A 288,358-nucleotide genomic window follows, 5' to 3' on the forward strand; every position below is an offset into this window, starting at 1 on the left:
ATGGGGTATACCTGGCACCGGGAACGGACTTGGAGTCAAGCCTACCTGGATCGCAGAGAGCCATTTGCCAGGTAAAGCCCCAGTGGAGGTCGACCGAAACTGAGTAAGCAGGAATGCTTCATAACCTGTAAATAGTTAACTGTTTGTTTCCCTGCTTGCTGCTAGTACCCGTCTAGGGTTAACTCTTAAAGGGATCCCTTTGTTTACCCGGGATCCCTTCTTCTGCTTTTTGTTTTTGGTTCCTGTTTTATCATTGTTGAAAGAACTGCTGGATCATGAACACTGCATGATTACAAACTCATTGTAAATAGTTTGCACCTTCTTAAAGGTGCTCTCTACTGGTTTTACAAAAGAAAGGACTCTTTGCGAAGAAACTGTTCCTGGAAGCAGTACCGGAGTCCTTGCTGCGTACGGACTTGCAGCTTGAGAAGTTGCACTACCTCATAGAGACTTGGTCCCCTCTTAAAGGGAACGTTCATCGATAGCACTTAGAGAATGATGATGCTTTAAAAGAAGAAGTAATAATGCTGATATGTAAAAGTTATATGTAGTAAGCTAGTTAATTGTAAGGAATGTTTAATAATGTGTTAGAAAATGAGGACAGGAAGTGAACCCAGACGGGGTTAGTCAGTGAGTCCTCCAGAGAACCATAAGAGATGGTTGATTGGTTTAGTAAGTGAGAGAAGAATTACGTTCGCATGAGAAGAAAGGCAGTAGGCCTGGGCAGATAGACAGGTGGTCCTGCATGAGATAATAGTCCTCTTAGGAGCCATACAGAGATGGCTCAGTGATCCTAAATTGTGAGATGGATGATAAGTTCTATACTGTGTATAGTAGCAGAAAGGCAGTAGGCCCGGGCAGAAAGGGGCGGTCCTGTAATAGAATGAGAGGCAGTAGGCCTGGGCGAGTAGACAGGCGGTCCTGCAGATGTAAAGATGGAAAATGAAGAAAAGTTGATTAGCCTTATAATGTTTTATAAGAAGGTCTTTAGTGGATTCAGTGTGTACGTCCTTAAAGGCAACGTTAAATTATTGTTCAAAAATTTGCACTTAGTAGAATACCCGGTTGGGTAAGAAAAGTTATTTATAGTACGTTATTTAAAAGTATTCAACCATGTTTGTAACGTTCAAGTGTCCTCACCTCCCATAAAGGGAAGCTCTGTTCAAATTTGCTTATTGTTACTGCATTTCTAAAATTGTATGTCTTTTTGCTGACATGTATTGTTGTTTTCTTCCCAGTCCAGGAGTACTGGATTTAACCGGGGGGGGGGGAGTGCAGCGCCCCAGAGTCCTGGTCGTTGCAGTACTGATGCTCCGCCGCTAAGGGGGGCTATGGTACGTCTGATGGCACTGAAAGAGTTCACCTGACCAGGTATCACAGACACCAATACACTTCACAGTCTGGCCTCCAGGGGGAGCTAAGGGTGCTATGTATTAGGCCACTCCTCACAATCTGGTAAAACTGGGGGTTGGATAGGAAGTTAGGGAGAAGCTGACTGGGAATCGAACAGGCAACATCCTGTGGCAGAGGGTGTTGCGGGGAGAGACTCAGGGGGGTCCTTGTCAGGGGTGGGATCCTGACAGAGGCCTAGCGAACTGAGAGAACGTTACGGGAACGCGCCTGCACCTGATTGCGGCGGTGCCCTAAGAAAGGACAAGAAGCGAGGTTTATTGTGCTGAGTGAGAAACGAGATCAACGCAACAAGGAGAATACCAGTAGGAGTCGTGCTGTAAGACGAGGCAACATCCTACTGAGGCGCGCAACCGGTGGCCGGAACGCCGAGGAAGTATAGAGCTCTGTTGTGATTTTGCTTTTTGCTCCCTCTAGTGGTCATTAGTGATTTGACTCTGGAGCTTCTGTCTTTTCCTATATCCTCACCTGGGCCGTTAGTTCAGGGGCGTTGCTATATAAGCTCCCTGGACCTTCAGTTCAATGCCTGGCATCGTTGAAATCAGAGCTAATCTGTTGTGCTCTTGTCCTATGATCCTGGTTCCTGTATTTCAAGCTAAGTCTGCTTCCTTGCTTTTTGCTTTTGTTTTGTTTGGTATTTTTGTCCAGCTTGTTCCAATCTGTATCCTGACCTTTGCTGGAAGCTCTAGGGGGCTGGTGTTCTCCCCCCGGACCGTTAGACGGTTCGGGGGTTCTTGAATCTCCAGCGTGGATTTTTATAGGGTTTTTGTTGACCAGATAAGTTATCTTGCTATATTCTGCTATTAGTAGCTGGCCTCTCTTTGCTGAACCTGGTTCATTTCTGTGTTTGTCATTTCCTCTTACCTCACCGTTATTATTTGTGGGGGGCTTGTATCTTGCTTTGGGGTCCCTTTCTCTGGAGGCAAGAGAGGTCTTTGTTTTCTTCTCCTAGGGGTAGTTAGATTCTCTGGCTGGCGCGAGTCATCTAGCGATCACCGTAGGCATGATCCCCGGCTACTTCTAGTGTTGGCGTTAGGAGTAGCTATTTGGTCAACCCAGTTACCACAGCCCTATGAGCTGGATTTTTGAATCTTGCAGACTTACACGTTCCTCTGAGACCCTGTCCACTGGGGTCATAACAGTATGCCAGGCCAGTATTAAATGTTTAATGCATTGCAGAAGTGGGATTATAAGAAAGAAAATTTTGAGGTTTTTTTTTCCCTCTCATTTTTTTTTTTTTTTTTCTTTTCCCCTTTACCTCAGAGTGGCTTAAGCTTGCTGCAGACATGAATGTCCAGACCTTGATTACAAGTGTGGACCAGCTTGCCGCTCGTGTGCAGGGTATACAAGATTATGTTACCAGAAATCCTAGGTCTGAACCCAAGATTCCGATTCCTGAACTGTTTTCAGGAGACCGATTTAAGTTTAGGAATTTCAGGAATAATTGTAAATTGTTTTTGTCCCTGAAACCTTGTTCGTCTGGAGACTCTGCTCAACAAGTAAAAATTGTTATTTCATTCTTACGGGGTGACCCTCAAGATTGGGCTTTTTCGTTGGCTCCAGGAGATCCGGCATTGGCTGATATTGATGCGTTTTTTCTGGCGCTCGGTTTACTTTATGAGGAACCCAATCTTGAGATTCAGGCAGAGAAAGCCTTGCTGGCTATGTCTCAGGGCCAGGACGAGGCTGAGGTGTATTGCCAAAAATTTCGGAAATGGTCCGTGCTGACACATTGGAACGAGTGTGCACTGGCCGCTCATTTTAGAAATGGCCTTTCTGAGGCCATTAAGAATGTTATGGTGGGTTTTCCCATTCCCACAGGTCTGAATGATACCATGTCCCTGGCTATTCAAATTGACCGGCGGTTGCGGGAGCGCAAAACCGCAAATTCCCTCATGTTGTTGTCTGAACAGACACCTGATGTGATGCAATGTGATAGAAAAACCGCAAATTCCCTCATGGTGTTGTCTGAACGGACACCTGATTTGATGCAATGTGATAGAATCCTGACTAGAAATGAGAGGAAAATTCATAGACGCCGGAATGGCTTGTGCTACTACTGTGGTGATTCTACACATGTTATCTCAGCATGCTCTAAACGTATATCTAAGGTTGTTAGTCCTGTCACCATTGGTAATTTGCATCCTAAGTTTATTCTGTCTGTAACTTTGATTTGCTCACTGTCATCTTATCCTGTCATGGCGTTTGTAGATTCAGGTGCTGCCCTGAGTCTTATGGATCTCTCATTTGCTAAGCGCTGTGGTTTTATTCTTGAACCATTAGAAAATCCTATCCCTCTTAGGGGTATTGATGCTACGCCATTGGCAGAAAATAAACCGCAGTATTGGACACAGGTTACCATGTGCATGACTCCTGAACACCGCGAGGTGATACGTTTTCTCGTTCTACATAAAATGCATGATTTGGTTGTTTTGGGGCTGCCATGGTTACAGACCCATAATCCAGTCCTTGACTGGAAGGCTATGTCAGTGTCTAGTTGGGGCTGTCGTGGTATTCATGAGGATTCCCTGCCTGTGTCTATTGCTTCTTCTACGCCTTCGGAAGTTCCGGAGTATTTGTCTGATTATCAGGATGTCTTTAGCGAGTCCAGGTCCAGTGCATTGCCTCCTCATAGGGAATGTGACTGTGCAATAGATTTGATTCCAGGCAGTAAATTTCCTAAGGGAAGACTGTTTAATCTGTCGATACCTGAACATACCGCTATGCGTTCATATATCAAGGAGTCTCTGGAGAAAGGACACATCCGTCCGTCTTCTTCCCCTCTTGGTGCGGGATTCTTTTTTGTGGCTAAAAAGGACGGATCTTTGAGGCCTTGTATTGACTATCGGCTTTTAAATAAGATCACTGTCAAATTTCAGTATCCTTTGCCGCTGTTGTCTGACTTGTTTGCCCGGATTAAAGGTGCCAAGTGGTTTACCAAGATAGACCTTCGTGGTGCGTACAACCTTGTGCGCATTAAGCAAGGGGATGAATGGAAAACCGCATTCAATACGCCCGAAGGTCATTTTGAGTACTTGGTGATGCCTTTTGGGCTCTCTAATGCCCCTTCAGTTTTTCAGTCCTTTATGCATGACATTTTCCGGAACTATCTGGATAAATTTTTGATCGTTTATCTGGATGATATTCTGTTTTTTTCTGATAATTGGGACTCGCATGTGGAGCAGGTCAGGATGGTCTTTAAAATTTTGCGTGAAAATTCTTTGTTTGTCAAGGGCTCAAAGTGTCTTTTTGGTGTACAGAAGGTTCCCTTTTTGGGGTTCATTTTTTCCCCTTCTGCTGTGGAGATGGACCCAGTCAAGGTCCGAGCTATTCTTGATTGGACTCAGCCCTCGTCAGTTAAGAGTCTTCAGAAGTTCTTGGGTTTCGCTAACTTCTACCGTCGTTTTATCGCTAACTTTTCTAGCATTGTGAAACCTTTGACGGATATGACCAAGAAGGGCTCCGATGTGGTTAATTGGGCTCCTGCTGCCGTGGAGGTTTTCCAGGAGTTGAAACGTCGGTTTACTTCGGCGCCTGTTTTGTGCCAGCCTGATGTCTCGCTTCCCTTTCAGGTTGAGGTGGATGCTTCAGAGATTGGAGCAGGGGCCGTTTTGTCGCAGAGAGGCCCTGGTTGCTCTGTTATGAGACCTTGCGCCTTTTTCTCTAGGAAGTTTTCGCCTGCGGAGCGAAATTATGATGTGGGCAATCGGGAGTTGTTGGCCATGAAATGGGCATTTGAGGAGTGGCGTCATTGGCTCGAGGGTGCTAAGCATCGTGTGGTGGTCTTGACTGATCACAAAAATCTGATGTATCTCGAGTCTGCTAAACGCCTGAATCCTAGACAGGCCCGCTGGTCATTGTTTTTCTCCCGTTTTGACTTTGTTGTCTCGTATTTACCAGGTTCAAAAAATGTGAAGGCCGATGCTCTTTCCAGGAGCTTTGTGCCTGATGCTCCTGGAGTCGCTGAACCTGTTGGTATTCTTAAGGATGGTATTATCTTGTCAGCTATTTCTCCAGATCTGCGACGTGTGTTGCAGAGATTTCAGGCTGATAGGCCTGATTCTTGTCCACCTGACAGACTGTTTGTGCCTGATAAGTGGACCAGCAGAGTCATTTCCGAGGTTCATTCCTCGGTGTTGGCAGGTCACCCAGGAATTTTTGGCACCAGAGATCTGGTGGCCAGATCCTTTTGGTGGCCTTCCTTGTCTAGGGATGTGCGGTCATTTGTACAGTCCTGTGGGACTTGTGCTCGAGCTAAGCCTTGCTGTTCTCGTGCCAGCGGGTTGCTCTTGCCCTTGCCTGTCCCTAAGAGACCTTGGACACATATCTCCATGGATTTCATTTCTGATCTTCCGGTGTCTCAAGGCATGTCTGTTATCTGGGTGATATGTGATCGCTTCTCCAAGATGGTCCATTTGGTTCCTTTGCCTAAGCTGCCTTCTTCTTCCGATCTGGTTCCTGTGTTTTTCCAGAACGTGGTTCGTTTGCACGGGATCCCTGAGAATATTGTGTCAGACAGAGGATCCCAGTTCGTTTCCAGATTCTGGCGATCCTTTTGTAGTAGGATGGGCATTGACTTGTCGTTTTCGTCTGCTTTCCATCCTCAGACTAATGGACAGACGGAGCGAACTAATCAGACTTTGGAGGCTTATTTGAGGTGTTTTGTCTCTGCTGATCAGGACGATTGGGTGACCTTCTTGCCGTTGGCTGAGTTTGCCCTTAATAATCGGGCTAGTTCCGCCACCTTGGTTTCGCTGTTTTTCTGCAACTCTGGTTTCCACCCTCGTTTTTCTTCGGGTCATGTGGAACCTTCTGACTGCCCTGGGGTGGATTCTGTGGTGGATAGGTTGCAGCGGATCTGGAATCTTGTGGTGGACAACTTGAAGTTGTCACAGGAGAGGGCTCAGCGCTTTGCCAACCGCCGCCGCGGTGTGGGTCCCCAACTACGTGTTGGGGATTTGGTGTGGCTTTCTTCCCGCTTTGTTCCTATGAAGGTTTCCTCTCCCAAATTTAAACCTCGTTTTATTGGTCCTTACAAGATATTGGAAATCCTTAATCCTGTATCCTTTCGCCTGGATCTTCCTGTGTCGTTTGCTATCCACAACGTGTTTCATAGGTCCTTGTTGCGGCGGTACGTTGTGCCTGTGGTTCCTTCTGCTGAGCCTCCTGCTCCGGTGTTGGTTGAGGGCGAGTTGGAGTACGTGGTGGAGAAGATCTTGGATTCTCGTCTCTCCAGGCGGAGGCTTCAGTACCTGGTCAAGTGGAAGGGCTATGGTCAGGAAGATAATTCCTGGGTGGTCGCCTCTGATGTTCATGCGGCCGATTTAGTTCGTGCCTTTCACGCCGCTCGTCCTGATCGCCCTGGTGGTCGTGGTGAGGGTTCGGTGACCCCTCACTAAGGGGGGGGGTACTGTTGTGATTTTGCTTTTTGCTCCCTCTAGTGGTCATTAGTGATTTGACTCTGGAGCTTCTGTCTTTTCCTATATCCTCACCTGGGCCGTTAGTTCAGGGGCGTTGCTATATAAGCTCCCTGGACCTTCAGTTCAATGCCTGGCATCGTTGAAATCAGAGCTAATCTGTTGTGCTCTTGTCCTATGATCCTGGTTCCTGTATTTCAAGCTAAGTCTGCTTCCTTGCTTTTTGCTTTTGTTTTGTTTGGTATTTTTGTCCAGCTTGTTCCAATCTGTATCCTGACCTTTGCTGGAAGCTCTAGGGGGCTGGTGTTCTCCCCCCGGACCGTTAGACGGTTCGGGGGTTCTTGAATCTCCAGCGTGGATTTTTATAGGGTTTTTGTTGACCAGATAAGTTATCTTGCTATATTCTGCTATTAGTAGCTGGCCTCTCTTTGCTGAACCTGGTTCATTTCTGTGTTTGTCATTTCCTCTTACCTCACCGTTATTATTTGTGGGGGGCTTGTATCTTGCTTTGGGGTCCCTTTCTCTGGAGGCAAGAGAGGTCTTTGTTTTCTTCTCCTAGGGGTAGTTAGATTCTCCGGCTGGCGCGAGTCATCTAGCGATCACCGTAGGCATGATCCCCGGCTACTTCTAGTGTTGGCGTTAGGAGTAGCTATTTGGTCAACCCAGTTACCACAGCCCTATGAGCTGGATTTTTGAATCTCGCAGACTTACACGTTCCTCTGAGACCCTGTCCACTGGGGTCATAACAGAGCTCCAGGCCTAACTTCAAACCTACGGCAGGACAGTCAGTTATAGGCGGGCTGTCTCACTCAAATCACCTAAGCAGACACAGGGGGCAACATTTGGAGAGGGGCGACTCTAGGGTCCCGGAAGACCTCCGAGCCTACCCGTCATACGGGTGCGTCCTAGCCATATCATCTGGGGGACGAAGAAGAACATCATAATCGAGTTGTGAGGGAACACGAGAAACAGACACAACAGTTGTGGGGACTATCCCGTAAGCACAGCAGGGGAGGACCACAACACACAAGCGCTAGAAGGTAGGCACAGATTTCCACCTGCAAAGGGAACTCTGGAGGTGCCATCGGACCGGCCGGACTTGCGCAGCCCGGTTAACCGTATTCTGGACTGAGGATCCAGAAGCCTTCAGTAAAGAGGTAAAGAGACTGCAACCTGGTGTCCTCGTTATTTAGTGCGACCTGCACCGCACCATAACATCGTCACCATACCTCCACCTTCATTGTACGCCCCTCAGCAGGGTCACGGACCGGGTCTAGCCACCGTGACAACCCCAGAGCAGAGACTCAGAGGCCCGGTACCGGGTACCCCTCGGCCCTGCGGCAGTGGGGGCGCTACATAAGTACATGTGGGGATTCCGTATCAACCAGGCAACCCCCACATGTACTCAGCCTGGTTAGTAGCTGTAAATCATTCAGCTGCGGTGATGAAAACTAAGGCCATGTGCACACGTTGTGGTTTTTGCTGCGGATCCGCAGCGTTTTTTACGCTGCGGATCCGCAGCAGTTTTCCATGCGGTGTACAGTACCATGTTAACCTATGGAAAACAAAAAGCGCTGTGCACATGCTGCGGAAAAAAACGCGAGGAAACGCTGTGGTTTATTTTCCGCAGCATGTCAATTCTTTGTGCGGAATCCGCAGCGGTTTGACACATGCTCCATATTAAAAAAACGCAGGTGTAAAGCCGCAGTAGAATCCGCACAAAAACCGTGATAAATCCGCAGGAAAAACGCAGTGTTTTTAAATCAGTGCGGAAAAATCCGCAGACCAGTCCGCAGCATGTGCACATAGCCTAAATCTCCGAGCACTAAAAAATACTCGGAGGACACCCGAGCGTGCTCGGGAAATCTCGAGTAACGAGTATATTCGCTCATCACTAATTATTATTATCAAATCTTATATAGTGGTATTATTGAAAATATAGGTCTTGTAGTAAATCTTGATTTCCTCCAGAGTAATACTAGTAATAGAGACCCCAATCTGAGGAAAGGAAGGGGACAGCAAGGACTTTTGTGCTTTGAAATGCCAGGGCTGAATTCTGAAATATTACAAATTGTCTCTTCTGAGAGAAAGAGGACTCAGAAGAGACAATTTGCAAATTTCCCAGAGGAGCATTGCGGCTTAAAAGTGTCCTAAGCTTGGCATGTCAGGCTTGGCATGTCACTCCCCACAAGGAGAAACGTTGCCCCTTGGATCCTCATGTGTAGTACAGTAATACTCACAATAGCAATGGCTTACTTGCATTTCAAAAGAAGGAAAAGCCATCAAGATTTTCCCCAATTGTCAGCTCGGACTGTATAGTACAGTAAATTACTCTTTGCCAATTACATCTGCCATATAATTTGATCTGTGTATTCATTTTCACACCTCTCTGTTAGATGACAGCATAAATTATACATGAAAACTAAACCTCAGAGTTTGCTAACGTGGGCAAAGGTAGCAGTTTATACAATAGAACAGTAGATGCAGCAATATTTTCAACAATTTGTACCATTCTTACATTGCCAATAAAAGGTTTATATTAAAAAAAATATTATTGGCACACTTTTATAAGGCTATGCAGACAGCTGTGAGCTGATATTAATAGCCTGGGAAGCTCCATGGGTATTACCCCCTTCCCAGGCTATAAACATCTGCCCCGAGTCGCTGGCTTTCCCTCTGTTGGTTGTGAAAATTGCACGGGAGCCCACGCCATTTTTTTCCGCAAAATAATATTTTATTAATTACATACATGTCCCCTAATTTGCACACACACTGCACTAATTGTGTTTGTCACTGACATCTATATATCTACCTATTCTATATGTATTTACTGTATGTAATCCATCTCTTCTATCCTGTCGGCTCCTGCAGTGATTTTACAGAAGCCGGCAGATGTTTTACCGGCTTTTCCTCTATCTATATTTCTATGTAATATAAATACATATATACTGTATATCCTCAAAAAGCCTTCTCTTGACCCATCCTCTGTATCTAGCTATCGCCCTATATCACTTCTCCCCTATGCCTCATAGCTACTGGAACAACACGTCCATCTTGAAGTGTCCTCCCATCTATCTTCCTGCTCCCTCTTCGACCGCTTACAATCAGGCTTCTGGTCACACCGCTCCACTGAAACTGCCCTAACTAAGGTCACCAATGACCTATTAACTGCCAAGAGCAAGCGACACTACTCTGTCCTCCTCCTCCTGGACCTGTCCTCTGCCTTTGACACAGTGGACCATTCCTTATTACTACAGACCCTCTCATCTCTTGGCATCACAGACTTGGCCCTATCCTGGATCTCGTCATACCTAACAGACCGGACATTCAGCGTCTCCCACTCACACACCACCTCCTCACCTCGCCCCTATCAGTCGGAGTCCCGCAAGGTTCAGTCCTAGGACCCCTGCTCTTCTCCATTTACACCTTTGGCCTGAGACAGATCTTAGAATCTCACGGTTTTCAGTATCATCTCTATGCTGATGACACACAGATCTACATCTCTGGACCAGATATCACCACCCTACTAACCAGAATCCCTCAATGTCTATCCGCTATTTCATCCTTCTTCTCCGCTAGATTTCTAAAACTTAACATGGACAAAATGGAATTCTTCGTCTTTCCCCCATCTCACGCCACCCCCCCAAAAAAATCTATCCATTACAGTAAACGGCTGCCCACTCTGCCCAGTCCCACAAGCTCGCTGCCTTGGGGTAATCCTTGACACTGATCTCGCCTTCAAACCGCATATCCAAGCCCTTTCCACTTCCTTCTGCCTTCAACTCAAAAATATTTCATGGATCCGTACATTCCTAAACCAAGAATCTGCAAAAACCCTAGTCCATGCCCTCGTCATCTCCTGCCTCGACTACTCCAACCTCCAACCTCCTGCTCTGTGGCCTCCCCTCTAACACTCCCACACCCCTCCAATCTATTCTAAACTGCTGCCCGACTAATCCACCTGTCCCTCCGCTATTCCCCGGCCTCTCCCCTCTGTCAATCCCTTCACTGGCTCCCCTTTACCCAGAGACTCCAGTACAAAACCCTATCCGTGACGTACAAAGCCATCCACAACCTGTCTCCTCCATACCTCTGTGACATGGTCTCCCGGTACTTTCCTGCACGCAACCTCCGATCCTCACAAGATCTCCTTCTCTACTCCCCTCTTGTCTCCTCTTCCCACAATCGCACCCAAGATTTCTCTTGCGTATCACCCCTACTCTGGAATTCTCTACCACAACACATCAGACTCTCGCCTACCATCGAAACCTTCAAAAAGAACCTGAAGATCTACCTCTTCCGACAAGCCTACAACCTGCAGTAACCACCGATCGACCAAACCGCTGTACGACCAGCTCTATCCTCACCTACTGTATCCTGACCCATCCCTTGTGGATTGTGAGCTCTCGCGGGCAGGGTCCTCTCTCCTCCTGTACCAGTTGTGACTTGTATTGTTCAAGATTATTGTACTTGTTTTTATTATGTATACCCCTCCTCACATGTAAAGCGCCATGGAATAAATGGCGCTCTAATAATAATAAATAATAATAATATATGTGTATGTTACTGCCATGTACAGTGGGGCAAAAAAGTATTTAGTCATTCAGCAATAGTGCAAGTTCCACCACTTAAAAAGATGAGAGGCGTCTGTAATTTACATCATAGGTAGACCTCAACTATGGGAGACAAACTGAGAAAAAAAAATCCAGAAAATCACATTGTCTGTTTTTTTATCATTTTATTTGCATATTATGGTGGAAAATAAGTATTTGGTCAGAAACAATCAATCAAGATTTCTGGCTCTAACAGACCTGTAACTTCTTCTTTAAGAGTCTCCTCTTTCCTCCACTCATTACCTGTAGTAATGGCACCTGTTTAAACTTGTTATCAGTATAAAAAGACACCTGTGCACACCCTCAAACAGTCTGACTCCAAACTCCACTATGGTGAAGACCAAAGAGCTGTCAAAGGACACCAGAAACAAAATTGTAGCCCTGCACCAGGCTGGGAAGACTGAATCTGCAATAGCCAACCAGCTTGGAGTGAAGAAATCAACAGTGGGAGCAATAATTAGAAAATGGAAGACATTCAAGACCACTGATAATCTCCCTCGATCTGGGGCTCCACGCAAAATCCCACCCCGTGGGGTCAGAATGATCACAAGAACTGTGAGAAAAAATCCCAGAACCACGCGGGGGGACCTAGTGAATGAACTGCAGAGAGCTGGGACCAATGTAACAAGGCCTACCATAAGTAACACACTACGCCACCATGGACTCAGATTCTGCAGTGCCAGACGTGTCCCACTGCTTAAGCCAGTACATGTCTGGGCCCGTCTGAAGTTTGCTAGAGAGCATTTGGATGATCCAGAGGAGTTTTGGGAGAATGTCCTATGGTCTGATGAAACCAAACTGGAACTATTTGGTAGAAACACAACTTGTTGTGTTTGGAGGAAAAAGAATACTGAGTTGCATCCATCAAACACCATACCTACTGTAAAGCATGGTGGTGGAAACATCATGCTTTGGGGCTGTTTCTCTGCAAAGGGGCCAGGACGACTGATCCGGGTACATGAAAGAATGAATAGGGCCATGTATCGTGAGATTTTGAGTGCAAACCTCCTTCCATCAGCAAGGGCATTGAAGATGAAACGTGGCTGGGTCTTTCAACATGACAATGATCCAAAGCACACCGCCAGCGCAACGAAGGAGTGGCTTCGTAAGAAGCATTTCAAGGTCCTGGAGTGGCCTAGCCAGTCTCCAGATCTCAACCCTATAGAAAACCTTTGGAGGGAGTTGAAAGTCCGTGTTGCCAAGCGAAAAGCCAAAAACATCACTGCTCTAGAGGAGATCTGCATGGAGGAATGGGCCAACATACCAACAACAGTGTGTGGCAACCTTGTGAAGACTTACAGAAAACGTTTGACCTCTGTCATTGCCAACAAAGGATATATTACAAAGTATTGAGATGAAATTTTGTTTCTGACCAAATACTTATTTTCCACCATAATATGCAAATAAAATGATAAAAAAACAGACAATGTGATTTTCTGGATTTTTTTTTCTCAGTTTGTCTCCCATAGTTGAGGTCTACCTATGATGTAAATTACAGACGCCTCTCATCTTTTTAAGTGGTGGAACATGCACTATTGCTGACTGACTAAATACTTTTTTGCCCCACTGTATATATATTTATATATATACAGTATATGTATTCTATGTGTGTATTTCTATTCTATCTATTCTATTCTAACCTGTCAGTGTGATTATACTGTATGCGGCAGATCATTTGCCAGCTTTTAATCTATCTATCTGTCTAGTGTGTGTGTGTGTGTGTGTGTGTTTTGAAGAATATTTCATGTTGAAACGATGTGTAAATGACAGAGAACTGCTGTATGTAAAATCTCATGTTAAAATCGAATTGCATACAGATTGCATACGGATACATAGATGCGAGGAAATAGCATCATCGCTTTGCAAACGGATTACACACGGATCACCATACGGAGAACACTCGTGCGACTCTCGGCTGAGAGAATCGGAGCGGTTTTTAATACGTTAAGTGTGACACGGGCCTTATTGTCAGACACATCCTAAACAAAAAAGTAACCTCATTTTTGTACCATATAGGCAGTAGGTTTCAGTTTGATATCATGCAGGGCTTTTCTGTATCTAAAAAGAACTTGGGTTTTAGTTGCTGAACTGAATAAATTCAAATTGTTAAATGGCGCCCCCTTGTGTTCACAAGGTATAAAAATTGTACCAGACCTACAGGTGCTTCTCACAAAATTAGAATATCATCAAAAAGTTAACAGAGTGATCTATTTCATGTGTTTATTTCTGTTAATGTTGATGATTATGGCTTGCAGCCAATGAAAACCCAAAAGTCATTATCTCAGTAAATTAGAATACTTTATAGCACCAGCTTGAAAAATTATTTTAAAATCCAAAATGTTGGCCTACTGAAATGTATGTTCAGTAAATGCACTCAATACTTTGCTCCTTTTGCATCAATTACTGCATTGATGCGGCGTGGCATAGAGGTGATCAGCCTGTGGCACTGCTGAGGGCTTATGGAAGCCCAGGTTGCTTTGATAGCAGCCTTCAGCTCGTCTGCATTGATGGGAGTGGTGTCTCTCATCTTCCTCTTGACAATACCACATAGATTCGCTATAGGGTTAGGGTCAGGTGAGTTTGCTGGCCAACCAAGCACAGTGATACTGTTGTTTGTATACCAGGAATTGGTTCTTTTGGCAGTGTGGACAGGTGCCAAGTCCTGCTGGAGAATGACATTTCCATCTCCAAAAAGCCTGTCGGCAGAGGGAAGCATGAAGTGCTCTAAACTTTCCTGGTAGATGGCTGTGCTGACTTTGGCCTTGATAAAACACAGTGGACCTACACCAGCAGATGACATTGCTCCTCAAACTATCACTGATTGTGGACACTTCACACTAGACCTCAAGCAGCTTGGATTGTGGCCTCTCCACTCTTCCTCCAGACTCTGGACCTTGATTTCCAAGGTCTAGTGTGAAGTTTCCACAATCAGTGATGGTTTGGGGAGCCATGTCATATGCTGGTGTAGGTCCACTGTGTTTTATCAAGGCCAAAGTCAGCACAGCCGTCTACCAGGACATTTTAGAGCACTTCATGCTTCCCTCTGCCGACAAGCTTTTTTGAGATGGAAATTTCATTCTCCAGCAGGACCTGGCACATGTCCACGCTGCCAAAAGTACAAATACCTGGTTTACCAACAACAGTATCACTGTGCTTGATTGGCAGCAAACTCTCCTGACATTAACCCCATAGAGAATCTATGGGATATTGTCAAGAGGAAGATGAGAGACACCAGACCCAACAATGCAGATGAGCTGAAGGCTGCTATCAAACTATTAAAGCAACCTGGGCTTCCATAACACCTCAGCAGTGCCACAGGCTGATCGCCTCCATGCCACGCCACAGTGATGCAGTAATTGATGCAAAAGTATTGAGTGCATTTACTGAACATACATTTCAGTAGGACAACATTTCAGATTTCATAATCATTTTTTCAAGCTGGTGTTATAAAATATTCTAATTTACTGAGATACTGACTTTTGAGCTTTCATTGGCTGTAATCCATAATCATCACATCAACATTAACAAAAAATAAACACTTGAAATAGATCACTCTGTTTGTAATGACTCTATATAATATAGGAGTTTCACTTTTTGTATTGAAGAACTAAAATAAATTAACTTTTTGATGATATTCTAGTTTTGTGAGATGCACCTTTATGTATGTGTGTGTATATATATATATATATATATATATATATATATATATATATATATATTTACTATTTAAATGCATTTTTTTCTTTTCATCTTCTTCAGCGAGAAATAAATAAAAAAGAATGTATAATTTGGACGTCAATAGTTATATATTATTAAGTCTATGCTAACAACCTGTAGATGGCTTTTTCTATATATTTTTCTTTCCTGATGAACTTTGACACATCAGGTGTACATCATATGTCCATTTGGCTTCAAAAATAGAACTTTTATAACTATAAATGTAACTGAATGGTGGTGTGAGAAAATGCTTTTCTTGTCCTGATTAAGAAGTCTGTAATAGTTTGAAACGCATTGACTAAATAAAGAGAAACTGCATGTATTTTTGGTGTGGATTTGGACTTATGACATGGGATACCAGCAAGGCAGATTATTCACAAATCCTCCTTGGATAAAACCATATTGTGCTGTCTTTGTTGGGAAGCACTGTGGTGACATCACACAGTGTTGTAGTCATCATACTGTGTTGGGGGCTATGTAGGGACATCATACTGTGTTGTGAGCACTATTGGGGCCTTATACTGTGTTGTGGGGCACTGTGGGGATATAAAATTGTGGAGGGCACTGTGGGTCTTCATACTGTGTTGGGAGACACCATACTGAGTTTGGAGAAAAGTTGTGGCATTATACTGTGTTGATGGGTCACCTTGTGGACATCATACTATGCTGAAGACACTGATTGGACATCATACTGTGTTTGGGGGCACTGATAAGAGCAATATACTTATACTGTGTTGAGAACACTAATGTAACATGTTAAGTTGTGGGGAACTGATGGGAAATCATACTGTGTTAAGGGTGCTGTGGAAACATCATACTGTTCTGGAGGTATAGTAAGGGCATCATGGTATGTTGGAGGAAAAATAGGGTCATTATACTGTGTTGGGGTATGATTGGGGGCATTATATATGTTGGAAACACTATTGGGGAATAATACTATGTTTGGGACACTGGGGGCAATATACTGTATAGGCAACATAGTGGGGGAATCGTACTGTGTTTTGGCGCTCTGTTGGGTTATATTGTGTTAATGGGCACTCTGAGATCATCATGAAATGTTGAGAGTACTCTGGGGTAATCACGCTTTGTTGAGGTGCACTGATGGGGCACCATATTGTAACACCCCAGGTAACCGGTTGTTACAGTGATGTTGCCTTCCTTTCGGGGAGGGCAATATCATGCTTGGAGGCAAGGAGGATTTACCTTTACCAGGTAAAACACCTACATGCAACACGTTCTGAATCCAGGTGAAAAGGGGGAGCTCTGAACCCGGATTCGGGTGAGCTTCCCCAGCTTTAAGTATTCTGGTCTGGAGGAGGAGTTAGGTGAGTCTGGAGAGACAGTGGAAGAGAGAGTAGTGAGAGCAGACATTGGAGCCGTGCAGCCACGTGTGAGCTGCAGCTCCAGGAAAGGAAGATAACCTGAAGGGTTGGAATGTAGTGAGCATCTGAGGAACGAATCACAGGAGAAGGAAAGGGCTTAGAAGGGAACTGTGACTAGGCACCCTCTGAGCCGAAGCGCAGGAACCGGGCACCGGGAGCCCGAGGTTGTGTTGAATTCTAGGTCGCACAGCAGAACCGGAGGGCAAAGGACTTTAAGAAATACATCCGCACCCACACCTGGAGGTGAAGCAGTACACTAGGAGCCCGGGTCGTGATAGAGATCTTATAAAAAGACTCACACTGCCCACCATAAGGGTAACTGTCCCAGGTCAGGAGAGAGAGGACTTTGTCAGAAAGCCACATTCAGCAAGGACCTCGCATACCAGCGCGAGTAGGAAGGCTTATGGACCTCACCTGGGAGATGGATCCACCATTGCCTCCAAGCCAGCCGGACCACATCACCACCTGTTGCTGGTACCCTGGACAGCAGCTGCTTACAACCAGTAAACCAGGTAAAGACATTACAACTCTGTGTCCTCCATTTATTTGCCGGCATACACCATCCCTGCCCAGCACACCAGGAACCCTGGGGACCCCGCTTCACCTGTGGGAAGTGTCACCATCTTTGCTGCAGTAACATCGCCCCAGAGGACCCCTTTAAGCAGCGTCTGTCCCCTCTGACCGAGAACCACAGATGGCATCACGAACTTTTACAACTTTATTACAACTCCCCTTAAAAAGACCTTCCCCTTTTACTTGGGCGCCCAGGGCCACGGACCAGGTCGCTGCCACCGTGACCACCCCTTTAATTGCAACCGGACCCGGTACCAAGTACCCCAGGCCCTGGCCGGCTAATCAATATTCTGTTAGGAGAATTGATGGGGCAACATATAGTGTTGGGAGACACTGTTCAGACATCATACAATGTTGGGAGCATGCTATAAGCATAGCTCCCAACCGTCCCTCATTGTGCGGGACTGTCCCAGATTTGATGCTTTGCCCCGCTGTCCAGCGCAGGACGCTCTGATCCCGGAGACAGCAGGAGAAACTGCAGTCACACCCCCTTTTGTTAGGCCACGCCCCTTCCCCTTCCGTATGTTCCTGAGTCTCCCAGTGTGCGTCACTGTTCAGAGAGGGGGAGAGAGAGGGGACACTTCTAGTTTGAGCATAGCTCCTTTGAGGTACGTAACAGCCGAACACAGCCTGGGTGCCGGCGGCAATGTAAGCAGCAGGACCAGTGGACTGGAGCTAATAATGCCTGGCTAGTAATCATGCGTGGAATGAGTGGGGCTGAGCAGGGAGGGATGGACACACTCACAGCCTCCCTCTGTTTGCCTCGGCTGCTCAGTGCTCACTGCTGTGTTATTGCAGAGCAACAGATGCAGCTCAGTGAGTGAGTAGTCAATGTCACAGAACGATGACTCACTGACACTCCAGTCAGTGCATTTCAGAGGAGGAGCAGCTGCAGCTCCCTGGGAGAGGGTGATGACGCTATTGTGGCTGCTTTTTTTCCCCACGCATAAAACGGCTAAGCCAAAGCCCCTGTGACAGTCTGACACTGTATCATCATGTGCTATAATGAGACAGCAAATCATGGCACAATTAAGGTGTGTGTATGAGGTGTATGGAGCGGAGCCGTGTGTGTGCGAGGTGTATGGAGAGGAGCCATGTGTGTGTGAGGTGTATGGAGAGGAGCCGTGTGTGTGAGGTGTATGGAGCGGAGCCATGTGTGTGCAAGGTGTGTGGAGCGGAGCCGTGTGTGTGCGAGGTGTATGGAGCGGAGCCGTGTGTGTATGAGGTGTATGGAGCAGAGCCGTGTGTGTATGAGGTGAATGGAGCGGAGCCGTGTGTGTATGAGGTGTATGGAGCGGAGCCATGTGTATATGAGGTGTATGGAGCGGAGCCGTGTGTGTATGAGGTGTATGGAGCGGAGCCGTGTGTGTACGAGGTGTACGGAGCGGAGCCGTGTGTGTACGAGGTGTATGGAGCGGAGCCGTGTGTGTACGATGTGTATGGAGCGGAGCCGTGTGTGTACGAGGTGTATGGAGCGGAGCCGTGTGTGTATGAGGTGTATGCAGCGGAGCTAAATGTGTATGAGGTGTATGGAGCAGAGCCGTGTGTGCAAAGTGTAAGGAGCGCAGCCGCGTGTGTAGGAGTAGCTATGTGTGGCCATTATATGGTACGAAGTATCATGTGCGGCCAATATACAGTATGGAGCATCATGTGCGGTCATTATACAGTATGGAGCATCATGTGCGGTCATTATACAGAATGGAGCATCATGTGGGGTCATTATACAGTATGGAGCATCATGTACAGCCAATATACAGTATGGAGCATCATGTGGGGTCATTATACAGTATGGAGCATCATGTGTGGTCATTATACAGTATGGAGCATCATGTGAAGTCATTATACAGTATGGAGCACTGTGTGGCCATTATACAGTATGGAGCATCATGTGTGGTCATTATACAGTATGGAGCATCATGTGTGGCCATTATACAGTATGGAGCATCATGTGCGGTCATTATACAGTATGGAGCATCATGTGTGGTCATTATACAGTATGGAGCATCATGTGTGGTCATTATACAGTATGGAGCATCATGTGTGGCCATTGTACAGTATGGAGCATCATGTGTGGTCATTATACAGTATGGAGCATCATGTGGAGCCATTATACAGTATGGAGCATCATGTGCGGTCATTATACAATATGGAGCATCATGTGTGGCCATATTTTTTTGTTTATAATTATTGTATATGAAACAGTGTGATCAGCAGTGCTAAATGGGTGTGGTTGGGACGTGGATATGGGTGTGACTAATTATGAATGGGTGTGGTCAGAGGCGTGGCCTAAAATTTGCCTCGGGGCGCGCGACCATCATATTGTGTATTGGGGGCTGTAGGAACATCATACAAACAAAAACAGCGCTGTGTGGGCACTCAGAAGACTTTATTTGTTATAAATGGGGACATTATTAGTTTTGATAGGGGCACTCAGGTTCTATTTTTGGGGGGACGCATTATGAACTTTTAGTGGACACTCAAGGGTATTTGTTGCTGGAAGGGGGCATTTGAGATATATCCTTCAAAGGAACATACAGGACTTTTGCACAGGAGGGGCATTAATACTTTCTAAGGGACACTATTTCATTTTTTGGGGGGGTAATCCTAGCAATGACACAATATTTTTATAAAATATTGGGGTCAGTGTTTGATTCGGAAGCTGAACTTTACTGTTTGGGTTCGCCCATCCCATATTGATAGTTCTGTTTCACGTCACTTGTCTTATCTATTACATTATTCCAGTGTCCTCTTGTGCATAAATATATGATTCTTCAGATTTTTTGCTATTCTGTGTCTAATGAAGAGACCTGAGTGGTCTTGAAATCTTGCAATTTGTTACCATCTTTTTAGTTAGTCATTAAAAGTTATCAACAACTGAGTACTCTCAATTCTAAATATTTTTCTATCTACTGGCTAACACGGTACAAAGATACTGTATATAGATTTCCTGCTACAACAGAGTCATCTAGTGAAAACATTTGATATTACAGTAATGATTCTGGTACAATGAATTTTTTTCGTTATTTATATAAATGTGCAATTATGCGAAAAAAACAACAGTGAGCCCTTTTAAATAGGAGTCTCTCTTTAGTAAGGGATGGCTTACTTTCCTTATAAGTATTCCCTGGAATGGTAGGATCTATAATAAATGATATGTAGTAGAGAAGCTTCTCCAGCCAGTATATCCACAGATATTAAGTGCTAATGAGAGCATGAATAGACTTAGCTCATGTGATAGGCCTGCTTAACGGGGTGTGCATTTAGGGCATGCTTAAATCTGTGGATGTATGGGATTTACTTGTCTGAGGTAGTGCATTCCAGAGAAGTGGTGCAGCATGAAAGAAACTCTTGGAGACAAGAGCGCAAGGTTTGGATAATAGAATATGTTAGTGGGGTTTTCAGATCACACAAACACTGTAATGTATTTTCCAAAATTAAGAAACTTTACAATTTACTGGCTGTTAATATTCAGCCCTGTTCCTGAGCTGTTGTAATAAGCAGGTACTGGGATGCAGTCAGGGGCTGGCTGGCACTTTTCAGCCTGGGGGGCAATCACAAGGTAGTGGCCCTCGAGTCGCGGTGTCCCTCCTTTTCCCTGCTTACATCTGGCCATTGCATTGAAGAAGTAGAGATAACAGGCTTTAAAAACAGGCTGGTATGTAGATACGGGAACAGAACAGAGTTTACTCTGGAGATATTGGAGCAGAACCGAGCTTCCTACAGAGATATGGGTGCAGAACCGAGCTTAAGGTACCTTCACACTAAACGATATCGCTAGCGATCCGTGACGTTGCAGCGTCCTCGCTAGCGATATCGTTGAGTGTGACAGGCAGCAGCGATCAGGATCCTGCTGTGATATCGCTGGTCATTGAAGAAAGTTCAGAACTTTATTTGGTCATCAGACCGGCGTGTATCGTCGTGTTTGACACCAAAAGCAACGATACCAGCGATGTTTTACACTGGTAACCAGGGTAAACATCAGGTTGCTAAGCGCAGGGCCGCGCTTAGTAACCCGATGTTTACCCTGGTTACCAGTGTAAAATGTAAAAAAAACAAACACTACATACTCACCTTCGCGTCCCCCGGCGTCCGCTTCCTGCACTGCCACTGACTGAGTGAGCGCCGGCCTGCACTGCCACTGACTGAGTGAGCGCCGGCCGTAAAGTGAAAGTACAGCACAGCGGTGACGTCACCGCTCTGCTGTTAGGGCCGGCACTCACACAGTGCAGGGAAGCAGACGCCGGGGGACGCTAAGGTATGTACTGTTTGTTTTTTTTACATTTTACACTGGTAACCAGGGTAAACATCGGGTTACTAAGCGCAGCCCTGCGCTTAGCAACCCGATGTTTACCCTGGTTACCCGGGGACCTCGGCATCGTTGGTCGCTGGAGAGCGGTCTGTGTGACAGCTCTCCAGCGACGCTGCAGCGATCGGCATCGTTGTCGCTATCGCTGCAGCGTTGCTTAATGTGAAGGCACCTTTACTACAGAGCAGTGGCATAACTACAAAGTTATGGGCCCCGATGCAAACTTCAAATGGGGTCCCCCCCATGCCAAAATATACAGTATAGGTGAATTAGAAATGGTGACACACGCAAACGACATCTGCGTTAGTAATACCTGCACCATTATGGAATTAGTTGTAGGCTGGATTCACAAGAGTGAAGTACACGGTCTATATACAGACCACAACCTCCAGCCTTGTGGAGGGTATCCCAATCCGAACTCACACCCTCATGTGTCTATGGTAATACGCTCCTGTAAACCCAGCCTAACAGGGATGACCCCTTATAAATGGAAGTGTGCCCCTCTAAACCCTGGTGGGGAAAGTCACATCCTGACAAGTAATATTGCCAATTCTCCAACCATAAATTGTGCATTTCCAGAGCTGGCAAATGGGAGTTCAATACTAGAACACGTCAACTATGATTCCCGTCCCGCCTCAAGGAAGTATGGCAGACAGGTGTGATAAGCCTATTAAAAGAACTACTGCCACACACATGGATGTGTAGTGCCTGTGTATGGACATGTCAGAGGTTAGAAAGAAGAAAGCTTGGTCCCTCTTAGCTTCTGGCAATGTTTTACCTCAGCTCACATTTGGGCCATAACATTGTAAAACAGGTAGACACATTTACCCACTGACCCTACTATTAATAAGGAACTGCTGTCTACTCCTTAGTTGCCCACTGTATATAGTCAGTGTGGGGATGTGGGCTACAGAACAACACAGGGCGATGACACTGCTACCTGAACCCTTCAGCTGCCCCACAATATGCAGGGAGTAAAACCAGTACAAAGTATGGCAGCCTCCCTGCAGAGCTGTCCAGGGCCGGACTGGGACTAAAAAGCACCTCTGAAACACAAACCCCACAAACTATAAAACTCCCCCCACACCCGATCAGTGGATTTTGCTTTATTGTGTTGTGCCCTTCAATAGTCCTCTTAAAGGCGTTAGTTGAAGAGCCACGTGTAAATGTCGCAGCAGTGCGCATGATCGACCACCTCTATAGAGCGCCTGTTCTCGAGATCATGGGGGTCCCAGCGGTCAGACTCCAGCGACTACAAAGCTCTCGGGAATGGGGATTACTTGGCATAATCCATTTAAATGGGTTTTCCAATATAAACCAATATTAACCCTCCCAAAGACCAATGTCGCCTCTCCAAGAACAGGACAGGAGCAGTGGTACTGTACAGTGTATATACACAGGACAGGAGAAGTGGTACTGTACAGTGTATATATACAGGACAGGAGGAGTGGTACTGTACAGTGTATATATACAGGACAGGAGAAGTGGTACTGTACAGTGTATATACACAGGACAGGAGAAGTGGTACTGTACAGTGTATATATACAGGACAGGAGAAGTGGTACTGTACAGTGTATATATACAGGACAGGAGAAGTGGTACTGTACAGTGTATATATACAGGACAGGAGGAGTGGTACTGTACAGTGTATATATACAGGACAGGAGAAGTGGTACTGTACAGTGTATATATACAGGACAGGAGGAGCGGTACTGTGCAGTGTATATATACAGGACAGGAGGAGCGGTACTGTACAGTGTATATATACAGGACAGGAGGAGTGGTACTGTACAGTGTATATACACAGGACAGGAGCAGTGGTACTGTACAGTGTATATATACAGGACAGGAGAAGTGGTACTGTACAGTGTATATATACAGGACAGGAGAAGTGGTACTGTACAGTGTATATATACAGGACAGGAGGAGTGGTACTGTACAGTGTATATATACAGGACAGGAGAAGTGGTACTGTACAGTGTATATATACAGGACAGGAGGAGTGGTACTGTACAGTGTATATATACAGGACAGGAGGAGTGGTACTGTACAGTGTATATATACAGGACAGGAGGAGCGGTACTGTGCAGTGTATATATACAGGACAGGAGGAGCGGTACTGTACAGTGTATATATACAGGACAGGAGCAGTGGTACTGTACAGTGTATATACACAGGACAGGAGCAGTGGTACTGTACAGTGTATATATACAGGACAGGAGAAGCGGTACTGTACAGTGTATATATACAGGACAGGAGAAGTGGTACTGTACAGTGTATATATACAGGACAGGAGAAGTGGTACTGTACAGTGTATATATACAGGACAGGAGGAGTGGTACTGTACAGTGTATATATACAGGACAGGAGAAGTGGTACTGTACAGTGTATATATACAGGACAGGAGGAGTGGTACTGTGCAGTGTATATATACAGGACAGGAGGAGTGGTACTGTGCAGTGTATATATACAGGACAGGAGGAGTGGTACTGTACAGTGTATATATACAGGACAGGAGAAGTGGTACTGTACAGTGTATATATACAGGACAGGAGAAGTGGTACTGTACAGTGTATATATACAGGACAGGAGAAGTGGTACTGTACAGTGTATATATACAGGACAGGAGAAGTGGTACTGTACAGTGTATATATACAGGACAGGAGGAGTGGTACTGTGCAGTGTATATATACAGGACAGGAGGAGTGGTACTGTGCAGTGTATATATACACAGGACAGGAGGAGTGGTACTGTGCAGTGTATATATACAGGACAGGAGGAGTGGTACTGTGCAGTGTATATATACAGGAGGAGTGGTACTGTGCAGTGTATATATACAGGACAGGAGGAGTGGTACTGTGCAGTGTATATATACACAGGACAGGAGGAGTGGTACTGTGCAGTGTATATATACAGGACAGGAGGAGTGGTACTGTGCAGTGTGTATATACAGGACAGGAGGAGTGGTACTGTGCAGTGTATATACACAGGACAGGAGAAGTGGTACTGTACAGTGTATATTTACAGGACAGGAGGAGTGGTACTGTGCAGTGTATATATACAGGACAGGAGGAGTGGTACTTTGCAGTGTATATATACAGGAGGAGTGGTACTGTGCAGTGTATATATACAGGACAGGAGGAGTGGTACTGTGCAGTGTATATATACACAGGACAGGAGGAGTGGTACTGTGCAGTGTATATATACACAGGACAGGAGTGTATATATACAGTGTATATATACAGATACTTAGATTTACAGATTTACACCACGCAGGCAATATATATATATCATAACTGAGCAGCACCAAATCTTTAAGGGGTTGTCCGCTACTAGGACAACCCCTAAATGTTTGGCCCTGATAAAATTATAAAGCCTACACTTGCCTCCCGTGCCAGCGTCCAGGATCAAGCAGCTCATCCTGGACTTCCTCTTCATGTTCAGTTTGTCTGAAGGCAGAGACAGTGACACCAGCGCTGATTGGCGCCGGGCATCACGTGTCACAACACATCACAGCCACTGTGGGAACGGCGCTGGCAAAGGAGGTGAGTATAGGCTTTAGTTTAAGAAGAGGTTGTCCTAGTGGGAGACAATCCCTTAAAGCAGTGTACGCTTTATTGGCCCATGTGGCAACATTTCAGTTCCATATCAGAGAAATGCTCTGTTATTGATCCAAAACATTGCCATATGGGCCAATAAAGAGTCCGCACTTTTTTCACGATTAATCAGAGTGGTGTGTGTCTGTGTATGTATGGGTATAATATACACACACACACACATTACATAGGTGAAACTGCGACTATGGTATGTACGTTATATAGGTTATACCACTAATATACTGCGTCCGCTGTGTATAGCCCATATAGGGCAGCTACAGAGAGTGTGTGTGTGTATATATATGCATACACACACACACACACACTGCGGCTGGCCTATATGGGCTATACACAGCGGTCGCAGTATATTACAGTGGTATAACCTATATAACGTACATACCGTAGTTGCAGTTTCACCTATGTAATGTATATAGACTGCTGTACATACATTATATAGGTGATACTGCTACTGCGGTATATAATGGCAGTATCACTTATATACTGTATATACAACAGTCAATATACATTAGACAGGTCAAACTGCAAATGCTGCATATACAATATATAGGTCATACTATGATTGCAGTGTATAGTTCCAGTATATATATACAGCAGTATCACTTATTTAACGTATATACACATCAGCTGCAGTATCACCTATATAATGGATCAGATGCCGGCCGGAGATTGGTGAGGAGAGCGCTGTTCTCTTACACTGGTCCTGGCTAGCATCAGACACAGTGAGGCTCGGGCGTCTGTGCACGCAGTGGCGGCCTTTTCAATCTTCTGCACAGGTCCAGGTGCGTGTGCTTTCCTGTTTTCCCTCACTGACAAAGGCCGCAGCTACATACGCAAGCACGAATGAGGGCTGCCATGGCCTTGGTCAGCGTGGGCACCGAGAGTGCGCACAAAGGCCTGTGCAGAGGATTTGAGGGGCGGGCGACCCATTTTGTAGCTCAGAGTGCTCCAGGCCCTTGATAGTTGTATACTATGGGCACAGATACACAACATTATATACACTGGATGGATCCATCCTGCACCTGGCCCTGGACATACATGCACTGTATATATACAGGGCCATGTATACAGCATGTGATGTCCAGTCACCAGGTTCAGGCGTGATCACTCCAGTGCTGGATTCTGCAGACAGTCTCTGCTCACTATCAGTATAGGGAGATTTATTGCAGGAGACTGAACTTTCCTGGAGCCGATGACCTGGCACTGACAGGGTGACCCTGAAAGTTCAGACTCCTGCAATAAATCTGTGAGCATCAGCAGAGCGCCCGCTAATACTATACTATACTATACTATAGAGGGACCGGCCCTGGACTTATCACCGGGAGGTGAGCAGCAGCGTCCATCTCCTCACCGCACACAGAGCTGAAGCTCCCCCTGATGTCAGTCTGAGTCATCCACCAGCTCCTCTCCTGCAGGTAGATGCAGCCATGTTCCCTCTTCAGGAGGCCGCACACAGGGAGCAGGAGGGGGCGTGTCAGCTCCACTGTGAGTGTGATGATGCAGCTGGCCGGACATAGAGAACAGCGCCGGCCACCAGCAGCCCGAATCGCTGCTAAGTGACCGGCCCGGGGGGCACACGCCCCTTTGCCACCCGGCCCAGCCCGCGCCTGGATGCAGTAACACAAATGCTGCGGAACAGAGTTTAACTATATTTCATCTCTTAACAGTAAGGATCTCCTCGCAGAGAGATAACAGGCAAAAAAAGGAAATGCAGCAGTTAAACATTGTAACAAGTGGTTAAGTAGACAGTCTTTTGTTAACAGTTTCACGTTATCATGCCTTTACAACTCGTCACTTGCTGGAGGTCCCCAGGATAGGGGAAAGCAGGCGACGGTTGACGCGGCATCTTCAACGTTTCCACCCTACACACGATCCTATTTCTAGCGGCAGCGGGCGGTCTAGGGTTTGCCTGCTGAGCCCCTAGTCCATATAACTGCAGGGCAAAAGGATGAAGGTCTCCGCAGAGTTCAACTCGGCACGTGTCTCTTGGAGCAGCCGTCGGCACCTGAATGGCTGCTCTACACAGCTCCTCTGTGTGCCAGTTGTCACCCGGTCGTCCACACTGCAATGCTCTGCCTAGCACACGTTACCCTGCGCACCCACCGATATCAGTAAGTCTCTCACACAGCGGTCCCGTCTCTGCATGCTGAGGCCTAACGTACCCCTCACTGTGGCTGCGATCTGCACCTTATCAGCATTCTGGTGAGAAGACCTTTCCTGTTCTAGCGCAGTGCCTTTTGCTTACTCTCCCTGGCCAGGCCCCCTTCACCTAATTTACCGCCTCACTCTGGCTGCAATTGCATTCCCTCCAGCAACAGGAGGTGCGGCCCCAGTGTGACGCCCCAGGGTCCTGGTCATCACAGTAGCATTGCTTTACCTACAGGGAGAGTGATGTCACGATTGGAAGCGATGAAATATCTCTTTTATCAGGTAATCACATACGCACAACACGTAGCTGCCATAACATCACCACAGCGGACCCCTTTAAGCAGCGTTGGTCCCCACTGACCGAATATCACAGGTGGCGTCACGAACACAAACTTTACTCAATTCCCTTTTACATAGGCGCCCAGGGACACGAACCGGGTCACCGCCGTGACCCATCCCCTTAAGTACCGGACAAGGTACCGTGTTCCTCACGGCCCTGGTGGGCAACTCATCTTGGCGTCAAGAACAGGATGGACTGACCCTGAGAATCAGGTCATGAGCACCTAAGAGACTATGTTTAACTGTGGGACTGTGAATTCTGAAATACCGCCCAAACCGCCGCCATTACAGCACCATGTGGCATGCAGGAGGGGTGAGGCGTGTTGTCGTGGGCAGAGCTTGGAAAAACGGCGTGAAAGTAATGGCCGCCCCTCATAGATACTATTATGTCCGAGAGATCTATCCATCCCCAAGAGAAGTCCGCCTCCTGATCTGGGATGGCGGGGATGAGGAGAGAAGGAACCGCCTATGGAAGGAGGCGGAGAAAGAACAGCAGGAAGATGCCGCCGAGAACCTGGTTGGCAAGATGGCGAGTGGAGGTCACCCAGAGGAGGGGGAAGAAGCAAGCAGCGGCCCCAGGAATGTGAGGAAGAAAAGGCCCCGCCGTCACCGATGAACCTGGAGGTTCTCAGCGCAGAAGTGGAGGAGCTGTGCTGTCAGCTCTGGCAGACCTGGTTCCGCGCAGCCACAAGAAGCATTGAAGCAGCAATGGAGGCAGCTTCCGGGATCCCAGCCTGCAGCGGAGGAGCCCGGCACCGGAGACGCCGCAACGGCAGGTAGGAACACCGACCCTGCCCCGGTAGCCAAGGACACCCTGATAGGGCCCGTAGACGCCCCGCCACCCCTACCACCCGGCCGGGTGTGCAGACTGATCGAGTGGGAGCGGCCCTGGGAGACAGTACATACCTCCGAAGCCCCGTTACAGCTGACGAAGGAGGCCAAGGAAGTGCACGGAGAAAGGGTGACCTTCCGGTGGGAGAACTCTGGCACCAACCTGATAGGGTTCCCAGGGGAGGCCCAGGCTGAGGGAGAGCATGTAGAAGTAATCAGCCAGAAGGAGTACTGTCAGCAGCAGGCGCTCAAGCAGGACCAGGAGGACAGGGAGCGGGACCTCCGACGCAGGGCTGCAAAGGAAAAAGTGACCCAGAGCCACAGCCAGTAACCACTCTTAAATCATCAGCACCATTACTTGGTAAGGTAAACCCTGCACCTGCCCCCAACAAAGTACAAGTCACCATGTGTACCAGAGGTACTCAAACTGAAATAGAACAAAATTCAAGGAGCACCCAAACTCCCATTGTGGGTACTGACGAACTCTATGTTGTACCTAGCATACGTTTGAACTCCCAGCTAGGAGACTGTCATGTGCACGTACTACCATGGAAAAAGAAGAATTGAATCTGCAAAAATTTGAATATGACTGCTGATGTACAATATGACTGCTGAGAGTTAAATTAACCCTGTTGGGTTATACGTTTGTTGTTTAAGTTGGAACTTTTCATTTAACCTGGCCAGGTTTCCTGTTATGATCCTTAGTGGTTGCGGATCACAAATTACTCCAGCTAAGTAACAAACGTAGGACAAGCTCTAGGGAGGTGGCAAACTGGACTGACCGCAAATCTGAACCTATCCAAACACACTAGAAGTAGCCGGTGAACGTGCCTAAAAATCCTAGACGTCTCGAGCCAGCCTGAGGAACTAACTACCCCTAGAGAGAAAGAAAGACCTCTCTTGCCTCCAGAGAAATAATCCCCAAAGATATAGAAGCCCCCAACAAATAATAACGGTGAGGTAAGAGGAAGGCACATACACAGGGGTGAAAGCAGATTCAGCAAATGAGGCCCACTAATACTAGATAGCAGAAAATAGAAAAGGGAATCTATGCGGTCAGTAAAAAACCCTTACAAAATATCCACTCTGAGATTTCAAGAACCCCCACACCAACTAACGGTGTGGGGGGAGAAACTCAGTCCCCTAGAGCAACCAGCAAGCGAGGAAATCACATTTTAGCGAGCTGGACTAAAAACATAATGAACGCTGATAATCAAAAAATGATCAAACAAAAACTTAGCTTGTCTTGGAGAGACTGGGAGCAAGGTAGACACAAGGAATCTGAAGAGCACTGAATACATTGATAGCAGGCAAGGAACTGAGTATCCAGGTGAGCTAAATAGGAAACCAACCAAGGATAACGAACCAGCTGATGCTGCCAACCTGCAGAAAGACAACACTACACAGTACCGCTTGTGACCACTAGAGGGAGCCCAAAAATAGAGTTCACAACAGTTTCCGTTAACAGTTAATTTGTTTAAAAGGACATCAGGATCATGGACAGTGAATGGTTCACAAACTTTATTGTACATAGTTGGCACCTCTTAAGGTGCTTCCTACGGGTTTTACAAGGAAAGTTTAAAGGGACTGTTTCAAATGATGCCTTAAAGATTATAGTTGTTTACAGAGACTTGAAGAAATACCTGTTTGGTGCAGCAGAACCTCGGGTCTGGATAAACGCCTTGTAGCCCGCCCAAGTCCACGTTGGGGGTTCATGACGGGTCCCTTGCATCGTTATTGTTGTTTAATTGATTGACTTGAATGATAAATTGCATAACTTAAAGCACTACCTCAGTTTATATAGCGGATAAGAAAAATATGCAGAAGAAAGCATAGTAAAATGTTAAATTGGTTACACTTTGTTTAATAAAGTGGTAGTCTTTAATATAGTCAGAATAGATAGGAAAAGTACTCAGAAAGTGTTGAATGACTTGAAAAATGTTTGCACCCTTAAAGGAAATGTTGACTTGTTGCACTTTATTAAAGTGATAATGTTTTATAGTATTAAAGATAGTTAATGTATGCATAAAAGGTAGTGAGTACTACAGAGGGAGTCTAGTAAAAACTAATGTTTGGATTTGCACTTTAAATAAAGAGAGCCTAAGTAGCATACCCGTAAGGGTAATAGCCATTTTATAGTAAAGTCCTCTATTATTGAACGCTATTTATACTTTTGTAAATATGTTTTGCAACATAAAATAATTAATTCCTCACATAAAGGGAAGCCATAGTCTAACTGTTTAACCTGTTTACAAGCATTTAAAAATTTGTACGTCTTGTAATAACCTGTATTGTTGTTTTCTTTTCCCAGTCTGGGAGTACTGGATTTAACGGGGGGGTGATGCCCCCCGTGATAGAGACCCTGTAAAAAGGCTCGAGTCACCTGTCATACGGGTTTGTGTTCTAACCTATATGGAGGACAGAGAGGAACTGTGAGGACCTTATCAGAAGCCATAGGCTGTAACACCACACTTTCATCTCCACCTCGTAAAGGGGACTCTGGATTCGCTTCCAAGCCGGCGGAACCCTGCCTGTACCTGTGATCTGGTGCCCTGGACTGCGGTTGCCCGAAGCTTCAGTAAACCAGGTAAAAAGACTGCAAACCTGTGTCCTCGTTCTTCACTGCACCTCTCACCATCTTCACCTATACACCGGGAGCCCTGGGGATATACTTCACCTGTGTGAAGTAAGACCATCTAGCAGCCATAACATCACCCCAGTTTACCCCTTTAAGCAGCATCGGTCCCCACTGACCGAATACCACAGGTGGCATCACGAACACAAACTTTACTCAATTCCCTTTTACATGGGCGCCTAGGGCCACGAATCGGGTCGCCACCGTGACATATCCCCTTAAGTACCGGACCCGGTACCGAGTTCCCCACGGCCCTGGCGGGTGACTCACCAGCAGTTCCGGACCCGATACTTCAGCAGCCCGATCCTCCCTTCTATACTGTCACATATGGTGATGTAGTCTAGACGCACATGGAGAGAGCTGGTAGAAGATCAAGATCAAAACAATAAGGTCACTTTCAAATGTTCAGTATTTGGTCAGTATTTTACCTCAGTATTTGTAAGTCAAAACCAGGATTGGAACAATCAGAGAAAAAGTATAATAATAATAATCTTTATTTTTATGTAGCGCTAACATATTCCACAGCGCTTTACAGACATTATCATCACTGTCCCCGATGAGGCTCACAATCTAAATTCCCTTTCAGTATGTCTTTGGATAGAAACACGTCACCACTTCTGTGGTTATCACCCACTCCTGGTTTTTTGGCTTACAAATACTTATGAGAAATATTGACCAAATACTGAATGTGGCCTATCAGACCACAAGAGTGGCTGCAGGGGGCTGGAAAAAAAAATTAATGACAGGTTGGGTGACTCATTACAAGGACAACCATTGTGTTTTCCTTTTCTTTGACTTGTCCTACTAGTTATTCTGTATTGCACACCGCAGGGGGGAAGTGAGTTTGGGGGATACGGTTGGTTGTTTGAGGGGAAGGGAAAAATTCTATTATCGGCATCTTAAAAAATGAATGGACATTTGTTTATAAGCTTGTTACTCCTGAATTTGTGTTTTATAAGCTTCTGTATAATGCCAATTATTCTGATGTAACTTCTGGACTTTGATCTCAATAAAATTTACTGATTAAAAAAATTATGTTTTCGAAAATGTGCAACATCAAAAACTCACTAAATACTCACCATGGGCCTGGGCCTTAGCCTATGTGCAAACAGTGTTTTTTATGCGTTTTCACAGCGTTTTTCCACGTGGAAATGGGCCAGAAACTCTATGGAATCCTTATGCAAGCTAAATTTCTGTGAGTATTTGCTCAGTAAATTTCTGTGAGTATTTGCAGTGGTTTTTTTTTCTGAAGGATGTCAATTCTTTGTGCGTTTCTGCAGCATTTTTCGCCCATTGACTTCAATTGAGTCAATCAAATGCGCAGCAAGAACACAGGTATAAAAATGTTTACGGATTTGCTGCCGATTTAATTTTGCTTGCGTTTTTACGGGCTTCCTATGGTGTTTCCCACCAACACCAACGCGGTGGTTCTTATTGGCGCTAACGCTACCGCCAGTAAGACCATCGGTCAGAGCACTGTTGACGATGTGTGTGCTTGTTTCTGTGTGTGATTATGCTTACTTACCAGCTTTGTAATGAGGGTGTCATGCAGACACTTTTTTTATTACTAAGCCTAGGGCTAGGTGTCAATGACAGCTGCTGACACCAGGCCCCAATCCCATTACCCTGATACTACTGCATCAGAATTAAAAAGGTGGTGTTGAACTACAGTGAATTACATCACTATACTTTTATATATTTGTATATATATATATATATATATATATATATATATATATATATATATATATACTGTATATATCTTAATTTAGCTCAAAAAAGCCTTTATTGCTGTACAAAACTGCTGTAAAAATACACCAAAAATCGGGGCAAAACGTGCGTTTTTGCCACATTGTTTTTGCTTCCAAGAAATGCAGAAATTTCTGCAAGCAAATACTCAGCATGCGCACATAGCCTTAGGCTATGTGCACACATCTTTTTGAGGTCTGCGGATTTTTCTGCAGCGGATTTGAGAAATCCGCAGGTAAAAGGCACTACTGCGGATTTACTGCGGATTTACCGCGGTTTTTGTGCGGATTCCACCTGCGGTTCTACACCTGCGGATTCCTATTATGGAGAAGGTATAAACCAGAGTGGAATCCACACAAAGAATTGACATGCTGCAGAATGTAAATCGCTGCGTTTCCGGGCGTTTTTTTCCACAGCATGGGCACAGCGGTTTCTGTTTTCCATAGGTTTACATTATACTGTAAACTCATGGAAAACAGCTGCAAAATCCGCAACGTGTGCACATAGCCTTAAGGCTGAGTCACACATAACGATATCGTTAACAATATCGTTGCAACGTCACGCTTTTGGTGATGTAGCAACGATCCCGCTAACGATCTCATTATGTGTGACAGCGATCAACGATCAGGCCCCTGCTGGGAGATCGTTGGTCGTTGGGGAATGATCAGGACCATTTTTTGGTCGCTGATCACCCGCTGTCATCGTTGGATCGGTGTGTGTGACGCCGATCCAGCGATGTGTTCACTTGTAACCAGGGTAAATATCGGGTTACTAAGCGCAGGGCCACGCTTAGTAACCCGATATTTACCCTGGTTACCATTGTAAAAGTTTAAAAAAAAAACACTACATACTCACATTCTGATGTCTGTCACGTCCCCTGCCGGCGTCCACAGGGTTAAAACTGCTTTCGGCAAGAGCGCTGCTAATGCACGCGCTGCTACCGAGAGCTTCCCTGCACTGACTGTGTCAGCGCCGGCCGTAAAGAAGAGCACAGCGGTGACGTCACCGCTGTTACTGCCAGCGCTGACACATTCAGTGCAGGGAAGCTCTCGGCAGCAGCGCATGCATTAGCAGCGCTCTTGCCAAAAGCAGTTTTAACCCTGTGGACGCCGGCGGGGGACGTGACAGACATCAGAATGTGAGTATGCAGTGTTTTTTTTTTTTTAACTTTTACAATGGTAACCAGGGTAAATATCGGGTTACTAAGCGTGGCCCTGTACTTAGTAACCCAATGTTTACCCTAGTTACCCGGGTGCTGCAGGGGGACTTCGGCATCGTTGAAGACAGTTTCAACGATGCCGAAGTCATTCCCCTGATCGTTGGTCGCTGGAGAGAGTTGTCTGTGTGACAGCTCCCCAGCGACCACACAACGACTTACCAACGATCACGGCCAGGTCGTATCACTGGTCGTGATCTTTGGTAAGTCGTTTAGTGTGACTCCAGCTTTAGAGTAGTGAGCTGGGAAAGTCTGCAGTGGAATTTTGCAACTTGCAAAACTCTGTACAGGTTGTCCCTGATGCAATTTGGTTGAGCACATTTGTCGGCCTGGAGAGGGATTAATTCTGGGAGAGTCAAATAGGACTGTGGAAGATGTCAAAGAATGTGTTGAGTACTGTTATGCTATGTTGTGCTATGTTATGTTGTGTTGTATTTAGGGATGAGCGGACCCATAGAAATTCAGGTTGTGGTACCTTACCCAAATTTTAGTCAGAACCTGAACCCCACTGAAAAGAATAAGGAGTGGACCTAAACTTTTCCATTGGAAACTATTCTTTCTCATTGGAGTGTTTCTGTGTGAAGTACTGGTGAGAGGGAGTTCCACAGACGAATGTGACATTAGCATAGTCGCTGTTTAGCTAAAAGGACCCTGAAGAAAGTGGAGCGCCCTCAAGGGCGGTGGGGTACTCGGTACCGGGTCCTTCGGTTCTCGGGGGGATGTCACGGTGGCTGACCCAGTACGTGGCCATGGGACGTCCGTATTAAAGGGAAAGGTCTTTAAAGGGATAATGTTCGTGACGTGACGCCACCTGTGGTGTTCGGTCAGGGTGACCGACGATGCTTTAAGGGGTTCACTAGGGTGATGTTATGGCAGCTAGATGGTATACCTTCCCACAGGTGAAGTATGTCCCCAGGGCTTCCCAGTGTGAAGATGGTGGATGGTGAGACGTGCAGCGAAGAACGAGGACACAAGGTTGCAGTCTCTTTACCTTTTACTGAAGGCTTCAGCATCCACAGTCCAGAGCACCAGATCACAGGGCAGGCAGAGTCCGGCCGGTTTGAAGGCAAATCCAGAGTTCCCTTATCCAGGTAGAAATCAGTAGCCTTCCTCTAGCGCCTGGGTGTTGTAGTACCTTATTGCTAAGCTTCTCATAAGGTCCTCACAACTGTTGAAGATGTTACAGATGTTATGTCTCTCACTCTGTCCCCCAGATGGATAGGACAAACCCGTATCACCGGTGGCTTGAGGCGTTTTACAGGGACTCTATCATGCCCCAGCCTCTAAGGGGTGCCACCGTGCCTCCTGGGTATAGGGGCGGACAGGTAACGTGAAATTAGCTGTCCTGCCGGTCTCTAGAGCAAAGCATAAAGGTTCGTTGCTCTCTCGGTGTTCCAGCTACCAGGATCTTGCGCCTCAGAAGGAGGCAGCCTGTGTAGGGCAGATTTTCTCTGATATCCACTCCTTTGCTACGACTTCTTCACCCTCTACAATACAGTTCTCCTTCAATGTCTCTTTCTAGAAACTGCTGCACTTAGGGCAGGCACAGCTCCGTGTCCTTCTGTCTCAGCCTGTGACAGGATCCCACCCCTGTCAGGGACCAACTAACTGAGCGAAGCTCAGCCAGCAACTGCCTAACTTCCTCCACAGGCAACCAGTTTTATGTAAATGTGAGGAATGCCCTAATAAATAGGAGCATAGCTCCCCCTGGTGGCCTGGAGTGCGAAATGTGTTGCATGTTTGTGATACCTGGATTCAGTTGTCCTTCTTTGCCTCCAAACGTAACATCACTCCCCCCTAGAGGAGAATGACATTACTGCAACGACCAGGACCCTGGGGCGCTGCAGATAGCACAGTCACAACCATTGTATCCAAAAAGCTATGACCCCAATTCATGATTGTTTTTTCTCCAGTTTTCTGGAGTAATTCGCTATTTTTAGTGGCTTCACTTTAGTATTTGCGCCTTATTCTGTTTAAGTTTTACCCCATTTTATAAGTTCTCTTTTTGTCCCAAGTCTTTTATTATTTGTCCTCAGCAATGTTATTCCTGATGTTTTTCGACAGAGTTATGAAATACGTCTTCTTTCAAAATGTTAAAATTTTTTTTTTTGCTTCTCACTCTAAGCCTCTGTCCGGAGTAAGATTTCTAGATGATTTTTTATTTTGGCACAGTTGAAAAAAAAAACGCACAACATTTTAAAGGCTTATGTGACTCTTCGTGCTAAAAAGTAACAAAAATGGCTAAAGACAAAATTAAAGAAAATTTTTGCATTTTCACCAAATTTATGAACCACGTTCATCATTTTGATGAATTTGGCTCAAAAAAAAAGTCAACGAATATTGCAAGGAAAAAAAAAAAGACCTAAATAAAATCAAATTTGGGCCCAAAGTGTTCTATAGGCTCACCTAGAGAGAATCTTGCCAGACAGGAGGTTCAGGGAATGGCTCTATCTTTGCCACCAAGAGAAATCAAGGTGCAGAAATTTCAGGTTTCTACGAATCTTCAAATTGTGTTTTTATAATAGCAAAGCACAATCTTTAGCAGCCTTGTGTTTATCCCCTTCATCCCCGAGCCTGTTTTCACCTTTCTGACCAGGCCAAATTTTACCAGTGCCACTTTATTAGGTAATTACTCTGGACCAGAAGAAAAGAAGAAATTGTAGCACTCACCCGATCCTCGAAGATAAGGTCCTTTCTTTCTTTAGAAAGATAACATCATAAAGTTCGGTTGCGCAGGTGAAAGGGGAGTTTTACAAGGAGAGACATAAGCCCTGACGGACTGCGGGCATTTTGCACCTAACTTGCGCTTCTACGGGTCAAGGTACTTCAACTTCTTCTTTTCTTCTGGTTACTACATGTATGCTAGAGCTTTGCACCACCCTGAAGAGATCCTCAAAGGAAGTGTATGAAGTAAATCGAGTTTTATTGACACGCATAAATAGCTTCTAATTGGTGCCCCTACTGCTTAACAGAATTGTATACCATTGTGCAGTGAAGAAAAATAATTACATTTTGTACCACAAAGATTTAGTTCTAGGTCCAGATTTTGCATTTTTCACATGGGGATATGGGTAAAAATGGCACCAATATTTGTAACACAATTTCTGTTGAATGTGGCAATACCCCATATGTGACTGTACAGTCCTGCTTAGCCACACAGCGAGACTCGGGAGGGACATAGCACTATTTGACTCCTGGAGATCAGATTTCCTAGAATAGTTTGCGGACTTCATATACAGTGCCCCCGAGTGCTAGAAGAGCAAAATCCCCCTTCAAGTGATCCCATTTTGAAAATTATCTACAGATGTAGTGATGATTTTGACTCCTTGGGTGTTTTCCAGAAACAAGCAGCAGTGGACGTTGCAGAGTGAAAATTGCAATTCTGCCATTGTAGTGACAAGTACATTGTAGTTCCCAGTACGTTGTAGTGACCAATACGTTGTTGTGCCCAGCTCATGCTTCTCGAGATTTGTACCTGTAAATTAGGTGGGCTCTCATCACTATAGAAATGCCAAACACATGGACGCTAAATGTGGTTTAGGCACCCTGGGGTTCAGAAGGAAGGGGGCATTTGGATGCGGAAGCTCAAAATTCACTCAATTTCTTTTGGGGGCGAAGTAGCCATTTAGCTTTCCCAGAGCTTTTGTACTACCAGTAACGTGGAAGCCCCCTATATTTATGTTACCAGATGCGGAAGAAAAGACTGGGAAACAGAAGAGTGCAATAGGGTCTTATCCAATGATAACAGAATAAAGGAATAATGAATCCACTCACCTGGTAAGGTTGCACTGAGGGAACATTTGGATAGGCATGTAATATCAGCTGCTGCAAAACACCGCTCGTGAAGATACCAAGAGCGATATGGAACAGGATGGAGGTGTTATTCAATGCGCTGCTGAGGAAGACTCAATGCTGATTAAAACTCGAGAAAAGTTCAATGCACAGGTTTACAATGTCAACGCATTTCGAGGCTAAACACAACCTCTTCATCAGGACAAAAACCTAACCAAACCTGTGCAAGTTTTAATCTACGTTACCAGATAACAGACCTGAGTGGGGACTTGCTTTTTTGTGGATTGAAGCTTTTTTTGGGAACATGTTACATAACATTTGGGATTTAACATTTTACACTGAGCACTTACGAGTACATAGGGGTGTCCAGCTAAATCTCCACATGATGTGATTCAGATGAAACCCCCGAGGGAACCATTCACTATAATATAGCAGCAGAGTTACTCTGGACTCTGTCTGGCCTCTGTTCAGCAGTGTTCTTCTATGCAGAAATGCACAAAACTGTGCTCGACCATGCATTTATGCACACCTAAATAGATGGACACCACTGGATCACAGACCAGACAGCGTCCAGTTTCTCCATCTGCCTCATTATAAGGAATCTCCGTCGGGGTTTCTGTCTGACTCACGCATTTTGGAGATTTACACGGAAACCCCAGTGTTAGTGCAAAGTGCAGGATAAATGTAAGACAAGCCTTACTGCGGTCTTTGAGAGGCAGAATGAACAAATCAACAACAGGTGAAGAATTTGTTTTATTTATTTTTTATACCGTTCCTTGTGTGGAATAAGTGATTAGATCACTTTATTCTTCAGGTCTTCAAGTTGGTGCGATTACTGAGATACCAGATATATATGGATTATGTATCTTTGGCTGCTATTACACACTAAAAGACGCTTTTTTTAAAAATAAAAAAAGGTTTTGCATCGCCCTATTTGAGAGCTATAATTTTTCCATATTTCTGCCGACAGTCATGTGAAGGCTTGTTTTTCGGGGAAGATCTGACATTTCTATTGGTACCATTTTGGATCATATAACATTTTTTGATCGCTTTCTATTCCAATTTATGGGAGTCAGAATGAACAAAAAACAGAATTTCAGGAACTTTTATTTGTTTGTTTTTTTATGCTAATCACCATTTAAGACAGCTTTATCCTTCAGGTCAGTACGATTACAGCGATACCACATTTATATAATTTTTTATATTTTGGCGCTTTTACACAATAAAAACTTTTATACAAAAAAAAAATTATTTTTGCATTGCTATATTCTGAGATCTATAACTTTTTCATTTATTCTCTGAGGGAGCATATACAGTTATATGAAAAAGTTTGGGCACCCCTATTAATCTTAAGCTTAATGTTTTTTAAAAATTGTTTTTTTTTGCAACAGCTATTTCAGTTTCATATATCTAATAACTGTTGGACACAGTAATGTTTCTGCCTTGAAATGAGGTTTATTGTACCAACAGAAAATGTGCAATCTGCATTCAAACAAAATTTGACAGGTGCATAAGTATGGGCACCCTTATCATTTTTTTGTTTTAAATACTCCTACCTACTTTTTACTGACTTACTAAAGCACTTTTTTTTGGTTTTGTAACCTCATTGAGCTTTGAACTTCATAGCCAGGTGTATGCAATCATGAGAAAAGCTACTTAACGTGGCCACTTGCAAGTTGTTCTCCTGTTTGAATCTCCTCTGAAGAGTGGCATCATGGGCTCCTCAAAACAACTGTCAAATGATCTGAAAACAAAGATTATTCAACATAGTTGTTCAGGGGAAGGATACAAAAAGCTGTCTAAGAAATTTAACCTGTCAATTTCTACTGTGAGGAACATAGTAAGGAAATGGAAGAACACAGGTACAGTTCTTGTTAAGGCCAGAAGTGGCAGGCCAAGAAAAACATCAGAAAGGCAGAGAAGAAGAATGGTGAGATCAGTCAAGGACAATCCTCAGACCACCTCCAGAGAGCTGCAGCATCAACTTGCTGCAGATGGTGTCACTGTGCATCGGTCAACTATACAACGCACTTTGCACAAGGAGAAGCTGTATGGGAGAGTGATGCGAAAGAAGCCATTTCTGCAAGCACGCCACAAACAGAGTCGGCTGAGGTATGCAAAAGCACATTTGGAGAAGCCAATTTCTTTTTGGAAGAAGGTCCTGTGGACTGATGAAACCAAGATTGAGTTGTTTGGTCATACAAAAAGGCGTTATGCATGGCGGCAAAAAAACACAGCATTCCAAGAAAAACACTTGCTACCCACAGTAAAATTTGATGGAGGTTCCATCATGCTTTGGGGCTGTGTGGCCAATGCCAGCACCGGGAATCTTGTTAAAGTTGAGGGATGCATGGATTCCTCTCAGTATCAGCAGATTCTTGACAATAATGTTCATGAATCAGTGACAAAGTTGAAGTTACGCAGGGGATGGATCTTTCAGCAAGACAATGATCCAAAACACCGCTCCAAATCTTCTCAGGCATTCATGCAGAGGAATAATTACACTGTTCTGGAATGGCCATCCCAGTCCCCAGACCTGAATATCATTGAACATCTGTGGGATCATTTGAAGAGGGCTGTCCATGCTCTGCGACCATCAAACTTAGCTGAACTGGAATTGTTTTGTAAAGAGGAATGGTCAAAAATACCTTCATCCAGGAACTCATTAAAAGCTACAGGAAGCGACTAGAGGCTGTTATTTTTGCAAAAGGAGTATCTACTAAATATTAATGTCACTTTTCTGTTGAGGTGCCCATACTTATGCACCTGTCAAATTTTGTTTGAATGCAGATTGCACATTTTCTGTTGGTACAATAAACCTCATTTTAAGGCAGAAACATTACTGTATCCAACAGTTATTAGATATATGAAACTGAAATAGCTGTTGCAAAGAAAACAATTTTTATAGAACATTAAGCTTAAGATTAATAGGGGTGCCCAAACTTTTTCATATAACTGTAGCAGTCTGTTTTTTGCGGGACAAGATGATGTTTTCGGCGACACCATATTTGTTTACATTCGTCTGTGTTTTTTATCGCATTTTATGCCACTTTCTTTTGTCAGTATGATGAAACAGCATATTTTTAGCAATTTTTGTTTATTTTTTCCGATGTTCACTTATGGAGTTAACTTGTGTGACAGTTTTATAGATCAGGTTGTTCTGGACGCGGAGATACTGAATATGTGAACTTTTTTTGGTTTAGTTTTGCTTTTACATAAAGATACATATATAGAGGTATACTGTATATATTTTTTTATTATAATTTTGTGATTTTTAAAAAATATATTTTTACTTTTTTTTTTTTTACTTTTTTTCAATTCTTTACGTAGCGCTTCTGTGGGATTTTAACTTTTATCACTCTGATGGCTGGTAAAATGCATTGGAATGAACCAGCATTGCAGTGTACTACTGTACAAAACTTTTGTACCAATCGTTTTTTCCTGTTTACCCTTGTGAAAATGAACAATTTGGGGCTAAAGCAACATTTTTGTGGGAAAAATGTAATTTTTTTATTTTCACAACAACATTATAAAATTCTGTGAAGCGTCTGCTGCTGGTTCAAAGTTCTCACCACTCCTCTAGATACATTTCTTGAAGCTTGTAGTGTCGAAAATAGGGTAATTTGCCAGGATTTTCCACTGTTAAGGCACATCAGTGGCTCTCCAAAAGCAACAAGGACAGACCATTCCATCAAAGTCTACTCTCAAAAACATCGCTCCTTCCTTTCGTAGCTAAACAGTAGAGTTCACTGAAGACACTGTATAAATGTACCAATAAAAATGCTCGCCACCCGGGCGTAGAACGGGTTCTATAGCTAATTTATTATATTGATGGCTGTACCATATAATTCAAGCACTTTTTACCTTTTACTTTTTGTGTCTCCGCTATTTCCTCATTGCTCTTCTTATCTGTTGAGTTATGTCTTATTCTGCAATGTCTTTTTTGTCTGTACAAGTCCCCTCTAAAATGTAAAGTGCTGCGGAATATGTTGGCACTATAGAAATAAAAATTATTATTATTATTATTATTATTATTATTATCAATTAAACATTTTGTATTTTCCTAATGCAATACTTATAACTTCCAGGAGATGGCGCTAGAAGACTATTTTATTTTCCTCCGATGTCAGGCATCACTGATGCATTTGCCTCTACTCCATGAATAGAAGCCTAAGACGCTGACGAGAAACTATATGATAGCAACACAATTCTCAAGTAACAAAACTTTATATATTCTGGACTATAGTCTTAACTCAGGCATTCCTCCGGATTGCAAAGCAGCGCATACATTTGAGCATTATGACAGAATACACTTCATTTTCAGTCGTCCCAATTATTTAAAGGGAACCTGTCAACTTGGAAAATGGAATTTACGTGTAGATAGGGGTTAATCTGCAGTAAGCACATCCTGGCACTTTGATTGACAGTTGGTTTTATGCGGCTCAACTGTGCAGAGCGAGCTGTCAATCAAAGTGCCGGGGCGTGGGAGAGTGGTGCTGGGAGTTATACACCAGTGATAAAACTAACACATTTTAATACCGTCCTATCTAAGATTACGCTGACTAAAAACTAGAAGGCATGGTTAAGTTCCTATAGGTCTCTCCTGCATTGGGTTCTTCTGGTGAACCTCTTTATAAGTTTTAAATACATTTTTCACAAAAGGATGTAAAAATTACACATAAATATATAATCTAATATACAATCTCCTGCCCGACATCAATGCGGTGGACATTATTGATATAAAGCTGAGACTATGAACACACCCTACTGACAAAAGGAAACACCCAAGTGTCAGTTTGACCAGTTCCAGGAGGAATAACAGAGCTATATTACAAAATAGTTATAGAAATTTAATTCCTGCTGCTCCTCTTTTTTTTAATCCATACAGTCTTAAAGATATGGGCCTGCTTATTTAGCACTGATTTTTAAGAACTACGGTGCTCACAGGATCCTCAGGGGCGTGTCTTTAAGCTGCTCTGCAATATTACCCTGTGAGACACAGCCCCTTGTAAAGACCATAAGATTATCACTAAATAAAAGGCCCCTATGTCTGAAATGAAACCGTATGGTGGAAATTAACAAAAAAAAGGGAGCAATGGAAATAAAATTCCTATAATTCTGTTGTATTATAGCTCTGTTGCTCATCTTGGAAATAGTTACCGTGACAAATGGGTTTCTACGTGTAATGCCTGCTGCAGCACAGTAGCACACAACCACCACGAGGGGGTGCGGGTGAAGGAAAACAGGGAAATCAGTGAAATCACCAAGCAGCAGGCAGGAGCCACTAGGTGGCGAAAGAGTAGTCAGACAAAACCGGGTCAGCAACAGAGAGGGAATGAAGTACCAGCGATCGCAGCAATACACGTAGTCAGAAACAAGCCAAAGAAGTCAGAGCCGAACAGGAGCAGGAAAGCCAGAAACACAAGACAGTCAAACAGGTCAGAAAAACAGGGATACTCTCAGTGAAATCACCAAGCAGCAGGCAGGAGCCACTAGGTGGCAAAAGAGTAGTCAGACAAAACCGGGTCAGCAACAGAGAGGGAATGAAGTACCAGCGATCGCAGCAATACACGTAGTCAGAAACAAGCCAAAGAAGTCAGAGCCGAACAGGAGCAAGAAAGCCAGAAACACAAGACAGTCAAACAGGTCAGAAAAACAGGGATACTCTCAGTGAAATCACCAAGCAGCAGGCAGGAGCCACTAGGTGGCAAAAGAGTAGTCAGACAAAACCGGGTCAGCAACAGAGAGGGAATGAAGTACCAGCGATCGCAGCAATACACGTAGTCAGAAACAAGCCAAAGAAGTCAGAGCCGAACAGGAGCAGGAAAGCCAGAAACACAAGACAGTCAAACAGGTCAGAGAACAAGCCGAGTCAAGTACCAATGGGAGAGCGAGTACAACAACGAGCGAAGTCACAGGGGAAAACAGGAACGGGACCTAGATAAAAAGGCAGAGGACAAATCAGGGTATAACATGGTCAGTTGCTCAAGCCAGAGACAGGAACTATAACTGACACTGCTTACAGGTAACAGTGGACTGAAATAGCCAGACAGATCCCAAAACGAGGCAAGGAAGATTAACCCCCGCATGACCATCCCGGGGAGAGAATAATCAGAAACAAACCCCGGACTGGATCATGACACTACTTTTGTCAAACAAATGCGTTCCCAGTCTATCTTCTAAACTGTCCAATCAGTGTTGCCCAGACTGATCTTAAACAAAATGATAGGAAAACAAAAGGAATAAAATAGGGTCAAACACTGTCCGCTTCTGACCTGGTGATAGGTCCTATTTAAAGTTAGAGTAAAATATATCATATCACTGTGCCTTTAAATAATTAATTACTGCCTACACTGATGCATCTTTGTATAAAACATGTCATGACCCTGTATTAGTCACACCAAAAAATCAAGGTTTGTCTTATCTTCTGTGCCGGACCTTCAGTACCATTGTTTTCTCCATGTCAAACAGCCCAGCATTGTAAAGCTTTGTCTCCACACAATGTGAACCTGCGGACAATTTACAATCATTGGTCATGGCAAATAAATATGAAGCTCTGAGGCCATGCTACACTTAGCTCCAAAGGTATCTGGAGGAGACACGCGGCCTCCGGAGTCACTTGGAAAATATTTCTCTCCCATAGAATGAAAGGGCGACAGGGATCATTTCTGAATTACAGCACACAGCTGCAAGGTTACATCCAAAGTATTCAGTCCGGTCTGAAGGATAATAAACTCACGCAGCAGCGGTGACCGTCACACAAAATACCTAAATGTACAAACTAGAGATGACAATGACATCGAGACTTGAATCAGCAATGATTTCCCCCTTTATTTAATTTGGGATTTTGTTATCACATCCTTCTTTCCAAATTTCATGAAAGTCATATCCTAATGATTTTTATATTACCCCATAGAACATAAAAGATGAAAAGCAACATGAGATACCGATAAAGGTATGTCCAGATCAGTGGTGGACTAGCTGTCACAATATGGGATACGGGATGTCGTCCTTTACTGCCGCTTGTTACATTCAGAATGTCATGTCCACCGCTTGCCAAGGACAAGTAGTTGAACGTGTCATCACTCCAAATAAACAAGCTAAACTAAGGTCTGCAGGCAAGGAAGCCTTGAAGGCATGCTGGCCAACTCTTCTGGAATGTCCTAAATAATGAAGAGGCCCCCGGGACTAACGAAAGAGTCAGAAAGTCTCCCAAGTCTTACCCAAAAACTCACGGAATCTAGCTATTCCGAGAGGTTTCTTCTTCCAGAGAAGGAGGCACTGCCGGACTGAGAGCTCCACAGTGTAAGGGCTCGTTCGCATGGTCAGATTTTCCATCTGACAAAACATTGGATCGCAGTCAGGCCAATGCTTTTTTATGGGGCTGTGTACATATCCGATTCTTTTTCTCGACCCGGCCGGACGTGTGCACAGCCTGATAGAAAAATATTGGTCCCAGTACGGATCGAAAATACGGTCATCAGCACAAACTTTCCCTGCATGCCCGATTTTGATCTGATATTTGGATCACACTCAGCCATGCAAATCAATTAGTGTGTGGAAAACATTGGGTACAGCAGTCGGATGGCATCTGAATGCAGTTTCATTTTCATGGATTGACCGAATGGAGAAGACGGGGAAAAAAAATGTTTTCCTTTTTTTCCTCATCCGAGAAAATCTGATCACACTCTCATCAAACTCTGATAGATCAAACTGGGCCCCATTCTCTCAGATAAGAGAAAATGATGTAAAATCAAAAGCCTGAGAGAAACAACAAAGTGTGCGCTCACTCCTTATGGTTGTGCAAATTGGCGCAACACAGAGGCTTGTATAAGAGGAAATCGCAATGGCCACCACTTCTCCCTGTAGAACCAGCTCAGGTTCCAATCATCAATGTGAAGGTATAAGGTAAAATTAAAACCCAGGGATACATAGAAGCGCTGACAGATAGGACAGAAGCCTTATTCCATAAAAATATTTTTTTAAAAAGCAAACGTTGGATAAACCAAAAAAAATTTCAAAAACCAATCTGGTATCTTCTTCACATATGATATACAATTGAAAAGACCTGGTTATTTAAAGGGCTAAGGCCGGGTGACCACGATCTGGAACTAGCAGCGCTGTGGACACAGCGCATGTTCACACAAGTGTTATACAGCGTATTCGATGCATTAAATAAGCAGCATTTACAGCATCACCATAATCAACGAGGTTTCTGAAATCTCATACACAGTGTGTGGATAGTTTTTTTTGCCGTATTTTGAGCCCTGCTGTGTTTTTGCCCAGACGCAGCATGTCGATTCTTTCAGCTTTTTTTGCAGCTCTATTCACACTTTAAAGGAATTGTCCACAACTCCAACAACGTAATTGATATCTGAAGGAAATGAGAGGGTAGCCTCAGCTCTTACAGACTCGCCAACAACAATGTCACGTGTTCCCCAGGAGAGCCAGCGCCGACACCATGGAACAGCACCAGACGTGAATATGTGTTGTTATTTTACAGTTGGGAAACATAAAGATTCGAAAGGCGTTCTCCGAGTAGTGGAAAAACCCTTTAAATTGAAAGGACGACAGACGAACCTAAAAAACACACATATGGTATGCAATGTTTCTCCTGCCACCACTATGGATTTTGATGGAGAAAATAATGCAACGTGTGAACATATCCTAAACGGGTATTCTCCACACATTCATTTAGACCCTCAGGTACCAGTGTACATGATTTAAAAATCTAAAAGAATTCCCTATTTATTAACCTTTGATAACGATTGGTAAAATCATCTGGAAGTTGTTCTAAAATGGTTCATTTCAAACGAGCCAGGTCCTAAATATGTGCTGAGCAAAAAATGTCTGGATACGCTATGGCACCGATTCATCAAGACCAGGGATTTTCTCGACGGTCTTTATAACGGGGTGTGATGAAGTCAGATGCTCCTGATTCATGGAGGGACACTCGTCTCTTCATGAATCAGGAGTGTCCGACAAGCAGCGTGCGCCTCTGTGCACCACATCAGACTGGTGTAAGATGTCTGGCGTAAGAAACGCCACAGCTCGTCCAGAATTACACAAATCATGACATCAGGCCCCCGCCAAGCCCCGTTACGCTCTAGCTCCACCAAGCTTTGCCCATTTTGCTGTAGTGGGGAGAAACTGGTGTAAAAATGCCAAAAGTCGTAACTCCGAGCTGACCGAAAGTTTCAAAGCAATTTTACACCCGAATCCTGGAGAAATTGTTTTTATGAATCAGGGCCTATGATTCCGAACACCGTTCCTAATATTAAATCTGTTATTACTCACATGTTTTCTAATAGTTTAGACTGACCTACATATTGAAAAAGGCAGCTACAAGTAAATAAATGACATACGAAGAAGCACAATTAAGAAATTGACGGGAAATAATTCCTTAGTGACCGACAAACAAATACTTTTTTTTTACCATGAAGAAACAAATCACAACACTGACACTTGGATTTATCACGCTTGAAAGATCATTTTAGTTGTGGAAACCAGGATAAGGGTGTAGTCCTCGTGACTGTAAACCAAAGATATACACAAATTACGAAAAGTCTCCTCAGAACTTTTATTGTTCTTTTTTTGGATTTCACTGTTGAGACAAGATGTATGCTTTAAGTGTCTACGCTGAGAAATATAAGGCACTCCTGGTATATGAAGAGGTCCCCAAGTAGGGTTCTAACCCATGAACAAAATAAAACTTGGCACTCAAATAGTTGCAGTGGATGAAAATTCCTTTACTAGGCAATCTTTATGTTTTATTTTGTTAACATTTTCGTCCTACAGTTGGACCTTCATCAGAACTGATTGCCACTAGGTGTCAGAGAAGAGTGGTTTATGGGAGCGCTTGGAGCTGTGATGCTCGTCGCTCTCTCATCAGTTCTGATAAAGGTCCAAATGTAGGACCGGAATGTTAGAAACATAAAGATTGCCTGTTATATGAATTTCCATCCTTCAACTATGTGAGTGTCAAGTTTTATCTATCATTGCGCTAAGTGTCTAGTCGTTTCAAATGCGAGGTCCAAGATAGAGTTCAGATATCCCTCTTCAATGAATTGTGTAAGAATCCCAATTTTCGCAATCATTTTGCCCCTGATCGGTTACAGTGTCTGAGCATGAGGACTACAAGCTTACCATGGTTTACGCAAGTAAAAGGATCTTTCAAGTGTGTCAAGTGTTTATGTCGTGCGTGATATCCTTCATGGTAAAAAATATTCGTTTCATCAGTCATTAAATAATAATTTACCATCAAATTTCTTAATTGTGCTTCTTAGTATGTCATTTATTTGCTTGAATGTGGCTGCCATGTACAATCTGTAGGCCAGACAGTCCAAGCAATTAGAAAACGTGAATAAGCACAAAAGTGATATTAGGAACAGTGTTCAGAATTAGAGATGAGTGAACCTGTGGATATTCGAGTAAAACATTTGGCTCAGGTCCGAACTTGACCTGGAACTAGACCCAGGACTCAAACTCAATAGAAGTCAATGAAACTTTGGTGCTTTAAAATTCCACAGAATAAAAAAAAATAAAATAATAATCTTGAACAAGGAGGAAGAGTTCCAAGTTGAGGAGGTGGACGTGGTAGTGTAGGTGGAAGAGGCAGGGGAGGAAGTATTCAACACTGTTTTTGAGTGTGGGGGGTGGTTTGTTAGGAAACTGATTTAAAAGAACATAACCAAATGTTAAAAAAGGTGTTTTGCAGAGTACCCCCACAGAGGCTTTTTTTTCAGAGTACATACACAGGTTTTTCTGGCACAGTATTCCCACAGACACGGTTGCAGAGGAGAAAAATGTGTTATTACGCACAGTATTCCAACAGACAAATAATTTTTAGGCACACAACTTGTACAGACACAGCAGCAGAGTATAATTATTTTTTAGGCACATTACTCGCACAGACATAGCTGCAGAGTACACAAAGAGGCTTTTTGACACAGTACACACATAGGCTTTTTGGCACAGTACTCCCAGATGCTTTTTGGCACAGTACTTCCAGAAGCAGGGTTGCAGAGGCTTAAAGGCAACATTATTTTTTTGGGCACAGATACAACTCATACAGTCACAGTGGTAGAATTATATAATTTTTCGGCCCACAATTGGGAAAGAGATGGCTGCAGAGTAAAACATTTTTTAGACACACTGCTCACAAAAAAACACTGCAGAGTACAATTGCTTTTTACACACACTACTCATATAGACACAGCAGTACATTAAAATGATTGGTTTGGCCAGGAAATGGCATCAAGATGGATGAAGGCAATTGTTTCTCTCCCAGACTACTAAAAGAACACACAGTTGTCCAGAAAAAAATATTGTTTTACCTACTAATGGCAATGAGAAGGCTGATGCCAATTATTTATTTCTCAGACTACTAGAAAACACACCATTCCTGAAAAATGTTTTATTTGGCCTACTAATGGCAATAAGACGGCTGATGCAAATTATTTATTTCTCTGACTACTAGAAAACACACAGCTGCTTAAAGTAACTGTACTCCCACAGGTGGGAGGTGCAGAATACACACAGTAGCTTAAAGGACAGTACTCCCACAGGCAGGGGGTGAATAGTACACACAGCGGCTTAAAGGACAGTACTCCCACAAGCTGGGGGTGCAGAGTACACACAGTGACTTAAAGGACAGTACTCCCACAGGTGTGGGGTGCAGAGTACACACAACTTCTTAAAGGACAGTACTCCCACAGGTGGGAGGTGCAGACTACACACAGTGGCTTAAAGGACAGTACTCCTGCAGGTGTGGGGTGCAAAGTATACACAGTGGCTTAAAGGACAGTACTCCCAAAGGCTGGGGGTGCAGAGTACACACAGCGGCTTAAAGAACAGTACTCCCTCAGGCAGGGAGGGGGTGCAGAGTATACACAGCGGCTTAAAGAACAGTACTCCCAGGGGCAGGGGGTGCATAGTACACACAACGACTTAGAGGACAGTACTCTTACAGGCAGGGGGTTGCAGGGTACACAAATTACATAGTTACATAGTTATTAAGGTTGAAGGAAGACTTTAAGTCCATCTAGTTCAACCCATAGCCTAGCATGCCCTAACATGTTGATCCAGGGGAAGGCAAAAAAACCCCATGTGGTAAGAGTAAGCTCCATCATGGGGAAAAAAATTCCTTCCCGACCCCACATACGGCAATCAGACTAGTTCCCTGGATCAACACCTTATCAAGGAATCTAATATATATACCCTGTAATATTATACTTTTCCAGAAAGGTATCCAGTCCCCTATTAAATTGAAGCAATGAGTCACTCATTACAACATCATACGGCAGAGAGTTCCATAGTCTCACTGCTCTTACAGTAAAGAATCCGCGTCTGTTATTATGCTTAAACCTTCTTTCCTCCAGACGTAGAGGATGCCCCCTTGTCCCTGTCTCAGGTCTATGATTAAAAAGATCAGCAGAAAGGTCTTTGTACTGTCCCCTCATATATTTATACATTAACATAAGATCACCCCTTAGTCTTCGTTTTTCCAAACTAAATAGCCCCAAGTGTAATAACCTATCTTGGTATTGCAGACCCCCCAGTCCTCTAATAACCTTGGTCGCTCTTCTCTGCACCCGCTCCAGTTCAGCTATGTCTTTCTTATACACCGGAGACCAGAACTGTGCACAGTATTCTAAGTGTGGTCGAACTAGTGACTTGTATAGAGGTAAAATTACGTTCTCCTCATGAGCATCTATGCCTCTTTTAATGCATCCCATTATTTTATTTGCCTTTGTAGCAGCTGCCTGACACTGGCCACTGAATATGAGTTTGTCATCCACCCATACACCCAGGTCTTTTTCATTGACGGTTTTGCCCAGAGTTTTAGAATTAAGCACATAGTTATACATCTTATTACTTCTACCCAAGTGCATGACCTTACATTTATCCAGATTAAAGCTCATCTGCCATTTATCAGCCCAAGCTTCTAGCTTACATAAATCAGCCTGTAATATAAAATTGTCCTCCCCTGTATTGATTACCCTGCAGAGTTTAGTGTCATCTGCAAATACTGAAATTCTACTCTGAATGCCCCCTACAAGGTCATTAATAAATATGTTAAAAAGAAGAGGGCCCAATACTGACCCCTGTGGTACCCCACTACTAACCATGACCCAGTCCGAGTGTGCTCCATTAATAACCACCTTTGTTTCCTATCCCTGAGCCAACTCTCAACCCACTTGCACATATTTTCCCCTATCCCCATTATTCTCATTTTATGTATCAACCTTTTGTGTGGCACCGTATCAAAAGCTTTTGAAAAGTCCATATACACTACATCTACTGGGTTCCCTTGGTCCAGACCGGAACTTACCTCTTCATAGAAGCTGATCAAATTAGTCTGACATGATCGGTCCCTAGTAAACCCGTTGCTGATACTGGGTCATGAGGTTATTCCTCTTCAGATACTCCAGTATAGCATCCCTTAGAATGCCCTCCAGGATTTTACCCACAGTAGAGGTTAAACTTACTGGCCTATGATTTCCGAGTTCAGTTTTTGTCCCCTTTTTGAATATTGGCACCACATTTGCTATACGCCAGTCCTGTGGTACAGACCCTGTTATTATGGACTCTTTAAAGATTAAAAATAATGGTCTATCAATGACTGTACTTAATTCCTGCAGTACTCGGGGATGTATCCCATCCGGGCCCGGAAATTAGCTGAAAGAACAGTATTCCCACAATTAGGCGGTGTAAAGTACACTCAGATGTTTAAAGAACCATACCCCCACAGGCGGGGGGCAGAGTACACACAGCGGCTTAATGGTCAGTACTCCCACAGATGGGGGGGCAGAGTACAAACAGCAGCTTAAAGGACAGTACCCCCACAGGCAGGGGAGGCAAAGTACATACAGCTGCTTAAAGGACAGTACTCCCAGAGAGGGGGCTGCAGAGTACATATAACATCTTAAAGGAGGTGTACTCTCACAGGCAGGAGGGTGCAGAGTACACACAGTGGCTTTTATCACAGTACTCCCATAGATTTGGGTTGCAGAGTAGACACCGCATTTTTTTTTGCACAGTGCACCGTCACTATCTGTCCCTCACTCCAGCTGCTTCCTATCCCTACACTTATGAGAGTAGAATGGTGGCGACCCTCATGATCCAGCCTTTATACAGGCCGGTATATGAAAATACATGGCACTCTGTCACGGGGAGACTAGGTGGGCAAGAGATAATAACCCGGGCCCCTGCAATTTCCCTCAGACTAGGGAAATCCTGACTGACCCTCTACCTAGAGTTTACACTGATGGTGTGCATGTCTAGGCCTCGACCCTCGCCCTGTCTCCTGTTTCAACCCTAGGCTGAAATCACCGCCCACCACCCAGTGAAAAGATCATACACCAATACCCACAGTTAGAACAGACAAGGATAACGGAAAATATACACCACGCCGCAGTCACTCAGGAATACACTATAAATGTGCAGGGCAAAATAAATACAAATATAGGAAGGAGTAAATAAGACAAAGGGAAATACACCACCAGCAACGATACTCCAACTTCTAGCTCACCACTCCAGACCAAGATAACAACGCACAAGACAGAAGCTATAATCGGCGACGCCCAATGTTCAGGAGAACTATTTAAAGGCAATGGGCATGGCCCAGCTTCCAATCCGAGCATCAGGTAAATTAACCCCGGACCAGCTAGATAAAATCTAGCCGACGCCAATGAGCACATAGTGGTCAAAAGCGGAATTACCGCTGTCTGTCGAACGACCTGGTCTGAACAGCGTCCGACATGACACATGCTGTGAGAATATGGGTATACAGTAGGTGCTCAAGTGGTGACGTAGCAACGATCCCGCTAACGATCTCGTTATGTGTGACAGCGACCAACGATCAGGTCCCTGCTGGGAGATCGTTGGTCGATGGGAATGATCAGGACCTTTTTTTGGTCGCTGATCACCCGCTGTCATCGCTGGATCGGCGTGTGTGACGCCGATCCAGCGATGTGTTCGCTTGTAACCAGGGTAAATATCGGGTTACTAAGTGCAGGGCCGCTCTTAGTAACCCGACATTTACCCTGGTTACCATTGTAAAAGTTAAAAAAAAACAGTACATACTCACATTCTGATGTCTGTCACGTCCCCCGGCGTCCACAGGGTTAAAACTGCTTTCGGCAGGAGCGCTGCTAATGCGCGCACTGCTGCCGAGAGCTTCCCTGCACTGACTGTAACACCGTTACAGCATTGTCTCTATAGGCACGTTATATTGTACTCCACGATACCACTTTTTGTCAAGGAGAAAACTTTCCACGTCACCGACTCAGATCCATAAGGAGCACGTATATCCTTTTCACCACAGAATATCCTTTTCCACGTCGGTTCCTTTCTGTTGTTTACAGGACCCGATATATTGTCTGTACATAAGGTTATGTCTGTTTTCCCTGGAGACGATGCGTGCAGCTGCAGCCACTGTCATGTGACAGTAAACTATGTGATTGTATATGTGATTAGATAATTTTGACGGAAATGAACCTCATCATACACAACATGCATAGTGTATATTGTTTCATACATCATCAGGCATAAATTCTGATTTCAATTTTTTCTTTTCTTCTCTTTGTTTTAAATAATTTTTGTTCTGTATTAGATAAGTTCATTTGCTCTGAGGAAGGTCCGTACAGGACCGAAAACGTTTAGCAACTGATCTGTTTGTCTGGATGTGAAATAAACAACCTTATCCTTCTTCAAGAAATTATTGAGTGCCAAGTTTTCCTATATATTTTATACCGGCCGGGTCACGTGCTGCGCCAGCCAACCACAACCCTTTCAATACTTGACATGGCTGTGATGACTCCGGAAGTGCCCATAGTCTAAAACCTTGTTGATTGGCAGCACTGCAGCCTTTTAACAAGCTTTATTACACTGGCGAACCCAAAAAGGATAGCTGGACATACAGTAAAAGTCCATGTTCAGGGTTCGGTACCGGACACTATATACAGTCATGGCCAAAAGTATTCACACCCCTGCAATTCTGTCAGATAATACTCAGTTTCTTCCTGAAAATGATTGCAGTCACAAATTCTTTGGTATTATTATTTTCATTTAATTTGTCTTAAATGAAAAAACACAAAAGAGAATGAAGCAAAAAGCAAAACATTGATCATTTCACACAAAACTCCAAAAATGGGCCAGACAAAAGTATTGGCACCCTCAGCCTAATACTTGGTTGCACAACCTTTAGCCAAAATAACTGCGACCAACCGCTTCCGGTAATCATCAATGAGTTTCTTACAATACTCTGCTGGAATTTTAGACCATTCTTCCTTGACAAACTGCTCCAGGTCCCTGATATTTGAAGGGTGCCGTCTCCAAACTGCCATTTTTAGATCTCTCCACAGGTGTTCTATGGGATTCAGGTCTGGACTCATTGCTGGCCACCTTAGAAGTCTCCAGTGCTTTCTCTCAAACCATTTTCTAGTGCTTTTTGAAGTGTGTTTTGGGTCATTCTCCAGCTGGAAGACCCATGACCTCTGAGAGAGACCCAGCTTTCTCATACTGGGCCCTACATTATGCTGCAAAATTTGTTGGTAGTCTTCAGACTTCATAATTCCATGCACACGGTCAAGCAGTCCAGTGCCAGAGGCAGCAAAGCAGCCCCAAAACATAAGGGAACCTCCGCCATGTTTGAATGTAGGGACCGTGTTCTTTTCTTTGAATGCCTCTTTTTTTCTCCTGTAAACTCTATGTTGATGCCTTTGCCCAAAAAGCTCTACTTTTGTGTTATCTGACCAGAGAACATTCTTCCAAAACATTTTAGGCTTTTTCAGGCAAGTTTTGGCAAACTCCAGCCTGGCTTTTTTATGTCTCGGGGTAAGAAGTGGGGTCTTCCTGGGTCTCCTACCATACAGTCCCTTTTCATTCAGACGCCGATGGATAGTACGGGTTGACACTGTTGTATCCTCGGACTGCAGGGCAGCTTGAACTTGTTTGGATGTTAGTCGAGGTTCTTTATCCAACATCCGCACAATCTTGCGTTGAAATCCCTTGTCAATTTTTCTTTTCCGTCCACATATAGGGAGGTTAGCCACAGTGCCATGGGCTTTAAACTTCTTGATGACACTGTGCACAGTAGACACAGGAACATTCAGGTCTTTGGAGATGGACTTGTAGCCTTGAGATTGCTCATGCTTCCTTGCAATTTGGTTTCTCAAGTCCTCAGACAGTTCTTTGGTCTTCTTTCTTTTCTCTATGCTCAATGTGGTACACACAAGGACACAGGACAGAGGTTGAGTCAACTTTAATCCATGTCAACTGGCTGAAAGTGTGATTTAGTTATTGCCAACACCTGTTTGGTGCCACAGGTAAGTTACAGGTGCTGTTAATTACACAAATTAGAGAAGCATCACATGATTTTTCGAACAGTGCCAATACTTTTGTCCACCCCCTTTTTATGTTTGGTGTGGAATTATATCTAAATTGGCTTTAGGACAAATTCTTTTTGTGTTTTTTCATTTAAGACAAATTAAATGAAGATAATAATAACAAAGAATTTGTGTTAGGGCCCCTTCACACTGTGCAATCAAAGTCTGAACGAGCGTTCGATTTGTGACGTTTATCCGTCCTCGTTCAGAGGTTGCAAAGTGTGACATGGCGTTACGATCTGCGACGCAGCCCAGCATCGTACGATGTGAAAGAAAGAGCAGAACTTTCTTTCGTCGTAAATGTCTCGCTGTGGCGGTCGAAATCGTAGTATGTGACGGCGGTCATACGAGCTCGTAATGCGACTACGTGGGTTGGGCTTCCGCATACCTGTCTCCTGATTGGGCGTGACGTTTTAGCACGCCCATGCTGGTAATACGTCACGCTCGGAGTCGTAGGACTATGGCGGTGTGAAGGGTAGCGTACGATTGCGACGCGTGACGTTCACATCGCAACTACGTCAGAAAAAGCGTTAACATCGTAGAGTGTGACCGCTGGCTACGAGCTCGTACTGCGATGTCGAATATGACGCAAATGCGTCGTAATCGTAGCAGAATCGACCAGTGTGAAGGGGCCCTAAGCCATCATTTTCAGGAAGAAACTGAGTATTATCTGACAGAATTGCAGGGGTGTCAATACTTTTGGCCACAACTGTATGTTGCTCCGTGCAGTATAATGAGTCTCATACAATGCTCCAGTGTATAATGGGCCCCATATATGATGCTCCAGAGTATAATGGGCCCCATATATGATGCTCCAGTGTATAATGGGCCCCATATATGATGCTCCAGTGTATAATGGGCCCCATATATGATGCTCCAGTGTATAATGGGCCCCATATATGATGCTCCATATATAATGGGCCCCATATATGATGCTCCAGAGTATAATGGGCGTAGCGGGGAGAGGTAAGTATCACAAGTGTTGGGACCCTGATCAAGCGGGGGGCCACTCGTGGGCACTGGCACAGGCACCCGACCCACATAGCACGCTGGTGTCCCCGATGTCGAGTGGGCCCCCCGCCTGCTCACTTGCCTGGGTGCGCCGGGTGCTGACACCGGCCCTGCTCATCCCTTTTCAGAATCAAAGTGTTTCCAGGCATTTTTCACATGTTTGAAATGAACCATTTTAGGACAAATTCCAGAAGATGTTCCAAATGGTTATCGTAGAGTGATAATTAGGGAATCATCATGTGGTTTGAGTTTGATGACATCATTCTGTTTGCCCATTAAAGGGAATTTGTCAGCAATGTGTCACTTATTAAGCTGTGTGCTGTAGTTTCAATACAATAAGTGTTTTATCAGCAGGAGATATTAGCACTAGAGGACTACAGCCCACCTGCATTGTGGTCCAGCTCTACCCCGATCTGTCACTAGACAATGCACTCAGAGAGCTGTGGTGTGGGTGGGGTTAGCTTTCTGAGCTCTGCTGTATGCTATATTCAAAAACTAAGTGACGAGGGTCTCTTTTCCTACCTAATGCTGCTCTCAGATGAGGTAGCAAAAAGCTGGTGAGAGATTCCCTTTAAATAGCCAGATCTTTACAGTTGTCTGTTAAATCTGAAGAAGAAACTGGATTGGTTTCAAAAGGCATTGTATGTTTTTTACCCATCATTAAAAAATGTTATGTTTTTATGGAATGCAATTTCCATCTCATCTGGCAGCGATTTGATATATCATTGGTTTTTATTGCACTTTATACCTTTACAGTGTTGCCTGTAATTCAGTCTTGACATTTGAAGCCACAAAAATCATCTTGCTGTGCAGTCAATGTGAAATATGTGGATTATGGCTGGTCAGGGGTTATAAATCACATTTACAGAATATAAACGGTCAGTCACCAACTAATCAAACAGTATTAAATAGAACCCCTATATGAGTAACAGGTGTAATCATCATGTTACTGAAAGTATAATAAGGCCAGCATTACTAATAATAACACTATACAAGGGACAAATAATACCACCACACCGTGACCACATATTACCACCACATAGTGACCAAATAATACCAACATACCATTAACAAAAACCACTGTACAAAGATCAGTATTATCATGCAATGTAAGCGACAAATAATACCGCCAGGTCATAGCCATGAAACAACCAATCCCATGCCAAATACTGTATAGGACAAAGAAGAGATCCCAACCATTATAATAAAAAAATCTAATTTAATTAATTACGCCAATAATAAAAAAGCAAAATGCCGTCTAGGGGACGCTAGAGCACATCATAATAGAAGTATCAAATTCCAAATAAAGGGGTCATGCAGGATACAACAAATCGCTATATATAATCACAACGGATTTAATGGCATAACGTAATAGTATCGCGCCGTAATGTGCGCATATTATTTATTAAACACGCAATGTAGACAAATGGCACATAGCCACACACACAAAAAAACGCAGCAAAACAAGTGGCAAAAAAAGGCTTTTTATAAGCATCTTCTTACTTTACTACCGAGAACAAGTTTTACCTGAAGAAAAAAAGCATAAACAGAAGAAAAAAAACTGCAACGTGTGAACAAAGCCTATTCTAGATTTTTTGCAATTGAAATGCTATTTTTTTTAAATGCTAAAAAAGAAAATACTGTAAAAAAAACAGTTTGCAGTTTGTGGGCAGAGATGACAGAGACAGAGGCTGTGTGCGGAGCAGAGACCACAGCGGCAACAAGAGAGGAGGCAGAGGCTGCTGCTTCACATGGCCGCCCGGTGACGTCACGGGGGCGGGGCCGAGCGCGGGGGGCGGGGCTAGAGCGGCGGCAGCAGCAGCTCTGGTACTGCAGTAAGCTGGAGACTGGTGTCAGCACTAGTGAGGGCTCTGCTCGGCTCTAACAAAAGAGGGGCACAGGCAGCTGCCCATGTGGGGCCGGTCCGGGGAGGGCTGCCCAAAGGATTGGAGCCGACACACGGTGCTAATAATGCAGAGATGTGACTGAGACCCGGAGCTGCCGCCTGCACACCGCACACATCTGACTGTAAGTACCTCTGCGCCCTCAGACACAGGCTGTGTGCTGCAACCGTGTACCCCACAATACACAGGCTGTGTGCTGCAACCGTGTACCCCACAATACACAGGCTGTGTGCTGCAACCGTGCACCCCACAAAGTCACTGCTCTGCGACCCAGAGATGAGCCCTGGGGGGCTGGTGTGTGTGCAGCTGGGGGGTAAGGAGATGTGTGCCCTGGACTATGTGTAAATCTGTATATGTGTGTATGCGTGTGTGTGTGCATACATATACACTATATAGTATATTGTTTCCTCTTTATATCAGATCACATATATAGCTGGACAGTGTGTGTATGTACGTGTGTGTGTGTATGTATATATATATATATATATATATATATATATATATATATATTTATAAATAATCCAGCTTTTACAACGCTAATGCACATATCTATCCAGCTATACATATGATCTGATGTAAAGAGGACACAATATAGCATGTATATGTGTGTGTGTATATATATATATATATATATATATATATATATATATATATATATATATATACGGACACACTCGCACTCTCTGCTCTCTATATACTCACCTCCAGCAGTGCTGACTGGCTCATGTGTTACTATAGTTATCTGCATTACCCTAAGTTATTGGCAAGCAATGGTTACATGTGAAGCACGGCTTGGCATTGAAGGGTTAATCCGTCCCCCTATGCTCAGACCATGGACGTAAGCCTCCGTACTTACAGCTAGCCTTGACGCTGTGGGTTGAATGTAAATGCTGTGGCTGGGCCGGATCTGTGTAAGGGGAGAGAGGGGTATAAATGCCCAATATGTGGCGAGGAGAAGGCTCTGGGGTGCCACCTTGTTCCCGGAGGATGTGAGGCTGCACATGAATGCTATCCTCTGCATAGTGCGCAGTGCCCAGCTCCTGCCCCAGAAAGGGCTGAGTGACGGCCATTCACATCCAGTTATCTCCCTACTGCTGACTAGCGGTCTATTATAATCACCGGAGATAATCGCGGCATTCGCCGTGTCACACATCAGCCAAGAGGCTTTGAATTGTTGGATTGATTTGACGCGTTTTCTATTGTGATTGATCATTAATCGTGACTGGTCCGCCGCTGCGAGCCCCTTTGGAGGGGGTTCTTGTAGATGCTCCAGTGGGGATCACTGGTACCACTACTATTACTGGTTGTTTATGAGACGTTTGCTTGGTTTTACAGTTTTGGGTCCTGATCGAACAGAAAATGAGTTGTCTTTACAGTATACTATTACATCTATGGACAATTTGTTTGTGGACCAACCTGAAAGCCCCCCAGCAGTGTTATGCCCTGCAGTGTATGGCGGTACTTAGAGTCCCTGCACAGCCCGGACCCTGTGCGCCGTCATATTGTGCCCCATAAACTCCATATTACAGGTTATTATGGAGAATATCTCCATTATTTGGAATCTGATGTTGATTCTTGGGGGCCCGTTCTTCAGCTACTTGCAAATATGACCTGAAATTTGTGCACAATTTTCCAGTTAGAGCATTCTCCATACATTAAATGGTAAGATGGCTGCTTTGTGCGTGCACAGTGCCGAACTGGCTTGGTAAAGGCCCACCGGTAACATTAATTCTTGGGGCGCACTGTTCAGCTACATGGAAAAATAACCCGACCCTAGTACACAAATGTACCTTTGCTTCTACATTATGTTAATTTATTTAGCTTGTTTAATGAATAATTATATGACGCATATTTCAGCAATTAATCAAGCACTCTTGTACAGGGGCCTACCGGAGGATTCTCCTGTTCCCCTGTGGGCCAGTCTGAGCCTGTGCATGTAGCCACATCTCCACTGAAGTATATGTACAATGCCATGGGGTCGAACTGGTGGACCACCATCCATGGGATACGTGAGGTGGCCAGCATTCATGGTTTGGATCATATACCGTCATACTATGGTAGTGCATAAAGTGAGCTGTGCCAAGGACAGGGGCCCACCCGGGCATTTGCCTTCTCCCCCGTGGGCCAGTCTGACCCTGTGCACGTAGCCACATCTCCACTGAAGTATATGTACAATGCCATGGGGTCGAACTGGTGGACCACCATCCATGGGATACGTGAGGTGGCCAGCATTCATGGTTTGGATCATATACCGTCATACTATGGTAGTGCATAAAGTGAGCTGTGCCAAGGACAGGGGCCCACCCGGGCATTTGCCTTCTCCCCCGTGGGCCAGTCTGACCCTGTGCACGTAGCCACATCTCCACTGAAGTATATGTACAATGCCATGGGGTCAACCTGGTGGACCACCATCCATGGGATACCTGAGGATACCAGCATTCATGGTTTGGATCATATACCGTCATACTATGGGAGTGCATAAAGTGAGCTGTGCCAAGGAAAGGGACCCACCCGGGGATTTCCTTCTCCCCCGTGGGCCAGTCTGAGCCTGAATACGTAAATGTAGATGGCCGTGTTGGTTGATGATGAGTTTCTACTGGAGTTCTCAATGCTATAATGTGCTATTATATGCCATCCTGATTAATAGTAGTAGTCACGACATGGTCCATCAGTATTGTGTTCCCCATAGGTTAACTCCGTGCTCCGCACTGAAAACAAGAAGCGGCCATTGACCCAACTGGTTCCTTCTGGCTAAAGTTTGGATTTCTGCAGGATATTGGATAGGAAGGCTACCATTTACATGTCAGATCACAATTCCAGGGAACTGATGTGTTCAAGACTAATACACTTACCCCTTGTGTGCCTTCCCCTGACATGTGGCAGAGGTTAAATGGTTCCAGAGCAGATCAGCAGAAGGGGTCAAGAGGAGATTAAGTTACCCCTGGCCTCCTAAAATGGTAAAACAAACTTAATGAGCTAATTATATAAGATGGCTCCTAGCGCCTTTGTCATAAATCTCCATGTCTTTAGCACAATCAGGATCCCTGACATCTGGCTAAAATCCATCCCAAGGAGATGAAGTTGCTTTGGTTAATGACAATTTGAAGATTGATCTGATATGGATTCTGTATGATGGGAAAGATCATATCGTAATACAGAATATTATGTTGTTTTTTACTCTCAATATTATTTTTTCTTTTATATTATTTGTGTATTTAATATTAATATTTGTAATGTTTTAGTTTGTCTGTGTCATGGTTATTCCACAAATATTGATTTCTGTACTCTTCCTGAGTTAAAACATTAGTATTGTTGTTTGTAAATGATTATGAACTTGATTCTTTGCATTATTTGAGATCTGAAAGCACTGTTTTTGTTTTTTTTTAATTTTGCCAATTTTTCTTTGTCAGAAAATAAATACAAAATATATTGCTTGGAAATTCGGAGACATGTTGTCAGAAGTTCATAGAATAAAAGAGCAATTTACATCTTACTCAAAAATATACCTATTTTTGCCAGAGCTGTGTGTCCGACCAACGTGACCCCGAATGCATACCATTTCTATGGATGGAGATAAGTGGCCGCCACTTCTGACACCGCTTATCTTCAAGTTCCGGAAGTGTGATATTGCCATTGACTATTTTTTGGGAAGACTTTTTTTTTTTTTAATGAATATTTTTTTTTATTAACATTCTGATCAGCATGCATATAATAATTAGTGATGGAGATATGTCACTGGCTTAAATTTATGTCACGGGAAATAAAGGGTTAGTTAGGGATTGCCGCTTTCAATTTCTGTAATATGTCTTTTTAGAAGTCTATGGAAATAAAGGGTTAAGCAGGTCCAATCTATGTTTACCCCAATTTCCTATGATGTGAGATTGCAGATCCCGTCGGAATAGTTGGATCCCCCAATCAGAACATTGTTTATTTTGACTATTTTTTGGATTTCATGTTTACTAGTAAATGGTGTACATACGGTAATCATACAAGTGTTTTCCTTTAGCTTGTAGTCCTGTATTTTATATATAGCCTTTGTGAAGCTCTCTGCTGTGGATATGGTGCATTTTGGGGTCCGTCCTGCAGGAATCTGCCATATTCCACTTGTTCCTGATCTTGTGTCTTGCAACATATCCGTAAATATTTAATAAAAGGACTTCCAGTGGAGAAGTGAGCTTGCAGGTATGTCCAGGACGTTTCAACCATTCATGAATTCCTTTGATGCTATCAATGAGGAGAAGAGGTCCTAGTTCTGCCGATCTTCACAGGATGGGTTTTTTTTTTGTTTTGTTTTTTTACAATATGGACAGGATACTATTAACCATGTTATTTATAAGAGATGCAGACCAGTATATTTAATAATGTTTCTGGGGATTAGTTATTAGATCATTGTTTCTGTCTACTTATGTTAAAGGGAATCTGTGATGTGATAAAATCCTTTTAACCTGCAGATATGGGGTTAATCTGCTGGTTAATAGCATTCTGAACCTTACTTAGAGCTCCGCTTCCAGGAAGAAATGAACTTTATTACCCCCGGCAGCGGTCAGCATTCAGTCATGGAGGTGGCGCTGGTTCAGTCACAACTCCGTGTATGGAGAGGACTGACATCCAGCCCTAATGATGATATTGCTGTCAGTCAGTGTCGGGGGTGCGGTTATAGCCGCCACTCTCTCTGCGCAGAGCGGTGACTGAACCCTACCAGCACCACCCCGTGACTGACACAAGAACACTACGGGGGCATGGTGATCATGAACAAGTGTTAAAAATACATATCTTACCATATAAACAGGCTGCCGATCACCTGATGAACGAGCCAAACGCTCATTCATCAGGTGAAATGATCATTTATGCATCAACAAAAAAAATCTATGTTCTCGGCAGCACATCACTGTAAGTAAACAGGACTCGTGCTGCCGAGAACAATGGCAGCCTATGTGGTATAGATGGTCCAGGGTACATTAATTACTGTGGTCTGCCTGTGTAAACAGGCTGTCAATTGACCGCCGATAGGTAAAAGTTTACCGATCGGCGGTTGTATCTTGCCACTGATCGGTTTGTGTATACGCACCATTATTGAAACAGTGGCTATAGGGAGAAAATGAATTTATATTCTCTCTGCAGCCGCTCCCTTCCAATTATCTGACCATACAGTCAGCAGAGGTGTAATCACTGCCCGGCACATTGACTGACAGCCTGCTCTGCACACGCACACTGCACATATACGCTGTCGATCAAGTTGCCAAGCCTTACTATTCCTCGCACTGCCCTGATGACTGGAAGTGAGCGGCTGCAGGGAGGATACTAGTTTCTTTTCTCCTTGTAGCCGCTGTTCCAGTAAAACGGCCATGCCGAATTTTGACACTATTTGCCTGCAGATTACCACTATATCTGTAGATAAATAATGTTTCTGGATATGATAGATTCCTTTAATGGGAATGTGTCATCAAAAAAATGTCCTACTGTTTAGAATAGGATTTCGTGTTTAATGTATTTTTTGTTTGTTTTATATCCCATATTACAATTTTTGTTTGAATAAAAATGAATAATCTTGCAATTTTCACACTGGCTGCTGCAGCATTTTTAGACTTTTAAGAAAACAATACATGTACATTAACCGCAATGAACAGACCATGGCCCTAGCTTTTGTATTAAAGCATCTAATGAGCGTGTGCAAAGATCATTGTGTATAGAGGGAGAGCACGGGGAGCTGTGCCAGCTCGCTTTGTGGATCCTTTGTTATCAGCTCGATTACTAATTTCGCTTTAAAAATATATATATATATTACCAAGAGTAAACTAAAAAAATCATGTAACACAATGGCAAGTTTCTGACTTTTCTTTTTCGCTTCTAAAAAAAACGCCATGATTTTGTTTATTTTTTTTATCCTATTTAAAAAATCCTATAGACAAACAATTTGGAAAATGCATGAAATGAACAAAAAAACATAAAACAAGGAGCAAGCTGTCTTTTTAAGAAAATACAACTGACCACAAAAACTTACCAAAATTGATGTAAACTGTCGCACAAAAATGCATTGTTCACGGAGCCTGTTATACTTTTCCATCAACTTACAGCTAAAATATGCCCGCAGCGTTTTTCCCACGGAGTTGTCTGAGAGTGGAGTATTCATTGTTCTTTGATTTGAAGGACTTTTTCTAGGCATGGATGTTTTTAAAGTAAGAAATGAATGTACGGTATCTTCGCCTTCCGTCACCCTCGAGGACAGACCTCTTTTGGAGGTCTGCGTTTGCTCTGGAAGCTGGCGCATTTTACAGCTCAACGAAGCCATGTCCTTTTTTTTTTTTTCTTCTACGAGCTCATGAAAAGTGTCCAAAATAGATGCTAGATTTGGCTTTCATAACAACTATTCCAAGAAAATCAAGAACGTTCATAATTTATAAAATTTAAGCCCTGCCCGCTGTCATTTTTGGATGTGGCACAGCAAAGCCTTACCCCTTTTTTATGGCTCGGTTCCCAAGACTGTCATGGTAAAATCAGTCCTGTTGGAGAGTATCCAGAAGACTTGGACGAAGGTGTCCAATGAAACTTTTCAGGAAAGTGTGCAGTCACAGTATTGGACTGGGGTGCCAAGGGCCCACCAGTAACCAACTCCAGGCCCCCACTTTTCAGCTACATATATAACAGTGAACGGGGTAGATTGGTAAATGAATAAGATGCCGCCATTGTCTGTACATAGTAATTCAAGTATATAGTGCCAAGTGCTGCTTATAAAAAGGTGGGATGCTCTTGCAGAGGGGCCCACCGGAGGATTCTCCTGTTGTCCTGTGGGCCAGTCCAAGCCTGGGCGCAGATCAGCAAAACTGACCATATTTTGAATCGGTGACCTGCAAATATTTGAAGGTAATCTCTGATGTATATGGTGTATTACGAGGTTGGTAAAATATTATTTCCCATGTGATTCATTAATGTAGGACTGATTTGAATATACTAAACAATATAAAGATTTTTCTCTTGTCTTGGAACGAGAATTATGAGCCCATTTCTCCAGAGTATTGTGAGTCCGTATGATAGGGCACTAATGGTTTGTGTGCTCGGATCATACCCCGCTGAGTACAGGGGTCACCCACCCTATACAATCCCACCTTCGGTGTCATTATGCAGGGATGAGGGGGTTCGGTTCTTATGGTGAATACTAAGCAGTCATTGTTATTCCTCACTTTGGGAGCAGATGTCTGCGACATGAAGCCGCGTCATTCACAGTTCGCACACCTCTCGGGGTGAAGAGTGCGGCAATGCTGCCGACGTGTTTGTCATCGGTCCTGATAATTTATTTCTTGCCGAAACACTGTAAATATCACCCACTGTGACACGGATTGCGTTTTGTGACACTTCGCCTCTTGTGACAGAAGGGGCACAGACCATTCCATCTTGGCTGTGGCGGTTATATTATGCAGTCCTTGATTTCTGTGTAATACAGATTCTCGTTGGCGCTGGATTTCTTACAAATTATTCAGATGTAACAGCTGAACTTGTACATGCGTGCAACTGAACCTATATAATGTATACTAGGCCCACAGGATACGGGATAAGTTGCCGATTGTTGTGGGCTTTTACCGACGAGACCCCCCAACGATGCCAAGATCGGGGCTCTTGAATCGTGGAAAACAAGGAGAGTAGAGGTGCACATATGCGGCTCCGCTCATTGTCTATTGGACAGTAAAGTACAGCATCAGCACCATAAATTATGGATTGGTGGAGGCCGCGCATGCGCAGTAAGTGGAGGCCGCGCATGCGCACCTCTACTCTGTTCAGTACGGAGTTGCAAAGTCTTGTTCTTCGGCAATCAATAGCCCTGATCTTGGGATCGTTGGAAGTCCCAGCAGTCGGACCAGCGATCATAATGTATAGAATAGGGGATAAGTTGATTTTTTGGGGAATAACAGAATCAGATTATGATCTAATGAGAATAACCCAGGCAGGTCTGTGTCATCCTGCCACTTATATCCTTGAATATGATGGTGGAATAACAATTATTGTTGTAGATATGGACCTTTTGTCCTAATAGGTCTCAGACACAGTCACACAGAATATTAAATGCACATTGCACTAATCTGACCTGTATATTATTTGGAACATTGTTTTTTTTCCCCGCAGGTTTGCACAATAATTACCTGCTACCGGCCATGGTTTTATGGTCGCATCCGCTCAGAAATAACACTTGTTTAGGGCTCGTGCAATCCGACAAAACGTTCGCTCATACTTGGATCAATTTCTATGTCCCAATTTTTTTAATTTTTTTACTCCTGCCTCTGCCAGGGTCAGTCCTAGGGAAAAAAATCAATGCTTGCTCAATTTGCATCCAATATTCGGATCACTCTCGGCCATGCAAGACAATGGGTTCGTAGAGGAAATCGGACCTCTTTAGGATGACATCTGAGTGCAGCTCGATTTTTTTTTTTATTTTTTTTTACGGACAGGCAGAATGGAGAAGATGGAGAATGTTTTTTTTTTTTTTCCCTTCTTATCCTTATCTGAAAAAATTGGATCACGCTATGATCAAAGTGTGATTAGTATAACCGTCCCGATTCTCTCGGATGAGTGAAAATACAGTCGTCTGCACCGAGCCTTGAGAAGTTTTGGAACCTACATCTGAAAAAAAATCAGGGCTGTATCAATGCGATGTGATTTTACCATTTAAACCATTGCATGCATTTAGTGCATACACGACAGATATTGGGATATTTATCAACAGGAAAAAAAACCTTTCGTAGTAGAAAAAAAAAAGGTATGGATCAGCCACACAATTCACCCTGCACGTTGCAAAGCGCTAATATCCGCAGCACTGATCAATAAAAGCGGTAGATTTTTTTTTTTTTTTGGCAGTAGATGGAAAAATTTTTGAGAAACCTCCATTTACATTGAGATTTTATACATTCAAATTTTCTGCATATTTCTCTATGGGAATGTAATAGAAATCATGGAACATAGAACATTTTCTCCATTCCGAAGGGTGAAATCGATGCACAAAGACTTAACGATCTGCGGAATTTGGATCAGATTTTCGGATCAGTCCCATGTGAGTGTAGTCCACTCGATTCCGGCCATTTCTAGATCTGCCACATACTGGATGAATGAGTATTTTTCATACATGAGCAAAGTTGATTGAATCCTTAAGTTCACAGGTCACACATGGTCTTCATTTCGGGGAGGAAACCGGAGTCACATTTTATAGCAATGCTAAGTTAAAAGGACAATTATCCATAGACACGAGAGCCCCACCGCCACCCACTCGACAAACCGCCATCATTACAAGCGCCCAGCACCGCCAGGCCTTAATGCGGGATTTTCAGCTTGTGACAATTTGTAATGAGAAATTTTATTTCTTCCCGAGAAGATGAAAGCGTCTTCCCTCCATCTCTCGGAGCTCGCTGCAGGGGGTGATGTAGTCAAACCTCCTGTCTGTTAAAGTCACAGGAAAACTTTTTTTTTTTTCACGCTCTTCGTTGTGCAGTGGAGTTTACCGAGACAATAAGCCATTGAAATACTGAGGGCGGAATAATGTGTCTGTTGTAGAGATGTGCCGAGCCACAATGGAGGAAAGGGGCCGAGACGGCCCAGGACACATGGTCATAGATCAAGCCGTGCAAAATAAATGGTTTTATCACTCGACTACAAGATCGGAGTTATCCATTGTTACTGGAAATGCGTCGGAGTGTGTAAACCATGTTCCTGCTGATGGTGGCACCACCTATAGCCTGACACCTGAATTGGAGACCACCAAAATTCCTATAGTATAGCAGTATTTTTCAATCATTGCGTGACACTTTTTAGATTAGCTTTATGTTTTGAGCTAATATAAGGTCACTGTATGATATTATTTCAGCACTGTACGGCGCTATTTATTTTTGCATTTTAGCGACCAAAGCTTTGCACTATTTAGGCGCTAGTGTGATGCTGATAATTTGGTATAGATATCCTTTTGGATTTTTCTTTAAGAGCCTGAGAACTGTGCTACAAAAAAGTGCACTAGGATACGGTTAGTCGTAGCCCTCTCCAACCGGAGAAAGGTCTCCAATAAACCTATCCTCGTCCCTCCGAGACAGAAGGCCACAGCGATGGTCCGGAGCTAGTGGCCTCCACAAGCCAAAGCTAAGACCATCCCAATCTCGCCCCCCAGCATCAGCCTGGGATTCCACCCAAGCAAAACTAGGAGCCATCTAGTTCGGCTCCCCTCCTGAGAGAGAAGAGCCAAGGGTCAGGGGCGAGCAGAACCTGATGGCCACACACTCCCACCCCTAGACCGACCAGCTTGGGAACCCATAAGATAACCCCATCCTGATAAGTTCTAGTGACAAGGACCCCTGCACAAAGAGACACACAAGTGGAAAACAAATATTTAGTGAAGGTTTTATCGTGTACTAACCGGACCTTCAACCGGGAATTTAAAAATTCCTCATCCTAGCCAAAAGGCTTGGAAAATGGTGTGCTCAAAAGGACTGAAAATGTGCAGTGCAAAAATGTCGTAAACTCAAGTGGGTTTCCATCGTCCAGTGAATTAAGGGACTGTGGACGCTTACCTGATCCCTCGAACTAGGGGGACACTCTTGTCTAACCTTGTCCTCCGGATTACCCTGGAAGGGGGAGACACTGGGGTCACATTCCATGCTATCCTCCTGTCTTTGCCCTTATCTGTTCACTCCCCCACCCAGGGAGGTGTGAGACTGATGTGTATAGAATTATACTAACCAGACTGACAAGGGAAGACACACTGGGATAAAAGAAAACTACAATTATACAAATACACTGACAAAACAGAGCGGAACACAGGGGAGGCATAGGTAGGGGAAATCAAATGGGTGAGGATAAGGATAAGCACTCAAACCAATTCCACGCAGCAACAACTCTCCAAACACCAATTACTCCTCCAGCACCAAACCAGGAAGAATGAACTATCACTGGCAAAGTCAGAAGGAGGAGGGTTCTTATACCTGCTGGGAATAATACACTGATATCACCAAAAACAGAACTCCAGGAGTCCAACTAAGCAGTTTAACCCTGGCAGCGCCAAAGAAAGCCAGAACTGTTACTAGGAAGGTGAAGCCGTTCTAACTACTGCATATGTATGTGTCACCAGACGCTGCGATCATCTGACCCCACTGTGTCGCGATATTCCAATGACACTCAGTCTGTCAAAACTACCCAATCTAATAACCTCTATCCTGAGGGCCAGGGTCTCCACCAGATGACTATATAGGCCACCTGGCATACTTCCCAGCGCACCGTACCCAGTGTGCATGATGTATCGATGTACTATGGCGGCCCAAGCCATTGAAGGCTACTACACTTGATCTTGGCCAAAAGGTCCAGAAGCGATTAGGGTTATACGTAGGCATGCACTACCAACATAAGGTGGCACAGAGGGCACAGTCTAAGGCCAGCCCTGACTATGGTTTAGTAGAGGTGTTCCATTTATAACCCCGCCTCCACGGTTGATTGGCAGCTTTCTGCTTATGCACAGTGTACACAGAAAGCAGCCAATCAGGGACGTGGGTGGGGTTATATAGAGCTCAGCATTCAGAGAACTGCTAGATCTGATACTTTATCAAAACTGCACCAAGCAGCTCTGTAATTGATACATAACTGGAATCAGGGTCTCTGTCTCTACATCATGCTGTTCTCAGGTGGAGTAGAAAAAAACCTGGTGACAGATTCCCTTTGTCAATGGAAAACATTTTAAAAGATGGTTGCAGTTTGAAAAAGCTAATGGCCTCTCTAGAAAGGGATCCCCTCCATTATGGTTCATCCGGCTATAATAGATGGAGAAGGGTTATGTGTAATTGGAGACTCACTGCCTTATACACACTGAACATTGATTCACGTAGGAGTAAATGTAATAAAAAATTCAGCATTAAGAGGATAATGAATAATCAATCCCCTGAGTATATAATGGCAGCAGTTATGAAAGAGATCGAAATAATGAAAAGTCACATTATATGGAGAGCGCTTAGTAATAATTAAGGCGCTGCTTATGTACAGTTTGTGTGTGTTTATATGGTGGGGGCAGTAATAAATAATAATGAAAAACAGGTTCAATAGCAAATCATATTGTGTGTTATGCCATATGGCCAGGGGTTATTTTACTGAGCTATGGTCATATAGGCCCTCTATAGCTTTGTATGTTGTAATACCACATCTTACCTGTAGTGGCCTCTGCAGGGCAAATGCGCTTTTGCCCATGATTATTCCCAGGAATACAAGTTAATTTCCAGCAAGTCCTTAAAGGGGTTGTCAACTACTAGGACAACCGGTTTCATTCCCTATGTTTCCTCATTGTAAAATAACACCACTTAAACTCACCTCTGGTGCCGTTCCCATGACGTAGTGGACCACCCCTTTAATTATTTAAAAGGCCAAGAAAGGACAGCCCATATTTATACATACAGCACATCCCTATCCCGAAAAGCTCATCTGACCCCTCTGGAAGGCTCCTACTATACAAAAAGATTGGGCATGTTGAAATTCAACATGCCTGATCCTTCTCTGCCTCTGGAACTCCGGTGAGGCATTTATACACGTCCAATTGTGGACCATGAGTCTAGAAAAGGCCCAGTGGTAAAATAGCGAGATTAATTTTTTTTTCTTTTTTTTTTTTTTTTTAAGTAATGAATTATGAAAATAAAATAGAAATGTTGCAAAAATGTTTTAAAAATACATGTAACACAAAAATCCGATTTAAACAATAGATCATATTCTGATGATATCTTCCCTTTAAATCCTGAACCCCCAGTGCCCTCAGTTGATCCCCAGCCAGAAATAGGACGGATAGCAAAAGGTTGACCCTCGTGTTCTCTTTAGGAATGTGCCAAGACCCTTTTGGCCCTGGTTCATCATTGTCTTCATACCTGTTTTTTTTTTTTTTTTTAAATATCAATTTTTTTTTTTGCACCCAATTCATTAATCTATTTGCACTTTTTTAAGTCTTTTTTTATATAAATTTATATATATATTTTTTTATTTTCAAAATTTTATGTTTCAATTTTTATTTTTTTTTACTTTTGCTGTCCAATGTAAAAGAAAAAAAAAACAGTTCATGGCAGGAAAAAAAAGCCAATTTTTTTTTCTTTCTTACTTTGCACCATATTCATGAATCTCGTGTTCCATTTTGATGAGATTGGTACCAAAAACAGCAACTAATGCCATAAGACAAAAAAGGATGAATCGGAGCCCAAATTCCTTCAAACTGACAAACATTGTGGATGGGATTGTCTCGTTTTACTTTATGATTCATTTCTAGGTGTACTGTCCCTTTAAGACTGTTATATTGATGAACAGCTGTTTTCACTGAGGCTTAAATACCATCTTTGATCCTTTTAAGACTTATTTCTATTTTTAAAGTTTTCACAGACGCCCCCCCGCTGTGTCCCGGACAGTAAGAGCAGTCATTTATTCCTACCATTCCTCATTAATACAGTCCGTACACTTCTGGCTGTTCACTGCACCCACAAACCACTATTTTTGTAAGATATCAAGGTTTTTTTTTGTTTTTTTTTTATCCTGTTATGGACATATTCACACGTTGCGTTTTTGCTGCATTTTTATTTATTCGTTTTTACTGAAAAAAAAAAAATTATAATTCATGCTGCAAATACTCAGCGTGTGCACATAGACTTGCACTTCACTTTTTTTTCAATGTTTATGCCCTGAACAATAGGAAAGTAAATGTAAACCACAAGAATATGTTTAAAGGGAATCTATCATCAGGTTATTGCCACCTAATCGTAGAGCAGCATGATGTAGGGACAGAGACCCTGATTCCAGTGATGTGTCACTTACCGGGCTGCTTGCTGTAGCTTTGATACAAAGCTCTGTAAGAAATTATCACTACAGGACTAGTAAACCTGCTGCCCTTTAGTCCAACCACATTCCCACTGCTGATTGGCAGCTTTCTGCCTATGCACAGTGTACACAATGAGTGGGGATTATACAGCGCTCAGCAGTCAGAGAACTGGTGGATCTACAAGTGCTTCTCACAAAATATCATCAAAAAGTTAATTTATTTCGTTCTTCAATACAAAAAATGAAACTCTTATATTATATAGAGTCATTACAGAGTGATCTATTCCAAGTGTTTATTTCTGTTAATGTTGATGATTATGGCTTACAGCCAATGAAAACACAAGAGTCATTATCTCAGTAAATTAGAATACTTTATAACAGCTTGAAAAAATGATTATGAAATCTGAAAAGTTGGCCTACTGACATGTATGTTCAGTAAATACACTCAATACTTGGTCAGTGCTCCTTTTGCATTAATTACTGCATCAATGTGGCATGGAGGTGATCAGTCTGTGGCGCTGCTGAGGGGTTATGGAAGCCCAGGTTGCTTTGATAGGAGCCTTCAGCTCGTCTGCATTGTTGGGTCTGGTGTCTCTCATCTTCCTCTTTACAATATCCTATAGATTCTCTATGGGGATAAGGTCAGGCGAGTTTGCTGCCAATCAAGCCCAGTGATACTGTTGTTTTTACACCCCGTATTGGTACTTTTGGCAGTGTGGACAGGTGCCAAGACTAAAACTAAGGGACCTTTCTAAATGCCTGGGAAGCTTTTGCAGGTGTTTTTTGATGATTATTCTAATTTACTGAGATAATGACTTTTGGGTTGTCATTTGCTGTAAGCCATAATCATCAACATTAACAGAAATAAACCCTTGAATTACACCACTCTGTTTGTAATGACTCTATACAATATATGAGTCTCACTTTTTGTATTGAAGAACTGAAATTAACTTTTTGATGATACTCTTTCTAATTTTGTGAGAAACATCTGAACAGGGATTTTATCAAAATGTCGGCAAACAGACTAGTAAGGGATACTAGAATCAGGGTCTCTGGCCCTACCTCAGATGGGGGAGCAAAAACCTGCTGACAGATTCCCTTTACTTAATCTCTTAGTAGGATCCCAAAACTGTCCTTTGTCATTTATAATAGACGCCTCACGTGGCCAGAAGGACCTTTTTCTGTTCTCCTCAAGGTTGTCCACCATTCCTAGAGCATGTATTGTATGGTATCGTGGCAATCTGCTATTTCTGTTTGTCCGAGAGAATGAGGCCTCATTCAGATGTCAATATCGGACATGTCTCCGCCATTTTTACTCGGTCCGAGGATAAAGTCTGACATGTGAACCGGCCCATAGACTGTCATGTACAGATGTCCCTCACTCCGTTTCATATATGTCTATGGGAAACACCGGGACTGATGATGACTTCATTCAGCTGAAATACAGCAATTCCCATTGATGCCAAGGAGATGCACTGTGCAACATTTATGGGAACTACTTAAAGGGGTTGTCCTGTACTTTAACATTGGCCTATCCTAATGTCTGGTAGGTCTGGATATGACACCCGGAATCCCGCCTTTAAGCTGGTCTCTGCCAGAACTGCTGATTTACGGAGCCGCACAGCACCGCTCCGTCTATTGTATAGTGGCCGCCACCGTTTCAGAAAGGTGATCTATTTACGGTACTTGTATGTTCTGCAGGGAGTAACAGAAAAAAATGCTACAATTTTACTTTCCATTTTATCATTTTCTTCCCTAGCTGGCTGCTTTTCAATTATGACACTAATCAAACAGAGCTCTGCTAGCTCTTTCTGCACACAGCAGATCAGAGTGTGGAGAGGTGGGAAAGCATCTATGTTCTCAGGAAGGGCAGAAAAAAACTTACACAACTCCATCAGGGCTCTTCTTCTGGCTCTGACAGCTCTTTCTGTTTTCCTTCCTTGCGCTTCTTAGGCCAGAATCACACCTGTGAGAAACTTGTACGCTTCTCGCATCTCAATACGCGGCACTCGGGACTGGAGCGTGCGGCTGCATGTATTTCTATGAAGCTGAGCGTTCTGGTCCTAAGTGCAGGCAGCAATGCCGCAAATTGAGATGCGAGACTCGTGTGAGTTTCTCACACGTGTAATCCGGCCTTAGTGATTGCGGGTAGAGTCATATACACAGCAGACCAGATTGTGGAGAGGTGGGAAAGCATCTAAGTTCTAAGGAAGGGCAGAAAAAAACTTGCACAAATCCATCAGAGCTCTGCTTCTGGTTCTGACAGCTCTTTCTGTTTTCCTCCCTCTTTCTTCTTCGTGTCAGTGATAGCGGGTAGGGCCATGTACACAGCAGATCACAGCGTGGAGAGGTTGGAAAGCATTCATTTTCTTGGGAACAGCAGGAAAAAACCCCACACCATTTGAATTATCTGGGTCACATCCAATTGTATGGTCTGGATCCCGCCATTACTCCTAGATTCCTTTTCATCACATACATTTGGTGGGCATCTTAGGCAAGGCAGAGAGAAACAATATCATCATGGTCAGAAATTATACAGAAGATGTACATTGTCACTGTTGTCTTTGGAATACTCACAGCAAGAAAGACAAGTATTAAGAGCCTGGAGGAAATGCTCAGAAAAAAAATACAAAATTGTAATATATATATTTTTTAACATTTAATTATTGAGCACTAAAACTGTGGCACTGCAGTTGTGTGGACATGTTTATTTTTGCACTATGTCTATGGATGTACTATGTGCTCTAAATTCACAACCTGCCACCTTTTCAAGATCTCTGCTTGCTGTCAATAAGTAATAACTTTTTTTAGATCTTCTGCAAAGCCATATGCCCTGTCTTAAATGGAATCTGTCAGCAGGGTTTTGCTATGTAATCCGAGATAAGCTGAGATACTGATCCCAGGGATGTGTCACTTATTAGGCTGTATGTTGTTGTTTCAATACAATGAGTGTTTTATCAGCAACAGATTATGATTACCAGGACTAATGCTCACATAAAACTTGGTCCAGCTTCAGCCTCGGCACAGATTACTTTCCAGCTTACTGTCGATATACAATGTACACAGAAAGCTGTGGTGTGGGCAGGGTTAGATTTCTGAGCTCTGTTACATCTAAAATCTGAATGTAAAACAACTGCAATACATAGTAAACTAAGTGATACATCGTTGGAATCAGGGTCTCTTTCCCTATATTATGCTGCTCTCATATGAGGTAGCAAAAACCTGCTGACAGATTCCCTCTAAATGTAATCGAAACCCATGCACAGGCCAAATACATTTTTTTTTAATTATTTATATACATTTTTTGTCTTATTTTTTTGGGGGGGTCCCATCTGACCACACGACCTTCTCCCATGCCCACTCTGGATCATCCAGATAGTTATTGGCAAACTTCAAACGGGCCTGGACATGTGCTGGTGTGAGCAGGGGAACCTTACGTGCCCTACAGGATTCTAATCCATGACGGCGCAGTGTGTTACTAATGATAATGGTTCCAGCTCTCTTCAGGTCATTGACCAGGTTCTCCCATGTAGTTCTGGGCCTATTCCTGACCTTCTCAGAATCATCCTTACTCCACGAGTTCAGATCTTGTGTTTCTTCCATCTATATATATATATATATATAAATTGTCTAAGGGGTACTTCCGTCTTTCTGTCCTCAACTTCCGTCACGGAAATCCCGCGTCACTGATTGGTCTCGCCAGCTGCCTGTCATGGCTGCCGCGACCAATCAGCGACGGGCACAGTCCGATTAGTCCCTCCCTACTCCCCTGCAGTCAGTGCCCGGCGTCCGCTCCATACTCCCCGCAGTCCGTGCCCGGTGCCCGCATACTCCCCTCCACTCACCGCTCACACAGGGTTAATGCCAGCGGTAACGTACCACGCTATGCCGCGGGTAATGTTACCGCTGCTATTAACCCTGTGTGTCCCCAACTTTTTACTATTGATGCTGCCTATGCAGCGTCAATAGTGAAAAGATCTAATGTTAAAAATAATAAAACAAAAAACCTGCTATACTCACCCTCCGTAGTCCGACGATGCACTCGCGGCTGCCGCCATCTTCCGTTCCCAGAGATGCTTTGCGAAATTACCCAGAAGACTTAGCGGTCTTGCGAGACCGCTAAGTCATCTGGGTAATTTCGCAATGCATCCTGGGAACGGAAGATGGCGGCAGCTGCGCGCATAGGGACAGCTTCGCTGGATCCCAGGGGGTGAGTATATAACTATTTTTTGTTTTAATTATCTTTTTTTAACACATATATGTGCCCACACTGCTATATACTACGTGGGCAGTGTTTTATAGCACATGGGCTGCGTTATATACAGCGTGGCTGCTATATACTACGTGGCCAGTGTTATATACCACGTGGGCTGCGTTATATACCGCGTGGCTGCTATATACTACATGGGCTGCGTTATATACCGCGTGGCTGCTATATACTACATGGGCTGCGTTATATACCGCGTGGCTGCTATATACTACGTGGCCAGTGTTATATACCACGTGGGCTGCGTTATATACCGCGTGGCTGCTATATACTACGTGGCCAGTGTTATATACCACGTGGGCTGCGTTATATACCGCGTGGCTGCTATATACTACGTGGCCAGTGTTATATACCACGTGGGCTGCGTTATATACCGCGTGGCTGCTATATACTACGTGGGCTGCGTTATATACCGCGTGGCTGCTATATACTACGTGGGCAGTGTTATATACCACGTGGGCTGCGTTATATACCGCGTGGCTGCTATATACTACGTGGGCTGCGTTATATACCGCGTGGCTGCTATATACTACGTGGGCAGTGTTATATACCGCGTGGGCTGCGTTATATACCGCGTGGCTGCTATATACTACGTGGGCAGTGTTATATACTACGTGGGCAGTGTTATATACCGCGTGGGCAGTGTTATATACCGCGTGGGATGCTATATACTATGTGGGCAGTGTTATATACCGCGTGGGCTGCGTTATATATCGCATGGGCTGCGTTATATACAGCGTGGCTGCTATATACTACGTGGCCAGTGTTAGATACTATGTGGGCTGTGTTATGTACTGCATGGCCTGTCCTATATATTACGTGGCCACTGTTATATACTGCCAGGCCTGTGTTATATACTACGTCGCCTGTGTTATATACTGCGTGGCTGCTATATACTGCGTGGGCTGTGTTATATACTATTTGGGCTGTGCTATATACTGCGTGGCCACTGTTATATATTGCGTGGCCTGTATTAACACATCGGGTATTCTACAATATGTATGTATGTATGTATATAGCAGCCACATAGTATATAGCACAGGCCACGTAGTATTTGTCTGCTATATACTACATGGCTCCTATATACTACGTGGCCTGTGCTATATACTATGTGGCTGCTATATACATACATACATACATACATACATACATACATACATACATACATACATACATACATGCATATTCTAGAATACCCGATGTGTTAGAATCGGGCCACCATCTAGTTTTCTAATAATTGTGCCAACAGTTGTTGCCTTCTCACCAAGCTGCTTGCCTATTGTCCTGTAGCCCATCCCAGCCTTGTGCAGGTCTACAATTTTGTCCCTGGTGTCCTTGGACAGCTCTTTGGTCTTGGCCATGGTGGAGAGGTTGGAGTGCGATTGATTGAGTGTGTGGACAGGTGTCTTTTATATAGGTAATGAGCTCAAACAGGTGCAATTAATACAGTTAATGAGTGCAGAGTCAATGGCAGCCTGTGGGACTGCGCACTGAACAATCTATTACACATGACCGCGGGCTGCCTGTGTAAACAGGCCATTATAAGACAACCGATGGGTAAACGGGCCATTAGCCAATCATTTATGCACTGCATACTGTTTAACACATTGTGTGCTGGGGACAGTCATTGAGTGCAGTATCGCCCTCTAGTTTATCCTTATTAAATCCTCCTCATAAGGCTGGGGTCACACGAGTATAGGAAAAATCAGTCCAATTTCCATCCAGGAGATTGGAACGATTTTTTTTCTCACTTGTCATCCGTGTGCAGTCTGTTCTTTTTTTTTTTTTTTTAACTTGGCAGCTATTAATCTTTTCCAGGACCATTTGTAGTTTATATCCGTAAAGATCGCATGCCATACTGACGGTCCACATAGTGATGGTCCGCATAGTGATGGTCCGCATAGTGATGGTCCGTATACTGATGGTCCGTATACTGATGGTCCACATAGTGATGGTCCGCATACAGATGGTCCGCATACTGATGGTCTGTATACTGATGGTCCGTATACTGATGGTCCGTATACAAATGGTCCGTATACAAATGGTCCACATAGTGATGGTCCGCATAGTGATGGTCCGCATAGTGATGGTCCGCATAGTGATGGTCCGCATAGTGATGGTCCGTATACAAATGGTCCGCATAGTGATGGTCCGTATACAAATGGTCCGCATAGTGATGGTCCACAGTGATGGTCCGCATACTGATGGTCCGTATACTGATGGTCCGTATACAAATGGTCCGCATACCGATGGTCCGCATACCGATGGTCCGCATACCGATGGTCCGCATACTGACTACTGACGGTCCGTATACTGACGGTCCATATACTGACTACTGACGGTCCGCATACTGACGGTCCGCATACTGACGGTCCGTATACTGATGGTCCGTATAGCATCTGTTTTTTTGTTTCTAATTTCGGAGTCAGATGGTAGCATGCTACAAATTTATATATTTTTTTTAACTTACACCGAATACAGGTGAGAAACAATCCGCAGATCTGCACTGCTCAGTGAATAACATTGGCCCGAGTACAATGCCATTTTTTTTATCGGATCGCACTCGTCCAATGAATACGGTCTTGTGAGTGAGCCCTTAAAGGGATGGAAACGCCCCTTTAAAATATAACCTGTTCTGCATTTTGGCTGACTGGCAAAAATCACTTATGTGAAAGTCTTTCAGTTAAACTAAGCGAGATCTTCCACTCCCGGATGATAAATAATTCAGGAATAAAGAGGGAGTCGATTTTGGGATCCGGATTGTCCCATTGTGGCGCGCTTCGTCTTCGCTGACGATCTCCATGGCAATGCTGAGCTAAGCTAGTTCAGCCCCGAGAAGATTTCGTGTCTAGAATAAGGAAATGTAGGAAACTTTCCCAACTAGTTCCGCCATTGAACAATAGTGCGGGGGTCGTTTTAGGGTCAGAGTTTTATCCGGTGCGCCCTCACCCTGGACATTGTACATTGCTGCTCCACTTTACCAATAATGGATGTTTTAAACTCTTACAATATATTTCATGATGGCGATTTATCGGGCACCTTCCCCCTTGTTAGCTCAGAGCTACTCAGCAGAACTTACGTTACTGTAGGGCGCTGTACTGATCCAAGTGCAGGTTTTGTGGACCTGACACAGACAATTAAGTTGATCTGTCACCAGTTTTCCCAATAAAAACTATGTACATTATTATATAGTCATTGGACCTGATGAAGCAGGTGTATTCACAGTGAAAATCCATACAAAGATGGCTTTATAATCCTGAATGAACAAGTGGACTCATAAAATGCATCTCTTAATATTGGCCAGAAAACTTTCAAATTGGATATTACTGCCATTCTGACAAAGACTTTCAGAGGAAGCACACCAGCCTCATCAGGTCTAAGAGATCTATTTAAGAATGCATACATTTTGTATTGTGACAGATCCCCTTTTAAAAAGTGAATGTACTGAGGGCATATTGTCATGTCACTCAGCTACATAGATACCCCAAATTATATATACCGTGTACCCACCTGGGGTACATGTTGAACACACGCTCTGCCTACCCTATTTAGCTAACTCTGCAAGGTGTGGGTGTTGCAATGCAAAAAAAAAAAAATATATATATATATATATAGCAGGTGGAGCGTGTGTTCCAAGTGTACCCCAGGTGGGTAAATGACAGGAGGGTCACCGGCAAGGTATTCTGCCCTAGCCAGGTCCTACCCTTGCGCTCGTGCTGACTCTGCTCCGGTTTCTTACAGCGCTGCCTGTGGAAGTGAAAAAGGCGGCATCAGATGGACAGCGCTATAGGAGTCGCACCTACCAAAGTGTAAATGAATAAAATAAAAATAAACTGTAATAAAATGTCTTTAACACGGGAACTTTTGGTAAAAAGGGTTATGACGTTTCTGCTTTCATTGTGATTGGTAATGATCAGTCTGGGAGCAGTTATTACTGACTGTCTGGGAAACGTATCAAGAAGCCGCAGTCTGCAAAATCATCATCACATTTTATATATTATTCATTAGAAAAGGGTCACGGCTGCAGCTCTTTTATTAAAGAGCTACATTAATCCTTACCTGTTACTGAAAACATCGCAACCACATCAGGCTATCGGTTCAGACCTAAAGGGGTTGTTCAGGAACAACGCCACTCTTGTCCACAGGCTGTGTCTGGTATTGCAGTTTGACCTCATCCACTTAAGGAGAACCTGTCGATGGGTTTTTGCTATGTAATTTGAGGGCATCATGAAGCAGGGGCGAAGACACTGATTCCAGTGATGTGTCACTTATTAGGCTGTGTGCTGTTGTTTCATCACAAACAGTGCTTTATCAGCAGGAGATTATCACTACCCGGACTGGTGCCCCCATGAGACCTGGTCCGACCACGCCCCCAGCACTGATTAGCAGCTTACTATCAATAGACGATGTACATAGAGAGCCTGGTGTGGGCAGGGGCAGCTTTCTGATCTATGCTACATCTAAAAACTCTGATTGTGTCACAACTGCTGCACCCAGTAAAGTAAGTGACCTATTGCTGGAATCAGGATCTCTGTGCCTACCTCTGTGCTCTGAGATGAGGTTGCCAAAACCTTGTGACTGATTCCCTTTAAATGAGGATGAGCAGCAATACCAGACACAACCCACAGTTAATGTAAAAAAAAAAGCCTTTTTTTTTCTTCTTTCGATATATCTAAAATAAACCTCTTTGGAACCTAAAGGCCGCGAGATCGACCTTCTGTGTATGGAAGCCAGAATTGCGAATATTGATAACAGAACAGAAGTCTGTCCAAATTCAACGTATTTAGTGATACAACAAGTCATTTTAAGGCCCTCTTACACCTGCTGTATGGGGACAAATGATCTCTAATGGAGTTGAGCAAATTTTTCAAAATTCGGTTCTTAATACGATGAGCGACGAATATTGTTTTTGCAATATTCGCCGAGAACAGACCAACGTCATAGGAGTCAGTGGGAGTAGAAATGACCGAATATGTTCGGAATCGATCATCAAACATAAATTCGGCACGAACAGGGTATCAATATGGCCCGAATATGGCAAATTCAGATTCCGAACAGATTCGCTCAACTCTTATCGCTAATACAAATGTCCGGTCCCCATACACTTCGCGTATAATTGGCAGCTGGTCTCCTAAACGATGCCCTCAGGTGACATACGAGCCTTCGGTGTAGTATAAAACCAGCCAGTGTAAGAATTCCACTTTTATAATTTGAAGGACTCTTCCAGAAGTTATTGTAAAAGTGAAGCCAGGTGTGTTGTACGTTCCAATAAATGGAAAAAGATTACTGTGTAGGAAAAGCCACTCGCAAGGAATGTCAGTTCTTTGGTCTTCAAGAGGAAGCCATAAGTGACCCACTTCATTGTAGAGAAGTATCTGATGATGGTGTCACGTAGTGTTCCGACAACATACAATAGCTTATTGGTAGTACAGAAGGGGAGAACAGGGTGTGTGAAGGCGAGGACGGGCCTAGTAGGCCTTATCGGTGTGACATTGGAAGGTCCTGCTATGTTTTTGTGAAATGATCTAAGAGAAGAAGCGAGGACACCGAACCCCTGAGCTCGTGTGATGCGGCAGTGATGGATTCTTGAGGAGACCTTGGATATCCTGTCTGAAAAGACCACCAATTTGTGTGCCACAACTCAATCCTTCCCCACCTGATCTTTGCCAAACCATACCTTTTCTAGACAATAAACAGTCGCCTGTTCACAGGATAGAATGAATGTTAGACCCCTGCCTCCACCATCACTAGGACCACTTGAGCGTTCCAAGCCAGGTCCTCCTAACCAGCAGCTCTGTGGTAATGTGTAGTGATCATGAGGGCCTCATGGACATCCTGGGAAGGTTGACAAATATGGTCCCATGTCTCTAAAGCTACACTGGCCTAGGAATGCTCATTCCCTGATTATTTGACCTGACCAAATCCAACAAATGAGCAAAATGCTTGTTCGTCGCATTAAATTATTTTTAAGCTTGCTTAAATATAATAATCGTTCTCTGCAGCACACCATCTTTTGTAAACAGAACGTGTGCTGCCGAGAACAATGATATTCTAAGAATGATGTCTAAACAGGCTATCAAAGGGAATCTTTCAGCATAATTTGCCATGCAATCTGAGAGCAGCATGATATAGGCACAGAGAGCCTGACTCCAGCAATGTATAACTTATTGAACTGCGTGCTGCAGGTTTGATAGAATCCCTGTTCTCTCTGCTGTAGATCTAGCAGTTCTCTGAATGCTGAGCCCTGGGTAATCAGTGGTGGGGCGCGGAGTTACACAGATTAGCCGGACTACTTTCCACGAGACACTTAGTGGACACTTGTGTTGCACATTCCATCAAATATACTGTAAATTATTAATAATATGTTTTTTTTTTTAGAAAAGGTATTAGGTTTGTATATTTTCATATTGGGTGTAATTATCCATTATAAAAAAAAGATAATCTTTCAGTGTTCTACCATGCACACATTATTTATACTTCTTGTTAGCGGCATTGTGTAACACATTTGCTTGGTTTTCAATATTGTGCTTCATAATCTATTTAGATTCCATGTAATTCAGGTCATCTCAGAGGCGGAGATAATATTTATTATTATTATTATTGCATTTCTGGACCTCCAGTTCCATTTTGAATAATACTGTCCATTCTAATTGTAAGATGACTGAGAACCTTAACCAATACCTCTTTATTTCTATTGTAGAAACATGAAAACCCACCCAACCGTTGTTCTGCTCCTCTTTTTCGTGATTGGCTATGGTTCCTCAGAAAATTCCACCACGTCGAGAGGCTGTGGACTGGACATTTTTCCACGCTATGTATACCTCTGCGATCTGGATGCCATTTGGGGGATAGTTGTGGAAGCCGTAGCTGGGGCAGGTGTCCTTACGACCTTGCTACTTATGTTAATCTTATTGGTAAGGCTTCCTTTCATCACGGAGAAAGAAAAGAAGAGCCCGCTAGGAATACATTTCCTTTTTTTGCTCGGAACTCTTGGATTATTCGGCTTAGCTTTCGCGTTTATCATACAAGAAGATGAAGCAATTTGCTCCACCAGAAGGTTCTTGTGGGGAGTCCTGTTTTCCCTCTGTTTCTCCTGTCTTCTTGCTCAAGCTTGGAGGATCCGTAAGCTCGTGCGCCATGGGAAGAGCCCGTCCGGCTGGCATCTTGTCGGAATGGTTCTATGTCTGATGTTGGTTCAAGTTATTATTGCTACTGAATGGATTATCTTAACGGTCGTTAGGGACAAGAAATTGGCCTGCAGTTACGAGCCAATGGATTTCGTCATGGTTTTAATTTACGTCATGGTTCTTATGGTGGTTACCTTGGGCCTCTCGCTTTTTACACTGTGTGGAAAATTTCAGAAATGGAAAAAAAATGGAATATGCCTTATTATTACAACTTTTTTTTCTGTCTTAATATGGGTAGCTTGGATGACTATGTATCTTTATGGTAATAATGAACTGAAGAAAAAGGACCAGTGGAATGATCCTACGTTGGCCATCGCCCTGATATCGAGTGGATGGGTGTTTCTTATCTTCCATGCCATCATAGAGGTCCATTGTACCATTCTACCAGCACCACAAGAAAACACAACTAATTATTTCGATACTTCTTCCCAGCCTCGCATGAGAGAAACACCTTTTGAGGAAGATATTCAGCTGCCCAGGAGCTACATGGAGAATAAAGCTTTTTCTATGGATGAGCATAATGCAGGTAAGAGGGACAATTTAATTCCTAGAGGGTATTTGATGACTATACGTTATGAATACATAGGTGTCACGAAAAGCATGATACATGTTCCAACTGCAAAGAGTTTTTTTTTATAGGTATGCTTGGAAGCTGTGTACAGAAAACACTAGATTTCCAATCAAAATTAATTGCAAAATACTGTAGTTTCTCTCATGTAGAGGCAACAAAGTGTCTGCAAAGGTGTACGCACCCTATAAACTGTGAAATATTGTGAATATGTTGTGCCAATTGCTTATTCATGAAAGTTTCATATAATTGGGTCTTAAAAGACCTGCAGAAACCCCTGCAGACTCTATTATGTAGTCTTCACCCACCAGCTCAGAGTCAATTGCTAACTGCTATTATCTCTCCCATACACAGCACGCACTGAGGGATTCATCCAATTAATTCTTTAATTAGCACTCAGACAGAAGCAGCAGCATGAAGGACATTATACAGCAGTAATGATCAGTGTAGATGTGAATCCAGCTCTGGGTTGAGGTAAAAGACTTGTTAGAAAGCTCAGCACTATTTTCTGTCTCTCTCTCTGCATGTTCTCTCACTCTGTTTCCTGTTTCATCACCTTCCTCTCCACAAAATATAATAGGTGTAACCTGACAACTCAGTGTGCTGACAGGCTGTCTTGTCTTGACCAATACAGAGTTGAGATTTTTTTTTAGGCTGAATGATCACCTCAGGGAGGAGGGCATAAAGTGGCTCATAAGTGGAGAAAGTAGCAGATTTTTTTTCGTTACAATATGTTCTAACATTTCTATTTATTTGTACTATTGTTTTACCAAAGTTTGTTAAAAGTACAGTTCCCATTTAAGTGACTGAAAATTTGATGAGCCCCAAATCAATTCTCTAATTGTCAGCTTTTTTTTTTTATCTGTCTCCTGGGGCTAAACCAGCCAGGACCTATTGACTTATTTACTTCACCGTTGGTTGATCTCTGTGCCAAAATTAAAAATGTTTGTCTCCTGAGCCTAGCATATTAAAGCGGTTGTCTGGTCTTCGGCTACGAGACTGCAGTCACTGTACGCTGTAGCTGGCTTGTGATCGCAAGTATGTGATTTGCATACATGTGGTCACGTGCTGATTACACAGACACGGCCTCGTTCAATGTCAGTGTATAGCTGGACATAGGTTAGTCGGAATGTGGCCGGAATTATGCAAATCGCAGCATGGTGGCTCAGTGGTTAGTACTGTTGCTTTGCAGCGCTGGGGTCCTGGATTCAAATCCCACCAAGGACAACATCTGCAAGGAGTTTGTATGTTCTCCCCGTGTTTGTGTGGGTTTCCTCCGGGTTTTCCGGTTTCCTCCCACGCTCCAAAGACATACTGGTACGGAAACTAGAATGTGAGCCCCAATTGAGACAGCGCCATTAATGTCTGTAAAGCTGTGGAATTAATGACGCTGTATAAGTGAGTAAAATAAATCTAAAAAATGGCATACTTGCGGTCACATTAACGCACACTCTCAGTGCCTGCACCGCAGAATCCTCACAGTGAGCAGTGCACGTGCTGTGAGGACTCACATATCTGCAGTCACATACAGCAACTGCAGATTTGTTGCCTAAGGCCACTCCAACCTAGGAATATGTCTGGCAATAGATGACTTCAAGGCAAGCCACTATATATATAAAGCTCATGGCATAGGATTTTTTTTTTTACTGCCTCTGTATGTAATAGTATAGTAGACTACATTAAACCATACGGCAGGAAAAAAGTAAACCAATGTCTACAAGCTCAACACGGGCCAAAAGCAACCAGTAAGGTAGCACGAATATACGATGGATTCTACCAGAATGGTAAACCAAAACAACTTATATTATACCGGCATACTAAGTGTTAATGGCCACTACGTGACTTTTCTCCTATGATTCTTTTATCTTGTCAACTTTAAAGACTTTTGCCTTTTGGATTTTCTGAACGGTCCGTTTAATTAATAGGTAGTAGAAATCACTAGATGTGCATTAAAGCTGACAGACAAAATCATTACTGCACTTCCCCCGGTACAACGAGTCTCCAGTATTCTGAACGGCATTTTCTAAAAGCACCGTCTCGGAAAGTGAACATCTCATATCACTGTTGTACCTTTTTTAGGGACACTAGATACCGCTATTTTATTTTAAGGCTGGTCTGAGCGCTAAGATTGCATTATAACCTGCCTTATAGGCACCGTTTGGAGGTATAGATAGAAAAAGAATGCCCATAGGGGCACTTATTCATCCTCGAGCCACCACACGTTCCATCCAAGGGCAGAAGGGTCGGTATCATAGGGACATTTTAGTCCTGCTCAATGTGCTGCCTAAAAAAAGTCCCATTTCATGCGAGACTTTTGGAAGGCGTTTGCATTACCTTTTGGTAATTCCCAAGATTTGCCAGGCTTGTATCACAAAATTGGGACAACCCTGACCATTTCTGGACTGGTGGCAGCTATGCTAGTGCTTTTTTTTCCCTGTCTAACCATCTATGGTGCAGTCAAGGATTGGTCTACTCTCAGTTCTGAGGCCAAATTTTCCATCCTTTTTTGCTTGGTTGAGCTGCTCAGATTTGCACATCTTCCGTACAGATGATCCGGGGATCATCATCATATCCATGATGGGTAGAGTTGTCAACTGGCCAGTTGCCTGGATTCCCATGGTTAGTAAAGCAGGAAAACTAGGAATAAATGAAAACCACTGAGCGGTGTATGGTTTTGTTTATTTTTTTGGGTTACGGTCAGTTATGAAGAAAAGTCCTACACCTTAGGGTGGCCCTGCAGGGAAGGACGTCTGATCATCAAGGTCATAGCGGATTCAGGCAGACGTCTTTGGTCCATTAAATTCTTGTAGATAAACTATAGCGTTGAGTGTCAAAGATCTAATGGTATATTACTCTTTTCCCATTAATGTTGTCCCTGTCTGTTACATTTAGACTCGTCGTTTTATGTGATGGTGTAATTTTACGTCAGTGGAGTGGTTGATTATTATATACAAATGACACATTAACTCCTATTTATCTCTGTCCTTAAAGGGCTTCTATACAGACTTAAGTTAGAAAAACATTCAGAGTGTTGATAAGTAAAGTAATTCTCCGTTTTCCATTCTGCCACTCCATTGCTTCTCGGGTCTTTCGCCAGTCTCTGCACTTCCTGCTCCATTTTTATAAACCGATGCAACTGTGAACAGCGGGAATCAGTGAGATGATAATTACTACTTTTATGCCTTTATACCATTCTGAGCAGATAAAAAAAAATATAAAGAGAATCTATCCTGTTCATTTTCCTCAATCTGAGAGCTTAATAATGTAGGGGCAGAGACTGCTGCCGTTTTCAACATATCACTGTTTTATCTGCTAGTCTTCTCATTTCTGTATAACTTCACCTACCCCATTGATTGACAGCTTTCTCTTCACACTGTATATAGGCAGATAGCTGCTAATCAATTGTGTATGTGTGTGTTGGGGGGAGATAGGCAGAGCTCATGATTATTGAAGACTACATAGAAGAAGCTCATCCTTGAGAAGACTAGCAGATCTGCAGTAGATAAAACAATGTTTTGTGAAAACTACAGAAAGAACCCGAGTAAGTGACCCACCATTAGAATCAAGGGTTATCCTCTTATTATATGCTGCCCACAGCAAAAAAAAAAACGGGTAACACCTTCTGGTTAAGTGTCTAGTAGAAAACACAATAAAGCTGGCCAAACTATAGAGTTTTCAGACTGAAAAATTTGCAATTTGACCACCAGTGTGATCTATGGCCTAGGCTTGGCTTACATTGATGAGATACAGATCTGTCATTTGGTATGAATAATGAACCAACTACGGTACCCGACAGCAGCCGAATAGATCCAACATGGTAGATGAACTTTTCGACAGATATCTGCCATTAGTTGACATCTGTGGTGGTGTTGTCGTGTCATGAAAGGCGCACATGAACATCAGTAAATGTTCTAAAAAGACCTTTGATGGGGGTTTCCACTACTTAGATCTTTGGATAGGTCATTAGTATCAGATCGATGGAACCAAGTACGCAGAACATTCACTGGTCAGCTGTTTTGAGAGGTAGCCGGAAGCGAGCAGTGTACAGAGCGGAACAGCACAGCTGAGCTCAGCCGCAGTACCTTAGAACAGCAACTACACAGAATACAGAGCCATGTTCCATAAATTGTTTACATCTGGGGCTCATCAGGAGGATGCCGAATATCATGAGCCCACCAATCTGATATTGATGATGTAATCTATGGAGACATTAGTTTGTATTTAGTGGACAGCCCCTTTAAGCACTGATATTTCGTACTTATCAGCTCTGTGATTTCTTCTTTCTCAGGATCAAAATATCCTCTCGATGTGCCATACTTGTCTATAATGAAAAAACCTTTAAAATGGACGGAATTACTGGAAACCGAGATAAAACCTCTTTTATAGCTCATGATGAGATCAGCTCAGTCTTGTGACACTGGGTTCACTTTAAGAATTTGTTTAAAGGAATTTGATCTGTGCTTGACTATGAGGAGAAACTTGTGGTTAGGCAATAAAGGCGAGGGGGTAATTGATTGAGCATGGAGTCACCGCCTACCATTCTGCTGCTAAGTAACTGTATACTTACATAAGACTAATCTAATAATGTTTGCTCTGTTTTATGAAGCCATGCGGTCTGGGGGATTTCGCAATGGCAGTTTGGGAAGCAGACCCAGCGCCCCCTTCAGAAGTAACGTGTATCAGCCTACTGAGATGGCGGTCGTCCTGAACGGTGGAACAGTAAGTATTGAGCCAGTACAATGAATGAACTTATAATAAACTGGATAATAGGAAATCTCCGACTTGGTACCTAGTCCTATCGGGTACACATCAATAGCTGCCCCGACCGATAGAGTAAATGACACATATGATCAGTACAGGTCATGTCCACAAGGAACCTACCTAAAAGTTGAGCAATTCTGTAAATACGTTGCATTACGTATCTTGTAGAAATCTTGAGTTACAGCCTTATTATAGTCCATGCAGAAGTGTAACTGCTCTTCAGTTCCAATGTAAAATGGTCCCAAACCCCTGCCCTGTGCGAGTAATAATAATGGCCCCGAAGACAGGCAGTTTTCTCACCAATCTTGATTAGGGAGCTTGTTGGAGAGCAGCCAAACCTGATTCATTAAGAGTCAGACGCCTCTTAATGAATCAGGCGATGCACATAGTGGCAAGAGCCTTAGTGTGCGCTACGCCACAAATCTTACTCCATTCATCTCGATTTGTGGCTATCAAACGCCGCTGCTAGTCATGAGTTTGAGAAGCTGGGGTTCCCATGCCCCATCCTATTCCCGTCCTACTCCATCTCTGCCCACTTTGTTGGAGCTGGGCAAAAAATATCATGAAAATGTTACGTTTTTTTGGCACAGATTTTCAAAGCTTTGGGCGTGTACTTTTCTTCTTGTATGAGTTGCCCAATCATAAGCAGGCAGCAACACAGAAGAAAAAGAACACGCCCCCACAATAGCTTAGTGTGTGATATGTAAGGATACATCTCTGATCTTTTGGTCTAACCTCCTGCATGATTAGATGGTGCTGGGAGATTACAGCACCGATGACTGAAACCTGTCATATTAGGTCCCTGTGGGGGAAGGAGTAGCACAGCTAAGTTTAGCTCTGTCATATTACAAACCCTTCAATCAGCTCTCCTCCTTTCATAGCAATCTTAGCTCTGCTGTACTTCCCTTTTCCCCACACTGTCTGTTCAGAGATGTGTCAGTAATCACACTTGTGTCTGTTGTGCTCAACAGTTGATTTTAGCACAACAGACATAAGTGGGACTCCTCCCCTGACAGGCAGTGTGGGGGAGCGTAGATAATGTCCACAATTTGGTGCTGATTTTCTGATTTCCCAGATATACTACCGTTGAAAAGTTTAGGGTCACCCAAAAAATTGTGTTTTCCATGAAAACTCATACATTTATTAATCAAATGAATTTAAAATCTAGCCCAGACATTGATAAGGTTCGAAAAAAAGATTTTTATTTGAAATAATTTTCTCTTTCAAACTTTGCTTTCGTCAAAGAATGCTCCCTTTGCAGCAATTCCAGCATTGCAGACCTTTGGCATTTTAGCAGTTAATTTGCTGAGGTAATCTGGAGAAATTTCCCCCCATGCTTCGAGAAGCCCCTCCCACATGTTGGTTTGGCTTGATGGGCACTTTTTGCACCATACGGTCAAGCTGCTCCCACAACAGCTCAGTGGGGCTGAGATCTGGTGACTGCGCTGGCCACTCCATTGCAGAGAGAATACCAGCTGCTGCTTCTTCCCTAAATACTTCTTGCATAATTTGGAGGTGTGCTTTGGGTCATTGTCCTGTTCAGGATGAAATTGGCTCCAATCAAGAGCTGTCCACAGGGTATGGCATGGTGTTGCAAAATGGAGTGATAGCCTTCCTTATTCAAAATCCCTTTTACCTTGTGCAAATCTCCCACTTTACCAGCACCAAAGCAACCCCAGACCATCACATTACCTCCACCATGCTTGACAGATGGCGTCAGGCACTCTTCCAGCATCTTTTCAGTTGTTCTGCATCTCACAAAGGTTCTTCTGTGTGATCCAAACACCTTAAACTTGGATTTGTCTGTCCATAACACTTTTTTCCAATCTTCCTCTGTCCAATTCCTGTGTTCTTTTGCCCATATTAATCTTTTCCTTTTATTAGCCAGTCTCAGATATGGCTTTTTCTTTGCCACTCCGCCCTGAAGGCCAGCATCCCGGAGTCGCCTCTTTACTGTAGACATTGACACTGGCGTTTTGCGTGTATTACTTAATGAAGCTGCCAGTTGAGGACCTGTGAGGCGTCGATTTTCAAGCTACAGACTCTAATATACTTGTCCTGTTGCTCAGTTGTGCAGCGGGGCCTCCCACTTCTCTTTCTACTCTGGTTAGAGCCTGTTTGTGCTCTCCTCTGAAGGGAGTAGAACACACCGTTGTAGGAAATCTTCAGTTTCTTGGCAATTTCTCGCGTGGAATAGCCTTCAATTCTAAGAACAAGAATAGACGGTCAAGTTTCACATGAAAGTTCATTTTTTCTGGCCATTTTGAGAGTTTAATGGAACAAACAAATGTAATGCTCCAGACTCTAAACTAGCTTTAAGGAAGGTCAGGTTTATAGGTTGTCTAATCAGCCAAACTGTTTTCAGCTGTGCAAACATACTTGCACAAGGGTTTTCAAGGGTATTCTAACCATCCATTAGCCTTCTTACGTAGTTAGCAAACACAAAGTACCATAAGAACACTGGATTGATGGTTGTTGGAAATGGGCCTCTATACACCTATGAAGATATTGCATTACAAACCAGACGTTTGCAGCTAGAATTGTCATTTACCACATTAAATGATTCAGAAATGCACTTTATACATTGTTAATGTTAGCTTCATTGGAAAAAACTGTTTTTCTTTAAAAAAAATAAGGACATTTCTAAGTGACCCTAAACTTTTGAACGGTAGTGTAATTCTGGGTGAAATTATCCCCAGCAAATCCAAGTCATGTAAACTAAGCCTAACACAGGACATATGCAAGATAAGTAATACAAAGTATTTGCAGTACCCTACCTATCTGTAAAATTGGGAATAAAAAGAATCAAAAATCGGACTTGACAGTGCAGAAGCCGCATTGTGTGCTGTATTGCGGTCAATTTGCAGAATTACTGTTCGATGTCAAAAAGTACCACTTTTCTTTGAGTTTCTGATGCTTTGTGTATATTAGGGAATTTCTGTGCAGTTCTCGCGGGTTACACGTAACGCTGCGTCTTGCTTAATAATGGGTCTACCAGTGACAATATTAGTACATTGTCGGTAAAAGGTGACCCATCTCCTTAATATTCTTTATAATTCTGAACACGTCACATTTTGAGCACTGATACCGTTGCTGATTTTACGCTTTTGCCTTTTACATGGTTTTTACTCATCACCGAAACAGGTCGATCATTTTTCACTTTGCCGTAGGGGTCCGATCCTCTGGGTGAAGATGCATTAGGTGGCTGGTTGTAGCAATGGTTTGTACTAGGCTTATTAGTCATTAGCCTCTCTCTAGAAACAATGGCTGGATATCCCGCTAAGATGTTAATGAGATATTCGCGTCTGTGGTCATCTCACTATATCACACACTGTCAATCATATATCATTCATTGCACATGACATTACTAACACACTGATCAGGTCTATCATTATTTCTAGCATCTGCCTATCACCCATGAACATGTAATCATCATCAAACTTACATTGTAGGAGCTCTTATTATTGGGTAAATGTAAAGTAATGCCACTAAAATTACTGAGCTTGTCGAGGATTATTAAAACAAAAAGGCTCCTCTCTTGTCTGTGGGTTGGGTCTGGTATTGCAGCTTTTCTTGACTTCTAATTATTGATTACCAATTTAAAAGGAATTCGTCAGCAGGTTTTGCCATGTAACCTGAGAGCAGGGGCAAAGGACCTTGATTTCCGCAATGTGTCACTTACTAGGCGTTTCAATAAAATCAGTGTTTTATCAGCAGGAGATTATCACTACAGGACTAGGTGTCTTGTGCCTCCTAGTCAACTGCTCTGTGTAACCCCGCCCCCAGCAGAGATTAGCAGCTCTGTGTTAATAGACAGTGTTAGAGATTTAGTTGGAGAACTAAAAAGAAAACTCCGTGTGAACACTCTCTAATATCAACTTGAAAGGATTTAAATTGTAAGTGTCCTGATTTGGTTCCCAACCTACAAATATTTTATAATAAAATCCTTATATTATATTAATAATGCACAATCTGTCAGGGAGAAAGACTGCCGCACAGAGCTCCAGTAGAAAGCTTCATTGCGGTGGATCCTACCAAGGAGGTGGCCATTTTGAATGATAGATGAGAGATAGTGGCATCACATACTAGGTCCTGTCACACCCCATACGGTCCATTGCTTTGATATGCATAGGATATCAATAGGCGAGCAGTCAGCCAATGGCTTACTATTCCAAAAGCCTAGGATATTACATCAGTTTTGTCTAGTGTTCCTCAGCTTGAGAAGAAATCATTCATTGGGTTAAGTGTTGTCTATGGCGGTCTTTTGAAGGCAAGAGTGAAACACTACAGTAAGAGCCAATTCAAGTACACAACATTGAAAATTTCAAACCCCCTTATAAGACAATGATACGTAGGGTTGATCTACCTCAGTTTGGTAGAGTCAATTTTCCAACCCTCTCCTACCCAGATGTTCTTTTCATGATCCACCAATTTACTACCGCTACTAGATCCTGCGCAGTAGATTATTCTATAGATGACCAACAGAACCTCATGGGCAGTATCATATGGAGGAAACCAACCTGGAGAACATGCAAGATCTCTGCTGTGGTACTGTGGAAGTGAGGTTTTGGTAGACATTGGGTGGACCATGAACAGGAACACTGCCTCACTACTGAGCATGTACATAAAGTGCAGCACAGATTCATCTCTACGACTCCCCAGCACTGGTCACTACTGGGCATGTACATAAAGTGCAGCACATATTCATCTCCGCAACTCCCCAGCACTGGTCACTACTGGGCATGTACATAAAGTGCAGCACATATTCATCTCCGCAACTCCCCAGCACTGGTCACTACTGAGCATGTACATAAAGTGCAGCACAGATTCATCTCTACGACTCCCCAGCACTGGTCACTACTGGGCATGTACATAAAGTGCAGCACAGATTCATCTCTACAACTCCCCAGCACTGGTCACTACTGAGCATGTACATAAAGTGCAGCACAGATTCATCTCTACAACTCCCCAGCACTGACTTACTACTGAGCATGTACATACAGTAAAGTGCAGCACAGATTCATCTCCACGACTCCCCAGCACTGGTCACTACTGAGCATGTACATACAGTAAAGTGCAGCACAGATTCATCTCTACAACTCCCCAGCACTGACTCACTACTGAGCATGTACATAAAGTGCAGCACACATTCATCTCCACGACTCCCCAGCACTGGTCACTACTGAGCATGTACATAAAGTGCAGCACAGATTCATCTCTACGACTCCCCAGCACTGGTCACTACTGGGCATGTACATAAAGTGCAGCACATATTCATCTCCGCAACTCCCCAGCACTGGTCACTACTGGGCATGTACATAAAGTGCAGCACATATTCATCTCCGCAACTCCCCAGCACTGGTCACTACTGAGCATGTACATAAAGTGCAGCACAGATTCATCTCTACAACTCCCCAGCACTGACTTACTACTGAGCATGTACATACAGTAAAGTGCAGCACAGATTCATCTCCACGACTCCCCAGCACTGGTCACTACTGAGCATGTACATACAGTAAAGTGCAGCACAGATTCATCTCTACAACTCCCCAGCACTGACTCACTACTGAGCATGTACATAAAGTGCAGCACACATTCATCTCCACGACTCCCCAGCACTGGTCACTACTGAGCATGTACATAAAGTGCAGCACAGATTCATCTCTACAACTCCCCAGCACTGACTTACTACTGAGCATGTACATACAGTAAAGTGCAGCACAGATTCATCTCAACTAAAAGCCGAGATCCTTAGATCAGGAACAGAACAGGCATTTATAGGACATTTCAAGTGCAGTATGGGGCTTGTTCTTGTTCTTCCTCCTCATTCTAAAGGCCTCCATAAATATAAGACTAAAAGATATGATTTTGTGAAACACAAGGGTTGGATAGTTTGACCTTAACCACCTGATCCTTTTGCTCTGCCTGATATAAGCCGTCACCAGAGATGTCCAGCAGCTGCTTACTCCACTATCCCCATTAGGGAGTCCAATAGACAGCTGTAAGCCTAACAGGTGTTCGGCCAACAGATATGCAAATTGAGTGTTGAAGGTCCAGGCGAGTGACCCAGCAAGTGATCGTCTACCCTAGTAATACTTATGTAGGAGCATTTATTATACCTTCTCGATGGATCCAGCTCAGAAGGGACCTGGCATTGTAATATCATAGTGTGTAATGACACATGCCTATATAACCTGTTACCGTGGAAGGACCAGTTGGCAACAAACTAGAGGAAAATGCTGTCCTGACTGCGACATTGTTCTACCACAACTAATCTACTTTAAAGGCCCCAAAATACAAAGATTACCCACACTCCTTTTTTTCTTAAAGGGATTGTTTGGGATCAATACAAAAAAATGGCACAAGGTGAGGGGGTTTCATAAAATTAGAAAAGATGCATCACTTATCTGTTAACTTCCCGGATCTGCAGCCCCGCCACTTTACTGCTCCACAACGGTCTATATTTACTTGGCTGCACATGACCGCTGCAGCCAATCACTGAGGCCAGTGTTTGGCTGCAGCTGAAAATGTGTCGAAATGACATCATTGCAGCAGAACAGTTAACGGTATTAGCTTGAAGCACCGGAGCGACAGATTGAATGGGTATGTAATGCTTCTTTTATTGATTTATGCCCCCCCCCCCACCAGTCTATATTTTTCCTGATACTGGACATCTCTTTTAACGTTATGAAGAAACAGAGCGGACATTGTGGATACAGAAGGGGTAACTCAACTGTACAAAAGACCCTCTAAATAAGGATTGTTTCCTAATGACTTATCAATACTATTATTACTTAACTGTTGATGTGAGGTCACCGCTGCAGCCGATCAACGGTGGTGGTGGTGGAGTGGGAGGAGGCTCCGAACATAACTGAACCTATGGGCAAAAGTGTTTTTGGAAGGGGAGGACAAACCTCTGTTAGCAGTATCTTTCTCAGTCTATAGTTTTTCGCACAGGCCTTTTATATAACACTTCTGATGGCTCTCCTTTAAAATAAGGCTATAAAGTTCTGTTTATTTAGCGTTTATTTTATTGACGTCCTTGTAACTAATGAATTCCCAACTGCATTACGTAGAAAGTTAATGTCAGCTCTGTGTGAGGCTCTATTCATTATGGATGGGATCGATTTATCTGCCGCACCAAGTCAAGGTCACATAAGAAACGGAGAACACGACCAAATGCAGAAATGATCGCACATATTTGAATGGAGGCAATGATGTACGGTGCTGGCATTAAAGCTGCAGGTCTGAACTGCACCATAAGCCCCATCCCGACTACAATAGGGTAGCAGTACACAAACATTTAGCTATGCTGAGATAAATGTTCTAATATTAGTGTAGACCGAAGGGAATCTACCACTAGATTTTTGCTATGTTATCTGAGAGTAGTATGATGTAGGGGCAGAGACCCTGATTCCAGTGATGTATCACTTACTGAGCTGCTTAATAAAAATCACTGTTTTCTCTGTTGCAGATCTAGCAGTGCTCTGAATGCTGAGCTCTGTATAACCCCGCCCACATCACTGATTGGCAGCTTTCTGTGTACACTGTGCATAGGTAGAAAGCTGCCAATCAGTGTCAGGGGCGGGGTTATACAGAGGGGGAGAACTACATCCCATAAGACAGCTAATACTTTAGTGATAATCTCCTGCTGATAAAACACTTATTTTATTAAAACAATAACAAGCAGGCCAGTAAGTGACACATCACTGGAATCAGGGTCTCTGCCCCTGCATTATGCTGCTCTCAGATTACATAGAAAAACTTGCTGATATATTCCCTATTGGCCAATTGCTGAAAATTGAGTTTACCTTACCTGGTCCCCACCAATGAAGAGAAGTCTAGCTACTAGACTGTGGTTCTCTTGACTGGCCTAGGAAGCAGTTTAGAAAGCTCCCATAAATCTCGATTGGTAAGGATTAGGTACGTTTATTTTTGGGTGTGGAAGGATATTTTTTGGACTTAGATGGCTTAACTCTATGTTCTCGGATTAGGGTTAGGGTGGCCATAGACATGAGATGTTTATCTGCAGATCATTGCGTTTTGTGAACGACTCGTTATTCATGATTGGTCAGATGTCACGCCTTTAGTCAGTGGTATTGATTTCCATCGATGGGATGTAGATTTGTCATTCTACAGGTTTGTGCTACTTTATGGTCAGCTGAAAATGTAGTGTGTGGCCACCATAGATATCAAATCGTCAGCAAATCTGTTAATGGTCTGTGTATATATATATATACACAGTATATATTTTCTGTATGGCCAGCTTTAGACACCATGGGGCAACTCATCATTGCGTTTGTGCCTTCTTTTGCCTAGTCTTGTGTGTTTTGCTCCTTCTTTTTGCGCCATATTCATATTTTCGTTTACTCCTTTTTTTAAAGTCCCTTTTTTTAATTTGTTTGCTTTTTTTTTTTAATAGTTTTCCATTGTTGGCGGAGTTCATGCTTTCCAGATGTTTTAAAGCAATTCATCACGTGACTTTTTAAAAAGGGTCACAATATTTTTATACAAATCTACTCCAGGATTTTTTGGGCAGTTTTCACCACATTATGCAAAACAAGCGACCTTTTTTGTGCTAAAAAGTTGCAAAAAAACGGTTAAGGACAAAAATGAAACCCCTTTTTTTTTTTTTTATTTGCACTAAAGTAATTAATCATGTACGCCATGTTGAAGAATTTGGCATTATAAAAAACAAACGGCAAATGTACCACAAAACAAAAAAAAGTTGACTTAAAAAGTCGGGGGCTTATAACGTGAAATGTAAAAGTTTGGGCACCCCTGGTCAAAATTACGGTTATTGTGAACATTTAAGCAAGTTAAAGATTAAATAATCTCTGAAAGTCCTAAAGTTAAAGATGACACATTTCTTCTGTATTTTAGGCACAAAAAAAAATTGTATCTAGTAGCACGCCCTTTTAAAAGTATCACAGCTTGTAAATGCTTTTTGTAGCCAGACAAGAGTCTTTCAGTTCTTATTAGTGGGATTTTTAGTCATTCTTCCTTGGAAAATTCTTCCAGTTCTCTAAGATTTCTTGGGTCGTCTTGCATTCTCTGCTATTTTGAGGTTTAGCCACAGATTTTCAATGATGTTCAGATCAGGGGACTGTGAGGGCCATTATAAAACCTTCAGCTTGTGCCTTTTGAGATAGTCTGTTATGGATTTTGACATGTGTTTAGGACCATGATTAGTAATGAGCGGGTGTGCTTGTTACTCGCATTTTCTGAGCATGCTCGGGTGTTCTCCGAGAATCTTGGGCGTGCTCGTAGATTATATTTGAGTCCCAGCAGCTGCATGATTTGCGACTGTTAGATAACCTGAATACAAGTGGGGATTCCTTATCAAACAGGCAATCCCTGCATGTGTTTGTTGTCTAATAGCGGCAAATTATGCAGCTGCTGGGACTCAAACATAATTAACGAGCACGGCCAAGATACTCGGAGAACACCCGAGCATGCTCGGAAAACTCAAGTAACGAGCACACTCGCTTATCACTAATCATTATCCATTTGTAGAAGCCATCCTCTTTTCAGCTTCAGCTTTTTTTTTTACAGGCGGAGTTGTTTTGTATCAGGAATTTGTTGAAATTTCATTCTTCCCTCTACTTGTGAAATGTTCCCCATGCCATTGGCTTCAACACAACCCCAAAGCATGATTGATCCACCCCCTGCTTAATGGTTGTCGAGTTCTTTTCCTTTTTTCTCCACACATACCTTTTGATCATTGTGGCCAAAAGAGTTCTATTTTAACCTCATCGGTCCACAGGACTTGTTTCTTAAATGCATCAGGCTTGTTTAGATGTTCTTTTGCATGCTTCTGACGCTGAATTTTATGGTGAGGATGCAGAAGAGGGTTTCTTCTGATGACTCTTCCATGAAGGCCATATTTGTGCAGGTATCTCTGAACAGCAGAACAATGTATCCCGACTCCAAAGTCTGCTAAATCTTTTTGAAGTATTAACAAGTTCACAGGAGGCTGATAGTTAAATAGATTGGAAGCATATTCATTATGGAAATAACATGGTACCCTATCGGTATTGCAGTTGTGGATATAGAAGAAACTCCTACTCAATTACATAAAAAACTAAGGAACTGGAGTGCGGACTTCAGATGTATGTAATTAATTAACAATGTTATTGATCATGAAATGAAGTTTATACAAAAATCACACATGATAAAAAAAAAAAAAAAAAAAAAGAGGTGAACATGGAGAGGATATAATAGCACCCTGGGAAAAGGAACCGATAGGCAAGAATTCAATTACTTTTTTGGCAAGCTCATTAATATATGGGACCTAAATGAGTGGTGACGTAGACCATTAGTCATATAGAATTAGTATATTGCATACCTTTTTTCCCCTCCCACAACTCTAATACCATTGAATTCTTGCCCATCTGTTCCTTTTCCAAGGTTGATATTATATCCTTTTCATGTTCACTTCTTTTTTTATGTTTGATTTTTTTTTGTATGAATTTAATTTTGTGATCAATAAAAATTGTTAATTACGTACATCTGAAGTCATCACTCCAATTCCATCGTTTTTTTTTAAATCTTTCTGAAGGTCTTTTGTAGTCAAGTCGAGGTTCTGATTTGCCTCCCTAGAAATCATACGACCAGCTCTCACTGAAATTTTGCTTGGTTTTCCAGACCTTATCTTGACCTCCACTGTTCCTGGTAACTGCCATTTCTTAATTACATTTCAAACTGCGTAAGGGGCAACTTGAAAACGCTTTGCTATCTTCTTATAGCCTTCTCCTGCTTAGAAGAACCCATGGCTGCTGTTAGAGGAGGCTTGGTTTTTATAAAGCTGGGAGATTTGCATCACCTGGCTTTTCATATCGATGATAGTGAACAAGCCATAACTTTAACAAGCTAATTAAGGTCTGAAACCTTGGTTAAAGTTTTCTGAACACACAAGTCTCCAAGGGTGACCAGACTGTGCATTGGCCCATTTTCCTTTTTGTAATTTTTAAAATGTCAAACACGACTTATATAGATATAGATATATATATATATATATCTATATATATATATATATATATATTTTTTACTTTTATTTTAGTTTTTTATTTTGTATTTTCTTGCCTAAAATACAAAGGAAATGTGTCATCTTTAACGTTAACCCTTTTAGGGATCATTTAATCTTCAACTTGCTTAACTGTTCACAATAACAGTAATTTTGACCAGCGGGTGCCCAAACTTTTACATGCCACTGTATCTGATAGTTGATAACGGTATAGCACGATACAAACAAAAAAAAAGATACCCGATGAGCTGGAGGCAGTGTTGGACTGGGTTGGCAAAGGCCCACCAGAAACATTGATTCTTGGGGCCCACTGCTCAGCTATATACAAAAATAATCTGACCCTAGTACACAAACTTACTTTTGCTTCTATGTAATATTAACTTGGCTAGCTTGTGTAATGAATGATTAGATTATACCTTTTTCTGCAAATTGTCAATGAAGTGTAATAGCACTGCTCATTAGTACACCTTCACAGGGGCGGCCTACCGGAGGATTCTCCTGTTCTCCCGTGGGCCAGTCCGAGCCTGGCTGGAGGTATCGTTCCAACATCTTTATAAGATTGGCCAGTCTCTAAATTCTAGAATTTAGATTCCGTAGTCACATATGCCTAAATTTATGATAATGTTGCCATAATGAGCAATGTCTATAATTATTCCGGATAATTTTTGGAACGACACTCCTCGTAAATGTATCCCGCAGGAATATCTCCTCTCTGTGGACACCATAAAATGTGTATGAAGGGTTTCTCGTCATCTCATTGCTAATTCTTGTATCTGCATAGCTTGACATAGAGGTCAGGATTCTCAGCTATCCATTTGTTGTCCTTATTTCTAGATCCCAACTGCTCCTCCAAGTTACACTGGAAGACATCTTTGGTGAAATGCCTATAGGTTCCAGAGTGACAGGTTTTCACCCTCTTGGCCCTGTCTTTGTGAGGGAGGAATCAGTAGCAGGACACAGCCACAACATACCCAAGAGCTCTGGTAATCCTATCTAATAGGGTTTATCTGTACGTGAACAGCTGTGAACTCTTGAAATAACCACTAAAGGAGGATATTATCACCGTTAACGTGAAGTTGCTCCACACACCCTACAAGATTCACTTTTACAGAACAACAACAACCGCTTTAAGATGGGCAATACCACTTATAAGTCAAGGAACTCTACTCACCCTGTAAATCTAAATTCTAAATCCCAGCCATCACCACGGCTCTTCGGTGATAACAATTGGATTTCCAACGCTTATAGGTTTAGGACGTTATTTTGAACCACAAGTGATGTATAAAGAAAGGCTTTATTTCTGTATAGAAGATATATGTGTACAGGACTGTCTTATAGGGTCTTGTCTTAAAATGATCACATTGCAGTGTCTGTTTACCACATACGAAGAATAGTTTTCATAATTAGATTTACGTGACTTACGGTACCTTCCATTCACTTGTATAGGAGGTAGCTTGCAGTACCACTTTAGACCACTAGGGAACGTACAGGCATCACAGGCCCTTCAATCAGCTGATCAGATGGACCACCACAAACTGGTCCCAGATAACCCCTTTACAACTATATTAACACATTTAGCATTTTAAAGTATATGTCCACTGCTGAACACTATTTTTTATTATACTCCAGAGCTCTATTCATAATTCTGCTAGCTCAATTCTCCCAGCATTCCTTGCTGGCTGAATGCCTGCTCAGACTTTGTTCTCTTAAGTTGCATTTTGGGAGCTGATGGTAAAAAAAAATGTATCTGTCCCCATGCATTATGGAAGCTCAGTATAGAGTATTGTGAGGGGGAGTTAAGAAATGTAATGCTTTTTATACCAACCAGCAGAATTTTGAATGCAGCTCTGGGCTTTAATACATAATTAGTATAAGAGAAGCAATGGTTGCGCATGTTAAACTGGCCACTTTATGGAATAGTGGCTGTAAAGCTGAAAAAAAACCTAATTTTGTACTCTCCTTTGCGGAGTTATTAGCATGTAAAGTTTAGAATATAATTTATAAGTACAAGCGGGTGTAACCAGAGATTCGTCTGGTATGTAATTTCTCTCCTACTTGATATTGACCAATAAGCAGTAAGTAAGCACCATGCAGGGTAAAAAAAAAAGAACGTGCCCACAGGAGGTCAGAAGAACATGCTTTCTTCTGTGAGATGTAATGATAGCCCTGCTCTCTGCAGTTACTGTGTATTGTACAGCATTGCTGAATGTGATTACAAACACCTATTGTAACTTTTATCACTACAGTCAGTGTGGAGGGGAAAGGGATACAGCAGAGCTCTTGTTGCTTTCACCTCAGGGCAGTCAGTGTGGGGGGACAGCTGATAGCACTGTGAGAGGAGAGCTGCAGCTGTAGAGGTGTTTGTAATCATACTCCGCTCAGTTCTATCCCACACTCACACTGACTGCTGTGAGATGTGTTTGTAATCATACTCAGCTCAGTTCTATCCCACACTCACACTGACTGCTGTAAGATGTGTTTGGAATCACACTCAGCTCAGTTCTATCCCACACTCACACTGACTGCTGTGAGATGTGTTTGGAATCACACTCAGCTCCGTTCTAGTCCCCCATCCCACACTCACACTGACTGCTGTGAGATGTGTTTGTAATCATACTCAGCTCAGTTCTATCCCACACTCACACTGACTGCTGTAAGATGTGTTTGGAATCACAATCAGCTCAGTTCTATCCCACACTCACACTGACTGCTGTGAGATGTGTTTGTAATCACACTCAGCTCAGTTCTATCCCACACTCACACTGATTGCTGTGAGATGTGTTTGGAATCACACTCAGCTCAGTTCTATCCCACACACTGACTGCTGTGAGATGTGTTTGTAATCACACTCAGCTCAGTTCTATCCCACACTCACACTGACTGCTGTGAGATGTGTTTGGAATCACACTCAGCTCAGTTCTATTCCCCCATCCCACCACAAACACTGACTGCTGTGAGATGTGTTTGGAATCACACTCAGCTCTGCTCTATTCCCCCCTCCCCCGACACACCCACACTGACTGCTGTGAGATGTGTTTGGAATCACACTCAGCTCAGTTCTATTCCCCCATCCCACCACACACACACTGACAGCTGTGAGATGTGTTTGGAATCACACTCAGCTCTGCTCTATACTACACAGCAGCTGTTTGTCATTACATCACACAACAGGAGAATGTTCTTCTACCCTTCTAGGGAGTATTACATTTTGCTCCTGCTTACGATTCTTGGGTTCAAATCCTACCAAGGACAACAACTGCAAGGATTTTGTATGTTCTTCCCGTGGGTTTCCTCCGGGTTCTCCGGTTTCCTCCCACACACCAAAAGCATACTGATAGGGAATTTTAGATTGTGAGCCCCAATGGGGACAGCGATGATGATGTCTGTAAAGCGCTGTGGAATATGATGGTGCTATATAAGAAATGTATAATAAATAAATGATTGGTCAATGTTATGTATGAGAAAAAAGTACATGCCCCCTAGAGAAGAGTCTCTGGTAACGCCCCTTTGGATATATCAGAAATTATAATCTAAACTCTACAAACTATTATCTCTGCAATGGAGATGAGAAATTAAAAAATACAAAAAATATTCAGCTCTACAGACCCTATTCCATAATTAAACAAATCACCAGTCAAAAGAGATTGTTGAGTAGCCATCTTCCATCAAGTAGCCGAAAATTCTCTTCAGCTGTTTCTCAGTTGTATCTGGGTTTTTTTTTTTTCTTAGGGGGGGATTGAATGACTGCCAGTATATGAGTCTGTGAAAAAAATCGGACTGCGCTAACATGACATCTTGAGTACAGACTGATTTTCATGGCCGGTCACTTAGATGAAGGTGGAGAAACTTTTTATTTTTCATCCACGTACAAGAAAAACTGATCAAAATGATGGATCTGTTTTTCGTGTATGTGACAAACTGATGTCTGAGTGAGGCTGTAGGCAGATTTTTCCGTCCAGAATTCTGGAGGAAATTGTGACAACCCCCGTAGGACTCGGAATGGCGCCTATACTGGTTGGATTATCACCCCGCTGTTCCAGATGCTGACATAACTAACGACTGAATAGAATTTTTAGGATTTTGATGGAACAATTAAAAATCTAATTTTATCATTTTAAGTGGAAACGCTCCTTAAGATTTTTGTAGTTGGAGAATAACACATTGATAAGAGTTTTAGAATGTTATAACCACTGTAAATAATATAATCCATTGTTACGAGCTGATCGGAGAAGTAGGAGCCTTGTCAATAAATTATTTTTAGTGGAAAATGTAAGAATGATATGGAAATTAAAGAAAAAAAAAACAACTAAAGATGTTTAGAGAGTGGGGAATGTATGCAAGAGATGGGGCAAAAACTCATAGCAAAAATAAAAATGAGACCAAGGAATTCCCTGGAGGAGCATATTGGGGGCCAAGGGGATATTTTTCTTATTTTACATCTCATCATCATTTACGCTTTCATAATCTTCCCGCAGCCCATTATTTTTAGTTTTTTTTGCCATGGTTTCATCACATTAAAGTCACTCATTACTTTGTGATCATTCGAGTCACACGTGGTCACTCATTTTGTCCACGTTCCTATGAAGAATATAGTAGTGGATTGTATGGCAGTTTTCTTATCTTACGTTGCGGAATATTTTGTTTATGGCAAGAAATTAGTTTGCCAAGGGGCACGGAAAAAAAAAAATTTGCGGTCGAGAGGCTGAAGTAAACCGTATCATGTGATAATGTGAAAAAAAATGTTGGAGGAAGGGAGGGTTAAATAGATCATTCTCTGCCTGGTACATTACGTGGAAAGAAAGCAATGGACGAGGATATGGTCCAAATATGGAGTCACTTTCGATTGATCCTATATTATTAAAATAGATTTGCAAAATTTAAAAAATTGGATCTTTCACTTTTTGATTGCAGGATCTGAATCTGTCCGAAATCAGACATTCCCTCTTCTTAAAGTTGTTGTCCACCCCTTTGACAAACCCGTTCTCAATCCTTATGTTTCCCACTTATAAAATAACAACCCTTATATTCACCTCCGGTGTCGGCACTGGCCTTCCCGGGGACTGTGTGACATATTTTAATGTCACGCTATCACAGAGGGCAATCAGCAGTGGGTTCACTCTCTCTTTTCATTAGACAAATTAAGATATTTAGAGGAAGATGGCACTGCATCTGTTCTCTCACCTACTCCGAATGTTAATTACATATGTAGGACAGTGAAGCCACCTTTTCCCACAGGGATAACGTGACATAAGTGTCACATGAGCCCTGGGAAAGCTAACCGCTGGAACAGCAGCGCTGGAACAGCACCGGCACCGGAGGCGAGTATAGGTGTAATTTATTTTACTGGGGGGAACATAGGAATTGAGAAGGGGTTGTCCAAGTGGTGGATGACACTTTAACTTCATTGACTATCAATTGTCCAGAGCCCCCATACCCATTATTAAAAAATTCACAGGACACATGTAGCGTAATCTGGCTGGAAGTATATTGTCATGATAACAGCATGATCCCCCAGACAGAAATAATTAAGGAACTAACAAGAAGTAACTCCCAATGAATGAATAACCTACATAAACCACAAAAGAATGGAGTACTAACTACAATGTATGCAAATAAGATATCAGTTTAATACACAAAACGTTAAAATTCCTCTAGTCAAAGCGGTATGTCAATACTGAAGTTGGCCATAAATATTAGAAATAAGTTTGCAGATCCATATTTGGAGAAATCTGGCACAAGTCCACTTTCTATAGTTGCACGTACATATATATATATTTTTTTTTATGATTTAACTGCTTGTATTTTTGTCTAAAAACTATTTTTGCTATAGGGACTCATTGCGAATTTGCGACTGTTTGCCTTCTATAGTGTATTTGTTGTACATTCTATTGTTGGCTGCAGAATGAGTTAATTGAGATTCCGTCAGTGAGGACCTTCTGGCAGGAGAGTTTCTAAGGGTTATCTTCCTTCTTCTCAGCTGATCTGTGATCACAAAAGGTCATCTTAATACTTAATTTGGTCATAAATCATCTGAAAGGAGTTAAAAATCAATGCAGATAAGTTCTAAATTCTCCTGTCATTGTGAAGCTCACTGATCGATTCTCAGTTAACTCATTTCTGTACCAAGGAGAAAAAAGTGTAACAAAGAGGCTATAGTGGGTTAACGTGCAAACAGATAAGGGAAGACGTTGTTTAGAACCTAACCCAATTTGAGACCCATAAGTGACTAGGACACACAGGCCACCGGTCACACAAGTAGCCATCCAGTTTTCCGTTACCCTTCTTTATATAGCAATCTGCATATCTGCTGTGCCCCCCAAAAATATTTCTTAGACCTAAGAACATAACTTGGCTATTATATAGCTGTACACATACTGACCGCACTGATGTGGCGCCTTAGAATGGATTGATAACACATAGAATAATGGCCAACTATTAAGTAGCACTGAAACCTATCCAAAGATGACGATATTGCTTGCACTATAAATTTCCCGCTACTTAGTGCCTGGTACCTATATTTCCATATTGCACGGTTACACTCTATAATTGTCAACAGGAACAACCCAGATTTGGAGGTCATCTAGCAATAATGTAGTTTGTGATGCCACCAAAACTCTGAGATTCCATTTTTTTCAAAGAATTTGAACTGGAGGGACCCTTATGTCACATCAAATAGTATTATTACAACAAATGGAACTGATGCAAATAAAGGCTGCAAACATTAGAAATAAGGTTACCCTGACGTATACTACTAGATCTTGGATCTTTAGTTACATCGTGGACACAGCACGCTGTAAAGATTCTCAGGTATCGGGAGCAGGCGGTCATGTGGCCACAGCTATGTGATATGCATGCACCCAGTCATATTCAGACTAGACGTGCATGGAATGTGGACGGAAACAGACTAGTCGGAATGTGGCTGGTACAATGCATTTTGCATACTTGCAGTCACATGACTGCCCGCTTCGGGTATCAGGGAATCCTGACAGTGATCAAAATGCTCGATGTGAGGAGTCACAGAGTGACTGCAGACTTGTAGCTTGAGATCGGACAACCCCTTTAAGCCTTTTTCAGGCAGATAGTGGCCTCTTTTAGTGTATGTGCCAGATGGTTTCAGGGCACCCATACACTTATTTTTCTACTGTATTGACTAGGCCAAAGTAATGAAATGTCACGTATAGATGTAATAGCTCTGAAAGAATTTTACTACATGCTGGATAAAACGTCACTGGCCCTAAACAACATTGAACAATAAAATTGACATAATATTCGCACGGAACGGTGGCATGTTACATCATTATGAATATCTGTCATGTGTAGACTTTGTGGACAAAAATAAATAAACCATGGCAAAAAAGGGCTGCTTAAAGAAGATCTGTCCCTTGGTAAATAGTGTCAAATTTTTGCTCCTTTTTTATTTTCGCCGCTCCTCTGAGTTTTTTTTAAAGGGTGATTGGGAGGGGTTTAATCCACCATACGGTTCCAAAGATATCTGCCTTTTTATTTGGTTTATTTTAATGTTTTTTTTATCAGGGTGGAGTGCTCACAGGATCCTCTGGGGCGTGTCTGTTCTGCATTATTACCCTGTGAGCACCACCCCCTAGGTAAAGACCATACACTCTGGCACTAAATAATAAGGCCTATATCTCTGGAGCCGTATGGCGGATTTGAGAAAAATAAACAGTAGAAAAATCAGGGGCGCAATGGGAATAAACTAGGAGCAAAACCTGGTCACTTATGACCTCATGATGACAGGTCATCAATACACGATAGATAATAGTTTCGTAATGAGGTCCAACAGAAATCTGGCTTGTTGCCCATAATAACAAAGCAGCCTGCAGCCTTTACGTTTTCAGAATCATGTAAGAGATGATCGCTAAATTCAGATTGGTTGTTATGGCCAACAAGTCCTGTTTCGTTAAATGAGGCCTATTTATCCAAATTAAGTCCATCAATACACACACGCTTCAAATAGAAGTCAAAACGTCATAATTGGAAACGCACACAAATTTTCATAGATCAGTCCCATGGATGGGACCTTAAAGGGGGAGAATTTAGGCTTAAATGCATTAAAAAAGCATTTCTGTTTAGTACAGGGTGAGATGTAAATACTGTAGTCCCATATATAGGACCTCAAGGGTCAGGGATTATGCTTATTTGCATTAAAAAGGGACAGTTCTGTTTGGTACGGTGTGGGAGATTTCAATGAATTTGGCTTGGATTGGAAAAAGAATGAATTGGATTAAATTATTCTGATCTGTTAAAAATGATACCTTGCTGTAAACATAGGATGAAAATTGTGTGTACATAATTATGTATAATTTACATATGTACTTGTATGGAAAGATATGTAAGCCTCAGTGGCTCTGGTGATGCCTCATTGTGTGATCCACCATGTTTTCCTGGAATGTAATTATGGCTGAACAGTGGAACAGTGGCTCCATGTCTCCCCCCAAAAATGGCGACTTGCTTGCGAGTCCAGTTGCATGATCGCGGTGCTAGAAATCTATCCATGTCCCGTCCCTACTAAATTCTGACTATTAACACTGGCTACAAGGGCAACTCAGATTTTGTACATAAAGCGCTTTGATTTTCGGTTGTTAATATCTCATTTAATATTTGTTTTATGTGAGCACTGTATGTGTTTGTACTTTTTATTTTGTAATGTTTTGTATGATTATTAGCATGTAGCACTGTTGTTATAACATGTATTGCTGTACTTGTCCCGACATGGACGGTTCTCTTTTTACTACGCAAATCTTAGTATCTACAGTATCTCAACTGGATGATGGAAGCCGCTTACAGCACCCGACACCCGCCCACTATACTTCAGTTTAGGGGGCTGTATCTCTGGATTAAAGTGTAAGGTTTGTTTCATTGGGTTTTGCCTTATGCGAATTTAAAGTTTTTCTTCATTCTATAAAATCTGTAAAGTTGCAAAGTGCTTGTAAAATCAATCAACGTTGCCATTTACTTGTTTTTAAAGATCTCCCTCCGTTCTCAAGAATGGAGGGGTTTTTAATTGTATTGTTTACTGGTCATTGATTAAGTTGGTCGGCCACTGCTGCAGTCTGTGAGCGGCGGACGGTCTCTTAGCGAAAAAGAGCAGTGCTTACAAGCTCATTTTCTATAGAGCGTGTAAGCACTGGTCTGAAGATGATCGGATCGCCAGCTTAAGCGCCACTGCGGTCTTCCAATGTTCAAGAGAAGAACACACTGACAATGCGCAAAAAAACAAACAAAATAAGGAAACACCCTACAGCAAGTAAACAACTAAATAGTAATAGTATGTGTACACTAAATAACATAGCGGTAACGAAGTACCCTATTTTGATCAAAAGGCATAAAAACCATCCCACCGCGAAAAGGTGTACCCATCGGGACGGTCCTATCCTGTCTCTGGTATTAAAACCTTTACCATGTGTCAAACGACCTCAATGTGAAGAAGTATACAGTGTATATATATATATATATATATATACGGTATATATGTGTGTGTGTATATATATATATATATATTTTAAGTTTCTAGGCCTTAATAGGTTTTCCAGTGAATATAAATTATTTTTTTTTAAAGTTCTGAATAATTTAAAGAGAATCTGTCACCATGTTTTTGCTACCCCCATCTGAGAGGAGCATGATGTCGGGGTGGAAACCCTGACTGCATCGATGTATCACTTACTGGGCTGCTTGCTGTAGTTTTTATCTGGAGCAGATCTAGCAGTTCTTTGAATGGTGAGCTCTGTCTAGCTCCGCCCTTACCATTGATTGGCAGTTTTCTGTGTACACTGTGCATAGGCATAAAGCTGCCAATCAGTAGTGGGGGCGGAGCTAGACAGCTCATGAATATGGAGACTACATGGCATGAGACAACTACTGATAAAATCACTGTTTTATCAGCAGGAGACTATCAAAACTACAGCAAGCAGCCCAGTAAGTGACACATCTCTGAAATGCATTAAATACCCTTTATAATGAAGGTCTTAGCAATAAAAAGTGTTGATGCTGAAGAGGTTGATGATTCCCATGTGCAGCAGTCATGTTCCAATGCTCCTAAATATGTAATAATGGCAGTGTCGTATGTAATGAATGGCAATGTAGGCAGATGTCACCCATAACGTGTAGCACCCGTTTGTTGCCAATGTGTGGCATGCCGTTGTTTTATATAAGTAGGCAAATTGATCTCTTTATTTTTGCATCCATAAAAATGATTTATGATAGAGATATATTTATTATCTGCATAATTGGGTGTTTTCTATTGTTTTCTTTTGCTGATGATTGTTAACTTACTGATATTCCTTCAAAGGGGTTGTCCAGGATTAAAAAAAAAAAAATATCCTGTTTTTGAAAACGGCGCGACTCTTGTCCGTAGGATATCTCATTCCCATTTACGGTAAATCTGGATGAGATGCAATACCAGTGATCACCTATAGGCAATGGAGGCGCTGTTCTAAAAAATAAAAAAAGGTACTGTTTTCTAATCGTGGACAGCCCTTTTAAGTCTGATTGAACTTGCAGACAATCATAGATATTTCTGTAATACTTTCTGATAAGCCTTTAACTAGCAAAGGAAACAAGAAAAGGTTGTATAGTATGGGAAATGTTTTATTTTTAATATGCTGTTAACAAAAAAAATAAAGATTTTACCATGAATCTGTTTGTGGTTCTCTCTGTATTGCGTCGCCATGTCTGTGTCACACGTACATGAAGAATGGACCTGTTACATCATTAATGCATTGACACATGAACTCTTGGGATACATTGTGTAAAAAGGATACATTTTTAGCAAACTATACTGCATGCGTGCACTCAGACTGGGGTATATGTTGGGAGCGTTTCCCCACGCATACATTATTATTATTTTTTTATTTTTTTTTACAATGAGTCCCTATGGTGGACAGACGACTAGTCATCCATCCTGACTGTGGCCACTGTTGGGCGCATAGCTCCTGGCCAATGACCACAAATGTAGTGTGTACATAACCTAAAGGCCGTCAGCCGAACAATGCTGCAGCCAATCGTCCAGCCCACAGCCATCTCGGCCGACTCTCCCATACACGCGTGCTCGTTTGACAGAGCGCCACTGTATTCTCTGAGAAAGCTGCCGACAGACATCTCTGCTGGCGGGAGAACAACGTGATCATCAATCCGAAATGAGACATGACTGATCAACATCTCGGTTGGCCGGCACATAGACATTAGAGTGTTGGCCGGACCCATCGATATCGGAGGGTGCGGTCGACATTCATCTAATTTGTATGGAGAACTTGAAAAGAATCTGTCAGTAGGATCAACCATCCTAAACTGTAGGTCACAGAAAGTTGAAAAAATTGATACCTCGATATCTGCAATCCGCTGTCTAATTCCATAGAAATCCACTGTTTTCTTAATATGTAAATGAGCTGTTAAGATCTATGGGCCGAACATAGATCTCCCCGAGAATCTGCCTCCAGAGATTATTTGAAAATAAAGACTGGGTTACCAGTGTGAGACATGTAATGACTGACAGTCTGCTCTCCTGATTTACATCTCTCACACTGGTAATGTCACCTTCAATTTGGAGGCGGATTCTCAGGGAGATCTATGTCCAGGCCCATAGATCTTAACGGCTCATTTATATATTAAGAAAAACATGGATTTATCGGGAATAAAATATCAGATCGCAGATATCAAGGTGTCATTGTATTCAGCTTCCTAGGACCTACATGCCCATATAGACGACTTTGGAGGGTTGATCCTACTGACAGATGCTCTTTAACTCACTCTTCTATTCCTTTACCTTATAAAAACAAGCAACTTTAAAATGAACCAGCAGATAATATTTTAACATCATTGGATTAATGGATTATCAGACATTTGAGATTAACAGCTGCACATGAAAAAAAGAACAGAAAAAGGCAACGAAATTCTCTTTTCGGTGCACAAATCCTTAGTGGAGATATGTGACCCAAAAATAGTGCAGAGGCCAAAATAACAGAATTGTAGAATAACTCGGCTCAAAGTTCAGCTGATGAGAGCCTGTCCTCTCTCCTGACATATCTGTTTTAGTAAATTATTAAATGTATTGCTCATGGATTAACAATTTTGTGGCCCCTTTTCTTATACCTCTGTATTCCTCTGTTATTCCTACTGGAAATGCACAAATATAGATTGACAAATGGGTGTTACTCTTTCCCTTGTCAATTGTGTGTGTCCCGTCTATAGGGCCACGCTGACCCCGTCCAGTCACTCCAATCAAGAGGAATGGATAGTGACTGGGCGCTGTCAGTGTGGTCCAATGAGGAATGGATAGTGACTGGACGCTGTCAGTGTGGCCCAATCAGGAGGAATGGATAGTGACTGGACACTGTCAGTGTGGCCCAATCAGGAGGAATGGATAGTGACTGGACGCTGTCAGTGTGGCCCAATCAGGAGGAATGGATAGTGACTGGATGCTGTCAGTGTGGCCCAATCAGGAGGAATGGATAGTGACTGGACGCTGTCAGTGTGGCCCAATCAGGAGGAATGGATAGTGACTGGACGCTGTCAGTGTGGCCCAATCAGGAGGAATGGATAGTGACTGGACAGTGTCAGTGTGGACCAATGAGCAATGGATAGTGACTGGACGCTGTGTGGACCAATGAGGAATGGATAGTGACTGGACGCTGTCAGTGTGGCCCAAGCAGGAGGAATGGATAGTGACTGGACGCTGTCAGTGTGGCCCAATCAGGAGGAATGGATAGTGACTGGACGCTGTCAGTGTGGCCCAAGCAGGAGGAATGGATAGTGACTGGACGCTGTCAGTGTGGTCCAATGAGGAATGGATAGTGACTGGACGCTCTCAGTGTGGACCAATCACGAGGAATGGATAGTGACTGGACGCTGTCAGTGTGGCCCAAGCAGGAGGAATGGATAGTGACTGGACGCTGTCAGTGTGGGCCAATCACGAGGAATGGATAGTGACTGGACGCTCTGTGTGGCCCAAGCAGGAGGAATGGATAGTGACTGGACGCTGTCAGTGTGGACCAATCACGAGGAATGGATAGTGACTGGACGCTCTGTGTGGCCCAATCAGGAGGAATGGATAGTGACTGGATGCTCTGTGTGGCCCAATCAGGAGGAATGGATAGTGACTGGACGCTCTGTGTGGCCCAATCAGGAGGAATGGTCCCATCTGTCAGTTTCTTCATACATTTCCCAGAGGAATAACAAAGGAACATCACAATGTAAAGAAGATGCTTGAAAATGGTCACTTGAATTAATTTAGTAAATTGTTATTTACCAAAATAGATGTCAGGACACTCTGTGACCTCTGTAACTCCCACATCGTTTAGCTGGCAGCTATCTTTCCCGACTAACAAATACACAGGGATTTTTCATTCCTGTGTTCGCTATGAGACAAGCATTGCCATAATCATGTGGCAGCTTATATCCCTGTGGGAAAAAATAAATAAATCAGGAAATTGATCCTTGATTGATCATTGTGTCCACCGACACATGATAGTCGGCCGATCTGGCTGATATCAGCATATCCTGTACTTGCACAGGGGCCCATCTTCTGTCTGTGTCTGCTGCTGGCAAAATGTTCATTAACAGCTATGTAGTTAAAGAGAATCTGTCAGCAAGTTTTTGCGACTTCATCTGAGAGCAACATGATGTAGAGAAAGATACCCTGAATCCAGTGATGTATCACTTACTTTACTGGGTGCAGTGGTTCAGACAGTTTTTTGATTTAGCAATTCAGCAGAACTGAGAAAGCTGTCCCTGCTCACACCAGGCTCTGTGTACCTAGTCTATAGACAGTGAGCTGCTTATCACAGGAGAGGGCGGAGTCAGACTAGCAAGAGTGCGTCAGCTAGTCGCAGCAATGATAATGTCATAGTGATAAAACCTTCATTAGAAGTAAACAATAGCACACAGCCTGATAAGGGACACATTGTTGAATTCTGTGTTTTAATCCCTACCTCATGCTGTCCTCAGATTATATAGAAAAAAAACTGCTGACAGATTCCTTTTAATGCTCAGCTTTCAGTAAAAACAATAGTGATCTATTCTCTATGTGATAAGTGGGGACCAATACCAGGGACTGCCACCAAGCAGTAAAACAAAGGTGAGATTTAGGGAAACCTGAGTTCTCAAGTTTTGGGTTGAGAATGTTCTAAAATATAATATTACACATTTTACTTTAAAAAAAAACCCAAAAAACTAAAACAATTGTCGTTATAAATTCTTTTTACCATAAATCAATTTTACACATGATAATAAGAAACTTTGTACTATATTGTATTCTTTCCCCTCCTGGACTGGACTTTCATTCTCAATTCACAGCTAAAATCTGTCTTTAGTGAAAACAAACTATCCCATTTCTGAGATGGGAGATGGCAGTTGGTGCTCATAAAGTTCTATGGAGAACTGTAACTGTTTCAGAAGAACTTGCAGCAGAATGTCTGTCAGCTGCTACAGTAGCTCCTCCCTCTATAAAGTCATTTCAGGAGAACTTGCAGCAGAATGTCTGTGTCAGCTGCTAGCTCCTCCCTCTATAACGTCATTTCAGGAGAACTTGCAGCAGGATATGTCTCTGCCTCTAGCTCCTCCCTCTAACGTCATTTCAGGAGAACTTGCAGCAGAATGTCTGTCAGCTTCTAGCTCCTCCCTCTATAACATCATTTCAGGAGAACTTGCAGCAGGATATGTGTCGGCTGCTAGCTCCTCCCTCTATAACGTCATTTCAGGAGAACTTGCAGCAGAATGTCTGTGTCAGCTTCTAGCTCCTCCCTCTATAACGTCATTTCAGGAGAACTTGCAGCAGGATATGTGTCGGCTGCTAGCTCCTCCCTCTATAACATCATTTCAGGAGAACTTGCAGCAGGATATGTATCAGCACGGGTTTACTAGGGACCGTTCATGTCAGACTAATCTGATCAGCTTCTATGAAGAGGTAAGTTCCGGACTGGACCAAGGGAACCCAGTGGACATAGTGTATATGGACTTTTCCAAAGCTTTTGATACGGTGCCACACAAAAGGTTGATACATAAAATCAGAATAATGGGGATAGGGGAAAATGTGTAAGTGGGTTAACAGCTGGCTCAGGGATAGGAAACAAAGGGTGGTTATTAATGGAGCACACTTGGACTGGGTCGTGGTTAGCAGTGGGGTACCACAGGGGTCAGTATTAGGCCCTCTTCTTTTTAACATATTAATGACCTTGTAGGGGGCATTCAGAGCAGAATTTCAATATTTGCAGATGACACTAAACTCTGCAGGGTAATCAATACAGAGGAGGACAATTATATATTACAGGATGATTTATGTAAACTAGAAGCTTGGGCTGATAAATGGCAAATGAGCTTTAATGGGGATAAATGTAAGGTCATGCACTTGGGTAGAAGTAATAAGATGAATAACTATGTGCTTAATTCTAAAACTCTGGGCAAAACCGTCAATGAAAAAGACCTGGGTGTATGGGTGGATGACAAACTCACATTCAGTGGCCAGTGTCAGGCAGCTGCTACAAAGGCAAATAAAATAATGGGATGCATTAAAAGAGGCATAGATGCTCATGAGGAGAACATAATTTTACCTCTATACAAGTCACTAGTGCGACCACACTTAGAATACTGTGCACAGTTCTGGTCTCCGGTGTATAAGAAAGACATAGCTGAACTAGAGCGGGTGCAGAGAAGAGCGACCAAGGTTATTAGAGGACTGGGGGGTCTGCAATACCAAGATAGGTTATTACACTTGGCGCTATTTAGTTTGGAAAAACGAAGGCTAAGGGGTGATCTTATTTTAATGTATAAATATATGAGGGGACAGTACAAAGACCTTTCTGATGATCTTTTTAATCATAGACCTGAGACAGGGACAAGGGGGCATCCTCTACGTCTGTAGGATAGAAGGTTTAAGCATAATAACAGACGCGGGTTCTTTACTGTAAGAGCAGTGAGACTATGGAACTCTGCCATATGATGTTGTAATGAGTGATTCATTACTTAAATTTAAGAGGGGACTGGATGCCTTTCTGGAAAAGTATAATATTACAGGGTATATACACTAGATTCCTTGATAGGGCGTTGATCCAGGGAACTAGTCTGATTGCCATATGTGGAGTCGGGAAGGAATTTTTTTCCCCCAATGTGGAGCTTACTCTTTGCCACATGGTTTTTTTTTGCCTTCATCTGGATCAACATGTTAGGACATGTTAGGCTATGGGTTGAACTAGATGGACTTCAAGTCTTCCTTCAACCTTAATAACTATGTGTCGGCTGCTAGCTCCTCCCTCCTCCGTAGTATTTTACAAACACCAACTGCCATCTCCTATCTCGGTAATGGGAAAAATATGTCTTCACGGAATACAGATTTATGTAGATTTAACCCATGAATTGAGTGAAGGATGAGAAAGAAGCAGATTTCTCTGATGAGATATATTACATAGTTGCTTATTTTTTTGTGTACTATTGATTTGTAAAAAGTAAATTAAAACAAGATTTTTTTGCGATTCTAGATTATCATGCCCTTATGTCCTGGGCACTGAAAAATGCCAAATGATTAGATACCAGATAAATTCGAAGTGAACAATTTCTCTTTTACGCCCAGTGTATTTATATCATTGCGTTCTGAAGAGTTGGCGACGCCACGTGAAAGGAGACTTTGGCATCATCTGATGTAGAGCCCGGGTCCTCCAGATCGTCCAGTTCTTTTTCCACTGCACAAGACACAAAGAACAAATCAGGTCACGTTTATGTGTTTAGACTTGTGATTATTCCCTAATTATAAAAAGTTAAAATGGTTTTTATTGAAGCCGGAGCTCGGAGAACAGAATAAACAGGACATCCTGTACCGGAGGCACAAATGACAAAACCTCCTGGTATACGAAGCTGCGGTATCTTGCTGAGTCGGTGTACACAGTAAAATAATGGCCACGTCATGGCTGAATTCTATCCATTGACAACAAACTAAACAGTTTGGTAAATGATGTGGAAGAGGCAGACAATGCACGAGCCTTCTAAACATGATACTTTAGACAAGGTCAACAATGGAGATCCATTTGTGCCCGGCGCAATATAAATGGTAGCTAAGCGTCCTTTCAGTCATTCAATGCTTTGCTTTGGCAACACATATCATAATTACAACAGATTACTGCTCGCGTGCAAAATAAGTCGGTGAATGCGGTGGTTACCATGATGGGATAGAATAACAGGCTCAGATAAGCTCTATTATAACAACATTAAATAGCTTTTAATAAGGTACGAATATATGTATATCAGATTTAAAGAGTAATAATCTTTTTTTTCCCCATAAATTAATAGTACATATGGAAATAAGAAACTTTGTAATATATCTTACTAGAGAAATCCACATCGTTCTCCTCCTGCATTGATCGTTCATTCTCAAAATGCTTAATTCACAGGTAATATCTGTCTTCGGTGAATACAGACTTTTCCATTACGGAGATAGATGACAGTTAGTGTTCATAAAGTTCTACGGAGTTGTCTGTGTCGGCCTCTAGCTCCTCCTTCCTCCATAGAATGTTACAAGCACCAACTGCCATCTCCTTTCTCAGTAATGTGAAGGTTCGTCTTCACCGACTACAGATTTTACAGATAGATTGAGAGTGAATAATCAGTCCAGGAGGAGAAAGAAGTAGATTTCTCTGATAATAATATATTATACTAAGTACTATTGATTTATGATATACCAATTAACACAATGGTTACTCTAGAAAGTCAGCTTCGTAGGAGTCTGAGCCTCAAATAACCAACAGAATAAAAGTGCAATCACGCGGGATCTATCCACTGTGAATCCCCCGGAGTGATTAATCTTCAGCAGCAAAGGTTGCAGATTTTGATGCGGGAAAAGCTGCTGATTTACTGCATTGTAAAGGGTAAAATCCACATTGAAAATCCACAACATAAATTAACAAGTTGGGAATAACAAATCAATTTCTGCTAAGGGTTTCCTTTGCAGGGTATGCAAGAGATCATGTAAAATCTCATCCACAATGTTGGTACTGTAATAAGCCACTATCCAAGTACTGGTTTTTTTTTTTCTCTACAGAAATCCTTATATTAACTAATTTACAGGAAATCTGTCACAAGGTTTTTACTTCCCAATCTGACGAAACTATAAAATAGGGACGAAACTATAAAATAGGGACGAAAACCCAAATTCCGTTTGGTAGGACAGTACTGGGCTTCTTGCCGTAGTTTTGATAGGTGTTTTATCTGCTGCAGCCCTGCTAGTCTTCTCAAGGATGAGCTCTGTATAGCCACGCTAATTGACAGCTTTCTTGGTACATTGTGTATAGGCAGAAATCTGCCAATCAATGATTTGGTTCAGGGATAGCCAGAGCCCATGAAGATCGAGGACAATATAGGAAGACTAGCACATCTGCAGAAGATAAAATGTTGTTTTATCAAAACTACAGCAAGGATCCCAATAAATGACAGAGCTGGAATCCGGATCATTGCATCTACTTTATGCTTTCTTCAGATGGGACAGAAGAAACCTGATGGCAGATTCTCTTTCAAATAAGAAAGCTTCTCATTCTTACTATTTTTTTTTTCTAGAGATTATGGCACAATATTAAATTGAAAAAGCAATTAAAAATTATAAAGCTAGACCATTTAGATAGGATTCCCCCCCTTAGTAGAGCGTTAGCCCACATTATACATAAAGTCTGGGGACATGAGAAGGGAAGAATGCAGGATCATCACCCGTCCAGTGTCAGTCTGACAGAACATTCTCAGCTGTCGCTGTCATTACCCTCCAAGTGTCTCAAACATATTTAGGAAAAGATGATATCTTGTATGGAATCCTATCAATCTGTCATATTAATCGACACCTGGAACCACCCGGAAGTGCACTGAATGTAATAATCCCAAATTGCAATGAATTTGAGTGCATTTGGCACCTTTTTTTTAGTTTACGTGTGCTTAATAATAATAATAATAATAATAATAAAACAAAAACTAATAATTTTATTTATATCGCGCCAACATATTCAACATATTGAAGAGAGGGGACCAGATTCTTAGGAAAATTTAGAAAGAGGGAACAGGGAAGAGTTAGATTAGTGAAATGAGGTGATAGGCTTGTCTAAAGAGATGTGATATTAAAGCACGCTTAAAAAAATATGGGAGCTAGTAATTAATCGGATCGTCCGGGGTAGTGCATTCCAGAAAACTGTCTTGAATACGGAAGTCTTGAATACGGAATTGGGAGGTTTGGATAATGGAAGATGTTAGTCTTAGATCAGTTGCAGAACGGAGAGCATGGGTAGTAGAGTGATAGACAGAGATAAATAAGGGAGGAGATGTAGGGTGTTTGTGAACTGTGGAGAGCATGGGTAGAGTGATAAACAGAGATGAGGGAGATGTAGGGTGGTGGTGAACTGTGGAGAGCATGGGTAGAGTGATAGACAGAGATGAGGGAGATGTAGGGTGGTGGTGAACTGTGGAGAGCATGGGTAGAGTGATAAACAGAGATGAGGGAGATGTAGGGTGGTGGTGAACTGTGGAGAGCATGGGTAGAGTGATAGACAGAGATGAGGGAGGAGATGTAGGGTGGTACAGAACTGTGGAGAGCATGGGTAGAGTGATAGACAGAGATGAGGAAGGAGATGTAGGGTGGTGCAGAATTGTGGAGAACATGGGTAGAGTGATAGAGATGAGGGAGGAGATGTAGGGTGGTGAACTGTGGAGAGCATGGGTAGAGTGATATAGATGAGGGAGGAGATGTAGGGTGGTGGAGAACTGTGAAGAGCATGGGTAGAGTGATAGACAGAGATGAGGGAGGAGATGTAGGGTGGTGCAGAACTGTGGAGAGCATGGTTGGAGTGATAGACAGATGAGGAAGGACATGTAGGGTGGTGCAGAACTGTGGAGAACGTAGGTAGAGTGATAGAGATGAGGGAGATGATGTAGGGTGGTGCAAACTGTGTAGCGCTTTGTGGGTGAGACTGATAAGTTTACATTGAACTCTGTAGCAGATGGGCAACCAGTGCAATGACTGGCACAGGGTAGAGGTATCAGTGTAGTGAATGGACATAAATACGACCCTGGCTGCCGCATTCAGGATGGACTGGAGGGGAGAAAGTTTGGTTAGAGGGAGACAGATCAGTAGAGAGTTGCAGTAATGAAGACGAGAATGAATAAGAGTCACAGAGTTTCAAAGGTGAGAAAAGGTCAGATTCTGGATAGGTATTTAAGATGCAAGTAACATGATAGAGGAGGTCCTGCTCTAAATAAAAGTCAACAGCCAAATTTAAAGGGACTCTCGGCTTGAAGATTGTGTTGGTCTGGATAGATACATCAATTTCATTGGTGTAGTATATATTGCAGTTCCAGTGCATCTAACATCTAATCCCGGGTGCTGCCAAGATTAACATCCTCCCTCCAATTATCTTCCTCATAATATAGGTAGGGACTATCTAAACCGGACCACCCCTTTAAAACAATACTTCAGACCAAAAGGATATAGTATATACAAAATAAAATTTAGCAATTGCAAACGTTTTGGTTGCACAGGAGTACGGCATATGGATCATTAGCCATTAGAATGATCTACATGATTAAATAACCAGTAGGCATGATAGCAGCCCGGGAGGTATTTTTTATAAAGAATGATGAGTACATTTCTGCCTTTTCTATTTGCAGCATGTTCAGCATGTTACTATTATTAGTTCTGCCCTCCAAGACAATCCCTTTAAGACCAAAATATTTCCTTTATTAAGGCATGAACTAAAAATACACATGCCATACAACTACTTTGCTTTTCCATTTAAAAGCCACAACTTAGGCAGAACGAGTCTAAAGAAAACCACAAGAGTCATCGTAAATCAATAGATGGATGATTAAACTCGGATTAATAACACGATGCATTAATCACGTAATAGTTCTATTGATTTTTGGAGAATTATGGTTTTTATTTATAGGGGCTGAGGGAAATAATGGAAGTTACAGACATGTCACTACTTTATACTCCATGGCTGGAAACTGTAGGTGGTCACATCTATTGTGTGCCAGTTACGGTAAATTAAGCCAATTTATGACAAACCCATTCAGCTGATATATATATAACCCTCTCGGCTCATTAACCTCTTAGTGACAGAGCCAATTTGGTACTTAATGACCGGGCCAATTTATACAATTTTGACCCCTGTCACTTTGAGGTTATAACTCTGGAACGCTTCAACATATCCCACTGATTCTGAGATAGTTTTTTCGTGACATATTGTACTTCATGTTAGTGGTAAAATTTCTTTGATATAACTTGTGTTTATTTATGAAAAAAACGGAAATTTGGCAAAAATGTAGAAAATGTTGCAATTTTCAAACTTTTCATTTTTGTACACTTGAATCAGAGAGTGGTGTCACACAAAATAGTTAATAAATAACATTTCCCACATGTCCAATTTACATCAGCACAATTTGGGAAACCATCTTTTTGTTATTAGGAAGTTATAAGGGTCAAAAGTTGATCAGCAATTTCTCATTTGGACAACAAAATTTACAAAACCATTTTTTTTTTAAAGGACCACCTCACATTTGAAGTGAGTTTAGGGGGGTTAATACCCAACGTGACACCATTCTAACAACTGCACCCCTCAAGGTGCACAAAACCACATTCAAGAAGTTTATTAACCTTTCAGGTGTTTCACAAGAACTAAAGCAATGTGGAGGGAAAAAAAATGAACATTTTACTTTTTTCACAAAACTTTACTTTGGAACAAATTTTTATTTTATTTTCACAAGGGTATCAGGAGAAAATGGACCACAAACTTTGTTGTGTAATTTCTCCCAAGTACGCTGATACTCCATATGTGGGGGAAAGCCACATATGGGGTGCATGGCATGGCTTCGAAGGGAGGGAGCACCGTTTGACTTTTTGAACGCAAAATTGTCTGGAATCAATGGTGGTGCCTTTTCACGTTTGGAGACCCTCTGATGTACGTAAACAGTGGAACCCTCCCAATTCTAACTCCAACCCTAACCCCAGCACACCCCTAACACTAATCCCAACCCTAACCACAACCCTAACCCCAACACACCCCTAACCCTAATCCCAACCGTAACCCTAACACACCCCTAACCATAATCCCAACCATAACCACAACCCTACCCTAACTTTAGCCCAACCCTGACCCTAGCCCCAACCCTAACCCCAGCCCTAACCCTAACACTAGCCCAACCCTAACTTTAGCCCAACCTTCACTTTAGCCCAGCTCTAACCCTAATGCAAAAATGGAAATATATACATTTTTTTTTTATTTTATTATTTTTACCTAAGGGGGTGATAAAGAGGGGGTTTATTTACAATTTTTTTTTATTTTGCTCTCTGTGATAGGGTCTATAACTGCTGCTATAATCCAGGATTATACATAAAATGAATTGTTCTCTTAATACAGAACACATAGTAATTGGCTCCATGCTATCCCCATTCTGCATGTTTAGTATCACGAGAGCCGGTACTTCGCAGGAGTATTTTTGCTGAGTGCGCTGTGATTTTCCACATCAAAGCGAAGACTTCAGGTAACATGAAATACCCCAGAGGTGACCGGCTGCCTGGATATGGTGCAGCTCTGATGTTTGTGACTTGGAGCATAGTCATAGATTGTAAGCTTGCGAGCAGAGCCCTCATTCCTCCGGTAACTGTTGAACTATGTGTTACTTTGTGATGTCTTTATAGTCTGTACATGTCCACGATTAATTGTAAAGTGCTGCAAAATTTATTGATGCTATATAAATAAAATTATTATTTATTAGTTCAAATACTGATATACTTTGTGACCATAGTACATGTATTCCTCTCTCAATAGGCTGCCCTATTTAATTTGGCTTGACGACGCGCCACATTTCACATCCGTTTTATTGCCTCTTGTTAGTGTCACATTTACTGTATTCATTGTAAAGCTGAGAAGTGTCAATTCTGGCGAGGTGCTAATTAGTTATATAAAAGAAAGTCTCAACGAGATATAAATACATGCTGGGACACGTGAATTAAAAGCTATGCTCACGTTTGCAATGTTTTATTCAATTGTCCAATCCATCTACAATGAAAAAAGAAGCCGCCTTGCAAATAGTCTTACTTAAAACATTTGTCCTGTTCCATGTTTACAGCTGCTGTGCAGAGTTATGTGTCTCCATGGTAACAGGTAACAAACAATGGGTAACCTGCTTCTGCAGCAACACTCCCCTCCATGTGTCACCGCCTTCTTTCTAAAACCTATTTATTTGGTATATGAGCAGGAGGCAAGAAGAACGGACACTACACAGTGTATTTCCAGGGGCCACAGCACCAGGTGACAACTTATTGGTGGGAGTGCTGGGTATCGGAACCCACTCCCGCTGATCAGATATTGATGACTTATCCAAAGGATAGGCCATCAATATCTCGGCCCCAACTACAACTTGAAACAATAATTGGTCTAGTTATATACAGAATCCAATCAAGGGCGAGCTTGGACAGAACTTTCATACATGTAGGAGCTGCACTTCCTCGTCTACTCCGATCTGCGGAAGTGCCTTAAAAAAAATATAGGCCCCATTTTGTGCCTACCCCTACCAACCCTCCCATGACCAAGGACTTTGGAAAACAGGGCCCTATAGTAATAACCCAAAGCGTGGTACCTCCTTAACCTCAAATTAGCACAGAGACGAGATAGTAATAACCCAAGGCTCAAGCTGCTCTTCAAAAAATTGTTAGGTCTTCCTACCCGGGCCTAATGGGTTATGGGAGCATGGGCCGGGTTGGAGACATTGCTTTGAGGATATTGGGGTTAGGCGTCAGCAAATACAACCTTTAAAGCGAATTTCAAGGTTACACATCATGATTTCAAGTTAATATTTTATCTTAAAAAATGGGACTTTGACAATAAAGTGTGAATATTCAGTCAATATATGTGAACCTTATGTGATAAGTTACTGAGCGCACAGAAATCAGCGTTTTCCTCTATTTCCTAGCCTGCGGTGGAGTGATCCACCAGCTATTCCAGAAATAACGGGCCCTCTTCTGTGGGTAGTTCTGTCCTAGACTTTGTAAGGTGAGATGCCTACAAGACGCGCAGCTGACACAATCTGTCTAAGGAAGTAACTTCAGTCTGAAAGCAGGTCGTATGTATCTTGTATGAAACATGTTACTGGCCCCTTTGAAAAGTCACGTGGTCCTCTATATATAGATGGATGACCCGACCCTGGCATTCAAGTGACTTTTTAGATGACACACTCGGCAGCCTCATCTAGTGAAACAGTGACCTCCGCTTCACAAGATCTGCTAATATGATTACCCTGGAACAGTTTTCCTAAACTCCAAACTTCAAGGCCCACCAACAGATCATGTTTTCTGGATTTCCTTAAAATTGCGCAGGTCATGGAATTATGTGGAATACTAAGGAAATCCTGAAAACATGATGTGTTGGTGGGCCTCGAGGACTGGCGTTGAGGAACACTGCCCTAGAACATGAGCCTAAATCTGATGAATATTGGATATTTTTTCAAGGATATGCATCAGCTTCTACATTACTATAGACTGACTGATGTACAGGGTGGGACATTTATATGGATAACACCTAAATAAAATGGGAATGGTTGGTGATATCAACTTCCGTTTGTGGCTAATTAGTATATGGGAGGGGGAAACTTTTCAAGATGCGTGGTGACCATAGTGGCCATTTTGAAGTCAGCTATTTTGGATCCAACTTTATTTTTTTCAATGGGAAGAAGGTCATGTGACACATCAAACTTATTGAGAATTTCACAAGAAAAACAATGGTGTGCTTGATTGTAACGTAACTTTATTCTTTCATGCGTTATTTACAAGTTTATGACCACTTATAAAATGTGTTCAAAGTGCTGCCCATTGTGTTGGATTGTCAATGCAACCCTCTTCTCCCACTCTTGACACACTGATAGCAACACCGTAGAAGAAATGCTAGCACAGGCTTCCAGTATCCGTTGTTTCAGATGCTGCACATTATATGTCCTCTAATGTCCATGTGAAGTCGGCACCATGTGTGGAGCTTGGATTACCACCGTGCTGATGCACACATATATCACATCTCCAATGTCTTTACTTAATAACAGGTTTGTTAAACCATTAATTAGTTTGTCTTGTTCTATCCCATCTTACTTAACAGGATATCCTGCAGTTCATTCTGAATCAGAAAGACGGAGCAAAGAGCCAGGTTTGAGGATGAGCTAAACCCATGGGGAGATACACCTTAGGCCTCTTAATCTGGTGGCGAAAATGAAGAGCAAAAAACGTATGAAGAGGAACAATATGGCAGAGACTTTTTCAAGTATTTCAACATGAACCCATTTTGGTTGGGTTATAACAACTGTAAAATGCTCAAGCATGTTCCTGATCTGTCTTGTAAAGCACAAACATATAACATTTGATAGAAAGTCATTACATTGAAAATGTATCTAAACATAACATAAAAAGAGACTAGAGAATGGGTTGCACCTAGGCATTCTCCCGAGACAATTTTTAGAATATTGTCATCACTTATACATAGTGAAGGCAGCCATTTTTTCAGCCTAAACAAGTGGCACAGAGAGACATCAAGCACAAAGTACTTCATATATTCATCTTGTCTCCAACTTCTTAGGAAACTAAGGCTGCGATTGGGCATTTGAAAGGTTACTTGTCACTGTGTGGGATCGACCAAAGCACCTTTTGGGAAGAAAATATTTTTGTAAAATCTTCATAAAAAAACTCTGCCATTGGTGAGAATGTCAACTGCTTTCTTGTGACGAATGGTGGCCATGGACATATGAATAGGCTTTTCCAAACTGTGGCTCTTAAGATGGTGAAAGAATACAACTCCTAGAATGCATTGACAGCCTGCAGCTATCGGTGCATGATGGGAGCTGTAATTTTGCAGTCTCTAAAGAGACCTAAGTGGTCTCCAATATTTCTGATCTTGAGAGCCACATTCAGATCTGATATAAGGTCGCGAGCTACACCTAGACCCTCCCCCCAAATAGTCACATTCATCTCCTGCTCTCCCCTCCCCACCCAGAGACCCCATTACTGGTATAATGACAGCCAGAACTTCCAGAGAGAAATCACACCAAGGCAGTAGACCTGGATTCAAGGGTTTCCACCTTACCTAGCTTTGGTATTTTCGCATCAAGCACACCCAACATACTACTATCACCTCTAACTTTGGGCACCTCCTCTGACTGGCAGTGCCATCCCATAACAAGGCTTGTATATGCTCCTTCAGATCTGCTCTTCTGTGCAGGCCTACTCACAAAATTTATCATTGGGAAACCTGCTCTTCATAGCTGTTTGCTAGACTTGGTATTAATATGCCGAGCTGACAGACAGCAGAAAGCCATACGTCATGGGTCTGCGAGCCACTTGTGGCAAACGAGCCCAAAGTTGGAGAACCCTGCATTAGATCATACTTATCCGTAATATAAATAGTTCACACTAACATAATGGCTTCCTTCTGTTTATAGCATGAGCAATGATGCTTCACACGGATTTATTATCAGATCAAAATCCAATGACTTAAAAAAAAGTTTTAGAACAATTGTTTTATTAGCTTAAAAGAAGCGCTTCCATCAAAGTTTTTATCCTGTTAATATATTACAGTTATCATTTTATATAGCATTGTGTACTTACAATTGCTCCTTTTGCCTTTCTACCCAGTTATTCTTCTCTTTTCTCTGCTCTATGTAGAAACAGGGAGTTTCTTTTCCCTCATCAACTGACCCAGCTGCCCTCTTCTCCCCCTACCAGCGACGTTTGCAGTGACTTATGTAGGGAAAATTGACCTCCTGCTTCTACATAGAGCTTAGAAGGATTCAGCTAGTCTGTTTTTAATCATGTGATGTCATAGACCGGATGGAAAAGAGAAGAATTAACTGGGTAGAAAGGCAAAATTAGCAATTGTAAGTACACAGTGCTATATAATATGATGACTGAAATATATTAAGAGGATAAAAACTTTGATGGGAATGCTTCTTTAAAAAGGTAAAAACAGAAAAAATAAATCATATGCTCTTTCTGATCCCCCACCCAACCACGATGCTTCCCAGTTCCCAGATGGTCTCTTGCAGTTAATAATGTTCTGTCTAGCCATGCAACTGCTTTATTTGATTGCGATCCATTTGGCCTGGCCACGTGATGGCTGCAGTGGCCATGTGGTTACACACCATGTGATTACTTGCAGGAAAGCATAGAGGAACCGTCAAGGAAACCAAGAAGCATCGTAACAGGAGAAGCCGGGGATCGGCAAGGTGCGTCTGACTTCTTTTTTCATTTTTTAACATTCTTAACTATTTTCAATTCTGATGGCCGATAATCTCGTTAGGGCTATACTTGTAGTGGAAAGTGGCAAAACCTTGACCAGCTCTAAATGGTAATGTGAACAGAGCCTATCCAGTTGTTTTTCTGACATCCTCATAGATATATACTGGAATTTTGAACGTTTTCAGAAATTACCCAATTGCCCAGCACATATACCAGTCCAATCTGATGATCCCATGTTGGTTCAGATCTCTGGAGAGCACTGGGATAAGCCATAAGGGATAGCTCACCCACCTTTTATCTAATGTTTATGGGCAACGTAACTACTAGAAGATTTTTCACATGATATTCTTGGATCAAGGACTCAGAATGATGGAGGCAAACCTAAATCTATCCATGTAATGATAATCCCAATGTTAGCGCTATGTTTCTCAGGCTCTTATACCTGGATATCTTCTGTAGATATTAAGGGCAAAACTTGAAGTTGTCCTTTACTTGGAAAACTTCTTCTCATACCCCTCACTTGGCCCTGATAAAACAATAAAGCCTATACTCACCTCCCGTGCCGGCGCCGATCCCGCGATGTTGGCACCTGCTCTCCCCAGGGCTCTTGTGCGATGTTGTGACGCCGGCGCCCATTCAGCGCTCAGGTCACTGTCTCCGCCTTTGGACAAATCGACCATGTAGAGGAAGTCAAAGATCAGCTGCAGCCCGGACTTCCTCTTCATGTTTGATTTGTCCGAAGGTGGGGACAGTGACGTCAGTGCTGACTAGGCGCCGGCGTCACAACACCGCACGAGAGCCCCGGGGAGAGCGAGGCCCAATTCAGTGTGAATGGTGCCGACACGGGAGCTGAGTGTAGACTTCATTATTTTCATAGCGCCAAACATTTTGATCAAGAAGGGTTTGTCCTAGTAGTGGACAACCCCTTTAATATGTTCTGTCACGTTAAGAGGATACCGGTTTCCATTCACAAAAGCAAGCGGATGGCAAAAGGATTGATCTAAATGTCCTCTAACTCTAGATGTCTGGGCATACATTTCTCATAAATGGCAGAGTTGGGATGAGGAACTTGATCTGACAAATGGAAGCACAATTTCATCTAGGCCTTATTTATTAACACTGTCTCAGCTGCCAATAGGAGTTCACATTTCTTTGCAAAATGAAGAAGTTTAAAAATGAAAGCTGAATTCTGATTGGTTACTACTACTCATTAGGTCATTTTGAAGATCTAGTATCTGTAAGTTTGCAAGGAAAAAAACATTAAAATAGTTTTAGTGCCAATCTTCTAAGCAGACTAATCTAAGGTGCAAAATGAAAGTAATAAAAAATGATGGCAGCTGAAATGGAATCGCACAAAGTTGAGAACAAGCTTATCACATTTACATGACTACAACGTATTAGTGAAGTCGTAGCATTATAACCTAGTGGATAAAGCTACAGGAATAGTTTAGCTAGAAAGCCCTATAAGTTGGGGAATCATCCAAAATACAAGCTGGCTGGATGAAGTAAGGGTTGACTGACAGTAAAATATATTTTTTAGGCATGGATTGATTAAAAATAATAAATGGAGACATACTCGCCTTTTAGGGCAGGCGGCTCTACAGGTCTCTGTTGGCTTGGAAGCGGTGTGTGCCGATTTGGGAAGTCACAGCACTCCGGTAATTGGCTGCAGCGGTCAAGTGACTAGATGAGTGCATCATTGGACGTTTCTCTGATGACGAGCTCTTCTAATAACCCGACCGCTGCAGCCAGTTACAGGCTGCAGCGGTGCTGTGACTTCCAAACATGACGCACTACTTTTGTAGCCGAATTAGACATTCAGAGAGTCCAGTGATGGATCCACGGGGGGCACTGAAAGGCGAATACGCCGACCCAGGTTTTCCTTCCAGCGTTGAGATTCCAAGAAGTGGACATTAAGATATAATGTGTCTTACACGTAATCCTAATTTTTGCTATATTTCAAGCATGATGCCTACTTTTCTATATTAATGCTAGAAGCAGCACAAATGAACATGTCCTCGTGTGCCAAGTGCCAGTCGTGCTTCATCACATGAGAAGATTGTAATTGCAGAATATTTTTATTTGCCTTAGTAAAGTTGGAGCCCTTGCTGCTCCATTTTTGCACTCTTCTTGTCTTTTCTGATTTGCGGTGCCAGACTTGCCCCTTCTAAAGTTGGAAAGTGTCCTTGCTCTAAGATACCAATGGTTAGTCAGTGAAAAATAGCAATATGTGTGACCAGATGACCACTAGGACACCCGGTCAGGGTCTACTGAATATCTGATAAATATGGCACCTTTAGGCCCACATGCAAAGGTATTTGGTTCTGGTATTGTGTATTGGGCTAGGAATACCTTCGTGAAATGGTATGTGGGTATTTCAGCATTCTTCTTTGGATTCATTACATTGGACTATGTTCATAGTGATAACATGGCCCATTATGTGGCATCACACATTGTGCATTGTATTATGGGTTGAAGCGCACATGGTTGTATATATGAGGACTTGCAGTGTTTGAAATGTTTGAAGTACATTGATAATTAGAAAATGTACATCTAACATGTATTTACTGTAGATTATGTAGTGTCTTGGGTTAATAGGGTTGTCCACTACTTTTATATTAATGGCCTGTCCTTAGGATAGGTCATCAATATCAGATTGGTGGGGATGCAATACCTTACACCCCTGCCGATCAGCTGTTACCGATGCCGGCGGCGGCCGGATGTGCTTAGTTGCAGAACGGAAAACCACAATTCCGTCAACTATATACACTGTGTTCCAAATTATTATGCACAAAGAGTTTATGAGTGATAAGGTTAGAATTGTTTTGTTTGTCATTTAAACTCATTGATGGTGATGTGTGTCAGGGCTCTTTATATCACTGAAAGCAATTGCAGATACCTGTGCAAATTAGTTTGGCAGGTGTGCAAGACTACTTAAGAAGGCTGTTCCACATTATTAAGCAGCCTACATGTTTTGCCAAAATGGGAAAGAAAAAGGATGTGTCGGCTGCTGAGAAGCAACAAATTGTGGAGTATTTAGGTCAAGGCATGACTACAATCAACATTGCCAAGACACTTCATCGTGATCATCGCACAATCAAGCTGATTCCCAGCACACACGTGTGCGTGCTGATAAGGAAAAATTGAGAACTCCTTCCAACAGGCAATTGTGTAAGGTTAAAAGAGCAGCTGCAAAAATGCCTTGTCATAGCAGCAGACAAGTTTTTGAAGCTGCTGGTGCCTCCAACGTCCCCAGAACAACAAGATGCAGGGTCCTTCAGAGGTTTGTAGCTGTGTATAAGCCATCCTGTCTACCACCTCTACCCACTGCGCACAAGCAGAAACGGCTCCAGTGGGCCAAACGATACATGAAGACTGACTTCCAAACTATTTTGTTCACCGATGAGTGTCGTGCAACGCTCGATGGTCCAGATGAATGGAGTGGAGGATGGCTGGTTGATGGACACCCCATGAAAACACGGCTAAGGCGCCAACAAGGAGGAGGTGGAGTAATGTTTTGGGCTGGAATCATGGGGAGAGAGATTGTCGGCCCCTTTATGATCCCTGAAGGGGTAAAGATGAACTCCATAATCTATGTGGAGTTTCTAAACCAACACTTCCTGCCATAGTTCAAGAGGAAGAACCGTGCTTTCCGCAGCAAGATCATTTTCATGCATGATAATGCACAGTCTCATGCTGCAAAAAACACATCTGCATCTCTGGCTGCCATGGGCATAAAAGAGGACAAACTTATGGTGTGGCCACCATCTTCCCCTGACCTCAACCCCATTGAGAATCTCTGGAGCATCATCAAAAGGAGTGTCTATGATGGCGGGAGGCAGTTCACATCTAAGCAACAGCTCTGGGAGGGTATTCTGTCCACATGCAAAACAATTGAAGCAGAAACCATCTAAAAACTGACAAATTCAATGGACGAGAGAGTTCAGAAGCTTCTTTCGAGCAAGGGGTCCTATGTGCAAATGTAACATCACCTAGAATAAAGTTTTCACTTGAAAACTGTTTGATTTCATTTTGTAATAAGCTGATAATGCTTATAACTTCACAATTGACCATTTTTTTGTTCAAAATAAAAAAAAAAAGGTTGAAAACTCTGCTGTGCATAATAATTTGGAACATGCATTTTGAGTGTTTATTTTTTTTTAAAAAAGATCCTGTTTTCATAGGCAGTTTGTTCCAAAACATTGCAATTATACTAGAATAGTAGATGACTGGAAAATAACAATGACTGCAATTCAGATAGGTAATTTAGAGAAAATATGAGGAAATATTATTTGCATAATAATTTGGAACACAGTGTAGTGGCCACAGCAGGTTACTGCAGATACATCCCTACTCACTCCAATAAGAAAGGATGGGCAGTACCCGGCAACTATAGAGATGATGGAACTACGCAACTGATCACAGCTAGTAGACGGGGGTACTGCTGGGTTTCGCACCACCACCGAGCCTTTATGGATGACCTACCCTCAAGGCACAGTCAGACAGCTATTGGAGTGAGATCAGAACTTAGTGCACGCACTGGCTGGCGGTTCTCCCATCCAGAAAGTGACAGCTAGGGTCGGGAGAACCACCGGCCGGTCCGAGCACTGTGTACCGATGTCCGTTTGATTTATACGGCTATCTGACTGCTCATTGAGGATAAGCCATTAATGTAAAAGTACCAGACAAACCTTTTAAGTCTTTTCCAAAAAAAATGGTGAAGATGTTGAGTAAGTTACCCAAGATACCTCAACAGAAGTTGTTACCAAGCTGTGTAATATCCAATAATATTGGGTACAACAGCACCAAGTAAATTTCCAACCAAAGTGCCAAAAGCAGGGCCAAAATAAAGCGTGCCTCACAGGTTGATTGTTCACCTCCCCTTATAGGTCTCTTTTGACCAAGAAAAGAAGGAATCATAGGATAAAGTCTAGGATTTCGAAGATACAGGACACTTTTCTGGTCTCTTCTTGAGGCAATCAGACTTACTTAAATACTTCTACTGGAAAATCATACTGAGGAGGTACAGATACAGATTCTGCAACTCTTTTGTACTATATTACATATCATTGAGAGGTTTTTCATGATTTTTTTTAGGATAAGTCATCAATATCAAATTGATGGGGTTCATTTTTCTGGTACCACCCACCGATCAGATGAGTGAAGGAGCCGCGATGACTCAGCTCCGTGCATAGTGTAGTGGCCATGAGTGGTACTGCATGCTCACTCCCATACAAGTGAATTATAAATATTAAACTCATGGAAAACCCATTAAACGATACCCAGCATTTTATTTTATACCTAATATCCAGTCCCTTTATAACATGTGCAGCGGATGGGTGGGTGTCTGAACCCCACTGATCACTTCCAAACCACTCAGCAGAGACTAGATATTAAATAAAACTAAAATGATATGTACCCTTTAAGTTTTTTAACTCCTTGGTGTAATGGTGCCTGTGGTCACCAGAAGAACTGATACTATGTGCTCAACTACTTTTGATAATGCAGCCCATTAATGTACTGGGAACTACATACTATTTTCCTAGGAATGAATAGGGAGCATTCAGACTGATTCCACTGTGAAAGCAATAGGATTCATGTACTAACATTGCATTTAAGTACCATATTTCTACCACCGCTATATCAAATCCCATTGTCCTGCTTGCATTCATAGAAAAAAAAAGTTGTTGCTAATTGGCTTCTGTGCTTTAGTGCAATGTTTGCAGTGTTAGTAAATGAGCATTAGATAACGCACACTTTTATTATCCTCGGTGCTCATATAATGTTAATGATCATTTAATCAGCCAATTGCCAAAGGTAATGAATAATAATTGTGTATTTTTTCATACCGCCATTCCATTTTTAAAAACTGTATGGTATCTCAAATGTTATGATGCTGTTAACAAGCATGTGCATGGCGTATGTTCTTGCACTGTACTCTGGGAACTTTTTGGGAATTGTAAATGTTTATCCAAAATTCCCAACTTCCAGTAAATTATTCTCCTCGACATTGAAATTGCAACACCAAGAAGGAAAAGTTGTGGATTTATGGAAATCACAGGAAGGATGGATGAAAAAAAATGCAAATATATTTTTCAGTCAATTTGATTTATTGACAATCACCACGCCTCGGCCGCTATCAAGGACATTATTAATGGTTATCAGGAATGTTCTGCCATGACAACTCCAGGTCACACATTGCTTGTGCTACTGTGAGTGGCCTAACCGTGCTACCATGGCCTGCAGGGAATATTATTGGTTGGCAACTGCAAAGGGAGCTGCCATCAGTGGATCTTGATGATTTTGCGAAGTGCATTCACCATGACAGAACATTTCTAAGACAATCATTAAAGGGGTTGTCCAGGCTTGGGGCTCAAGTCCGCAGTCACTCAATGTGACTGTGAATCTCCACAACACGCGCTGTCGGGATTCTCCGGTGTTAGCACCACAAATATGCGATTTGCGCACTTGTGGTCACATTCCGACTAGAGATGTCCAGCCTCCCTCACTACACTCAGTGTATTGAGTCTAGTTGGCACATGCCCACATGTGGTCACATGCCCGCCCGTTCCCGTGGAACACTGGAGGATCCTGACAGTGTGCACGGTGAGGATTCACATAGCGTGACTGCATACTTGAACCCCAAGCCTGGACAATGCCGTTTACGTTCGTGGAGTTCTGCACATGGGGATCATACTCAATACTGAATAAATAAAGATGTTTTGAACATTTCTTTTCCACTTTTTTTATCATTTGCAGATTACTAACGTATCTATCCATCCTCTGATTTATAATAAGTCCATGCCTTTTCCTGCTTGGTGTTATAATTAGTAATATTGAGGAGTGTGGTTGGGAGCATTGTAATTAGGGGGTGTTTCTATTGAAGAATGCTTTTGATTTTGTATAAACACAATGTAAGGGTGATTCTGTGATATTCATAATAAAGGTTTTATAGAAGCTGTTTGTGTGATGGAAGATTATTTACTTTGTCTTTTTTTTTTAGTTACAAGTCCATAGTCAACATTTCCTACATGACCTTGCTCAACTTTGTCAGTAGGTCAAAACCACCATTAACACCAATGCTGACATCCTACGAGGCTTGATCGGTGTGTATTTATCTGCACATTGATATGGATGGTTATTTGGCCTTTTAGGAAAGATTACTGGGAGATCTCAAACCTATAATGGCGATTTTACATGATGTGTTAAAAGAATAATGTTTCCAGCATTTTGGGGGCATTACGGCCAAAAACACATTGGGAACTCATCATACGAACACGGCCTAAGGGTGCAATTATACTTGCCGCTAATTAAGAAAGAGTGATCCTAAAAAACACTAATCACCCAAACGTTTGATCATTGGGGAAGCGACGATTAAGCTTGCTTAAACATCCATTGTTCTCGGCAGCTCATTGCCCTATGTAAACAGGTGGTGTGCTGTCGAGGACAATGCTATTCCATGTGCATAGAAAGATGGCATCAAAGGTTGTTCTGTGCACATGGACGTGTCTAACCAGGCTATTAAATGGCCGCAGATAGCCTTAATTGCTGTGAATATTAGCACAGTGAGGTCCGACCAATTACAACAAGGTGTACTACAATTTGATATGTCTCCATTAAAAATAAACTGATCACAGAGCAATAATCCGAGATCAGTAGGAAACCTGGAAGTAGGGGTTTAATTTCCCTGCAGCGCCACCACAGGGCAAACTAAGCATTACACTGTGGTCATTAAAATCAATGCGTTGTCTGTGTAATATGGGACAGAGCAAGAGAGATGATATCTGTAATTGCTTTCTAATTTCATCCTGAATACAGGTCATACTCGGATGTCACAAAAAATAAAACTTTTTTTTTTTCTTGTCTTGTTTCTTTGTCCCACGTGGGTTTACTCTTAAAACATAGCTATACTTCTGAACATCATTTTACAATTTTTCAGAGTTTTAGCAGTAAACGCATAGGAGGAAAGGTGTTACATGACAAAACAAGTGAATGTGACTGGTCAAATATAAAGAGATCTATAGAGACCAGTAGGAGTATGAATCAGGGGTCCTGAGATTCTGCAGTGACGGTAACAGGCAGAACCAGAAAGCTTCTGTCTGAGGTGCAATCATGATCACATGTTGTCTAAGGACCACCTAAATTTGTGATCTGCAGTAATGGACGGATTATAGAAATAATACAGATAAAGTGGCAAGATCTGCAGAGACAGTGAAGATGGACAGAACACGTGAACATAATCCAGGACTTTTGATTAGCGGCATTAGATGTGATCATATGGCAAGTCCCTGCCATTCAGGCAGAAAATCCTACGAGACGGGCGCAAAAATCCTGAGTACAGAGATAAGGGCCGGAGTAAACAGATGGATGGGTTGTCGTCTGCATGCAGATGGGATTTAGTGCCAAGCAAACCGATTACCTCTCCAAGCTGGAAAGTAAATAACAATGGGAATAGATCCCACAACTAATTTATTTGTACGTTCCATTTCATCGGTCATGACGGTGGTCTGCGGCTGCTGCACGGGAGCAGGAGTATCCCCCTCTTACCTGCCAGCAGCCACAGCTCTTCTTTTGATTAGCCGGCCTGGTGCGACATCATGCCAGGCTGGCTAATCAAAAGATGAGTCACGGAAGAGGCGGAGCAGTGCTCCCGCGAAGTGGCCACAGACCAGTGCTGAGGCCGATAGAATGGTATGTACCAATCGATTCACACCAATTCTACCCACCACCAATTATTGATCGATGGCAAGAGTTAGGAATACATGCAGCATGAAATGGCAAAATACCTGGCAATTGATGAGGGACAGTAAAGTGGCACTAAACTTCTAGATGTGTTTTAAGATGACAAACATTACTGGTCTATTTTTATGGCCAATGATCGTAGAACGATTACGGACCGGCAACACCTGACCAACGAGCAAAACACTCATTCATCAAACGCAACCTTAAGAGGACCTTTCACCAAATGTTTCATGTTGAACTGGACACGCAATGTAATTGCATTTAGCACCTATTGAGTTAACTTTAGTTAAAGGGATTGTCCACCCCTGACAGGTGAGGGCAGGAGACATAAGGATCAGGCAATTTAAATGGCAGATGCTTTTGTTTCCAGGGGAAGTATGCTGCTGATAGAGGAGCCCTATAGCCAGAGGTGTTAATTAAAGTAGTTGTCTGGATTTAGGGTACAAGTCTGCAGTCTCTCTATGTGACTCCAGACTTGTGAATCCTCGCAGTGTGCAGTGTGTTGGCTGTTTGGATTTTCCGGTGCCAGCTCTGGGAGCGGACAGGCGCATGTTTACAAGTATGTGATTTGCATACATTCGGGTGCCGACCAGATGTGCACAGCCTCGCTCAGTACAAGTCTAGTCAGAATGTGGCTTGGAGTGTGCATATCACATAACCGCTTGCTCCCAGCGCCGGCAGCGGAGAATCCTCACAACGCGCCGTAGACTAACTACAAACTTCTACCCCAAAGCTGGACAACCTGGAAGAAGGATACAAAACAAGGAGGTGTGAAGGTGCATGAAGCTGCTCAGCCATGCCAAGGGTGCACCAAGCACTTGTGCTTAGTTTGAACAGTCATTTTGTGCCGACAGATTACTTTTAAGGGCTTTATGTTTAAATTAATGTGTCCAATAAATCAGCTGACCATTATCTAGTTTATATTACAGGTTTAGATCTAAATTATTCCAGAAAATAAGTATTCCGAGTTCTTGGCTTGCCCCTTAGATTGCAGTAGGTGGGGTAACAGTGTCAGTCACCGCCGGTACAAGTGCTCTAACAGTCACCCATTTCTAATTGTTATTGATATTACCCAAAGGAACCAGTTTTGAGTTTAAAAAAAATGGCAATAAAATAAGAGTATTTCGATACGGCAAAAAGGCACAATACAAATTGGTTGTGTAAGATTGGACAAAATTGGAGCAAAATACTCATTACTTACCTGCTGAAACACAGGCCAACCCAGCTCTGCTTCTCCATTGCTCCCTCAGTCTTTGCTAAAAGGGCTGCAGAGGCCACATGTGATGGCTGCAGACAATCACTGGGCTGAGTAGTGCTGCTGAGGTCGATGGCACGGTGGCCACGAGTTGTGGATAGTGACATCCCCCTGCGGTGGCACTGAAGCATCAGGGGATTGAACAGGTAAATTAATGTTGATTTTGTCATTTTACATCATTGCCCCAATTTTGCCCGATCTCAGACAACCTCCATAATTAATCAAAGTCAAAGTATCTCTGGAAACTGAACGTACCTTTTGATTCCTGCTTTTCCCAGAATTCTTGAACTTTTTTATTAATATCTTTAGTCTCTCTGAGATCTTTTTGCCACTGGCGTAATTCTTGGACTTCCGAATCACAGCGTACCTAGTGAAGAAAAAAAATAAAATAGGAGCTACGGTATGATGATAAAGTGCATGAAATCATTGAAAGGGTCATTTTATTAGACAAAAAATGATTGACAATATTTCCTGCTTCTGTGTTATTCCTGGTATGATGGCCGGCACATAGGATATTTTCTTTATTCTACAGCATTTTCGTCCCACGTCATAAAGAAGATCAGCCAACCAGACGAGAAGCACAACAGTCCCCGGGCGATTGCAGTGTTTGTGCAGTTGCAGAATGTCATTTGTATTAATACAGCCGCCTGAGAAGTTCTAGGACAGTTCAAAGAAAATCAACAAGAAAGAAGATTTCTCTATCACAGCTACTGAGAATACGGCATGAAGCAGAACCGAATAATAAACTGTGAATATATTGTACAATATACAAATAATCTGCATTTTTCAAAAGGAAATTGATGGAACTCATGGTTTCCGATGATCACAAAGAAACTCCTCTCTTTGAGAAAGGCAATCAGTGCCAGGGTATGTACAATTCAATGGAAGTCACAGAGAAAGGTGGCACTATTACTGAGCGTCATCTGTGGGGCACTAATGTACGGGTATGTGCAGGGCTTGGAGAGGCAGAAAATCAACCAACTTCTCCATCTGGCAGGTGGATCGGGAAGTAACGGCTATGAGGTATCTAACTTGATAACCATAGTATCTGCCCTCTTGTACAACAGGACAAAAATAGGCTATAATGTCAAAAATTGTAAAAATATACACCAATCATTCATAACGTTTAGAAGAGCTCACACTTATATAAGGAGAACCGTCCGGCACAGAGTTTCTCCCGCACTGTAATCTGCGGTCTGCCGACTAGCCTCTCGGGATCAGCCTGGTTTTTCCATCACATTCGACAGATGCTCAATCAAACAAAGGTCTTCTGAATCTAGAGACATGTCATCACCACAAACTCTTTATGTTCCTCAAACTGTTCCTGTAGAATTATTGCCGACCACCGCTGCTATGAAGGGTGTACTGCTCTCTACAGTTTTAAGGTAGGAGGTACATGTCAAAGTCATCCGCATCCAGATGAATGCCAGGACCCAGGGAACACCAGCAGGACATTGCCCAGAGCCTTATGCTGCCTCCTCCGACTTGTCTTCTTTCCACAGTGGATTTTTGGGTCAAGTCTCCACCAGGTAGGTGACGCACACGGCCATCCACATGATTCAACAGATCAATCCACCTTCTTCTATACCTCCATGGTCAACGTTTGATGTTTAAATGCCAATTGTAGGTGCTTTCATCCGCGCACAAGGGTCAGCATAGACACACTGACAAGTGTGATACTTTTCGTCAGTGTCGGTAACTTTTTCAGCAGTTTGTGCCACAATAGTTCTTCTATGTGTTTGGACCTAAACAGCTACGCTTCAGTGCCCACTGGCATAAGAGAATTTTGAGCACCCACACCTCTGCTACCAACACACCGGTTGTCCTCCTTGGACCATTATTGATAGTCCAATAATCCTTGGATTATTAATAGACATTACCCCCTGCATGACACAAACACCCTAAAAGACCTGATATTTTAAAGATACTCTGACCCAGTCTTCTAGTCATCAGGCCCTTTGGCTCAGAACCTTACGCTTACCCATTTTTCATGCTTGCAACACTAAGTTCAAGAATTGACCGTTTGCTCGCTGCCTAATATATCTCATCTCATTGATTCACAGGCTAATCAATATGAATCACTTCACTTGTCACTGGGGGTCTAGTGGTTAGACTACAACCAGATTAACTAGTTATTCATATTATCAATGAGGATGTTCAGTGGTCAGACCTCAACTGGATTAACTAGCTATTCATAGTATCAATGGGAGGTCCAGTGGTCAGACCTCAACCGGATTAACTAGTTATTCATAGTATCAATGAGGATGTTCAGTGGTCAGACCTCAACTGGATTAACTAGTTATTCATAGTATCAAGGGGGGGTCCAGTGATCAGACCACAATCAGATTAACTAGTTATTCATAATGAGGCATGGTGCATGGAAGCTGTTCCCAAGGCTCTGTCACTCCGGCTCTATTCCCCACCCAGCGCCACGTCTGCTTGACTGACAGCTTATTTGATTGGAATCATACGGAGACAATGGGCAGGGAATAGAGCTGGAGTGACATAGGCTTGGGAAGTGCTTCCATGCGCCCAAAGCACTTCAGCCTCATTTGCATATCCATTCACATGCTGATTTCTCAGGAATGGAGAAACAGACTGTCTAGTTAAAGGTATCAATGGATCTGTCATTGAAAGAGCTACTTGTGAACATAAATACGGTAGTAGTGTCAGATTATTTTTACTCTTGGACACCTCCGCTCATAACGAGTGCCCGGTACATGATCTGGTATGACCTGTGTGAGTATGATGGTGTAATGCTGTATTAAACAAGGACAATATTCATGGTAACAAGCGGCAGAATGTTTCCTGGTTAATTTATAAGATTTGAAGAGTGTGGAGTATTGCAATGACAGACTGGAGCTACATCAGACATTCAGGCCTGTTATATAATGCTGGCTGTCATGAATTACTCAGTGACCTGACAATATTTCATTATCAATGCTCTGCTAGACAAACAACGCAACGAGCAAAGCACAATCTCATGTATTCTCCCTGAGAGGAAATACATTTGCATCTTCTAGTTGCTAATTATACATTTTTCTCGTTCTGCCCTCATTTGGATGTACTCCGGAGCCCCTTTTAAATAATTTACAAGTAATTAATGATGAAAAGTGATGATACGTCTGGAATTCGGCAGACGACTAAAAAGAAAAAGATACTACTGGCTGAGACTTTGGAAAAATAAGAATATGGTTAAATTCAGATAAGATTTAAATCCTTTTTTTGTTCATCATGACCCCCCCCCCAATCCAAGTATATACTGAAAATCTATAAAAAAAAATAAATGTATGAAATTTACAATTGGAAATCCATTAAAGGTGAAGTCCAGTGTTTTATAAAGCTAATTATATACAAAATCCCTGCCTCCCGTCACAGACTTTCACACATCAGTTTTTTGCCATCAGTCGCAATCCGTCGAATTTTGAAAAAAACGGATCTGGCGACTGATGCTGCCGGATCCGTTTTTTTCTCATAGACTTGTATTAGCGATGGATGGCCTCACATTTCATCCGTCGTTTGCCGGATCCATCGAAAATTGTTTGTCCGGTGGCCGGAGACGACGGACAAAAAAAAGTTTTTTGTCTCCGTCGAAAAAACGGACAGCGACGGACCCGTCTCCGTCCGTCGTTTGCTAGAATGGAAGATTATGGTCGCCGGATCCAGTTTTTTTTTTAACTGAGCATGCTCTTTTTTCGGATCCAATTAGCCAGCCCCACTAGTTGAATCCGTCGAAAAAACGAATCCGTCGCATCAGTTTTTCACATTCTGAAATCCGTTGAGCCAATGGATTGTGACTGACGGAATAAAACTGATGTGTGAAAGGGGCCTAAGCGAAAAGTAGTCTAGAAACAGTGCTGCTGACATTGCTGCAGGGCTCGGTACAAGAAACAGCCGTAATACGCTATCCACAGCACAAAACTAGCAACGGCTGTCAGCTACCCAACATTAAAGGGATTGCCCAGCCAAAAACAAAATACATAAATGAGCTTGAAAAATAACCCGACCCTTTAAGACTATCTCTTGTCTTGGCAGTTACACATCCGGTCTTGTGCCCGGATTTCGTTTTCTGCATCGGTATGTGACTAGATCAGTGGGTGACACCACTATTGGAAGAAGGCAAGTCAGCTGAGGCAGTGCCATGCTTTGCTGGGAAACCTTGAGACCAGGAATTTATGTGGGTGCTACTTTGACAAGTACCATCTACCTAGACCTTGCACACCCCTCCATGGCAGAGGCCATGCCTTACAACTTACAGGATGTAAAGGGGTTCATGTCAACTTCTGAAATGGGAAAATGTGAAAGTCCTTGTAAAAACAAGCAACTTTGCAATTTACTTCCTGTTAACAGTCCTCTCCGTTCTCGAGAATGGAGCCTTTTTTTAACTGCATAGTTTACTGTTCCTTGCCTCGGTTACCAGCCATCCTTGCAGTTTATCAGCGGTGGCCTGTCTTCTAGGCAAGCTCACACTTTGAAGGTGACCACCGGCCATCTCAAAGGCCATGTTCTTCAGAGGCAAAGCTGCCTCTACTAGCAGCATCGGAGAGTTCACAGTCGGGACCAGCCATATTGCCAGTCCGGATTGTCTACCATGAAGAATCCACCGCTTTCGGCAAGTAGGAAGCTGGGAGGCTGGGGAGCGGTGTGCTCCTGAAGATAGTAGCAGAGAGTAACTCTTTAAAGGATCTGCTTGCACCTTTGTGTTAGAAACTACAGGACACCTTCAGAGGTCTTGTGGAGTCCATGCCTTGATGGTCACAGCTGTTTCGGAAGCACTAGGTGACCTACATTCAGCAGGTGCTTGAAATGTTTTGGTTGATCGGCGTATAGTGTTACTAGTTAATAGACTAGTCTCTTACCGACTCTTTTAGGGTCACAACTGAGTTATTTGTGTACTGACATTAAGAATTTGTTTCCAAAAAAGACCCCATTACTCCTGACAATAAAAAAACAACCAAAAGCTGCACACATCTGCTCAGGGTGTAATAGTTTATACATAGACCGCTTCTTCCACATGTTATGAAATGCTTTTCCTCTCTAGAGATCCAAGTGCAATACTAACTTTCTGGAAATGGATTTTCTGTGAAAATAACAAAACCATGAACACAATTTTTTTTTATAGCTACAAAGAGGAAGGTCGGAATATTTCCACAATCTTCTACACGGAAGGGGGTGCTATAAACAATACAAACAGCAATTAGTCAGATCATGTATATATTTTTACACTATGAGACTACGAGCCAAATAAATCCAATGTCTGAAGTTGGGGGTTGGATACAACAAATTCGACAAGAAGGAGGACTAATCCATTTTCTTCTCGATCAGTGATGGCCAGCTGGTGACCTTCAATTATTATTAAAGGGAACCCAAGGTTTCCAAAGGCCTCTCCAACCACCACCATTATCATACAGAACCCAATCCCTAAGTTTTATCAAGATTGTGACAAAACTCGGGAGCTATGAGTTGTAAATCATTTCTGGTTTGTCACGATACGCTAATTAACGAGAACTGGTCTATTCCCTCAGACTAGTCCCGGCCACAGGTGACTGACATCTTCTTCAATGTGCCCAGTCATCGCCTAGGTGCATGAAGGGGTCCAATTTTTGGCATTTCCACCGATCATCTGTTTGAAGGGCCTTGCACTCGTGCAAGTGCTGCAGTCTCTATGCTCTGTGTACATCGTCTTCCATCACACTTGCTTGTTCTACACGTTTCATATCGGCAGTGAAAGCTATTGCTCAGTTTACTTTCAAGGGTTATACCCAAGATAGTAGGTTATCCTTATGCATACGGGTTGGGATCCCTTGCGTTCCTGGAAATAGAGTGCAGTGTTGAAAAGAGCGGAGGTGCTGTTAAGAAAGCAGGAAAGTACGACCCACGCTAAAATGTCAACAGTGGCCTTCAAATTTCAGATTGATGGGGTGCTCAGAAGGGTGCTGAGAGTCTGACCCCCACATATGTAATATCGATGGCCTATTTTAAGGACAGGGCATCAGTTTGAAAAGGCTAAATAGAATACATGACCTGTCAGGCAGAATCCATGTCTTAAGGTGCCAGGAAGGCAGGAGTTAATGCCGTAAGCAGAGTGCACTGTGTTTTTTACATGTCTTGCTAGAAGATATAGGAGCAGCTTTCTGCTGGGGACACGGAGCATGGCCCGCTGCACTTGACAATGACTGAATGTGTAGTTTGCAGCAATGCTGAGTCCTGCAGTGGTATTGTCACAGCTAATTAATGTTACTGGGGGCATTAGTGTCAAACCTGGGGAATTGGAGAAAATGTCTACACAGTATGCCTGCAAAATAAAGCCCATCTCTTATCGCAGTCACCAGTATAGGAGAGGAACGCCGAGGGGAGGACATGGTCACATGCAGCCTCTCAATACAGAAACATTCCTTGAGTAACCGAGGTCTCGTGAGGAAAATGACATTTTATGATTTTTTTTTACTGTAAGCATTGTGCAGACTAACATAATAGTGACATGATGCCACACTAAGATATGATTCCATCATTTCTATTGGGAGATTTGTAGGGTGTGCGCATGGTATGTGTAGCTTTACAAAAAACCTTAATGGTGGCATTTCATAATGTGCTATGCATTTCTTTTTAGGTGGGTTCCCCAGGACTTACATACTGACGACCTTTCCTTAGGATCAGCAGGTAGTAGGGTCCACGTTGCGGGAAGTACAAGGGACTAGTGTTGGGACCGCACTGCTCAGTACACCGCATAGTGGTCGCGCTTAGGTACTGCAGCTCTCCTTCAGTACCCCAGAATGGCCACTGCACAGTGTACTGAGCCCCCATACACAGACTAATGTTGGCTGAACCCGCTGTTATCGATGGTTTATGTGTATGGGGCACGGGCCGACTGATGGTTGGGTGAGATGTCGATCAGACACCTCTGATTTTGGACTGTCTAGTGCATTGTTCTCCCTGAGATAAGCCACCAGCCGACATGTCAGTCAGCAGCTTTCTAATAGAGAACACAAGTGTTCGGCTGAGTGAGTGCTATAGTATTTGGAGATAACTGTAGGCCGGACGATCAACCACCAATACACTTCCTATGAATCTGAAGATCACCGTCATCTACGGATTACATGTCATGTGCATCGCTTCCGATGAAGCACAGGAGTAAAGAAGAACGGTTCATGTGAACATAGGTAAGGTGAGTTTTGAACTCTATTATTACTATACAGAGCGCACATTTTCATCAAACTGCATGAGCCCACCTGCCAGCGGCAAGGCAGCCTCTTCATGTGGCAACCTACACTAATAGATTTACATCTCCTGAGCCTAGGATGACAACTATAAAGGGCAGGTAGCATCCAACACTAATTAAAAACAGCCCTTGACAATTTGATCAGACGGTGAGCTAAGTACCAAAATGTTTCATTCACAGTTTGTAAGGCAGCAATGCAGTTAAAAATCCTAAATTCAATGTTCACATACACCTTAGCCATGCAGTCAGGGTGCAGTTGCATTTATTTGTATGCAGGGGTAACGAATACACTTAGTGTGACACATAAAACAAGAAAAACGTAACTATAAAGTGGATAAATCCCTTTAAATGGTCACAGTGATTTCAATCAGATTTGCATAAATAAATAATACAATCAATTATAAGAAACTGAGTACTGTATAATATCAGAGAAATGTGCTTTTTTCCCCCACTTACAAGCGACTCCTTCCTTTCTCCTCTTCTTCCTGAACTCATTAACCAATCTGAAAAACAACTGATATCCAGCTTGGTCAAAGCAAAGCAGACTGTCAGCAAAGTGTGCTGTCAGGTTACAGAGCCTATTAAAACCTATGGAGAGGGGATTCAGGATGAGGACAGAGGAGCAGGGAGAGTCACTGACACAGGGAGAGAAAAGGAACCATGTTGAAGTTTCTAGCAAGCAATTTATCTCATCATGAAGCTAGATTCACAGCTACACTGCTCTGTACATTTGTATAAATGCCCCACATGCCTCTGCTGCTTCTGTCTGTGTGTTACATAGAGACAGGAAAGTGTGTGGGAGACCTTAACTTCCAGAGAGAATCTATGGGTATTGTCAAGAGGAAGATGAGAGACACCAGACCAAACAATGCAGACGAGCTGAAGGCTGCTATCAAAGCAACCTGGGCTTCCATAACCCCTCAGCAGCCCCATAGGCTGATCGTCTCCATGCCACTCCACATTGATGCAGTAATTGATGCAAAAGGAGCCCCGACCAAGTATTAAGTGCATTTACTGAACATACATTTCAGTAGGACAACATTTTGGATTTTAAAATCATTTTTCAAGCTGGTGTTATAAAGTATTCTAATTTACTGAGATAATGACTTTTGGGTTTTCATTAACAGAAATAAACACTTGAAATAGATCACTCTGATTGTAATGACTCTATATAATATAGGAGTTTCACTTTTTTTTTTATTGAAGAACTGAAATAAATTAACTTTTTGATGATATTCTAATTTTGTGAGAAGCACTTGTATGTGATTACAAGACATATTCATTATATTTACCAGCACCAATATAATTGCAAAATTTTAATAAAGTTCCTAGTAACTAACACAGCGGTCAGTGTATTAACCTATGGATCATTACGAGGATCGATATTCAATTTAGGTCTATACTGCTGCACTAGGAGAATACAGGATAATGGGACTTGGGTAGAAGAGCTTACTATGCATAAAGGACAACCAGGTAGGCTGAACAAAGTGGCGGTAAGTAAAGCTGATTATGTATTGACAATTTAAGCAATTGGACTGGATGTATAAGGTTTTCCAGGCACAAAAAAAAAAATCCACGTCTATGTTCACACGTTGCGTTTTTGCTGTTTTTTTATGCAAATTTTAAGCTGCGTTTTACAGTACCAGCAAAAGCTATGAGATTTCAGAAATCTTATGCACACACAAACTATCAAAAACACACACAAACTGCTGCGTTCTTGACAACTGCAGCAGGTCATTTATTTCGGCATTTTTTTCCGTTTTTGGAGCATTTTTTGACCCATAGAAAGCAATGAGAAAGTGTAAGAACGCAGCAAAAAGTGCATGTATCAGGTTTTGGTGCGAAAACCTAAGGAAGTTGCATCATGCTTTTTGGGGCGCCCTAAACTATTAGCATGCACTAGAGAGAAATGTATATGATAAAAACGCAGCAAAAAAAAAAAATGCAGCAAAACCTGCTTTTTGTGAGCAGCTTCTTTATTGCTAAGAGAGCATGTTTTGCCTGCAGAAAAAAAGGAGCAAAAATGCAACGTGTGAACATAGCCGACCTGTATCAGTATTTGTAAGCCAAAACCAGGAGTGGGTGAAAAATACAGAAGTGGTGACGTGTTTCTATTATACTTTTCCTGATTGTTCCTCTCCTGACTTTGGTTTACAAATACTAATGTAAAATACTGAATGTGGGAACATAGCCTCAAGGATATTAATGGATGACTTGAGCAGATAAGTGATTTATACATGTCGATGAGAAGTTACCTGGTATCCTCTCCAGTACGACTGGATAAGTAACGCTGCCTCGTCTTCACACAGGAGAAGAGATAGAGGAATGGGTGGTCTTGGACTACAAAAAAAAGGTACTACAGTAAGTTTTTCGATTGCTTCCCAAATGTCTAAAATTATTCAACTTGGCCACGCTCACACGTTCAGTATTTGGTCAATTTTTTACCTCAGTATTTTTAAGCCAAAACCAGGAGAGGAACAATCAGAGTAAAAGTATAATAGAAACACGTCACCACTTCTGTATTCATCACCCACTCCTGAGGTAAAATACTCACCAAATACTCAATGTGTGAACATGGCCTAACCAAAAGCATCCAACTGCCATCTCCTATCTCAGTAATGGGAAAATCTGTATTCACTGAAGGCAGATTTTACCCATGAATTGAGAATGAATGTCCACAGGGAGGAAGAAGCAGATTTCTTCAATAAAATATAATACAAACTTTGTTATATTCATGTTGTTTTATTGATTTATGGGAAAAAAAAATGACATGGCGGTTGTCCTGCACAATCACAGTGTATCCTAGCTTTATGTATGAGCCTTGTGACTGTGCCATGACAGACCGATTTAATAGAATGCCAATGAAAGGTGACCACAATGTGAATCCACCCAGGACAAAGAAGAGTCTGATCCTATCACAAAACATCTTCTGTCTCGGGAGATGAATCATGTTAATTTGGAATATCCTTTATTATTCGGGATATTCTTTGTGGCTTTCAAGCAGCCGCCAATACGCATTATAGCTGGAGATAATTTGAGGTAATTTCAATCTGACAGGAACGTATTGTGTCTTCTATAACGGCCTCCTTTGTGTTCACTCAATCAATCAAAACTAGGATGAGGGGTCAGGAGCGCGTTCAAGTCACTGCAGAGTCTCATGCATGGATGTATGAGAAAGAAGCGGAAAAACAAGGTGCAAGGTGGTCACGTGTAGGAAGCCCATAAACGTACAAAACCAGAAGAGCCCTCTAGTAATATATATGTAATACCCACAAGATATGCCATAAATGTATGGTAGATCCCAACAATGGAACCCACATCTATCTCAGCAATAGGGTCATACTGCACGCTGCTTTAAGTGGAGAAGTGATCAAAATTCCAACACAAATTAAAGTAAATTCTGTCCATCACATGCCAAGAGTCAGGGCCTGTTCTTGAGATACATGCAGGTACCATTGGTGGGATTCGCATCTACTATACATTTACGCCTGTGAATATGTCAGAAATGTATGATAAGAATACCCTTTTAAATGTATTGTGCACATGAGTCGATGGGAAAACTGGACTCTTTATAGCACTTTCTAAAGATAATAGGGTCAAATCATCACAGCTATTTCACCAAAACTACTGGTGTAAATTGCTTTAAAAAGTCACAAAGCATCATATGAATGGGGAGCAAAGGCGAGCCCATCTGGTATGATTTCCCAGAAGAGCTACTGTAGCACAAACTACAAAAAAAAACAACCCAAAATCAACGCTGGCTATGATAGAAGATTGTCAGAACATCATATATCACAGCTTACTGTGTATACAGGTGACCACTGTCCACCTACAACAGGGGTCTCAAATACCGGCCTGGTTGCTCACGTGGTCTTCAGATGGAGGATGTAAGCTGGAAAGGAGAAATGGAGGTCTGTCCTCTTCAGCAACTAGTCCCACTTTTGTCTTGGCAGTGATTGCAGGAGATTGGTTTGGATTCCATGAAAAGTCGTTCACAAGGGAATTTCACACTGATCCTACTGCTGGGATTTTGGTGTTGGGTGGCATAATATATGGTCACCGGACCCCCTCTACTCTGCATGCCACATAAGCTAACAGCTCAGCATTACTTAGATTTGGCCATGGAACCAGTGGACTCTGGGCTGTTTAGTCAGAGTCAGAGTTATGGAGTTGGTGTCCATTTTGGTGGAGTAGGAGTTGGAGTAGGTAAAAAATGGACCGACTCCTAAAACATATAATAATTTGGGTACAGTAGTACAATGTAGGATGTGCTGTAAATGTTTTCATAAGAGTTTGGGAAAGTTATAAAACGTCCTATAAATGTCTGTTCTGTTCCTGATTTAAGGATCTCAGTTTTTAGTTGATATGAATCTGTGCTGCACTTTATGTTCATGGTCAGTAGTTAGGCAGTGCTGTGGAGTCAGAGGTTTGGCTTACCGACTCTACAGCCCTGCCAGTGGGGCAGCCATTTGTCCAAAGTGTCCCACAAGTCACACCAGGCATCATGTTGCACTGTGAGCAGCCTCTGTGGCCTAAACATGCTTCCTCGTGGCCTGCAGCGTCTCCATACTCGTCACCCATACAGCACATCTGGAACGTCATTGGTCAGCAATTTTGAAGGAAGCTGAAAGCAGCGGCTCTTGATGATTTATCCAAGTGCATTCAGTGAGGCAGAACATTCCTCAGACAACCATTAATAACCTCATTGATAGCAGTGAAGGCTGTAAGTGCATGAATTTCATAGATACATAGCTATACAAGCTGAAAAAAAGACCTGGGTCCATCAAGTTCATCTTTTCTCCACCAGTTATATAATCTCTCTCACTAGATTATGTATAACCCACAATGCCATTTGTTGTGAGAAAATCATCCAGCTCTTTTTGAAAAGCTGCTATAGTGTCGGCCATTACTACCTCTTGTGGTCGGCATTCCACAGTCTGACTGCTCGAACTGAAAAGAGCCCTTTCTTAATTAGCTGTCAGAATCATCTTTCCTCCAGACGTAATGAGTGCCCCCTGCTCCTTATTATGGTCCTTGGAAAAAATCAGTCATGTGCCAGTCCTTTGTATTCACCACACATGTAATTATTCATGTAGATGAGGACGCCTATGAGGTGCCTTTTTTTAAGCTAAACAAGCCCAACTTTTCTAACATCTCATCATATATAATAATCTAGCTGTTGCCTTTGAACTGACTCTAACTTCTGAATATCCTTTTTAAAATATGGATCCCAAAACTGGATCTCATATTCTACATGTGGCCTCACCAGTGATTTCTAGAGGGGTAATAATACACTGGGATCACAGGATTTTATCTCTCTTTTTAAACATTCTAAAATTTTGTTTGCTTTTGTAGCTGCTGCTTAACTGTACGTGACTTCCAGGGCTGTGGAGTTGGTAAGCCAAACCTCCGACTCCGAAATTTCCATGACACCGACTCCGACTCTACAGTCCTGGTGGCTTCCTGCTAATGGTACTTCATCTGTCCAAGTAAAAAAAACCTAATGGTGCATTTACAGTGGCCGACAGGTCGGGAAAGACCTTGCTAGTAATATTCGTTTCCAATTATCATCCTGTCTAAACAAATTTATGATCATCTGACGGATAACAAAACATTTGTTCGTCGGGAAATATTATTTTAAAGCTTGCATTGAAACAGGACATGATCCACTTTGCTGTACATATGAGGAGATTTTGGAGAGGTTTTTTTTGCTAAAGCCACATCCACACGTTCAGTATTTGGTGAGGTTTTTTTACATCAGTATTTGTAAGTTAAAACCGGAAGTGGGAGAAAAATGCAAAAATGTAAATGTAATAAACTCACCAAATACTAAAGAGGTTTTGAAAAACACCTGGTGAATAAAAAATTGCATGTCCCTTCTTTGACGCAGATCCTCATGGAATCTGCTCCAAATTAAGCACTGTCTAATCAAAAGGCTGTGTAAAAATACTTAAAAAAAACTCCTTCAAAAACTCCCCTCCCACCCAAAAAAGGGTGCTTTGTGAAGCAATATTTGCACAAAATCCTTGCAGTTTCTGAATGGCTCAGAAACAAAAAACTGTGTGAACATAGCCTAAAGATCCTGTAATCTTTTGGCTTAGACAATTTCTTACAAGTTTTTTGAGTTGTAACTTTTCTCTATGAATAGTATCCATAGCTGCATTTCGGGTGCCTATCACCGGTATGCAGTCGGTGCTGCCATTGTGTATACATTACACCTGTAGCTTTGCAGAAGTAGCACTCAGTAAGTGTTTTTCAGGGTATTGGATAAACATGGTGGAAACACTGCAACTAGTACCAGCAGTGAACTGTGGCTGATACTATAAGATAGATGGTACTGTAAGCTGGCACTGGAGGGAATAGGAAAAATGTCACTGGTGGGATTTGCTGGTATTCTTCGTGTCAATGGAGAAAGCTTTTCTTTGGCACTGGGGAGCACTCTGTGACTGACAATGTATGAAGAGGCAAACTATAGCTGGCACCAGGGACAATTCTAGCTCCTCTGCTGCCTGGATCGAAAATTAATTTGGCGCCAGACCAAGCAATTGTCACAGGAGAGCATAAATTGCAACTAAATGTCAGACTCTGTTGTTGGGTATCCCGGGGCCAGGGACTTCTTCCCTGTTCCTAACACTAGGGGTACCCTAGCTAGCCCTGTTCCCCAGATTATTCCTAATGGTGAAGACACCGGGGCCACGTACCTTGCTGAGCTCCTGAATCCGGCTTCAGTCTGTTCCCTCCCCCCACCCAGGGAAGAAGAGAGTAGTAGTGTACGGCTATACACCAATCAGACTAACAAGGTAATACGAACAGGGATAAAGGAAAATTCCAATCATATAAATATGCACACACAAACAGAGTGAGACACCAGGGAGTGAAGGATGGGGAAAAAAACAAAGTAGGAGGAGAGGATTTGCACACAACCAAAACCAAGCAACAGTCTTAGATAAATACACCAAACGCCTCCTCAAACAACAAAGCTCCTCAAACATGCAGCAATGAAGCTGACTCTGGCATTTCCTACTTGCCAGAGTCAGTACATATAGAAGAGGGGAGTGGCCAACAGTGAACAGCTGAGAGCCTTAATGCAGGTAAGCTTCCAGGAACCCTGAACTGAACAGATTAACCCCTACACTGCTAGAAAAAAAATCTGCACCATTTAATATGAAGGTGAAGTGCTTCTAGTCAGTGCATGTGCAGGAGAATCAGACAGAGCGGTCTTCTGGCTCCTCTCTGTCACGGCAACCCCGTGACACTATGGGGACTTTAAGCTGGACACCCTCTGCCATGGTAATTCATTGGTTGCCTGCAACATGAGCTGGTGCACACGAGCAACGCTCTACTTAAATGCCACTGTCCGAGATTAACAGCAGCATCTAAATGGATAACAGCAGCTCCAGTTGCTGCTGTTACAGGCAAATGCTGGCTATATAACAAAGCTGGCATCTGCCCTGTGTGGAGTGGGCTCAGCTCGAAACACGATGACCCGCTCTGTGGAGTTAAAGAGACTGAGTACTCAGGGGGGTAGACCGCTCAACTTGCCTCAAAGGAAAAGCTGCCGTGGTTGGCATAGTGTGGGTGGCACACCCAGCTGTTTGTGTAATAGACCCACATACTCTCCAGAAAGAGATTCTGCAGAAGCTGGAGTGTGTTTTATAAGGATTCATGCACTGCCGTTGATTAATACAGGAGGTTTCTAAGCCTTTATCATGAGGAGAGGTCATCAATATCAGATTGCAGGGGTCCGACACCCAGCACCTCTACTGATGAGCTAACTGAAGGTGCTTTGGTTCCCTATACATTATATAGGGTAGTTTCCATGAATTATACCACAAGCCCTCTTCCATTCACATGTATGTCCTGAGCCCTGTATAACTACACTAAGCCTATTAGCTTTTTACATGTTGCGGGCATCCTCTGTGACCCTTAATGTGCCTCCTACTTATAATTTACAGTAAGGAGTAGATTATTTTATATGCTGTATTATATAACACAGTTGTATTCACTGGAGCACATTGCTTTGTGTTGCGCTGCTGCCAAGATGAATCCTGTTCTTGCGAATGAGAAGTACGACGTCAAGTCCCAAGTTGTTTAAAGTGCTATGATCATGTATTTATTGGCAGGAGGCAACCTGAAATGTGATAGTCTAATGATGATGAAGAACACACAAGGTCCCACCAAACACATCCAGTGCAAAGTGTTTAATGGCTGCAGGGAGAGGGCTTCACTTACAAAGCAAAACCGCTGAGGCTACACTATATATTCATTAGAAAGATTCGATTTCTCTTCCAACAATTCTCTGCTAATGCTTTTCTCCCAATCACAAGATTCAGAAGAGAACATATATTTCATTTTTCACTATTCATTTGCTTGTACTATTCCCCTGTAGTTTATGTGTTTTGTGGTTATTCATTAAAATGATAGTTTATTTTAATTCATGTATAGCAATCTCGTTATTGGAAGATGTAAAAAGAACAACAAAAAACTGTACTAAAGTGGAAATAGTGAATTATGATCAAATATGTCAATGGGATGACCAGACGTGACTCTACAATTGGTGATCTATAAGTATCCTGCAGAAAGAACGCACTACGATTCATCCAGTGATCCTAAGAATATGTGCGCATGGATCGTATACAAAGCAGATTTTTGGTTTGGATTTTCCAGATGGGATATCAGCTGCGTATTACAGCACAAGGATTGTGGATCAGATCTTATGAAATCTCATTGACACAATCTGCAGCAGAAACTGAATGCTGCTGAGGATTTGTCATCCGCAGAGTGTCAAATTATGCTGCAGATTTACAAACTTCATTTCACTCCTTGCAATGCCGCAAGGTGAAATGTGCAGGTAATTTGCAGCTTTGACATGTTGCAGATTGTGTTCCTGCAGATTTCACCGTAGATTTTCCACTATGGTAATTTTGCAACCAGTAGGCCCCATATAGATGTATCCTAAAACTTGACTTAAAGGGGTTGTCCAGGCTTGACATAAGAAAGTGAAGTTACACTATGTAACTAACTACAGGCTTCTGAATCATCACAGCATGCGGTGCACACAATATCAGGATTCCCTGGTATTGCTGGTGTGAGCGGGCAGTCACGCGATCAAGTCCATGCAATTTGCAAACTTTGGGTCACGTGCCGACTAGACGTGCTCAGTCTCTCTCAATAGAAGTGTATTGAGAGAAGACAGATATGTCTAGTTGGCACGTGACTGCAAGTTTGCAAATTGCATGCATGTAGGATACTTTGTAATGGAGTATGGTGAAATCCTGAGTCAAATCCGTACTAAAATCAGCAAATAAAACATGTTGATTTTGTTGTGGATTTGTTGTGCAGCAGAAATTTTCGCAACGTGAGAACAGAGCCTTAATGTCGAGATCTTATTTTGGTTAGTAAACTTGAGGAAAAGATTAACAAGACTCTGGGCAAGCCAGTCGGATCTGGGTGCCTCTTCAAATTAAGTCATGGGCATGGATCATCGTGGGGCTACGCATCAGAAGAGGCGCAAGGATACCAGCTGGAAGTAAGTTTGTAGTACTCAGGTCCGGCTGCCACAACGTGTCCGACCAAGGTCATGTGACTCAGGTCCGGCTGCCTCAACGTGTCCGACCAAGGTCATGTGACTCAGGTCCGGCTGCCTCAACGTGTCCGACCAAGGTCCTGTGACTCAGGTCCGCCTGCCACAACGTGTCCGACCAGGGTCCTGTGAATCTCTATTATTTAATACTTACTGATCTTTTAACCATTCTTGAACAAATGGAATCTCAAAGAAGTCTTTACTCTGCTGATCGTTCCTTAATGGATTCTTACTGAAAGACAGAAAGAAATACAAAGTATTTATACCCACAACTCATTGCAAATAACCCTCGGATACATTTATATTGGCCGGAGGGAGATGGGGAGCCAGATTCCAGCAATTGGCCAATGTCCAAGGTTCCAGTATACGGGGGGGGGGAACAGTTCTAGGTTCCAACACATATCTTCATAGGTCTCTATTGCTTTCTATTTTGCTTGGAATCCAGTTTCTTATAAAAGTATTAGATTATTTTTTATTTTTTTTTACATAAATTGTAAAAAAATCAGAATCCTGTATCTTAGCTCTTAGATGTTCCAGGGGCCCATGCCATTAATTGCCTTTGAGAAGGGGCAGATTTAAATCCCCCCTTTGACAATAATCCTTTGCTAAACAGAGCAGTCATTAGTGATCTTACTTACTTATATAACCACTGAGTGAGGAAGTCACAAGCAATGAATTTCGTCCTTTTTCTCTACAAAAAAAAAAGCAAACAAAGAAATGAAACACATTTTATGAAATGGTATATTGAGTTTATTCTTTATTAATAATTATTTTGCATTGTAGCTTGTACAGGATGAAATTGCATACTTTATTAAATAGATCACTAGGACCCAATGAGGCTGGTGTACTTATCTTGAAACCCCATGTCAGAATGGCCGTAGATTAATCTTTTAAAGCTAGAGCTATGTTAAAAACATCATGGCATGGAATATATTTGTACATAGACCTAAACAATGTTACTACAAGAAAAAAATGTGTTCATCTTGTAAAAAAAAGACTACAGTCTTATGGAGCGTATGTACTGTGGACCTCTGTAGGTGGATGGTTCGCAGAGACATACGCGTTTTCTACTGTTGCGGATATAATTGTGAAGAAGGCGCAGGGAAAGCTTTGCTTTACTTAAATTGAATTTCTATGCACCTGAAATTTGCAGCCAGCAGCGAACAGAGAAGTCATGGGCTCCGTAGCAAAAGTCCAAATTGGGCCCAAACTATTTTACACCAACCTCCCTCTTCCACACCAACAAACAGGTGCAGACACAGAAGGCATACCTCACAACATTTAAAGCAAGGGGGAGGGAAGTTTATTGCATCGCATACATAGTAAGCCTATATTGAAGCCCCTTAGTGTTCTCACACACTACGATACTCCTTTTATGTCCCCCATAGAGTCTGATGCTCCTCAAAGTTCCCTCTGCACACAGTATGATAGCTCCACAGTGAATTCCTACACACAAGTGTCTTCAACAGTATATCCTAAACACAGATTATGATGAACTAAAAGTGCCCCAGTAAAGTATGATGCCCCCACAGTGCCCCAACAATGTATTAAGCTGCCACAGTGCCTCCAACATAGCATGATGTCACAAAGTTCCCCCACACACAGTAGGATGGCCCCCACAGACCACCCCACACAGTATGATGTCATAAAGTTCTCCAACACACAGTACGATGGCCCCACAGACCACCCCAACACAGTATGATATCACAAAGTTCCCACACACACAGTATGATGGCCCCCACAGACCACCCCAACACAGTATGATGTCACAAAGTTCCCACACACACAGTAGGATTGCCCCCACAGACCACCCCAACACAGTATGATGTCACAAAGTTGGCCCCACAGACCACCCCAACACAGTATGATGTCACAAAGTTCTCCAACACACAGTATGATGGCCCCACAGACCACCCCAACACAGTATGATGTCACAAAGTTCTCCAACAACCAGTATGATGGCCCCTCAGACCACCCCAACACAGTATGATGTCACAAAGTTCTCCAACAAGCAGTATGATGGCCCCTCAGACCACCCCAACACAGTATGATGTCACAAAGTTCCCACACACACAGTATGATGGCCCCCACAGACCACCCCAACACAGTATGATGTCACAAAGTTCCCACACACACAGTATGATGGCCCCAACAGACCACCCCAACACAGTATAATGTCACAATGTTCTCCAACACACAGTATGATGGCCCCCACAGACTACCCCAACACAGTATGATGTCACAAAGTTCCCACACACACAGTATAATGGCCCCACAGACCACCCCAACACAGTATAATGTCACAAAGTTCTCCATCACACAGTATGATGGCCCCACAGACCACCCCAACACAGTATGATATCACAAAGTTCCCACACACACACACACACACACACAGTATCATGGCCCCACAGACCACCCCAACACAGTATGATGTCACAAAGTTCCCCCCCCCACACACACACACACAGAGTATGATGGCCCCCACTGACCTTCCTACACAGTATGATGTCACAAAGTCCCCCCCCACACACACACACACAGTATGATGGCCCTACAGACCACCCCACACAGTATGATGGCCCCTACACCGTATGATTGTCCCCATAGCCACCCAGACAGTACAATGCCCCCACAAGTACTGTACAGTGAGTGGACTCATGAGAAGCAGACCCATAATCTAATTTTTGGTACAGGGAGCCAATGGCTCCATCTTCCACGATTGTAGTTAAGTGTATCCACATCCGTGGCCGAGCGCTCCTGTGTTCTCTATAAGAAAGCTATCGGCAAACACATCCTCACGGCAGATTAACTCAGGGAGAACAATGTGATAGGCAGTCCGAAATCAGACATGACTGATCAACATCCCTCCCGACCATCATTTGGCCAGCGCCCCATACACATTAGTCAGTCAGCCGAACCTGTCGATATGGGCAGGCTCGGCCTACATAATCTAAGGTGTATGGTCAGCTTTAGTATCTATGGCTTGTGACTGGATAGCTGAATATCAGTAGAGAACAGCATGGTGTGTGTGCAGTAACAATGAAAGGGATGTACATGGAGGGTCAGTAGTTCACAGCCAAAAGCTACAAACAGCTGAACAGGGGAGCTGGATGTTATTAGGAAAAATCTGACACATAACCTGACCTACATTCACAAACCTCTGGCACCAACTGCGTCCAATTTTAACATTAAGAGAATCACAGGAAGCTTTCACAATGTGAATTGTTTGCTGTGGGATATTTTTTTTTTCTAAGCAAGATGTGTATGAAGCTCTCCTGACCTGAAATTCCAAAATACATCACACTTGCCTTAATGTGCAGAGGTTTTTTCATTATATTTTTCTCTTTGAATCTTAATTTTCAGCCAATTTAGGGAAAAAACATTGCTAAAAAATACAGTACATAGGAAACAGTTTATAATGGAACCACAGAGGCACTTGTACGGCAAACTCATACACCTTATAAAGCTATCCATAATGAGATAGTCATCAAGACGTCTAACTGCAAGGGAACACGAAATACTTTTCACCTAAACTGTGGATATAAACACCAACAAAAACTTTACAATGAAGGCCAGGGTGTAAATGGATAAAAAATATAAAGTTTATTCAATACATTAAAACCATGCATAAAAGCAGTAGAAAAAACAAATAAGAGAAAGCACCGCAGGTAAACAGGAAAAAGGTGGGGACACCCAGATAATATATAGGAAAGTACCGTACTCGATTAATAATTGTCATATTAATGTAGGACCCCATGCATATACACAAATTCCAAAGAATAGTCAAATTTAAAGTGCAACAATTGCTACCATTTAGGAAGACCCACAATGTAAACAATATATATGGCAACCGTCTAAAAGTATATTTATACAAGACTAGCAGCTGCACATCAATATTAAAATGCAGTGATATAGGGCAAAATTGCTCTGTAAAAAAATGACAATAGAAGAACAGTTTAATAATATATTTATACAAAACTGGCAGCTGCATACAAATGTTTTATTGGACGAAGCATTTCATTGCGAAACGCGCGTCGGGTGTGTGGTGGATCCCCAGCTGTCATCTCCTAAGGTACAGTAATGGTTACCATATACTCCTTTACATTTAAAACGGTTTGTACTCCCCTGTATACCATTTTTACTTTACACACAATTGGCAACTCTGCACTTTAGTAGCAGCAATCTGTCTAATGGCAATTTTGCCTTCTATTACTGCAATTCAACATTTGTATGCAGCTGCCAGTTTGGTATAAATATATTACTAAAATCCACCCACGGCTCAATGGTTTAAAACATCAGTAGCAGTGTCCTGACAAAGAATGAATGGGTTAACACCATAGGTTCAAGCACTCCCCCAGCTCGCAAAATGTATATAGTTCAGGTAGCATTAATGTATTTTGTTGCATCTTGACATCTTGAAATTCATAGATTCCTTCTCAGCTGGGTCAGGCGATCTCATGGTGCCCTCTGGAAATGACTTTCATTTTTGTTTTCAGAATTGGGTCACCACCAGAACTGCTTGTATGAAGTATTGCACAAAACAGAAACTCACATCGCACTTACTGATGATGACTACACAGTTCCTCTCACAGAATTAAAATGTAGATGATCACAGTTCAGCCTGCTTATAATCTTTTAGCTTATTTAGGATAATACAAAGGGGAGGATAGTCACAGTATTAGCACAACAGGCAAAGATGGTTCTGGCGCTAGCTGGTCATGTGATATTGTACTGATGCATCATGGGACTGTTAGCAAAACACAGGAATAGAATGCAGGGTGAGATTGGACGAGAGATCCATAAGAAGAAAAGAGGTAAAGAAATGAGTCATAATTTGATACTGCATCATTTTTATTCTTTTCACCTATGCTTTTTATGTGGTTTTAGGTGGAGTCACCATTTACGGGATGATGACAGTCATACACCTGCGCTATGACAGCTGTGACCAAAACTTAGAAGCGCAGCTGAATGGGATTTAGAAGAATAGACCAGCTGTATACCCCTGAATCCACAATGAACACTGACGTGGACAGAATATAATAAGTCGGATATATATTAATCCAGAAGGTCTACTGTTGTCTCCAGACTATGAATAACTCAACATTCCCACACTTTACAAATACATGCCACTAAGAATTGTAGAGCTTTTAATGAAGCTCACACAGACTTCTAAGAGACGGACATCACTAGTAAACCCATCGGTGCTAACCCTGCCCTGTACACCACCTCTCATGTGAGCTTTGACAATTGTGTAATAAACACATTTACCCTCAATTAGTATCTTTATAGTACATAAGTGCCCTTTAAAAAGGGGTTGTTCAAGTTAGGAAACCAATTTATGTACACACTTTGGTTTTGAATTTCTTGATCTGGAGGACCCGTTCTGTCCTGCATAACATACACCAGTATCCCCCAACTCCAGTCCACAAGAGCCACCAACAGATCATGTTTTCAGGACTTCCTTAGCATTTCCCATATTTCCATCACCTGGGCAATACTATACCCACACCTAAAATCCGCTGCCATGGGGTACCTCTCGACTCTGCCCTGTCCTTCAAACCGCACGTCCAAACTCTTGCCACCTCCTGTCAACTCCAACTCAAAAATATTGCCAGAATCCGTCCCTTCCTCAGCCCACAATCTACTAAAACTCTTGTGCATGCCCATCTCCCGCCTCGATTACTGCAACACCCTCCTCTGTGGCCTCCCTGCTAACTCCCATGCACCACTCCAGTCACTCCTCAACTCTACTGCCCGACTAATCCACCTCTCTCCTCGCTACTCCCCTGCTTCTCCCCTCTGCAAATCCCTCCACTGGCTCCCAATTCCCCAACGAATCCAGTTCAAACTACTAACACTGATCTACAAAGCCATCCACAACCTGTCCCCTCCCTACATCTCTGAACTAATCTCCCACTATCTTCCCTCATGTAATCTTCGATCCTCCCAAGACCTCCTACTCTCCTCCACACTTATTCGTTCTTCACACAACAGCCTCCAAGATTTCTCCCGAATATCCCCCATCCTCTGGAATTCCATGCCTCAACACGTCCGACTATCCACCACCCTCGGATCCTTCAGACGAAACCTGAAAACCCATCTCTTCAGGAAAGCCTACAGCCTGCAATAACCATTCTGCTGCCCCACCACCACAAGAGCTGCCGCCGTACCAACCACCCGAGCTGCCGCCTCACCACCACCAGTGCTGCAGAACCCCGACCTCCTGTCTCTTCCCCATTATCCCGAGTAACAGGGTCCCCTCCGTACCAGTCTGTCATTGTAAATTTGCTTACTGTTAAAGATATCTATAACCCTGTATGTAACCCCTTCTCTCATGTACAGCACCATGGAATTAATGGCGCTATATAAATAAATAATAATAATAATACTACTATGGAAATCCTGAAAACATGGGCTGTGAGAACTGGAGTAGGGGATCACGTACATGCACAATCTATCGATTTTAACAGATGTTGTGTAATGCTTAATTTCTCCTCTGGAGGCGCTGCAGGGAAACTGAATGCTTCCCTACAAATAGCAGCTGACTGCTGGGAGCGGCGCCAACAGGGAGATCTTTTGTAAATAGCTTCTTATCAAAGAAGGGATTGTGGAAAGTGAAAAACTCCTTAAAACTATGGTTCAATTTTTTTCCACGGACCCATTTCCAATGGCCGATATTTATCTCACACTCGGATCAAAATTAGACATGTCTCCAATTTTTTTCCGTGGACTACTCTGTCCGAGAAAAAAACCAAAAATAAATCGGACATGTGCACAGCCCCATAGACTATCATAGGTACAAGTGGAGTGCCCCCATAGGACCGTGGGGTACTCGGAGCCAGATCCTTCGGTTCTCAGCGGGGATGTCACGGTGGCTGACCCGGTCCGTGGCCTTGGGGGTGTCCGTTGAAAAATGGGGGAAAGGTCTTTAAAGGGGTAGTTTGTGACGCCACCTAACCTATGCTATTCGGTCAGGGTGACCGACACTGCTTAGGGGTCTGCTGGGGTGATGTTATGGCAGCTTGATGGTATACCTCCCCACAGGTGGAGTGTGTCCCCAGGGCTTCCCAGAGGTGTAGATGATGGATGGTGTGAGGCGCAGTGAATAACGAGGACACAAGGTTGCAGTCTCTTTACCTTTACTGAAGGCTTCAGTGTCCACAGTCCAGGGCACCGGATCACAGGGTAGGCAGAGTCCGGCCGGTCTGAAGGCAAATCCAGAGTCCCCTTATTCAGGTGGAATTCAATAGCCTTCCTATGCGCACAGTAACACAGTAGGTTCCCACTTGCATAAGCTCTAATGAAGTCCTCACTGTTATTACTCTTCTCACTGTTCCCTGTGGTCGGATAGAACAAAACACGTATGACTGGTGGCCTGAGGCTTTTTATAGGGACCCTAGAGACGCCACGGCCCCCACAAGTTGCCACTGTGTCTCCTGTGTATAAAGGTTGGGCAGCCAATGTGGAATTAACTGTCCTGCCAGTCTCTGAAGTAAAGCATAGAGATCCTTACTCCCTCGGTATTCTGGCCACCGGTATTCTTGCGCTTCAGAAGGAGGCAGCCTCTCACAGGACAGAACTCCTTCTGGTTTCCTCTCCTTTTTGCTATGACTTCGTTTCTCACTCACTGCAATACACTTCCTTTCAATGTCTCTTTCTTGGGATGCTGCCGAACGTGGGGCAGGCGCAGCTCCGTGGACCCTCGTCCCTCTCAGACCGCAGTCTGGATCTGACTGGAACTCCCTCCAGCCAGCTCGGCCTGGAGACCTTTCTCTCTCAAGTCTCCAGCCAGGAACTCAACTCACTAACTTTCCCTCCAACTCCCAGTTTTACCTAACTGTGAGGAGTGGCCTAGTAGATAGAACCTTTGCTCCCCCTGGTGGCTGGAGTGTGAAGTGTGTTGTGTGTGGTTGTGATACCTGGACAGAAGATCTCCTTTATTACCTTCAGAAGTAATGTCGCTCCCCCTGGTGGAAGAACAACATTACTGCAACGACCAGGACTCTGGGGCGCTGCACAAGTGCTATGTCTGAAAACCCCAAATAACAATTGTACATGAAAATCGGACGTGAGAACGAGCCCTTACAATAAGAGTAGGTTCTTCTTTTACATGAATCTTCCAGGCGATAAAAATGCAATAACACTGTATGATTTACAGTCTGGTTACATGTATTATCCCATAATCCGCCTTCAATTATGGACTCGAAATTGAAAGGTCACATTTAATTTAGGCTGCTCTCAGAGCAGAGACTTAGTAGAGAGTCATTCTGTGATCAGATTACCCAATTTTTTCTTCCATAGAGCGGATAAAAGTATCTATGTTGGCTTAGTTACTAAGTAAATATCTGGTCATTTATTTGACATCATCGGACTTCCTTTGGGTGCAAACCAAATAAATGACTCTCCGGGAGTTACAGAAAGTTCAAATACCTGCACGTGTGTCCGACATACAGAGAAGCAACATAACAAGGTGCAGGTGGCAGCGATCTGCATGTCTGTGGATTCTAGAAGACCTGCTCTACAACAGATGCTACAACGCAAAGGAACTTAAAGGGCTTGTTCGGGACTTTTACATTGATGGCCTATTCTTAGGATGGCTCATCAATATCTGATCAGTGGGGCTGCAACACTCAGAATCCCACCGATCAGCTGATCCCAGCGGACGGACCTCTGCAGCTTAGCAAATAACCACCCTGGCCTCAGGGATCAGAAGACTAGTGGTCGAGACCTTATCACTTCTGGTCCTTGCAGAGACAACCTGAACAGCAGCGCTGGAGCAGTGGGGATTCTTTAAAACCAAAACAGCCCTGGGAGTTAAGGGAGCAAATATATTTAAAGCCTTTCATATAATACAAGGTACATTGGCCCTCGGATTTATTCCAATGGTCATAGTCCACTAGGATTAGATGAGGATGATGGCGAAGTTCTTCATGGGGTTTGGTTTTTGCAAAAATTAGTAGACATGAGCAAACCAATTCCAGGGTCCTGCGGTGACATCAGTATTCCGTGGCTGCCAGACAACATCCCTGTGGGCCACCGTCTACCTTCTGGCATCCCTGCGGCACACCGTCTACCTTCTGGCATCCCTGCGGACCAGCGTCTACCTTCTGGCATCCCTGCGGTCCACCGTCTACCTTCTGGCATCCCTGCGGTCCACCGTCTACCTTCTGGCATCCCTGCGGTCCACCGTCTACCTTCTGGCATCCCTGCGGTCCACCGTCTACCTTCTGGCATCCCTGCGGTCCACCGTCTACCTTCTGGCATCCCTGCGGTCCACCGTCTACCTTCTGGCATCCCTGCGGTCCACCGTCTACCTTCTGGCATCCCTGCGGTCCACCGTCTACCTTCTGGCATCCCTGCGGTCCACCGTCTACCTTCTGGCATCCCTGCGGTCCACCGTCTACCTTCTGGCATCCCTGCGGTCCACCGTCTACCTTCTGGCATCCCTGCGGTCCACCGTCTACCTTCTGGCATCCCTGCGGTCCACAGTCTACCTTCTGGCATCCCTGCGGTCCACCGTCTACCTTCTGGCATCCCTGCGGCCCACCGTCTACCTTCTGGCATCCCTGCGGCCCAAAGTCTACTTTCTGGCATCCCCGCGGCCCACCGTCTACCTTCTGGCATCTCTGCGGTCCACCGTCTACCTTCTGGCGTCCCCGAAACCCCCTTCGATTAGTAGGCCAACGTCATTTGTGCATCATAACGAAACGATGGCGCTGTGCCAGGTCTACTAATGAGAAGAGGTGCTGAAGTTTCGACAGGTAGGAGGCAGTCTGCAGGGCTCCCATCCAGCAGCTACGGAGTATTGACCTGGTTGTTGGACCAGAATCTTGTGAATTTATTTGCTCATCTCTAATATTTAGCTATACTGGGATATAAATATGGCACATTTTCATCTTTTTGTAAAATATTTCACAGCACAACATGCTAATCTCTGCTTTACTAATCTCAAAATACTCATCAACCCATTAGAAAAGAAATACAGAAATCGCGACAGTGACACTTTCCTGAAATTTAGGCAGCCATAGAAATAATTAGCATCCTGCAGCCCAGCTAATGCTAAACATGAGATCAAGCTGCTGGAAAATCGCGGGGCTTGCCCAGTGAAAGGAAACGCATCAAGTCATGAGCGTTCTTCATAATACCTATGATTAAGTCTTTTAGGGGCCCAATTATCTGCTCTGTGATGGGCCGGGCTGTAAAGAATGGCACAGCTGCATCAGTCATTCTGCAAAAGATGAATTTTGGAAAGTGTCCAAATTACTACAAAAAAAAAAGAGGAAAATTTAGAAAAGGACATTCATGCAGTTAACACATGATGTGAGTTAAGGCTGGGTGCCGTCATCTCTCTCTGGAGGATCTCTGTAAAATGGATTTTTTTTATCAGTGACTCCCCATAATCATGAAACAGACATGTAGGCAGATGTCGTCAGTCATGCAAAAATATTATTTTACTGAAGTCACTGGGAAAGAATTTATACACAAAATCTGCAGGCGATCTTATGATCAAAAGGAGATCTTTCCTAGTGAATGGATCTATGAGATCGGTATATGACCGGTCAGATAAGAGCACATCCTGTAAGAATCTCCGCATATCAAGCAACTAAAATAATGATCTATACTAAGGCAGGCCACAAATGCTCCGGTACCTAGTCCAATTATACAGACTAATATTCGGGGGGAAAGTCTGAATTTCATGTGGCTCTCAAAAAAGCGACCCTGTCCTTTCACATGAAACCTGTAGAGAAGCATAGTCTCACTGCCCTCACCACACAACACACTAGGGACTCATACTCATCATAAAAAAAAAAAAAATCAGATTTCACTCTGACTAGTGTTATTCGATGATTCTGTGTTCATCTGCAAATTTTTTTCTCAGGTCGGATCTGACTGAGAAAAAAAAAATCACAGCAAGCTGCAAGTGGCCAGGTATATCAGACGAGACTTGGCAATGCGAGAACGAAATTGCACAGCACACGGACCATGCGTGTGCCGTGCGATTTTTACGCACCCATCTGATAGGAAATCTGACATTTAATCAGCCGAGTACAGTAAATTCACCACCCGAACCGTCAGAATAGAATAGATATATAGATAGAATAAAAGAAAAAATGACCTGTCGTCCCCCTAATTTTTTATTAACCAGCTGAGGAAAAGCAGACAGTTGGTCTTAATAACTTGGGGAGGGTGTAATAAACATGGAGCTTCCCAGGCTAATAATATCAGCTAACAGTTGTCTACTTAGCCTTTACTAGTTATTAACAAGGGGTGACCCCCCCCCCACAGAAAAAAAATTACGTGGGGTCCAACCTAATAATAATATTAATGCTGTAGCAAGTGGGGTAATAGTATTGGCGTTGATGTCAGATTTGTAATGTCAGCTGACATCAATCCCAGTGGCTAGTAATGGAGAAGCATCTATAAGAGACCCCCATTACTAACCCCATAGTCAAATGTAATAAAGACAAACACAGAGTAAAGTCCTTTATTTGAAAAAAAAACAAAAAAAACTCCAGACCCTGTTTTACCCATTTATTAATATCAAAATGAAAACAAAGTAATCTTCATATGTCCACAGATAATCCGCTTTGAAATTGAAAAGAGGATGGCTTCTACAAATGGATAATGATCCTAAATACGCATCAAAATCCAAAATAGACTACCTCAAAAGGTGCAAGCTGAAGGTTTTACAATGGCCTTAACAGTCTCCTGATCTGTTCCATGAAGGCCATACGTCTGTCTATGAACAGTAGAACAATGTACCACAACTCCAGAGTCTGCTAAATCTTTCTGAAGGTCTTTTGCAGTCAAGCGGGGGTTCTAATTTGCCTCTCTGGCAATCCTGAGAGCAGCTCTCACTGAAATTCTGCTTGGTCTTCCACACCCTATCTTGACCTCCACTGTTCCTAGTAACTACCATTTCTTAATTACATTTCAAACTGAGTAAAGGGCAACTTGAAAACGCTTTCCTATCTTCTTATAGCCTTCTCCTACTTTGTGGGCCTCCACTATTTTCATTTTCAGAGTGCTAGGAAGCTGCTGAGAAGAACCCATGGCTGCTGTTTTTTGGCACAAGGTGAGAGGAGGCTGGGTTTTTATAAAGCTGGGAAATTTGCATCACCTGGCCTTTCCTAACGAGGATAGTGAACAAGCCATAACCCTAACACGCTAATTAAGGTCTGAAACTTTGGACGTTATCCTAGTACACAAATCTCCAAGGGTGCCAAAACTTTTGCATCATCTCATTTGCATTGTAATTTTTAAAATGTAAAACATGGGAAAAAAATTATATATATTTTTTTGCCAAAAATACAAAGGAAATGTGTTATCTTTAACTTTAGCAATTTTTGAGATCATTTCACCTTCAAATTGCTTAACTGTTCACAAAAACAGTAATTTTGACCAAAAGGTGGCCAAACTTTAACATGCCACTGTATGTGTTGTGCCCAGCTATGGGGTGCATGGTGTGGGCTAGATGTGGGTTTCTGCATGCGTGGTGGGTGTAGGAGAAGAGTACTTACAGAAAACTCTTGATATACAACGTAGGGTCCCCACGACCCGTGTGTGCTGCTGGCCGTGTGTTGTGTCTGACGTAGGTTTCTGGCTACTGCATATATGGCGGGTGAGGACTTGCAGAGAACGTTGGGCCAATGTTAGCCCACGTGCAGGTGGACAGAAATGTCCCAGTATGGATGAGGGCAGTGCATGTAATGGCAGTCAGCTCCTGCACCGGTCAAGCACTAGAAGCTGCACACGGCCCCGGTCACGTCCACAATTTGCAGACATGACTGGCATGATAATTTCATTGCTCGTCTGAACACGGCCTCAATCAGTAATGTGCTAATAAATAGTAAGACGAGCAGGTTAATAAGTCAGCGCTCTGCACATGGTAATTCCTGAGTGCACCTGCTATCACCCATTCTCCTATATAGTCTACGTCTTTCCCGGAGTCCATGATAACTGCGGGTGAATGCGTATTGTTCCCTGCGCTGACAGGCGGCCGTGATGGGCTTTGTTCGGAGATCTGCTCACAATTCCCACGACCGATGCTCCGCGGCTTGCCTTGGGAAAAGTTCAGAGACAGAGAGCATCTCTAAATAACATGACAAGTAAACAATGGTCGGGCAGAGACGTCTTCTACGTCTGCCTGTTACATCTGGGCCGGCCGCCTCGCGGAGAGGAGTCTCTGTACCACTTTGTGCTGCGCTTTCATAATATTTCTCCTGAATGGCTCCTCTTCTTGTATGGCGCTATTGTCTGGCCGATTGCCTTTGTTGTAGGGCAGGAGAACGTCTGTCTTAGCATCTGCTGTTTCCTTCAGAAGCCGCTGCTGACATTATGCAAGTGTCATGCGCTTGTTATTTCGGCCAAGTCTCGTGGTCATGAGATGCTTCCAGGCATTCAGACCGTATTTCCATTTATATGCAATCTCTGGGCAGAACGTGAGGAGCGAGAGATGAAATCAATACAGATTCATCCCCCCGTAGTATAATGACCGAGCGCCATAATATCACTGCTGCCGTCTTGGGGCACGATCGCTCAATCTGTATTCTGGGGGCATGAGACGCTCTGTGTACTTCCAGTGATGGCCCAAGTACGGTTACTTCTTCCCCGCGCTGCCCCCTACTGTCTAAGAAGTGACTGCAGACAGCTAGAACTGTGGCTTCCCAACATCTTTGCCTTTATTATTTCATTTCCCATTATTTATTCAGCTAACATATTCTAAAAAGCAGTACAAAGAACTAATCTATGCACATCAGCCCCTTGGGGCCACTTTTGCGCTCGCTCTCCCAGTCCGTACTGCTGGGAAAACTATAGATATACAGAAGATATGGTTCTGGCTAGGTGTCATGCCCAACTATGGGGTGTGCGGAGTGGTGTTGGCTGGATGTAGGTTATCTGCTGTGCTTATAGTGCTCGGGGTTCTCCCATGCAATATCTGTGGTACTAGGTGAATGCGCTCCTGGTTTTGGGGTGTATGGTGTAGGTAAGACTCCGGTTCTTGGCTAGGGAGTAGAGAACGAATACCTGCAGAGAAGTCGAGGCGTTGGCCATATGTTACGTCCACTTATGGGTGTATGACGGCCTGGACGTGGGTTCCCAGCTGCCGTATATGTGGCAGGTGTAGCAAATGAGTACCTACAAACAAGCTGTGGGATCCAGAAAAGGGCACACAATATGTGTGGTGCTAGCCATGTGTTGTCCCCAGATATGGCGTGTGGGGTGGACGAGGGTTCCCGGCTGCTGTAGCTCTCAGCTTGACTTTCTCATCATGATTAGAGTTGGGGTACATAATTGGGCAGTGGTCAGCCAGAGAAGACAAAATATACTGCCCTGCAACTTGCCCCACAATAACTAAACCTCAGGTAGAGACTGAAAGTTGGCCAAGCCATTAATAAAGTATTAACAGTCTCACTATTTCTTCCTTTTTTTAGACAAATAAAGAACTAAAATGTATATAAAGGGCTTGTAAGTAAGCAGGAGGGGGTCTCTATGATGAAAGTATTGTACTTCACCACAGGGGGCTGACATACTGCCCATGACAGGGAAGCTTTTTTAGGTGACAGCCAAAGCATAAGGCACAGTCAGATAAGCCAAAGGTCATGGACAGAGGAAAGGATTAAAGTTCAGCACATGCTCCCAGTCCCCACATTAGGATTAGGGTAGCTGAAGGAAGACAACAGTAAGGATCACAGTAGGTTTGTCATCAAGAATCAAGCCAAATGTCAAAATGAAATCGCACATAATTACTGGGTAATATTAGAGCATCATAACTGCAGGAACCGAAAAGATAGAAGAAACGGGAACTGGAGGAACTGATCCAGAATTAGGGAATAGGAGAGTGACATAGATACAGAACCGGGACAAGCTGGGAGAGGACACCAATGCTAGACTATCTTGGCCTCATGACTCTGTTATAAGGTCATTCCTATCATATTATGCTGTGGCATACAGATAATATTCAGTAGAGATATGTACTCTTCGAAGTTTACCCTCCGATGTGGTGCTCCCATCATAGACTGTGTAGAAAGCTGCAGAACCCGGCATCGGGTGGAGGGCATGCACAGAGATCTTGGCTCAATGACATCTCTTAGAGATGTCACTAATCTGATAACTCAGTCTGCACATGCGCCAAGTCTTTAGTTTAGCTTGCAAAATCATGCTGAGATGTTCTCTTTACGACCACTGTGTGAGCGATCGCATTGACACTGCGAGTGTGCTGCTGGGCTTTGCCACGGAGCTCCTTCAGTGTCAGCACACAAGAGCAGAAACAAGCATCGATTTTAGACAGCGTTCACTCTCGTCAAGCGAGCACTGTCAATCCTGACAAGGAACTGGGCGTAGTATACAATTCGAAGGGCGTCACGGTGCACCAAGCCATAGGCCCCCCAAGGATGCACCAAATCGCCCTCATTTGCACAATAAATAAAATAATTTTCTGCAAATATACAGTAACATTACAATGTACATGCCAGCATGATTTTTCTAGAGGCTAAGTCCCTTATCTAAATGTTTAAGCAGTTTAATTTGCACTTTGGAGGGTGGCAGACTCCCTTTAGTGTGACATTACACAATGTGATCTGTAAACAATAACTATGATGGATAGATGTGATTTTTCACCTGTACTGACTGTGCAACTCTGTAGCTATGTAATAAATGATATTTCACATAAAATACTCACTAAAAAGCATTTCTCCTTCTTTGCCTCCGTCAGCATTTCAGCCATTCCTGGAAGAAGCACAGGGAATATGTAGCTTTCCAAATATTCCTGGGGTGAACCTGGTATTGAAATTTGATAATTAATACTTATATTATATTTTCTTAATGACTATTCAAGCAAATCTTACAGGGTTTGTTCACTATATGGACAAAAATCGACAAAAGCTTTAAAATGGGTTGAAGTGCCAGGAAAAGAATAACTCCTGTGTATTGCACCGCTCTTCCCACTGGTTTGCAAGCCGCCACCAACATTTTTCTCACTGATAATTATCTTAAAATTGGCATGTGCCTCACTACAAATCTTATTCCAGTCCCTCTTTGCATTGAGCATAAATGTAGTGACTTTTCAAAGTGTTATAAACCAGATTCCTTGCGTTAACACTTTGATGAATATAGTCTTAACGCGTCCTAACGGAGCGATTTTAAAGGGGCAATGTCCCTTACAAGGCTATGTGCTTAGTTTATACTGTCAGTTTAGGGTTACAGACTCCCTTTAAAGAGTAACTTATTTGGCAGTAATTTTAATTGCGAGTAGATCAGTGGGGTCTGGGTCCTGAGACCCTTAAATACTAAGTAACTCAGGAGACAGGAGCGCACAAGCTCCTGCCTCAGCGTGCAACGGGGGGGGGGGGGGAAGGTCTATTGAGCAATCAGTAATGGTCTCAGAACCTGGACTCTTAATGACCTAAAGGCAATTAAAATGACTGACAAATATTTACAAAATCTCTAAAAGTTTAGTGTTTAGTTACTCTTTAAGGATCATCATTTAGAGTTTGCCCAGGCGTAGCTGTTTCAGTAAAATGCCGGTGGTGGTTTTCCTGAGCTGGCGGTCGCGCTGCTTTTCCTGCAGTGGCTCTGCCGCCGCTGATTTTCACACTATATGGTTAAGAGTAAATTAGAATGTAACTTCTCTTAATTGTTCCAGGGTTTTCGAACCCTGAAGTGGTCAAGAGTAGTGATATAAGATGGAACATGTGCACAGTAATGCCGTTTTGACATTGCTGTGCACTCTGCACATTTTATTAGACGTTTCTCCAGCGCTTTTTCAGAGGGATTACGTTCTGAATCCACCTAAAAAAAAGACGTTGTGGTCACATAGCTTAAAGAATATGCCATACTTGCAATTTTTGCAGAAATTTCAAACAAATCTCAAAACATTCACTTTCTCCTTACTTACATGTCTTTGGATCAGGGATTCGTGCAGATGATATACCATCACATAACCCTTCATCATATTGATTATCTTTTATCTGTGCATTAAAACAGAAATGATTATGACATATTCTCTTTCTTAGTGGAGCAGACAAGATACATATACTGTATGTGCATATTCTATATCTACTCCCTCACCATGGCATAGTTGCCAACACTAACACTGGTAAATTCTGCTTGGTCAGCTCATAACACCATGCCAAGCAGGACGCTTTTTGCTTTATAACCCTAAAGATTTGGCACCATAAATTAGCAGCAGCGATGCCACATTGCAGAATGTGCTCACTCCACTATTACTTAACTGCTTTTTGTGATTCAGCGTGGGAGTATTCAGCTACGTGGCATCACTGTATCACTGTGGGAGCCATATGCGAGTTTACTACTGCAATTTGCTGTGTGAGTGGAAAGAGAGCGGATATGGCTATATCGTAACCAATGGAAAAATATCCTATTGTTGCCGGGTGCCGGCCAGCAGAACTCGGCGGGCACACTGCACATGCGCCCACCATTTTCTTCCGGGAAGATGATGTGGAGGGCCGTGGGATGGAGCCAGAGGGTCTAGAGATTCCAGAGGTACGGGGGGAATTGGGGGACCCTATTTCTCTCTCCACTGGTATGCTAAGTCATATCAGAGGAGAGAGAAATAAATGGAAAATCAGACTTTTTTTTTTTGCACAACACTGGGGATGGTAAAAACCGACCCGAATCATGCTCTCCGTTGTTTCAGCTACCCCCAGTAGCCGAGACCCTGGTGATTTTCTGACGCTGGGGGGCCCCATACCATTATTTTCCAGCGCTGAGGAATAAGGCACCTTAACTGCCGCCGTTATAAGGTGTATTGGCAGTCATTAAGGGGTTAAAATAAAATATTTGTTTTTTTCTTTTTACTTATAGGGTTGGTAATTTGGGGTGTCAGATAGACCCCTCCCTCTTCATTACTAACACCAGGGCTTGATGGCAGCTGTGACAACTCACTGCTGACATCAACCCCAACTTCCATTACCCTGATGGCCAACACACCAGGGCAATCGGGAAGAACCGAGGAGAAGCTCCAGAATTGGCTCATCTAATGTGATGCACCACTTCTGGGGCGGCTCTGGGCTGGTATTTTTAGGCTGGGAAGGGCCCAATACCCACGGACCTTCCCAGACTATTAATATCAAGCCGAAGCTGTCTGCTTTACCTTTGCTAGTTATCAAAAATAGGGGGGACCCCATGTCGTTTTTTAAATGTATTCAATTATCAGGTTAAACACCCTAGCCACATGAAAGGCAATAAAGGGTGCAAGTTTATTACATTTAGGGGGCTTGTGACATTATATATCTGCAGGATATCGGAGTGTGCTCCATTCATTGAAACAGTTGCACACTATACTTGTTTTTTTATCTTGGATAGTACAATAGACAATGAATGGAGCAAGGTCAAGCATGAGCACCAGCAACCATGCAAGCCCCTCTCTCGGGATCCAGAGCTCTGTTCTCATGATTGCTGTGGTCCCAGTAATCAGAAAGTTGTACTTTATTCTATGAATTCTAAGAATTCCCCCTCAAAGTCCTGAAAAACCTATTAAAATTGTGTTTAGCACAGCCGGAGCTTTGGCAATGACTGCTGACAGGTTGTGCACTGAAGGCCATAATACAACAGTATGCACAACGCTTCTGAGCTCCCCCTAGTGGTGACTGCAGGCAGCCAAAAATATATAGTGGAGAGAATAAAAATACAAAGCTCCGCAGCTTGCAGGTATGCCAACAATGCCACTGTATTACTAAATATGTGTATATGCCATTCCCTAGTTTATTATGGCTAGAGAGACGCTTGGTGAAAAGAAATATCCTCAATATTTCACACTCTCTCTGCATGACAGACAGTTTGTTTTCGCCCTTGTGTTCAGTTGTTTGGATTGTCGGGTTATCATTATGTTATCACACGTAGAGGAAGACACACAAAAGTGCCGAAATGAACTTCCGCAATGAGTCACAGTTTTCCAAAAGCAAAATCCTTTAAAACTAAAAGGAAAAAAAAATAAAGTTTTGAAAGTGTCTCTGGCTGCAGCGAGTCCCCCACTTTACAGCCACGCTGTCAGGACACTCTGCCCATTGTACTTACGCATATTATCGATGATCCCCTAGATTTATAACCGGGAGGTAAGGACGGTTCTTCACGCTCGTGTTCTGAACGAAAAAGGAAAACATGGACGTTTAGTGATGGCAGTGAAGAAGACAGGAAAAGACAAGAGCAACTATATGGTCTTCACTGTGCTACAAATCTGACAAGTAACCAGAGAAGAAGTGCAGAACAAGAGGCCCTGATACATTGTATCATGCACCACTGGCTGTGGAGGACAAGACATGGCTGACTGACTCTTGTAGGGTGAAGGATCAACAATGACATAAGTCTAACTCTACACACAGGTGTGAACTGCTGCCAAGTTTTCAGACTGCAAAAACTTGTGTCATTGACATCTGTAAGGAGGATATGTGTAATGAAGCAGGGACACCCATACAGCAGGCGATACGCCACACTGCATTTTTGTAAGCCAAGGAAGCAGCACTGGATATGGGCTCCTCATAGGGGTCTTTTTGATGTAAGAGCTTCTTAGGAGCGTTCACGTCTTCTGTTCTGGATAATTGTTACTTGTTAGGCCTAACTCAGACATCAGCATTTTCCAAGTGCGAGAAAAACGGACCTATTATTCTAATTAGACTTTGATCAAAGTTTTAACAGAGTTGGATCAGAGTTTTGGATCAGAGTTCGGGATCAGAGTTTTGGATCAGAGTTGGATGCTTTGAGGGGATCATGCACCCGCACCGTACTGAGGGGACCATGCACCCGCACCGTACTGAGGGGACCATGCACCCGCACCGTACTGAGGGGACCATGCACCCGCACCGTACTGAGGGGACCATGCACCCGCACCGTACTGAGGGGACCATGCACCCGCACCGTACTGAGGGGACCATGCACCTGCACCGTACTGAGGGGACCATGCACCCGCACCGTACTGAGGGGACCATGCACCCGCACCGTACTGAGGGGACCATGCACCCGCACCGTACTGAGGGGACCATGCACCCGCACCGTACTGAGGGGACCATGCACCCGCACTGTACTGAGGGGACCATGCACCCGCACTGTACTGAGGGGACCATGCACCTGCACTGTGCTGAGGGGACCATGCACCCGCACTGTGCTGAGGGGACCATGCACCCGCACTGTGCTGTACTGAGGGGACCATGCACCCGCACTGTGCTGAGGGGACCATGCACCCGCACTGTACTGAGGGGACCATGCACCCGCACTGTGCTGTACTGAGGGGACCATGCACCCGCACTGTGCTGAGGGGACCATGCACCCGCACTGTACTGAGGGGACCATGCACCCGCACTGTACTGAGGGGACCATGCACCCGCACTGTATTGAGGGGACCATGCACCCGCACTGTGCTGTACTGAGGGGACCATGCACCCGCACTGTGCTGAGGGGACCATGCACCCGCACTGTACTGAGGGGACCATGCACCCGCACTGTACTGTACTGAGGGGACCATGCACCCGCACTGTGCTGAGGGGACCATGCACCCGCACTGTACTGAGGGGACCATGCACCCGCACTGTACTGAGGGGACCATGCACCCGCACTGTATTGAGGGGACCATGCACCCGCACTGTATTGAGGGGACCATGCACCCGCACTGTGCTGTACTGAGGGGACATCCAAAAATCAATGCAGACGGTCGTTTGCAGGTAGATTTTGGTGCAGAACATGGGATTGTACAGTCCTCGGTGACACTACTAGACTATTAGGTAAAAGGGGTTTCCACTTCCAGAAAACTCTCCAAAATACTTAAAGTACCAAACACATCGACTGCTCACCCCCCGGGGTCCATCCCCGGCTCCCCAGCACACATCACCGCTGCAGCCAGTCACTGAGCTCAGCCACCCATGCCGTCTACCAAGGCATAGCCAGTGAGCACAGTGACTGGCTGCAGCGGTGATGTGTGCTGGGGAGCCGGGGCTGGACCCGGGGGGTGAGCAGTCGCTCTGTTTTGGTATTTTAGAGTCTGGGGCCCACTTTCTTGTGAGTGAAGAACCCCTGTAATTATCCTGACATAGAATAATGACAACATAATGTATGAACAATAACCAGGCAGCTGCCTTCGCATGCTGGGAGCTGTAGTTCTGCAGGAGTTCTAGCAGTATGCAGCACGTCACACAATGATACCTTCACAGATCCGCTGCCACAGACTCCGGGGCGCACAGCAGGCAGCCATGGCACGGGCAGGGGTTGTCATGGCGCCCAGTACACACTGCTTACCCAGAACTCACCGCGGCCCTGCCAGCACTATGACTTCCGGTTACCCTGGAGCGGACACGTGGGCGCAGCTCTGTGTGAGACCTGCCGCATATCGTCAGGTATTTCTATACAGCGACCGCACTACAGCGCCCAGCATTGATTATCGGGCTGAGCGTTGTACTGAGGGTGCGCAGTCTCAATCATGAATGCTGCGTGTGAAAGGTTGGGAATGGGGGGGATGCAGTGGCCGAAAAAGACGGAGGAGAGCCCTGTGCAAGAGCAGTGTATGGCCCCTCAGTGTGGGACGTCCTCCTAATAACATCCACCCCTGGGCTCGGGCCGCCCTCATAATAACATCCACTCCCGGGCTCGGGCCGCCCTCCTAATAACATCCACCCCTGGGCGAGGGCTGCCCTCCTAATAACATCCACCCCTGGGTGATGGCCGCCCTCATAATAACATCCACCCCTGGGCGAGGGCCGCCCTCCTAATAACATCCACCCCTGGGTGAGGGACGCCCTCCTAATAACATCCACCCCTGGGTGATGGCCGCCCTCATAATAACATCCACCCCTGGGTGAGGGCCGCCCTCATAATAACATCCACTCCCGGGCTCGGGCCGCCCTCATAATAACATCCACCCCTGGGTGAGGGCCGCCCTTATAATAACATCCACCCCTGGGTGAGGGCCGCCCTCCTAATAACATCCACCCCTGGGTGAGGGCCGCCCTCATAATAACATCCACTCCCGGGCTCGGGCCGCCCTCATAATAACATCCACCCCTGGGTGAGGGCCGCCCTTATAATAACATCCACCCCTGGGTGAGGGCCGCCCTCATAATAACATCCACTCCTGGGTGATGGCCGCCCTCCTAATAACATCCACCCCTGGGTGATGGCCGCCCTCAATAACATCCACCCCTGGGTGATGGCCGCCCTCCTAATAACATCCACCCCTGGGTGAGGGCCGCCCTCATAATAACATCCACTCCCAGGCTCGGGCCGCCCTCCTAATAACATCCACCCCTGGGTGAGGGCCGCCCTTATAATAACATCCACCCCTGGGTGAGGGCCGCCCTCATAATAACATCCACTCCCGGGCTCGGGCCGCCCTCCTAATAACATCCACCCCTGGGTGAGGGCCGCCCTTATAATAACATCCACCCCTGGGTGAGGGCCGCCCTCATAATAACATCCACTCCCGGGCTCGGGCCGCTCTCATAATAACATTCACCCCTGGGTGAGGGCCGCCCTTATAATAACATCCACCCCTGGGTGAGGGCCGCCCTTATAATAACATCCACCCCTGGGCTCGGGCCGCGCTCCTAATAACATCCACCCCTGTGTGAGGGCCTCCCTTATAATAACTGCTACCCCTGGGCGAGGGCCGCTCTCATAATAACATCCACCCCTGGGTGAGGGCCGCCCTCATAATAACATCCACTCCCGGGCTCGGGCCGCTCTCATAATAACATTCACCCCTGGGCGAGGGCCGCCCTTATAATAACATCCACCCCTGGGTGAGGGCCGCCCTCATAATAACATCCACCCCTGGGTGAGGGCCGCCCTTATAATAACATCCACCCCTGGGCTCGGGCTGCGCTCCTAATAACATCCACCCCTGTGTGAGGGCCTCCCTTATAATAACTGCTACCCCTGGGCGAGGGCCGCTCTCATAATAACATCCACCCCTGTGTGAGGGCCTCCCTTATAATAACTGCTACCCCTGGGCGAGGGCCGCTCTCATAATAACATCCACCCCTGGGCGAGGGCCGCCCTCATAATAACATCCACTCCTGGGTGAGGGCCGCCCTCATAATAACATCCACCCCTGGGTGAGGGCCGCCCTCATAATAACATCCACCCCTGGGTGAGTGCCGCCCTCATAATAACATCCACCCCTGGGCGAGGGCCGCCCTCATAATAACATCCACCCCTGGGTGAGTGCCGCCCTCATAATAACATCCACCCCTGGGCGAGGGCCACCCTCATAATAACATCCACACCTGGGTGAGGGCCGCCCTCATAATAACATCCATTCCTGAGCGAGGGCCGCCGTCATAATAGCATCCACCCCTGGGCTCGGGCCGCCCTAATAATAACATCCACCCCTGGGCTCGGGCCGCTCTCATAACATCCACCCCTGGGTGAGGGCCGCCCTTATAATAACATCCACCCCTGGGCTCGTGCCGCCCTCCTAATAACATCCACCCCTGTGTGAGAGCTGCCCTTATAATAACTGCTACCCCTGGGCAAGGGCCGCTCTCATAATAACATCCACCCCTGGGTGAGGGCCACCCTCATAATAACATCCACTTCTGGGTGAGGGCCACCCTCATAATAACATCCACCCCTGGGTGAGGGCTGCCCTTATAATAACATCCACCCCTGGGTGAGAGTCGCCCTCCTAATAACATCCACCCCTGAGTGAGGGTCGCCCTCATAATAACATCCACCCCTGGGCGAGGGCCGCCCTCATAATAACATCCACTCCCGGGCGAGGGCCGCTCTCATAATAATATCCACTCCTGGGTGAGGGCCGCCCTCATAATAACATCCACCCCTGGGTGAGGGCCGCCCTCATAATAGCATCCACCCCTGGGCTCGGGCCGCTCTCATAATAACATCCACTTCTGGGTGAGGGCCACCCTCATAATAACATCCACCCCTGGGTGAGGGCTGCCCTTATAATAACATCCACCCCTGGGTGAGAGTCGCCCTCCTAATAACATCCACCCCTGAGTGAGGGTCGCCCTCATAATAACATCCACCCCTGGGCGAGGGCCGCCCTCATAATAACATCCACTCCCGGGCGAGGGCCGCTCTCATAATAATATCCACTCCTGGGTGAGGGCCGCCCTCATATAACATCCACTCTTGGGTGAGGGCCGCCCTCATAATAACATCCACTCCTGGGTGAGGATCGCCCTTATAATAACATCCATTCCTGAGCGAGGGCCGCCGTCATAATAGCATCCACCCCTGGGCTCGGGCCGCCCTAATAATAACATCCACCCCTGGGCTCGGGCCGCTCTCATAACATCCACCCCTGGGTGAGGGCCGCCCTTATAATAACATCCACCCCTGGGCTCGTGCCGCCCTCCTAATAACATCCACCCCTGTGTGAGAGCTGCCCTTATAATAACTGCTACCCCTGGGCAAGGGCCGCTCTCATAATAACATCCACCCCTGGGTGAGGGCCACCCTCATAATAACATCCACTTCTGGGTGAGGGCCACCCTCATAATAACATCCACCCCTGGGTGAGGGCTGCCCTTATAATAACATCCACCCCTGGGTGAGAGTCGCCCTCCTAATAACATCCACCCCTGAGTGAGGGTCGCCCTCATAATAACATCCACCCCTGGGCGAGGGCCGCCCTCATAATAACATCCACTCCCGGGCGAGGGCCGCTCTCATAATAATATCCACTCCTGGGTGAGGGCCGCCCTCATAATAACATCCACCCCTGGGTGAGGGCCGCCCTCATAATAGCATCCACCCCTGGGCTCGGGCCGCTCTCATAATAACATCCACTTCTGGGTGAGGGCCACCCTCATAATAACATCCACCCCTGGGTGAGGGCTGCCCTTATAATAACATCCACCCCTGGGTGAGAGTCGCCCTCCTAATAACATCCACCCCTGAGTGAGGGTCGCCCTCATAATAACATCCACCCCTGGGCGAGGGCCGCCCTCATAATAACATCCACTCCCGGGCGAGGGCCGCTCTCATAATAATATCCACTCCTGGGTGAGGGCCGCCCTCATATAACATCCACTCTTGGGTGAGGGCCGCCCTCATAATAACATCCACTCCTGGGTGAGGATCGCCCTTATAATAACATCCACTCCGGGTGAGGGCCGCCCTCATAATAACATCCACCCCTGGGTGAGGGCCGCCCTCATAATAGCATCCACCCCTGGGCTCGGGCCGCCCTCATAATAACATCCACCCCTGGGTGAGGGCCGCCCTTATAATAACATCCACCCCTGGGCTCGGGCCGCCCTCCTAATAACATCCACCCCTGTGTGAGGGCCTCCCTTATAATAACTGCTACCCCTGGGCGAGGGCCGCTCTCATAATAACATCCACCCCTGGGTGAGGGCCGCCCTCATATAACATCCACTCTTGGGTGAGGGCCGCCCTCATAATAACATCCACTCCTGGGTGAGGATCGCCCTTATAATAACATCCACTCCGGGTGAGGGCCGCCCTCATAATAACATCCACTCCTGGGTGAGGGCCGCCCTCATAATAACATCCACTCCGGGTGAGGGCCGCCCTTATAATAACATCCACTCCGGGTGAGGGCCGCCCTCATAATAACATCCAATCCTGGGTGAGGGCCGCCCTCATAATAACATCCACCCCTGGGTGAGGGCCACCCTCATAATAACATCCACCCCTGGGTGAGGGCCGCCCTCATAATAACATCCACCCCTGGGTGAGGGCCGCCCTCATAATAACATCCACTCCTGGGTGAGGGTTGCCCTTATAATAACATCCACCCCTGGGTGAGGGCCGCCCTCATAATAACATCCACTCCTGGGTGAGGGCCTCCCTTATAATAACATCCACCCCTGGGTGAGGGCCGCCCTTATAATAACATCCACCCCTGGGTGAGGGCCGCCCTCATAATAACATCCACTCCTGGGTGAGGGCCGCCCTCAATTACATCCACCCCTGGGCGAGGGCCGCCCTCATAATAACATCCACCCCTGGGTGAGGGCCGCCCTCATAATAACATCCACTCCTGGGTGAGGGTTGCCCTTATAATAACATCCACCCCTGGGTGAGGGCCGCCCTCATAATAACATCCACTCCTGGGTGAGGGCCGCCCTCAATTACATCCACCCCTGGGCGAGGGCCGCCCTCATAATAACATCCACCCCTGGGTGAGGGCCGCCCTCATAATAACATCCACTCCTGGGTGAGGGCCGCCCTCATAATAACATCCAATCCTGGGTGAGGGCCGCCCTCATAATAACATCCACCCCTGGGTGAGGGCCGCCCTCATAATAACATCCACCCCTGGGCGAGGGCCGCCCTCATAATAACATCCACCCCTGGGCGAGGGCCGCCCTCATAATAACATCCACCCCTGGGTGAGGGCCGCCCTCATAATAACATCCACCCCTGGGCGAGGGCCGCCCTCATAATAACATCCACCCCTGGGCGAGGGCCACCCTCCTAATAACATCCACCCCTGGGCGAGCGTCACTTCCACCCCATTGCAGTGTATTGACAATTCCCTTGTTCAAATCTCCGAACGAAAAATATCTGTGACCAAACCATTTACCCCTGTTCCGAGCCAGACCCTTTTTTTCTGTAAATGCTGTTTAAAGGGAACCTGTCACCTGAATTTGGCGGGACAGGTTTTCGGTCATATGGGCGGGGTTTTCTGGTGTTTTATTCACCCTTTCCTTACCCGCTGGCTGCATGCTGGCCGCAATATTGGATTGAAGTTCATGCTGTGTTCTCCGTAGTACACTCCTGCGCAAGGCAATCTTGCCTTGCGCACGCGCAGTATGCTTTGCCCAACTGCGGGCAAAGCCGAAAAGCATTAGTGCGCATGCGCCAGCGCACTATGTCCCGGAAGTATTTCGCTGTGTTCCAGGACAAAGTGCGCCGGCGCATGCGCACTAATACTTTTCGGCTTTGCCCGCAGTTGGGCAAAGCATACTACGCGTGCGCAAGGCAAGATTGCCTTGCGCAGGCGTGTACTACGGAGAACACAGCATGAACTTCAATCCAATATTGCGGCCAGCATGCAGCCAGCGGGTAAGGAAAGGGTGAATCAAACACCCGAAAACCCTGCATATTGGGATATGTGGAGGAAATTGTTACGGACAACATGTTTAAAATAGTTATTGCACGATTGTTATTCATTGCTAGGAAATTGATCGCCAAATTTTGGATTAGAGAGGAACCTCCAACAAGGAGAGACTTTCTTCAGCAAACGGAGCATATACTTACATTGGAGAAAAGTATCTACACCAAAAGGAATAAGCTGGACATCTTCCACAAGCTGTGGCAACCGTGGATTGACTTGAATTAGGATGATAAATGAGACTATAGGGAGCCTAGTATTCAATGGAAATATAATGGATGTTTATTCAAATGATTGTATTATGATGGGAATTGGGGTGGCTTTGGCTGAGGTCTCTGGGGGTTGGGCGGGATGGGGGGGCTCTGGGTTGGGGGTAAAAAGTTATCTATAAATGTTTAATGTAACATGGTCATGAGAAATATTCTGATTGTTTTATTCTTTGCCGATAATAAAAATCTATCTGATATTAAAAAAAAACACCCGAAAACCCAAACCCTGCCCATATGACCGCAAACCTGTCCCGCCAAATTCAGGTGACAGGTTCCCTTTAAAGATCTATAAAAAAAATTCTTGCTCTTCTAATGATTTTTTCATTTTTTATCAGTGATAAGTGGGGGGTCTAAATTTTGTTATTTTCATTCTCTATTATTTTTTTCTTGTCTTTTTTTTTTTGGGTGGGGGTTGGTTTATGTGGGTTTGGGCTATTAACAGCTGTTTGTATTAGCAGCTGCTTTTTTTTCCTGCTTTTTATTTATATTTTTTATTTCACATATTGTGACCCCTATAACATCATAAATAACCTTAAAGACCTTTGGGGTGGGGATCATTTACTTTTTTCATTTTAATCTGCTTTCTCCTGAATCTGGAGGTGGTATATTAGCCCCAGTCGCAGCAAATTCCGACTCCTGTCTGCATAGCCGAGCTGACTACTAGCACCTAGGAGCTGTCCATACTTCTTCCTATACTGTATACACAGTGATCAGGCAGGCAGAGACTGTAACAAACCCTCTCTGCCTTCTCTATGTGGAGTCTGGCTGTGTCTGACAGCCGGCTCCAAGCTCCCACAGCTGAACCTTGTGCTCCTACTATACTATGAAGTGTCTTTTGGACAACCTGGTGCATGTCACTTCACTTATCTGGGTAGGATACACTATGGGAAGAGGTCATCCTTGGCGGTGGCAGTTTTATAGTTTAGGCAATGTTCTGTCGGCAAACCTTGGTTCCCGGCTTTCACGTGCATGTTATTTGACATGGACCACCTACCTTAAACATTGTACTGACCAGGTGCACCCGGGCCCTGCCACACTTCAAATTTCGTCCAGAAATTGTTTGAGGAACATGTCGAAGATTTCTTGAAATCTCTGTCCGATTGAGCATTTGAAAAGCAAATCCGATCCCTTCAAGACGGCACCTCGCAACATACAAGGCTGAAGTGATCTGCTGCTAACGTCTTTGTGCCCGATACCATAGGACACAGAGGCCATGTTTCCACGTAGCAGAATTTTTCCTGTTGGTGTCTGCACCAAAAATTGCAACAGCAGTCTGTCTAATCAAAAGGATTCTGCACTAAGGCAGCTGTATGTTTTTGACATGTTTTTTTTTCAGGATTCACACAGAATCCTATAGGGGAAAAAATGCATCAAAAACCCAAAGTTCAACAGCGTCTTTAAACGGATGGTGGTCATGAAAACATCCATTTTGCTTGAACTGTTGATTTTCTACACACACACAAAAATGCTACATGAGAACATGGCCCTATAGAGATCTAGGGAAGCCCATGGCTTGATGGGTTACAGAAGTTTAGTCTGGATCAAGGGGAACCACAGAATATTAGGAAGGTGGATTTAATGGTCGTCATGGTCTACATGTTATGCGTGTATTTATTCTGTGTATATATATATATATATATATATATATATATACACTCACCGGCCACTTTATTAGGTACACCATGCTAGTAACGGGTTGGACCCCCTTTTGCCTTCAGAACTGCCTCAATTCTTCGTGGCATAGATTCAACAAGGTGCTGGAAGCATTCCTCAGAGATTTTGGTCCATATTGACATGATGGCATCACACAGTTGCCGCAGATTTGTCGGCTGCACATCCCAAAGATGCTCCATACAAGGCAGGATGGATTCATGCTTTCATGTTGTTTACGCCAAATTCTGACCCTACCATCCGAATGTCGCAGCAGAAATCGAGACTCATCAGACCAAGCAACGTTTTTCCAATCTTCTACTGTCCAATTTCGATGAGCTTGTACAAATTGTAGCCTCAGTTTCCTGTTCTTAGCTGAAAGGAGTGGTACCCGGTGTGGTCTTCTGCTGCTGTAGCCCATCTGCCTCAAAGTTCGACGCACTGTGCGTTCAGAGATGCTCTTAGGCCTACCTTGGTTGTAACGGGTGGCGATTTGAGTCACTGTTGCCTTTCTATCAGCTCGAACCAGTCTGCCCATTCTCCTCTGACCTCTGGCATCAACAAGGCATTTCCGCCCACAGAACTGCCGCTCACTGGATTTTTTTTCTTTTTCGGACCATTCTCTGTAAACCCTAGAGATGGTTGTGCGTGAAAATCCCAGTAGATCAGCAGTTTCTGAAATACTCAGACCAGCCCTTCTGGCACCAACAACCATGCCACGTTCAAAGGCACTCAAATCACCTTTCTTCCCCATACTGATGCTCGGTTTGAACTGCAGGAGATTGTCTTGACCATGTCTACATGCCTAAATGCACTGAGTTGCCGCCATGTGATTGGCTGATTAGAAATTAAGTGTTAACAAGAAGTTGGACAGGTGTACCTAATAAAGTGGCCAGTGAGTGTATATATATATATATATATATATATATATATATATATATATATATATATGTGTGTGTGTGTTATACTATAATTTTTTTTTCACTGCAGTGAAGTATTATGTGTCTTATATTTCTTCTTAATGAGTTAATTTTACTTTTTGATATTATACAGAAAAATGACAGGCGGTGATGAGGAATATATAACCTGCACTGAACCAACAAAGAAGAAGAAGAAACAGAAACATGACAAATCTGGGAAAAGTATAGTAAAGGAATCACAGTCTCATAGTAATGAAAAGAAGAAGAAGAAAAAGAAAGCCAGCGTTGCAGAAGATGCTTTGGAAATAGCAGATGTAGTTCCTAAAAAGAAGAAGAAAGGTAAAGCGTTAGATGAAGATGTGGCATCATGTGACCTTATTATAAACAATGTCCCAAAAAAGAAGAAAAAGAAAAATGTTGAAGACAATGTTCTTGAAAGTATTGATCCTCTGCATAAAAAAGAAAAACATTCCGCTGTAGAAGAAAGTGAGGAAATTGTTACAAAAAAAAAGAAAAAGAAGTTTAAGCAATCCAAGGGGAACCTTGAGGACAAAGCAACAAAACCCCAAAATGTTGGCACGGATGTCTCAGTCAGCCAGAAGAAAAAGAAAAAGGTTTCTGCTAGGGAGGATAATTCAGGATCTTCTAAGGATGACCAGTCTGAGATGTCTGACTATAAAGAAGCAAAGAAGATAAAAAAGAAAAAGATGATGGCTTCTGTACAGAGCGAAGATGATGTTATTGATGGTCATGATGTTCACCATGGAGAATCTTCAAGGGTCTCCAAAAAGAAGAAAAAGAGAAAACTATCAATTACTGCTGAACAATCTGGATACGGAGAATCAGATCTGAATGGAAGTCGAGAAAGAGAACGTGACATCGTATCTGATGGAGCCTCAAAGAAGAAAAATAAAGCAAAACACACGGCTGAGTTAGCGGTTGGTGCCCACGGATTTTTACATGTGACTTGTTGTGAAGAAGAAAATCAAAAGTCAAAGACGGCAAAAAAGAAGAAGATGGCTTCTGTACAGAGCGAAGATGATGTCCACCGTGGCAAAGAAGATAAAGAATCTTTAAGGGTCTCCAAAAAGAAGAAAAAGAGAAAACTATCAATTACTGGTGAGAGATCTGGACTCGGAAAATCAGCTCTGAATGGAAACAAAGATAAAGAATCTGAGATCATATCTGATGGAGCCTCGAAGAAGAAAAAGAGAAAAAAAGCAAAAGACACGGCTGAGTTGGCGGATGGTGCCCATGAATCTTTACATGTGACTTGTCATGAAGAAGAAAAGCAAAAGTCAAAGATGAGGAAAAAGGAGAAGATGGCTTCTGTACAGAGCGAAGATGATGTTATTCATGGTCATGATGTCCTCCATGGTGAAGACGATGGAGAATCTTTAATAGTCTCCAAAAAGAAGAAAAAGAGAAAACAATCAATTACTGATAAGGAATCTGTACATGTAGAATCTGACATCATATCTGATGGAGCCTCAAAGAAGAAAAAGAGAAATAAAGCAAAAGAGACGGCTAAGTTGGCGGATGGAGCCCATCAGTCTGTACATGTGACTTGTAATGAAGAAGAAAAGTCAGTGAGAAGAAAAAAGGAGAAGACGCTAAAGGTTGAGGAGCACTCTGCAAATGAAGGCACACCGAAAGTTCCCAAAAAGAAGCAGAAGGATAAAGAAGAAACCAAAAAGTCTAAAACATCGAGCAAGAAGCAAGTATGTATCACATATCCAGACATGTCTCTTTAAAAAAAAATTACTTGTCTTCATAAAAGAAGAATTCTAGAACAGCTTTTCGTAAAACTCTACTCTATAGTTTTGTCTCCTGGAAATATACAAAATAGTTGACAAATGGGTGTTGTGACTACTGTTGTCGGGATTTGTGCTGACTGTCAGTAATGACCATCACACACGTCCCTTTTTTGAGAAGATGCATGGCGACGCTGACTGTCAGTTTACTTGTATAGTTCCAGGAGGAATAGCAGAGGAGCAGTGCAAACGTTTTTGATAAAAGAGTAATGTTTAGTCCATGTGCGCTATCTGGGTAATGTTTAGTCCATGTGCACTATCTGGGTAATGTTTAGTCTATGTGCACTATCTGGGTAATGTTTAGTCCATGTGCACTATCTGGGTAATGTTTAGTCTATGTGCACTATCTGGGTAATGTTTAGTCTATGTGCACTATCTGCGTAATGTTTAGTCTATGTGCACTATCTGGGTAATAATGGTTAGTCCATATGCACTATCTGGGTAATATTTCGTCCATGTGCACTATCTGGGTAATGTTTAGTCCATGTGCACTATCTGGGTAATGTTTAGTCCATGTGCACTATCTGGGTAATGTTTAGTCCATGTGCACTATCTGGGTAAAGGTTACTCCATGTGCACTATCTGGGTAATGTTTAATCCATGTGCACTATCTGGGTAATGTTTAGTCCATGTGCACTATCTGGGTAATGGATAGTCCATGTGCACTATCTGGGTAATGTTTAGTCCATGTGCACTATCTGGGTAATGTTTAGTCCATGTGCATGTAAGGATTCCGGACTTTCCTGGTGTCTGTTTGCCCTGATCCAAGATGGAGGCTTGGATCTCACCCTGTCATGGAACTTCCTGTCTGTCTGATTATTTAAGTCCGGGTCTTGTGTTCACCTGTGCCTGAATATTTTGTGCTGCTGGCTCCTGAGCATCTGCCTGCTTGCTGGTTAACTCCCTGCTGCTGCTCACTACTCAGATCTGCCTCGCCCTGTTCAGCTACCTCTCGCCTCTGGAACTGCTGCGACTGGCAGCACACCAGTTTCCTTTGTGTACCAAACCTTTCCCAGTGTTGTGCCTCTTTGCACAACCACACCAGGTGAGCAAGATTCAAGCTGTGTTATCGCTACAAGAAATATTTACTCATCTACTACGCTTAGATGGCGCTCTCCCTCTTTCTCCCCTCGCCCTCTCTTTTCTAGGACGACATTCACATGACGCATCTTCTGTGAACTATTGGACTCCTACTTGCAAGTACTGTGCGCACGTATTAACAAGTGTTGCTGGACATCATCATTTAAATACTGTGTGCACTAAACCTTATTGGACTTCCTTGTTTAAGTGTCTTGTTTGCTCCCACATAATTTCCTTGCTGGACTGGTTCACATTAGCGGTCGCTCCCCGCTACTCAGTTTGCTGTGACTTTCTATATAGAGCTGAGGATCTCGTTACAATTGCAGAAATATCTGTACTATGTTTTGTTTGCTAACCTGTTGGCTGTTTTCTATATAGAGCTGAAGCTCTCGTTACAATTGCAGAAATATCTGTTAGTTCTATTTACATTTTCGTTTGTGAGTAAATACATCTTTTGCTGCAACTTTGTTCTCAGACTGGCTTTATCCCATGCTATCAGATTCCGTAGTATCCATATAATTATTACAGGATATTCAGGCCATTAAAGGAATCTGCTGGGATAATGTCGACTGAGACAAAGATGGATCAGTTGTTCTCTATGATCCACTCTTTACAGGGGGATGTTGAGGCATTGCAAAACAAGGTTGCTAACTTGGAGGGTCATTTTGGACAGGCTCTTCAGGACTTAGGTAATCAGGTGGCTGGGCAGATGACTGCACGAGCACCTCCACCCCCAGTACAGCCACAGCCAGCTACTCCTCCAAAGTTACCACCATTTAGGTTCAGTGGGGACCGTTACAAGTTTCGTGGGTTTATAAACCAATGCCTTTTGTATTTTGATGTGCATGCCGCCCATTTCCTTACTGACCGATCTAAGGTTTTATGTATAATCATGTTGCTCACATCCCGAGCTCTTGCATGGGCAAATCCGCTTATGGAGACTCGTGACCCTCGACTGAATAACCTAGATGATTTTCTTGCTGCAATGTCTATGATGTTTGATGACCCTAATCGTCGCACTACAGCTGAGACCGCCTTGTTATCACTACGTCAGGGTAAGCGTCCTGTCATTGAATACGCTACTGAGTTTAGACGGCTGGCGGTGGATACGATTTGGGACAGTTATGCTCAATTACCCATTTTTAAGAGGGGATTGTCTAATGTGTTAAAGGATGAACTTGCTCATGCAGATGCTCCGGAAGAGTTAGATGCTTTTATACAGCATTGTGTACGCATAGATATACGTGTTACAGAGCGTAGACAGGAGAAATTTGCAGCCTCTAATCGTGTCGCTAACTCTTCCCTTCCTTCTAAAGAACCGTCAGGCAAATCCTCTTGGGAGGCTGAACCAGTTCCCATGCAGGTGGATGCACTACAGCGGCGCGAAAGTAACGAGCGCAGGGAGCATCGTTTCCGAGAAAGTCTGTGCTTTTACTGCGGTCAGTCAGATCACTTTCTTATCAATTGTCCGAAGCGGCCTCGCAAGATACTAGCCACGGTTGGGGAATTTGATAATCAGGATGCTGAATCCATTACATCTGAGTCTAGTTTTTCTGTGAATGCTATTTTTCATTCTCTATCTATGACTGCCTCTCCCAAGACGCTGGAGCGTAGGGACACACATTGCTCCCTTCCTATTAAGATCCGGTCGTCGGGCCAATGGATTCCCTGTGCAGCTATGGTGGATTCAGGGGCAGGAGGAAATTTTATGGACTTATCATTTGCCCGGGAACATGGAATACAGACCCAGCAGAAAGCCACCCCAGTAACTATGGAAACGGTGGATGGTTCCCCTCTAGTCTCTGGACCAGTAGATCAAGAGACTGTACTTCTGGAAGTCTTCATAGACCCTGATCATCAGGAAATGCTGTCATTTATGTTGATCTCTTCACCACATTTCCCTTTAATTTTAGGGATTCCATGGCTGCAGTCACAAAATCCTATTATCAACTGGGAGACAAAGGAAATCACTTTCCCATCAAAGGAGACACTGGTGACAGGTCAAGTGAGTCCTCAAGATATTAAATGTGCCACTGAGGTATCTACTTTACCATCTGTGTATAGTGAGTTCTCTGACATTTGTGAGAAGAAGATGGCAGACCAGCTTCCTCCTCACAGACCGTATGATTGTCCCATTGAGCTTCTTCCGGGGGCCGCTATTCCTTTTAAGAATGTCTACCCACTTGCAGCTCCTGAGCTGAAGGCTTTAAAGGAATACATCGATGAGCATTTGGCTAAGGGTTTTATTCGCCCCTCCTCATCACCGGCAGGAGCACCTATCTTTTTCGTTAAAAAGAAGGATGGAACTCTTAGACCATGCATCGACTATCGGGAGCTCAATAAAGTGACTATTCGGAATCGCTACCCATTGCCGTTGATCCCTGAACTGCTGGAAAGAGTGCGACAGGCCAAGATCTTCTCCAAGTTAGATCTTCGGGGAGCATATAATTTAATAAGGATCCGCTCTGGAGATGAATGGAAGACTGCTTTTAGATGTCGGTATGGGCATTTCGAATATCTGGTGATGCCTTTTGGTCTCTGCAATGCTCCGGCAACCTTCCAACATCTGGCTAATGATATTTTCAGAGATCTTTTGGACCATTTTGTCGTGATCTATCTGGATGACATCTTAATTTTTTCTGACTCTTTGCAGGAACATCAGCAGCATGTGAAGACTGTCCTGAGGCGTCTAAAGGAGAATCACCTCTACATTAAGCCTGAGAAATGCGAATTCCATCGCACAGAGATTCAGTTCCTGGGGTACGTCATCTCGCCACAGGGGCTTAACATGGAGGCAAGTAAGATCCAGGCTATTCTTGATTGGCCCACACCTAAAAATGTCAAGGAGGTACAGCGTTTCATCGGATTCGCAAACTTCTACAGACGATTCATTCGTAATTTCTCTGAAATTGTGCGACCCATTACACAGCTAACTAAGAAGGAAAAGACTTTCTTGTGGTCCGCACAGGCTCAGGATGCTTTTGATTGTCTTAAATCCCGGTTTACATCTGCACCTGTACTAATTCACCCAAACCCAGCACTGCCTTTCATTGTAGAAGTGGATGCTTCGGATTGTGCTCTGGGGGCCATCCTCTCACAGAGAATGGGAGAGAAAAGCTTGTTACATCCATGTGCTTTTTTTTCTCGCAGACTCTCCGCTGCAGAAAAGAACTACGATGTGGGAGATAAGGAACTTCTTGCTATCATCGCTGCATTTAAGGAATGGAGACATCATCTGCAGGGGGCATCACAACAAGTTATTGTTCTCACGGATCATCGCAACCTGGAGTTCCTTAGATCTGCAAGATGTCTTTCTCCACGGCAGGCTCGTTGGAGTCTATTTTTGAATCAATTTAATTTTGTCATTTCGTACCGCCCAGGTTCACGTAATGGGAAAGCGGATGCTTTGTCCCGAATCCATGCCACGGATTCCGTACCTGGGACCCCGTCTAAGACCATCCTGTCTGACGCCAACTTTATTGGAGTCATTCAGAATAAGGACTTATGGAAGACCATTAAGGAGGCCTACGACGCAGATCCATTTCTCGCCAACCCGACTGCTGATGTGAACTTGGTTCTCAGAAACGGTATGTGGGTTCGGGATCAACGTTTATACGTTCCAGAGGCCATAAAGCTGCAGGTCCTCAAGTTTGTCCATGATTCCAAGTTGGCGGGTCATCGGGGGGTACAGAAGACACAGGAGTTTCTGAGTCGTTTTTTTTGGTGGCCTACCTGTCTGAAGGACGTGAAGAGTTACGTTCTCTCTTGTGAGGTATGTGCACGTTTCAAGACTCCTCGTGTATCACCTACTGGACTGCTTCAACCACTACCTGTCCCCTCTCGTCCTTGGGGGTCTATTTCAATGGACTTTATAGTTGAATTGCCCACCTCTGGGGGAAAAAATTCTATTTTGGTGGTTGTAGATCGCCTTACTAAGGCTGCCCACTTCATCCCCTGCAATGGTCTTCCTTCAGCCAAGGAGACGGCAGATCTGGTCATCCAGAATGTGTTTCGGCTGCATGGAGTTCCGGACGAAGTCATCTCAGATCGGGGAGTGCAGTTTACGTCCAAGTTCTGGAAAGGATTCTGTGTTTCGCTTGGTGTTAATGTTTGTTTGTCCTCTGCATACCATCCTCAGACTAATGGGCAGACAGAACGGACGAATCAGACTCTGGAACAGTATCTTCGATGTTACATCAACCATTCTCAGGATGACTGGTTGGAGTTGCTCCCGCTCGCAGAATTCTGTTATAACAACTCTCAGAGTTCTTCTACTAAGGTAACACCTTTCTTTGCCAACCTAGGTTATCATCCCAGTATTCTTCCCAGATCCCCAATCAACGCACCGGTGCCTGCAGTTCATGAGAGGTTGGCGGCCATGAGACAGAATCTGGAAACCCTGAAGGAATCACTGTCTACTGCACAGGAGAGATATAAGAGATCTGCCGACAGGTTTCGGAAGCCTGCACCTATGTTCAAGGTAGGGGATTCTGTATGGTTATCTACTAAAAATTTGAGATTGAACATTCCATCACAGAAACTCGGACAAAAGTTCATCGGCCCGTTCAAGATCTCTGGGATTGTGAGTTCCGTTGCCTGTCGTTTGAAGTTGCCAAGAACCTTGAAGGTACATCCTGTGTTTCATGTCTCCCTGTTAAAACCGGTGTCTCCAAATACATTTCAGGGTCGGATTACACCTCCTCCTCAGCCTGTGTTAGTGGACGGACAAGAACAGTTTGTGGTAGAGAAGATTCTGGACTCCAGGATCCGCAGGAATCAACTGCAGTACCTCATTAAATGGCAAGGATATCCGTCTGAGGAGAACTCTTGGGAGCCGGTGGACAATATCTGTGCTCCTCAAAAGATTACTTTGTTCCATCAAAAATATCCTGACAAGCCTGGTCCTGGATCGTCCTGAGGCCGCTTCTGAGGTGGGAGTAATGTAAGGATTCCGGACTTTCCTGGTGTCTGTTTGCCCTGATCCAAGATGGAGGCTTGGATCTCACCCTGTCATGGAACTTCCTGTCTGTCTGATTATTTAAGTCCGGGTCTTGTGTTCACCTGTGCCTGAATATTTTGTGCTGCTGGCTCCTGAGCATCTGCCTGCTTGCTGGTTAACTCCCTGCTGCTGCTCACTACTCAGATCTGCCTCGCCCTGTTCAGCTACCTCTCGCCTCTGGAACTGCTGCGACTGGCAGCACACCAGTTTCCTTTGTGTACCAAACCTTTCCCAGTGTTGTGCCTCTTTGCACAACCACACCAGGTGAGCAAGATTCAAGCTGTGTTATCGCTACAAGAAATATTTACTCATCTACTACGCTTAGATGGCGCTCTCCCTCTTTCTCCCCTCGCCCTCTCTTTTCTAGGACGACATTCACATGACGCATCTTCTGTGAACTATTGGACTCCTACTTGCAAGTACTGTGCGCACGTATTAACAAGTGTTGCTGGACATCATCATTTAAATACTGTGTGCACTAAACCTTATTGGACTTCCTTGTTTAAGTGTCTTGTTTGCTCCCACATAATTTCCTTGCTGGACTGGTTCACATTAGCGGTCGCTCCCCGCTACTCAGTTTGCTGTGACTTTCTATATAGAGCTGAGGATCTCGTTACAATTGCAGAAATATCTGTACTATGTTTTGTTTGCTAACCTGTTGGCTGTTTTCTATATAGAGCTGAAGCTCTCGTTACAATTGCAGAAATATCTGTTAGTTCTATTTACATTTTCGTTTGTGAGTAAATACATCTTTTGCTGCAACTTTGTTCTCAGACTGGCTTTATCCCATGCTATCAGATTCCGTAGTATCCATATAATTATTACAGTGCACTATCTGGGTAATGTTTAGTCCATGTGCACTATCTGGGTAATGGATAGTCCATGTGCACTTTCTGGGTAAAGGTTACTCCATGTGCACTATCTGGGTAAAGGTTAGTCCATGTGCACTATCTGGGTAATGGTTAGTCCATGTGCACTATCTGGGTAATGGTTAGTCCATGTGCACTTTCTGGGTAATGGTTAGTCCATGTGCACTATCTGGGTAATGTTTAGTCTATGTGCACTATCTGGGTAATGTTTAGTCTATGTGCACCATCTGGGTAATGTTTAGTCTATGTGCACTATCTGGGTAATAATGGTTAGTCCATATGCACTATATGGGTAATATTTGCTCTCTCCTGTACACGAGCGATGTGCATGTGTACTCTCCTACACATGAGCAATGTGCATGTGTGCTCTCTCTGGCACACGAGTGACGTGTATGCATGCTCTCTCCTGCACACGAGCGACGTGTATGCATGCTCTCTCCTGCACACGAGCGATGTGCATGTGTGCTCTCTCCTGCACACGAGCAATGTGCATGTGTACTCTCTCTTGCACACGAGTGACGTGCATGCATACTCTCTCCTGCACACGAGCAATGTGCATGTGTACTCTCTTGCACACGAGCAATGTGCATGTGTGCTCTCTCCTGCACACGAGCGATGTGCATGTGTGCTCTCTCCTGCACACGAGCAATGTGCATGTGTGCTCTCTCTTGCACACGAGCGATGTGCATGTGTGCTCTCTCTTGCACACGAGCGATGTGCATGTGTGCTCTCTCCTGCACAAGAGCAATGTGCATGCGTGCTCTCTCTTGCACACGAGTGACGTGCATGCATGCTTTCTCCTGCACACGAGCGATGTGCATGTATGCTCTCTCCTGCACACGAGCGACGTGCATGTGTGCTCTCTTGCACACGAGTTACGTGCATTTGTGCTCTCTCCTACACACAAGTGACGTGCATGTGTACTCTCTCCTGCACACGAGTGACGTGCATGTGTTCTCTCTCCTGCACACGAGCCATATGAAGCCTGTTGTGACATGTCACTAGGACAGGCTGCTATTTGGATGCCTCCAAGTAAGAAACCAAATATTCTCTCCAAAGGTGGAAAACCCGCTATAATTTCAATGAAACAAGAGTACTTCAACAAAGCCATTTATGACTTATCCATAGGATATCCAACAAATGTCTGATTTGTGATGGTCCAATTCGAACAATCATGAGACTGGGGGTCTTGTAACACTTCTGATAGTTAGAGCTGGGAGAGCTGTGAACATCACTGTCTATTATAGTCTATGGAACAGCCTAGACCTCAGCGATCAGTCACACTTGCTGATAACCAGCAAGGCTCGGCACTCTATACTGTTAGGGTATGTGCACACGTCAGGATTTCTTGCAGAAATTTCCTGAAGAAAACTGGAAATTTTCTGCAAGAAATCCGCATTTTTTTTTTTTTTGCGTTTTTTTCCCGTTTTTTTTTTAGCATTTAGCAAGCGTAATTAGCTTGCAGAATGCTAAAGTTTTCCAAGCGATCTGTAGCATCGCTTGGAAAACTGATTGACAGGTTGGTCACACTTGTCAAACATAGTGTTTGACAAGTGTGACTAACTTTTTACTATAGATGCAGCCTATGCAGCATCAATAGTAAAAGAATGTTTAAAAATAATTAAATAAATGGTTATACTCACCTGCAGACAGCCGATCTCCTCAGCGGCGTCCGTTCCTATAGATGGTGTGTGTGTGCAGGACCTTCGATGACGTCGCGGTCACGTGACCGCGACGTCATCGCAGGTCCTTCACACACACCATCTATAGGAACGGAAGCGGCAGCGTGCACCTGAGAGGCGGGAAGACTGCGGGGGCCATCGAAGGTGAGTATATGACTATTTTTTATTTTAATTATTTTTTTTTTACCAATTATACGGTGCCCAGTCCGTGGAGGAGAGTCTCCTCTCCTCCACCCTGGGTACCAACCGCACATGATCTGCTTACTTCCCGCATGGTGTGCACAGCCCCGTGCGGGAAGTAAGCAGATCAATGCATTCCTAGGTGTGCGGAATCCCCGCAATTCTGCAAATTTAATGAACATGTTGTTTTTTTTTCCGCCATGCGATTTTTTCGCAGAAAAAAATGCAACATTTGCACAAGAAATGCGGAATACACTGAAAATAATGGGAGGCATATGTAAGCGTTTTTTTTGCGTTTTTTTCACGTTTTTATAGCGAAAAAAAGGCGAAAAATACTGAACGTGTGCACATGGCCTAACACACAACTAATGTAAGAGACCCTGTCAGTAGTAACCAGTAGCATCCAGAACATGGAGACCCATCCCATGCCTTGTCTGTTTGAGGCCTATGTCTGGAGATATACCCTCCATCCTCTCATCCTGCATTCAGGCTATTTAAAAAAAAAAAAGAAAGTCATTCTAATGCAAATGAAGGCGGCCATTGATCTTTCTCTATTCTCCTGTTATCATTGTACATTTCATTTTAGCTCCCTGGGCATTACAGGGTGACAAGTTACTGAAGAATTGTAGCAATTTGTAGATGATTGGAGGCTGATCATTAGTCTCGCAGTTCAGCAGGGTAATTATTTAGGCTTTGGGGAGAGGTTACTAGCAATGTGTTTTCTAGAAGAATAATTGCCTGCACTTATCTTGAAAAGACAATCCCTGAAATGTTGTAATTATGTGCAGCGGGGCCACAATGGGTTAATAACACCCTTTGAAAAAGCCAGAAAAGTTTCGCACTCAAGTCGGCTCCACCAGCCAACAATAACAAGACACGTAATATGCAAAGTTGGCACGATGAAGTGGACTACATGACGCCGGTGCCAAAAGAATCATATTGAGTGGATGATGGATTGTCATTGCTTTGACTCACTGGTTACATTTCTGGCTTTAAGTTTGGCTACTGATGTGTCTGGGTATCACAGGTAATGGGACTGGTGAGGATCACTCATGTAAGAAGTACATAGAGTCCTGTTTCACACATCCGTGTTGTGGGTCCATGATTGGACTGCTATGCAGACTGGTCATGTTCCCGACCCAAAATCGACAGTCTCATACAGTATAGTGGGCCCTTCATAGTCCTCCATACAGTATAATGGGCCCCACATAGTCCTCTATACAGTATAGTGGGCCCCACATAGTCCTCCATAGAGTATAATGGGCCCCACATAGTCCTCCATACAGTATAGTGGGCCCCACATAGTCCTCCATAGAGTATAATGGGCCCCACATAGCCCTCCATACAGTATAGTGGGCCCTACATAGTCCTCCATACAGTATAGTGGGCCCCACATAGTCCTCCATAGAGTATGTTGGGCCTCACATAGCCCTCCATACTGTTTAATGGGCCCCATATAGTCCTCCATAGAGTATAATGGGCCCCACATAGTCCTCCATACAGTATAGTGGGCCCCACATAGTCCTCCATAGAGTATAATGGGCCCCACATAGCCCTCCATACAGTATAGTGGGCCCCACATAGTCCTCCATACAGTATAGTGGGCCCCACATAGTCCTCCATACAGTATACTGGGCCCCAAATAGTCCTCCATACAGTATAGTGGGCCCCACATAGTCCTCCATAGAGTATGGTGGGCCCCACATAGTCCTCCATACAGTATAATGGGCCTCATATAGTCCTCCACACAGTATAGTGGGCCCCACATAGTCCTCCATACAGTATAGTGGGCCCCACATAGTCCTCCATACAGTATACTGGGCCCCAAATAGTCCTCCATACAGTATGGTGGGCCCCACATAGTCCTCCATAGAGTATGGTGGGCCCCACATAGTCCTCCATACAGTATAATGGGCCTCATATAGTCCTCCACACAGTATAGTGGGCCCCACATAGTCCTCCATACAGTATAATGGGCTCCACATAGTCCTCCATACAGTATAATGGGCCCCACATAGTCCTCCATACAGTATAGTATAATCGGGGGGGGGGGCAGCATCACGGGCCAGAGCTTGACACGTGTGTTCAAAACTCATACGGACAGATGAAAAGAGTGTTGGTGTAGGCAGCCATCGCTCCACTCCAGCGGGACACTGTTGAGTCCAATTCTTGGAATTGCTAGAAGTTCCTGAGGTGAAATTCGAGTCATCACCTTTCCAGTGAATAGGTGATAATTTATTCAATTTGGACAATCCCTGCAAATAAGTTGTCTGGAATTAGAAAGAAGCCTTTTTTTTCAGAAATAGTGCCACTCTTGTGCATAGGATTTGTCTGGTATAGCAGCTGAGGCTCAAGCAGTACTAGACAGAGCCCATGAATAAGAAAGGCCCACAATATGGAGAAAAAAGGTCCTAATACTGGATAACTGGAGCCTCCCTATCTTGTGAACCGCAGATTCTCATCTGCGATGAAGACATTGAAGCTATGGACTGACCCGCCCATTCCCCAGACCTGAATCCGATTGAGCACATCTGGGACATCATGTCTCGCACCATCCACCAACGTCCCGTTGCACCACAGACTGTCCAGAAGTTGGCGGATGCTTTAGTCGAGGTCTGGGAGGAGATCCCTCAGGAGAGCATCCGCCACCTCATGAGGATCATGCCCAGGCGTTGTAGGGAGATCATACACGTGGAGGCCACACAGACTACTGAGCATCATTTTCTTGTCGCATTTCCACAGAAGTTGGATCAGCCTGTAACTTCATTTTCCACTTTGATTTTGAGTATCATTCCAACTCCAGACCTCTGTGGGATATTAGTTGTGATTTACGTTGATAATTTTTAGGTTTTATTGTTCTCAACACATTCCACTATGTAATGAATAAAGGTTTGCAACTGGAATATTTCATTCAGTGATATGTAGGATGTGGGATTTTAGTGTTCCCTTTATTTTTTTTGAGCAGTGTATATAACCTTGTAAGATTGGGTGTCTGCTATACATCATGCAGTGAACAGTTACTGGCTACTCCCATCCTTCCTATGCAACGTCTGCTTATATAATAACAATGGGTGTTAAAAGAGGCATGAACCCTGGAGACAGGAAAATTATATTACCGCTTTAGAAAGCACTAGTGCGACCTCATCTGGAATATGCAGTTCAGATGTAGACACCGGTTCGTAGGACAGATGCCCGAAGTGGAAAGCAGTAAAAGGAAAGCCACAAAAACAATAATTGGCATAGAGGATCTTACAGAATAACAGTCATTTTGTTTGTTTCATAAATCAGTAGTATACGTGAAAATAAAAAAACTTTTTGTTCTCCTCCTGGACTCATTCATTCTTAAAATTCTTCAGTGAACACAGAGTTTGCTATTACTGAGATAGACAGTTGGTGATCATAAAGTTCTATGGAACTTGCAGCAGGATGTTTGTGTCAGCTTCTAGCTCCTCCCTCCTCCATAGAATTTTAAAAGCACCAACCAGCATCTCCTATCTCAGTAATAGGAAGATCTGTCTTCATAGAATAAAGATTTTACCCATGAATTAAGAGTGCAAAATCAGTCCATGAGGAGACACACTTGGCCACTATATCACTTTCACCCTGTTCTTCAGAAATGCAACAGTGGCCTTAGGTGTGTGTTTTGGATCTTTAAATTTCAAAAAACTGACCGTCACATCCAAACATAGATCAAGTGTGAACAGGTGCTGAACCTAGAGTCACCAACTCGTACACAGTCAAATAAATAAGGCAGCATACTGTAGCGCCAAAACATGCAAACATGAAAGTTGAACTGCATTACTGCACTAGAAATATGAAAAAATGAGAGCGTTTAGCGCATAAATTGGCCAATTTACGTGTACCTTGTAGCCACTTTAGGGCATCTCTCGTATACCAGGTCCTACACTTTCCTTTCCTCGCTGAGAATAAACGTCTTCATCTGAATGGGTACCTGTGAAACCTCTTCTTAGACTAAATTTCTCTCTCTCTGTGGAGGGGTAATGGACCTGCTGCAATTAAAACACCCGTGGCTAAGAGGCGGAGTGCTCGGTCAGAAGGCAGCAGGTCCATTACCCCTCCACAGAGAGAGAGAAATTTAGTCTAAGAAGAGGTTTCACAGGTACCCATTCAGATGAAGACGTTTATTCTCAGCGAGGAAAGGAAGTGTAGGACCTGGTATACGAGAGATGCCCTGAAGTGGCTACCAGGTACACGTAAATTGGCCATTTTTATGCGCTAAACGCTCTCATTTTTTCATATTTCTAGTGCAGTAATGCAGTTCAACTTTCATGTTTGCATGTTTTGGCGCTACAGTGTGCTGCCCTATTTATTTGACTGTGTACGAGTTGGTGACTCTAGGTTCAACACCTGTTCACACTTGATCTATGTTTGGATGTGACGGTCAGTTTTTTGAAATTTGTATTCACTAGCCTTCTGACCGAGCACTCCGCCTCTTAGCCACGGGTGTTTTAATCGCAGCAGGTCCATTACCCCTCCACAGAGAGAGAAATTTAGTCTAAGAAGAGGTTTCACAGGTACCCATTCAGATGAAGACGTTTATTCTCAGCGAGGAAAGGAAAGTGTAGTACCTGGTATACAAGAGATGCCCTAAAGTGGCTACCATGTACACATAAAATTGGCCATTTTTATGCGCTAAACGCTCTCATTTTTTCATATTTCTAGTGCAGTAATGCAGTTCAACTTTCATGTTTGCATGGTTTGGCGCTTTGTCATGGTGGAAAAGTTCAGTTCTACCAAGGGCACAGAGCCTTGGGAGCATCTTCTTTTTTGATATAAAGCAGTGCATCTGTGAATTCATGATACCACCAATAAATAAGGACACTGCCACCACCATGTGTCACTATATGCACCGTGCATTTTTCTCAATGCATGGTGCCTACAGTGAAACATGGTGGAGGCATTGTCCGTATGTGGGGCTGCATGCGAGATGCTGGTGTCGGGGAGCTACATTTCATTGATGGTATAGTGAAATCACAGATGTATTGAAAGAGAAGGTGCTTCCATCGCTCTGTGCCCTTGGTAGAAGTGAACTTTTCCAACATGACAATGTTGGAAACACATCTGTTGCATTTCTGAAGAACAGGGTGAAAGTGATGGGGAATTGTGAAGACACAAGTTGCCATCACTCTCCATCCAATGTCCACGCTCTACAAGAGGCCATTCTGGAAGAGTGGAAAAAGATAGATGTTGCAATATATAACCAACTCGTTCATTCCAGGCCCAGAAGACTTGATATTGTAGTATTTGATTGTGGGGTGTACTCATTTTTGCACCAAGTAATTTGACTAAAACTGACGATTTTGTAATGAAAGTTATATAATTAACCTTTCATGTTATGGGTTAGAAAAAATGTTCTTTGAAACTCCGTCTTTTTAAAATTTTGGAAATTGTTCTCGAGAGATTGTGATTAAAATAAGTTTCAAAAGGGGTGTACTAATTTATGCTGAGCACTGTGTATTTCTCATCTTGGCAATGATAATCCAGTAACTGACGGTGAAATGTTTTATCCTTCTATATAGGGAACTAAATTTGGGCAGTGGGACACTGCGACGTTCCAAAACCCCGATCAGCAAACCAAATTCTTACGACTGTTGGGCGGATTCAAGAAGGGAAACCAAGGAAGCCTGTCGTCACCCTCGGACCAGGGAAAAGCCAACATGGCCTTGGGGAAGCAAGGAGAACAAGTTCTTGAGAGGAACCTGCAAGCAGAGTTTGACAAAGCTCTTTCCTGGAAAGAGAACAGAGGGATTGGCTTAGGCTTCCAACCGGCCCCGAATAAGTACTTCTTCATAGACAAAACTGCGTCCAGATCGGTCAAATTCAATGACTGACTTCTCCTGCTTTCATATCCCAGGCTAAATGTGGTCAGCGGTATGATGATGCAGCGTCCGGGTGGTCCCACAACCGGTGACGACTGCTGGTCACAGCTATAATGTACAGATGGTCTTATGTAAATCTTTGTATATGTTACACCATAAATAAAGTCCCAATTAGTCTTGTTGTGTACTTTACCATCCACTATCAGTGCTTTGCCAGCACTAGATGTGCTGGAACTTCCATTGCTTTTTTTCCCAGCATGCACTACCGATGGCTGCCCTGAACTGAAAGCCTGTAACTCTGTTATGACTATATACAGTTTGACAAGACAGGAGAGCTAGGAGACACAGCCCCAGCCACGCTTCCCTAGGTCTCTGCGGCTAGAGACGGATTACACTTAGGCTGTGGACAGACGTGAGATATTTAGTAGCCAGTGCACTGGAGTGAGTGGGGGTAAGACCATATTAATTCCAAATAATGTGATCAATAGAGAAGATGGAAATCAGTTTATTAAATGAGATCAAGCTTTGTGAAAATGCAGAAACCACTTATTGATGCATTATTGGTTTTCAGCTCTTTATGACCACATCAAAGTTTAGCTGAATTTTGATGTGGTGATAAACCTGCATAAGGCTTCTTTTACACTTGCCGTGATTTTGCGGACTGTTTTTGCAGCCCCAATAGATTTCTATGGGGCCGCAATAATTTCACAGTGCGCCGTATGGCCATATTTACGGCCGTGAAAAAAGATCGAGTCTGCTCAATCTTTTTCACGGCTTACTGACACGGCCCCCATTGTAAATCAGTGGGGCCGCAAAAACAACGGAATGTTGTTTTTGCGGTGCACCGTGACTTCCGGTTTTGCAGACCGCCATTTTTTTCCCCAAATACTTTGGCTATAGTATTGGGAACCCGAAAAACGTCGACCGTGTTGTTTGCGGTCCATTATTGCGGCAGACCGTGATAATTGCGGTGATACGGCTCGCAATAACGGGCCGCAAAAAACACGGTAAGTGTAAAAGTAGCCTAAAGGAGTTAAAGGGACTGTCAGCACGGAATGACTGTTCAATCCAAGTCCTGGGGCCAATCATTTATAGACACCTTCACACCTGCTTGTTTTCCCTCAATCTCCTGCCCTCCTCTTGCTTGTTTGACAGCTCTGATTTCATAGAGCCAGAGAAGTGAGGACAGAGGGAAACCAAGCAGATGGGAAGGTGTATATAAATGTCTGGCCCCGCCGCCGTGCAGCACCGAGTGTCTGTACTTGGTTGAACAGTTGTCTTACGGTAACGGCTTTAGATCCTGCTGTTAAAACAAACTCACTGACTGATTCACTGTTAACTCATTCTGTAGACTGATGGTTCCGTAATCAATCATGGAACTTAATTGCAAATATATATATTTTTTCACCCAAAGAACATGCATTTAGGTTAAAAATAAAATACCCTCATACCGATTAAGCGGCAGTGCCGTTCTTCCCCAACACAAAGCGGTCACAGACCGTTCCTGCCGGGGATTCAGAAGCCTCTGCAGACATCATGTCTACAGAGCGGAGGCTTCTTTTCCACTCCACTCAGTCGACAGCGTCGGACTTTTGAGGTCACTCTGATGGACAGCCGGATCTCCTCTGCCTAACTGGTGGAATCGGCTGTCAATCAGAATGACCTTGGAAGTTCCGTCGCGTCAGCAAAGGCAACGGAAACTCTGCCAGGAGCGGTCTGTGCCAGGGAAGAACAGCGCCGGGCACAACATGTAGGTAAGTTGCAATAACCTGTTAGTGCTTGGGTACATTTTTGTTTTTTGTAAAGTCCCGGATACCTCCTTTAAGTGGCACGTGCCTCTTAATGAATTCAGCACATCGTAGACCGGCGAGCCCCTACGTGCTTACATTTTATGGCATCATTTCCTATAGTCTATTTCACCATAGATGTGGAGAATGGGTCACACTTCGACCAGAAGCAGGACTCCTACAAAGCCTGGGTGGCCATATTATACGGAACCGGTCACATTTAATAATGCAATATTATCTGCTACCAAAAATGCTATGGAGCTGAACAAATAAATGTACAGTATAGCCCTATTGGACGAGAAGAAGTATAACTTGTAATTTATTCATTAAAATCTCTGCTCATTTAAGTGTCAAGTAATCCGTGATCGACAGCGATCTCTGGATGTAAGAAAGGCTGTCAGTCCTTGGGATGCATTGTTACTGGTTATATACTATGTGACTGAAGATGCCATAAAGAGCAAACCCAACTCCTTTTTTCCCCAACAATGCAGTTTTTTTTTATCGGACAAGTATCTGTACTGCCTTTTTTTTTTGTATCTGTACTCGCCCCTTTTTCTCCTTCGCCACATTGGGGAACACAGCCCGTGGTGTATGCTGCTGCCACTAGGAGGCTGACACTAAGTGATACACAGAAAGTTCTCTCCTCCCCGCAGTATACACCACCCACTGGATCCGGATAGAACCAGGTCATGCTTAGTGTCCGTAGGAGGCACACTGGGTCTGCTATTCAGACTATACCTTTTTTTATGTTTTTAACCCTTTTGTGCAAGAGGAAGACTGGGGCGACAGACCCTTTCAAAGGGCCGATCTCCCCCAAACATCAACAGGCGAGTGTCGCCTCCCCGTACCCTCTCCTGCGACGTGGGATGCCAACAGCTGGACACAGCCCTGTGAAATCCTAGGGAAGCGAACCCTTAGGATACACAGGCACCCTCTCCATGGCGTCCGGCTGCCCCCTCTGCACCACCACTGAGTGAACAGCGGTGCTGTATGGAGCTAGACGGTCCCTTCTCCACCTCATCAAAGGGGTGGTGTATTGAGGGTTCCTGCACCGTCCCCCCGCATTTCTACCTTCGACAGAGACGGTCCAGCTTCAGCGGCGAGTTTTGGCGGGGGGTGGGCTCCCGAGCGCATCGTGGGCCCGGCTGGGCACAGCTAATTTAGCCTCCGGCTTCGGCCTCAACTAGGCTGCAGGCCAAAAACTCCACCCACAGCACGCGTCACGCCCGAGGCTCCGCCCACTGGTCTGGGGCTTCTCATACACTGCAAGAAGCACCGTCCTAATCTCGGCGGCCATCTTCAGCCCTCTTAACGCCGAAGGGACCCGCCGCTACACCGTTGGCACGGACACAGGGACCGCGCTGCTCCGCTGGGGACACGGGCACAGGACCTAGGTGAGTGTCTGCACACTGCAGGTCCCCTCTTCATATAGCCACCAAGGCGCTCCGCTCAGACAGCCGCACACAAAGTGCTCTGCTGATCTTACAGCCGCACAGAAAGTGCCTTGCTGTCCTTACAGCATATCCCTGCAATATTTTTGGAGGTTAACAGGGTACAACATGTCTCTACCTAAAACCTCCAAAAAGTCCTCAAAAACACTGTGTATACAGTGTTTTTCACTTCTTGCACCTCCTGTCAGGCTGCGCTACCAAGCGGGCATACTGCTCCGCTCTGTCATGCTTGTGACCCTAAATACGCTCAGGAGCCCCCCGCCGCGACCGAGCCCACGGTGACCAGTCCCCCTAAGTGGGCTTTATCACTCTCAATCTATGGCTTCTTTGACTAAAGTGATTGAGTCCCTCCAGGAGCAGGACCACTAATCAGCCTGTATCAGAAAATTCCCCTACAGCAGGGGAACCATCGGCCTGCAGGGGCCGTTCTCATTCAAGAAACGGGCATCTAGGAAGCGTGTACATAGCTCATCTCCCAGGCCTTCCGGTGCCTCGGCGTCCGTTAGCTCTGCTTCCCGCTCTCCCTCTCCAGGTGCCTAGAGGGACCATGACTCTGAACCTGAGTCTGATGGGCCCCTTGATTTAGAGTCGCCAGGTTATCAGACTACTATAGATAGTCTCATTGAGGCCATCAACCAGTCACTGCAGGTCAACGAGGAACCCTCCCATACGGATAATGCAGTGTCCTTTAAAAGGACCAAATGTCCTCATAGAGTGTTTGCCAATCACGCGGAGTTCCAGGACATAGTTCGGCAACTTAGAGAGCATCTGGACAAACGCTTTGCAGGTCAGAGATCTCTGGAGTCCAGATATCCTTTCTCTCCTGACCTCCGCAAACAATTGACAGAATCTCCTCAAGTGAATCCTCCCGTATCCCGCTTGTCAAAACTCTGCTGTCCCTGCCGGACGGATCTTCCATCAAGGATCCCATAGATCGCCTGATTGACAGTCTCGCCCGTTCGGGTTTTGAGGCCTCAGGCTCTGCACTTTTTCCCTCATTTGCAGCTACCTGGGTAACCAAAGCTGTGACTTTTTGGGCAGAGTCTCTGCACAAGGCTATACAGAAGAGTGATCTCCCCTCCGAGATAGCAGAGTTGGCTAATCAAATTTCTTTGGCTGGTGATTACTTAGTAAACGCTTCCCTGGACGCGGCTAATTGCTCTGCACTTACAGCTTCAAACGCAGTGGCGATTAGAAGGGCTCTAAGCCTGAGGAACTGGCGAGCAGACTCTGCATCTAAAAAGTCCTTAATGTCCCTTCCCTATCTCAGTGGTCTCGTATTCGGTGAAAAGCTGGACCAACTGATTTCGGATGCTACAGGAGGGAAGAGTAAATCCCTTCCACAGCAGAGATTTAGGCAATCAATCCGCCGACAGCCGCAGGCTTGTTTTTGGTCCTTTCGCAGCAATTACGGGTGGTCCTCTATGGTATGGCCAGTTCCCCCTGTTCGGGATGTCGCGCTGTCGGAGACAAAAGTCCACAGACCTCGTACAAAGCCAACCACTCGTGGAAGGGCCGCCCCATGCAGTCTAGATCTAGGGGATCCAGACCCCAAAGATCTTAAACTAAATGACTCGCAACTTTTTCCAGACGACACCAGCAGAGTAGGTGTCCGCCTTCTACTGTTTCGCCATATCTGGCTTGCAGTCGTTCAAGACGAGTGGGTCAGGGATCTGGTGTCCTTCGGATACAAAATTGAATCCCCCCCAACCCATTTTTTTGCCTCCCGAAGTGGGAACACGAGCTCAGGCTTTTTTCCAGGCCATCGAGACTCCTCGCCGAGACGGGGTCATTATCTTGGTCCCAGAGAATGAAAGGTTCCAGGGTTTTTATTCAAATCTGTTCACGGTCCTCAAGAGGGATGGTACAGTCAGACCCATCCTGGATCTAAAGCTCTTAAACAGCTTTGTCAAAGTCTGACATTTCAGGTTGGAGTCTGCAAGGTGAGTTCTTAGCCTACATCGACATTCGGGATGCAAATCTTCACATTCCAATCTTCCCTCCTCACCAAAGGTTCCTTCGCTTCGCTGTCCGCTGGGAACATTTTCAGTTCACGGCCTTACCTTTCGGCCTTGACACCGCCCCCAGAGTCTTCACAAAAGTCATGGCCATCCTACACTCTCGGGTCCTAGTCGTTCTCCCCTATCTAGACGACTTACTGGTCAAAGGCCCATCTTTCCAAGCCTGCAAGGAGTACGTCTGCATTTCTTTGGATACTCTTTCTCGGATGAGCTGGTAAATCAACTTAAAAAAGTAATCTCCTGTCCCAGCTTAGCAGATCTCTTTCCTGGGCATGACTCTGGACACTTCCCGAGGGTTGGAGATTCTCCCTCGGGACAAGGTCCTAGCTTTTCAATAGGGGGTCCGGAAGCTCTGTCAACCATCTCCCTGTTCCATCCGTTTCGGCATGAGGATTCTCGGAAAGATGGTAGCCGCAATGGAGGCATTTCCGTTTGCACAACTACTTCTTCGTACCCTACAACACGCACCATTGGACGCATCGGACAAGAGTTCTTTTCTCTCGATCAACTGTGTCCACTGACCCCTCGGGTCAAGCAGGCTCTCCAATGGTGGACGCTCCAGGCCTCCCTTCTCCAAGGGAAGTCCTTCCTTCCAGTCCATTGGCTGGTAGTCACTACCGATGCCAGCCTCCTCGGCTGGGGAGCTGTTTTTCGGCATCACACTACACAGGGGAGCTGGTGTCCTCACGAGTCTCGCCTCCCAATCAATGTCCTGGAGATCCGTGCGATTTGGCTGTCCCTGCGGCGGTTCCATTATATCTTAGCAGGTCGCCCCATCCACATCCAGTCGGACAATGCCACAGCTGTGGCATATATAAATCATCAGGGGGGCACTCGCAGCAAGGCTGCAATGCGCGAGATAGAATACATTCTTCGCTGGGCCGAAAGGAACCACTCGGTCATCTCGGCCGTTCACATTCCAGGGGTGGAAAACTGGGCCACGGACTTCCTAAGCCAGCAAGGCCTTGCCTCGGGAGAGTGGTCTCACCATCAGGACATTTTCCAACAGATCTGCCTTCATGGGGGTACTCCGGACGTAGACCTGATGGCTTCTTGGTTCAATGCCAAGGTACCTCAGTTTGTGGCCCGGTCCCGAGAGCAATCGGGGTAGACGCGCTGGTCCTTCCTTGGAGTCATTTTCATCTTCCTTACCTGTTTCCTCCCTTGCCCTTGCTTCCGAAGGTCATCAGGAAGATCAAGGCGGAGGGGGTGCCAGTGATTCTCATCGCTACGGATTGGCCTCGCCGAGCGTGGTATGCGGAGCTGGCCCAACTGATCGCAGACGTTCCTTGGCGACTACCATATCGTTTGGATCTGCTTTCTCAGGGTCCGATTTACCACCAGAACTCAGGGGCCCTGTGTTTGACGGCCTGGCCATTGAATCCTGGGTTCTGACTCAAGCGGGTTTTTCCCCGCAAAGCAGTTTCCACCTTGATCAATGCTCGAAAGCCGGTGTCATTGCACATCTATCATCGGACCTGGAAGATCTTTTTTGAATGGTGCAGAAGTAGAGGTCACCCTCTGCTGGTTTCAACATTCCCACCATCTTGGAATTCCTTCAATCCGGTCTGGACTTGGGGCTCTCGCCGAGGTCCCTCAAGGGGCAGGTCTCGGCCTTGTCAGTTCTTTTGCAGAGTAAGATTGCTTCCAAACCCCAGGTGAGAACGTTCTTTCAGGGAGTCTCCCACGTGGTGCCTCCCTATAGGGCACCTCTAGAGGCTTGGGACCTTAATCTGGAATCTCCCTTTGAGCCATTGCAGGACATCTCCCTATCTCTCCTCTCTTGGAAGGTAGCCTTTCTTGTCGCAGTTACTTCAATCAGAAGAATCTCGGAGTTGGCTGCTCTTTCCTGTCGGGCACCTTTTCTCACATTCCGAGACAAAGTGGTCCTCAGACCGTCTCCTACCTTTCTTCCAAAGGTGGTGTCTTCCTTCCACCTTAAAGAGGATATCGTACTTCCTTTGTTTTGTCCTGCCCCGGCGCACCGCTTGGAGAAGGCTCTTCAGTCCTTGGATCTTGTAAGGGCTCTCAGAAAATATGTGTCTAGGACGGCACCTTTTCGCCAGACGGAAGCTCTGTTTGTGCTGCCGGTGGGACACCAGAAGGAATTGGCCGCTTCTAAGTCGACAATAGCCAGATGCATTCGGTCAACTTTACAAGAAGCTTATCGCGTCAGAGGCAAGCCTATTCCAGCAGGGATCAAGGCACACTTCACTCGGTCGGTGCTTCATGGGCCATTCGGCATCAAGCGTCTGCTGAGCAGGTTTGCAAAGCTGCGACCTGGTTTAGCCTGCATACTTTCTCAAAGCATTATAATGTCCATACTCAGGCATCTGCAGATGCGAGCCTGGGTAGACGAATTTTGCAGGCAGCGGTAGCGCACCTTTAGACAGCAGGCGCCGTGAGTTTACTCTGTTATGTTGTAATTTCCCACCCAGGGACTGCTTTGGGACGTCCCACGGTCCTGTGTATCCCAATGTGGCGATGGAAAAATAGGGATTTTTGTGTACTCACCGTAAAATCCTTTTCTCCGAGCCACTCATTGGGGGACACAGCACCCATCCTTTTTGGTCTGTTGCCTATGATGAGTGTTATAGTTTTGACATGTTGTACCTATGATTAATTTTTTGTTGATCTCCTACTGCTTAGTCACTGAACTGGTTCTATCCGGAGCCAGTGGGCGGTGTACACTGCAGAGGAGGCTCTAACCCTTTTTGTAATTACTTCGTGTCAGCCTCCCAGTGGCAGCAGCATACACCCACGGTCCTGTGTCCCCCAATGAGTGGCTCGGAGTAAAGGATTTTACGGTGAGTACACAAAAAGTCCCTATTTTTTAGCAGATAAGTATCTGTACTCCCTTTTTTTTTAGTGGCCAAGTATCTGTACTTCCTTTTCGTTTTCCGAATGTATCTTGCGTCATTCTAGTATATACATGTGTTACCTGTATTCCAGAAGCCTCCACTCACTGGGATAATATCTCCGACAATACAAAAAGAGGACGGACACTGAGCACAAACATTTTTATTATATACAAAAATCATTTTTTAGTTTTTTTTTGCAGAGATTTTTTTGTTAAATTCTGCTACGATTTCAATAGTAAAAATAACAGCTAATAACACTGACTGCATATCACCTCTATGGTGCCTCTTTAGACCATGTTCAGATGTAGCAAATTTTCACAAAACCCGATTCACGCGTGGACGAAAAAAGAAAAAAAATCAGTTTAGATGGCAAAAGTTCATGTTGCAGCTTCTCAAGTAAATCCCCACTCTACATGAATGTAGTCCACCGGGACAAGGATGATTTCCTTCTACACCTGCCACGCATGGCCCCATACAAATCATCATATAACCTTTATATTTAGCAAATGTATAGATCGGTGGCACCGCTCATCAGAAATGCTGCTGACCCTATATACGACATGTAGATTTATACCGTCCTGATACATGGCTGGATGCTGTAAGGTCATAAACATCTGTACATGACGGCATCAGTGCTTCCAGGCCGAATCCTCCAGGGCCACAGATCAGGCTCAGCGTTGTAATCTGTGCCCCAGGAATATCGGCAGAACCTGGCGATGACATTCACATGACCTTAGGTTCTAGTCTGCAGGGGAAGTCTGCTCGCCAGCTCGCTTAGGTGACTGCAATCGGGGTGTTTGCTTCTCTTCTTGATGTATTCCAGAGTCTTCACCTAGTTGGGGAAAAAAAGTATTAAAATTAAAACTTTGACAATAAAGAAAAGAAAAATTGACACTTTTCACTTCTGCTCTGAAATCTATGAATATGTGACGTGTAAGTAAGGCCGACTTCATACAATGGGGAAAATAAGTATTTGATACTGCCGATTTTACAAGTTTTCCCACCTACAAAGAATGGAGAGGTCTGTAATTTTTATCGTAGGTACACTTCACCACCTGTGAGAGACAGATTCTAAAAATACAATCCAGAAAATCATTGTATGATTTTTACATAATTGCATTTTATTGAATGAAATAAGTATTTGATACAATAGAAAAACAGGACTTAATATTTGGTGCAGAAACCTTTGTTTGCAATTACAGAGGTCAGACGTTTCCTGTAGTTCTTGACCAAGTTTGCACAAATTGTAGCGGGGATATTGGCCCCCTCCTCCACACAGATCTTCTCCAGATCTGTTGCGAGCGTGATCCAAGTGTCAGTGCTCTGTGCTCGGATTGTCTTGAATGAGAGAATTGGGGCACAGGTGCGGAAGAGACAGAGAAAGTAATTTCTCCTTCTCCTCCATTGCAGCAGTCTGTGGTAATCGGACTGCACTCAGATGACATCAGAGTGCAGTCCGATGTTTCAAACGCACCCATTAACTTGTGTGGGTGTGTGCAATCTGATTATCTGATGCACTTACTGCATGCGGTGATGATTGTTTTCTCATGCCAAATCGGTATAAGAAAACAATTGCAGATCTGCACTACCCCATAGTATAATATTGGGCTGAGTGCTATCCGATAAAACATCGAATAGCTCTCGGCCGTGTTATACGGGAGTGTGAGACCTTAGACTGGAATCCATCTGCTGTCAGATCAAAGGCGCAGACTGCTCATCTGTCCTCCCCCCCCATGCTTTACACTGCAGCTAAGCTGGACCACCCTGAGCACCAGTCAATCAGTACTAAGGCAATTAGGTTACCAGTGATCACATACGGCAAAGGAATGAGGTCAATGAAGCAAGGTGAGAACTTAGGGGGCAATACTGAGACAACTACACCCCCTTCTCATGTCCTTATTATACCGGTGTCCTCAGTTTTTTAGATCAGTGCGACATCCGTTTTTTTTTCCTGTATGGCTTAAGAAAAATGAACTCCACATCTTCTCCGATACTCTGCAGTGTTAAACGCGTACAGAACATGGATGCCATCTGCGTGCGATACGTCTTTATATCTGGACCCATGTGTTGGCCCGGTATTGGTCATCCGTGCTGCCAGGAAAAAATGACTCCATGTGGGTCACACAGTATGGAAAAATCACCATGGGTGTTAATAGGTGTTCGTGTGGATACGTGTCTCCGGTACGTGTGAAAACGGATACTGCATGTACCGGAAACACGTGGAGGGGGCTTACACAAAGGGGGCTGGAGTGTTACATTTCACATCAAGTAGCGAAGACCCAACTAAACTCGTTCTTACCATAGTTTTTGTATCAGCGAAGCCATGCTTCTGCGCCAGGTTCCATAGATTCACAGCAAGCTGGTTCAATTTATTGTTCCTCAGGTCCCCATGGGCAAGAATACTGCTAAAAAATAACAATGCAAGGGAGCTTTGCCGCTTCAAGGTCTACAGGGGAGCAAAAAACAGGAATTTAATAAGAGGTTACATGGTTATTCCCATCAATACCAAGAATGGGGCAATGGTGCGCGTGTGCGTGCTCTGCTCCACTCATTTTCTATGGGACTGATGGAAACAGCCGAGTTCTGTGCTCTTAGTCCCATAGACAATGAGTGGAGCAGGTGCTGGGGCATGTACACCACCGGACTATTCAGGACAAGGAGGCCGAATGTCTCTTTCAAGATCACTGAGGGTCCCAGTAGTTTGACCACAAGCGATCAGCAAGTTCCCTCCTATCCAATGGATGGTGGATAAAGGGTTATTCCCAAAAATCAAGGTAACCCTGTCGTAATATAGTGCTACAGTTATATGTCGATATGGATACATTAATCAGACTTTTATCTACCTATATATCTACAACACCTAATAATATCCAAATTGTATAGCCGTGAAGCAAAAATAGGCACAGCACCAAAACAACAACTTAACACAAGGCAAATAAAATATAAATAACTTTATTATCCAAAAGAAACAGCATAACAACAATAAGTATAGATGGATAGGCACCTAAAACACAGGAACAAGGAGGGCTAACCAGATGAGAGCTCCATACTTCATAATATCATAATAGACCACCATAGATCCATATAACCAATCATTGTGCAAATGGTCATGTGCAAATGTGCATGTATAAGTACAAATGAGCAAATAAAGACAATATTAATAGTAAATTGGTACAAAAAAGTAAAGGTATAGTTACCAATGAAGCACTGCTGGAAGCCCACCAACACCCGACGCGCGTTTCGCACCGAAATGCCTATATATCTAACAGAGTAGTGATGAGGATTTGACCCTTTAAATTCGGCTGGCCCCTACTGATGTATTGAGTCAACCCAATCACCGATCTAGTCATTACTGGATGTATATTTAGGGAGGCACAGACTGCGGGTACCGTCTAGGATCGCTTTTGGTAGGTACTAACCACCGCCTACTGGGACCACCCCGCGACATCAGAAATTTTAGAGGCGTTCAGTCGTCTGGTCGTTAAAATGTCTCTACTGTCAAAGTCCCGCAGATCTGTACACTTGGCAATTTTTTGTGCCTTCCTGACAAACTTCAAGAATTGATAGTTCACTTGCCTCCTAATATATCTAACCCTTACATGTGTGTTGTGTATCCAGTCTATGACACGTAAATACTGGCATATGCTACTTTCTAACACTCTGCCCCTCGCCCCCGACATGTACCTCATGCCCCCGACGTATAATGTTCGACCCCTCGCCCCCCCAGAGTGTAGCGCTCGGCCCCTCGCCCCCTTCCCCCCCCCAGAGTGTAATGCTCGGCCCCTTGTCCCGATGTATAACTCCCTGCTACTCGCCCCTGGCTTGTAACACTCAATTCCTCTCCCCCCGGAGTGAGACGCTCAGCCCCTCACCCCCCCAGAGTGTCACGCATGGCCCCTCGCTCCCCAGAGTGTAAAACTCGGCCCTGGCGTGCAACGCTCGACCCCTCGCCCCCGGTATTTAACACCCTGCCACTCACCCCGGGCGTGTAATACTCGGCCCCTCGCCCCCCGATATTTAACACCCTGCCACTTGCCCCCCGGCCTGTAACATTCAGCCTTTCGCCCTGCCTTTACCAACATGTGACAGAATGGCTGGTGGCAAGGAGCTCACTGATAACCACGCGGTAATAGGAGCCACCGGGTTAACAACTCAGGTTATGACATTTCTTCACTCCTAAATATTCCACCATTACCTATGAGTGACATTATAGCAAAGTGGAAGGAACTGCAGAAACTGAAGTGGAGACCCAGTAACGTTACAGAACGGGGGGCCGAGTGCTGAAGAGCAGAGGGCAGAAAAGGCACCAACGCTCTGCTGACTCCATAAATGTAGAGCTCAAATTTACTCTGACATTAATATCAGCACAAAAACTGTGCCGGGAGCTTTATAGCTGAGGAGCTGCATGCAGCCTTACATCACCAAGCACAGTGACATGTAAGGTAACCATAGACCTACACTGTGACCACTGCTGAAGGCGGACCTACACTGCGACCTAGGGGAAGCAGATGAAAATATGATGTGTATATATACACATCAGGTTCAGTCCTTGGGCCCCTGCTCTTCTCCATTTACACCTTTGGAATGGGACAGCTCATAGAATCTCATGGCTTTCAGTATCACCTCTATGCTGATGACACACAGATCTACATCTCTGGACCAGATATCACCTCCCTACTAACCAGAATCCCTCAATGTCTGTCCGCTATTTCATCCTTCTTCTCCGCTAGATTTCTAAAACTTAACATGGACAAAACAGAATTCATCATCTTTCCCCCATCTCACGCGACCCCCCCCCCCAACGAACCTATCCATTACAGTAAATGGCTGCCCACTCTCCCCAGTCTCACAAGCTCGCTGCCTCGGCGTAATCCTGGACTCTGATCTCTCCTTCAAACCACATATCCAGGCCCTTTCCACTTCTTGCCGACTTCAACTCAAAAATATTTCACGGATCCGTACATTCCTCAACCAAGAATCTGCAAAAACCCTAGTCCATGCCCTCATCATCTCCTGCCTTGACTACTGCAACCTCCTGCTCTGCGGCCTCCCCTATAACACTCTCGCACCCCTCCAATCTATTCTAAACTCTGCTGTGACTAATCCACCTGTCCCCCCGCTATTCCCCGGCCTCTCCCCTCTGTCAATCCCTGCACTGGCTCCCCATTGCCCAGAGACTCCAGTACAAAACCCTAACCATGACGTACAAAGCCATCCACAACCTGTCTCCTCCATACATCTGTGACCTCGTCTCCCGGTACTTACCTACACGCAACCTCCGATCCTCACAAGATCTCCTTCTCTACTCCCCTCTTATCTCCTCTTCCCACAATCGTATACAAGATTTCTCTCGCGTATCACCCCTACTCTGGAACCCTCTACCACAACACATCAGACTCTCACCTACCATCGAAACCTTCAAAAAGAGCCTGAAGACCCACCTCTTCCGACAAGCCTACAACCTGCAGTAACCACCGATCAACCAAACCGCTGCATGACCAGCTCTATCCTCACCTACTGTATTCTCACCCATCCCTTGTAGATTGTGAGCCTTCGCGGGCAGGGTCCTCTCTCCTACTGTACCAGTCATGACTTGTATTGTTTAAGATTATTGTACCTGTTTTTATTATGTATACCCCTCCTCACATGTAAAGCGCCATGGGATAAATGGCGCTATAACAATAAAATAATAATATATACACTCACCGGCCACTTTATTAGGTACACCTGTCCAACTTCTTGTTAACACTTAATTTCTAATCAGCCAATCACATGGCGGCAACTCAGTGCATTTAGGCATGTAGACATGGTCAAGACAATCTCCTGCAGTTCAAACCGAGCATCAGTATGGGGAAGAAAGGTGATTTGAGTGCCTTTGAACGTGGCATGGTTGTTGGTGCCAGAAGGGCTGGTCTGAGTATTTAAGAAACTGCTGATCTACTGGGATTTTCACGCACAACCATCTCTAGGGTTTACAGAGAATGGTCCGAAAAAGAAAAAAAATCCAGTGAGCGGCAGTTCTGTGGGCGGAAATGCCTTGTTGATGCCAGAGGTCAGAGGAGAATGGGCAGACTGGTTCGAGCTGATAGAAAGGCAACAGTGACTCAAATCGCCACCCGTTACAACCAAGGTAGGCCTAAGAGCATCTCTGAACGCACAGTGCGTCGAACTTTGAGGCAGATGGGCTACAGCAGCAGAAGACCACACCGGGTACCACTCCTTTCAGCTAAGAACAGGAAACTGAGGCTACAATTTGTACAAGCTCATCGAAATTGGACAGTAGAAGATTGGAAAAACGTTGCTTGGTCTGATGAGTCTCGATTTCTGCTGCGACATTCGGATGGTAGGGTCAGAATTTGGCGTAAACAACATGAAAGCATGGATCCATCCTGCCTTGTATGGAGCATCTTTGGGATGTGCAGCCGACAAATCTGCGGCAACTGTGTGATGCCATCATGTCAATATGGACCAAAATCTCTGAGGAATGCTTCCAGCACCTTGTTGAATCTATGCCACGAAGAATTGAGGCAGTTCTGAAGGCAAAAGGGGTCCAACCCGTTACTAGCATGGTGTACCTAATAAAGTGGCCGGTGAGTGTATATATAACCTCACACCATTTCTAGCGTGAGCAAGGATACTTTTATTCTATTGAGTTTTTAGCACTGCTAAGGTGGGAATGGTCCATCCCTTGAAGGATGGTAGCCAGTGTGTGCAAATTATGATGGGACCTGGGAGAGGACGATGAGTAATGAGCTTCAAATGAGGAGTGGGAGATGGCGGATTGTGTAAGCGGGGAGATCATCCATAGTTCATCCCCCCTGCGGCAGCACGGGACAAGCTGTTTCTCATTACACGATTAGGTCATGGGCTGGAATCACAGCTGCATTGTCAGAGCGCTGTACGGCGCGGGCTGTAGTGTAGAGATATAATAAACTGGCCCAGATGTGGAGAAGGGACTACAAGTGACCCAATGACACTGTGTGAGAAGTCAGGGGGTCCCTGCGGGGTAATTCCTGTATGGGTGTATCCCGATTATGTCACATTTTATCTTACTACCATCGTATCCACTTACTTAAGTGATACCAGGGGGAAAGATGAACCCGGATTCAGAAAATAATGGTAAATGAGGAAATAATTTAGGTATGCATTCTTCTGATCACCACTCCCATCACTATGGGGCTTTATCTAGGAGAGCACCCCTAGATGTGTCCTATACTGTTATATATACTGAGTATATTATTAAGTTTAAAGGGAACGTGTCCTCTGATTAATGCTGCCCAAACTGCACACCTGGCTGTAATCACAAAGGTTTTTCAGAGTCGGCATGTGACTGCAGATATGCAAAATAAGAGAATCCTCACAGTGTGTAGTGCGCGCGATGTGAGGATTCACAAGTCTACAGTCACACAAAATGACTGCAGACTTGTACTTTAAGGCAGGACAACCCCTTTAAAGTATGCTGTCTCTGAAAAATCTGAGCGTTCAGAGAAAAATATACCTGGCTGAAAACGTGCAACAATTGACACCTGCAACAGCTGAATAACTTTTGTTTTTTCATCAGACAATCCCAGACTCAACAGCTTGAATTAAAAGCAGCAGAAGTCCTGTGCAAGAAGCCCACAGAGGGCTACAAAAAACATTTGGAGGTGGCCATTGTTCTAAAACGTTGTGCAACCAAATATTAGGGAAGGGAGTCTATTCTGTCAACATTGTATGCTTTAGTATGTTTCTTATTTCTTTTTTTTAAATGATTGCACATACGGTGACAGGTCAAATATTTTGCCGAATGTGTTTGCATTTGCTATTAAATTATTGTAACAATGCGCTGTTTGTACATAGTCACTAATTTAAGATATTGGCTGTTTATAGTAAACTATCGGGGGTGCCAATTGGCTGTTTATAATAAACCATCAGGGGCGCCAATTGGTTGTTTATAATAATCTATTACGGGTGCTAATTGGTTGTTTATAATAATCTATCAGGGGTGCCATTCCGCTGTTTATAATAAACTATCAAGGGCGCCAATCGGCTGTTTATAGTAAACTATCGGGGGCGCCAATTGGTTGTTTATAATAATCTATCAGGGGTGCCAATCGGCTGTTTATAATAAACTAACAAGGGCGCCAATCGGCTGTTTATAATAAATTATCAAGGGCGCCAAATGGTTGTTTAAAATAATCTATCAGGGGTGCCAATCAGCTGTTTATAATAATCTATCAGAAGCACCAATCGGCTGTTTATAATAAACTATCATGAGCGCCAATCGGCTGTTTATAATAAACTATCATGGGCGCCAATCGGCTGTTTATAATAAAACTATCAGGGGAGCCAATAATGTAGATTACATCTGCAGCTGGAAACAACGTCATTGGCTCTTGAAAAATGAACTGAAGGACACAGTCAATAAGCAGTCAGAACTAGATGATAGCAGGAACTTAAGGGCAAATAAGTGGCGACTAGGAGGGCAATATTTGGAGAATGATGGAGTAGGAACTGCAAACTGCTGCTTTTCTGCATTCAAACACAATTTTAAAAAAAACAAACCGCTGCAGTCCATCCCAGCTAAGGACATCAGCATTTCTCCAAAGTTTAGGTCTGTATTGATCCAAGCTGTCCATACACATTAGATGTATATCAGCTGATCCTGCCAATTTCAGCAAGACCGGACGACCATACACTGGTATTATAGGCCTCCTGCCTCCAGCGGGAGCTAAGGATCAGGCATTCGTATTTCAAATGACTGATCCTTTTCTGCCAGCAACTAACTTCCTTTTTCTAAGAAAACATATGCACACTTAGCCAAGGAGAGCATGCATACAGGTTTCTTTTTTTTTTTTTTTATCTAGAAAGACAACTTAGAGTTTCGACATCATGAAACCTAAACTAAATGGGTAGAATGGCTTCTGGACTCGTGACAACCTCAGTGTACATAAGATAGAATATTTGGAGGTAGCACCGATCTGGATAAAATAATGTTTGACTATGGAGCCATAGATGTGACTATGGGCGGCCATCGAGCAACCATCAATTCATGACTGTGCGACGTAGTCGCCATAGTACGATGTAGCCCACCGATATAAAAGTAGTGGCCAAATCCATCGCACCATGGATGAAGCCGCAGTTATGGGATTTTGACCTCTTCTGTGGACCAGTCTATACTAACTTGAATAGATCTTCAACCATTTTCTTCTTTATAGGGGTCACAAACTTTAACTGCACTTTTATCATTGCGTTTGTATAAGCAGGTACAATATTCGCTTCCCCTGCAATATAAAGTAGTAAAATACCTTTTACGCTTTTCTATCATCACCTATCATGTCAGGGGACGGGGAGAAGTCGACAACACATTACTGGCTTCTAGAATATTAAAATGGGACTTACCTTTTCTTTCCCAAGAGCTTTCAAGTGCTCCAAAATCTGTCCAATGAGAGTGTCGCACAGTTTGTTGATCTCCGTCAAGAATTTCGTATCTCCACCGTAAAGATTATCATTGGAATCAACTAAAGAGAAGACAAAGGAGCGTATTGTCGTGATAAAGGCATGTCCGGCTTCTACAGACTGATGCTTCATTACAACGGGCAACCAATAATGTGACTTTCTGGCTGCTTGTAGTCACCACTAGAGGGAGCCAGAGTGCTCACTGCATACTGATCACCCATTGAACACCATAATAACCCTGTATACAGTAATCTCCTGCTCCAAAAAATGAGAAAAGGAGATTTTTGTGTACTCACCGTAAAATCTCTTTCTCTTAGCCTCTAATTGGGGGACACAGGACCATGGGTGTTATGCTGCTGTCCACTAGGAGGCGACACTATGCATAATCTGAAAAAGATTAACTGTGGCTCCTCCTGTGCAGTATACACCCCTGGACGGAATCAGCCTTCTCCAGTTTTGTGCAAAAGCAGTAGGAGGAACGTAACATGAATAACAATTATGCCTGTAAGAAGGCAACTATGTAACATGAATAACATAATTATGCCTGTAAGAAGGCAACTATGTACGAGCTCAAGAAAACAATATGAGAACTCAACAGTTACAACGGCCCGGAAAGGGCAACAGGGTGGGAGCTGTGTCCCCCAATTAGAGGCTAAGAGAAAGAGATTTTACGGTGAGTACACAAAAATCTCCTTTACTCTGTCGCCTCATTGGGGGACACAGGACCATGGGACGTCCTAAAGCAGTCCCTGGGTGGGAAGCAATGGACGAATATTGTGCAGACAGGCCCCTATACTTAGGGCACCGCAGCCTGCAGGACACATCTACCCAGGCTTGCGTCCGCTGAGGACTGGGTAAGAACCCTGTAGTGTTTAGTAAACGTGTGTAAGCTAGTCCAAGTGGCCGCCTTACACACTTGTTGTGCCGAAGCCTGGTGCCGAATGGCCCAGGAGGCCCCTACCGCCCGTGTAGAGTGTGCCGTAATACCGGCTGGAAGAGGAGAATTCTTAAGGCGGTAGGCCTCTTGTATGGTGGATTTGATCCACCTGGAAAGGGTAGCTTTGGAAGCTGGCAGACCCTTGTGGCCGCCTTCCAGAAGGAGGAAAAGAGAATCAGACCTCCGGAAGGACGCAGTCCTAGACACGTATATACGCAATGCCCTGACAAGGTCAAGCGTATGCAGAGCCTTCTCCACTCTATGAACCGAAACCGGACAAAGGGATGGTAGTGAAATTTCCTCATTGAGGTGGAAGTTGGACACAACCTTCGGAAGGAAGGATGGGACCATACGAAGAACTACCTTGTCCTGGTGAAAAGCCAGGAAGGGCCGTCTGCAGGAGAGTGCTGTCAGTTCAGACACCCTGCGTAGCGAGGTGATTGTCACCAGGAAAACCACCTTCTGGGAAAGAAGGCGGAGCGGGACCTCCTTAAGGGGTTCGAAGGGTGGTTCCTGCAATGCTGTCAGGACCAGGTTGAGGTCCCACATTTCTAGTGGTCGTCTGTAGGGGGGAACCAATCGGGAAACCCCCTGAAGGAAAGTCCTTACTTGCGGCTTGGTAGCAAGGCGCCTTTGAAAAAGAACTGAGAGGGCTGACACCTGGCTCTTAAGCGAGCCCAATGACAGCCTGGCCTCCAGACCCGATTGGAGAAAACCAAGTACTTTGGGTAGGGAATAAGGGAGTGGGATCTGGCCACGAGATTCGCACCAAGTAAAGAAAGCTTTCCAGGTACGGTAATAAATCTTGGCAGAGGCTGGTTTCCGTGCTCTGATCATGGTTCCAATGACGTCCGCCGAGAGCCCTGCCTGGGTTAGAACCCAGGTCTCAAGGGCCACGCCGTCAAATTGAGAGCCCCTGAGTTCTGGTGGTAGAACGGGCCTTGTGATAGAAGATTGTGGCGGTCGGGGAGACGCCAGGGGGCGTCTGCTGTGAGTTGTACGATGTTGGCGTACCATGTGCGTCTGGGCCAGTCCGGTGCAATTAGGATGGTTGGAACTCCCTCTTGTTTGATCTTCCTCACCACTCTGGATATCAGGGGGAGAGGTGGAAAAATATACAGAAGCTGGAACTGGGTCCAGTCCTGAACCAGAGTGTCTGCTCCGAGCGACCACGGATAGTGTGTTCTGGCCATGAAGTTGGAGACCTTGGCATTGAAGTGGGATGCCATTAGGTCCACATCCGGGGTCCCCCAGCGGAGACAGATCTGTTGAAAAATTTCGGGATGGAGAGACCACTCTCCCGAGTCTATTCCTTGTTGGCTGAGGAAGTCTGCTTCCCAGTTGTCCACACCCGGAATGTGGACCGCCGAAAGAACCGACCCTGTGTCCTCCGACCAGCGGAGGATGTGTGACACTTCTCGCATCGCCTGGGTACTGCGGGTCCCCCCTTGGTGATTCACATATGCCACAGCCGTGGCATTGTCCGACTGTATTCTGATGTGAGAGGCTGCCAGTAAGTGATGGAAGGCCCTCAATGCCAGAAGGATGGCACGAATTTCCAGGATGTTGATGGGCATGGTCGCTTCCACTGGGGACCACTTGCCCTGTGGTGTAGGTGCACCGCACCCCAACCCGTCAGGCTCGCGTCGGTGGTCAGAACCTTCCATTGACCTGTGAGAAAGGATTTCCCCTTTGCTAACGAGGTTGGCTTGAGCCACCAGTGCAGGGACCTCCTGGTTGACGACGTTAGCTGGAACTCCCTGTCGAGAGAAAAGGGATTCCTTTCCTAGGACTTGAGAATGGCTAGTTGGAGAGGTCTGAGGTGAAACTGGGCAAATGGGACAGCTTCTATTGCTGCTGCCATCTTGCCGAGGACTCTCATGGCAAACCGGAGAGATCGAGGGGGTTTGCGGAGGAGGGTGCGAACTGCTAGTCGGAGAGCCAGTGCCTTGTCCTTGGGAAGGAGCACTAGACCCCTGGAGGTGTTGAATAACATTCCCAGGAAGGTCAGGGACTGACTCGGGGTTGGTGATGACTTTTGTAGGTTGATTAACCAGCCTATGCAACTGAGAGTATCGGTTGTGATTGAGACGCTGAGCTCGCAGTCCTTGAAGGTGGGAGCCTTGATGAGTAGATAGTCCAGGTATGGAACGACTACTATGACTCTGGAATGCAGGACGTCCATGGTGGCTGCCATGACCTTGGTGAACACTCTGGGAGCCGTGGCAAGTCCGAAAGGGAGAGCCACGAATTGGTAGTGGTCCTGGCCTATTGCAAACCTGAGAAACCTCTGATGGGCAGCTGCAATGGGTATATGCAGGTATGCGTCTTGTATGTCTATGGAGGCGAGATATTCTCCCTTCTCCATGGACGCAATGATGGACCGAAGGGACTCCATGCGGAAATGACGGACCCGTACATATTTGTTGAGCTGTTTTAGGTCTAGTATGGGCCGTACGCTGCCTCCTTTCTTGGGAACTACGAACAGATTGGAGTAGAACCCACGGAAGCGGTCGGTCGTGGGTACCGGTACTATGACTCCTGCTTGAAAAAGCGAGGAGACCGCTTGGTGGTAGGCACGAGCCTTGGCTGGCGGTTTTGGGGGGACAGAGAGGAAGAATTGGTCCGGTGGGTTGGAGGTGAAGTCTATTTTGTATCCGGAAAACACTAGTTCCATGACCCACCTGTCTTCTGTAATAGGCAGCCAGACTTTATGAAAGAGCAAAAGTCGTCCGCCTACTGGTGTGGTGTCTTCCGGAGTCCGTGAGCCATGATGAGGAGAAAGTCTGAGATTTTCCTCCTCTGGGCTTAGGCTGGCCTGCTTTTGACTGCCAGGTCTTGTCCGACCTTTGCGTCGATCGTGAGTTGTCCCTGCGTGGGGAACCTTTACGTTTTTGTGCTGGACGCGAGACGGACCAGCCGGAGGAATTCCGAAAGGATCGGAATCGAGTTTGGTTACGCTTCTTGTAAGTGCCTTTAGGTTTCAGTTGGGGAAGAGAAGTACTCTTACCCCCGGTGGCGTTGGATATCATAGTGTCCAACTGTTCACCGAAAAGTCTCCCACTGAGGTAGGGGAGGTGCGTGAGGGACTTCTTTGAGGCTGCGTCCGCTTTCCATTCCCGCAGCCAGAGGATACGCCGAATCATGATGGCGTTTGATGCTGTCCCCGCTACTCCCCTTGCTGAATCCAGAGCTGCATGGAGCATGTAGTCTGCTACAACTGCTATTTGAACCGCTTGGTCCGACAGCTCAGGAGCGGATGCTTGGAGAGCTTGTAAATTCTTTGCCCAGGCCAGAATGGCCTTGGTAGCCCAAACTGAGGCGAACGCGGGAGCCAGGGATGCCCCTGCTGCCTCGAAAATTGAACGAGCCATGCGTTCTACCTGCCGGTCTGCTGCGTCCCTGAGGGTTGAGCTATCTGGCAGTGAAAGGAGGGTCTGTGCTGCTAGCCTAGAGACTGGGGGGTCCACTTCAGGTGGATCTGTCCATTCCTTGGTGTCCTTCTGCGGGAAGGGGTACCTCGCCTCCAGATATTTGCGATTAGCGAATTTTTTCTCAGGCTGTGAGAGCTGCTTTTTAAGGATCGCCTTAAACTCTGGGTGGTTAGAGAAAACCTTAGGCGGCTTCAGAGGTCCTTCAAAGGAAATCTTATGTTCTGGGGCCTCTGGTGGCGGATCAGAAATGTCCAGCACCCGATGGATGGATGAAATTATGTCCTCAACTAGCGCTGTATTGCTAGGAGGGATTGGGATCAGGGACCCCTCCGTGTCTCTGTCTGAGTCAGAGTCACAGATGCCTTCCGAATCCTGTGTATCACTGAGGCGTCCCCTGCTGAGTGGGCCGGGGAGGAGGCCTTCTCTGGTCGGGAATTGCGGAGATCTGCATTGTCTGTCCCTGGAATGGGACGGTCTAGATGACCTGGAGCTACGGTGTCTATCCCTAGAGGGGGATGACCGTGTGCTATGGGATGACGCAGATGGACTTGATCTATGGGTCCGCTTGCGTCCTGACCTAGACGTGGATGTGCCAGGGTCGTCCTGTTCCTGAGTCAAGCTCTCCCTTTGCTGGGTAACGGTCATAGCCGGGGCATGACCATGCAGAGCCTGAAGCAATGTGGAGGTTAGGTTATCTATAGACTGCGTCATAGATTGCGATATCTGAGTAGCCCATTTCGGCGTGGCATTAGACACCGAGGCATTGGCAGGGGCTTCTTGGGGCTCTGACACATTAGTTTGTATACAGTTCTGACAATGCGGGTACGTGCTACTACTGGGGAGAGCGGTCCCGCAGGCTGTGCAGAATGCATAATAGCAGTTCTGCCTGGTTCTCTTGGACCTTGAGCCCGGCATAGTGCACAGAGTGCAGAAGTGCTGCCAGCAGAGGACCTTACAGGGGTAGCTATGCAGAGGACCCTATAGGGGAGCCTTATAGGTAATATGGATTCACAGCTGAGTAAAAAACCCAGCTGTGATCTTACCCCACCAGTGTGCCCCTAGGTCCAGCGCCGAAGATCCACAGTCCTGTGCCCCCCGGAGACTGGCTGCCTGGTCCTGGTCCTGCAGACCGGGAGATGCAGGGTTAATCTGCAGCCGAAAATGGCTGCTGAGACAGAGAGGAAAGGAGGAGAAGGGGGCGGAGAGTGTTGTGAACTCTGTTTTTGGGCTCCCTCTTGTGGTCACAACTGGTACTGTGTGAGTGCTGTCTTTGGGCTCCCTCTGGTGGCTCTTTGTGTCATTCTGCAGGTCTGAGGCTTGATCAGCTGTCTCGTTATCTGTTAGCTGGTTTCCTATTTAGTTCACCTGGACTCTCAGTTGTTGCCTGCTGTCAATGTCTTCAGTGCTATTTTGGAGCTCTCCTGCAGTCCTTCGTTATCAGTCTCTTCAAGAGAAGCTAAGTTTTGCTTGGTTCATTTTGTGACCATCAGTGGTCATATGTTTCTTGGTTTATTTTTGTTTCTTGTTCAGCTTGCTAATATGTGATTTCCTTGCTTGCTGGTAGCTCTAGGGGGCTGAGTTTCTCCCCTCACACCGTTAGTTGGTGTGGGGGTTCGTGTATTCTCAGCGTGGATATTTTGCATAGGGTTTTTTACTGACCGCACAGTTCCCTATCTGTCTTCTGCTATCTAGTATTAGCGGGCCTCATTTGCTGTATCTGTTTTCATTTCCAAGTTTGTGTTTTCCCCGAACCTCACCGTTATTATTTGTTGAGGGCTTCCTATATCTTTGGGGTGATTTCTCTTGAGGCAAGTGAGGTCTTACTTTCCCTCCAGGAGTAGATAGTTTCTCAGGCTGCGTCGAGACGTCCAGGATTTTAGGCACGTTCACCGGCTACCTTTAGTGTGTTGGTTAGGATCAGGTTTGCGGTCAGTCCAGTTACCACCTCCCTAGAACTCGTGTCTATGTTCATAAACTTAGCTAGTCCGTTTTGTGATCCTCAGCCACTAGGATCATAACAGGAGAGCTGGAAAAAGGCGGCAAGGCTGTGTAAAAACGCGCCCTTTCTGTCTCGATCCACCCACTGTATGACACTGTAGAGTGTGATATTTGTCATCCGGGGGCGGGCCGGGGGGCGGAGAGGAGGCGGCAGCTTCAGCTAGGCCGAAGCCGGGGCCTAAATTAGATGCCTGAGGCCCAGAAGGACTCCAGGCCGGCGCGAAAGTCCGGGAGGAGGTCGGATCTGAACTGAACCCTTCCGGATTTAAAGGCAGGATGGCGGTGGGGCTATAAGCGGAAGGGGGAGCCCGGTAGGGGTCTCCCTGAGGCAGTATAGAGCTGGTGCTGCCACAGAGACAGGGGCGCAGGGAGCCCTGTGTCTGTATGTGCCATGCCTGCCTGCACTCCCCCCGGCCCCAACAGGAGCCCGCAGCTAGGCTGGGGTCCCTGGATGCTGGCGCAGTGTGCTGGCCCATTGCTGGGAGCTGTAGAATGCTGCCTGTACAGGCCTTACCTGAGGTGTCTCAACCTAATACCCCCAGAGGGGGATAGGGAGGGTGCTGTTGTCACCTTCAGGGGCCTTTATCCTCGCCTCAACCTCAACCCAGAAACCAAAAGGAATTGGGGAAGGAGGGGGGGTCTCGACTTCGAACCAGCACCCGAGGGACTGGGGAAGGAGCAACATGGGGAATAGCCATCTCTACTTCAACTGGGCACCCCATAATAGGGGGCCGAGGAAGGAGCCATGCCGGGAGTCTCACAGGAGACCCTCTTTTCTTCATCTGTAATCCCGTCGGAAAAAACGGAGTAAAAATCTTTTAGGTGTGCCTTCTATGCGACACTAAGCAAAAACTGGAGAAGGCTGATGCCGTCCAGGGGTGTATACTGCAGAGGAGGAGCCACAGTTAATCTTTTTCAGATTATGCATAGTGTCGCCTCCTAGTGGACAGCAGCATAACACCCATGGTCCTGTGTCCCCCAATGAGGCGACAGAGTAAATGGTTTACCAACTGTTTCTCCAGAATAACTGAAGTGCCCATTCTGAGTAATGCTTACTGCCATGTTGGTGCACATTACATTTGGTTGGTAAACACTGAATTTTTCAGATAAGCCTAATCTCTTCTTAAGCGAAGCTGCAGTGACCACCCATACTATGATAGGTAACGGCACGATAAACCAGCTACAAAGGAGTTTATTTTGGGTTCCTCAGAGACGCGCCAACCGTAAGCAACAGCTGCTGGAGGGCACTGCCAAGTGCAAGGACTGGCACTGAAACAGCTCCACGAGCTCGGAGCATTACTGAATGCTAGTGTCCGCCTCACAGCCGATAGGAGCCATCCACATACGTGACTACACGTGCCCCGGAGAACCTTTAGGGGCAACCTTATTCTTTCTAAAGCATGGGATTGCCCATCGCCAGAGGGACGCTGACGAGCAGAGAGTCTATATAGGATGTGTGTAAAAAGATAACCCATAGAAATGGAAGGGTTACATTTCAATCAAATTGTTAAAATTTTACACTTCCAAAACATAAAAGTCCACACAAAAACTGAAATTAAATTTTGCATAGTTTGGGGAGCCCCATACTCCCAAAGTTGTACTAGAATAAAGGGTATCCTCGTCTTCTCACCCCCCCAGAGCAAAATTAATTGTACACAGACTGAAAAGACCGCCATCTGAGCCAGGCCTTAGGGACATGGGACTCATACACTGCGTTAAAAAAAAATCTCATCCACGTGCAGAAGAAAAACCCCACCGCAGAAAGTGACATTGTGCTGAAATAGAAGGTGGCGGATTCATTAAGAGGGATGGATTCGGCACCGGAGTCCACAGTACCGGCGTCCGCAGTACCGGCATTTTGATGAAACGAATGGTTGGACGAGTTCACACCTCCATGGGCGGAGAGGACTCAAACCGGAGAAAAAAACCCGACAAATGTCACGAGATGTTTGCTCCACTCCCCCGTTACGCAAAACGGTTGAACTTTTCAAATCTTTTACTCCACTTTTTTAGCGCAAAAGCTTTGATGAATCGGGGCCTTACTGTCAGAAAAGGACATACAGTCATATTTCTTTGGTACTACTCACATTCTGTACATCAGAAGGGTTTAAATTACCCGTACACATTTGTTTGTTTTTTATAATTAAAGGGATAGGGAGTGTTAAAAGATACTGGATAGTCACTGCCACTTCCAGTTTTCCCTTGGAGCCACCAAAAAGAGCCCCAGTGACAGAAGACAGCCCAAGTAGTCATCACAAAGATGTTTCCAAATGTTCTCCTCAAAGCCAAATTTTCAGTATGTGGGTAGAATCTTCCTTTAACGTGTTTTCCACCCAAATATGCAGAAATATTATTGATAACTAAGCTGAAAATGACAACGATGGACAAGAAAGTAATGTCAGAGATTTGTAATAAAGGCCAAGAACCTTTATGATCGAGGTGCGGTCTTGAGACAAATAGGCATTCATAGGGCGATACCTGTCTGTGTTACCAGAATACAAAAAAAATAGTGACCTTTAAATAGAGTCCATTACTCTGAACAACACTTTCTTTAAAATATTAGATTCCCCCTTGTGACATAAAAAAAAACATCTTACACTTTCCTCTCGTACCAGCACCGTTCCAGCACTGTCAGCATCGAGTCTCCCAGGGCTCGCGTGACATTACTGTGCCAAGTGAGCCCTGTGGCCAATCAGTGGCAGCTAACGGACTGCAGTGCTCACACCTCTCCTGGATGTCCGTGGGTCATCTGATGGAAGCGACAGTGCAGAAGCTCATTAGCGGCCATTGATTGGCTTCAGTGCTCACGTGGCACAGTAATATCAGAATCGAGTCTCCCAGGGCTCTCGTGACATTACTGTGCCAAGTGAGCCCTGTGGCCAATCAGTGGCAGCTAATGAACTGCAGTGCTCACACCTCTCCTGGATGTCCGTGGGTCATCTGATGGAAGCGACAGTGCAAAAGCTCATTAGCGGCCATTGATTGGCTTCAGTGCTCACGTGGCACAGTAATATCAGCATCGAGTCTCCCAGGGCTCGCGTGACATTACTGTGCCAAGTGAGCCCTGTGGCCAATCAGTGGCAGCTAACGGACTGCAGTGCTCACACCTCTCCTGGATGTCCGTGGTTCATATGATGGAAGTGAGAGTGCAGAAGAATATTTGCGGCCACAGATTGGCTGCAGTGCTCACGTGGCACAGTACTGTCAAGCAAGCCCTGGGAGACATCGCTGGAACAGTGCCAGTACGGGAGGACAGTATAAGATATTTTATAATATAATATTCTAAGCAGCGGTTGGCATAGTAGTGGACAACCCCTTTAAGACCAGCTCACCTTTGTCTATATGATAGAGATAGCTCTCTTGACCTAAGGCAGCCAGTAAGTGCAGGACACTGGTGTAGATCCGGACTTTGTCATCACTGTTGTCCTCCCACGTGTAATCTTCAATCACATTTAAAAGACCCCGGACCAGGAAGAGGACGCCTTGTTCTGGGTGGTCCTGCAGATATAACCGTAGCCGTTAGGAAAATAAAAAAATGCAATTTTTGGACTTTCCTTATCACTTTTGGTGGGTTTTTTCCTTTTCTTTTTTTCCAATACGCAGCATGGTCTAGGTGTGGTGGTTTCTTTCACGGGTTTACGCTCGGGCTCAAAAAAATGTGAAAAAAAATCTAAATAATTATAAAAATAAAAAAAAGGCCCCCCCCCCCCCCCCCAAAAAAAAATAAAATATAACAACAACATGAAATTCAAAACTCCGTCTTGCAAACCACAAAAAAAAAAAATATATAGTGCCTGAGGGTAGCCTAAAAAGTGACAACACAAAGTGCATTAAAGGCGATCTCAACCGGTAAGACGGAAGTGATACTCACAGGAACGACCAGCAATGTGGAGAAAAAGTTGCTGAGGAATTCGAGGAGAAAGGTCTCAGAAGATCGCATCTTCCCGTCTATATTAATGGTCTTCGGCACCTCCGGAACAAGGCTGACGGCAGCTCTGAAGAAGGCGTCAGCTGCAGACGGAGACAAAAAGATGGGGAGAATAAGACGGATAGATTTACCTGCAGATGCTAATGATCCGCCTTCTTCTCCACCCTATAGCCGTGCAACTTTTAAAGCCCACCCACTCATCAGACCCCCGATTTCTGCTCCCTGAAATTGCAACTAAACGCCAAGTCTCCATCTCATGAAGATGAATCCTAAACCTCCTGGAAGAATTGCCTTCAAATGAAGTTTCAGCACTGCTCAGGAGGTTTGCCAACTATCCCAGGTGTCCCTTTTTCCCAGATTTTTGTGAGGTTTGCCAACTTTCCCAGGTGTCCCTTTTTCCCAGATTTTTCGGGAGAGTAAGAAAGCATGTTTCAACTTCTTTAAATTCTTTCTTAAAAGGGATATTCTGATTTCAGAAAATAAAAGTGTAGTTATTGCACAAATACACAAGGACGATTGCCCTTCACTGACTTCCAGTGTATAAATCGGACAGAGATTGGAACTCAGCGCACGGACTGGCTGGCGGCTCTCCTGTCCATAAAAATACATGAAGGTGTCACGTTCGGGTCAGAAGAGCCACCGGCAGTGCGTTATGATCTCTGTCCAACTTATACGGTCGTCTGACTGCACCCTAAGGATAGATCATCAATAAGGGTCTGGTGGCGGTCCTTCACCAGCACCAATCACCTGTTATTAGTCCCGTTGGTGGCTCATTGTAAACACTGAATGAACAGCTCAGTTCTGTGCAAAGCGTAGTGGCCGCTGCTGGGTACTGCAGAACAACTCCTATTTAAGAGAAGATCTTACTGTCAGTACTCAGAGCGAATATCAGTTGATCGGTAGGGTTGTCAGAGCCCCGCTCATCTGCTGTTAATGCCCTAATTAAAGGAGAAGTCATCAATATCATATGAACAGACAACCCCTTTAAGCTTTATTCCTAGAGGCTGCAAACCCCATTTAGGTCTATTAGTTTCTTGTTCCACTATAGAGACACTGTACTTTATCAGATATACTAAAATATGACTTTTATTAGTCAATTAAAAACAATACATAAATAGAACCAGTACCACCATAAACTGCTGTAGGAACAACACCAAAAGATACACCCCAGGGGGGCAGTTCCTCGCCCTACTCCATCACTGTCCTCGCCCTGTCCATCAATTTTTCAAGAAAAATTTATGTTTGAAGCTTTTTATCAGCAAGTGTATGGAATGAATTGATGTATATAGATGCACTTGATCGTTTTTTTTTAATAAGCGTCTAGAATAAAGACTTCTACTACCGGAATCCTAAAAACTGGGATATATCAGTTTCTTGGACAACTGAATAACACACAGAGTGACTGCAGACTTATCGGTTTTGACCGGTCATCCCCTTTAAATGGATTTTTTGGTTTCGCTAAACCCTTCTCCACCGGCTACAGCTCTTTCCTCAACCTCCCTGGTCAAGAACTGAGTCTCCTCCACTGCTCCCAGAGTCTGTTATTGTCTGCAGTGCTGACATCTCGACAGCGCTGCAGCCAATCAGTAAGTGCGTGCCAAACACTAGAAACGCGTCAGTTTTATCTTCCATTTGAGATGACTTTTTTAAATATTTTTTTCAATAAAGCTCAAGGTTTTGACCACTGGATGAGCCATAGACCCTTGTTTTTCTACTAAGATGGCCACTACTGTACACGTTTAATGGGCCCAGACAATGCATATATAAAAAAAAAAAAAAGTAAAACTCATTGTTGATCCTCCATACTGTGTCAACCGCTCCCCTTAGATTAACATCCGCCAGGAGGCATCACATGACAACTACAGCCAATCAACTGCAGCCTTCGCATTCCGCCTGAACAGTTTCTTCCTATGTGGAGGCGCGGCGCCCGTCTACGACAGGTAGTTTAAATAATTTGTGCACAACCATTATAAGGGGCTTATGGCTACTCGATGACATGCTGGGAATTATCATTTTTTTAAAGATTTATTAATAAAACCTCTGTCCTGTGCGCACTTTTTCCAACAAAGAGCAGAATATTGGGGTCCTGCTGCTTGCATCGCGGTGATTGGCAGCTATGGCCAGGGAAAGGGGCGATTAGTATTCATCCCCTCCCAACGCAGAAAATCATTCCATTAAAATCCTTTCTGAAATCCGTGGTGCATGTAGCTGCTCAGGTCACACATCATTAGATATCAGACGGGCAGGAATAAGCCCGGCGGGTAGTCATCCGGAAAAATGAAAGAAACAATATAGCATCAGTCATTAATAATGGAGAACATAGGTCGGAGCATTGACTGCGCAACGAGAGCAGTCTGCAGCCCAATGTATATATACCGTACATATGTATACACAACCCGTCAAAAGTTTCTACACCCCTGTTCATCCAACTGTTTTCCTTGTTCTTATTGGAATGCGCACATTGTAAATTCAGACTTAAGGCAGCAAAATGATGGCAGAACACACATTGGATACAAGGAGTACAAAGACGTGTGAAACAAAGCAGAGAGTGTATTAAACCTTAGATGCCTCAGAAAGAGGGATTTTTGGTACTCACCGTAAAATCTCTTTCTTGGAGCCTTCGTTGGGGGACACAGGTAACCACGGGTGTATGCTGCTGTCGCTAGGAGGCTGACACTATGCAAAAAAAGGAAAATAGCTCCTCCTCCACAGTATACAACCATCGACAGGCACAAAGTACCTCAGTTAGTGTTAGAGCAGTAGGAGAAGCAACCAAAAAACTCAACATCTGTACCAATCCAACAACGAAGGCATATAGACCAAATAATGGTACAACATATGCACCCAAATAATGGTATAAACAGTTAGGGAGGGTGCCGTGTCCTCCAATGAAAGCTCCAAGAAAGAGATTTTACGGTGAGTACCAAAAATCCCTCTTTCTTTATCGCTTCATTGGGGGACACAGGTAACCGTGGGACGTCCCAAGGCAGTCCCTAGGGTGCGAAACAGGAAGATTCAAGGAATAAATGGACTCAGGTCAGCCGGTGCAAAACCGCCGCCTGCAGTACCTTCCTTCCCAGGCCTGCATCAGAAGATGCATGGGTAGGAAGCCCGTAAAAACTCGCAAAGTAGTGCAAAGATGACCAGGTTGCGGCCTTACAATCTGGAAAGCCAAATCCTGGTAACGAACAACCCAGGAGGCCCCCACCGCAGAGCAGAGTGAGCCTTCGCTCCCGGAAGAGCCTTCACCTCCGGAAGAGGCTGTTTGTCCTGAACGCAGAAAGCCTCCATGGCAATAGTGAACTAGAAGCTAGGAGCCCATTAAGAAAACCCTCAGAGATGACGAACAGGGCATCAGATTGACTAAAGGGAGCAGTCCTTGAAAGGTAGACTTGGATAGCTGTGACGGGATCCAGCTTGTAGAGGGACTTCTCCAGGAGATGGACCGGAGAGACACAGAAGGAAGGACAATGTCTTCATTAATGAGCAATGACAAGACCACTTTGGGTAGAAAGGAAGGAACAGGCCTGAGAACTACCTTGTCCCGATATAGAATCAGGAGCAGGGAATGGCAGGAAAATGCCGCTAACTGAGAAACTCTCCTGATGGACGTAATTTAACTAAGACGACAACTGTCCAAGACAGGAGAAAAAACACGATGTCTTGAATGGGCTCAACAGGAGCGCGCTGCAGCGTGCCAAAGACAAAGTTAAAAACCCATGGATCTATAGGAAGACGATAAGGAGGTACCAGGTGGGCGACTCCTTGAAGAAAGGTCCTTTACCTGGGAATGAGAAGCCAGACTTTGTTAGAAAAGAATTGGCAGAAACTATAGAGCCAAGTCAAGACCCGCTGTAGAAAACCAAGAATGGAAGGAAGAGAAAAAAGGACATAGGGACCAAACCCTTGTCCACACTCCACCGGAAGAAGGCCTATCAGTGTTTGTAGTAGATATGCAAGGATGCTGGTTTCCTGGTCCTAATAATGGTCTGAATGACCAGATTGGTCTCAACGGCCATGCTGTTAAACTTCGAGACTATAAACTCTGGTGGAAGAGGGAATCTTGAGAGAGAGAGAATCTGGACGGCCTGGAAGCTTCCAAGGGGCGTCCATGAACATGTTTACTGGGCCCTTCTTGGCCAGTCCGGAGCTATCAGGATTATAGGGATCCCTTCTTCCTTTATCCTTTTCACGACACTCGGACAAGGGGAGAGACGGAAAAAGATAAGGCAGTTGGAATTGTGACAATATTACTAGAGCATCTCAATAGCTGGCTAGCGGATCCCGGACATGGCTACGAACCAAGGAATCTCGTGGTTTATCCGAGACGCTATGAGGACGACGCCCCAGGAGCCCCATTTCTCTGGATGAAGACGGCGGGGCTGAGCAATCACCCTCACGAAGAGAGACCCTGATGGCTCAGAAAATCAGCTGCCCGACCTTCTACCCTCGGGATGTGCACGGCTGACATGGCGGAAATGTGACGTTCTGCCCATTGCAGAATCCTTGTTACCTCTATCATAACTTGTTTATGTAAGCCTCGGCCGTGGAGTATGCAGACCGGCTGGCCTGGAAAGAGAGAATGCCAGTGGCGAAGAGCAAAGAAAAAATTGCCCTGATTTCCAGGAGATTGACGGGGAGAGAGGCCCTTTAGGCATTCCAGTGGCCCTGCGCTGTGTGACAAAGAAAAAAGCGGCTCCCCAAATGAGGAGCCTGGCGTAGGTGGTGATAAACTGCCACCAGAGAGGAAAGAAGGACTTCCTTCTTAGGACTAATGCCAACAGCATCACCAAGTGAGGGACTGCCTCACCCTGAGAGGTAGAAGCACGGGATCATCCAGGGAGACGACCAGATGGCCAGCTGAAGAGGACGGGCATGGAACTGGGCAAAAGAAACAGCTGCCATAGCGACAATCTCTTTCCCCTAGAACTCTCATGTAGGACCGTACGGAGAGAGAAGCTTGACGCTTTAGAGTACAGATCCCCAGGCAGAGGGATGAAAAACCTCTCCCTTGGAAAGAAAACACGGGCTTGGGTCGTGTCGAACCTTATACCTAGAAACACCAGCAGCTGAGCAAAGGTGAGGGAGAACTTCTCTCTGTTATGATCTAGCCGAGATGGACCAGAGTATCCAGAGTAAACTGAAGACTCTGGTTGCAGTCTTGGCAGGACGGCTCCTTGATAGATCGTGCAAGTAGGGAAATATGAAAAAAAAAACCTGGGGAGAAGGATGTCCATGAACACTGCCATGACGTGACTAGTCTGGGAGCAGAGGCCAGGTCGAAAGGAAGGGCCGTGAACTGATAAAGACCCTCCTGGATCACAAACCATAGGAACCTCTGATGCTAAACACAAACAGGAATGTGAAGAATTCTCCCTAGTCCATGGAAGTGATAACCGAACGTAGGGACTAGGTCCTGAAAAGACAAAAACGAACGTGACAGGTAAATCGCTCGAGGTCCATAAACGGAGGGAGCGGTCCGTCTTACTTCGTGACTATGAAAAAAATAGAGTAGAACCCTGAAAACCGTACTTTTCAGGGGACGGGTACGATCACTCCTATGCGTGCCTGAAGAACTCCTGGGGCCTGCGACGTATGACTTGGCGGGTGAAACAGAAGGAAACTTCTTCCTGGGGGAGAAGGAAAGTCGGACTTGTAGCCGGAAGTTGCTATCTCTCGAGACTGACCTTTTCCTATTAAAAGGACATTTAGACTTGGACCGGGAAAGCGGGGTGCTTTTCCCACCGTTGGCATCCAAAATTATTTGATCCTGCTTGGATCCAAAAGGTCTAGAGCCTTGGAGTATATAGCAACAACGTTGCTGGTAGCCGTGACGGAACAACCAGCAACATCAAAAGGGAGAGGTGACGAGATATTTGCCGGCACGGGCAATCTGATATGCCAGATCTGGCATCCCATGCGGAGAAGCTGCCGCTAGAATACCCTGAGTAATCATTCTTGCCCCGGCAGACATGGATTTTGACACCCAGGTGTAGGCAAATATGGGACACAGAGAGGCGCCAGCTGCTTCAAAGGCTAACTTAGCAAAGGATTCAATCTGTCTATCGGTAGAATCCTTAAGCGATGCACTGATCAGTAGAGACAAGGCTGTCATGGAATACAGGCGAGAAGCCGGCGGATCCACATTAGGGATTCTGCTCATTTATCAAGAAGGTCTGGGCTAAAGGAGTAGAGGATGTGTAGCCTCTTCCTGCCTGGGAAGCGCTTTTCAGGGTGTTCCCAGTGTTTAGAAATAATCATGACAACTTCCCTGAGATTAGGGAAAACTCCGGGAAGGACATTTTACCCATTAGAAAGCAATGGAGTGCTCCTGAGCAGGTGCCTCGTCCTTCCTTAGGTTCAAAATTTTGGTAATTTGCCAAGATGAGGCTATTGAGCATATCTTCCATCTTTCAGGTCTGGTCCGTATCGGACTCAGACTCAGACTGGGAATCCATATCTGACCCCAAAAACCACCTCCGAAGAGGGGACATGGGATGAGGAATGTATCCTGGGAGAAAGAAGAGGGACCTGCAGCTTCCTTTGCTTTGTACCCGATTCGTCCCTGTGAAGGTCGCGGTCAGGTGTGTGCGAATCACCGTGAGAGGTGTTCGGAGCACTGGTGGCAGAAAACAAACGTGGAGGTTGCTCCAGGACCTGAACCGGGGACTGCGGGACTTTAGTCAGATCTGAGACCGACTGTGACATGGCAACAGCCCTCTCCGGAGGGAGGGGAGTGCTCTCGTCCCGGGCGTTAGAGGGTTTCTCTGAATGCCACTTTTCTTTTACAGATGGCATAGGCATCAGGATTATAGGGACAGGAATGGGCCTCTCTGAGACTGGACATAAGTGATAGACCAGGGCTACAGCTGGGGAGAGCTAGGCCCTTGTGAAGTGAGGAATTAACCAGTCTGGGCTGGTCCTACCTGATAACAGAGACGGCGCGGTCACTGCTCAGGCTGCAGTGTCCCCAGATCCAGTGCAGGTTAGTGATGGACACCTGTTGTGCCCTTTAGACGATGGTGACTGCACGATTTTTCATACGCTTTCGGATCTTCACACACTTTGCAGGCAGAGATACGCTATGTCCCCCCTGCGAGGGGCGTCTCGGGAGAGAGGGATAGAGAAAACACACTCTCTTATTAGGCCAGGAGACGGGGCCGCAGCGTACGGCGGGCCCTAATTAGCCGAGAGTCCAGCAAGGGGGCGTGGCTAAGCGGATGGCGATCGCTTATTGGCCGGGGCCCGGTAAGCGGGCGTAGCTACACAGAGTCCGGGAGAAGGCCCAAAGCCGGGGGCTAAATTAACAGAGGACATGCAATTATGAGAAGCCTCGGCACCCGCAATGATAGGACTGGAAAATGGCATTACCTAAGGTCCTAGTCCGGCATGGCCACGTCTGACGGTATCAGGGACTAGGGCTTTCCTATTGGCTGTGCCGCCGGAGGACTGCACCGAGCAGTGAGAGGAGGCCCCTTGATAGGGAAAAAAGCGTGCGATAATTATGCGCACTTAATCCGGGGGGTGTGGCTGTGGCCAGGACAAAAGGAGGGCGTTAACGAAGCACAAGCATGAAGAAAACATGGCCGCTGTCGTTCAGTGATGCCATATTCTGTGCGCAGTTCTGTCACGGGTAAACAGTGAGGTAGCTGCCGGGGACAGAGAAAGGGCCATACCTGTAAAAGGTGAGTCCCGAATCCCTCTTCACTGACGAGGATCACATCAGGAGCCCTCAGGGTGGGTGAGGGTCACTGGAAACCGGGATCCTCCTTCCCGAACCATCTCCGGACGGTGCAGAAGACGGCATCAACCCCTTATGAGAGGGGGGGGGGGGGGAGGTAACCATAGATGACCACCATCTTCCTCTCAGCCCTCTCCGAGGAGAGGGGTGAGGAGGGGAAAAGGCAAGGACTGGCCACCAGTAATCACCCTGAAACACCAGTAAAGGCGACGGGATAAAGTCCTGCCTGCGGGTCCGAGAGTGGGCGATGTGGGTGACACCACACTGCTCTCTCGGTCGCATACGTGTGGGTAAACAGGGTGAGACATTACACCGTTACCCTGAACCTGAAGAACCTGACAGCAGCATACACCCATGGTTCCTGTGTCCCCCAAAGAAGCGAGAAAGAAATGCAGATTTCTTGTGGATTTGCTGTAGATTTCGCCCAAGAAAAGGGAGAAATAAGCGTGAAAATCCGCAGATAAACCTATGAATGCGTTTGGACTGTTCTCTGCCCGCTATGAATACTTGTTTGCTTCTGTAATCCGCGTCCTTATAAATACGGCTTGTTAGGCATAAAAAGGAGATTTTTGTTTACTTACCGTAAAATCTTTTTCTCCGAGCCAATCATTGGGGGACACAGACCGTGGGTGTTATGCTGCTTGCCACTAGGAGGACACTAAGTGATACAAAGAAAGTTAGCTCCTCCCCTGCAGTATACACCCTCCTGCTGGCCCTCAGCTAACCAGTTCGGTGCAAAAAGCAGTAGGAGATCAGTAACAACATATTAGCTTACAGCATGTCATATTATATATGAGAGTATAGCATATCGGATTGTAAAAACAAGCATAAGCCAATACTAGGGTGGGAGCTGTGTCCCCCAATGATTGGCTCGGAGAAAAAGATTTTACGGTAAGTAAACAAAAATCTCCTTTTCTCCTACGCCTCATTGGGGGACACAGACCGTGGGACGTACCAAAGCAGTCCCTGGGTGGGGACAATGTCAGATCAGGCTCTGTGTAACCGCTACTTACAAGTGCGCCACCGCGGCCTGCAGAGTCCGCCTGCCCAGAGTCACATCTGTGGAAGTCTGGGAATTATAATGCTTCAAGAATGCATGCGGACTGGACGAATCCTCAAGCTTGCAGGCGTGTCTTGTTGACGCCTGGTGCCTGGAACCCACGATAGACGGGAAAATAGGCTGTCATCTAACACGGAAGGACTCCTGGATGGTGAAAGAATACACCAGGCTAAATGGCCGATGGAGACGGCCAAACCCTTCCTGTAAAAGTCAGGAAGCCTTCCTCTTACCGGTAGGAAACCCAAGATACAGTGTCCAACCTTCGGAAGGACGCCGTCCTCAAGACATACCTACTCAGAGCACTTGCTCTGTCCGGAATATGGGGACCTCATTCCATTTTGTGGAGTGGTGCCAAAAGAGATGAGGGAAGAACTATGCCCTCATGACAGTAGTAATACAATACCACCTTGGTAACTAGGGACAGGGAAGGCTTGAGGACAACCTTGCCTTGAAGGAAATAAGAGAAAAAAGTCTGAAAAGACCCGTTAGCACCGAAGACTCGTCAGGATGAGGATATCGCCGAGAGAAAAGGGGGCAACCTTCCCTAATAGAATAGATCCCAATGATCTAACGGTATGCAATAGGGAAGAACTACATGTGAAAAACATCCTGCGAGGTGGTCCCTACTTGCAGTTTTGTTGCAGAAAGACAGAAAGCTACCAGCTCCGCAAGCGAACTGACGTGGTCAGTGCGGATTTCCGAGGATCACTGGGGCCCCTTTCTGCTTCTGAAAAGCTTTCGGAAGTGGAAACTGGTACCACGGAATAACCGGAGCATGCAGTGCGAAGGCTCCTGGATCTCGAGGCCGAACAACAAACTCCAGTACACAGGCGATCAGTCAGGACGCCATCCGAGCTACAACTGTAGAGCTCCAGTGAAGGCGGGTCTGATGGAATACTTCCGGTGAAGTTCCCACTCACTTGAGGTGAAACCCTGACGGCTAAATATGTTCGCAGCCCAGAGTTCTACTCCTGGGATATGTACTGCCAAGATCACCGAGTGATAGATCTCGGCCCATGTGAGGTACTTTGGCCATGGTGCTTGAACGTGGGTACTCGCTAGATGATTGACGTATGACACAGCCGTGGCGTTGTCCAATTGAATTCGGATGGGTTGACCCGCCATAAGGAGTGGACCTACTATAGGACTACCCTTGAGATCTCCAGAGCAATGATCGGGAGAAGAGGACTGGCATTGGAAGTTACTAGTAACCATGGAACCGGGAGAAAAAACTCCGGATGAAGAAGGAGCTCAGAGACTATCGTCTGAAAGGCTGCTTGACTTGCTGAAAACTAACGGAGCAAAGGAAACTGCTTCCATTGTCGTCTCCGTTTTTTTTTTTTTTTTTTGGAACCCTCCCAGCAAATCGAATGAAATGAGGGGATGAGTGAGCAAGAGCGCGAGCTCCCTGTTGAGAAACCATGACCTTGTCTGGAGGGAGATTTACCACCCTTCTGGAAGAATACTGGATCATCCTCAAAAAGGATATCTGTTGGGCTGGAAATGAGGAGTTGTCTAAGTCTAGCCACCAGCCCAGGTGAGAGGGTATCGCAAGTGATATAGACGACTTAGCGTAGTCCTGCAAGGGTGGGTAAACAGTCGGTCAAACAGGGTAAGACGACCACACCTCTAGGTGCAAGATGACAGCCGCCATGACCCTTGCGAACACCCTGGATGCGGTAGCAAGGCCGAAGAACAAGGTCGTGACTTAAATGCTGTTCACGAATGGAAAAGCAAAGGAATTTTTGAAGAGGTTAGGCATCCCGAATGTCGATGGATGCCAGAAACTGCACCTTTTTTGTTGAAGTAATGGCTGAGCGGATGAGACTCCATTCGAAGAAGAAGAAGAACCTTGTGAAAAGATTGTTAGAAGTTTGAGGTCTGGGATCGGTCCTACTTATCGTTCCCCCTTTTAGGAACCAAGATCCCTTAGATCTAGACTGTCCTGGACAACCCTTTTACTGTTGGTCGGGGCTGCGGAAACGTACGATTCTTCGTTAGTCTCCCGCTCAAAAATATGATTGACCAGCTGAACTGTCTTCAGGAAAGGGATACTGGTGTGAATCAAAGTAGTTAAGGACTCCAAGCAGGAGACCGTTGCTCTAGCAATCCATGCGGCGGATAGGGAGGTTAAAGGGCTGGACCCGTAGCTGCCAAACGGAACAAACCAGATGTGCTATTTGACAGATCGTGGCATTTTTAATTGAGGACATATCGGGCAGGGATACTGGTAGGTAAACCACAGGAGATTGTACCCGGTTAATCTGCCGAGTGGCAGAATGCGCCGCTGCTTCCAGCAGGTCATTGCAGAGTTAAAAATTAGGAGCCTCGATCCACCATCCTCTTAACAAGGAAGTGGAGAGGGAAATTCGCCTTGGTGATGCAGAGGGGGGTGCTCAGACGCCCGAAAAAAGGATGCCTCTGTACATCCACAGAGTGCAGGTCTCTGGGTGGACAGGACAGGTTGTCTGGCGTTAGGCCTGGACCTTCGAGTGCCCGTCTGTTGATGGTGTGGGGAGACCGGCGCCCTTTAAAGTGCCTGTCGCCCTTAAAAATCAGACCAGGCATAGCGTCCCACGTAGAGGCTTCTGTCCAGTGAATCGCATATCCGGACTGGATGGCAAAAGCTCTACGAGGGAGTTTAGGCTGAGGGAACTAGTTACACTGGGATAAACTGGGATCAGCGGCAGAGGGCTCCTCATTTATGACCAGTTTCGGATTGGTCATGGTGCCCTCAAGACCAGGGAATACTGGTCGTGTGCCTTTAAGACCAGGGAAAACTGGTCGTGTGCCTTTAAGACCAGGGAATACTGGTCGTGTGCCTTTGAGACCAGGGAATACTGGTCGTGTGCCTTTAAGACCAGGGAATACTGGTCGTGTGCCTTTAAGACCAGGGAATACTGGTCGTGTGCCTTTAAGACCAGGGATTACTGGTCGTGTGGCTTTAAGACCAGAGAATGCTGGTCGTGTGGCTTTAAGACCAGGGAATACTGGTCGTGCGCCTTTAAGACCAGGGAATACTGGTCGTGTGCCTTTAAGACCAGGGAATACTGGACGTGTGCCTTTAAGACCAGGGAATGCTGAACGTGTGCGTTTAAGACCCGGGGATACTTACTGGTCCCGTGTCTTTAAAACCCGGGAATTCTGGTCACGCGCCCTTAAGACCAGGGAATACTGGTCACGCGCCTTTAAGACCAGGGAATACTGGTCACGTGCCTTTAAGACCAGGGGATACTGGTCACGTACCCTTAAGACCAGGGAATACTGGTCACGTGCCTTTAAGACCAGGGAATACTGGTCACGTGCCTTTAGACCAGGGAATACTGGTCACGTGCCTTTAAGACCAGGGAATACTGGTCACGTGCCTTTAAGACCAGAGAATACTGGTCGTGTGACTTTAAGACCAGGAATACTGGTCATGCGGGTTTAGGTAAAATCTCGCAGCGGGCGAGAAGCGCCAATTCAGGGGGCGGAGCCACAGGCACGACGTGGGCGGAGCCTCGAAACTTCCATGAATAGGCCCCGGCCGGGGCGTAAATTTCTGCAGCCGGCGTCAGCGTAGAAGTTAGGGGTGGTCACCCGTTGCTCGAGAAAATTGAGCGCTTCCGCGTCAGGCGCTAAGCGCCAGGAAACGACACGGTGCGCTTCTGGGGTGCGGACTACACATCGGCCGAAGCCGGGAGCTAAATTTGTTAGCCGGCTGGAGCGTTACCTCAGGGAGGTGGCCACAGGGGAGTCTGAGACTGCCTGTCAATATCCCGCTGCAGAAGCCCATTGCTGGCAGGATCCACTTACCAACGGTGCGCGTCCCGGCATGGAGCCGCCGCGGATGTCGGGTATTGCAGCGTGGACGGTGCAGGGATAGAGAGATAAACCTCAATCCATCATCCCTTTGTTAGGGAGGTGAAGAGGAACCGTCCGCCTCCCTGTGCCATCCGCTTTCACAGTGGTGGGATAGTGGGGGCTGCCCGGACCATGGAGGGGGGCTTCTGTTCATCCACGAAGTTCAGCCCATCGGGACCATGAAGGCACCTTCGCCCCTGAAAGGGATTTCAACTGCGGCCTAGTCCGGCTGCAAAAGCCGGGGACTAAATTTTTGGAGCCTGCCGGTGGAGCGCGTCGGCGCGCCGCGCGCCGAATGATTGCCGCTGGCGTACCGGCCAGTGGCACCCCCAGGACCGCATCTTCCACGCAGGCAGCGTGAGGAAGAATGGCCCCCGAGATCTGCAGGGCGCCTCTCGTCCCAGACGAGAAGCGCCGATATAGGGGGCGGGGTTACGGCCGTGGGAGGGATCTGCCCACTGCGGCCTACTCCAGCTGAGAAGCCGGGGACTAAATTTTCGGCCTGCCTGGTGATGCGCGGCGGCCGCAACGGAGCGACGCTAACCGCCGCAGTTTCCCGACCGCCGGCGCCTGTCCCCAGGGGCTCTGCCGCAAGTACCGCCGGCGCCTACCCCATAGAGGCCACTGCGGCCTACTCCGGCTGAAAAGCCGGGGACTAAATTTCCGGCCTGCCCGGCGGTGTGCGGCGGCGCGGCCGCAAAGCGATCTGGAGCGCAGGAGGGGAACTCCTGATATACTCACAGTCCTGTAATGCAGGTCCCCCTGTACCTGCGCGCTCCATCCTCTTCTGTAATCCCTTTGGGCTCTAGCCGCAAGTATGCAACGCCATGTAATGTGGGCCTTGTATGTCGGGCCCCCGGAGAGGAACATGAGAGCCAGGCTCTATGTGCTCGCCGTCTTGCAGGGGGAAGGGAAATCGGGACCAAAGATGGAAACCCGTTGCCCCAGTAAAAATTGGCGTGCTCCAACGTCGCAGGAGAGGGACGGGGAGGTATACTCGCCGTGCTCGCCTGTTGCTGGTTCGGGGGAGAGCGGGTCCCATAAAAAAGGATCCGTCGCCCCCTTCACTCCGTTGAATAAAAAATAAAAATGTACAGAAAAATAAAAATAAAAATTAAAATAAGAAAGTTGGGGTCTGAAAACAGACCCAAGTGCCTCCTACAGACACTAAGCAAGAACTGGTTAGCTGAGGGCCAGCAGGAGGGTGTATACTGCAGGGGAGGAGCTAACTTTCTTTGTATCACTTAGTGTCCTCCTAGTGGCAAGCAGCATAACACCCACGGTCTGTGTCCCCCAATGAGGCGTAGGAGAAATATTACAATTAACTCTAAATGTCCAGAAATACGTAAGAGGAGTAGAAATGGCGCCCGCCCGGAAGCGATAGCACACAGAGCGACGCTGCATCACAGCCCCGGTCATAAACACTTCATATCTGACTTTGCACCTTTTTTTTCTTTTTTTGTTCCTTTATAATAACCGGTTAAGAAAATTGCTCGGCTGTAAATTCTTTTGTCCGGGGCCGTCCGTAGCATCAGACCCAAAACAAAGAAACCTGCTACAATGATGGACTTCCAAAACCCGGAGTCAGCTTCCTGCGTCAGCAGCTGGAACCTACTGGGGTGTAGAGAGCAAAATCCCCCCCGCTGACCCACGAGAGTCAGTAATAAGCCCAGCGGGTCCGCTCACTGCTATTTATATGGTAACGGCAATTTTGGGATTAGCTATTCTTGATAAATCCTCACTGCGGTTATTACAGGAACTTTGTAGAAAGTGATAGAAAACTTTTCCTACTTTCCCAACTTGATATATATGAGATATCGGTATTCATCAGCTGCGGTCTCCAAGCTGTGGCGCTCAAGAGATTGTGAAAATACAACAACTCCCATCATCATGCCAGAAGTCGTAGTTCTGAAATGGCTGAGGCGCCATAAGCTGGAGAAATGGAAAACAAAATTTCCATGTGTGTAAAAAAAAAACAGGATCAATTTAACCAGTTCAGGACAGGGCCATTTCTCCCCCCCGTTTTCAGGTTTTATAGCACAGGAGCTTTTAACGACTCTAAAAATTCAGATAATAAAATACTTTTTGCCCCTCTCTTTCATGATACACGAGGCTACATTTTTATGTTATTTTCACACACTTATTTTTTTTTTTTGCCACTATCGGGTGGAATTAGAGAGGAATTAAATGTCTGTTTTTAACTTTTAACACAAAACACTGCTGAAATGAATTTCTAATTTTGTTCCTATTTCTGCAATAATTATTTTTATAGATCGGAAAAGTTTTTCTTTTTTTTTTAATCTATGCTCTTTAATTTATTTCACATATTCTGCCCTGTCCTCCATAAGGTCATGAAAAGACCTTTGAGAGGGGGCATTTCAACAACTAAAAATATATTATTTTTTTTACCTGATTTCCCCTGTAACTGAGGCTGGTATATTAGCCCCAGTTACAGGGGAAATTCAGCCTTCTTTTGCACAGCAGAGCTGACAGGGTCTCCTAAAACCCAACATCTCCTGCTCCCTAAACCCAATTTTTATGACCACTGGGTCCAGAGCAGATAGCACTTCCTATATACAAATGCTCGTTTAGAGCCGTGTATACAGCAATCCAGAAGGCAGGGATAGTAATAAACTGCTGAGCTCACTTCTTCCACTTGTCCCAAGGTTCACGCCGTTGGACGAACCTTTAACAAGCAGAAATGGTAAGAGCCCGGCAGGCCAATAGCGCCCCCTGCTTGTTATACCGCATGAGCCCTGCAGCCAGTTCTATACGAGCCACGAGAGATCCCCCCAATCGACATCGCTGGAACGTCAGAACACTTTTTTTTTTTTGGTTTACAGCTCATTGCCTTGGACGCCGACCACCGCTGCAGTCTAGCTTGTAAGCACTGAGATGAAGCTGGCTGAGAGTATAAAAGTGACAGTGCGCTCCAGCAATCCTGGCCAGCATCAAACCAGTGCTTACAAGCTCAATCAAAATAAGCTTGTAAGCGCAGAGCATATTCTGCTGTGTAACATCGGTGGTCAGTCTCCAAGGCAACGAGCTGTAAACATAAGAAAAGCGTTGATATCTCAAGAACGGCTGAAAATTTTAGTAAGCAGTAAACTGCAAAATTGCTTGGGTTGACAAGCTCCATCTATGAAGATGGGAAATAACCCTTTAAGTAATATGTTGGAATGCGCTCGTCTTGTACTCACCTTGGGAAAGGCACTGGTTTGCAAGAGCCACTTGGCCCGAATGCAGGTACAGGTTGAGTCGGGTGAAGATGCTGGTCAGGGAAGGAATAGTGATAAAGCAGAAGGCAACGCACGCCTGGAACAAACAAGGAACACAAGACTTGTATGACAGTCTTCATAGTGCAAGAAATGGATGTATAACTTTACAAATATAGAAAATAATTTAAATAAAAAAAAAAAAATCAAGTATACACAGATACATCCAAACTTCTCCTTCCAGAATTTATTGGTAATATTTTATTTCAATAGTGAATTAAAGGAATTGTCCACTACTATAAGAGGTAGCTTTGTGGGGCCCAGGACAATGGAAAGATAAAAAAAAAAAAAACTCACTTTATTCACCCTCCCCAGGTCCAGTGTTGCTCCTGGTGTCTGTTATTGTCGGCAGCGCTGACACAGCTGCAGCCTATAAGTGAGCTCAGTGGTCCTGTCTGAGATGACGGCCCAAGCTGCTCGGAGCAGCTCACAGTCACTGATTGGCTGCAGCGCTGTGGATGTGATGTCAGCATTGCAGACAGTAACAGACACTGGGCGTAGCTGCAGAGACGCACTACTGGACCTGGGGAGAGTGAGTAAAGGAGAACTTTATTTTATTTTTTTTTTTAAATACAAATGGCACCAGGGTATGGGTTTTTCTGGAACAGGAAAAGTCCTGTTGATTAGTTTATACAGTAGCGGACAAACAATTTAATAGTTAAAGAACTTATTTATAAATAGCGTGAACCCTTTAACAATCCTAATCTATAATTATGGGCGGAAAAGTGACATCCCACCTACCCTGACAAACGAGGCCGTCTTTCTTGAATGATTCCCTTTCATCACCTTCTTGGTTTCCATGGCCAAATGGTTGACACTCTGAAGAAACAATCAAGTGACTATTAAATGCAGATCTTATGTATCAGAGTCATTTCTGATCAGCTGAAATCTTTGCCAAGAAATAGAGCGTTTTCTATAGAGCTTTCAAGAGGAGACTCTCCCCGCTGTCACCGACTAATGTACAGAACAACTCTATATGGCAGATTATATTCATAAAATAGATCGAGCGTGATAGACCTGGGGGGCTACTGTAGCCTATTGCTGATTATGGAGGTTGTTGGGTTTGTGGGGTCCACAGTAGCAAGCGCGAGAGAGAGAGCGGGAAAGCGAGAGAGAGCGCGAGAAAGAGAGAGAGCGAGAAAGAGAGAGAGCGAGAAAGAGAGCGCGAGAAAGAGAGAGCGAGAAAGAGCGCGAGAAAGCGAGGGAGAGCGAGAAAGAGAGCGCGAGAAAGCGAGAGAGAGAAGCGAGAGAGCGAGAAAGCGAGAGAGAGAAAACGAGAGAAAGCGCGAGAGAGAAAGCGAGAGAGAGAGAAAGCAAGAGCGAAAGAAAGCAAGAGAGAGAGAAAGCAAGAGAGCGAATGAGAGTGAGCGACAGAGCAGGCGAGAGAGAGCGAGAAAGCGAGGGAGAGAGCGAGAAAGCGAGGGAGAGAGCGAGAAAGCGAGGGAGAGAGAAAGCGAGGGAGAGAGCGAGAAAGCGAGGGAGAGAGCGAGAAAGCGAGGGAGAGAGCGAGAAAGCGAGGGAGAGAGCAAGAGAGCGAGAAAGCGAGGGAGAGAGCGAGAAAGCGAGGGAGAGAGCGAGAAAGCGCGGGAGAGAGCGAGAAAGCGAGGGAGAGAGCGAGAAAGCGAGGGAGAGAGCGAGAAAGCGAGGGAGAGAGCGAGAAAGCGAGGGAGAGAGCGAGAAAGCGAGGGAGAGAAAGCGAGGGAGAGAAAGCGAGAGAGAGAAAGAGAGAAAAAGCGAGAAAGCGCGAGAGAGAAGGCGCAAGAGAGAAAGCGAGAGAGAGAGAAAGCGAGAGAGAAAGCAAGAGAGAAAGCAAGAGAGAAAGCAAGAGAGAGAGAAAGCAAGAGAGAAAGCAAGAGAGAGAAAGCAAGAGAGAGAAAGCAAGAGAGAGCGAATGACAGAGTGAGCGACAGAGCAGGCGAGAGAGCGACAGAACAGGCGAGAAAGCGAGGGAGAGAGCGAGAAAGCGAGGGAGAGAGCGAGAGAGCGAGGGAGAGAGCGAGAAAGCGAGGGAGAGAGCGAGAAAGCGAGGGAGAGAGCAAGAAAGAGAAAGTGAGAGAGAAAGCGAGGGAGAGAGCGAGAAAGAGAGAAAGCAAGAGAGAGAAAGAGAGAGGGAGCGACAGATTGAGTGACAGAGCAGGTGAGAGAGCAACAGAGCAGGTGAGAGAGACAGAGCAGGCGAGAGAGAGCAGGCGAGAGAGCGACAGAGAGAAGGCGAGAGCGCGACTGAACGAGAGAGCGGCAGAACAAGAGAGCGACAGAACGAGAGAGAGCGACAGAACGAGAGAGAGCGACAGAACGAGAGAGAGCGACAGAACGAGAGAGAGCGACAGAACGAGAGAGAGCGACAGAACGAGAGAGAGCGACAGAACGAGAGAGAGCGACAGAACGAGAGAGAGCGACAGAACGAGAGAGAGCGACAGAACGAGAGAGCGACAGAACGAGAGAGCGACAGAACGAGAGAGAACGACAGAACGAGAGAGAACGACAGAACGAGAGAGAACGACAGAACGAGAGAGCGACAGAACAAGAGAGAGCGACAGAATGCAAGAGAGCGACAGAACGTGAGAGCGACAGAACGAGAGAGAACGACAGAACGAGAGAGAACGACAGAACGAGAGAGAACGACAGAACGAGAGAGAACGACAGAACGAGAGAGAACGACAGAACGAGAGAGAACGACAGAACGAGAGAGAACGACAGAACGAGAGAGAACGACAGAACGAGAGAGAACGACAGAACGAGAGAGAACGACAGAACGAGAGAGAACGACAGAACGCGAGAGCGACAGAACGAGAGAGAACGACAGAACGAGAGAGAACGACAGAACGAGAGAGAACGACAGAACGAGAGAGCACGACAGAATGAGAGAGCACGACAGAACGAGAGAGAGCGGCAGAACAAGAGAGAGCAACAGAACGAAAAAGAGAAATTGTGTGAGAATGCGAGAGAGCGAGTAACAGCGTACGAGAGAGCGAGTAACAGCGTGAGAGAGCGAGTAACAGCGTGAGAGAACAAGCAAGCGGGAGACAGAACGAGAGACAAAGGTGCAGTATAGTATACAGCTGGGTGGCTGAGAAGTACAGATAGCAGCAGCATGTCAGGAGCGCTGCATGCGACCCTAAGGAGTGCGGAGTAATACGTGACATACACGGAGCGCTATGTGCGGTGTCACCTTACAGCGGACACATCCCCTCCTGGACGCAACTCACATGGATCAGATGGACAAGAACCGGCTCCAGATTGCAGAACAGCGCTCTCGCCTCCACATAAAAACTCAGCTGTTGTTCAAAGTCACGGCCGAAGGAGACCTGAGAATTACACAGAAGTCAGAGGCGGCCTGGTGTAGCTCAATCACCGGTGACCACACCTACCGTAAAGGAGGCAGCATTTCTACATCATTTAAAAATTAAGTAACCTTTTTTTTCTTTTCTTTAACAATTTTCTCCAGCGTGGAAAGTTATGAATCTTCGAAAATCACTTTATTACTGGATTTTGTTTTGCATCTTCCTAACCCCGGCTTTCCCGAAGTCTATTTCTCAGCCTTCAGCTGCATTCATGTGACATTATATTAATTTGGAGTACAGATGATGGCAGTGAAAGGGTCAGCTCAGCCCCGGGGTCTCACAAACTGTGGGGATAACACTCAGGCGCTGGCCCATCACTGCCATCATCTGTACTCCACACCACTATGTTCTTCTATCAATGCAGCTGACGGCAAGCAAATAAACTGGGGAAAAAAAAAAAATCAGGGTTTTAGAAGCCACTTATATGACTTTCTTTTGCAGGAATGAAGACGAATTGTCTAAAAGTAATTTGCAAAGTTTCATAACTTTCCATGCTGGACAAAATTATTAAAGAATGAAAGGTTAGTTACCCTAAGTAAATCTTGTAGGATGGTCTCATAAAGCTGACATATCCCCCATGTTTCGGTGGTCCCAAGCATCACTAATTTCCCATAAGCCCCGGGGTTACTACTTTAAGTCAATATCCAATCATAGACATCAGAACTTGTATAGTAAGACGCAGCGCCACCTACTGACACAACACTGAAATGCAGCACATTAAATATTTCATCTGCACCGCCTGCTCTCGTGTACTTTCACTGTCTAACCATCTTACACTATCAGAGAGGATAAAATCTCTCCAGAACTAGAAAGGGGTTTTCGAGACTATAAACGCACTTGGCAAAAAAAAAAATCAGTGATTTCTTCTATCTGGCATGCAAGTAATAAAAAGCTATAGGAAAGCATTAGTCGCCCATGCACATGTTGGGTAGCAGGAATCTGCCTACCATTCTGATGAATCCATTAATGAGGTGAGCCAGCATCCTCTTCTCATCCTCCAGGGTCAGAGCACTGCGAAGAGAGGACTGTAAGTGCCATACTTAAAGATTGCTCTCTGGTGGAAACAAGATTGGGGGTCCGACCGCTATGATCGGCTCCGATCAGCAGAACAGGACACTTTTATAAGAATGGAGCGGCAGTACACATGCCGGACAGCTACTCCGTTCGTTCTCTATGGGGCTGCTGAGTGCTGCGCTCGGTTTTACAGAGAATGGATGGAGTGGCGGTCACGCGTCTGACCTGCAGCACCATTTTATCCAATCTGCCAATAGGTGCAGGCTCCCTGTGAGGAGACACCCACCTATCAGCGGGTTATCACCTGTCCAACCCCTTTAATAAATAATGACATAGAATTGGGGAACCACATATAACACATATGCTTTTTATGATTGTCATAGCATTCTTGTCGCTAACAGCATAGAACGTATGAAGCAGGTGGAATATTGGGGTGCTAAGTGACTTTTTTCAGTCTATCAATCACTGTGATTGGCTGCAGCAGCCACGTGATGTCACCGCTGCAGCCATATTTCATATATTTTTCATATATTCCAATCTGCAATGGAAGGAAAGTCTTACTTCACAGAGTCATGCATGGTCTTACAGACATGGAGCAGAGCGTTCAGTATGACCGGATCCTTGGTCACCTCCTGCTGGTGTCTATGGACAAAAGACAAATTGTGCAGAAATGTAAAGTACAGGAGGAAACTAATAAGCCATATTCAGTACTATCATATTTCTCTGCAGGTTCATTCTAGATGGGAGGGATGACAAGTGAGCGTCTAATCCTTCAGCCTCACACATAGCATAAAAGCACCATATACAAGGGGTCTGCTGCTAAGTTTTCACCTAAAAACGCTCTTCCTCTCTGAAGAGACAAAATGCTTATTTAGTTTTCCAGAGGAGGATGCATGGCCTATAAGTCTCCTCACTCTGACATGCCAACCTACTGTGTAAAATGCTTACTTGATAAAGGCCTCCATGATGCATTTGCAAACTTCCACCCTAACACTTTCTTTCTGGAACATGTCCATAAATGGCAGGAATTTCTCCTAAAACCAAGATATTTGAGTTTTAACAAATCTTTTAATAAAAAAAAGAAGAATATAACCGACTATAGTGTATAAACAAATCTATATGTCTACAACGGATAACTCACCACGGAAAAGAGGACGGAGAAGTCATGAAAATGTGCAACAACTTTGCTCATTACAGACTGGAGCTGCGAGATAAAGTCATCAAAAATAAGAAAACGCCAAACAATTCAATGTTGGAGAGCAGAATACAAGCGGCGGACGGTGACCCGTTGTCAGATCCCCCCGTCTGAGTTAGCAGAGGGGAGTTCAGGATGGCCAGTCTGCTGTTTACACAAAAGAAATGAGCGCGGTCATCAGCGCTGCGGACCGTGCACCTATGGACGGGGGAGATGTCTCAGCCACCCACTAATATTACAGGTGATAGTTACAGCTTATCATTTTGACAACTGTACCAAAACCTGGAATTACTGCACCCGAAGTTTTATAAATCTTACCTGTGGATAGGCTTCTTCAAATGCCCGATCCGGGGTCATGTGTTTAATAACATCCGCCAGGATAGTGTTCACCTCTCTCTTCTGCAAACACACAAGGTAGAAAAACATTACAGCCCCAATGGGATCTGCCCGGTCAGGTGCCCAAAAGACTGCATGGGTTCTGACTTCACACCATTACTATTAGGGGATCGTGAACTATATATGTCATACATGTCTGACAGGTGGAGACGCAACCAACGTGATGGCACTGATGTCTATAAATAATTCCTATCTGATGACATATCACTATCCAACCGGTGGGGTTCAACTTCTGGGACCCCTTATTGATCCTGAGAATTAATGGTCAGCAGCACTGATCTAGAGCTGTGGCCCCTGCAGCTCCAAGTGATATTGAGCCATACGTCACAGACGGTGCCCGGGAGGGCCGCCGCACAGACGGTGCCCGGGAGGGCCGCCGCACAGACGGTGCCCGGGAGGGCCGCCGCACAGACGGTGCCCGGGAGGGCCGCCGCACAGACGGTGCCCGGGAGGGCCGCCGCACAGACGGTGCCCGGGAGGGCCGCCGCACAGACGGTGCCCGGGAGGGCCGCCGCACAGACGGTGCCCGGGAGGGCCGCCGCACAGACGGTGCCCGGGAGGGCCGCCGCACAGACGGTGCCCGGGAGGGCCGCCGCACAGACGGTGCCCGGGAGGGCCGCCGCACAGACGGTGCCCGGGAGGGCCGCCGCACAGACGGTGCCCGGGAGGGCCGCCGCACAGACGGTGCCCGGGAGGGCCGCCGCACAGACGGTGCCCGGGAGGGCCGCCGCACAGACGGTGCCCGGGAGGGCCGCCGCACAGACGGTGCCCGGGAGGGCCGCCGCACAGACGGTGTCCGGGAGGGCCGCCGCACAGACGGTGTCCGGGAGGGCCGCCGCACAGACGGTGTCCGGGAGGGCCGCCGCACAGACGGTGTCCGGGAGGGCCGCCGCACAGACGGTGTCCGGGAGGGCCGCCGCACAGACGGTGTCCGGGAGGGCAGCCGCACAGACGGTGTCCGGGAGGGCAGCCGCACAGACGGTGCCCGGGAGGGCAGCCGCACAGACGGTGCCCGGGAGGGCCGCCGCACAGACGGTGCCCGGGAGGGCCGCCGCACAGACGGTGCCCGGGAGGGCCGCCGCACAGACGGTGCCCGGGAGGGCCGCCGCACAGACGGTGCCCGGGAGGGCCGCCGCACAGACGGTGCCCGGGAGGGCCGCCGCACAGACGGTGCCCGGGAGGGCCGCCGCACAGACGGTGCCCGGGAGGGCCGCCGCACAGACGGTGCCCGGGAGGGCCGCCGCACAGACGGTGCCCGGGAGGGCCGCCGCACAGACGGTGCCCGGGAGGGCCGCCGCACAGACGGTGCCCGGGAGGGCCGCCGCACAGACGGTGCCCGGGAGGGCCGCCGCACAGACGGTGCCCGGGAGGGCCGCCGCACAGACGGTGCCCGGGAGGGCCGCCGCACAGACGGTGCCCGGGAGGGCCGCCGCACAGACGGTGCCCGGGAGGGCCGCCGCACAGACGGTGCCCGGGAGGGCCGCCGCACAGACGGTGCCCGGGAGGGCCGCCGCACAGACGGTGCCCGGGAGGGCCGCCGCACAGACGGTGCCCGGGAGGGCCGCCGCACAGACGGTGCCCGGGAGGGCCGCCGCACAGACGGTGTCCGGGAGGGCCGCCGCACAGACGGTGCCCGGGAGGGCCGCCGCACAGACGGTGTCCGGGAGGGCCGCCGCACAGACGGTGTCCGGGAGGGCCGCCGCACAGACGGTGTCCGGGAGGGCCGCCGCACAGACGGTGTCCGGGAGGGCCGCCGCACAGACGGTGTCCGGGAGGGCCGCCGCACAGACGGTGTCCGGGAGGGCCGCCGCACAGACGGTGTCCGGGAGGGCCGCCGCACAGACGGTGTCCGGGAGGGCCGCCGCACAGACGGTGTCCGGGAGGGCAGCCGCACAGACGGTGTCCGGGAGGGCAGCCGCACAGACGGTGTCCGGGAGGGCAGCCGCACAGACGGTGTCCGGGAGGGCAGCCACACAGACGGTGTCCGGGAGGGCAGCCGCACAGACGGTGTCCGGGAGGGCAGCCGCACAGACGGTGTCCGGGAGGGCAGCCGCACAGACGGTGTCCGGGAGGGCAGCCGCACAGACGGGGTCCGGGAAGGCAGCCGCACAGACGGCGTCCGGGAGGGCAGCCGCACAGACGGCGTCCGGGAGGGCAGCCGCACAGACGGCGTCCGGGAGGGCAGCCGCACAGACGGCGTCCGGGAGGGCAGCCGCACAGACGGCGTCCGGGAGGGCAGCCGCACAGACGGCGTCCGGGAGGGCAGCCGCACAGACGGCGTCCGGGAGGGCAGCCGCACAGACGGCGTCCGGGAGGGCAGCCGCACAGACGGCGTCCGGGAGGGCAGCCGCAAAGACGGCGTCCGGGAGGGCAGCCGCAAAGACGGTGTCCGGGAGGGCAGCCGCACAGACGGTGTCCGGGAGGGCAGCTGCACAGACGGTGTCCGGGAGGGCAGCTGCACAGACGGTGTCCGGGAGCGCCGCTGCAGACGGTGTCTGGAGGAGCCACTGCACACACTGTGTCCAGGAGCGCCGCTGCACAGACGGTGTCCGGGAGCGCCGCTGCACAGACGGTGTCTGGAGGAGCCACTGCACACACTGTGTCCAGGAGCGCCGCTGCACAGACGGTGTCCGGGAGCGCCATTGTGTAGGAAAAGATGTAGGTAGTATCTGTATGAACCGTAATGAATTGGATGCTGCTTTAACTCCGATTTATTCATCATATAATATGTAAAGAAAATCTTGTCATTCTTATGTTCATGGGGGGAAATGGGGATCCCAAAGGTGGGCCCCACACTGATCATAGAGTGACGGCATATTCTAGCAATGCAGCCTAAAGGTTCATTCAGATGTCAGTGCAAACTGGTCCGCAATGCAGGGACGGGCCGCGGCTTTCCTGACCCAAGCGAGACAGCCTCATAGAGATAGATGAAGTTGTGAAGCTGAGGTCCGGAGACCCCTGGTCAGTCCGTGCATTAGCAGTCTGATCTCGGACCGGTTTGCACAGACGTCTGAATTCGCCTTTACTAAAGACAGGAACACCCCTGACCTTTCTAATTCTCCTATAATCACTCACCGTAAAATGCCGGCAGGTGTATTCCACCCAGACCTCTGCACAGTTAATGTAATCCTGCAAGCAAAAAAAACATCAAAAAACTGAAATTAAACTTTACACCGTCCAGAAAAAATATACCAGAATCTTGATCCGTACAGCCATGGCTTGCTAACACCCTACTACATCAGCACAAAGAGGGCTTTCTCGTTTGTGGGGTCACCTCGATGACTTTTCATGGTATCATCACTATTTCTCGGACATAAGGAGGTGATGGTCTTTAGGTGGATGGGGAAAAAATACTTGTCCCTCGCCCAAAGGAAAACACTGGTAAACGCAGAAACACCTTATAGGGGTTGTCTGCAGAAGCTCTCCAAGGTCTGGGGGGCTTCATGTACTTCCCCTCTACACCCTTGTGGATTCTGTGCCGCAGGAATCGAATACCTGGGGGACTTTCAGCTTAGTGATCACTTTCCACGCTTCATTTAAAATCTGGAGTCTGTCATTCTCCGGAGGGTCGGCCAGAGCCACGTTCAATCCCAAGGAGCGGAAAAGAAGATGCTGGAAAACAGAAACTCAGCTCATTACTTATTAATCCAGGTCCACAGAGACACATGAATCAGAAAGAGATCAAAGGCACAAAACGTCCTAAAATTACAGAATGCCCTGAAAAAGTCATAATGCAGAACTAACTGCACTAAAAATCCTTATCTGCAAAGGGCAGGTACTGCTGGCCTTAAAGGGAACCTGGCATCAGCAAAAAGGAGTCCCCTACCTACAGGCATGTTTGCAAAGGCCCTTTAATGCCTATTAAAGGCAAACCACACTTATAGCATTTAGTTTGGAAATTGTTGAAAAATTCATCTCTAAAGCGGAATCCAGAGGGCACACACTGCACTTCCAGCTGCCATGTCTATCTCCATATTGCCCCGCCCATCGCCGGCCTTCAGTCTTTGATTGACAGGTCACTCTTCTAGCTTACCCTGCCTGAGATTCTGAATTACTGAGTAGAAAGGCAAAATGAGCAACTGTAAGTGCACAGGGCTATATAATATGATGATTGCAATGTATTAAGAGAAGAAAAGCTTTGATGGGAGGAAGAGTATGAGGAGGAGGAGGAGAAGGAAGAGGAAGAGAAGGAAGAGAAAGAAGCAGGAAGGGGAGGAGGAAGAGGGAAAGGAGGAAGAGGAGGAGAGAGGTGGAGGAGGAAGAGGATGAGGAGGAAGAGGATGAGGATAAGGAAGAAGAGGATGAGGAGGAAGAGGAGTAAGAGGATGAGGAGGAGGATAAGGAAGTGAAGGAGGAAGAGGGAAAGGAGGAAGAGGAGGAGAGAGGTGGAGGAGGAAGAGGATGAGGAGGAAGAGGATGAGGATAAGGAAGAAGAGGATGAGGAGGAAGAGGAGTAAGAGGATGAGGAGGAGGATAAGGAAGTGAAGGAGGAAGAGGGAAAGGAGGAAGAGGGAAAGGAGGAAGAGGGAAAGGAGGAAGAGGGAAAGGAGGAAGAGGGAAAGGAGGAAGAGGGAAAGGAGGAAGAGGGAAAGGAGGAAGAGGGAAAGGAGGAAGAGGGAAAGGAGGAAGAGGGAAAGGAGGAAGAGGGAGGTGGAGGAGGATGAGGAAGAGGATGAGGAGGAAGAGGAGGAGGAGGAGGAAGAGGAGGAGGAGGAAGAGGAGGAAGATAAGGAGGAAGAGGTGGAGGAGGATGAGGAGGGAGAGAGAGGATGAGGATGAAGAGGAAGAAGATGAGGAGGAAGAAGATGAGGAGAAAGAGGAGGAAGAGGATGAGGATGAGGAGGAAGAGAGAGGAGGAGGAAGAAGATGAGGAGGAAGAGGATGAAGAGGAGGAAGAGAAGGAGGAAAAAGAGGGAAAGGAAAAAGAGGGAAAGGAAAAAGAGGGAAAGGAAAAAGAGGGAAAGGAAAAAGAGGGAAAGGAAAAAGAGGGAAAGGAAAAAGAGGGAAAGGAAAAAGAGGGAAAGGAAAAAGAGGGAAAGGAAAAAGAGGGAAAGGAAAAAGAGGGAAAGGAAAAAGAGGGAAAGGAAAAAGAGGGAAAGGAAAAAGAGGGAAAGGAAAAAGAGGGAAAGGAAAAAGAGGGAAAGGAAAAAGAGGGAAAGGAAAAAGAGGGAAAGGAAAAAGAGGGAAAGGAAAAAGAGGGAAAGGAAAAAGAGGGAAAGGAAAAAGAGGGAAAGGAAAAAGAGGGAAAGGAAAAAGAGGGAAAGGAAAAAGAGGGAAAGGAAAAAGAGGGAAAGGAAAAAGAGGGAAAGGAAAAAGAGGGAAAGGAAAAAGAGGGAAAGGAAAAAGAGGGAAAGGAAAAAGAGGGAAAGGAAAAAGAGGGAAAGGAAAAAGAGGGAAAGGAGGAAGAGGGAAAGGAGGAAGAGGGAAAGGAGGAAGAGGGAAAGGAGGAAGAGAGAGGTGGAGGAGGATGAGGAAGAGGATGAGGAGGAAGAGGAGGAGGAGGAAGAAGAGGAGGAGAAGGAAGAGGAGGAGGAAGAAGAGGAGGAGAAGGAAGAGGAGGAGGAAGATAAGGAGGTAGAGGTGGAGGAGGATGAGGAGGGAAAGTGTTGTGAATTCCGTTCTCGGACTCCCTCCTGTGGTCATGAATGGTACTTTGGTTAGTTCTGCTCTTGGACTCCCTCTGGTGGCTTTGAGCGGAACTGCTGGTCTCTGAGGTTTGCTTTCTCAGCTGACCTCGTTTACTGTTAGGCTGGCTTCCCTATTTAACTCTACTCAGATCGTTACTTCATGCCAGCTGTCAATGTATCAGTATTGGTTCAGATCTCTCTTGGACTTTTCTGAGGACCTGTCTACTCCAGCAGAAGCTAAGTCTTTGCTAGTTCATTTGTTGTTACTGCTTCCTGAGTATATTTCTTAGTACTGCTAATTTCTAGCCCAGCTTGCTATCATGATATTCCCTTGCTAGCTGGAAGCTCTGGGGTGCAGAGTGGCACCTCCACACCGTGAGTCGGTGTGGGGAGTCTTTTTGCTTACTCTGCGTGGTTTTTTGTAGTCTTTTGTGCTGACCGCATAGTTCCCTTTTCTATCCTCTGACTATTTAGTGAAGTCTGGCCTCTTTTGCTAAAACCTGTTTCATTCCTGTGTTTGTGACTTTCCTCTTAACTCACAGTCAATATATGTGGGGGGCTGCCTTTACCTTTGGGGAATTTCTCTGAGGCAAGGTTAGGCTCTATTTCTATCTTTAGGGGTAGTTAGCTCTTAGGCTGTGAAGAGGCGTCTAGGGAGAGTTAGGTACGCTCCACGGCTATTTCTAGTGTGTGTGATAGGAGTAGAGTTTGCGGTCAGCAGAGTTCCCACTTTCCCAGAGCTTGTTCCGATTTCTAGTTTACTCATCAGGTCATTCCGGGTGCTCCTAACCACCAGGTCCATAACAGTACAGCTGGCCAACAAAGTGTTAATGCATCTCAAAAGAGGGATAAGAGAAGTTCTGAACCCATTTTTTTTTCTTTGCAGTGTGTTTTGTCTCTCTTTTCCCCTTAATCTCTGGGTGGTTCAGGACTCAGAATAGATTACTCAGTAGATATGGATATTCAAGGTCTGTCCTCTTGTGTGGATCATCTCACTGCAAGAGTACAAAGCATTCAAGATTATGTAGTTCAGAATCCGATGTTAGAGCCTAGAATTCCAATTCCTGATTTGTTTTCTGGGGATAGATCTAAGTTTCTGAATTTCAAAAATAATTGTAAACTGTTTCTTGCTTTGAAACCCCGCTCCTCTGGTGACCCCATTCAGCAAGTAAAAATTATTATTTCTTTGTTGCGTGGCGACCCTCAAGACTGGGCATTCTCCTTTGCGCCAGGAGATCCTGCATTGCTTAATGTAGTTGCGTTTTTTCTGGCACTTGGATTGCTTTATGACTAACCGAATTCAGTGGATCAGGCAGAGAAAATCTTGCTAGCTTTGTGTCAGGGTCAGGATTAAGCAGAGATATATTGTCAGAAGTTTAGAAAATGGTCTGTGCTTACTCAATGGAATGAGGGTGCCCTGGCAGCAATTTTTAGAAAGGGTCTTTCTGAAGCCCTTAAGGATGTTATGGTGGGATTCCCCACGCCTGCTGGTCTGAATGAATCAATGTCCTTGGCCATCCAAATTGATCGGCATTTGCGTGAGCGCAAAATTGTGCACCATTTGGCGGTGTCCTCTGAGCAGAGGCCTGAGCTTATGCAATGTGATAGAACTTTGACCAGAACTGAACGGCAAGAACACAGACGTCAGAATAGGCTGTGTTTTTACTGTGGTGACCCCACTCATGCTATCTCTGATTGTCCTAAGCGCACTAAGCGGTTCGCTAGGTCTGTCACCATTGGTACCGTACAGCCTAAATTTCTTTTGTCTGTTACTCTGATTTGCTCTTTGTCGTCCTACTCGGTTATGGCATTTGTGGATTCAGGCGCTGCCCTGAATTTGATGGACTTGTAGTTTGCCAGGCGCTGTGGTTTTTTCTTGGAGCCTTTTCAGTATCCTATTCCATTAAGGAGAATTGATGCCACGCCGTTGGCCAAGAATAAACCTCAGTACTGGACTCATTTGACCATGTGCATGGCTCCTGCACATCAGGAAGATATTCGCTTTTTGATGATGCATAATTTGCATGATGTGGTCGTGTTGGGTTTGCCTTGGCTACAGGTTCATAATCCAGTATTGGATTGGAAATCAATGTCTGTGTCTGGTTGGGGTTGTCAAGGGGTACATGGCGATGTTCCGTTGGTGTCAATTTCTGCTTCCACTCCTTCTGAAGTCCCTGAGTTTCTGTCGGATTACCAGGATGTATTTGATGAGCCCAAATCCAGTGTCCTACCCCCTCATAGGGATTGTGATTGTGCTAAAAATTTGATTCCTGGTAGTAAATTTCCTAAGGGCCGACTTTTCAATTTATCTGTGCCAGAGCACGCTGCTATGCGGAGTTATATAAAGGAGTCCTTGGAGAAAGGGCATATTCGCCCGTCTTCATCACCGTTGGGAGCAGGGTTCTTTTTTGTGGCCAAGAAGGATGGTTCTCTGAGACCTTGTATAGATTACCGCCTTCTCAATAAGATCACGGTCAAATTTCAGTACCCTTTGCCTCTGCTGTCTGATTTGTTTGCTCGGATTAAGGGGGCTAGTTGGTTCACCAAGATAGATCTTCGAGGGGCGTATAACCTTGTGCGTATTAAACAGGGCGACGAATGGAAAACAGCATTTAATACGCCCGAGGGCCATTTTGAGTACCTGGTAATGCCATTCGGGCTTTCAAATGCTCCATCTGTGTTTCAGTCCTTTATGCATGACATCTTCCGAAAGTATCTGGATATATTCATGATTGTATATTTGGATGATATTTTGGTCTTTTCGGATGATTGGGAGTCTCATGTGAAGCAGGTCAGAATGGTATTCCAGGTCCTTCGTGCTAATTCCTTGTTTGTGAAGGGATCTAAGTGTCTCTTCGGAGTTCAGAAGGTTTCCTTTTTGGGCTTCATTTTTTCCCCTTCTACTATCGAGATGGACCCTGTTAAAGTTCAGGCCATTTATGATTGGACTCAACCTACATCTGTGAAGAGCCTCCAGAAATTCGTGGGCTTTGCTAATTTTTACCGTCGCTTCATCGCTAATTTTTCTAGTGTGGTTAAACCTTTGACTGATTTGACAAAGAAAGGTGCTGGTGTGCTGAATTGGTCCTCTGCGGCCGTGGAGGCTTTTCAGGAGCTGAAACGCCGTTTTTCTTCGGCCCCTGTGTTGCGTCAGCCAGATGTTTCGCTCCCTTTTCAGGTCGAGGTTGATGCTTCTGAGATTGGAGCAGGGGCTGTTTTGTCTCAAAGAAGTTCTGATGGCTCTGTGATGAAGCCATGTGCCTTCTTTTCTAGAAAGTTTTCGCCTGCTGAGCGTAATTATGATGTTGGCAATCGGGAGCTGCTAGCTATGAAGTGGGCATTCGAGGAGTGGCGACATTGGCTTGAGGGAGCCAAGCACCGCGTGGTGGTCTTGACGGATCACAAAAATCTGACTTATCTCGAGTCTGCCAAGCGGTTGAATCCTAGACAGGCTCGATGGTCGCTGTTTTTCTCCCGTTTCGATTTTGTGGTCTCATACCTTCCAGGTTCTAAGAATGTGAAGGCGGATGCCCTTTCTAGGAGTTTTGTGCCTGATTCTCCGGGAGTCCCTGAGCCGGCTGGTATTCTCAAAGAGGGGGTAATTCTGTCTGCCATCTCCCCTGATTTGCGGCGGGTGCTGCAGGAGTTTCAGGCTGATAGACCTGACCGTTGTCCAGCGGAGAAACTGTTTGTCCCTGATAGATGGACTAGCAGAGTTATTTCTGAGGTTCATTGCTCAGTGTTGGCTGGTCATCCTGGGATTTTTGGGACCAGAGATTTGGTGGCTAGGTCCTTTTGGTGGCCTTCCTTGTCTCGGGATGTGCGTTCTTTTGTGCAGTCCTGTGGGACTTGTGCTCGGGCTAAGCCCTGCTGTTCTCGTGCCAGTGGGTTGCTTTAGCCCTTGCCAGTCCCGAAAAGGCCTTGGACGCATGTTTCCATTGATTTTATTTCAGATCTTCCTGTCTCTCAAAGGATGTCTGTCATCTGGGTGGTTTGTGATCGTTTTTCTAAGATGGTCCATTTGGTACCCTTGCCTAAATTACCTTCCTCCTCTGATTTGGTGCCATTATTTTTTCAACATGTGGTTCGTTTGCATGGCATTCCGGAGAACATTGTGTTGGACAGAGGTTCCCAGTTTGTCTCTAGGTTTTGGCGGTCCTTTTGTGCTAAGATGGGCATTGATTTGTCTTTTTCTTCGGCTTTCCATCCTCAAACAAATGGCCAAACCGAACGAACCAACCAGACTTTGGAAACCTATCTGAGATGCTTTGTTTCTGCTGATCAGGATGATTGGGTGACCTTCTTGCCATTGGATGAGTTCGCCCTTAATAATCGGGCTAGTTCGGCTACTTTGGTTTTGCCTTTTTTTTGCAATTCTGGTTTTCATCCTCGTTTTTCTTCGGGGCAGATTGAGCCTTCTGACTGTCCTGGTGTGGATTCTGTGGTGGACAGGTTGCAGCAAATTTGGACTCACGTAGTGGACAATCTGACGTTGTCCCAGGAGAAGGCTCAACGTTTCGCTAACCGCCGTCGTTGTGTTGGTCCCCGACTTCGTGTTGGGGATTTGGTTTGGTTGTCTTCTCGTTATGTTCCTATGAAGGTTTCTTCTCCTAAGTTTAAGCCTTGTTTCATTGGTCCTTGTAAGATTTCTGAAATTCTCAACCCTCTGTCATTTCGTTTGGTCCTTCCGGCTTCTTTTGCCATCCATAATGTGTTCCATAGGTCGTTGTTGCGGAGGTACGTGGCGCCTATGGTTCCCTCCGTTGATCCTCCTGCCCCGGTGTTGGTTGAGGGGGAGTTGGAGTATGTGGTGGAAACAATTTTGGATTCTCGTATTTCGAGACGGAAGCTTCAGTACCTGGTTAAGTGGAAGGGCTATGGTCAGGAGGATAATTCCTGGGTTGTTGCCTCCGATGTCCACGCTGCCGATTTAGTTCGTGCTTTTCATTTGGCTCGTCCTGATCGGCCTGGGGGCCCTGGTGAGGGTTCGGTGACCCCTCCTCAAGGGGGGGGTACTGTTGTGAATTCCGTTCTCGGACTCCCTCCTGTGGTCATGAATGGTACTTTGGTTAGTTCTGCTCTTGGACTCCCTCTGGTGGCTTTGAGCGGAACTGCTGGTCTCTGAGGTTTGCTTTCTCAGCTGACCTCGTTTACTGTTAGGCTGGCTTCCCTATTTAACTCTACTCAGATCGTTACTTCATGCCAGCTGTCAATGTATCAGTATTGGTTCAGATCTCTCTTGGACATTTCTGAGGACCTGTCTACTCCAGCAAAAGCTAAGTCTTTGCTAGTTCATTTGTTGTTACTGCTTCCTGAGTATATTTCTTAGTACTGCTAATTTCTAGCCCAGCTTGCTATCATGATATTCCCTTGCTAGCTGGAAGCTCTGGGGTGCAGAGTGGCACCTCCACACCGTGAGTCGGTGTGGGGAGTCTTTTTGCTTACTCTGCGTGGTTTTTTGTAGTCTTTTGTGCTGACCGCATAGTTCCCTTTTCTATCCTCTGACTATTTAGTGAAGTCTGGCCTCTTTTGCTAAAACCTGTTTCATTCCTGTGTTTGTGACTTTCCTCTTAACTCACAGTCAATATATGTGGGGGGCTGCCTTTACCTTTGGGGAATTTCTCTGAGGCAAGGTTAGTCTCTATTTCTATCTTTAGGGGTAGTTAGCTCTTAGGCTGTGAAGAGGCGTCTAGGGAGAGTTAGGTACGCTCCACGGCTATTTCTAGTGTGTGTGATAGGAGTAGAGTTTGCGGTCAGCAGAGTTCCCACTTTCCCAGAGCTTGTTCCGATTTCTAGTTTACTCATCAGGTCATTCCGGGTGCTCCTAACCACCAGGTCCATAACAGGAGAGAGAGGAGGAGGAAGAGGATGAAGAGGAAGAAGATGAGGAGGAAGAAGGTGAGGAGAAAGAGGAGGAAGAGGATGAGGAGGAAGAAGAGGAGGAAGAGAGAGAGAGAGGAGGAGGAAGAAGATGAGGAGGAAGAGGAGGAAGAGGAGGAAGAGGAGGAAGAGAAGGAAGAGAAGGAGGAAGAGGGAAAGGAAAAAGAGGGAAAGGAAAAAGAGGGAAAGGAAAAAGAGGGAAAGGAAAAAGAGGGAAAGGAAAAAGAGGGAAAGGAAAAAGAGGGAAAGGAAAAAGAGGGAAAGGAAAAAGAGGGAAAGGAAAAAGAGGGAAAGGAAAAAGAGGGAAAGGAAAAAGAGGGAAAGGAAAAAGAGGGAAAGGAAAAAGAGGGAAAGGAAAAAGAGGGAAAGGAAAAAGAGGGAAAGGAAAAAGAGGGAAAGGAAAAAGAGGGAAAGGAAAAAGAGGGAAAGGAAAAAGAGGGAAAGGAAAAAGAGGGAAAGGAAAAAGAGGGAAAGGAAAAAGAGGGAAAGGAAAAAGAGGGAAAGGAAAAAGAGGGAAAGGAAAAAGAGGGAAAGGAAAAAGAGGGAAAGGAAAAAGAGGGAAAGGAAAAAGAGGGAAAGGAAAAAGAGGGAAAGGAAAAAGGGGGACAGGAAAAAGAGGGAAAGGAAAAAGAGGGAAAGGAAAAAGAGGGAAAGGAAAAAGAGGGAAAGGAAAAAGAGGGAAAGGAAAAAGAGGGAAAGGAAAAAGAGGGAAAGGAAAAAGAGGGAAAGGAAAAAGAGGGAAAGGAAAAAGAGGGAAAGGAAAAAGAGAGAAAGGAAAAAGAGGGAAAGGAAAAAGAGGGAAAGGAAAAAGAGGGAAAGGAGGAAGAGGGAAAGGAAAAAGAGGGAAAGGAGGAAGAGGGAAAGGAGGAAGAGGGAAAGGAGGAACAGGGAAAGGAGGAAGAGGGAGGTGGAGGAGGATGAGGAGGAAGAGGATGAGGAGGAAGAGACGGAAAAGCAGGAGAAGGAAGAAGAAGAGGATGAGGAAGAGAAGGAGGAAGAGGAGGAGGAGGAAGAGGGAAAGGAGGAAGAGGATGAAGAGAGAGAGGGGGAGGAGCATGAGGAGGAAGAGGAGGAAGAGAAGGAGGAGGAAGAGGTAAAGGAGGAAGAGATAGAGGTGGAAGAGGAGAAAGAGAAGGAAGAGGAGGGGGGTTTCTTTAATGAGAGCCGTATGCGTTTTCCTGAAATGAGCTCCTCCTTGCAATGACAGTAATCAGACAGAATAATATTAGACAGGATTTTTATGAATTAATATTGCAAGGGGTTCATCAGAAATGAGGCAGAAATATAAATATTGGGACCCGTTTCTTGGGTTGCACATTAATATTCAGGAAGTAACCGGGAACTTTTTCAGTTAACCGGATCTGTGAAATGTTGGCATCAGAACACGTCTGAGGTCATTCACCTAAATAACTGGCTGATATACAGAAATATGCAGTTCTGCGAGCCATAATTACCTTGGGGAAGCCGGCCTCGTCACATTCCTTAATCATTGCAATGAAGTCCATTGATCTGGCAGCGATAAACTCTGCTCTGAAAGCCGACATCACTGAATTTAGCAGGAGAGCGCTGAGGAGAAAAAACAGAGACTGCAAATCCACACACGTAAAAGGAGAAAGTCTGGGTCAGTTTTGCCTTAAAGGGATTTTCCACTTTCAGGAAAGCGAACTCCATACGCCATATGAAATGCCTAAAATAATAAACAAAGCGGGCACTTACCCCCTCTGGGTGCAGCACCGGATCCCTGCCGCTCGAGGTCAGCAGCGAGGACATCACATCGACAGCACAGATCACCACACCAGCCGATCCCTGAGGTCCGAGGCTTGGGCGGTCTATCCCAGTACAGCCGCTGAGCTCAGTGATTTGCTGCAGAGGTGATGCGTGCTGTCAATGTGATGTCATCGCTGCAGCCAAAAAACAAAGAGCTGCGAGGAGGCTGTGGAGGGCGAGTACCTGCTGCATTTGGTACTTTAGGCTTTCTCCATAGTTTGGCGCCCACTATCCTGATAGTGGACCATCCCTTTTAGATTTAGATGTTGATGGCCAAGTCTTAAGATAGGTCATTAATATTAGAATGGTGGGGATGTGCGATCAGATCTTTTTCTTATATATTATGCTCTGGAGGTGGCCGGACGTACACCGTGTGCAGAGGCGGACAGCACGGATCTGTATGCTGTGTAGTGGCTGTTCCCGGTACTGCGGCTCAGATCGCATTCACTTCAATAGGAGCTGAGCTGCAGTACCCGATAACGGCCACTACAAGGTGTATAAATAGGGAAAATTTGGGAATGCAGCAAATACATCTCCTTAATATAGATTGGTACACACCCCGTCCCTGTGAAGAACTGAGAAATTACAAAAAAAAAGGCAAAAGAGGAATGGGACTTTGTCACTTACTTGTTTCCTAATTTTTTGCAGCGCTCCATCATTTCTGTCAGTAGGGACTGTCGAGTGATTGACAAGGATATTATATTAGTGAGATGTGATCAGGGGTGATCAGAAATTACAAGAAAGCAAAGCAAATGGGGAAAATGTCATCTTGATCCATTCTATATATTTATTTACACCCACAAGTTTGGAAGTTATCCCCTACCGCTCCATTCATTCTTATTGGGACCACCGGAGATAGTGGAGGCTGCAGAGATCAGCACTCCTATTAGAATGAATGGAGCAGCAGTGATTGACCACCTCTCCATTCATTCTTATTGGGACCACCGGAGATAGCCGAGGCTGCAGAGATCAGCACTCCTATTAGAATGAATGGAGCAGCAGTGATTGACCACCTCTCCATTCATTCTTATTAGGACCACCGGAGATAGCCGAGGCTGCAGAGATCAGCACTCCTATTAGAATGAATGGAGCAGCAGTGATTGACCACCACTCCATTCATTCTTTTTAGGACCACCGGAGATAGTGGAGGCTGCAGAAATCAGCACTCCTATTAGAATGAATGGAGCAGCAGTGATTGACCACCTCTCCATTCATTCTTATTAGGACCACCGGAGATAGCCGAGGCTGCAGAGATCAGCACTCCTATTAGAATGAATGGAGCAGCAGTGATTGACCACCTCTCCATTCATTCTTATTAGGACCACCGGAGATAGCCGAGGCTGCAGAGATCAGCACTCCTATCAGAATGAATGGAGCAGCAATGATTGACCACCGCTCCATTCATTCTTATTGGGACCACCGGAGGTAGCCGAGGCTGCAGAGATCAGCACTCCTATTAGAATGAATGGAGCAGCAATGATTGACCACCGCTCCATTCATTCTTATTAGGACCACCGGAGGTAGCCGAGGCTGCAGAGATCAGCACTCCTATTAGAATGAATGGAGCAGCAGTGATTGACCACCACTCCATTCATTCTTATTGGGACCACCGGAGATAGCCGAGGCTGCAGAGATCAGCACTCCTATTAGAATGAATGGAGCAGCAGTGATTGACCACCACTCCATTCATTCTTATTGGGACCACCGGAGATAGCTGAGGCTGCAGAGATCAGCACTCCTATTAGAATGAATGGAGCAGCAGTGATTGACCACCACTCCTTTCATTCTTATTGGGACCACCGGAGATAGCCGAGGCTGCAGAGATCAGCACTCCTATTAGAATGAATGGAGCAGCAGTGATTGACCACCCCTCCATTCATTCTTATTGGGACCACCGGAGATAGCCGAGGCTGCAGAGATCAGCACTCCTATTAGAATGAATGGAGCAGCAGTGATTGACCACCACTCCTTTCATTCTTATTGGGACCACCGGAGATAGCCGAGGCTGCAGAGATCAGCACTCCTATTAGAATGAATGGAGCAGCAGTGATTGACCACCCCTCCATTCATTCTTATTGGGACCACCGGAGATAGCCGAGGCTGCAGAGATCAGCACTCCTATTAGAATGAATGGAGCAGCAATGATTGACCACCACTCCATTCATTCTTATTGGGACCACCGGAGATAGCCGAGGCTGCAGAGATCAGCACTCCTATTAGAATGAATGGAGCAGCAGTGATTGACCACCCCTCCATTCATTCTTATTGGGACCACCGGAGATAGCCGAGGCTGCAGAGATCAGCACTCCTATTAGAATGAATGGAGCAGCAGTGATTGACCACCTCTCCATTCATTCTTATTAGGACCACCGGAGATAGTGGAGGCTGCAGAAAACAGCACTCCTATTAGAATGAATGGAGCAGCAGTGATTGACCACCGCTCCATTCATTCTTTTTAGGACCACCGGACATAGCTGAGGCTGCAGAGATCAGCACTCCTATCAGAATGAATGGAGCAGCAATGATTGACCACCACTCCATTCATTCTTATTGGGACCACCGGAGGTAGCCGAGGCTGCAGAGATCAGCACTCCTATTAGAATGAATGGAGCAGCAGTGATTGACCACCACTCCTTTCATTCTTATTGGGACCACCGGAGATAGCCGAGGCTGCAGAGATCAGCACTCCTATTAGAATGAATGGAGCAGCAGTGATTGACCACCGCTCCATTCATTCTTATTAGGACCACCGGAGATAGCCGAGGCTGCAGAGATCAGCACTCCTATTAGAATGAATGGAGCAGCAGTGATTGACCACCCCTCCATTCATTCTTATTGGGACCACCGGAGATAGCCGAGGCTGCAGAGATCAGCACTCCTATTAGAATGAATGGAGCAGCAGTGATTGACCACCGCTCCATTCATTCTTATTAGGACCACCGGAGGTAGCCGAGGCTGCAGAGATCAGCACTCCTATTAGAATGAATGGAGCAGCAGTGATTGACCACCACTCCATTCATTCTTATTAGGACCACCGGAGGTAGCTGAGGCTGCAGAGATCAGCACTCCTATTAGAATGAATGGAGCAGCAGTGATTGACCACCACTCCATTCATTCTTATTGGGACCACCGGAGATAGCCGAGGCTGCAGAGATCAGCACTCCTATTAGAATGAATGGAGCAGCAGTGATTGACCACCACTCCATTCATTCTTATTGGGACCACCGGAGATAGCCGAGGCTGCAGAGATCAGCACTCCTATTAGAATGAATGGAGCAGCAGTGATTGACCACCAGTCCATTCATTCTTATTGGGACCACCGGAGATAGCTGAGGCTGCAGAGATCAGCACTCCTATTAGAATGAATGGAGCAGCAGTGATTGACCACCACTCCATTCATTCTTATTGGGACCACCGGAGGTAGCCGAGGCTGCAGAGATCAGCACTCCTATTAGAATGAATGGAGCAGCAGTGATTGACCACCACTCCTTTCATTCTTATTGGGACCACCGGAGATAGCCGAGGCTGCAGAGATCAGCACTCCTATTAGAATGAATGGAGCAGCAGTGATTGACCACCAGTCCATTCATTCTTATTGGGACCACCGGACATAGCTGAGGCTGCAGAGATCAGCACTCCTATTAGAATGAATGGAGCAGCAGTGATTGACCACCACTCCATTCATTCTTATTAGGACCACCGGAGGTAGCCGAGGCTGCAGAGATCAGCACTCCTATTAGAATGAATGGAGCAGCAGTGATTGACCACCTCTCCATTCATTCTTATTAGGACCACCGGAGGTAGCCGAGGCTGCAGAGATCAGCACTCCTATTAGAATGAATGGAGCAGCAGTGATTGACCACCACTCCATTCATTCTTATTAGGACCACCGGAGGTAGCTGAGGCTGCAGAGATCAGCACTCCTATTAGAATGAATGGAGCAGCAGTGATTGACCACCACTCCATTCATTCTTATTGGGACCACCGGAGATAGCCGAGGCTGCAGAGATCAGCACTCCTATTAGAATGAATGGAGCAGCAGTGATTGACCACCACTCCATTCATTCTTATTGGGACCACCGGAGATAGCCGAGGCTGCAGAGATCAGCACTCCTATTAGAATGAATGGAGCAGCAGTGATTGACCACCACTCCATTCATTCTTTTTAGGACCACCGGACATAGCTGAGGCTGCAGAGATCAGCACTCCTATCAGAATGAATGGAGCAGCAATGATTGACCACCGCTCCATTCATTCTTATTAGGACCACCGGAGGTAGCCGAGGCTGCAGAGATCAGCACTCCTATTAGAATGAATGGAGCAGCAGTGATTGACCACCACTCCTTTCATTCTTATTGGGACCACCGGAGATAGCCGAGGCTGCAGAGATCAGCACTCCTATTAGAATGAATGGAGCAGCAGTGATTGACCACCGCTCCATTCATTCTTATTAGGACCACCGGAGATAGCCGAGGCTGCAGAGATCAGCACTCCTATTAGAATGAATGGAGCAGCAGTGATTGACCACCCCTCCATTCATTCTTATTGGGACCACCGGAGATAGCCGAGGCTGCAGAGATCAGCACTCCTATTAGAATGAATGGAGCAGCAGTGATTGACCACCACTCCATTCATTCTTATTGGGACCACCGGAGATAGCCGAGGCTGCAGAGATCAGCACTCCTATTAGAATGAATGGAGCAGCAGTGATTGACCACCAGTCCATTCATTCTTATTGGGACCACCGGAGATAGCTGAGGCTGCAGAGATCAGCACTCCTATTAGAATGAATGGAGCAGCAGTGATTGACCACCACTCCATTCATTCTTATTGGGACCACCGGAGATAGCCGAGGCTGCAGAGATCAGCACTCCTATTAGAATGAATGGAGCAGCAGTGATTGACCACCACTCCTTTCATTCTTATTGGGACCACCGGAGATAGCCGAGGCTGCAGAGATCAGCACTCCTATTAGAATGAATGGAGCAGCAGTGATTGACCACCAGTCCATTCATTCTTATTGGGACCACCGGAGATAGCCGAGGCTGCAGAGATCAGCACTCCTATTAGAATGAATGGAGCAGCAGTGATTGACCACCAGTCCATTCATTCTTATTGGGACCACCGGAGATAGCCGAGGCTGCAGAGATCAGCACTCCTATTTGAATGAATGGAGCAGCAGTGATTGACCACCTCTCCATTCATTCTTATTAGGACCACCGGAGATAGCCGAGGCTGCAGAGATCAGCACTCCTATTAGAATGAATGGAGCAGCAGTGATTGACCACCGCTCCATTCATTCTTATTAGGACCACCGGAGGTAGCCGAGGCTGCAGAGATCAGCACTCCTATTAGAATGAATGGAGCAGCAGTGCGCATGATGACCCCTGAGTCATTCCCATGGGTCTTCCCCTGGTTCTCGGGATCAGTGGGGGTCCTAGCGGCCGGACTCCGGCAATCGCACAGATCCAATATAATAAACGTGGCACTCACATCGGGCGCTCGATACGCGATGCAGCGTAACATCCAGTCTATGGCAGGAGAATACAGGGTGAGGTAGATGGGAATCTCCACCGCTTGCACCGCCAGCTGGTTCTGCACGGTGTCGCTGTGAATCTGGACAGATCACTACATTATTAGTCCGGTATCGAGTTTGTGCCATAGACACGCCGAGTAGAACATAAAATATCTTACTTGTTTAAAAGTCAGCAAGAAATCAAAAAAGTTCTGGTTGAGATTCTCCTTGATGTGCGGAGCGACTTCCATGCCAACCTAAAACACGGCAGAACACGGCATCAGCGAGTGCTAATAATGGCGGTATGCCTAGACATTACAGCATCCTTACCCTGCAGAGATACGCCCGGGCGTACACCGACACCAGCGGGTCCCCAATGCCTTTTATCATGGAGGTCAGCCGGGGCAGAGACTCTGATATCCCACTGTAATAGAGGTACACCATAAAACTCCATCTTTGGAGACAATTTACTTTTCTGGCTTAAATTCTTGAGATTTTAGGCTAAAGTCATTTTTACAAATTGGTTTCTTTCAAAATGTTGCATTGATTCCCTTCTATAGCTTCTGTGCTGTAGAATGAGTAAACGGAGAATCCATTAGTAAGCTCGTCCTGAGATTTGTAACTTTTTAGTTCAGAGCTCCTCTTAGCTGATATATGACCACAGACCATATCAATTACCATACATTGCACGGATCGGTGGGTGTCCGAGTCGTCGGTCCCACCCCAAATTTCTGGAAATATGCCGTCAATGTTTAATCCCTCATAAAACTTTAGGGAACAGCACATGTTCAGAAAAACCTAATTCTAATAAACTTACTTTTTAGAGAGAAACTTGTCACATTTCAGAATGGCCGCTTCTACATAGCTGGACGAGAGGTGGGTTAAGGACAAACTAATTAGGACACAGACGTACAATTATTAGACTGGGTTCACTTCGGCATTAGAGGTCTCATTTTGGTGCCTGTTCTATATTTTAGTACATTTAACAAAAAAAAAAAAAACAGTGTTAGATGGCTGACAGCTTGGAAGAACCCAAAGGACCCTATGGAGTCAATAGAGTTTGTGGGGTGCGGTGTCCGTCATTGTGAACTACGGTAATGTCAAAATGCTTAAAATATTTAGTACTATTTTTAAAGGGGTTGTCCAATGTTCCCATCATGAGGAGTGCACTGCTCCCCTTACTTCCTGTCTTGCTCGCACTGCTCCCCCTACTTCCTGTCTTGCTGGTGACGGTGCACTCCTTATGGCTGACAGCTGGGGCTGCACCATGGCTGAGCCGCTCCCGTGCTGATAGCAGAGACAACTGGGCTTCTGCAGCATCCGAGGAGCGCAGGGACACTGAGGATGGTCGGATCCAGTGATCCTGCTCATTTCAGGGCAGTGCTTACAGGCTGTTCAGCATTATCACCTACTGACATGAATGGGTTGTGAAAAAACACTGAAAATCCGCAGCAAAACAGCAGGTATCAGGTTTTGCTGCTTTTTTTGCACCAAAACCAGATTCTATAGAATAGGACATTTTTCTTTCAGCTTGTTGGGAAAACAGAGAAAGGGAGTTCCAGTTCCTATTGTGCTGGCAGAATACTTTTGAAGAGGAACCATCCACTTAAAAATAGTGTATGTTAAGTTACCTAGCAGGAGTATCGGGACAGTTTCAGGACCTATTAGACTTGCATATGCATTAAAAGAGTCCTAACCCAAAGATCAAACAGGACACGGCCTGCACCACACTACGGTTTGCAGCATCTGTTCCTAGGGTTTCAGTATTAACTAGCACATGATGTTTGCGGGTTTTTTTCTTAATAAAAGATACAATCTAGGAACAAGTTCCCGAATGGACGCAATCTTGAAAAACCAATTCAGACACGTCTCCTTGGCGGTGTCGTTCACATTATCCGGGGTAAAATTTGCTGCAAATGGTCAAGAACGGACAATAAAAAAATAGCAAAATGTATAAAATGTATAAAATATTTCTGCGAAAACAATTAAAATTATTTAAAGTCAAAGTATCTACAGATAAGGTTTCTATACATTTGCACCGTAATGAAGATTCAGAACATAGTACTGTGAAGATGCTCTTACACCTTAGTCGGCTGTCAATCACGCAGGTCTGAAAGTCAGCTTCCTCTCCAAACCCCAGTTAGGGCGAGCATGAATGTATTTTCAATGGGAAGAGGGAGTAAGACGCTGACGGAATCCTCTAGAGGCGACTAATGAACATATCGGTTCCTTCCCTACCCGGACATCATCTGTTGGGGGAGAGTCGGGAGGAGCCATGCACATGACATCCATGGCCGTTCCTACCGGATAGGGGTGGATGGCTTCCGTCTGTGTATAAGGGGACCTTAAATTGCCCTTATGAGATATTCGCTCTAGTACGGAGTCTGGTGCAGCCCCCTGCCCCTGGAAATGTTAGACCACCACCTAGGTACATTTAAAGGGGGTTTTGCAAACTTATGATATTGAAGACCTATGCAAAGGTGAAGCGGAGCGGCACTTCTACTCCTATACAGGGACTGTGTGAACCCCCTCTGATCTGATATTGATGACCTATCCTAAGGCCAGTTCTTCCATATCATAACACTGGGTGAACAATTTAAAGGGGTTACATGAGATTAAAAATGGTCTGTTTTTTTCCAGGAAAGTGACACATTAATGCTGCAATACCAGCCGCAGCCTATGGACAATGGGGGCGCTGGTGTCATACAGAAGCTTCAAACTGCTCTTTTCCCCAGAAATGATGGCTTAATACTGCATATAGCAGCAACCCCCAGCACCGCCCTGTGCTGCCATGTAAAGGACAGAGACGGAGCAGTCAGCGACTGACGCTTCCATACTCTGCAGGTAGGAAGAGCGACCAGCAAGAACTTGGAGAGTTGTCCATGAAGTTATTACAAAAAAAATATAGGAAATCATAAAGAAAAATCATTACCCGGCAGTGCGCTCTTACTGTCCATACACATCGACAGAATGCGTTCATAGACCAGTTTTCCTGTAAAACAGATGAAATTAAAACACGATGATATTATAACGGAGGAGCAGAATAGAAAATGACATCCGAAATTCATGGGATATGCTAAAAATGTCTGACAGCTGGAGGTCTCAGAGGCAGGACCCACATCTAGGTCTCCCGTTCCGGCAGGTGAATGACCACCAGTGAGTGCAGCGTTGGTGAGTGCATGCAAAGCTGGCGGGTGCATACAGCGGTGGAGGGTGCGTACAGAGCTGGTGGGTGCGTACAGCGGTGACGGCTGCGTACAGAGCTGGTGGGTGCGTACAGCGGTGACAGCTGCGTACAGAGCTGGCAGGTGCATACAGCGGTGGCGGGTGCATACAGAGCTGGCGGGTGCGTACAGAGCTGGCGGGTGCGTACAGAGCTGGCGGGTGCGTACAGAGCTGGCGGGTGCGTACAGCGGTGGCGGGTGCGTAAAGAGGTGGCGGGAGCGTACAGAGGTGGCGGGAGCGTACAGAGGTGGCGGGAGCGTACAGAGGTGGTGGGAGCGTACAGAGGTGGTGGGAGCGTACAGAGGTGGCGGGTGCGTACAGAGGTGGCGGGTGCATACAGAGGTGGCGGGTGCATACAGCGGTGACGGGTGCATACAGGGGTGGCGAATGCATACAGGGGTGGCGAATGCATACAGCGGTGGTGGGTGCATACAGCGGTGGCGGGGTCTCTCCTTGACAACCTTTAATCTGGCTTCTGCCCCCTCCACTCCACCGAAACTGCCCTGACCAAAATTACTAATGACTTACTCACAGCCAAAGCTAACAGACAGTTCTCCATCCTCCTCCTTCTCGACCTGTCCTCTGCCTTCGACACTGTCGACCACTGCCTACTGCTACAGATTCTTTCTTCCCTCGGCATCAAAGACCTTGCCCTGTCCTGGATTGCCTCATACCTTTCCGACCGCACATTTAGCGTCTCCCACTCCCACACTACCTCCTCATCCCGCCCTCACTCTGTTGGAGTCCCTCAAGGCTCTGTCCTAGGGCCCCTACTTTTTCACATCTATACCCTTGGCCTATGACAACTCATAAAGTCCCATGGCTTCCAGTACCACCTGTATGCGGACGACACTCAGACACTCAGATCTACCTCTCTGGCCCAGATGTCACCTCTCTGCTGCCCAGAATCCCGGAGTGTCTATCAGCCATATCCTCCTCCTTCTCCTCTCGCTTCCTAAAACTCAATGTAGACAAAACCGAACTCATCATCTATCCCCCCTACCTGATCTATCTATTACGGTAAACGGCATCACGCTTTCTCCCGCACCTGAAATCCACTGCCTCGGGGTAACTCTCGACTCTGCCCTGTCCTTCAAACCACACATCCAAACTCTTGCCACCTCCTGTTGCCTCCAACGCAAAAATATTGCCAGAATACGTCCCTTCCTCAGCCCACAATCTATCAAAACTCTTGTGCACGCCCTCATCATCTCCCGCCTCGATTACTGCAACACCCTCCTCTGTGGCCTCCCCACTAACTCTCTTGCACCACTCCAGTCTGTCCTCAACTCTGCTGCTCGGCTAATCTACCTCTCTCCTTGCTACTCCCATTTCTCCCCTCTGCAAATTCCTGCACTGGCTCCCAATTCCCCAATGAATCCAGTTTAAACTACTAACACTGATCTACAAAGCCATCCACAACCTGCCCCCTCCCTATATCTCTGAACTAATCTCCCAATATCTTCCCTCACTTAATCTTCGATCCTCCCAAGACCTCCTACTCTCCTCCACACTTATTCGTTCCTCACACAACCGCCTCCAAGATTTCTCCCGAATATCCCCCATCCTCTGGAATTCCACGCCTCAACACGTCCTATTACTCACCACCCTCGGATCCTTCAGACAGAACCTGAAAACCCATCTCTTCAGGAAAGCCTACAGCCTGCAATAACCATTCTGCCGCCTCACCACCACCCGAGCTGCCGCCGCACCACCACCAGAGCCGCCGCCTCACCACCACCAGAGCCGCCGCCTCACCACCACCAGAGCCGCCGCCTCACCACCACCAGAGCCGCCCCTTCACCACCACCAGAGCCGCCGCCTCACCACCACCAGAGCCGCCGCCTCACCACCACCAGAGCCGCCGCCTCACCACCACCAGAGCCGCCGCCTCACCACCACCAGAGCCGCCACCTCACCACTACCAGAGCCGCCGCCTCACCACCACCAGAGCCGCCGCCTCACCACCACCAGAGCCGCCGCCTCACCACCACCAGAGCCGCCGCCTCACCACCACCAGAGCCGCCGCCTCACCACCACCAGAGCTGCTGCACACCGACCTTCTGTCTCTTCCCCATTATCCCGTAGAATGTAAGTCCACAAGGACAGGGTCCTTTCCCCTCTGTGCCGGTCTGTCATTGTAAATTTGTTTACTGTAAACAATATCTTTAACTTTGTATGTAACCCCTTCTCATGTACAGCACCATGGAATTAATGGTGCAATATGAATAAATAATAAAAATACAGCGGTGGCGGGTGCATACAGCGGTGGCGGGTGCATACAGCGGTGGCGGGTGCATGCAGCGGTGGCGGGTGCATGCAGCGGTGGCGGGTGCATGCAGCGGTGGCGGGTGCATGCAGCGGTGGCGGGTGCATGCAGCGGTGGTGGGTGCATACAGCGGTTGGTGGGTGCATACAGCCCCCCATTCATAGTGATAGGGAGCAACCACGACAGCTGAAAAATACTCGTCTATATTGAGACTTCACATAGCAATGAGTAGAGATCCGCTTACTGGTGGTGAGATGTCGGCCAGAACGGGGGGCTCAGACAGAGCAGCTACCAACATGACGGCGGCAGAAAAACGTTCATAGTAAAGAATGCTGAGGAGATCTGCACTATGTGATCAGTGGGGACTTTCTCATTCACTTTGAGCGTGCTACATGCAATCTGCATATTTCATTTTCCAGAGGAGCATTGCATGGCCTATAAGTCTCCTTACATTGGCATGTCACTCTCCATAAGGAGAAACGTTACCCCTTAAACCCCAGTCAGAGGCTTCTCATCCAGCCAAATCTGATCTCAGGCATTGCACTGAGGAGTGGTAACACTGGAAACAGGTGTCTGCAGATTGAGATTCTGGTTTGGCTTTTATCCTAGGTCATGTGGCATTAGAGGGTCCACACTGACTTTTTAGGATCGCTAGGTAGCGCTAAAGTTTTAGTCCTCTTCCTCTCTGAGGAGGGATTATGCATATAACAACATAGGAGGCAAACATGGATAACACACTTACCAAATGTGTCCAGGATATCGGTAATCAGCACAAACTTGCTGGGGTAAAACTTGATCACTGTGGTGTCAGAGAGGAGCTTGGAGCACTGGACAAGGAGAAAGACATCTGACATCGGTGATCTGTGTAATCTGCGTTCATCTGATCACCGGGCTCAGGAGCTGAGCCTGCACCATACCCATCAGATGCCGGACGTGTTTTGCATCCTGCATCTGCCCGTAAAAGCAGCAACCAGAGCTGCCTATGACTTTGTATTACAGCCTACATCTGGCCTGCATGGGGTGGGCTCAGCTCCTGAGCCTGCACAATACATGCGCACCCCGATTGATACCTGGATGACTATTTTCAGAGCTTTGACTTTCTGATCGGAGGCCCAGGCATCCTTCAGGGACTGGTTGAGCTCCTCTATCCGGCTGATGTAATCTTGTTGAGTCAGATTCAAGAGTTCTTTCTGAGATCCCTGGAAAGAGATGAACACTGACGGTCAATGTCAGGAACGTCCGACAAGCCTTACAAAGAGCGACCTATGGAGGGAACATCAGTGCCGCCATTACTAAATCCTCATTAGATCTGCTCTGCAGAAAGTCCTCTTGAAAAAGGATGAAGGAGGCATTCATTGAAAATTATCTGAATCAGTGGTAAAAAGAAAATGAGGTCATAAGAGACTGAAAATGGGATAAACGCAAGCACAAGTGGAGTCCACTCTCATGTGGCAAAAGTGGCCAACGACCGTCACATCCAGACAGGAATCGAATGGAGAGATTCCCATCCTTGGGTGGTCCTGCACCTCCCCTGCACACCTCCCTCTCCATGTACATGATGGTGGGAATTTCTGGCATACGTATAGATTAGGAAGAACCCTGGATCTGCGGACCACCACCGAGCTTCCACGTAGCAATTTCCTAAGATGGTTTTATCAAGAAAAGTCTCCAGTTCTGGCAACACTCAGAACAGTGAAAAACGTCGTAATCCCACCCGGCGCACACATTAGCCGATTATAGACCCCAGTAAAGCAGTCAGACTCGTTAATACATACAATGAATTGGAGCTGGAGAAGAAGCCAGGATATATACAGGCTCGGACTGGCCCATTGCGGAAAAGGGCAATCCTCCGGTGGGCCCCCAAACCCACTGTATGAGCAGTGCTTGGCATAATTCACTTGATTTACTCCATACATACAAAAGCAACATCTCATCACTCATTAACCAAACTACCCAACTTATTATTATATAGACATATAGGTACATTTGTGAACGAGGGTAGTGTAATATTTATATGCCGGTGAAATGTGAGCCCCGCCAAACACCCAGTCCGATACTGGGTATATATATGTACACACAGTATACAAAGAGAGAGAGTTACATATAAATAATCCTTCCAGAACTAGAAAACGGAGAAATAAAAAGTTTATTCCTACTTCTTCCAGATCATCAAGTTCCTCGAGCCGTGTTCTCACTTTCTCCGACACCGCCGAACCCGGAGTCGTAGTTTTACCTCAATAAGGAGCAGATTTTAGTCAATTAACACCATTTTATACTGTACATATACAACTCCAAATCCAAAAAAAGTTTTGACACAGCTTAAAAATGTGACGAAAACAAGAATGCAATGATTTGGAAATCTTTTACTGCCATATTTCATAGAAAGTCGGACATTTTTCCATTTCATTTGAAAAAAAAAGTAACTAATTTAGAATATATATATATATATATATATATATATATATATATATATATATATATATATATATATATATATATATATATATATATATATATGTAGGCTAATAAAGGCAGAAACCTGGATACACAGGTCTCAAATCCAGCCTATACTACAGGGAGGGACACTCAACAAAAAAAGCTGCAACTTGGTAAAGCTACAAAGTGCACACATTTTTTTGGTTTGCTTGCTAAATCCAAAATTAAACAACTTTCTCGATATTCTTCAATAAACCATTTCTACCATTTTGCTACTGCACAGTGCAAAGCATTAATCTAGCAGAGTCATGTGGAAAAATGTTACAAATCCATCAGACCTCTGGCTCCTGGAGCCATTGCTCTCCTTGTCCCTTCTCTCAGTGTTAGAGATAGCAACAGGAAAGGGCTTGTACACAGGTCTCCACAATATGGAGACAGGAGAAAGTGTATACAGTCTCAGGGAGAGCAGAGAAAACAGGCTACAGAAAAGAAGGAAACCAGAGAAAGAGGACATCAGTATAGGATAGAAGATGTGCTGCTATATGATATTAAGCTAATGAACACAACAGCACTCTGAATATGCACAGACTGCAAATCCAATCTAGTCATGGCCAAAAGTGTTGGATCCCTTGAAATTGTTCCAAGAAATGTAGCATTTCTCCCAGAAAATGACTGCAATTACACGTTTATTTCTTTTGTATGTATTGAAACACAAAAAAAAAAAACAGAGGAAAAAAGGCAAATTCGACATCATTTCACATAAAACCCTCGAAATGCACTGGACAAAATTGTTGGTACCTTTTCAAAATTGTTGGTAAACAACTTTGTTTCAAGCATGTGAGGCTCGTTCAAACCCACCTGTGGCAAGTAACAGGTGTGAGCAATATGACAATCACATAAAAACCAGATAAAAAAAGGGAGACGTTGATTGAATCTTTGCATTTTGTGTCTGTGTGTGCCACACTAAGCATGGAGAACAGAAAGAAGAGAACAGTCTGAGGACTTGAGACCCAAAATTGTTGAACAATATCAACAATCTCAAGGTTACAAATCAATTTCCAGATATCTTGATGTTCCTATATCCACGGTGCGCAACATAATCAACACGTTTACAACCCATGGCACTGTAGCTAATCTCCCTGGACGTGGACACCAGAGAAACATTGATGAAAGGTTTGGTTGGCTGGTGGATGAGCAGCTCCAATCAAGTTCCAAAGAAATTCTAGCTGTACTGCAGTTTCAGGGTGCATCAGTGTCAGTGTGAGCTATCTGTCGACATTTGAATGAAATTAAACGATATGGCAGGAGAACCCTGGAGGACCCCACTGCTGACAAAGACATAAAAAAGCTAGACTGCAGTTTGCCAAATGTACGTGAATAAGCCAAAATCCTTCTGGGAAAGCGTCTTGTCGACAGATAAGACAAAGACAGAGCTTTTTAGTAAAGCACATCATTCTGTTTACCAAAAACGCAATGAGGCCTACAAAAGAAAAGAACATACTACCTACAGTCAAATATGGTGGAGGTTCAAATATGTTTTGGGGTCGTTTTGCTGCCTCTGGCTCTGGGTGCCTTGACTGTGTGCAAGGTATCATGAAATCGGAAGAAAACCAAAGGATTTTGGGTCACAATATTGAGCCCAGTGTCAGAAAGCTGGGTCATGGATCTTCCAGCAGGACAATGACCCCAAACATACTTCAAGATGCACCCAGAAATGGATGGAAACAAAGCGCTGGAGAGTTGTGAAGTGTCCAACAATGAGTCCGGATCTAAATCCCATCGAAAACCTGTGGAGAGATCTCTGATGGGAGAAGGCGCTCTCAAATATGAGAGACCTGGAGACGTTTGCAAAACAAGAGTGCTCCAAAACTCTAGTTGAGAGGTGTAAGAAGCTTGTTGATGGTTATAGGAAGTGCTTGCAGTTATTTATTCTAAAGGGTGTGCAACCAAATATTAAGTTGAGGATGCAAACAATATTGTCCAGACCATTTTGGGGGGTTTTGTGTGAAGTTATGTCCAATTTGCCTTTTTTCTCCGCTTTTTGTCTTGCTCCAATACATACAAAACATGTGTGTAACAAAACATCTAATTGCAATAATTTTCAAGGGTGCCAACACTTTTGGCCATGACTGTATATTACTGGAAAGGACAAGAAAAAAAAAAAGAAAAGAAGATGAAACTTGGTCAAGCTACAAACTGCACATCAAAAGGTATGAAAATCAAATAAGAAAGAACATTTACAGCTTCAAAGTTTGTGTAACTTTATTAAATGAACATAACCACTAACATATCTGGAAAGAAAACATTTTTTTTCCATGTCAAACGCGTCCATAGCTTATAAAGCCAGCAAGAGCGGGAAATAACTTAAAGAACTACAGGTCCCAGTGGTTACTGAATTGGGGAGGGGAGAGGATTACTAGAAAGCAGGTTTTTGGTGTTTTTTGGGGAAATTATTTAACTTTTTAAGAAAACTCAAAATCGTGAAATTTAGCTAAAAGTGAAATCTGACAGCACCTCAGTGTGCCTCCTCCCTGCCGAGATCTCACACTGCTCAGGACAAGCTGCAGCTGTCCGGCAGGCTGGGAAGGTGGAGGCTGAATACACTTGGACTCATAAGCTCTCACATTCCTTAACTGGACTGATAAAATTCTAATTTAATTTACCAATATTATGCAGCCATTCTGATGGATTTTCCAAGTAAGTACACCGGCCTCATCAGCCTTGAGAGATTGATAGAATAACTTATGTAATTTGAAAGATCTGCTTTCATTGATTGTTTTGTGTCTTGTTATTTTTAAGGTGAAATTTCATTAGATGAGACACGGTGCTTACCTCTCTCCGAGCCCATGAATAGATTCTGCAATAAAAATGACAAAACAAATCCTTTAAATGCTAATAACAGGTAAATAGCTGGGTGATATTACTATATCACTACATATCTCAGTGCCTAAAGAACATCGTAATAAAAGACGGCGTCGTGTGCAGTCGGGGTACAAAGCCACTCACTATAGAAAGCTTTTCAGTGGTCGTGTATCTGGCCAGGATCTCGCCGCGCTTACTCGACCACGGCTCAAAATCGCTCCCTATGAAATCCTCCTCCTTCTCGCGCTTTTTCCTGTTGATATCCTGCAAAAAAATGGAGATGAAAACTGTGGAAACCTGGGAGAAGAAACTAAACATTTAGGATTGAACGGGGTTGGCCCACTACTTTGATATAGGGATGGGTCCTCAATATCAGATCCCATGCCAGTGAATAGGAGCGGAGCTGCAGGGTTCAGCACCGTCCAATACATGGTGTACGGAGCCGTGGTGATCGGGCAGCGGTGCCGGACCCCTACTGATCTGATACTACACTAAAAAGAGGTCATCAAAGTAATTAATAACTTCTCCACAAAAAAAAAAACCAAAACATTATAAAGGGGCTGTCCAAACTTGGGGTTCAAGTCTGCAGCCACTTTCTATGACTGCAGACTTTTGAGTCCTCACAGCGCGCACAGTGCAGACTGTCAGGATTCTCTGGTGCCGAAAGCGGGCGGTCATGTGATCACAAAGATGCGATTTGCATACTTCCAGACACAATACGACTAGAAGTGTCCAGCCTTGCTCTATTCACTTGTGTTGAGCGAGGCCGTACAAGTCTAGTCAGTATGTGTCCGCATACTTTCTGTCGTGCCGGCAGCAGATAATCTTGACAGCGCGCACTGTGCATGCTGTGAGGATTCACAAGTCTGCAGTCATACAAAATGGTTGCAGACTTGAACCCCAAGCCTGGATAACCCCTTTAATGTGTTTTGTGTTTTTAATGGAGAAGTTATTCATTATTTTGATGACCTCTTGGGGGTCCGGCACCTCCACCGTTCAGTGTGTGCTGTGCATGCTGTGAGGATTCAAAAGTCGGCAGTCGCATAGTGAGAACCCCGAGGTTGGACCACCCCTTTATGGAAACAAGAGAAATGATTGCACATAATTATGTACAGTTTAGGGGCACAAACTTTGACCTACACATGTAGGGAGGAAGTGGGAAGGAGCGGACTCAGGAGCTGGGCCTGCTCTGTTGGTGGCTGGTGTCCAGGGCTGTGGAGTCGGCGTCATGGAGTCAGAGCTCATTCTGGTGAAGTCGGAGTCATGGAAATTGGGGAGTCGGAGGTATGGCTTACCGACTCCACAGCCCTGCAGTGGTGTCAGCAGTGTTATACAGCTGACACCCACCTGCATCTACTGGCGAAAGGCACCATTCTGATCCTGACTGTTTAACCCTTTAGATGCTCTAGTCAATAGTGATCGCAGCATCTAAACAGTTAGACTGTCTGTCGCTGCACGGCGCACCCTGCCCCGCTGCAATTATAAAGTGCCAATTGGTTGTCGAGCCTAATGAAAAAAAAAATAATTTAAATATGACAATAAAACACAAAAGTTAAGCGTATCCTGGTTGTTGCGCCAAACACGTAGGGGCCTGCCTGTTGGGGGACAGCAATGCCTCTCCCCGAATATGTGGCGGCTGATTACCGTAGTGGCTGCAACTGATTCAGCTGTGGCGGCAAACATGGACAAGGGATCCGTCCCATCCAGGACACTACTCAGGGGGTCCGCCACCGAGCTGGAGGAGCACGAAGAAGAGGTGGATGACGTACTCTCTTTTCTTCCTAGTTTTTTAGATTTAGATTCTGTAACCTAAAAAAAAAAGTGCACAAGTTCACAACCTAAATCCTGTAAATCCTGTGCCATGGTTCTCATTCTGGAGCAGTTAACCAGCCATGTAGAGCTATAAGTACAATCACTGGGTATAAAACCGCTATATGTAATGCGGAAACACAGCAGACCGACAAAACAAGTTCCTGGTAATATGGCGCCATCCTGTGGCTAACATAAAAATTGCAGGAGAGATATAATAGAAGTTACTCTCGACTTAAAGGGAACCTGTCAGCAGGATTGTGCTCAGAAACCTACAGACAGTGTCAGGTTGGCGCCGTTATACTGATTACAATGATACCTTGGTTGTACCCAGTGTGTGAGGCAACAAAACAACCCCAAAACATATTTAAACCTCCACCATATTTGACTGTAGGTACTGTGTTCATATTTTTGTGGGCCTCATTTTGTTTTCGGCAAACAGTAGAATAATGTGTTTTACCAAAAAGCTCTGCAACATTTCATACTTTTTCCTCTACTGGCCACATTCTGGGAGATTAGCTACAGTGCCACGAGTTGTAAACATCTCGATTATGTCCCGCACTGTGGACTATGGAACATCAAGATCTCTGGAGATGGACTTGTAACCTTGAGATTGTTCATATTGTTCAGCTATTTTGGCTCTCAAGTCCTCAGACAGTTCTCTTCTCCTCTATCTGTTCTCCAGCTGTGGCACACTCAGACACACAATGCAAAGATTGAGTCAACTTCTCCCCTTTTAATCTGGTTTCAGGTGTGATTTCCATATTTCTCACACCTGTTACTTACCACAGGCGAGTTTGAACGAGCATCCCATGCTACAAACAAAGTTATTCAGCCACAATTTTGGAAAGGTGTCAACAATGTTGTCCAGCCCATTTTGGGGGGTTTTGTGTGAAATGATGTCCAATTTGCCTTTTTTAAGAGTTTTTTTTTTTTGTGCTGTTCCAATATACACAAAGGAAATAAAAATGTGTATAACATTGCAATTATATTTTTGGGAGAATGACTAAATTTTCTGGAAAAATGTCAAGGGTGCCAACACTTTCGGCAATGACTGTATATTAAAAATTATTCTCTGATCTACAAAAATGTTCTCCTGGCTGCTCTGCAGTTTAACTAGAAAACAAAACTTCTCTTAAAAAGAAGTTCTGCAGCAGTGGAGGCACGGCACCACACATTATAATACACAATTGAAGCAAACTACGGCGCATCCTTATGGCATTAAGGTGACAAGTCTTTACTTACAGTGATGGTCTTTAGCGGATGGTAATCGCCATAGTCTACAGGGGTCTTCTCTAGTCTGCATGACGCAAACTCTTCAGAATAATCTCGTTCCCGGGAATGCCTGGACATGGAGGAAAATAAAAGAGGACACTTATATGTCTTATGTACCAGATGTGACACTGGTAAAGGGCGCCGATGGATCAGACACTAAGACTTGGTGCAAAGTGGCAGCTCGTATATTAACGTAATTGCAAGTGATGACCTAAAGCTTTCCACTGATTAAACTTTATTATTATTAAATGTTAATAAAATATAATAAAATAAATCTAATGAAAATATAAAAAGCGCCACCCAAGGTGCGGACCGTCACATATAGATGAACTAGCGAGTGTGCAAGTAGTAATGCCCCGCGCAAGAGCTGATTATAATGTAAGTGTCCCCTTCTAAATAATGGAAAAAGCCCACCCTATAAAGCTGCGAGTGCCCCTTTATAACATAATAATGGACCAAGTGTCCCATTATAAAGTAATAATTGCCCTGGAGCGAGAGCCCCTTATAATGTAATAGTGCCCCCTTATAAATAATAGAAAAAGCCCACCCTATAAAGCCATGACTGCCCCTTCATAAAATAGTAATGCTCAGAGTGAGTGTCGCTGATAATGTAATAGTGCCTCTTTGATGCCCCCTTAATATAGAATAATGCCCTGAATGCCCCCTTTAAAATAATGGGAAAAGCTCCCCTGTAAAGCCGTGAGTGCCCCTTTGTAAAATAATAATGACCCAAGTGTCCCATTATAAAGTAATAATTGCCCTAGTGACCCATTATAAAGTACTAATACCTCGAGCGAGTGCCACTTATAACAGTGCCTCTTTGATACCCCTTAATATGCAATAATGCCCCGAGCCCCCCCTATAAAGAAGTGAGTGCCCCTTTATAAAATTATAATGCCCCAAGTGTCCCATTATAAAGTAGTAATGTCTCGAGCGAATCCCGCTTATAATGTAATAGTGCCTCTTTGATACCCCCTTAATATGCAATAATGCCCCAAGCACACCCTTATAATGGAAAAAGCCCCCCTATAAAGCCGTGAGTGCCCCTTTATAACATAATAATGGACCAAATGTCCCACTGTAAAGTAATAATCGCCCTAGTGCCCCATTATAAAGTAGTAATGTCCCCAGCGAGACGCTTATCATGTAATAGTGCCCCCTTTCCCCCGATGTATGCCAATACCCGTCAGAGAGGGGGCACTCACCGGAGCAACACATGAGGGGTCTGCGAGCAGCTGGTGGGGGTCACTTTTTGTATATGATGTTTGTGGGTCACCGGGGAGTGCGGTGCAGCAGGAATAGGCCAATATCAGGGTACACTGGAGAAATGACAGACTTGGGGGATCTGACAGGTTCCCATTACTGAAAGCAGAGGGTCCGACCTCTTAACCCCCCACCGATCTAGTGCTGAGGCACCAACACAGCGCTGCCCCCGATCGCTCAGCCTCTCACAGCGCTGAAGACTCGCTGCAGCCCCTTCTTCTCTCCAGAGGTCGGACCCCCAGCGATCATGAAGGGTTGTGCCATCACCTACTGACACGGATATACCCCATACACCAGCATTATAACTGGCACACGGCAGGTGGGGGGCCCAGCTACAGAAGGTTGATTATTATGTACCCCATATCTGGGGTCAGGGGGTCACCAGCCCCCAAATGTCTGGAGCTTATTCACTGCAACCAATCAGATTTAAGATCTTATTGTCTATACGTCCTATAGGAAATGTTAGCAGCGCCCTGATTGGCTGAGACAACCTCCTCACTCTACTTCTACGCTAGTACTGAGAATTCTCCCGCGGTGCATCAGGGCACACCCGGCCCGTCCACGTAACAATACACTAATGCCTTGCATAAGGAGAGAAGATGATTCTTACCACTGAGCAGCAGCCATCTTCAGCGTCATGTGACTACTCTCTGTCAACTTTTACCTCTGACCTCTCGCCATGTTGCGGATGGCGGATGCGCCATCCAGCCCGAGCGTGCGCTTAATGCTGACATCTGGTGGACAAAATCGGTACTGCAGGCCGAAGACTGCTGTGCGCACAGTGCGGTAACTTTCCCCGTTATCCGATGTGATTGTGTGAAGTTGGTGAATAACATTGTTTACATGTAGTTTCTCTGGCCTTCTTATGCTATAACATGACAGTAGAATAGTAGAATTCCATGAATAATGCTCTCTGCTGGATCCTGTATTATCTAGCCCAGGGAAAGGACTACCTTGTATTATTAGTTATTTACATAGCACCATCCTATTCCATAGCGCTGTACAGTCAGCATCACTTTCCCCATTGGGGCTCACAATTTAAATTCCCTATTAGTATGGTCAGTAATTTACCTCAGTATTTGTAAGCCAAAACCAGGAGTGGGTGATAAATACAGAAGTGGTGACGTGTTTCTATTATACTTTTCTTCGGATTGTTCCCCTCCTGGTTTTGGCTTACAGATACTGAGGTAAAATACTGACCAAATACTGAACGTGTGAACGTGGCCTAATACTGAGACATAACCGTGCACTGCTGCATTACATAGAAATACAGCAAGCTAGGCCATATATACAGTCAGGGTCACCATCAGGGCACTACTGCCATTACTGGTGTGTGGGGCCCGGTGAGCAGAAGCAAAGAGGGGGGCCCGGACTGGGTGAGACACAATGCACAGACGAGCCACTATATAAACAACTGCGTGGCACACTGGGGCCTGTCCGCCGTACAGTCGAGTCCCACGCTGTAAATCCATCTGAAGGGGTTAAATACATTTACAACCAGGAGCAGTGCTAATGCTGCCGCTCCCAGCTGTAAACGGCTGGGGAATTAATGAAATGAAGGTAACGGAGCTTCGGTAACTAGCGGTGCTGTCACTGAAGCTGCGCCCCCTGGTGGCATAAATTCATGTAAACTGTAGCGTTAGAAAATATTCAGAAAAATTCCCACGCTACAGTTCATATGAGTTTATGCCAGGGGGCGGAGCTCCGATGACAGCACCGCTAGTTACCGAAGCTACGTTACCTGCATTTCATTCATTCCCCAGTCGTTTACAGCCGGGAGCGGGCGCATTAGCACAGCTCCTGGTTGTAAATGTATTTAACCCCTTCAGATGGATTTACAGCGTGGGACTTGACTGTATGGCGGACAGGTATGGGATATTGTTGCTTTTTTATTTTGGAATTTTTTACAGGAGAACGAGGGTCTTCAGTTGGATTGAGAGCACAATAAAAATAATAAAACCTTGTGTCTTTCTTTCATTAACATACTTTATTCTTAATGTGTATGTTTTTTAAACCCTTTCAGACTAGTGGCTTAATAATGGATAGATGTCTTATTGACGCCTCTCCATTATTAACCAGGCTTAATGTCACCTTACAATAGCAAGGTGACATTAACCGTTTATTACCCCATATCCCACCGCTACTCAGGAGTGGGAAGAGAGTGGCCAAGTGCCAGAATAGGCGCATCTTCCAGATGTGCCTTTTCTGGGGTGGCTGGGGGCAGATGTTTTTAGCCAGGGGGGTCCTATAACCATGGACCCTCTCCTGGCTATTAATATCTGCCGTCAGTCACTGGCTTTACCACTCTGGTGGAGAAAATTGTGTGGGAGCCCATGCCATTTTTTTCCGTGATTTAACCCTTTACTTTAACACCTAGAGCTCCCAAATTTTGCACACACACACTACTAACATTATTAGTGAGGAATATGTAAAAATATAATGGATATGCAATGATTTACTGTATGTAAACCATGTCTCATATCCTGTCGGGTTTGGTAAGGAGATAGCAAATGCCGGCAATTGAATTACCGGCTTTTCTGCTATCTAGCGCTGTATGAAATATAAATATATATATGTGTCTCACTGACATATATATTAGGCCGGGGTCACACTAGAGAGAAATATGGACGAGGGAGAGGTTCATTGCAGCGCATTGCACACGGACCAATGTTTCTCTATGGGGCATCCTCGCATTGAATACCGATCACTGTTCAGGAACTGTTCTGCGTATCTCGGCCGTAAAAAACAGACCGTATTTTTATACATTAGGTGTGACCCCGGCCTTAGGGTTCATACTCATTTGAGAGAGAAAAACGGATGAGTGCAATACGATAAAATATCAAATTGCACTCTGACTAATGTTAGTCAATGATTGTCTGCTCATCTGCGATCAAGTGGGGTAATAGGGTTGGGGTTGATGTCAACTTTGTATTAACACCTGACATCAAGCCCAGGGGTTAGAAATAGAGTCATCGATAAGAGCCCCCATTACTAACCCCATAGTCATATTGTAAATAAAAACACCCAGAATAAAGTTACTTCACTTGCCACCGCACCACAGCAAGTGGGAAGAGCAGATGCTAAGCACCGACATTGGCACATCTTATGGATGTGCCATTTCTTGGGCAGCTGAGATATGATGTTTTTAGTTGGGGAAAGGGCCAATATCCATGGTCCCTTTCTAGCCTATTAATATTAGCCCACAGCTGTCTGCCTAGCCTTTGCTGGTTATTAATTATTAGGGGGACTATACATAATCCTTTTTAGGGTCCCCCATTTTAACAACCAGTGAAGGCTAAGTATACAGCTGTGAGCTGATATTAATAGCCTGGGAAGCTCCTTGTCTATTGCTCCCTTCCCAGGCTATAAACAACTGCCCCCAGCTGTCCTCTTTCCCTCAGCTGGTTATTTAAATTTCGGGGAACCCAAGGCTATTTTTTTCTGTAATTTATTGATTCATTAATTAAATACATGTACAATAAACTACACACATGCACTGTACTAATTACATGTCACTCACATATTTGTAGCTATATATCAATCTATATGTGTATTAAATATTTACTTTGAAAACCATTTTTAAATGACAGAATTCCTCTATGTAAAAGCTAATGTTAAAATCGCATTGCATACGGATGCTAGGTGAGAAAAATCGCATTGTACTCTCATGACACTAGTCCTACTTTTCAGGAACAGCATCAGACCGATTTAATTCGTGCTGACGGGTATGAGCCCCTAGGCCAATACTTTGCTGAATTTATTGCAGCATTCGGTCTTTTTGGGTAGCAGTCTATCAGTATGGCACATCTAGAATTGGCGACCTTTGCCCACTCTTCAGTCGGATTTATTTTTCCCAGTTTTCAGTATATTGAATGGTAAAATGGATGGTGTCATTCAAAACTACAAATCGTTTTACAAAAAAAAAAAAAAAGCCTTCATATAGCTATATGGGCGGACAAAAAAAAAATTATAGGAAAAAAAAAACAAATGAGCAAAAATGGAAACCGACCGCAGCAGGAATGTGTTAATGTAGATCTTAAGTCTGGCGACTGCCCATTTCTTCAGAATTTAATGAGCCAGGATTCACGTGTCTGTGATACATGGTCCGACGGGCAGGTGCTGACCTGAACTAACTACTCCATAGACCTAATGCACAGGTTTCTTGGTGGGGAGGGCAGTACTTTGCGCTTTTGCACCCATACATCACTATACATAGGTAAGATCTTCCTAGATTACATACGTGAGGGTCAGCCATGTGCGAAGATGATTTCAGAATATAATCGCTGTCCTTGTTTTATCATGCAGCTCTTCGAAAAACTGCAAAATCCAACGCCGGGTCCTCCTGCCACCTACCATATTGCTGTATAGCAAGCGATTCCTCTGCACACTCCATTGAGCGCAGAACCGGCCATTAACCCCAACAAGTTGAGACATGAATTGGCGAGGACTGTCCCTGCCACCGCGTTATATGTGCAGGGTTGCGTTGTGTGAAAGACACATGACCGGCAGTAATATGCCATGTGTCCTAGGGGTATATTGGATTTACTAAGGGGGTCCGACCTTAAGTTTTAAAGGGGACAATTGTATAAGTAATAGACTGTGAGTTGCTCTTCTGCACCTGCATTGTTCACATACACGTTATAAAGA

At 45.0% G+C, this 288,358-nt stretch overlaps 4 protein-coding genes across 11 annotated transcripts; 2 read left to right on the forward strand and 2 right to left on the reverse strand.

Moving 5' to 3' along the window:
• Positions 1 to 57,969: 57,969 nt before the first annotated feature.
• GPRC5B (G protein-coupled receptor class C group 5 member B) lies at positions 57,970 to 125,362 on the forward strand. 4 transcript variants are annotated; one of them, XR_013218154.1, is made up of 5 exons: positions 57,970 to 58,171; positions 82,812 to 83,824; positions 88,473 to 88,585; positions 100,488 to 102,187; positions 102,253 to 104,028. XR_013218154.1 is itself a non-coding variant. In XM_077275060.1 (4 exons), exons 2-4 carry the CDS (start codon positions 82,816 to 82,818, stop codon positions 100,530 to 100,532), a joined length of 1,167 nt encoding a protein of 388 aa, XP_077131175.1. In that variant the 5' UTR covers positions 57,970 to 58,171; positions 82,812 to 82,815; the 3' UTR covers positions 100,533 to 104,028. The 4 variants fall into 4 exon arrangements, 3 of the variants coding, with proteins under 3 accessions (XP_077131175.1, XP_077131174.1, XP_077131173.1); XM_077275060.1 differs by having other exon boundaries at positions 100,488 to 104,028; XM_077275059.1 differs by lacking the exons at positions 100,488 to 102,187; positions 102,253 to 104,028 and adding an exon at positions 124,769 to 125,362 and having other exon boundaries at positions 57,976 to 58,171.
• Positions 116,096 to 174,959, reverse strand: IQCK (IQ motif containing K). 4 transcript variants are annotated; one of them, XR_013218155.1, is made up of 10 exons: positions 174,853 to 174,959; positions 172,738 to 172,802; positions 170,597 to 170,669; positions 169,382 to 169,479; positions 154,335 to 154,387; positions 153,851 to 153,928; positions 146,369 to 146,453; positions 137,150 to 137,261; positions 136,841 to 137,016; positions 116,260 to 116,338 (listed from the first exon to the last, which is right to left on the reverse strand). XR_013218155.1 is itself a non-coding variant. In XM_077275061.1 (9 exons), exons 1-9 carry the CDS (start codon positions 174,920 to 174,922, stop codon positions 116,235 to 116,237), a joined length of 738 nt encoding a protein of 245 aa, XP_077131176.1. In that variant the 5' UTR covers positions 174,923 to 174,959; the 3' UTR covers positions 116,096 to 116,234. The 4 variants fall into 4 exon arrangements, 3 of the variants coding, with proteins under 3 accessions (XP_077131176.1, XP_077131177.1, XP_077131178.1); XM_077275061.1 differs by lacking the exon at positions 136,841 to 137,016 and having other exon boundaries at positions 116,096 to 116,338; XM_077275062.1 differs by lacking the exons at positions 136,841 to 137,016; positions 174,853 to 174,959 and adding an exon at positions 174,775 to 174,847 and having other exon boundaries at positions 116,096 to 116,338.
• Positions 174,877 to 200,247, forward strand: KNOP1 (lysine rich nucleolar protein 1). The gene is made up of 3 exons (XM_077275057.1): positions 174,877 to 175,043; positions 183,730 to 185,317; positions 199,761 to 200,247. The coding sequence occupies exons 2-3, from the start codon at positions 183,734 to 183,736 to the stop codon at positions 200,070 to 200,072; spliced, it is 1,896 nt and encodes a 631-aa protein (XP_077131172.1). The 5' UTR covers positions 174,877 to 175,043; positions 183,730 to 183,733; the 3' UTR covers positions 200,073 to 200,247.
• Positions 200,248 to 208,324: 8,077 nt separating this feature from the next.
• VPS35L (VPS35 endosomal protein sorting factor like) lies at positions 208,325 to 284,529 on the reverse strand. 2 transcript variants are annotated; one of them, XM_077275055.1, is made up of 31 exons: positions 284,322 to 284,529; positions 282,419 to 282,518; positions 281,009 to 281,173; positions 279,509 to 279,628; positions 279,335 to 279,359; positions 276,223 to 276,299; positions 275,137 to 275,265; positions 274,809 to 274,893; positions 271,505 to 271,564; positions 270,386 to 270,482; positions 269,390 to 269,437; positions 268,903 to 268,996; positions 268,752 to 268,829; positions 268,551 to 268,673; positions 263,685 to 263,731; positions 262,745 to 262,856; positions 253,279 to 253,395; positions 252,859 to 252,912; positions 249,706 to 249,786; positions 249,334 to 249,396; positions 249,141 to 249,226; positions 248,754 to 248,834; positions 248,126 to 248,189; positions 247,044 to 247,142; positions 244,576 to 244,653; positions 243,760 to 243,874; positions 227,859 to 227,998; positions 227,320 to 227,485; positions 217,562 to 217,680; positions 210,480 to 210,626; positions 208,325 to 209,012 (listed from the first exon to the last, which is right to left on the reverse strand). In XM_077275055.1, exons 1-31 carry the CDS (start codon positions 284,348 to 284,350, stop codon positions 208,914 to 208,916), a joined length of 2,898 nt encoding a protein of 965 aa, XP_077131170.1. In that variant the 5' UTR covers positions 284,351 to 284,529; the 3' UTR covers positions 208,325 to 208,913. The 2 variants fall into 2 exon arrangements, with proteins under 2 accessions (XP_077131170.1, XP_077131171.1); XM_077275056.1 differs by lacking the exon at positions 284,322 to 284,529 and adding an exon at positions 283,654 to 284,294.
• Between the last annotated feature and the right edge of the window lie 3,829 nt (positions 284,530 to 288,358).

The sequence above is a fragment of the Ranitomeya variabilis genome, chromosome 7 (genome assembly GCF_051348905.1).
Source record: "Ranitomeya variabilis isolate aRanVar5 chromosome 7, aRanVar5.hap1, whole genome shotgun sequence".
Lineage (NCBI taxonomy): Eukaryota > Metazoa > Chordata > Amphibia > Anura > Dendrobatidae > Ranitomeya > Ranitomeya variabilis.

What these genes read in the sequence shown, in the direction of transcription:
- IQCK (XM_077275061.1), bottom strand. Translation starts at nt 174,922, where the DNA reads ATGACAACCCCTGCCCGTGCCATGGCTGCCTGCTGTGCGCCCCGGAGT. An exon ending in GGGGATCATCGATAATATGC is followed by an intron (nt 170,670 to 172,737) that starts GTAAGTACAATG and finishes TTTAATGCACAG; the next exon opens with ATAAAAGATAATCAATATGA. An exon ending in CGTACTGGAGAGGATACCAG is followed by an intron (nt 137,262 to 146,368) that starts GTAACTTCTCAT and finishes TTTCTTCACTAG; the next exon opens with GTACGCTGTGATTCGGAAGT.
- KNOP1 (XM_077275057.1), top strand. Translation starts at nt 183,734, where the DNA reads ATGACAGGCGGTGATGAGGAATATATAACCTGCACTGAACCAACAAAG. An exon ending in AAACATCGAGCAAGAAGCAA is followed by an intron (nt 185,318 to 199,760) that starts GTATGTATCACA and finishes CCTTCTATATAG; the next exon opens with GGAACTAAATTTGGGCAGTG.
- VPS35L (XM_077275055.1), bottom strand. Translation starts at nt 284,350, where the DNA reads ATGACGCTGAAGATGGCTGCTGCTCAGTG. An exon ending in CTAAGCTGAAAGTCCCCCAG is followed by an intron (nt 252,913 to 253,278) that starts GTATTCGATTCC and finishes TTTTGCTTGCAG; the next exon opens with GATTACATTAACTGTGCAGA. An exon ending in TCTCTATCATATAGACAAAG is followed by an intron (nt 217,681 to 227,319) that starts GTGAGCTGGTCT and finishes TCTTCTCTTTAG; the next exon opens with TTGATTCCAATGATAATCTT.
- GPRC5B (XM_077275059.1), top strand. Translation starts at nt 82,816, where the DNA reads ATGAAAACCCACCCAACCGTTGTTCTGCTCCTCTTTTTCGTGATTGGC. An exon ending in TATGGATGAGCATAATGCAG is followed by an intron (nt 83,825 to 88,472) that starts GTAAGAGGGACA and finishes TGTTTTATGAAG; the next exon opens with CCATGCGGTCTGGGGGATTT. An exon ending in TCGTCCTGAACGGTGGAACA is followed by an intron (nt 88,586 to 124,768) that starts GTAAGTATTGAG and finishes CTTACTTAACAG; the next exon opens with GATATCCTGCAGTTCATTCT.